This window comes from Carcharhinus amblyrhynchos, chromosome 7 (genome assembly GCF_965287045.1).
Source record: "Carcharhinus amblyrhynchos chromosome 7, sCarAmb.v2.hapA, whole genome shotgun sequence".
Lineage (NCBI taxonomy): Eukaryota > Metazoa > Chordata > Chondrichthyes > Carcharhiniformes > Carcharhinidae > Carcharhinus > Carcharhinus amblyrhynchos.
Window position 1 is genome coordinate 56,106,832 of NC_137330.1, and position 284,904 is coordinate 56,391,735.

At 41.9% G+C, this 284,904-nt stretch overlaps 1 protein-coding gene across 1 annotated transcript; it reads left to right on the top strand.

Annotated features, from left to right (window-relative positions):
* Positions 1 to 24,637: 24,637 nt before the first annotated feature.
* On the top strand, positions 24,638 to 195,295 carry fndc4b (fibronectin type III domain containing 4b). The gene is made up of 6 exons (XM_080193281.1): positions 24,638 to 24,723; positions 90,991 to 91,109; positions 96,298 to 96,502; positions 172,774 to 172,863; positions 187,731 to 187,864; positions 194,861 to 195,295. Exons 1-6 carry the CDS (start codon positions 24,648 to 24,650, stop codon positions 194,900 to 194,902), a joined length of 666 nt encoding a protein of 221 aa, XP_080049407.1. The 5' UTR covers positions 24,638 to 24,647; the 3' UTR covers positions 194,903 to 195,295.
* Positions 195,296 to 284,904: the final 89,609 nt, after the last annotated feature.

Sequence of the window (284,904 nt, forward strand, 5' to 3'; positions counted from 1 at the left end):
TAATTGTTGTGGACACACTGATTCACGCTTGCGCCTGCCAACCAAAATATTGTGCAAGTGGTTGATGACATCCAAATCTGTGCCTGATGTCTTCACGCATGATTTCATGTGTTTCCAGGCTGGGAGTGTGCCCACGCAGGCATTGTAAAATTCAGACCATGATATCCTCACTGGGAATGACACACTGTTACAACAACACCCAGAGAAGCTTAAACACTGAGGAAATGATAATCATAGAGATTTAGTAAGCAAAAGTCTTTCATTGTCCCATCTAAAGGAGATGTCATAAGGGCTTCCTCATTCATTCACAAGAGAAAGACAGCGGTTAGCTCGAAGTGTGTGAAGAGTGAACAGAAAAGGAGAAATGGGTGGTGAAAGTATCTGCTGCTTGTCATGCAGAGTCTGGATGAGGTGAAGGATTAAGTACAAAGAAACCTGGCCTAACATCTCTTTTAGTCACCACAGCCTTAACTCTGCCCCTGCCCATGATTGTAAGCACGCTTTCTTCAAGAAAGAGGCCTCTGTCCCTCTGGCATCTCAGACTGGTAGCAAATGGCCCAATTCTCTTGAGGTAACAACCAATGCCTTCCCATTATGCAGCACATCTTGTTGCACTCTTCACCAAATATAAGCAACCCCTCCAGTATTTCCACACACCCAACAGAGCCAGAAGAAAGTATTAAGTAACTTACCTGGAAGTTATTAACAATTTCTTTAAATAGCGCTGCTGCTGGGGGGAGGTATGGCTCTCTTGTGCTGCTGAACATTTGTTCAACTATACATTTTTAAGAGAGGGTAATAACTAGAGTGGTGAGGTACAGATTGGCAAGTTTGGCATCAAATTCACTATAGGTGCTGACTGACATCACAACCTCCCCACTTTATATCCTTGCCCCACATATTTATAATGCTCATGCTTATGTCAAGACAATGTTCAGTATGAATAATGCCCAGAGTTGGTGGATGCATACATAATGTTAAAAGTAACAGCGCTACAGAACCAAATTTTGTACTAAGACTTTTAATGTTGCACTCAGTGGGTTACAGGCAGTCTTTTCTAAAGTTTCTTTTGTGAGGGTCAGGTGATTTCCTGAAATTTTATTTTTTAATTGAAGAATTGGTGGAAATTCTAGTTCAGTTTTTCTTTTCACTGAAAATGTCTCAGTCCTTATTTTGCAAAGTCACTAACATACCAAAGCATTATTTAGTTCACTATATTTATAATTGCGTACAGAATTAAATAAATTTCATTTCTTAAAATTACCTACTTTGTCTATTTTGCTGTGTGCTATAGCTCATATAATTCGGTTAATTCGGCAGGAACCAATCCTTCAGAGCTTTCCATATAGAAAAATAATGATCTGTAACGTACACCTCTGAGGTTGGAAAGCATCTATCATTAACAAGCAGAGAAAAAACTTTCTACAGAAGCAAAGTAAAGGCATAGGAACAACAGCTATTGATTTTTTTTAAATTGAAGGACCCGTTTTAGTTAGGAACGGATAATTTGACTTTGCAGATAGAACATTGAAGACAAAGCTTACCGCTGTCTTGGGACTAAGCTACTACAACAAGGTTAAAAATAATGAATGGCCTTTCTACAATGCTGTGCTCATTGGTAGGAGAGGATGATTTGTTCCATGAATTTCAAAGTTTTCAGTGAGCTGTTTTATCGATTGGAAAGATAAAAATATTTGCTGTTTGTGATTTAACAGCTGAGCCTCAGTAATATACCCCAAAGTCTATGCGCCTGCCAAAAGGACCATATAATTGGCAAGGAGCTGTTGCTCAATTATTAAAATCTATTTTAAGGTTTTAATATATATAATATAAATAGGCATGCCTATTTGCTGATGCAGGTTATTACCCTAACAGAGCATGCTGTCCTGATTCCGTCTTCACCTGTCATCAACACATATACACATGCACAAGCACATATGCGCGCATACACAAACACATACATACTGGCAAATGCACACGTACAACTGAAATTATTAAATAATTTTCAATATTAAATAATAGACAACTGCAACAGGACTGCAGAGGAAGTGACATATTTCAATCAATTTTAGTAACTGTTCAATCAAATGTTAATGGAATTGTTTTTATGAGGTAACTGGGGGATTATAATTGGTCTCAGTGCTCTTGGATGAGAAGAGAAAAATGATCTTGTGATTCTGCTCTTCATTGCCATCCATTAAATAAAAGATACCACCATCATAGTAAATTCTGCTCTTCCCATGTGGAATGGATGACTGGCCCTGACTGACCCTCGCTGATTGGAATACATATTGAAAATACACATATGAGCAGCTGTAAAGATGGAGAGACCCTTAAACTTTAATATCTTGGGGGTATTAGAATTCTTTGCCATTCCAAGAGAGTTTGCAAAGAAAGATAAAGCTGCTGAATATAACAAACAGCTTTTCACAAATATACTCTGAGAGCCTCAAGCATTGTAAACTTTTTTTTAAAAATTGCTCTATTGCTAAGCTGTGATATGTAAACTTTGCTGTCTATATGGCAGGAAGTGCCATGAAATGCAATCGGTTCAAAATGTTCAGTTCAGATGACTCCATTAGGTGGTCAAACAAGACATCTGCCATTGAGAAAGAGACCTGCAAGACCACCCACATGTTAATAAAGAATGTGCATGTTTGAAAGATTGACAACTCAGACAACTCAAGTCAAACCTTTAGGGGAATGCCCGTCAAAGCTTTTGCAAGATGGAAATTTACCAATTAGAACAAAAACTAGATAAAAGATAGTAACAAGAAAATGTCAGAACTGCAGACAGAAGAGGTTTTGAATTTGGGGTGGCACAATGGTTAGCACTGCTGCCTCACAGTGCCAGGGACCTAGGTTCAATTCTGGCCTCGGGTCACTGTCTATGCAGAGTTTGCACATTCTCCCCATTTGGGCATGGGTTTCCTCCCACAGTTAAAGGATGTGCGAATTAGGTTGATTGACCATGCTAAATTGATGCTGGTGTCAGGGGATTAGCAGGGTAAATATGTGGGGTTATGGGAGTAGGAGCCGGGTGGAATTGTGGTTGGTGCAGACTAGATGGGCCAAATGGCCTCCTTCTGCAATGTAGGGATTCTATGAGGTGCCTCATCCAGTATCTCACCTACCCTCAACCCACTCCAAATTGATCATCCAAAAGGTTGCTGTGTGTAGAAACTTCTTGTACGTTTTTCTTCTTGAATTCATAGTTTTGAATCTATTTTAAAGATTTGGTCAAAATTCTCTGGTCTCCTAGCCACGTGTTTCCTTCCAGCGGGAGGTGGTGCATTGTTTGGTAGTGGCGGGATTCTCTGATCTCCCATTGTTGTCACCCCACGCTGGCACGAAACCTGTGGCAGGGTGCACTGCCGAGGGGAATGGAGAATCCCTCAAGTGTGAACAGCTGGAAAATTCTAGCCAATAAATTCTTAAAGATGGAGCTTGTGTGTCATGTAAATCTCAGGCCCAGATCAGTAACCTGTGAATCTCATGAGTGAGGTTTACACAGCCCATGATTTTCTGTCCATTAAGATTACTGGGTGTCAACTGGATATAATCAGAAAATGCATCCTGCTGTTGCAAGAAGGTGTGGACAACAATACAATCCTCAAGTAATTTGATTATAATTGGTAATCCCATCTGGAGCTCTGATGGATGGCTGGTGTAGGAATCATGTACAGTGAGGGATGCTCTTCTGTGGTTAGGATTAGTCAGTTGGGACTGAGAAGAGGAAGTTTTACTTTGTCTAGAAATTATGCACATCAGTAAACTTGTAAGTGATAATGTTCAGAGAGACTTGGGTGTACTTGTAGCAGAAACATAGAAAGTTAGCATACAGATACCATGTGCAATTCAGAAAGTGATTGACATTTTAGCCTTTATTTCAAGGGAATTAAAGTACAAGAGTAAATAAGTTTTGCTACAATTGTATGGGGATTTGGTGAGACCATACAGCTCGCAATTTCCATCACCATATTTAAGGAAGGACGTACTTGCACTGGAGGCAGTACAGCGAAGGTTTACTAGATTGGTTCCTGGGTTGTTGCACAATAAATTGGGCCTATTGCAACATTCAAGATTATGAATGGAGTTGGCAGATAGATACTGATACATTGTTTACCTTGACTAGGAAATCTAGAACAAGGGGCCATAGTTTCAAGACATGGGGCAGAAAATTTGGGACTGAGCTGAGGTGGAACTTTTTTATTCAAAGGATTGTGAATCTTTAGAATTATCTACCCCACAGAGTTGTAGATGCTCCATCATTGAATATATTTAAGACTGAGGTAGCGGGAGTTTTACTCTCTCGGAATCAAGGTGTATGAGAAGGAGGTGGGAAAGTAAAATTGAGACCCAACATCAGCCATGATCATATTGAATGACAAACAGGTCATAGGATTTTCTACTTCACCTGTTTCTTATGTTCTGATCTGAGAGTACTTGATATTATCATTAGATGCACAAATTGAAGACATGAGGTTATTAAATACTAATATTTAATCTTAAATACTTGTATGTGTTCCATCTATGCTCCTGTGATATTTTAATAAGTTAAAATAATTTTGCAGGTCTACATTTTTCATACCATTTTCTACTTTATTTATCCCTAAACAATCCTCATTCTTCTTTTAATGTTGAGGAGCCTCAGTTTCACCAGTGTTTATTCACACTAGGGATTAACATTTTAGCTGTTCTCCAGACTACTCCAATGCTTAACTGTCTCTGTTATTCATTGATGACCAGAACTGGGCACAATACTCAGTTGTGGTCTGACTAGAGCACATATAGTTTCCCTATAATTTCTTCACACTATTGCTCAAATGTTTTAGTTGTACAATTCAGCATTCCATTGGTTTTGTTGAACGCTGCTCCACAGTGGTTAGAAACATTAGGAAACAAGTCTACGAGGATCCCAAGGTCTCTTTCAATTTAGGCTTTTCTAATTCAGCAGCATATCATGGAGTATATGTTTTGCCTGTTTCACATCATTTGTGCAGGCTTCACCTTCATAGCAAATTTAATCTGCCATTGTTCTGCCCACTTGCATATATTGTCCAACTCATTTTCCTCATGATCCTGAGATATTTCCTCAGAATCACTCGCCTAATATGATCGGCAAAATTGACTAATCTCTGAATCTAAGCCGTGAGTGCAAGTTTAAACGGGATTGCTTCCAAAATAAATCCTACTCAGTTATAGTATAGAGCTTTGTATAGAGCTTTGTTAAGTCTTTTTAGAAGTAATCACATGTCATCAGGTGCTTGGGTTACAGAAATCGAGACATGCAATGAAAAGAAAGAAGAAAAGGTATTTATGGTTCTTGGGACTGTGAATTTATCATGAGTTGATTACAAAAAGAAGTCAAAAATACTGGAAATACACATCAGATTTTTTTCTGTCTCATGAGAAATTGCTGATGGGTTCCACCCTAAATATTAGCCAGTTTTTATATCTTAGGTATTGGCAAACTGACCAAAGATTTGGAACTATGAACTGCTGTGAGCCCGAAGTCGAACCTAGTGAACACCAGAATTTAATTTCCTGAACCTGCCAAGAAAACTGCTGTCACTTTTTCATGTAGGGGGATGGAATACCTACTATTTTATGCTTATCCATACTTTCAAACCATTTGCAACTTTCCAGTGTTCATCTAGCTCCGACTACACTCTGCATTTTACTTTGATGAATTGTATTTTATTTTGCTTCTCAGCACCTACACACCCTTTCCCCAATATCTTCGAGACACCAACCACTCTTTTAACATATATCTGTATTTCCTACCTTTAACTCTCTGGATTTCTTCTGTCTTTTCACATGACTTCCAGAAGAAGTTTTTTTCTTTTTATCTTTTTTGCCATTTGTTGTTCCGTTTATTCAGTCTGAGTTTATTAGTTTTGGAGATGTATCTAACAAACAAGTTCAACTTTATAGCTGAAAAGAAGAGCCATTTTTATTTATACTGACTTTTTTTAATTGAACAACCTCTTTTAATTTACTTGTTTTATATTTGTTTTGGGTCTTCAGTCATTTGGCCTCATGTCCTATTTTGCATTTCCACTCACCACACAGTGTCCCAGAAGGATCTGCTAATACAGATTGCTGTTTAATTTTCCAATTCTTCTTCAATATTTTCTTTCACTACTGAATAGGTTCCCTACAGCTTGAAAGATGACCCGATCATTAGCTTGCATTTTTAGAAAACATTTGATTCTCTTGGGAGTATGGTAAGGAATCTTATGCCTTACGGAATGCCTCAGAGAGTCCTCATATTGAGAAGTATTCTGTTTGGAAAGCTGTGTAAAACATTTGACAACACCAGGTTTAAGTCCAACCGATTTATTTGATAGTACATGCACTAGCTTTCGGGGTTAGTCCCTTCATCAGATGAATGCATTCGCCTATTTATTTATTTAGTCTAGGGCACTGCACTGAGGAACTCCTGCAAAGAAGTCCTGGAACTGAGAAAGTTGGACTTTCACAACCATCTTCTTTTGTACTAGATATGACTCCAACTAATGGAGAGTTTTCCCCCACTTTCTAATTTACTAGGGTTCCTTGCTTCCCTTCTTGGTCAAATGCTGCCTTGATATCAATGGCAGTCACTCTCACCTTAGTTCTGGAATTCAGTTGCTTAGTCCATGTTTAGACCAAGGCTGCAATGAGGTCAGGAACTGAGTGGCAGAACCCAAACTGGGGATGTATGAGCAGATTACAGAGAAGCCAAAAGGGGACATGTGATTGTTTTGGCAGATGAGGCAAAGGAGAATCCAAAGAACTTCCACAAATTCATGAAGGGAAAAACAGTAACAAGGGAGAGAGTAGGGCCTCTTAAGGATCAACAAGGTCATCTATGTGTGGATCCGCGAGAGGTGGCCGAAGTCCTAAATGAATATTTCTCATCAGTATTTACTGTTGAGAAAAGCATGGGTGTTAGGGAACTTGGGTAAATAAATAGTGATGATTTGAGGAGTGTACATATTACAGAGACGGAAATGCTTGCAGTCTCAAAGCACATCAAGGTAGATAAAACCCCAGGACCTGATGAAGTATATCCCAGGACATTGCGGGAGGCTAGGAAGAAAATTGCGGGTCCCCTAGCCGAGACATTTGAGTCATCGATATTCACGGGTGAGGTGCCTGAAGATTGGAGAGTGGCAAATGTTGTGCCTTTGTTTAAAAAGGGCTGCAGGAACTACAGGCCATTTGTTGTGGGTAAGTTGTTGGAAGGTATTTTGAGAGACAGGATCTACAGGCATTTAGAGATGCAAGGACTGATTAGGAACAGTCAGGAAAGCTTTGTGAGTGGAAAATCATGTCTCACAAATTTGATTGGGTTTTTTGAAGGGGTAACCAAGAAGGTAGATGAGGGCAGGGCCGTTGATGTTGTCTACATAGACTTTAGCAAGGCCTTTGACAAGGTACCGCATGGTGAGTTATTGCATAAGGTTATCTCACAGGATCCAGAGCGAGGTATCTAAATGGATACAAAATTGACTTCTTGACAGATGCCAGAGGGTGGTTGTAGAAGTTGTTTTTCAAACTGGAGGCCTATGACCAGAAGTGTGCCTCAGGAATCAGTGCTGGGTCCACTGTCATTTGTCATTTATATTAATGATTTGGATGAGAATATAGGATGCATGGTTAGTAAGTTTGCAGATGACACCAAGATTGGTTGCATAGTGGACAGCAAAGAAAGTTATCTTCGATTGCAACAGGATCTTGAACAATTGGGTCAGTGGGCTGAAGAATGGCAGATGGACTTTAATTTAGACAAATGCGAGGTGATGCATTTTGGTAGATTGAACCAGGGCAGGACTTAATCAGTAATTGGAATGGTGTTGGGGAGGGTTACAGAACAAAGAGATCTAGGGGTACATGTTCATAGCTCCTTGAAAGTGGAGCGCAGGTGGACAGAGTGGTGAAGAAGGCATTCAGCATGCTTCATTTCATCAGTCAGAACATTGAATATAGGAGTAGAGGTGTCTTGTTGAAGTTGTCCAAGACATTGGTAAGGCCACACTTGGAATACTGTGTACAGTTCTGGTCACCCTATTATAGAAAGGATTATAGAATTAAAGTAGAAAGAGTGCAGAAAAGATTTACTAGGATGCTACCGGAACCTGATGGTTTGGGTTATAAGGGGAGGCTGGATAGAATGGGACTTTTTTCTCTGGAGCGTAGGAGGCTGAGGAGTGGTCTTATAGAGGTCTATAAAATAATGAGGGGCACAGAGCACCTAGATAGTCAAGGTAGGGGAGTCTAAAACTAGAGGGCATAGGTTTAATGTGAGGGGGGAGAGATACAAAAGTGTCCAGAGGGACATTTTTTTCACACAGAGGATGGTGAGTAACTGGTACAAGCTGTCAGAGGTAGTAGTAGAGGCAGGTACAATTTTGTCTTTTAAAAAGCATTTAGAAAGTTATATGGATAAGATGGGTATAGAGGGATATGAGCCAAATGCAGGCAATTGGGATTAGCTTAGGGGGTTAAAAAGAAGGGCGGCATGGACAAGTTGGGTCGAAGGGCCTGTTTCCATGCTATGACTCTGTGACTCTATAAATATTGCTGATTTGCACTATTAATAGCATTTCCAATGGCGGAAGAGTGGTGGAGTAAAACAGTCAGAGGAAAACCTACATGGCATGGTGGCACAGTAGTTAGCAATGCTACCTCATAGTACCAGGGACCTGGCTTCGATTTCTGATTTGAGTCACCTTCTGTTTGGAGTTTGCATATTCTCCCTGTGTCTGCGTGGGTTTCCTTCGGGTGCTACAGTTTCCTTCCTCATTCTGGTTAGGTGCATTGGCCATGCTGAATTCTCCCTCAGTGTACCAGAACAAGTGCTGGAGTGTGGTGACTAGGGGATTTTCACAATAAATTCATTGCAGTATTAATAAGTCTACTTATGACACTAATAAATAAATTTTAAACTACACCTAGCTCCAAATTGTAATGTTGTACATAATTGGCATCAATAGTATCCGGTGAATATGCGGATAATCAATGAGGGTCTTGTTGCTCTGATGGTGAAGCTGTAGACCAGGAAGTGACACAACTGGATGGGCAACATTTGAAGACTGCTCCTAAGGGAGGACTGGGCCATTCATGTTAAGGTAATCTTAATGTTTTTTTAGGGATTGATTAACTAGGCTGCAAAAAAACGCCATCTTGGAAACTCACACCTGCTCTCAACTAATGACAAGTTGCTAAGACATGTCTTAGTAAAATTCCTTGAATAGTCCAGGAACTTCCCAGGCACACAGGTTTCAAAATTAGACTCTGCAGCATTGTTGGTGTCATCACCCCTGAAGTCTGGAATCTCAAAAATGGTAGCTGCTCCATTTCTGACCACTTCAGACACGCCTGAGACAAGCACATCATACTTGTAAATGCAGGCACACCTGCCCAGCACATGATGCTTGTAAGTATGCAGACAAGCCCTGTGCCGCACACTACGCTTGTAAGTGTGCAGGATGCCTGTAAAACGCACCATGCTCGTAAGTGTGCAGACATGTCCGTACAGCACATGATGCTTGTAAGTATACAGACACGCTTGTACAGTGCACTATGCTTGGAAGACGCAGGATACGGGTACAGTGCACCATGCTCGTAAGTATGCAGGCACGATTATAAAGCTCACGATACTTAAAAGTATGCAGACACACTTGAACAGCACACCATGCTTGTAAGTACACAGGCACGTCTATACAGCACATATTGCTTGTAAGTATGCAGACACATCTGTACAGCACATGGTGCTTGTAAGTGTGCAGACACATCTGTAAGCACATGATGCATGTAAGTGTGCAGACACACTTGTACAGTACACTATGCTTTGTAAGTACACAGACATAACTGTACGGTACACCACGCTTATAAAGGTGTCACGTATTGCTGGAAAGATGCAGGGAGGGCAGATATTGACATTCAGGGTGGAATTCTCTAGATTTGGCGAAGTGGCACAGCGCGTGGAAAAAAATGGGTGCAAACTGTCAGCCCAAAGAGCAGCTTTCTCCGCCACATTGTGAGCCTCTTAATGATAAAAAAGTAAGGGGCTGAGTATCCGGATAAGGTGGGCCGGCTCTAGTCAGTGCCAGGGTATTGTCCAGGCAAGACACTCACCCTCCTGCGGGCTGTACTCACCTGTGTATCTCCAATGGGTTCTGCTCGCCAAGTTCATATTGTGGGGGACCTGTCAGGATGCACGCTGGTGTGAATGGGCGATTAGTGGAGGAGACTTTCAGGTTTAAAGGCCTGATAATAACATTTAAATATGTCCAAACAGAGTTCCTGATACTGACCGTCAGATACCTGTTCCATCATTGGTGGGGACAGGGGATATTTAATCGATAAAATCCCGCTGGTGTAAAAGATAAAAGCCATTTTGGGACTCCCACGGGATTCTCAGCACCCCCCCAGCCCACCCAAACTCTCCACTGCCATTCCCACCCCCGCCCCCCGAGAAGACTGGACTGGAAAATCTGCCGGCACATGTCCTCTTAGCGTCCGCTCTTTTAACACTCTGAGGGACACAGCTTTAGACCGCACTGTCTTTGTATGGGTGGCAACAGTCTGTGCTGGCTGGCTGACAGGTAACAGCAAGGACAATCACACATTGATATTGATGGGAACACAAATACTGTCATCCTCAGATGGGCAGCTGCCTTGTACCACTCTGGAATCTCTGCAACCCCTGCAGGGGGCAGGGGCTACCTCAACAGTCCTAGTGATCTATAGGAGAACAAATTGCCAGAAAGCTGTGAGAGCCCATTTAAGCATTGGTATCTGGAGAAATGATGGCAGCAGCCTGTGGCTGAGTGGTGCCAAGCAAGACTTGTAAAGCAGCAATCTTAGCTATCATGGCCTCTTGTGGGAGATTTTGCTGCAGCACTCAAATGTTGGGTGGTAGCTGCCTGTGTTGCGATGGAAGCTGCGATATCAGTCACTGGTTGCTGCATCTTGGGTGGGTATATAATTGTTGGCTTGGAGATGGCCGCCACTTCCACATGGAAAGAATCCAAACTCTGTATGAAGATCTGTGCCAAGCTGAAGCTGGAATTCTCCATTCTCCAAAGAAGCTCTGTGACAGGTCGAATATACTAGTGTACAGGCTCATTAGCCTGCAATTACCTTATCCATTTCTTAGCAACTGGGGCAGAAATTCAGTCAGAATACAGGAAATGGAGCAGAACCAGACTACATCGGGATTTTATCATAATTTTTAGCCCCAGTGGAAGAGCTGTGGGCAGATCCTTTAACATCCGTCCCTGGCCCCCACCCCTTTCCACCCATCCACTAATTGAAGGAAAGTTCTGGACTGTTATATTCTTCAACTTTTACAGATGCACCATAAAAGTATTCTTCTGGTTGTATCGCAGCTTGGTATAGCTCCTGCTCTGCCCAAGACCGCAAGGAACTACAAAGGGTTGTGAAGGAAGCCCAATCCATAATGCAATTATTGGGGGGCGGGGGGGTGGTGGTGGGGGCTGGGGTGGTTAGATGCTAACTCCCCTACGACATGCCTTTTGGTTCAAGATATGTTTGGCTGAATTGGCTTAAAGACCTCAGAAGAGTCCTCCAGCAGACAGACAAATAGACAGACGTACAGACTGACATTTTGCTTTTCAATAGATAGATATTTTGGGGTGTAATTTTAAACTGTGTTGGTCACCTGATCACATACCGAGAATTGAAGTAACCTTTCAATCCATGCCCTATGAATGATCCCCAGTCTATATTTTTAAAACAATCAATTCTCAAAGTTCTAATCTGTGAATAGATTGTCCCATGAATAAAAGCAGGGACATGTAATATTGAGATGGTAAGAAACATTTCATAAAGTGCCATCATTATTTTTAGATTTCTTTTGATTGAGATTGGGGAAGTTATTTAAGTTATTTTCTAACTGTCAGTGCTTAGTGCATTGATTTATTACTGTGCTGAAGATAGTAAACTTTGAATTAAAGTTAATTTATTCGGATCTTCATGCGTAGGAATGAAATATAAGAAATGGCAGGCAGATTTTTACCAATATAGCATTTGCTTAGGAATCCAAGTCCAGTGAGTCTCTGCCAGGTTCCTCAAATGCCTGAACATACTGGATCATAGTAGAAGGACTGTGTTGCCCCATCACCGGATTTTGAAATGCAGCAGGCCCCATACTGGCTTCTTAAGACAGCAATCACCTCAGTCCCATGAAGCAAATGAACCCAAAGAGTTACCCCCACCTTTGTTATTCAGGTGGCAGCTAGGGGAAACTCACAGTGAAAGGTTATGAACTACATCAAGGTAGGAAGTATGAAGGTTGAAGACCCTCACTGGTGTTTGTAATATGTTGACGTAATGAATCTGAGTCACACTATTTTTCTGCTGCTATGCTGAGTTGTGCGAAAGAAGGATAATCCCTTCTCTGTCTGTTGCTGAGCAACTTCAGGAAATTGTAACGCTGTTCTTCAGTGTTGTGAAGAGATAGTTCCAAGTGCTGATATTGGAGTATGGGGGAATCAGTGAAAGGATACATTCAGAATTTATTTTCATGAGAATATGGCTTCTTCATCATCATCATTCTCTTTTTTTCCTATGATGATAACTCCACCTCTTCCTATAAATAGATTATTTCCTTTGGAGCCAAATTTCTCAGGATACAGCGAACAATGATTGTCCCTGTTACTCATATTGGAGAATATTATAGAGCACCTCCAGTGTGCAGAATCATACTTTCAATGTCACTAAGGTGTGTTTAGTTATTCTGGTGATCTTCCCATTGTGCTGCTCCTCAGTTGCACTGTTAGCAGTTTTGACCAGTTACAATAGATTGTTTTTCAGAAGGTAATCTTTAACTCCAATATGTTGTCCATTGTCCTGATTTTGGTTGGCAAGAAGAGTTGGTTTCAGATGACTGCCTCATTACAAAGGCACAGAGTAGCTCACAATGGTTGCAGGATCTTGTCATATTCCAGCTTCATGATTAAAGAATGGCAATCCTTTCTGTTCATACGTGCCACTGTAGTTTCTGATAGCCACTACAGTGCAGTATGTAGTGTCCTGCACCCTGGGAAACATGCCTTCTGAAACATCAGAAGAATGAAATGAACTAGCCAATACTTGTGAATTAGAGGGACCTTTTAGCCTCCCCGCGGCATCTTTCCCATGGCAGAAGATGGCCACCACTTGCTGGTAATGGGATCTCTGGTTCCGCAGCTAGCAACGAGATTTCACATTGACCGCACCCCGTGCCACTGGGAAATCCACAGTGGCAGCGTGCCTTTGACAGGATTAGAAGATTCTGCCACCGTGAACAGCCGGAAAATTATGGCCACATTAAATACTATTGCAACAGTTGACCTTTTAAAAAATTTGTTCATGGCATATGGACGGTGCTGGCTAGGCAACATTTATTGCCCATCCCTATTTGCCCTTGAACTAAGTGTCTTGATAGGCCATTTCAGAGGGCAGTTAAGAGTCAGCCACATTGCTGTGTGTCTGGAGTCACATATTAGGCCAGACCAGGTAAGGACAGCAGATTTCTTTCCCTAAAGAACATTATTGAAGCAAACTGCTGCCTATTAAGTACTGCAAGATTTCTTAGACTTGACATACAAAATGTCTCCTGCAGCGTTTTAATTATCATCTTAGTGTGTCAGCTATGACTCAGTTGGTAGCACTTTCAATCCTGAATCAGAAGACTGTGAGTTCAAGTCCCAGTCTAGAACATGAGCACTATAATGCAGATTAACACTTTGGTGCTGCACCATAGAATCCCATAGAATTCCTACATTGTAAGTGGACCATTCCCATGCAAGTGGACCACAGAGCAGCTTTTGTCCACACACAGTATGGTGGCACAGTGGTTAGCACTGCTGCTTCACAGCAGTGTAGGCCATTCAGCCAATCGGGTGTGCACCATTGTTACCCAAGCCAACCACTTACCCTATCCCTGTAACCCTATACATTTAGCAGGGCTAATCCATCTAACCTACACATCTTTGGATTGGGAGAACATGAAACTGCACACAGACAATCACCCGAAGCCAGAATTGAACCTGTGAGGCAGATGTATTAACTACTGTGCCACCATCCTGGGCACTGTGGGAGGTTCCGCCTTTTGGTTGAACCATTAAATAAAGGCCCCATCTGTCCTCTCAGTTGCATGTAAAAAAACACAAGATACTATTTTGAAGAAGAACAGGAGAGTTACCCTTGTGTCCCAACCAATATTTATCTCTCAATCAGGTTTTCTGGCTATTATCACATTTCTCTTTGTAGGAGCTTGCTGCACACAAATTGGTGCCATATTTCCCACATCAGAACAGTAGCTATACTCCAGATGTATTCCATTGGCTGTAAAATATTTTGGATATCCTAATGTTGTGAAAAACACTTTCTGCACCTCGATTTTCTCGTGCAAGTGGACCATAGTACAGCTTTTGTCCACACACAACATGGTGGCACAGTGGTTAGTACTACTGCTTCACAGCAGCATGGGCCTGGGTTCAATTCTGGCTTTAGGTGACTGTCTTTGTCGAGTTTGCACATTCACCTCGTGTCTGCATGGGTTTCCTCAGGGTGCTCCAGTTTCCTGCCATAGTCCAAAGATGTGCAGGTTAGATGGGTTAGCTGTGCTAAATTGCCCCTTCTGTCCCAGTGATATCATTTGAGGTTAGATAGATTAGCCATGGTGAATGTGTGGGGTTGTGGGATGGGGTGGGGAGAGGGCCTCGGTAAAATACTCTGTCAGAGGGTTGGTGCAGACCTGATGGGCCAAATGTCCTCTTTCCACACTCTAGGGATTCTATGATTTCAGTATCAAATGCAAAGGAAGCCACCTCTACGCTGACTGAAGCCATATAAAATGTCATTTTGCAGCTCAAATGTATCCCAATACATCTTCCCTACAGTTTTGACTTGTAATTTCCCAAAGTGGTTCCCTCAGTCTTCGTTCATGATAACACACTTGTGTCTGAGTCAGAGGGGTGTAGGTTCAAGCCCACTCCAAAGATTTGAACCTGATCTGCCATTGTAACCAGGGTTTTTGCAAAGTAGCAAAGCTGATGTCACTGGTACAAAAGGCAAGTTTATTAAGACCAACAGCCAGTGGGAGAAATTATCTCAAGGGTCACAGTTACAGAATACCAAGACCTGTCAGACAAGTTCTGAATTATCAGCAAAAGATCAGCGAGGCTATACATTTCCTTTATCAAATTATTCACCTTATCTTAGCATAAAATCAAATGATTCTTAAAACACGCAAGTCAATAAATACTATCATGTATTTCAGCCAATCTGCAATTCATCCTTCAATATTATGGTCTCTATTTGTCACAAGTCTGGATCTCAACTCCCCTACTGGCAAAACCTCAATTTCCCCATTACCATGCCTCCCGGGAAGATTACTTTCATGAATTTGATTTCAATTCATTGCAAATGCAGATAACAGTTGATACCCCACGTCCAGGAAACTTGCCAACTGAATTAAACAATGAACTCCAGATGAAACATATTTTAAATATTTTGTTTCTCTGCTCTTGAACTAAACTAGTTCCATGAGTTTTTTTAATAATGCCAGTGAATCCTTTTACCTAAACCCAAATTCCCAGCGGTGTCTGTCACTTGGCTGAAATGATCAATTTTAAACTTAAATGATATCAGAGAAATTTATTAAAATCATTTACTACATTAGCATGTACTAAATAACTTGCCCTGTTAGCTTCATAAATCCATTTTGAAGCCATTAACCCTTGCTGGTAATCATGATAGTGCCTTAACATCTAAAAATGAAAACAAAATATAAAATAATCACTTTCAGCCATTGAATGAGATCATGGCTGATTTGTCTTGTAACTTCATCCAGCTTTATCCATTATCACCTTTAGCTGACAAATAAAAATCTATCAGTCTCAAATTGAAAATTATGAATTGAGCCAATTCTTTTGTGGGAGAGTTCCATACTTCTTTCATCCTTCTTGTGAAGATGAGTTTGTCAATGTACTATTAATTACAGTCTATAACAATTACCATGTTAAGGGAATTGCTGGTTAAACATGTGACTTTGATTGTCCTATCTATAGAGACAGCTAGAATATTTTGGGTGGAGAGCTACTTATAAATTAATGGGACTGAGGAAGTGTTTTCTGATAAACTGGCTTGAATCTAAAAGACCAGTCTAGATTCTTTCACCACAGCCATTTGTTGTGAGTAACAGTGCTTCCCAACATTTCTATTGCATATCCTGGCTTTGATTTTAATATTATATCCTCTTGTCTTAAACTTTCTGCCAACAGAAAAAAACCATTCTCTATCTGCCTGATGAATTTCCTCTCCTAAAAATCTCAATCAAGTCACCCATTAATCCTTTATATTCCAGGCAACAAAAGCCCACTTTATATCATAATCTAACCTTCTGCACCCTGGCAACATGTTTGTGAATCTGCTCTGCACTCTTGCCCAGGCAAATATATCATTTCTGAAGTGAGGTGCCTAGAACTACACACCGTATGCCAGGTATGGTCTAACCAAGGTCATAGGCTACATACCTGTTGCTAACATGACATTTCTCTTGATTGGTGGCACATTGGTTAGCCTCACACACCAGGAATCTGAGTTCAATTCTGGCTTTGGCTGACTGCTTGTGTGGTGTTTGCACATTCTCCCCGTGTCTGCGTGGGTTTACTTCAGTTGCTCCAGTTTCTTCCCACGGTCCAAAGATGTGTAGTTTAGGTAGATTGGCCATAGTAAATGTGCTAGGTTATTGGGATAGGGCGGTGGGGGGAATGGGCCTGGGTAAGATGCTCTTCCAGAGAATCGGTGCAGACTTGATAGGCCAAATGGCCTTCTGCACTACAAGGTTTCTATGATTCTTGCTGCCACCTGAGTAACCAAGATGGAGGATATGTCTACTTACTCTTCTAAAATTCAATGACATGAGAGCTGATTGCTGTCTCTGGCAGCCACTGTCTGAAGGAGGACCAGCTGTAAGCTGTATCCCTAAATCAGATTTTAGGGCAGCACAGTCATGCTACTATGATTCAGCATGTTCACACATCTTAGGCCAGATAGAGAGACTGACAGGACTTAGATCCCTAAGAGACTTTCAGATTTATGAAAATTTGTTTGCTATTTCTCATTTTTTAAGCCTTTGCATTTTCATATTTTCATTAAGATCCAAGCAAATGCCACCAGAAAGTTATTATAAAAAATGTTTAATGCCTGATGATTCTATATTGTACTCATTACTAAAGGAGTCATGTTATAACTATAAATACTCTGGAAGAATGCAATAAAGGATTCTAAAGTACTAATTGGAGAAATCCTAATGAAATGAAGTTTACCAATTCTATCCTGAAGGCCTTTTTTTTAAAAAAGACAATGTTTAAAAAGATTTTGAGCTTGCAAGCCAAATTTTAGTCTCTTTCTTTGAAGTCGATGAACAAGAAAATGGGATGAAGTGCAAAATGAGCTATTGATTCAGCCAAAGCAAAATTAATTGCAAAACACTCTCATGGTCGCTTTGATTTCTATTACTATTAAATCTGGCCTAATTTATACGTATATAAATTACTGTTCTAAGTTCCAAAGACCAACACTTGATGAAAATTGTACATCTAATGAGCTGTCTTAATTCAAATTGAAAAATGTCAGATTTAAGATAAGAGAAGTAAATATTTTAAGAACAAAAGAACAATATTGACATTTTTATCAGTGACAAGGAGCTTTTAATTGCCTTAAAATAGTCTCCCCATGTCCTCACAGATACTGTATTGGTTACATGACTGCTGCCTAGATAAATGCATCTCTTTATTCTTGGTCGATTCATTGTCATTCCTGGGAGTCAGATAGGTTGCCTGAATATCCAAAAACATTCTTCAGAAGACAGTTTGCCACAAATCATTCTGAGTTACTGCATGCCTGTAAAGCTTCCCGTGAAAAGAATTCCTAACATTTTACCTTCCTTCATTTTTAAGTTAATCCAGAGTGTGAACAACACAAAAAAAAGGAACACTTAAATAGATCTTGGGCTGAAATGCAAAATGGACAATGATGAGTGGCAGTCCATTTTACATGCCATTCATTCTCCTTTCTGTTGATATCAGTGACAAAGAAAATTGGCAGAATATAAACATGACTGCTGATTGACCATCACTTGTGTTTCACCCAAGACCAGTTTCACCCTCCCAGTTCTTTAGTAAATGTAGCACAAAATCTAGTTGTGAAAATTGTCATTAATAAAATCAGTAAAAGTAATCAAAGGAAATCCATCTTGCCTGTTCATTTTTAACTCAGTCTTTTATTTCTTCTCAGGGATAATATCCTGTTCTGATACTTAATTTTACCACTGGTTTATTTGAAACTGTATATTAAAGTCAAAGAACTGTGAATTCATTTCAAGCTTGAAAATTGAGATGACAGTCTATCGTGGTATTGCTGTGTCGGAAGGTATGATGTTGTCATTGCTTCAGTTAATGGACTTATATGTTGTATAATGCAGATGTCACAGAATCTGTTTAACATTCATTAACAGAATATGTCACGTCTTGCAAGAAAATGGAGTATAAATATAGTTAAGTAATTTTATGTTTTCAAAGGATGCATTTAGTTTTCTAAAAAATTTTGCACATAAGGAAATATCTGAGAAAGGGACTGTGTATCTGTTAAAAAGTTGTTTTGGATAATAGATAAATATTTCTCATTTCCCATATTCTGCACAAAGTCACATGCCTTGTCCTTATATTGTATTAGTGTCAATCACATTGCAAAATGTAAGTTCCATCTCCATTGTTAGAAAGCAGCATACTGAAACCTTTGTCAGCATAATCAGAATTAGAATTGAATTTTGACAGGATCTAAAGACGCGGCAGCTCATAATATGGCACTTGATAATCACAGCTAAGACATTTTTCTCCTTGAAGGACAAAAACGAAATTGTTTCAAAATACCTCATTTTAATCTCCCAACTGACGTCTACACTAATGGAACAACTTTACCAGGAAAGACAATTGTGCTATTGCATATAGTAACTAGAGATAGATGTGTATTTGATTGATAAAACATTGAACACACAAAGGCAGGCACCACTGTTTGCAGACTATCTATTTGCATTCTTTTATTTTTACAATCCATTGCATTTTGAGGCAAAAGCTATATTAAATGAGCTTTATGTTTTTAGCTGTGATTGCAAATTAATACTATTAGCTGAAGGGTAATGGTACTGAACTAGCAACCTAGAGGTTAAAGTGTTAATTGCACCATAGCAATTTGTGAAATTGAACTCAGTTCAGGAATACAACTCTTGAACTTTTCCTCACAAGCACAATCTGACTTTCCAAACGTTGCTGCCCATAATATAAGAACCTAGCACAATGCAACCTTCACTATGGACATTTTTCAACACTCTGGTTTGAGTATTTTTTTTTCAACAGTGCAATCCTTAGCTACTCCCTTATATTTTGTGCTGGATTCCCCATTTCAAATTTCAATGCTTTCTCTTTGAAACTGTCTAACTCAGCACTTCTCTTTCTAATGTCTTTTGACATGATTGACTGAACTGACCTTTATATTGTCTGCTACCATTTGTAACACCTTACTGCATTTTAAAGTGCATTTACGAGCATCTAAACCGATTTGTTGCTGATGTGTGAAAGTAATTAGCATACATGTTATTCTTCCCTGATCTGGTTATTCCAATAAAGAATGCTCCTCTGTGCCAGATCTGATGAATGCTTCAGATGGAATCAGGCATCTTTCTTGCTCTTTCAGATATGAAAGCAGGAAAGTCTACACATATTACATACACTACATATCCATCAGCGTCAGTGGAGAGAAAAGTCTGATTTATGTTTCTGGTATATAGCCTCCTTCAAAACTGGAAACTAAAAGATAAGCAAATCTTGTGGAAGAGTGGAAGAGCAAATAAAGGAGAATGGAAATGACAACAGAAACTGTACTTAGCAAGTGTAAAGGAGTAAGTAGAATCCATTTAAGAACATAAGAAATAGGAGCAGGAGTAGGCCATCTAGCCCTTTGAGCCTGCCCCGCCATTCAATAAGATCATGGCTGATCTGAAGTGGCTCAGTTCCACTTTCCCGCTTTCTCCCCATAACCCTTAATTCCCTTGCCTACCAAAAACCTATCTACCCATGTCTTAAATATATTAAATATATTTCCACCACATCAACGGGCAGAGAATTCCAGAGATTCACCACCCTCTGAGTGAAGAAGTTCCTCCTCAACTCCGTTCTAAACTGCCCCCCCCCCTTATCTTGAGGCTGTGCCCTCTAGTCCTGCTGTCCTTTCTGAGCGGGAAGAACCTCTCTACCTCCACCCTATCCATCCCCTTCATTAACTTATACGTCTCTATAAGATCCCCCCTCATCCTTCTAAACTCCAATGAGTACAAACCCAGTCTATTCAGCCTCTCTTCATAGTCCAACCCCCTCATCTCCGGTATCAGCCTAGTGAACCTCCTCTGCACTCCCTCCAAGGCCAAAATATCCTTGCGCAAGTGTGGCGACCAAAACTGCACACAGTACTCCAGCTGCGGCCTCACCAGTGCCCTGTACAGTTGCAGCAAGACCTCTCTGCTTTTATATTCAATCCCCCTCGCTATAAAGGCCATTTGCCTTCCTGATCAACTGGTGCACCTGCAGGCTGGGTTTTTGCGACTCATGCACAAGGACCCCTAGGTCCCTCTCTTTGAAAGAGATCCAGGTAGCTGCTAAATAGTGGAAAATATAATCTCAATGAGGGAATGAAAACTTGCAAAAAACTAAGATGGTCAAAAACACAGGAAAAGCATGAATTCTGAAAAAATAACAGGGAATGATAAACACACAAGCTTAATTTTAACTCTGGGCAAGAGTTCAATGTGGGGAATATTACAAGCGGGATTACTGGTCAAAAGCATGAACCTCCTCAATTGCAGGGCATGTTCCAATCTTCCCTGTATGGATGAGAAATTTTGAACTATGACACTTTATTTCATGCAGTTTCCAGAATTTTGGTGTGGACATTTTATGTATGCATGAATAATTTTGTGTACTATGTATGCATGAATAATTTGGGGTACATATATTACCTTATGCATGAAAAAAAATCCTACTAAATTGGAGCAAAAATGTTTGACAGTAATTCTAATTTGATCACAGAATTTGTTTGGTGGTATAGAACTTGTGATACAGAACTGAAGTATTGCTTAAAAATGACTTTTTGTCCAAGCTTTTCACTTTATTCTGATCAGGACAGTTTGCAAAAATACCAATGTCAGGGGAAATAATAAATTTAAACTGTATGAAGAGAGACTGCTGATTGGATGGCAAGCAGAACTCTGATTGGCAGAAGTATTGATATGGAAAATGCACCAGTGATAGTTAACTGCTGAGTACTGTTTGAATTTAACCCAGGCTGCTTGACTCTAATTAGTCAAGGCAATGCCCTGAGGAATAAACTAGCAATTGGCCATCACTTATTTTGTTTAGCTGAAATAGGTATAAGTTCTATCTACAAAGAACAGGGCCCTGTGTATCAATATATGTAGCAACCTATACATGGATGGGCCATACAGCAAACTCAACTGACAATCTTAAATTTGTTGTCTGCATTATGCTTAACACGCTGAGGATTACTTAGCAAATGTCTAATTGGGGAATAAGGTCTAATGTTGGACATTGTTTCGAGTTTTGCAAATACCCTCTATGGCTCAAACTAGTTGGGTATGGTCTGTCCTTGCCTGTTGCGAACTGTAGAAGCGATGTGCTGTTTGATGTGATTTGCCAGACTTTGGGACGTATGGCCTTATCTGGCATTACACTGGCATGAAAATTCGAATACCACACTACTCATTATGAGATAGGCAGTCTTTTTGCTTGATGGCAGCATCCTGTTAGTAGCAAACACCGCTTGTGTTGCTACTGCATAGTAGTGGCAGGAAAGAGCTGGTTTCACCTGTTGCTCAAATCTTTGATCTAACTTGCCCTTCTAGGGTAATCCTGGGTAGATTGGGCACTTTTTGAATTATGTATACTTGGTCCTTTTTCTGTAATTCTTTGTTAAACCTGAAATCTACTGGTGATATATTTAATGATTAATTTGTTTATACAACATTCCCTTTGTTATTTTAATAAAGACAGTATTATATTTATTTTAAGTGGGTAAATATCTTCCTGAAAGTAGTGGACAACAATGTTATATGAATACATCGAGTATTTTTCTTTTTGAACTTCTTGCATGTTCAATAAAAACTGAGCTCTCTATACACTGTAAAAACTCAATTATATTTTCTCCTTTAATTAACATTAGTTCTTACTCAGAGCATCGCCGCCTACCCTTTTGTGGTCTGATTCATCTTTTGACATCACGTTAATCAAGTTTTCAATATTGAGAGCTTTTTCCACCATTGTTTATGAATAGAAGGGACATTCAAAGTGCTGGTGCAGGGGGAGCATGACTGATGGTAAACCGTTCGACAGCCTTGGCTATCGCTGCTTTGTAGCTACTGGCAGGTGATGCTGAAACGTGTGGTAAATGCAAAACACTTCTCACACAAAAACAAAGAGTCATCTGGAATCATAGAAATTATAGAAATCCTACAGTGCAGAAGGAGGCCATTCGGCCCATCGAGTCTGCACTGACAACAATCCCACCCAAGCCCTATCCCCCATGCCCACATATTTACCCCGCTAATCCCTCTAACCTACGCACCCTGAGACACTAAGAGGTAATTTAGAATGACCAGCCTAACTCGCACTTCTTTAAACTGTGGCAGAAAACCGAAGGAAACCTACGCAGACATGGAGAGAATGTGTAGACGCCACACAGACAGTAACTCAAGCCAGGTCCCTGGCACTGTGAGGCAGCAGTGCTAACCACTGTGCCACCCAAGTTTGGCTCAATTCTCTCTCCACAAATGCTGTCAGGCGTGCTGAGATTTTCCAGCATTTCCTGTTTGTGTTTCAGATTCCAGTAGCTGCAGTGAAACATTTTTTTCTTTGTAAAACAGAAGATCTTAGCTGGGAGCCATGCCTGAGCACTTGTCAACGTAGTCAATTTGCTCTCTGAGGGGACAATGAAACTGGTTTGTTGAAGAACCTCAATGTATCGTGCCAACTAGTCTTTATCAGGTTTCTGGGTCGCACAGAGACACCTGAAGTTGAATTCTTTGTTTCGCATGGAATGTTAATAGGTTACATTTATCTACAGCCATCAGCAGCCGATCCATTAGCTGTGAAGTGTCCCTTCAATAAACAATGCGCTTCTGCTGTGTGATGATGGCAATGAGTTATTGCAACTGGTACTTCAAATTGGATTGGATTAGATCGAAGGTGATTGAGTCCATTTCTGCCAATTCTAGCTCGATTGGATTTGGGAAATATTTGCGGGTTGGTTTACACTCGCGGTTGTACGTTTGGGTTTTATGGGTTTTTGACGCCTCAAACGGAGAGGAAAAATAACAAAATCGCTTCTCAATTCACAACATTGCAAAAAAAAATCTCGCCCAGCAGGATAGCTCCGTATTCAGATATTGCCCTCAACGACACGTGTTAAGATTAATTGTCTCAATTTTTTATATAAAAAAATTGCTGCAGATGTGTGACTAGTGATGCAGTTACATAATTGTACCACTAATCACTTAAATAATCTCTCACTCTTTCCCTCTCTCTTTTTTTTCCATGCATTAAATTGCCTAATTACATTGCTGCACGGCGATGCTCAAGGGAATGAAGCCAAAATGTATTGTGTCTTTATAGAAATAAGTTGCCAGACCATCAGAACAGTTTCCCGGTTAGATGTGTTACTGTTGGGTATATTAAACCCTGCCGGCACCGTTCCAGATCTCACAATCAAGTGATAAATGCATCCGACGGTGTCAGGCTGGAATATGATTAGCAACATCTTGTCCTTGCAGAGAAACTTGGCAAATTAACTCAGTGCTCGGTTCTTTGTAGCGTGCGTTCCGCCCCCTCCCCCCGCCACCAGGAGCTGAGCAGACTGCGGTGCCAGGAACCCAAGCCCACACTGTCAGCGACTGGCCGACCTGCCAATGACTCCCTTCACCACAAACCAATCCCTGCCACCGACAGGCGGGCTTTCCCCGCCGCCAGTCTTTTTTTTAATATCACGGGGAACTTTCAGCTCTGTCGGGATCCGGTTTCTATTTTCCCATTTATTTTATCTCACGCGGTCTCTGCTTCTGAGCGTGAAATGCTCATTTTGCCCCTATAGTAGAGGCCAGATATCCTTGCTGAGCTCCCAGACTCTGCTCTCCTCCCTCCCCAGCTTTCATGATCCGCTTCTCTGCTGAATGACTCCAGAGCTCACGGACGTTTTCTCAATCCGGCACCTTGCAATGCTGCAAAGGGAGCTAACTGTGAATGCTGAGACTTGATCCCCCGGGGATAGATTTTTCTTTGTTCTCTTTTCCATTGAACTTTCAGCAACAGCCGACAATCCCTGTGCTCCTTCCACTCGCGTCCTGAAGCGGATGACTTGAGATTAAGAAACTGACACTCGACTCAATGGGAGACGCGGAAAGGAGCATCGGCGGTTTCCTCTCTCCCGAGATATTTGTGTAGAGAAGGTGCTAGGATTGTTTTCATGTGTCATTCAGAGCCGTTGGACAAGCCGTGTGTGTATTATTTGGAGCGGGCGGAATGGCACAATTTCCCTTGTATCTGAACTCCGCAATGCTGGTATTATTTAGTTGTGACTTCCGCCTGGTGACAGCAAGTAAGTGGATTTGTTTTTACTCTGACCCTCCTGAGCATTACACAGATGCCCAGTGTAACTTAAACAGCACTGATATTCGTCAACTGGAAGTGATGTGGAAGTCAGTGGGGTATCCAGCAAGGGACTGGAAATCTGGGGAATTCAACGGGAGACTGGAAATCAGCTGGGAATTCAACAGGGGATTGGAAATCAGCAGGTGACTGGAAATCAGTGGGGAATTCAGCGGGAGACTGGAAATCAGCTGGGAATTCAGCAGCGGATTGGAAATCAGCAGGAATATCAGCATGTGACTGGAAATCAGTGGGGAATTCAATAGGGGACTGAAAATCAGCGGGGAATTCAAGGGACTGGAAATCAGTGGGAAATCCAGGGGATTGGAAATCAGTGGGGAATTTAGTGGGGAACTGGAAATTAGTGGGGAATTCAGCAGATGCCTGGAAATCAACAAAGAATTCAGCAGGGAATTTGAAATCAGCAGGGGACTGGAAATCAGCTGGGAATTCAGTGGGGGGAAATCAGTGGGGAATTGGAAATTAGTGGGGAATTCAGCGGGGGACTGGAAATCAGTGGGGAATTCAGCGGGGGACTGGAAATCAGTGGGGAATTCAGCAGGGGACTGGAAATCAGTGGGGAATTCAGTGGGGAACTGGAAATCAGTGGGGAATTCAGCAGGGGACTGGAAATCAGTGGGGAATTCAGCAGGGGACTGGACATCAGTGGGGAATTCAGCGGGGGACTGGAAATCAGTGAGGAATTCAGCGGGGGACTGGAAATCAGTGGGGAATTCAGCAGGAGACTGGAAATCAATGAGCTTTGCAGATGTAGGGTGTGTGAAGAACTGGAAGTCAATGGGAAAACCAGTGGGAGGGGGTGAGGGGGGAGTCAATGGGGTCTCCAACAGGGAAGGTGGTGAAAATCAATGGGGTATCCAGCGGAGTTGGGGGGGGGGTATTCAAGAAGGGGGATTGGAAGTCAATGGGGTATTCAGCGGGGGAGGGGACTGGAAGTCGTGGGGTATGAGGGGGTGGACTGGGAGTCAGTGGGGTATCCAACAGGTTCGTGACCTAGTTTGATGGTCAGAGAGAGAGAATTGCTCCATGAGCACTGCAAAGTGGTCTGCTGAGTGAGTGCATGTTAATCTTGTGCTAAATGACATGGATCTCAGTCAGGACTCAGTATAAACAGTGTGACAACCAAATGATCCAGGGACCTAGCCAAAGATACAGCGGTGGGTGTTGAACAGAATTGCTAGCGAGTACTTGAGTAAAATCGCCGTGGTAACCTTGAGAAGGAAAGGTAATATTACATGGAAATAGGAAAGAGTGGAATACAACAACAGGTTGGGGAAGTGAGAGGGCTAAAACAAATCTGAGACATTCTGGAGCAAAATCCCGAAAGGTGCTCACCTCAGAAATGTGAGGAAAAGAGTCAAAATAAAACAGTAAAACAGGGAGTTGAAATGTTTATAAAAAAGTGGCAGCCGTGGAGGAGCTGATGTCAGTCTCTGCAGGAAAGACAAAACTTGAAGGAGGAATTCTAACAAAAAAGGAACACGGGAAGTGGTTTAAGAAAGTGACCACATTAATCTCAGAATAAAATAAAAAGTGGAATCAGATTCATACAGACTTGTGTGTGTGTTGGGGGGTGGGGTTGTGTATATACATACACACTTGGAAACATTTCTGAAATCGAATACCTGTGGAAACCTGTTTGGGTCAAACGGGTCTGTAATATCAGGGAACACTATTTGGCGAATAATTGTTTTAGTGTTCTGAGTTCCCGGTTTAATAATGGTGCTCAGCGCATTCATGCCATTATGATGGTTTCAGATAGTCTGTTTTCTGTAACAGAACATAAAGCAAAGCCTGCAGCAGAGCATGCTAACCTGCATATGTTGGCAACTGCCCTGAATGATCGATATATCATCTGCGTAGCAACCAATGAACTACGTATTCCAGATATGTGTTTAATTAGGAAAGGATAATGTACGCAAAAACCGAGTTTAATTTATGATTGCAGTAATTGAAAGTGTGTGGACGAACCTGACCATGCTGATGTGCGTGACTGAGTACAGTCGTGGCAAACTTGAGCACTGGCATTATTCATTGGACTTGAAGTATTTGTGATTTTAGTGACAAAAGTTATGAATGCTGCTTGCAATAACAATGTGTCAATTTAAATATTTAAATAAGGTACGAATAGTTCCCCATTTGCTAAATCCCCAGTCATATTCAGACCACAGGCACAGGAATGGAAAAGGTCATTCCCCACAAGAGCTCAGCAAAAGCTTTGCTGATCCTTCTCTCTCAGGTTCATCAAGGGCGTGGGAACAGGGTATCAGTCAACCTACTTTCGGGCGCAGTGTGGAAAACCCAAAAAGTAATTAAAACACACAATGTAAGAAGGGAGAATTGCAAATACATGTTTGAAATGCACTTTCAACAGTGATATTTATTACGACTTCTGGATAATATTCCTGAACTATTTCAATGTTTGCTTGCTGTATTGCGATTTGCTCTTTATTATCACTTTACTGTTACATAAACAATGTGGAAACTTGTATCGGAATCTAGATACGATATTCACCAGCGCCGTGTTCATTCTTATGCGATACGTGTCTATATTTTGTACCCGCATATCCCCATGGCACCTGTTGCAGGCCTATATCTGAACCGGTCTGTTCAGATAGCCAGCAATCCACAACTCAACCCTTCATATAATGTCCACCCGGACAAAAGCAGCAACGGATTCATCAGTGGAATATTCATGATTTAATCCATTAGTTTTTGTTTGTGTTAAATAATCCAATGCTTACTTGCGAACGGGTGTTACGCGGTATCTTTATTCTGGTTCAAATCTGCTGCTGTTTTTAAAATGTGTAACAAATAATACAAATTCAACAAAAAATGAGGCTTAGATTGAAGGGTAAAAGGTCCCAGCTATGCTGCTGTTGAGTCAAAGCACTGGAGGAACAGCACAAACTCTCACGTAGGCACTAAGAATGCAATCACATGTTTCAATGGAAGTGTACCATCCGCAATTAAAGTAAAATGTCGAGTACATTCAGAATAATATCATAAAGGGTACACTGACATATGTATATCTAGTGTTACTGAAATAACAGGCATTCCGAGCTTTGGGCTGGAAGCTTAATTGGGCTAGGTATATTCAATGTACGCACAAAACTTTCTCAGTCCCTGTTGCATGTGAAGACATTTAGAAATTGAGCTTACTACTTTTCTTGAAATTAGCCAGGGGTTTATCACTATAGATCCCACTCATGTATAGAAGTGTAAACCGAAAGGCAGGTTGACTTATCTTTGCCACAGTATAAAAGGTGCCATGTTCTTCAGCCCTTTCTGCTGGGGTAGATATGTTATTCCCTCCAAGAAAATAAAACACATTTTAAAATTATCAGATTGATTAAAATTGTTTTACACATTTTAGAGTACATTCTAAGTCTGCAATATAGTGAGGGGCGTAGATAAGGCAGATAGTCAACATCTTTTCCCAAAGGTAGGGGAGTCTAAAACTAGAGGCATAGGTTTAAAATGAGAAGGGAGAGATACAAAAGGGTCTAGGGAGCAATTTTTTCACTCAGTGGTATCTGGAACAAGCTGCCAGAGGCAGGAGTAGAGGCGCGTACAATTTTGTGTTTTTAAAATGCATTTAGACAGCTACATGGATAAGATGAGTATAGTGGGATAGGGGCCAAATGCGGGCAATTGGGACCAGCTTAGTGGTTAAAAACTGGGCGGCATGGGCAAGTTGGGCCGAAGGACCTGTTTCCCTGCTGTAAATCTCTATAGTCAATTGACCTCTCCAGTCAATTTAGATGGTAAAACGACGACCATCACTACTTTATCAGTATTGTCAGGACATAGCCCATCTGACGGAATACACTTCTAATGTAATTGTACACGGAGAAGCGGAGATCACATTAAAGCATTGCGGTTAAATTAAATCCTTTTGTTGCACTCGGTAAAATACTCACTCTTTATTTTGTTTGCAACCCCATCCTCGCAAGCTGCACTTACGACATTTACAGTGGCACTGCGGCTGATTAAGGGTCCCCTGAATAATGTACAAAAGTATCTGGTAAATTTAGAAAGGGTTATTCGTTTACTGGGCTAAGGTCACCTCCTTTAATTCGCACGTTTATTTCCCTCCTCCCCCTCCGCCAACTACGGTACTGTTTAAAAACGAGTTGTTAAACGTGGAAGGAAATCCAATACTTGGCCCAAGAACAGAGAGAGAAAAGCACGACTGTCCTTATCAAGTTTTGACCGCCCGCCATAAACGACCAATTAATCTTGCTGTGCTCAGTGAGATGTCCAGTGTGTCCGGGAGCCGGGGGCCACCCTCACTCTGAGCGCTCCTAATAAGCCCTGCACAGAATGTAGTTCTGCAGCTCTCAGGAATTGATGCTGTGCCAGCCCAAATCGATAGGAGCCAAGAATGAATTGATATTTGTTAATGGAGGAACTCTCTAGAGGAATCGCGCAATAAAAATGAAATGTGAGTTTACACATACTCTCTCAATACAAATACACACATCTCTTCGCTGCTCCCCGCTCAGTTCTCCCGCTGCCTCAATACAATGTGGTTTCCAGTCGATTAAACCACTCTTTTGTTTTGCCGTTTACCTGGAATCAAAATGCCTTTTCCGTTTCCCATCTAATATTCCCCGCCATCGTGGCCACTGTGTGCTGCACAACTTGTAGAACTTTTAGAATTTCCTTTCGTTCTGGTGTGTGCAGAGAGAGAGAAATGTATTGCCGGATTGTGCACATGGCGCCGAGTTTTTAACTTACCTACTTGTTCGAACGCAGAGAAATGTGCCACAGGTTTTTGACATTGGCGGAATCTTGCTGATTTGAGAGGGGGCCGTGTTGGCTCCTCCTGTACCTGTCCCTGGTCCGGAACAGTGTTAGTGGGAGTGTGTGAATGTCATCCATTCTGTAAGATCTGGTCAAGCTCACGGTGGGTTAGGAGAGTGCTGCAGTCCGCGTGTTATACCAATCAGTTCAAATAATCCCAAATTCCATGGGGACAAAAAAAAGGAAGTGCGACGTTCTGGAATGTGGAAGGGATGATGTAGAATCAATCCTTTCATGATACTTTTATAATTTGCCAGTGGAGTTGTAAATTATCCGCTTTTGTGTAATAATCAACATCCTGCTATATTACCAAAAGTCAGTTAAGTCAGAATGCTACTTTAGTACCTTTTTTAAAGCTAATCAAATAGAAGAATGTCATTGTTGCAGAATTAAATACTTCATTTCCTGCATCAAGTGTCCCGACGTCAAGGACAGTTCCCTCTGCCCCTATTCCTCTCCCGCCGCCCCAAATACCCTGTCTTCCGAGGAACACTCGTTATTACAGCAGTGTGGCACCTTCACCTTACATATTTAGAATCCGTACAGTGCAGAAAGAGGCCATTAGGTCCTTGGAGTCTGCACCGAACACAGTTCCACGCAGCAAATGCTGCTATAATTCAGAATTCCATGCAGTGATATACAGGTCAGATAGCATTTGTGGAGAAAGAATGAGTTAAAGTTCCATCGCAATGACCTTCCGTCAGAACTGGAAGAGCTGAAAGGTTTGAAACTGGTGAAGGCGGGATGAGGGAGTGATTTGAAGACGCAAGGCAAAACCGGATAAATTTACATGAGATGAAAATGGCAACAGCAGAATCATTAGCAGTGGTTACGATTTGGAATTGTTAAAACTTGAAGTTGAGTCGAAAAGGTTGTAAACAAACTTTTTGTCCTGTTTGAGTGAGATGCAAATTTGGTTACAGTACTAACTTGTGGGAGATGTATGTAATAGACCAAGCCTCTGGATTTTACGTGAAGACTTTTCTAGATAGGGTCCTATTGATTTTTAAAGGTGAACTTCATTCCATCAGCCGGGGCTGGATTGTTCCTTAAGTTAACGAAAAGAAAGTTAGCATGCCAGCCCACAGCACATCCAGCAATTTCTCCCATTCTGGACCTAGTGAAGACTGTTCCTTTAGTGCAGCTGGTTTTTATAATGGAATTTTATAAGCTGCCTTATCCCACTCACACTTACGCCATATATGCTCCTCCCCCCAGCAATTCAACATTTTGGGCCAAATTTCAGTTCTGTAAACTTTCCTCATAATGTAAAGCCCAAAATTATGCTTGTAACTCTTCTCTGAAACCTCTGCAATGAGTAAAATTGTTTTACATGTCATAGAGTCATAGAGGTTTACAGCATGTAAACAGGCCCTTCAGCCCAACTTGTCCATGCCCCTTTTTTTAAAAACCCCTAAGCTAATCCCAGTTGCCTGCATTTGGCCCATATCCCTCTATATCCATCGTACCCATGTAACTATCTAAATAATCTTTAAAAACAAAATTGTACCCGCTTCTACTACAACCTCTGGCAGTTTGTTCCAAACACACTCCACCCTCTGTGTGGAAGAACATGTCCCTCTGGACATTTTTGTATCTCTCCCCTCTCACCTTAAACCTGTGTCCTCTAGTTTTAGACTCCCCTACCTTTGATAAAAGATATTGACTATCTAGCTGATCCGTGCCCCTCATTATTTTATAGACCTCTATAAGATCACCTCAGCCTCCTGCACTCCAGAGAAAAAAGTCCCAGTCTATCCAACCTCTCCTTATAACTCAATCCATCAAGTCCCAAAGCATCCTAGTAAATTTTCTCTGCACTCTTTCTAGTTTAATAATAATAATCTTTCTATAATAGTATGATCAGAATTGCCCATAGTATTCCAAGTGTGGCCTTTCCAATGTCTTGTACAACTTCAACAAGACATTCCAAGTCTATATTCAATGTTCTGACCTATGAAACCAAGCATGCTGAATGCCTTCTTCACCACTCTGTCCACCTGTGACTCCACTTTCAAGGAGCTATGAACCTGTACCCCTAGATCTCTTTGTTCTGTAACTCTCCCCAGTGCCCTACCATTAACTGAGTAAGTCCTGCCCTGGTTCAATCTACCAAAATGTATCATCTCGCATTTGTCTAAATTAAAGTCCATCTGCCATTCATCAGCCCACTGACCCAACTGATCAAGATCCCATTGCAATTGGAGGTAACTTTCTTCTCTGTCTACTATGCCACCAAACTTAGTGTCATGTGCAAACATTCTAATCATGACCCCCATATTCTCATCCAAATCATTAATATAAATGACAATAGACAAATGTCAATTGACAAATAGGTCAATAGACAAATGTAAATTGCCAAAAGACATTTTTCATTCTATGCATGACCCAGTCCATGGTTTGACTTTCCATCACTGTACCATTACCATCAAGCTGGAGGATCCAGCCTGGATCAATGAAGAATGCAGGAGAACATGCCAATAGCAACACTAGGCATTCCTAAAACTGATATGTCAGTATGGTGAATGTACAACACAGCACCACTTGCATACCAAACAGGAGAAGCCACATGCATCAACTGGGATAAGCAATTCCGCAACTGATGGATCTGACCTCATCCAGTTGTGAATGGTAGTGGATAATTAGCAATTAACCGGAGGTGAGAGCCACAAATTTCCCCATCTTCAGTGATGATAAAGCTCAGTACATCAGTGCAAAAGACAAGGTTGAAGCATATATAATGCTGAATCCTCCACTATTAACTGTGGGGATTACCATAGACCAGAAATTAAACTTAACTAGCCATGTAAATAGTGTGGCTACAAGAGCAGGTCAGATACCAGGAATTCTATGATGAATAATTCACCTTGCAATTCCCCAAAGCCTGACCACCATCTACAAGACTGTTGTGGAATCATGACTTCATGGAATATGCTCCATTTGTCTGGATGGGTGCAGCTCCAACAATGCAAGAAGGTTGACACCATCTAGGACAAAGAAACATGATTGATTGGCACCTTTTCACAAACATTCAAGCCTTCCACCATGTACACTGGCACCGTGTGCACCACCTACAAGACGCACTGTAGAACTCAACAAGGCTGTTTAGATGGCATTATCCAAACCTGTGACTGCTACCCTCTGGAACGACAAGGTCAATAGACAAATGAGAACATCACCATCTCTTGACTCAAAGCCACTCCCCATCCTGATTTCAAAATCTATTGTTCCTTCACTGTTGCTGGATCAAAATCCTGGAACTCCCTTCCGAACAGCACAAGGGATGTACCTACACCACATGGACTGCAATGATCCAAGAAGGCAGCTCACCATTAGCTTCTCAGTGTCAATTAGGGATGGGTAATAAATGCTAGCCTAACCAGGAACAACATCCCATGAATTAATTTTTAAAAATTCTGCGGCCAGAAGTGCCAGGTGATGATCCATCCCAGCCTCTTCCTGATGGCCCCTGCATCACAGATGTCAGTCTTCAGCTAATTCAATTCAATCCATGTGATAATGAGAAAGCACTGAAGGTAAAGGCTATGGGCTCTAACAACATTCAAGCAATTACTGCCCCATTAGTCTATTCTCTCATCAGTAAAGTGATAGAAGGTGTCACTGACAGTGGTATCAAGTGATACTCACTCAGGGTCACTCAGCTTCTGACCTTATTCCAAACATGGACAAAATAACTAAATTCCAGAGATGACATGAGTGACTGCCCTTGACATCAAGGCAGTGTTTCCCTGAGTGTGACATTAAGAAGTTCTAGGAAAACTGGAGTCAATGGGATTCACTTTCCTCTGATTGGGATCATATTTAGCATAAAAAAAAGATGGTTGTGGAGATTGTAGGTCAATCCCTTCAGCCCTGGGACGTCACTGCAAGAGTTACTCAAGATAGTGTCTTAAGGCCCAACCATCTTCATCAATGACCTTCCACTATCAAAAGATCAGAAGTGATGAGGTACCATGATCAGAGAACAATGTGCTGCATCATTTTGTCAGATACTGAGGCAGTCCATGTCCAAATGTGGCAAGACCGAGACAATATCTGGGCTTGGGCTGACAAGTGGCAAGTAACGTTCAGACCACACAAGTACCATCACCCCTTAACACTTAAAGGCATTATTATCACTGATTTCCCCACTATCAATATCCTGGGGGATATCATTGATCAGAAACTGAACTGGACTAGCCATATAAACACTGTGGCTACAAAGGCCTGATGTGGAGATGCCGGCGTTGGGCTGGGGTAAACACAGTAAGAAGTCGGACAACATCAGGTTTAACAGTTGGCCTTAAACCTGGTGTTGTCAGACTTCTTACTACAAAGGCCAGTCAGAGGTTCAGAATTCTGTGGAGAATAACTGACCTCCTGACTCCCTGAAGCTTGTCTATTATCTACAAGACTTGTTAAGGAATACTCTCCACCTGCCACATCAATTATGTCCAGCAACACACAACATTTGACACCATTGAGGACACAGCAGCCCACTTGATTGGCATACCACCCATCACTTAAACATTCAATCTCCTGGCACAGTGGTAGCATCAACAAGATGCACTGCAGCAATTCACCAAAGTTCCTTCAACAGAACCTTCCAAACTCTGGACCACAACTGCCTCAAAGGACAAGAGCAGCAGATGTCTGGGAACATGATGATCTGCAAGTTTCCCTCCAAGTTGCACACCATGCTGACTTGGAACAATGTTGCCATTCCTTGTGAATGAGTCAAAACCCTCGAACACCCTTCCTGAGAAGCATCATGGGTATAGCCGCACCAAATGGCTCACGACTAACTTCTCAAGGACAATTAGTGATGGCTAATAAATACTGGCCTAGGCAGAGGTGCCCTTATCCCATGAACAAATAAATAAAAAATCAGATCCAAGTTCTTTCTTCCCATTTTTTCTAAATTATATGTAGATTTACTCCAATGCTTCACTTTATCTTTCCTTCATTTAAACACATCTGCTGTTGGGATCCCAATTCTTCCAGTTTGAGATCTTTGATAGCTTCCTCTTTACTGAGACATTTATTATGCAGGCTTGTCAACATGACAACATTTATGGGAGTGTGAGAGCAAGGCAGAATGCCAATCTACAAAATAACATTACTTCATTTTTTAAGTGTCACAAATCAGAATTGGTGACACTTTTAACCAAAATCAAAAGTCTGAAGAGATACTCTTAAAATTAACAAGACAAAAGTTAAATATGGATTAAAAGGACTATATTTTTTCACTTTGAATGCATCCAATGTAAATGCAAGCATAAAATTACAAAGAAAAATGGATGAATTGAGTGAATGAACAAAATGTGGCAAACAGGTTGTAATATAAGTAAATAGGATCTACACTTTCGAGGATAATCAGGGAGGATAAATCAGGGTAACTTGCTAAATGGTGACAATCTGGAAACAATAAACCTCTAAAGAGATTTTGGGGTCCCAATACACAAAATCATTAAAACATCAAGGTACAGAAAATAATGAAAAAGGTTAATGGAATACTGGCCCTTGTAGTTAGAGGACTTGAGTACAAGGGATTGGAAATTATACTTCAATGATCGCCTACAGCTAGTGTATTGCAAACAGCCCTGAGCATCTGAAGATAAATTTATCTTTGAATGAGTGCAGCATAGGTCTTATAGTTTCATTCTTTCATGGGATGTGGGCATCGCTGAGAACACCAATGTTTGTTCCCCCTCCTTTATTGACCTTCAACTGAGTGGCTTGCCATGCTATTTCAGAGGGCACTTAAGAGTCAATTATATTGCTGTGGATCTGAGTTGCAGACAGACCAGGTCAGATAAGGATGAAAGTTTACTGTCCCAAATGATGTTAGTGAATCAGATGGGTCTTTATGATGATTGATAATTTCATGGTTACAATTACTGAGACAGGCATACAATTACACATTTAATTCTGTAATGGGATTTGAATCCATGTTGTAACACAGCATTGGGCTAAGTTGAGAAGGAGTGCTACATAGAATCCCTACAGTGCAGAAGGAGGCTATTCAGCCCATCAAATCTGCACTGACTCCCCAACAGAGCATCTTACCCAGGACCTATCCCCATAATCCCATGTATTTACCCCATTAATCCCCCTAAGGTACACACCTTTGGACACCAAGGGGAAATTTAATGTGGCCAATCCACCTAACCCACACATCTTTGGAGTGTGGGAGGAAACCAGAGACCTGGAGGAAATGCAGACAGACACAATGAAAACATGCACCCTCCATGCAGACACCTGAAGCCAGAATTGAGCCCAGGTCCCTGGTGCTGTGAGGTAGCAGTGCTAACCCACACTGTACCTCTTTCCGCATTTCCTCTCATCCAGAACTACACCGCTGGTCACATGCACTATGTTTACCAGAAAGCACCACACTGAATAGGAAGGTAGGGGTGGGGGTTGGGGGGAGGGGACTTGATCAGCATCTTCTTACTGAGGACCTGCAGAGGTCTGACTCAATGCCTGCAGATGAATACGAACTGAAATTGTCAGAGTGCCTGCAGAAGTAAACAATGTGGAGGAGAGGACCTAGAGAGCAACCTGAGAAAAAATGTGTTTGACTACCTGGCTTTGAACTTTACTTGATGTGTCACCTCATATTGGAACACAAACTGACTCTGACTGAGTACGTAACCCTGGTAGCACTTTATCTTTCCAAATACAGGTTAAGAGACTTCCTCTTGATTTTTGATTGGATTGCACTGGTAAATTGGTAAACCAGCTAAATATATAGAGTAAATAATATAAAGATAGCATTCAACAAAGAGTTCTTATTTTGTCTTATTTCCTTGTTATTTTGAAGTTCCTTGCTTATTTGAGACAGACCTTGTAACAATAAAAATACAATCATTGTGCTGTTTACCTGAACTCATGTTAAAATGTACTCAAACTCACGATCATAAGTTGCCAGCGCAATGCAATACCTTTGGCGGTGGTACAGTGTCCTCAGAGCATAGGCTTTTGGGCTTCTGGGTTACTAGTCCAGTTAGATTATTTGCTTCCCTCACCTAGAATGACGCTAGTATGATAACTGGATTTCAATTAAACAAACTAGGGATATATCTCTTGGAATTTAGAACATTAAGGATGATTTGATCGAAAAATTCAAAATGGACAGGTTAGGTTTTGAGAAATCCAACCTGGCCAATTACTGTCCTTTGGCCTACTCTCAATCATCATCAGAATGATGGGATGTCTCAATGGCAGTGTTGTCAAGCAGCACTTATGCAGTAATAACGTTCTCACTAATGCCCAGTTTGGATTCTGGCAGGGCCACTCAGCTTCAGGCCTCATTACAGATTTGGTACGAACGTGGCAAAAGAGCTGAACTCAAGGTGACATAAGAATCACTGCCGTTGACATCAAGCAGCCAAGAAAATCAATGGTTATTGGTGGAACTGATTGGAATCATACGTGGGGTAAAGGAAGATGGTTGTCATTGTTAGAAAACAATTCCCTCAGTCCCAGAACATTACTGAATCATTTCTCAGGGTAATGTCCTTGGCCCAATCATCAGCTGCTTCATCAATTACTTCCTCCCCTCCTCCTGCTCTTCCACTGCACCATCTTCCCCCACCCTATGACCCTCATCATAAATAAGTTCAGAAGTGGGGAATGTCATTGATGATTTCACAATATTGAGTATCATTCCCGAGTTCTCAGGCACTGAAGCAGTCTGTGCCCAATGGAGCAAAATCTGGACAACATTCAGGCTTGTGTTGACAAGTGACAATAAAATTTGCACCACACAAGCAACAGGTAATCATTTTCTCCAACAAAAGAGAATTCAATGGCATTGCCATTGCAGAATCCCCACTGTCAATGTGCTGGGGGTTACCATTGACCAGAAATTGATCTGGACCATCCATATACACACTCTGGCAACAAGAACAGTTCAGAGATATTGAATTCATTTACCTGAATGCATGCAGCTTCAATAACAGTCAATAAGCTTTACATTATCCAAAATAAAGCAGCCTGCTTGATTAGCACCCCATGCACCATCTTGAACATTCACTCCGTTCATCACTGATGCATAGTGGCAGAAGTGTGTACCATCTTCAAGATGTATTACACAACTCACCAAGGTTCCTTCAACAGCATCTTGCAAACCTGCAACCTCTACTACCAAATAGGACAAGGGCAGTAGATGCATGGGAACACAACTACCTATAAGTGCCCCTCCAAGGCACATACCATCCTGACATAGAAGTATATTGCAGTTTCTTGGGGTCAAAATCAGAGAACTCCTTTCCTGATAGTACGGTAATTTTTTTACCCACACCATGTGGACTACAATGCATCCGCTTCCTTCAGAGCAGTTGGTGATCGGCACTAAATGCTAGCCTGACCAGCTTTTCCCACATCCTTTGAATGAATAAAAACAGCTATTTACACTAGTTGGGAAATTTAGGTCATAGTCCTAACAATCAGCTTTTCAAGAGTGAAATTAGGAAACATCACTTCACACAAAGGACAGTGTATGTTTAAAACAGTGTGCCACAATGGCATTTGATGCTAGATCAATTGTTAACTTTAAGATTGTGGCTGATAGATTTTTGCCAGACAATGGCATTAAGAAGTATGAGGGGAAAAGACAGATATGCATGAGATTCAATTTGTCAAGGGGAGGTCATGTCTGATAAATCTATTAGAGTTCTTTCAGGAGGTAACAAGGAAGGAAGTTACTTAAAGGAGAGCCAGTGAATGTATTTAGATTTCCAGAAGGCCTTTTGACAAGGTGCCACATAGGAGACTGGTAAATAAGTTAAAAGCCCATGCTGTTAAGGGTAAGATCCTGGCATGGATAGAGGATTGGTTGACTGGCAGAAGGCAGAGAGTGGAAATAACGGGGTCTTTCTCCAGATGGCAGTCGGTGACTAGTGGTGTGCCTCAGGGGTCAGTGCTGAGACCACAACATTTCACAATATACATTGACAACTTGGAAGAAGGAAGTGAAGGTACTGTTGCTAAGATTGCAGATGATACAAAGATATGTAGAGGCACAGGTAGTACTGAGGAAGCAGGGGGGCTGCAGAAGGACTTGGACATGTTAGGAGAGCGAGCAAAGAAGTGACAGATGGAATACAATGTGGAAAAGTGTGAGGTTATGCACTTTGGAAGGAGGAATAGAGGCATGGACTATTTTCTAAATGAGAAAATGCTTAGGAAATTAGAAACACAAAGGGACTTGGGAATCACTGTTCAAGATCCTCTTAAGTTTAATGTGCAGGTTCAGTCGGCAGTTCGGAAGGCAAGTGCAGTGTTAGCATTCATGTCAAGGGGGCTAGGATACAAGAGTAGGGATGTACTTCTGAGGCTGTATAAGGCTCTGGTCAGACCCCATATGGAGCATTATGAGCAGTTTTGGACCCCATATCTAAGGAAGGATGTGCTGGCCTTGGAAAGGGTCCAGAGGAAGTTCACAAGAATGATCCCTGGAATGAAGAGCTTATCATATGAGGAACGATTGAGGACACTGGGTCTGTACTTATTGGAGTTTAGAAGAATGAGGGGGTATCTTATTGAAACTTACAGAATACTGCGAAACCTGGATAGAGTGGACATGGAAAGGATGTTTCCACTGGTAGAAAAACTAGAACCAGACAGCACAATCTCAGGCTAAAGGGACAATCCTTTAAAACAGAAATGAGGAGGAATTTCTTCACCCAGAGAGTGGTGAATCTGTGGAACTCTTTGGTGCAGAAGGCTGTGGAGGCCAGGTCATTGAGTGTCTTTAAGACAGAGATAGATAGGTTCTTGATTAATAAGGGGATCAGAGGTTATGGGAAAAAGGCAGGAGAATGGAGATGAAAAAAAATCAGCCATGATTGAATGCCGGGCAGACTCAATGGGCCGAGTGGCCTAATTCTGCTCCTATGTCTTACGGTCATATGGTCTAATTGCAAATCAACCATGATATCATTGAATGGTACAGGCTTCAGAGTTTAATATGTAAAAACATGGGACACTGAGTCTTAACAAATTTAATTCACAGGACTATTTGTTGTACATGTTTGAAATGTTGATTGTGTGGATGATTATTTTATTTCTACTAATTTAATCATCTAACACCTAATTTCATAGCTTATTTAATTAACACGGGAGAGTTGATTTCCTCCAAGTGAACTGAGATAGCAAAAATGTGAACTAATTGTTAATCCTTTTAGCACACAGCCAGATTCTCTCTTGTTTTGCTAAGATGCATCAGGTAAATCAGAACTAACAAACAACTGATGAGTCAATTTATACACACCGACAATAAGGATCCAGTGATTTAAAAAAAATTGTAACAAACTGCTGATGAGTTGTTATTGTGGAAAAATGTCTTTGACAAACTTTTTCATTGGAGGGGAGATAGCTACAAATCAATATAGTTAGTTTGTGACATCACATTAAATTAATTAATGCTATTGGATTGTAATTTTGTGAACAAAAAAAATTAGCACACACATGTCACTCAAAGTACCCTTTCATTGAGCCATGAATACCTGATTGTCTTCAATAAGACTATTTTGGATATAGACATCTACACTAAACTTAAAGATGGGCTTTGAACAGGCAAGGGAGATTGGAAATGTTTGCTAGTACAGAGGGTTTCGAGGTATATTTTTTGAGGTGGGGTGATGATGGTGTCTTTGAAAAGTAGAGGGGAAATATCAGAGGAGAGGGAACAATTTGAACAGCGGCTAACATACTCTTCTGAACGCCACATAACAATCAGATAGCAAGCCCAGTTGGAGATTCTGACAATGGTGTTGAGGCCAAAGGCCCAGGACCAGGTTTGAAATACTAAAATACAATTATAGTGAATTAGAGTGAATGAGGAGAATCTCCAGCAGCACAATGCAGCTAGGGCTTCAACTCTGATGAAGGGTCATCCAATCTCAAAACATTGGCTCTATTCTACCTCCGCAGATGCTGTCAGACCTCCAGCATTTTCTGTTGTTGTTGCAACCAAGTCTAAACCTGCAGTAAAAAGAGGACAGGTTATTCATGCAACGCAAATAAGACTAGCTGGATTTACAACACAAGAAGCTGCCTCCTAGTAAATTGCATTACTGAGATCTCAGCAACCACCAGAGTTTCTGATACAGCACAGAAGAGATGAGCACGTTTTGCTCATCATGTCCATGCCAGCCCTTTGGTGCTGCTATCAAACTAATCCCATCCTGCTCTGTCTCTATAGCCTTGCAATTTCTTTTAATTTCAAGTATTTATCCAATTCCTATTTGAAATTTACTATTAAATCGGCTTCTAACGTTCTTTTTCAGATAGTACATTCCATAGCATAAGCAATTCACTTTTTAAAACAAATGTTTCTTCATATCACGTCTGGTTCTTTTGTTAAGGACCTTATACCTGGTTACCAACTCTTCTGCCATTGGAAACAGCTTTTCCTTATTTACACTATCTCAGTCAACACTATTATCAAATCTCCTCTTAATCTTTCTGCTCGGAGGAATTCTCCAATATTTTGACTTGGATATATATGATATGTACACCATTACATATTGTCACATGTAATGGTATACAGTGGAATTGTTTCTTGCCCACTATATTGCACACTATATAGACACAATATGTTATATAGAGAGAAGGAAAGGAGAGCATGCAGAATTTGGTATTACAGTCATAGCTTGAGTGTAGAGGAAGATCAACTTAGGATAAGTTAGTCCATTCAAACGTCTGATGGCAGCAGGGAAGAAACATGACTTCAGACTTTTGTATCTTTTTCCCAATAGAAAAAGGTGGAAGAGAGTATGTATGGGGTGTGTGGGATCCTTGATTATGCTGGCTGCTTTTCCAAGGCAGCGGGAAGTGTAGACAGAGTCAATGGATGGGAAGTTGGTTTGTGTGATGGCTTTGTTCATATCCCTTTGTAGTTTCTTGCAGTCTTGGACAGAGCAGGAGCCATACCAAGCTGTGATACAATCAGAAAGAATGCTTTCTATGGTGCATCTATGAAAGTTAGTGAAAGTCATAGCAGACATGCCAAATTTCCTTAGCCTCCTGAGAAAGTAGAGGCATTGGTAGGCTTTCTTAACTATAGCATCGGCTTGGAGGGACCAGGGCAGGTTGAAATTTGAAGCTCTTGGCCATTTCCACTTCATTCCCATTGATGTGGATGGGGACATGTCCTCCGCTATGCTTCCCAAAGCCAATAACTATCTCCTTCGTTTTAGTGACATTGAGGGAAAGATTGTCATTTCACCAATTCACCAGATTCTCTATCTCTTTCTATATACTCCATCTCTTCATTGTTTTAGACCTGACCCACTATGGTGATGTCATCAACAAACTTGAAAATCAAGTTGGAGGGGAATTTGGCTGCAGAGTCATGGGTGTTTAAGGCGTATAGTAAGGCACTGAAGACACAGCCTTGTGGAGCATTGGTGTTGAGGATGATCATGGAGGAGGATTTGTTGCCTGTCCTTACTGATTTGCAGTCTGTGGGTTAGGAAGTCTAGTATCCAGCTGCAGAGAGAGGAGCTGAGCCCTAGGCCACAGAGTTTGGAGATGAGTTTTGTAGGAATAATGGTGTTGAAGACTGAGCTGCAGTCAATAAATAGGAGGCTTAAGTAAGTATCTCCATGTAACAGAATGCCTTCATCCTTGGTATCATTCGATTAACTCGTTTCACTGCCCTTTCCAAGGTGTAAAGTGTTGTGTCCTGAATTGAACCTTATATTCCAGCTGAGGGCTAACCCATGTTTCATGAGTATTTAGTACAGTTTATTTGCCTTTATAACTCTATGACTCAATTTAAAAAAAAGTTAAGGATTACATACACATTTAATAGCTTTTCCTACATACCCTGCCACCTTCAGTCAGGTCTGGCTGCACTTGTACCCCCTTCAAATTATATCATTTAATTTATATTGCTACAAAAATGTAGACTTTCCATTAGTACTACAAATTGGAAAATTTGAACTTGAAAGGGAGAGAGAGTTATTTGTTGATTAAAAAAGGAGAAAGTGTGTACATTTGTTAGTATTGGGGAATGGGGTAAAAATCATGTAGTTGGTACAATTCAGTACATATCTCCAGGTGCTGCTGCATGTTATTGTTGAAACCGATGGCAGAAAAAAGCACCTGATATCTTTCTACAGCTGTGAAGCTAACCCTGATCTGAGAAAATCTGGAAGTACCTAACCTCACAGAACATGAAAATGTTACATTTACATGGACTGGTCCGTTCACATATTGCTCTATGGCTACAGGTTTGATTAACATCAAATCACATGTCGCCTATTAATGCACATTGTCAGTTTGATTTAGTTGGCATCTTTGACCTTAAAGATTGTAGATTGCAACCCTATTCTGTGAAGTGCTAAACAAAGTTCCTGTTTGTTTACCTGGATGCAAAAGGTACCCTGGAATTATTTATAGTCAACATTCGTCCCTCCACCAACACCAAAAAAGTTGTTATTCATCTCATTTGAAGTTGTGTCCAGGTGTTGGCTGCCGCCTTTCCTTATATTAGAGTGGTTTCATTCAAGGAAAATGTCATTTATGGAGTACTGTTGTGATATCCTTGATAAAGTGAAAAAAAAGGCAATTTCATTCTTATTGATACTATCTATGAGGGACAAAGTAAATAAAAGACAACTAAGATTTACAACTTGTCAAATCAACAACTCAACAGAAAATTGTACATTCAAGGGACATTTCCTTTAAGTGTGACATAACTGTCAGAAATGGATTGGGTGACGATGATTATCTTTCATACCATTGTTGTTATGTTTCCAATTCTTTATCCTGAGTTGGGGTCAATTTTGCATAAGAAGTGGACATGCAAGAATGCCTCACTTTTCAGTGAAGGAAACTTGTGGTGTTACAATGGCTAAATTGTTGACCAAAGATTAGAGCTGCCGTGCAGCAAAACTGAGGAGCCAGTTTGTTGTTTTGATTTTTTCCCTCTTTATTTTGATACCTGATGCCATTAATCCATGAATCCTTTAACAATCTGATTAGAAATATTAGGTGTTGTAAAAGGGATATAATAATTAGATGAACTGGCGAGCCAACTGCTTTCAAAAAATAATTGCTTTGTCATGTTCCATTTGTTCCTTTTTCATGGAAGACTTACTTAACAGCAAAGGTATCTCTCTAGAGACTAGTCATGACTAATAAAGTGGCACACTATAGCTATGTTGTATGGAATCACCACATTTTAGTGACCTCAATGTGTTGTCAACCACAAACTTAAAACAAGTAGGACTTTCATACTCCTTGACTCATGTCATTCTTCACTACTGAGTGAACCTAGGTAACATTTTAGCCAGTCTGTTCTACACACTATCAACGTGCAACCATCATCTAAGACAGCACAGTTAAATGAATCTGTGACAAATTCACTCATCACCAGACTAAAGCTTCTTGTGGCCAATACAATTCCATCAGATTGATCAGTATCATCAACTTCAGCTTCTGAATTCCCTGTGCCATGTGTCTGTTTGAGAACCCTGTAGTTTTTGGGCACTTTGTCACGTAATGATATTTTTAGTCAAACTGGAAGGACCTTTCAGCTGGTTCCTGGGGTTCATTCACCTACTATTCCAGGCCTGTTGTCTGCTGTGGTGTCCGGATCTTCTATGTGCTTTCATCCATCTTCATTCTGCCTTCCTTTATACTGGCACTTGTATCCACTGTCAGGACGATGTTGAAATGAAGCAATCATTGAGTCAGTCATCCTATGTCCTATTTGTGCCATGAAGGCTGCTGGAAATTATGACTTCCCCAGGAGCTTTTTAAGTCCATTTTTGCTTTGAAAGGGAATGTCTTTCTGAGAACCAAACACCAGCTAAGACCAGATGCTGTAAAGCAACATCTGAGCATAAAACAGTAATTTAAACTGAAACATGGAGTAAGGAATCTACAAATTGAATTTCTGCAATCTTTTATACTAGCTGTTAAAATCCATGATATATTCCTCTGTAGAATGATCATCTGCCTTTACAAAATCTATCAGTCTGATCATGCCTTGTTACATTGGCATGTAATAGATCATCTGCTGGTAGATTTCATCCATGAAACCAAATGAAAGAGCCAATCCTTCCTCAGTAACTAACTGATAGGCTTCCAGCTCACAAAATACCATTGGATCATTTCTCACCCCCAATCCCCTACTCCGATTTTTGGCAGGATGGTAGCAAGAATGGTCAAGAAAGGAGGAGTCCCAAAATGGCTTTCATGCCAGTGGGATTTCCTCATTCAATTGTCCCTGTCCCCACCAGTGGGGCACCATCTGATGGGAACCTCATTTGAATTAACTTGGATATAATTAACAGGTCTCATTAATAGAGATGAAGCCCCAGCTCACAACGTCACTTCATTTTTTTGTTTTGATTTATTATTGCCACATGTGTTAGTGTACAGTGAAAAGTACTGTTTATTGTATGCTATACAGACAAAACATGCCGTACGTAGAATACTTAGGGGAGAGCGAAAAGAGAGGGTGCAGAATGTAGTGTTACAGTCATAGCTAGGGTATATAGAAAGGTCACCTTAGTATAAAGTTGGTCCATTCAAACATCTGATGGCAGCAGGGAAGAAGGTGTTGTTGAGTCAGTTGGTACATGACTTCAGACTTTTGTATCTTTTTCCCAACAGAAGAAGGTAGAAGAGAGTGTGCCCGGGGTGTGTGGCGTGCTTGAGTCAATGGATGGGAGGCTGGTTTGCGTGATGGACTGGGCTTTGTTCACAACCATTTGTGGTTTTCTGCAGTCTTGGACTGAGCAGGATCCATACCAAGTTGTGATGCATCCAGAAAGAACTTTTTCTATGATGCGTCTGTAAAAGGTGATGAGAGGTGCAGCGGACCTGCCAAATTTTCTTAGCCTCCTGAGAAAGCAAAGGTGTTAGTGGGCTTAACTATAATGTCGGCATGGAGGTACCAGGACAGGTTGTTGGTAATCTAGACACCTAGAAATGTGAAGCTCTCAAGCAATTCCATTTTATCCCTGTTAATGCAGACAGGTTGGACTGGGGTAAGCATAATAAGAAGCCTCATAACATCAGGTTAAAGTCCAACAGGTTTATTTGGTAGCACAAGGAACAAGCTTTTGGAGCACTGCTCCTTCATCAGGTGAGTGGGAGTTCTGTTCACAAACTTGTGAACAGAGCTCCCACTCAACTGATGAAGGGGCAGCGTTCCAAAAGCTTGCGGTTTGTGCTACCAAATAAACCTGTTGGACTTTAACTTGGTGTTGTGAGACTTCTTATGATGTAGACAGTGGCATTTCCTCCACTGCACTTCCTGAAGTTGAATACTATCCTCTTCATTTTATTGATATTGAGGCAGAGATTATTGTCGTCACACCAATTCACCAGATTCTCTATTTCTTTCCTGTATTCCGTCTCATCATTGTTTGAGATCTAACCCGCTACGGGAGTGTCATCCACAACTTGAAAATTGTGTTTGGAGGGGAATTTGGCCACACCGTCATGGGGGTAGAAGGAGTATAGCAAGGGGCTAAGGACATAGCCTTGTAATCTTGGCCAAAACACAGTTATGAATTGGAAGGTGAGCTTTATATAATCCAAAATAGTGGCATTATTTTCCGGATGTTTTTTCTCCCATTAACTTACAGCCTTCATTAATCCCCTCCTCAGGGAAGTGATTCATGCCAGAATACCTTCTATGGATTCCAAAAGATAATTTTCACCTTCCCCATTTGTTCAATAAACTAGCCTCAGAAAGACTGCTTGATTTTCCTGTCTATTAGAAATGTAAATTAAGTGACTTAACTAATGGACAGATGATTTGCTCCACCAAACTGATGCTAGAGATCATGAAAATTTAAGCACAAGTGAGTTATGCCTAACTAGAATCGAACTGGTTCAAAACCCATCAGCACAGTGTTAAATTTGGGACCTAAAAGTACATACGCCCTCGCAATAATTTGCCCAAGATCAGCTGAATTTGTACTGATTGAGTATTGAACTGTAGTGGTCTTTGTGGTTTTAGTACCACAACAAAACGTACCCCCATCTGTTCAACTGGTAAGGAATCAAGCTGCAGTGAACTACTTGAATAGGTCTGTTAGTAATGCCTGTAGCATATCATTCTGAGATGTACAATGGTCACCCAACAGTTAAGTACGTACCGTATCCCCACCATAATAAAACTTGTTCTTTTCCTGAAGAAGACTTGAAAAGATCTGGCTTTCATGTTGCTGAGTGCACATTTATCAGATTCTCAGCAGGAAGAGTAGCAGCTTTGAGCAGGGAAAGTGTGTCATGTGTTCTGTTTGATGATTTCAGAATGCTGCGGTGTGCTTGGAAGTGGAGGATTAAAGGGTCAAATGGTTGTTTTAATTAATATTTAGAAGTCTGTTGAATTTACTGAGCATGGTCGGATAACTTGCCAGTTAAGGTGAGCCTGTATTATCAAAGCTGATTCACCTAACTGGCATTGAAATTACTGAATCACCAACTTTATTTAAGATTTTTGGTTATAATTTAATAATTTACATGTGTAAAACATAGTTTAATAGTTACCTTTACAAAGAATCAGACAAAACAAAATATTCTGTATTAAATAAATCAATGTTACAAGTGGCCTTGAGAGGAAAAGTTATAATTGACCCGTTCTGAAATTTGGGCTATGAACCTATGGATTTACAAAGCATTTGTCAGAAATTCCTCTCTGCTATTTGCATCATACAATTTAAATTGAGATGCGCATCCACCAAGGTAACAGTGCAAGGGATTTTGGACACATAAGAGATTCATCAATGGTATTTCAGAGCCCTGGGCCTGGAATACCTGGGGTCTCATCCCACCTTTGCAATTGTAATGAATGAAATCCCATTCCTTGAAAATTTCAAGGTACTGCCCAAAATTGTGGGTTGACTTTGTTTGCGTGTTCAGATGAGAGCATTGCACCTACGTGCATGATTCAGTGTTGTCTCTCCCATGGAGATGGCAGATCTCTCAAGGAATTGATCCTAAGGATTCAATTACCTTTCCCTTATGAAGGTTTGGGATCTTTGCATGGCACTCAGTGGTACTTGCGCCATGTTCAGCATGCAGGCATTTCCATGAGGCCTTATAAAGGCAAAATAGGCAGAATGTCCCAGTATGTGCACTTGCCATGTGTGGCTCAGGAGACCCACAGCTTTCCCTTGAACTGGAGTTCAAACATGTTAAAAGTCACTGCAAATGGGATGTCATACTGACAGACCAGTTTGGGCTTTATATATCTAATGAATCTTTTCCTCTCATCGGGTGGAAGTCTTTATTTTCAGCCTTCCAGAGTCAGGAACATTGACCTTTGTTCTTTCAAGCAAAAGTTCTCAAATACATGGTGCCTTGTGTGGGCTGAGAAGTTGACGTCATTTTATGATTTTTTTAAGGAGTCAAAGAATGTGGGGGCAATTCTCCCCAAAAAATTCTATGTCGAACTTGCATTAAAAACTGGAGTAAATCATGCTTGTTTTTTCAGCAGGAATTTCAAAGTGAATCTTCCCCACTCTGTGCACTAGCATGAATTGGTATTCCCACTGGAGATGCCAACAGCATAGCACTGAGGGGACCACTGCGAGTGCACTAATCTGTCAGTGTCAAGATTGGCACATGTGCGGTGGCCCCGCACTGCTGGCCTCCCAATTGCTGGCCAGCTCCGCCAATCCCGCTTCGCCAACCCCGCCCCAGCCTGCCTTGATGGCCAGTCCCGATTGCTGGCTTCCCTCCCTCTATCACTCAGCCCAAGTGCAGAATGGCAGTGCCAAGATGCCTTCTGGGCATTGAAGTTTGCCCCTTGGGCAATGCCAAAGGGGCCCAGACTGGCACTGCCAAGGTGGCAACACCCCACGCCCAACCCTCTGGGGTGCCTCGATGGCCTTCCTTTACTCCTGCGGGGTCAGGCTGCCAGCACACCAGAAGTGGCGAGCTATACTAAATTCTGTTGGAGGGAACCACTCCTGAATGGGGGGGCAGGGGGTGCGGTGGGAGGGAAGGGAGGTAAGTGGGCCCAGAGACTTCAGTCCAAGGCCCACTAATGATTTTCAAATTAGTATCTCCATAAATTATTCTGCACCAATTTCTGGTGTGGAAATTCAGCTGCTGGAGATACGCGGAGGCCTTAGCACCCAGCGGGGAGTCCACAAAACAGCCTCCACTCGAGCTACTGGCACGCTGAATGACCAAAGCACCACAGGAGGTTGGGCGAATCACTTAAAAACCTTTTATGGACACCTCTGTGAAAGTGGTACAGTTGCACATATTGTTCAGTCAGTGTTGTTGATGTGTAACCTGTTCCAAACCAAGACAAGCCATGGTCCAGTCTTGTTATACTGCATCAAAACCTAACGCTCTACGTAGGTTAAAGGGCTTGTTGGTTCACTAAAGATACTGTAGTATATTTAGCAAAGAGTTTGGCAAAGACTGATGAAAGGAATGTAGCCCCAGATCAATTTGAAAGTGTAGTGACACCCCCAAAAATACGTCCAGGGTAATAGTATTGGGCAGTGCATGAACCAGAGTGGATTCCATCTGCTTGACATCATCCTAGCATAACTGCTAAACTGAAAGTGAACAAGTGCGTCAGGCTCCATGGAGGAATGCTGACAATGTTAATTGATCAATGCTTTTTGCCAACTGACAGTCAGCATTTTCCCAGGCATGCAAGTGTGCAAGTGTTTGCTGATTGAAATCTGGTTTTTCACAGCCCGATGCACCTTCCTTTAAAGTCATTCTAGAATGTCCAAATATATTTATGTCCCCAGGTGGATGGTTAGAATTTGTCTTTGGAGATCATAGAGCATTTGGACGAACCCAGTCTATCACTCCGCCCAAGCACAAAGTGTCAATGTGACCAGTGGCGTATAATTAAAAGGGTTAAGAATCCTGACCTTCTTCACGAGCTTGTCATTCATTGCAAAACCAAGGTGATTCTGTGCAAAGTCGCAATGCTGATCCTCAGTATAAGGTGTTTTAATTTCAGTTCTGAACAATGGTCCTTGACTTGAATTGTTAACATTGCTCCTCTCCCCACACACATTGCCATACCTGCTGATTATTTCCAGAGTTTTCTGTTTTTATTTGAGTTATTCCCAAATATTCTGGCCAATATTTATTCCTCAATCAGCATCACAAAAGCCAATTTTCTAGCCATTATTGCATTGCTGCTTGTGTGAGTTAGATGAATTAATTTTGGCCACCATATTTCCTATGTTGTGACAATGACTATATTGTCTTCATTGGAGGTGAAGCACCTTAAAATGTTTAGTAGTCATGAAAAATGTTACATAAATGCCCTTTTACCTTGTTTTCACACTATAGACAAGAGATTTTGTGCTTTGTTTCTCACAGAAGAAAGATGCAAACACTGAAATGACATACCAAAATGTTAGTGAAGATCATTAAAATCCATGAAATAGAACAGAATCAAAATATTGCTCTGAATTATAGGCTTAATTTTGGATTGTTAGATGTTGTTTCAATTGTCTGGTTTTAGTTTGGAACTATTAACTACTGTGAATTTTAGAATATAATAGAATCTCTACAGTGCAGAAGGAGGCCATTCACCCATGAAGCCTGCACTGACTCTTGAAAGAGCATTCCACCCAAGCCCATTCATCCCGCCCCCACTCCCTCACTACACCTCCCACTCCTGCCCTATTCTTGTAACCCCTGCACATTTTTTACCATGGCTAATCCACCTAACCTGCACATCTTTGGACTGTGGGAGGAAACTGGAGCACCCAGAGGAAACCCATTTAGACATGAGGAGGACATGCAAACTCCACACAGACAGTCAACCAAGGCTAGAATGAACCCGAGTCCCTGGCTCTGTGAGGCAGCAGTGCTGACCACTGTGCCATTTTACAGGTTATCACGTCTGATAGTTTGCAAGTTGATGTTTTAGCAGAGAAAGAACACATTGTAGTGAAGAAAACAGCCACCTTTCCCAAAATCTAGTGCTTATTTTTGGAGATTGACCTTGCAGAGTTGCTCCAATGAGTGTTCACATCTCAGGCTGGTAAACACAAGCATGGTAATGGACTGAAACCTGGTATAGAACTGTAATCCAGCTAAAGATTCTTGTGCATCTATCTGCTCTGACCCCTTCCAGATCCACAGCCAAGGGTCCACTTGATTCTGTGATACACAATGTAATTTAACTATGTTTCATACATTACAGATATCAACATGCATGCCTCACATAAGCACAATGAAACTTGAATGATGTGATACGCACATGAATGGATGAACAGGGATATCCATTGCTTGCTGAACCCAGGTCTGAGGTGTTCAAGTCAGGTGACTCTAAGCTATAAAAGAAAGTCAGATATGATCCATAGAGATCCATCAAAGGTGCCAAAAGTCCTGGGCTAACCCAGACCCCGCCAAATATGGCAAAGTCTGCAAGACACAACAGGCTACAAGATGAGGACATGTAAAATTGCCGGCTCTAATGCACCCCGCCCGATGAGCTCAACACATTCTATGCCCATTTTGAGTAAGAGGTCAACAAGAGCATGCCCTCCAACACTGACACCCTCGGAAGAACCTGTTTTCCAGATCACCATTGCAGACATCAGAGCAGTCTTCTCAAACGTCAATGATGGAAAGTGATTGGCCTGGATGGGGTACCTGGATAAGCGTTCAGATCCTGGACGGATCAATTGGCAGAGGTATTTGCAGATATCTTCAACCTTCAACCTCTCTTTACAACAATCTGAGGTCCTTATCTGCTTCAAGAAGATGACCACCATCCTGGTACCAAAGAAAAGCCAGGCAACGTGCCTAATTGACCATTGTCCGGTGACTGTGACATTCGTCATTATGATGTGCCTTGAAAGGTTAGTCATGGCACAAATCTGTTTCAGCCTCCCAGATTGCCTGGATCCACTACAGTTCACCTACCCTCGTTAAGGTCCACAGCAGATGCCATCTCCTTGGCTCTATACTCAACTCTGGAACGGCTAAATAAGCAAGCCACCTATGTCAAACTCCTATTTATTGACTACAGCTCAGCCTTCAACACCATCATTCCTACGAAACTCATCTCCAAACTCCATGGCCTAAGTCTTGGCTCCTCCCGCTGCAACTGGATCCTAGACTTCTAACCGACAGACCGCAATCAGCAAGGATAGGCAACAACACCTTCTCAATGATCATCCTCAACACCGATGCCCCACAAGGGTCTGCTCTCAACCCCTTACTATAGTCCTTATACAACTATGACTGTGTGGCAAAATTGCCCTCCAAAATGATTTTCATGTTTGCTGATGACCTCACCGTATTGGATCAAATCACAAACAATGAGATGGAGTACAGGAATGAGATAGAGAATCTGGTGAACTGGTGTGATGATAATAATCTCTCCCTTAGTGTCAACGAAAGGAAGGAGATTGTCATTGACTTCAGGAAGCATAGTGGAGAACATGCCTCTATCTACATCAATGGGGACAAAATAGAAATGGTCGAGACCTTCTAAGTTTTAAATGTCCAGATCACCAACAACCTTTCCTGGTCTGCCCATGCCTACGCTATTGTAAGAAAACTCACTAATGCCTCCATTTTCTCAGGAGACTAAACTCTCGCTAACCTTTACAGATGCACCGTGGAAATACTTTTTCTGGTTGTACCACAGCTTGGTATGGCTCCTGCTCTGTCCAAGACTACAAGAAACTACAAATGATTGTGAAGAAAGCCTAGTCCATCATTCAAACCAGCCTCCCATCCATTGACTCTGCCTACACTTGCTGCTGCCTTGGAAAATCAGCCAGCATAATCAAGGACTCCACGCACCCTGGACATTCTCTCTTCCACTTTCTTCTGTTGGGAAAAAGATACAAAATTTAGAGGACACATATCAACAAACTCAAGAACAGCTTCTTCCCTGCTACCATCACTTTTGAATGGACCTATCTCATATTAAGTTGATCTTTCTCTACACCCTAGCTATGACTGTAACACTACATTCTGCATTCTCTCCTTTCCTTTCTATGTACAGTATGCCTTGTCTGTATAGTGCGCAAGAAACAATACTTCTCCCTGTATCACAATACATGTAACAACAATAAATCAAATCAAAAATGCAAAAGATTTTTCGGATCTTTTGTTTAGTCAGTAAATATGAAACAGAATTTCTTAATTAAAAATGCAATTAGTAAAGAGGAAAAGGAGTGGCTTGCATTTACTAAGGCCTGGGTGTGATATCTCAGCCTTCTGCCATAGCTTGGACTGGAGAAGGACTGGCCCTAAAAATGGTGCCTCTGGGTAGCATGCTGGTTCTCCGGCTCCACCCTGACCCCAGGCTATTTTCCTGGAATCAGGATGAGGGACGGTAGAGGTTGCATGTAGCATATAGCCGACATGGCTTGTTTCAGTTAAGGTCTGATAAAGGAGGTTGATTGGGAACAAGCTCAGCTGCTTGGAGATGGCATCTCAGTGGCAGACTGTGGCCAGGGCTCCAGGCAGACTTTGAGGCCTGACCTGACTGCTTCGGTGCTGCACAACTACAGGCCATTGTACAGAGGGACTCCTGTTCCTCCCCACACAACAATGGCAGCCTGGCACCCAAATCCATTTTTTACTTAAATTTTAAAACGGTTGGAGAAAGAACACTTCCATTTTGAAGCAACCTCTCCCTCACTTTTCCTCTGACCTTCCAGCTTCGAGAGCCCGCCCTCTGGCCATTGATTGTTCACATCCAGGCCAATCTCCCACTGGGAGAGACTGAGAAATTGACTTTCCTATTTCCTCCGTTGCAGAATAAATTCATTATTGATTGTACCATATTTTACAACCTGTCACTTACGTGCAAAATATTACTGCAAAGCTGTAGCGCATTGCTACAAGATGTGGATGTTGCCTCAGATATTCTCCTGCGTACAAGCGTCTGGCCATTCACAAAAGCAGTATGATCATTTTTCACTGGGGGTATGGCTGCACTGTCAAATGTCTAATTGTAAGATAGCGTAACTCAGTTTAGTGGGAATAGGAACTCCTTATAGTATGTGGTTAAGATGAGATCAGTGAACTGTCATTATGTTGCTATATTTCAGAAAACAGGCAGTAAACCTTTCAAGCAACTGTAATGATTGGTCTCAATCAGTGTACTTTGCACAAAATAAAAACAGATTGCTATGCTTCCCCACATTGGTGAATAATGTTGCTTGACTTCAACAAAATAACTTCCATTTATCCTCCTGTACCTAACCTTTTGAGACTGATGAAGACCTGTTCTTAGAGCTTTCTTTAAAAAAAAACCTCAGCGTGTTGCTATCCCTGTTTATCTCCCAATGTCAATGATCAGAGAGGAAAGCTCATGTAGGACAAAACCTGCAAAATGCCAAGGCCGGAGAGGCTTCCCAGCCTAAAGGTATGAATTCTATGACTCATCTAGAAGGCTGTCAGGAATAAGAGATTATCATTATGAAGAAAAAGTTGGAAATGAACAGAGAAGGTCAAGGGGAAATCTAATTAAGGTTTTTAAAATTATTAAAAGGTTTGAAAGGATGCTGATTTTTTTTCTGCTAGTTTGCAGTAATGAAGTGACATTGGGTTATTGCTAGACCAACAGCTACCAAGTTAAAATAATGTTAATCACACAGAAGAAACACTTTGCCACAAGTGGATAATAGAATCGGATAAGTATTTCTAAAATGAAGGAGGACGAGAGAAACTGAACCTAAGAAAAGCATTATTACTAGCGCAGGTGCGATGGGCCAACTGGCTTGCTTCTGAGGTATAATTTCTTTGATTTATCTGTTAGCTTAATGATGTGAATGAAAAAGAAATGCCGCCTTGTACTCTGAACATACAGAGCACAGCTGTTGTTCAAAGGAAGTAGTGAGTGTTGAACTAGTGGGAATGTATCATTCTCTTTGAACCATTAGCAATCAAAAGCAGTATTACAAGGCCTTCAAGAGATTTTGTGAACTCTCTCCTGGAATACCACCACTGTACATAAATAGAAAGTTACCTTTGAACAGTGCTGTTCAGACTGTCAACACTGGCAGCTGAACGAATGCAAAGTGCATTGCCAGTGGAACATTGGTACATTTGCAATTTGTGTGGTAGTTCGAGACGATAGATTTGTACCTGGGCAAGCCAGATTCAGATTCAACAGCATTTTAACTCTATAAAAAAGAATTGTTTTTAACCTTCCCTATGGAGACTTGAGAGAGTGCTGTAATGAATAAATGAGCATCTCATACGTGTGTATGCAGCATATGAATATTTCTAAAGGGAGTACTGAAACTTTAATGTTAATCAATAGGCTACATGCTGGAACTCCATCTGGTGAGGCTGGCTTAGTTGCTCTCCAGGTGAATGGTACAAACATCAGAAAAAAAGCACTGACATTAATTATTTTCGAAAGTACTTTGTAAATAAACCTTGCTTCCTTGATTTACTATTTACCAAACTTTCAAGTTCAAAATTTGACTTGGGTGCTGATTTAGTCATAATTTGATAAATGAAAAATATGATTACGAATCTTTTGGATTTGCCAGAATGAATCACATGTAGAAACATAAGATGCATTTGGGGGTGGGTGTGGAGGTGGGGAGAAAGTGGGACAGAAAAATGCATTGTGCTGGTTGTCTGTGTTCCAACCTCCTCTCATTATTTCCAAAGATGCCTTACATTTTTAAAAATACTTTCTCAGGATGTGGGTATTGCCGGCTTGATCATCATTTATTGCTCGTCCCTTATTGCCCTTGTGCAAATGGTGGTGACCTGCCTTCTTAAGTTGCTGTAGTCCATATGGTATAGGTACACCCACAGTGCTGTTAGGAAGGGAGTAGCAGGATTTTAACCTATGACAGTAGGTTAGCAGTGGACAGCACAGTGGCACAATGGACAGCATGGCTGTCTCACAGCGCCAGGGACCCGGGTTTGATTCCCGGCTTGAGTCACTGTCTGTGTGGAGTTTGCACGTTCTCCTCATGTCTGCATGAGTTTCCTTCGGGTACTCTGGTTTCCTCCCACAGTCCAAAGATGTTCAGGTTAGGTAGATTGGCCATGCTAAATTGCCCCTTGGTGTTAGGAGGACTAGCAAGGGTGAATGCATGGGAGTATGTGGATAGGGCCTGAGTAGGAGTGTGGTCGGTGCAGACTTGATGGGCCAAATGGCTTACTTTCTGCACTGTAGGATTCTATGACAGTAAAGGAACAACAATATTTTTTTGAGGGGGTGACAAAAACGGTTGACGATGGACGAGCCGTTGATGTCATCTATATGGATTTCAGTAAGGCATTTGACAAAGTCCCTCACGGTAGGCTGGTAGAAAAGGTTAAGGCACATGGGATACAAGGACAGGTAGCTAGATGGATTGAAAACTGGCTGGGCAACAGGAGACAGAGAGTAGTAGTGAAAGGGTCCTTTTCTGGCTGGAGGTCAGTCACCACTGGTGTGCCACAGGGCTCAGTACTGGGACCTCTTCTCTTTGTAATATATATAAACGACTTGGAAGAGGGCGTACGTGGTGTGATCAGCAAGTTTGCAGATGACACGAAGATGGCAGGTTTGGCGGATACTGAAGCGGACTGTCAGGTGACACGGCAAGATATAGATAGGTTGGTATACTGGGCAGATAGATGGCAGATGGAATTTAATCCTGACAAATGCGAGGTGATGCATTTTGGAAGGAATAATGCAGGGAGGAGTTACACGATAAAAGGTAGACCAATTAAAAGTATAGAAATACAGAGGGACCTGGGAGTGCAGGTGCACAAGTCTCTGAAGGTGTCAACACAGGTAGGGAAGGTTGTGAAGAAAGCTTATGGAATGCTAGCCTTTATAGGAAGGGGTGTAGAGTATAAGAGCTGTCGTCTAATGCTTCTGTTGTACAGAACGTTGGTTAGACCGCATTTGGAGTACTGTGTCCAGTTCTGGTCACCTTACTACCGGAAGGACCTGGAGACCCTGGAAAGAGTGCAGAGGAGGTTTTACCAGGATGCTGCCTGGTATGGAAGGACTGAGTTACGAGGAAAGATTGGAAAAACTGGGGCTCTTCTCCTTAGAAAGATGGAGATTAAGGGGGGATCTGATAGAGGTGTATAAAATAATGAAGGGAATAGATAGAGTCAACAGTGGCAGGCTTTTCCCTAGATTGGGGACAACTATTACGAGAGGTCACAATCTAAGGGTGAGGGAGGAGAAGTATAATTTGGATATGAGAGGAAGGTTTTTCACGCAGAGGGTCGTGGGGGTATGGAACGCGCTACCAAGTAAGGTGGTGGAGGCAGGCACGTTGGACTTGTTTAAGGTTTACTTAGATAGACACATGAGTGAAACAGGGATGGAGGGTTATAGAAGAGGTATTAAAAAGGGTCAGAGCCTCGGGATGACACTGGAAATGTAATCCTACATGTTAATGTTTTGTCTCTTTTAATCCACAGGTGTCGGTCCAACTTGTTGTCAAACGAGGGGCATGCACACGGTGGGTCGTGCGTGGGCTGCTCTTGGAGGTTTCGAGAGTGGCCTAGTACTTCGTGTCGTTGTGTGTGCTTAATCCTGGACCAGCAGACGGGCACCACAACAGCTCAGTGACTATCACTGCTAGCTGTGCAGATACATGGATTTGGGCCTGTGTCTGTGGGAGTTTGCGCATTCTCCCTGTGGTTGTGTGGGTTTCCTCCCACACCCCAAAGATGTGCTCTTAGGCTGATTGGTGTACCAAATTGACCCTACACTATTCTCCCCTGGATCTGGCTACATTAGGGTTACCATTTAGATACACACGGGGCAGGGTAGGTGTAGGAAAATGCTTTGTTGAAATGGCGGTGCGGGCTCGTTGGGCTGAAGGGCCTGTTTCCCATGCTGGGTTGTTCTTTGTTCTTTGTATCTTTCCAAGCGGCGGTGAGAGACTTGGAGGGGAGCTTCCAGGAATGGTGTGCCCAGGTATCTGCTGTCATTGTCCTTTTAGGTGCTTGAAGTTGTGAGTTTGGAAGCCACTGTTGGAGATGTCTTGGTGAATTGCTGCATGGCATCTTGTAGATGGTACACAATGTTGCTACTGTGCATTGATGGTGGAGGGACTGAATGTTGAGTGTGGTGAATGGGGTGCCAATCAAGTGGGCTGCTTTGTCCTGGATGATATCAAGTTTCTTCAGTGTTTTTGGAGTTTCATTCATCCATCACATTCCTAACTTGTGCCTTTGTGGATGGCGAATTCCCAGCCTCTGACCTGGTCTTGTAGCCACAGTATTTATATGGCTAGTCCAGTTCAGCTCCTGGTCACTAGTAAGCTGCAGGATGTTGATAGTGGGAGGCAGGGGCATTGGGGGGGTGGGGTGGGGGACGGGGCGGTGGTGCTTCAGTATCTGAGGAGCCCTGAGTACTAAACACTGTGTCATCTTCAGTGAAAATCCTAATTCTGACCTTGTGATAGAGAAAATGTCATTGATGAAGCAGCTGAAGGTGGTTGGGCCTGAAAATACTGCCCTGAGTAACTCCTTCAGCAATGTCCTGGGATTGAACTCCAACAACCATAGCCTTTCTTTATGCTGCTTGGTAAAACTCCAATCAGTGGAGAGTCTTCACTGGATTTCCATTGCCTTCAGTTTTGCTCGGGCTCCTTACGTCACCCTCGGTCAGATGATGCCATGTTGCCAAGAACAGTCACTGTCCCCTTGCCTCAGGTCTTTTGTCCATTACCACACTAAGGCTGTCCTAAGGTCTGTAGCTGAGTCATCCTGGCAGAACGCAATATGAGTAACCTTGTGTGTAGGTACTGTGTAAGTGCCACTTGATTGCACTTGATTGATTTTTGATGACACCTTCCATAACTTTGCTGGAGTGAAACGGTGCAGTGATTGCTGGATGAATTTGTCCAAGACATACCTGGATAATTTTCTACAATGCTTGAAAGATGCCAGTGTTGTAGCTGTACTGGGATAGCTTGGCTAGATGTGCAGCTCGTTCTAGAGCACACGTTTTCAGTGCTATTTCCAGAATGTTGTCAGGATCCATAGTCTTTATTTACTGTATTCAGAACTTTCAGCCATTTTTGATATCATGTGGAGTGAATAGAATTGACTGAAGACTAACATATGTGATGCTGGAGGCCTCAGGAAGAGGCCAAAATGGATTATCTGTTCAACACATATGCTGAAAATTGTTGCAAATGCTTTAACCTTGTCTTGTTATGCTGGGCTCCCCCACTGTTGACGATGGGGATGTTTGTGGAGACTCTTTCTCCATTAATTGTTTAATTGTCCACCTCCATTCATGACTAGATATAGTAGGACTGTAGATCTGATCTATTTTTTGTGGGATTACTTTGCTCTCTTTATTGCATGCTGTTTCTGCTGTTTGGTATGGAAGTAGTCCCTTGATGAAATCTCATTTTTAGGTATGCCTCACACTGCTCCTGGCATGCATTCCTGCTCTGTTAAATAAACCAGGGTTGATCCCCTGGTTTAGTGGTAATGGTAGAGTGGGGGATATGCCAGACCATAAGGTTATAGATTGTGGTTGAATGCAATTCTGCTGTTGCTGATGGCCCACAGTTTGTCACATGAATTCCCAGTTTTGAATTTGCAACATCTGTTCAAAATCTATCCCATTTATCATGATGATGGTGCTACACAACACAAAAGAGGGTATCCTCATAAATGAAGGTGGTCACTCCTAGAACAAAGAAAAGTACAGCACAGGAACAGGCCCTTCTGCCCTCCAACCTGTGCCAATCATGATGTCCTAACTAAACTTAAAAAATCCCTTCTGTCCTTACTCGATCCATATCCCTCTATTCCCTGCCTTTTCACGTGACCATCCAGATGCTCTTAAATATTGCTAATGTGCCTCCTTCCACCACCACCTCTGGCAGTGCATTCCAGATATCCACCAGTCTCTGTGAAAAACTTCCCTTGCACATCTTCCTTAAACTTTTCTTCTCTCACCTTAAACCTGTGCCTCCTTGTAATTGACACTTTCACTCCTGGAAAAAACTCTGACTACCCACCCTGTCTATGCCTCTCATAATTTTATAGACCTCTATTGGGTCTCCCCTCAGCCTTTGTCTTTCCAGTGAAAACAATCCTCGTTTATTCAACCTTTCCTCATAGCCAACGAGACCAGGCAGCATCCTGGTGAACCTTCTTTGCACTTTCTCCAAAGCTTCCATGTCCTTCTGGTTGTGTGATGACCAGAACTATAAGCAATACTCCAAATGCAGTCTAACCGAGATTTTATATAGCTGCAACATGATTTTCCAATTCTTGTACTCAATGCCTCCCACTGATGAAGGCAAGCGTGCATTCATCCTGGCTCGGTAGCCAGGATATGCTTTCCTGGCTACTGGTGTTGCCACTTCTTGGGAACTGTGGCCCTGCATGCCCAGATCCCTCTGTATATTAATATTCCTAAGGGTTCTACATTTACAATATAATTCACACCTAAATTTGATCCTCCATAACACATCACCTCACATTTGTCCAGATTAAACTCCATCTGACATATCTGTGCCCAAGTCTCCAATCTATCTATATTCTGTTTTATCCTCTAATAGTCCCTGCCACTATCAGCAATTCCACCAACCTTCGTGTCATCTGCAAACTTACTAATCAGCCCACCCACATTTTCCTCCAGATCATTTATATATACAACAAACAAAAGAGGTCCCAGCACTGATCCCTGCGGAACGCCTCTAACTATCCCTTATCAATGCTATTACTGATAAATGCATCTGCAGCAAGTACATTGGTGAGGATGTGTGATGTTAACCACCAAGCAGTTACTGAACCCAATTAACCTTGTGGTTTCTGAGACAATGCAATTTTGATAATGTTGCATGGTTTCCATGCTTTGACAGGTGTTAATCAGTGCAGGCGATCCCACAACACATGGTTGGAACAGCATTAAAATAAAATGAAATTTGACCACGTAATGGTATAAAACTGAGGGCATCTGCAGACAGAGGTTTGTCATTGCAAGAGCAAGAGATTGCTGTCTCAGACAGTGCTCGAGGAACTCCTGAACTAGCCGTGCCTCTAACCAAACTGTTCCAGTACAACTACAGTAGTGGCATTGGGCCAACAAAGTGGAAAGTTGCTCAATATGCGCTGTCCACAAAAAGCAGGGCAAATCCAATCTGCCCAATTATCACTCCATCAAGGTGAAGGAAGGAGTTGTGGCTGGTGCTTTCAAGCAACACCTCCTCATCAAAAACTTGCTCACTTTGCCAGGAATACTCTGATCCAGATCTTACTATAGCCTTTGTTCAAACATGGAGGGCCAAAGGGCCTGTTCCTGAATTCCTGAGGTGGTGGTGACTTCCCGTGACATCAAAGCAGTATTTGACAGAGAGAAAATGCTGAAAAATCTCAGCAAGTCTGGCAGCATCTGTGAAGCAAGAAAAAAGCTGACGTTTTGAGTCCAGATAACCCTTTGTCAAAGCTAAAAGGCATAGAAAGTGGGAGATATTTATACTGCAGGGTTGGTGAATGAAAAATGAGTCGTAGCTATAGAAACCAGGGGAAAAGACTGCTAATGGCTCTCCACAGAGAGAATAACAGGTGTGAATGGCCAAATGGCAGAGAAGCTGTAAGCTGTGACAGATAAAGATATTGGGGAAAGGGGGGTGGTGAAAGATGGGACAGGTAGAAGGGGAAGTGGAAGGAGAGAAAAGGCAAGGGAAGGGGGATGAAGTAGGAGGAAAGAGTGAGGGGAGGGGGGAGAAGAATGAAGAAAGACAATAAAGAAATAAAACTTAAAGAACAGTACAAAATTAAATAAAATAGAATGAAAACAAAGGGAGCCAAGATGGGGTAGAGCAAATCATCTGAAGTTGTGGAATTCGATGTTGAGATCAAAAGGCCTAACCGGAAGACTTGACTGTTTATGGCATCAAGGCGCTCGAGCAAATTGACGTCAATGAGAATCAGGGGAAGCTCTCTACTGTTTCGATTCATACCTAGAAGAAAGCAAGATGGTTGTGGTTGTTTAGACTCAGTCACAGGATCAAGGGCTTTATTTAAGTTGATTTCACAGTTTACAACTCATTGTTTTAACATACTGCTTTTGGTGAGAAGTTATCTTGACTTGCAGCTATTTCTCATTAGAACCTGCATTATTGTCTCTTAGAAGGAGAATTACAGGTTTTCTGCAAAGACCCTCCAATGTCTTCTGGTATATACTACTCTTTACTGTAGGAATTCAATGTCTGTTTGTTTTGTGCTTTTCTTTTTATTATGCAGCATAATTTTATGGCTTAAAGGACAATTCATTGCAAAGTACCTTGCCTATAAAATGTTTACAAAAATGCTTCTCAACTAATGGTATGTATTTTAATTGTCCATTTTATGTGTAAATAACCTTCGCTCAGCTGTATCTTTCTAGGCTCTCTGTATCTGCTGTACTTGTGCTCAGTGACTGTAATTTACAACCCATTGTGTTACAATTGCAATAGGTGACTGGATCATTTCCAGATAATTATACCATGTAGTTGAAGCAAAGATTTCTGATATGCAAACGTTATTTTTGCATTAGAAATTACAAGGGAAACACTTCCCAGCCCACAAAGCAAAGACCTGGGCACATCCACTCCCCAGTCGTGTGATTTTTTTCCCCCCCAAACCCGATACATATGGGGCTCCCCACATGGTCTGTCCTTGTCACTGCCATCCTGATGTTGTCAGTTTGGCATTGCCATGTCCCTCACCATCTGGAGGCCATATTTGCCTCTGGAGTGGCCATTAAGATTGGATTTTGTTTTTGAAAATTAGTCGTGATCACTTACATTTATAATGGCCTTATATGGCAGGCTACCTTTTAATTCAATTATTTGCGTTTCTTACCTTGGCATTTCATTCGAATCAGGCACCACATTTCACATACCCATAGCTAAGGCAATATTCTCCCATATCCGATTAATCTCAGATTATTAGCGCAATGCCACTCTGCAGAACAGTGTTTTTCTTGTCCTTATCCTATCAACCATGACCTGCAGATATTGTAAATCGTACTGCCTGCCGTTTGCTGAGCCCTTCCATTTCTCCCAGAAATTATGCATTTGATGGCAAAATCAGGTCATAAGTGTCTATTTACCCAGTCAAGTGGCATTCTTGCTGGTGCTTCCAGATTTACCACTCAGCTGTGTGTTTTGTTGTAATGCCCTTCAATTGATGTAATATATTCCTGAGGCTGCAAAAGAAAATCGGCATTTTTATCATTTCCTTTTCAGGTAGTGTTTGCACACCAAGGAATTTCCATCTCACGTATCTGTCAAGCTACTAGACCATGAACTAGGCTTTTCCCAAAATTGCATGGCGTGTTGGATCAGGTGAGGAAAGTTGTGTGAAACTCCCCGGCTTCACAGATGCCTTTTCTCACCTGATTAAACAGCACTGTGTGCAACTTCTGAGTGCTGGTGAGGATCACGCAGCAAGTTGGCAGGGTGCAGGACAAAGCACACCAGCAACACCAGAAACCAGGATGCTGAGATAGAGCGCACCGATCTCAAATATCATTCTCTTCTCTTGCCAAATGGGGATCAACATTTCCTGGCGGACAAGGGAAACACCTCCCAAACCCCTGCCCACAAAGCAAAGACCTGGGCATCCCATTGGTGTGATTTTTTTCCCCCCCCACTATACCCGACACGTAAGGGGGTCCTCACAGGATCTGCCCTTGGTACTGCCACCCTGATGTTGTCAGTTTGGCATTGCCATGTCCCTCACCACCTGGAGGCTATATTTGCCTCTGGAGTGGTCATCAAGATTGGATTTTGTTTTTGAAAACCAGTTGTGATTCGTGCTGGTGTGACATCATGGAGGCTGGGTAGGAGGATAAAGCGAGGGCAAACATTAGGGTATCAGTGCTAGTAAGTAGCATGAACCTGATCGCATCACTGGCGGGGGCAATTGGGGAAAATCTCAGACTCCGATCTCGTTGGAGCAAATCCTGTTTTTGGCTGCTCATGCGAATTAGCAACCATTACAGGATTTGCATCCATGGACAACAGGGCTGGACGCCTGTCATTTTTTGCAGAAAGCTGTGACTCAGCGATAGATTTATGGAATGTTGGAAAATTATGGAACTGAGCCTTAGCTGAAATTTTGCATTTCTTCCATTGAAAGGAAGAATGACTTTGTTAACATGAATGGTGCAGAGGGTTATAAAACCAAGAATACTCATCAAATTAGGTAACTGATTCCTACACAATGACATCCAATACAACCCCATCATGAAACAAACAAGCAAACTGGCCAGTGGCATTTCCCCCCTCCTGTTATTTCATGGGTAATCACCGAGAAAAGGCAGAACTCATTGTATTTATGAAATGACAGCTGCAAAGTGAGGAGAGTTTCTCTCCAATCTGTCTCTATAGCAGATGCTTTCATTGAGTTTTGTTATCTTGATCTGTCAGTTCAGGATTACAGCTGCTTTGGTGTGTTAATTCTCAAACTGACTTGAATATTCAGGCTTTCAGTGTTCAAGGGGGAGAAATGTGTCTGCGAAGGACCACTTCAATGAATTGATGTCATGTGGGCCAACCACATTGCGACCCACAGCACTGCCTGCCCGAGGGGAGTTGAGTTAGCCTGTGTAGTGCCGTTAGAATCCCTCCACATGTTGCCTTGGGTGCTGATTTAGTATATTCCAAATTATTGATGAAATTTGGAGTGAAGCATTCAAGAAACAAGAAAATCCATGGTCTCCAAGCTCCCAATTTTATATTAAGAGAAAATATTTCAAATGTGTCTTCCAACTTTTATTGTCTTCCTTTTCCATAGTTCTCCCAATTACATAAGAACATAAGAAATAGGAGCAGGAGTAGCCCATCTGGCCCTTCGAGCCTGCCCCGCCATTCAATAAGATCATGGCTGATCTGTCGTGGCTCAGTTCCACTTTCCCGCCCTCTCCCCATAACCCTTAATCCCTTCTCTTATCAAAAACCCATCAACCCGCTTCTTAAAAATATTTAGCGAGGCAGCCTCCACCACTTCAACGGGCAGAGAATTCCAGAGATTCACCACCCTTTGAGTGAAGAAGTTCCTCCTCAACTCCGTTCTGAACCGCCCCCCCTTTATCTTGAGGCTGTGCCCCCTAGTCCTACTGTCTTTTTTGAGCGGGAAGAGTCTTTCCACCTCTATCCTATCCATCCCATTCATCATCTTATACGTCTCAATGAGATCTCCCCTCATTCTTCTAAACTCTAACGAGTACAAGCCTAGTTTATTCAGCCTCTCCTCATAGCTCAACCCCCTCAACTCCGGTATCAGCCTAGTAAACCTCCTCTGCACTCCCTCCAAGGCCAAAATATCCTTGCGCAGGTGCGGCGCCCAAAACTGCACACAGTACTCCAGCTGCGGCCTCACCAATGCCCTATACAGCTGCAGCAAGACCTCCCTACTTTTATATTCAATCCCCCTCGCTATGAAGGCCAGCATCCCATTCGCCTTCCTGACCACCTGCTGCACCTGCAGGCTGGGTTTTTGCGACTCATGCACAAGGACCCCGAGGTCCCTCTGCACCGTCGCCTGCTGCAGTTTTTCGCCACGTAAGTAATAGTCCTTCCTACCATTCTTCCTACCAAAGTGGACCACCTCACACTTGCCAACATTAAATTCCATTTGCCATTTCCTGGCCCATTCGCCCAGCCTATCTAGATCCTTCTGCAGACTCTCCACACCCTCCGCACAATTTGCCTTTCCCCCAATCTTGGTGTCATCAGCAAATTTCGACACCCTACACTCGGTTCCCTCCTCCAGATCATCTATATAAATGGTAAATAGCTGAGGCCCCAGCACCGACCCCTGGGGCACCCCACTAGTCACCAACCGCCAATCCGAATAGCACCCATTGACCCCCACTCTCTGCCTCCTATTTGACAACCAATCCTCTATCCACGCTAACACCCTACCCCCAACTCCATGTCCTCTGACCTTCTGCAGTAACCTCTTGTGAGGTACCTTATCAAACGCCTTCTGAAAATCCAGAAAGACCACATCCACCGGCTCTCCTCTATCCACCGCCCTAGACACATCCTCATAGAACTCCAGTAAATTTGTCAGACACGACTTCCCTTTAATGAAACCGTGTTGCGTCTGCCCTATCAAGCAATTCCCTTCAAGATGCCTCGCAATTTCCTCCTTAATGACGGATTCTAACATTTTACCTACCACAGACGTTAAACTAACCGGCCTGTAATTCCCCGCCTTTTGCCTGGCACCCTTCTTAAACAACGGCGTAACATTAGCCGTTTTCCAATCCTCCGGCACTTCCCCGGAATCCAGCGACGTCTGGAAAATAACCACCAAGGCATCCACTATCACCTCCGCCATTTCTTTCAGAACCCTCGGATGCATTCCATCCGGTCCTGGGGACTTGTCCACAATCAGCCCCTCCAGTCTGTTGCGCACCACCTCTCTAGTAACAGTAATGTCATTAAGACCCTCCAGTCCTACCACCTTTCCATCGCTAACACCCGGCAAATTATTCACGTCCTCCTCCGTGAAGACAGAAACAAAAAAGTTATTCAAGACCTTAGCCATATCCCCATCCCCTACCACTAGGTCCCCTTTCTCATCCGCTAAGGGACCAACGTTCACCCTAGCCAGCCTCTTCCTTTTTATATATTTATAAAAACTCTTGCTATCCTTTTTTATATTAAGCGCTAGCCCAGCTTCATAGCTTCTTCTACCCTCCTTTATCAACTTTTTTGTCAATCTTTGTTGACATTTAAACCTCTCCCAATCCTCTTCTCGCCCACTGCTCTTAGCTACTCTAAATTCCTCCGCTTTTAATTTAACACTTTCCTTCACCTCCTTCGTTATCCACGGCTTATTACCTCTCTTCCTACTGTCCTTTTTAACCATCGGAATAAATTTCTGCTGAGCACCAAGAAAGATCTCCTTAAAGATCCTCCACTGCTCCTCAGCAGACCTACCTTCCAACGCGCTCCCCCAGTCCACATTCGCCAATTCTTCTCTCATCCTACCATACTCCCCTCTATTCAAACAAAGGACACGTGTCCGGGAACCCACTTTCTCCTCCTCCATCTGCAACAGAAACTCCACCATACAATGATCACTCTCTCCAAGAGGATCCTTCACCTCAAGGTCCCTAATTCTACCCGCCTCATTACATAGCACCAGATCCAAGATAGCTCGCTCCCTCGTCGGCTCCAACACACACTGTTCCAGGAAACTATCCCGGCAGCATTCCAAGAACTCCTCCTCGAGCCCACCTCGTCCAACATGGGTCGACCAATCAATATGCAGATTGAAATCCCCCATAACTACTGCCGTCCCATTCCTGCACGCCGCACTTATTTGCGCGTTAACAGCCCGCCCCACCTCCAGATCATTATTCGGGGGCCTATAGACGACACCCACCAGCGTCTTCCTCCCTTTGCTGTTCCTAATCTCCACCCACAACGATTCCACTTTCTGCTCTTTGGCTCCGATATCATCCCTTGCTACCACCTTGATGCTGTCCTTAATCAGCAGAGCTACGCCACCCCCTCTTTCCTCCTGCCTATCCTTCCTAAACACTTGATAGCCCTGTACATTCATCTCCCAGTCCCTGTCACCTTGCAGCCACGTCTCTGTAATGGCCACCAGATCGTATCCATTTGTGTCGATCTGCGCCACCAGCTCATCCACTTTATTCCGAATGCTTCGTGCATTCAGATAAAGCGCTTTCATCCCAGCCTTCTTCTGGACCCTATTTGCCGTAACGCCACCACTTGGGACATCCTCAGCCTCTTCCCTTACCTGTACCCTATCCTTAACTGTAGACCTCCTAACATCACCTACCCTCGCACCCTCCCCCCCCTAATTAGTTTAAAGCCCTGTCTACAGTCCTCTTTACTCGATTCGCCAGCACTCTGGTCCCAGCACGATTCAGACCAACCCCATCCCGCCCGAACAAGTCCCACCTACCCCAATACTGGTGCCAATGCCCCATAAATTCGAACCCATTCCTCCCACACCAATCTCTGAGCCACCCATTCACTTCCTTTATCCTGTCAACCCTACGCCCGTCTGCACTCGGTTCAGGCAGTAGCCCAGAGAAGACCACCTTGTCGGTTCTACTTTTTAATTCCATTCCCAGCTTCTCATACTCCCTCCCCAGATCCTCAGTCCGCACTTTGCCTACGTCGCTGGCACCCACATGTACCACCACAACTGGGTTCTCACCCTCCCACTCCAGATTCCTCTGCAGCCCAGCTGCGACATCCTGTACCCGAGCACCAGGCAGACAACACACCCTTCTGTGCACTTTGTCATTGTGACAAAGGACAGTGTCAATACCCTTCACCCCACTATCCCCAATCACTACGACGTTCCTTTTCCCCTTCTCTTTGCCTATGTCCTGCTGCATCACTGTACCGTGTGCAGTTTGCTCACCAACCTCACCTGCCTCGTCCTCTTCCAGAGTGGAAGCAAGAACCTCAAACCTGTTATGCAGATTAAGAGGCTGAGGCCTCCGCTCCTCACCCCCCTTCCTCCTCCCAGCAGCCCCCTTTTGTTCCTGACCCTTAGATTTAGATCAGGAATAATTCCTTTAGATTGGAAAATTACATGTGGGGAGGTCACGGTCTAATGATATTATCGCTCAACTATTAATCCAGAGTTTAGGCATTGAAGCCTCATATCCCCTAAATTAATTAACAGGCAGCTTTTATCTCTTCCTTTAAAGCATGGGGGTCAGTGGGGATAAGCGGGGAAAGAGGAGCCCCGATGCCTATGCGGGGCACAACCCTGATGCCTGTGAGGAGGGGAGGGGATGTTGGTGTTGTGGTGCAGGTGCCCTACTGTTGGCAGTGGGGGGGGGGGATGTTGTTGAAGACCCTGGTGTCCTGATGTGGGGATTCTTGGCTTTGTCAGGGTCTTTAATTCCTCCCCTCTAGATGGTGAGTGGTGGCACACTCCTTGCTGACTGTGGGATCTTACGGTCTCACTGTTGTCAACAGGGTTTCCCGTTGAACACGGACGTGCTTTTTCCAATTTTTTTCAAACTGCGCATGCACAGTTCAGAGCTCTGATCGTTCCCACAACGCAAATCAGTCTGGAGGTGGCTGACAGCGTAGGGGAGTGCCTGAAAGCGGATTTCTAAGTCAGATCTGTACTACGCTCAGAATCGGCACTTAGAATAAAAATGGTAAAATCGGGCCCACAGTATCTGAGGCTGCAATGGAACCTGGATCCCTGGCGCTGTGAGGCAGCAGTGCTTACCATTGACCTTGAAGATTTCTCCACTCCCTCATGATATGATGCTTCAGCTTTTGTTGCACTCCTGATATTTTACCTCCCTTACTGATTTTATTTCTATTCATGGTTTAAACTGATCTTGAACTTGGCTTCCCTTGCTCCCTCACTGACTTTGTCTGGAGTGCTTATTGATTGAGTCTATAATGCTGGTTCTTCCCATGCTTTTTGAGGTTACTGAGAGGAAGGTAAGTTCTGCCTCCTCTTTTAGTTTTCAGTTGCTGCTGTAAAGTGTGTATGTGTATGTAGGCATCAGTTAGGAATGGGATAGGGTTGACTTTGGTAGTGCCGCCTTCCGTGGGTCACTGCCCAGCTTTGTGCATGAGGAATGAGCAATTAGGTACGGTACTGGAGAGTGATTGGTGAATGGAATCCTGACTTAGGCAAAATCAGGTGAGGTGGTGGGGAAGAAAAGAACACTTCAGCAACAAATTATTTTTTGATCTTTAAATCTTGGTGGGAAAAGGATCCTTTTATGTATTGCAACCCCTCAGGACAAATTCTATATAATTGTAATGACAGCGCCTATTATGTAAAACATGGCATTGTTTTCTATCAATTCACTATGGTTCTTCAAGAGGCGGTTAGATATTGCACTTGGGATGAATGGGATCAAAGGTTATAGGAAGAAAGCAGGATTAGGCTATTGAGTTGGACGATCAGCCGTAACGAATGGCGGAGCAGAGTCAAAGGGCCAAATGACTGCCTCCTGCTCCTATCTTCTATGTTTCCACACAACAACCTTACTTGGTGCCTGCAGATGCATGAGCAACCTTCTTGGCTGTACTGTACTCTCTTGTTCATATCCCGTTACACTGCAGGAAAAGCCATAGGTTGGCACCCTGCTGTTTGACAAACTGCCAATCCTGCTGCTTACACTATGAGTTGTCACAGGGAGGGGGAGAAAACTGCATAAGATTTGCATAAGTTGTGTGCATCAAATCTCATAGTTGGCTGAGAATATTTACTGACTGAGATGGATAGGTGAAGTTTTGATAGCAGAAGGAACCTCTTTTAACCAGGATGTTTCTGTCATTTTATTCTGACAGCCCCTCCAGTTGAGATGAGCTAACTCGAATGGATCAATGACAGAACCTAACACTCCCTTGATATGTATATTAAAGTGCAGCAGAGCATCAGTAATAGTGACTTACATTTAACTAAACGGTAATGTTTGTGGACTAACTTAAGCAATCAGCTATTTATTGGGAAATAGATCTAATTAATTTTAGACAGGCTATAATTCCTGAATTGTCACATGGTCGACATAGTATTTCTTCCAATCAAACTTGGACCAGGGTTTAATTTAATGCCTGTCTACGTGACAATTAATTTTATCATCATGCAGCAACATGTCAGAGAAATAAATACTGTATTATGCAGATGCTATAATACATGAATACAATGGATTGGTGAACATGTATTTGAGCAATGCTGAATATAATGTAAACTCAATGTGCATTTTGTTACAGTAGTGCACCATTGTAAATGCAAACTAACAAGAATAGATCCACATACATCAATGACATGGAGGACGTCATTGTGCTTTTGCAGATGATGCTAGGCAGGGCATCGTATCTAAAAATGCCAATGCTTTCAGGAACACTAAATGAAGGGATAGCAGTTCTATCTGCAAGCAATCAATGTGCTAAAATGTAAATAAACTGGGAATGTAAGAGTGGCTTCCAGAAGAAGATGGAAAATGTAAGCAAGATTTGAACGCATTCTATAACATCTAGGAAAATTTGCAAGTAAATAAACTGCAGCCTATAGAAGGGGGAGGGGTATGACGTTAGTTATGTTATAGAATCATAGAATGTTGCAGCACAGAAGGAGACCATTCAGTCCTTCATGCCTGTGCCAGTTCTTCAGCAGAGCTATTCAATTAAGTCCTGTCACCCACTCCTTCCCCATAGCCCGATGTAATTTAGTTCCCTTCAAATATTTACCCAGTTCTGCACTGAATGTTATTTTTGAATGTGCTCCCATTGCTCTTACAGATGATACATTCTAGATTGCAGCAAGGTATTGTTCTAAAAAATTCCTGGTGGTTGTTATTTTAATTCTGTATCCAATATTGATTTTGCACTTGGCATGGGTGCCAACTGTACTGCTCCATTGACTCCGGTACTATATCTAGGTGTGCTATTACTGTCATCAGATACCAGTGTACTCTATAGCTACACTGATGTGCTTGCTTTTTTAAATGATTTATCTATTTATTAGTCACAAGTAGGCTTACATTCATACTGCAAAGAAGTTACTATGAAAACCCCTTAGTCGCCACACTCGGGCGACTGTTTGGATACACTGAGGGAGAATTTAGCATGGCCAATGCATCAAACCAGCATGTCTTTTGGACTATGAAAGGAAACCAGAGCGCCTGGAGGAAACCCACACAAACACTGGGAGAACATGCTGACTCCGCACAGTCACCCAGGCCGGGAATCGAACCTGGGCCCCTGGTGCTGTGAAGCAGCAGCACTAACCACTGTGTCACAGTACTGCCCCTCTTGCTGGTATTGTGGCAACAAAGAACAAAAGTGGTCATTTATTCATTCATGGGGGTGTGGATGTCGCTGGCTAGCCAGCATTTATTGCTCTTCACTAATTACCTTTGAGAAGGTGGTAGCAACTGTCTCCTTGAATTGCTGCAGTCTACATGCTGTAGGAACTCTCACAATGTTGTTCAGAAGGGAGCTTCAAGATGTTGACCCAGCAACAGTGCATCAACAGTGATAAGAACTTGAGTTGGCATTCGGTTGGGAGAGCCCCAGGAAAATGTTCCACCTTGGGCTTAATTGGGGAAGGCAGGAAGTTGGTGGGGTCCCCTCTCTGCACCCATTTGCTCAATCAAATGAGATGCCCCATCTCTGGTATGGTGTAGGAGATTAAATTGCACTCCTTGTCTTTCCTACTAGATTTGTAGTTGGGTAATATTATACACAACCCAGATTATTTAATTGGTGCACCATTGATGGCTGTACCTTTAGCTGCCATGGCCCTAATCTCTGGAACATTCGGTAAGCCACTCTGTTTTTCTTCCCTTTTCTCCTTTAAGATGCTCCTTTGAGTTTTTGGTCATGTAGAATAATAACTCCTTGCGTTTGATAAGATTTTTGATATGTGCCTTTGGACATCTTACTTTATTAGAAACATTCCACAAATACAAATTGTTGCTGTTATTGTTGCAGTAGTGTAAACACTGTTTCAGTCAGTGTACCGTTAATAGGAATTCATAACTGTTTCACATTGGAAGAGATAGACTTTCCATTGGGCTTCCAGATTTCCCACCATGTTCTTGCCAGAATTGATGGAAACATTGGAAAAACAGTGGAAATTCTATGGACATAGAACGTATCGTTAGCCTATTGATAACTCTATGGTTCCTTCTGAACTTCCAGTGCAAATTCAATGCAAGATCAGTGGAAATCACAGAGAAACAAGATAGAAAGCAATTTATTAAGTGGGGTTTCCACTGATTTTTCTTCAAAGTTTGAGAAATGACCCACAGAAATTATAAACAATTAATTTGTAAACCGTTTACAGTTTGGGATGATTAAATAATTAAATGTAACAGGTTGTCATAGCCTTTTTGTTTGCCAATTAGTCTGCTTTTATGCTCATTATTTTACTGCTGAAAAATCATTGTGCGGAATAGTTTCAGATTCTTCTTTTAATCATGTTCGACTCATCACCTGAAGTGAAGAGCAACAATCTCATCTGATCCTGGGTTAATTAGCCTAAAGATGTTTGGTTGATTGTCCGTGTTAAATTGTCCCTTCGTGTCAGGGGATCAGCAGGGTAAAAATGTGGGGTTGTAGGGATAGGACCTGGGTGGGATTGTTGTCAGGCCCGCTGGGCCAAATGGCCTCCTGCATTGTAGATTCTATGATTAGAACTCTAAATCTCATTGTACTAAGTGATACGACTGTTTTTGATTGCCATGATCAACGGGAAATTTATGCTGACAATTTACAAATTATAATTTACAATTACAACAACAATTTGCATTAATATAGTGTTTATAACATAGGAGAGCATTCACAATCAGTTTAACAACTGTACGGAAGGAAAAAATGTTACCAAAAGAAATAAGAAACAGGAACCTGTTGTACCATTCAATGATACCATGCTTGATTTGTTATATTAATTCCACTTTGTCTCCATTAAACTCATAATCTTTTAATGCCCAAAATCTCCCAATCTCTGTCTTGAGTAGAACATGAGCCAAGGAAGAGATATTGGGAGTAAGGGAAGAAAAAGCTTAGGGGGTAAAAATGATCGGGTTGGAGAGGTCTTAAGGAGAGAACTTAAAGAGTAGAAATTCCTCCGAGTACGATGCCAGCTTGGCCTCTAATGTTGGTGCACTTAGGAGAAGTTCTAAAAGGACTAGATTCAGTGGAAGGGAGAGTGTGAGGCAAGGGAGGGCTTGGAAGAGGTTACAGATTTAGGAAAGGACAAGACATTCAGGGAGGAATTAAACAACTCAAGCAGGCACGAACGTGTCTTTTTGTGTTATCTGTTCTTATAGGTAAACTGATTTATGAAGCAAGTTACTGTTTAGTCATGGCAATTTAACGGAAAGCATGCTGAAAGCTTTCAGGCTCACACAGATAGAAAGATGATAACTTGCTTTTGTTGGCACCAGAATGTGGTAACTCCTGCCAAGGTACTTCACAGGAGCATTATCAGACAAAATTTGATATCAAACCACATAGACAGATGTAGACAGATGAACAAAGGTTTGGTCAAAAAGATGTGTTGTTATGAATGAATTAAAGGAAGAGAGAGAAGTTTAGGGAAGGAACCTCAGCTTATAGACAGAATTTTGCGTTCCCCTTGTGGGCAGGGCTGGCTGTAAAATTTATTTGGCCTTCCCTCCAAGCTCCTGCCCACACAGATCACTACATAATTTTACACTGGTACAGATGAGGCTGAGGTTAGCTGGCCCACCCTTAGCCCAACTGACACCCGTAAGTGAGCCAATTGTCGACACTTAAGCACCATTTCCCACCCAGCTTGAATTAGCAGACTGTCGGAAGAAGTTCAGGGCAGGGGAGGAGCCAGAAAAGGAACTTGTTCAGGTCTTGGGCGATAAAGGGGGTGGGCGGGAGGTTGTGCCTCCATTAGCAGCCTCCCTTTAACATTAGGAACATATACCCTATTCTGCAGGACCACCCCCTCCCCCTGCACTCCCCTGCCCAGACCTCTCAATCAATACCCAACCCTCCTGGGGCTCACCTCCCCACCACACCCTGAAACCCACAAAACTTAAATGCTCTAATTGCCCTGACATGGAACTTCCTCCCTAGCAAGGAGTGGAAGTCCCACTTCCAGCCAATTAATGCTTGTTGTAATGTTAAGAATGGGCAGCATAAAAAATATTGGCAGGGAAACCTGAAAATCCTGGCCTATGAACCAGACAGCCTATAGGCACGGCCACTATTTTACTATCACTTTCAATGTTCCTTCAGGAAGCTCAACATGCAGATGAAGTAGGTTCCTGGATATCATCACGTGACCAGGAGCCACAGTCTCTCACTGCACTGCATTACCCTAGAAAACAGGACGTGTCTAGAGATTGCTCTACTGCTTGTACTGATAGAGCTGTAAATAAATCCCATCAGAGACCCTCATCGAATGGTATCTATGTACCTCATTTGTGTTACAAATAGCACAAAAATCTCTACATTGGTGGAAGCTGGGTTTATGCACAAGGCTGGATGCGAGGATTGCAGAGATTCAAAGGGATGGAAGGTGCAAAGAGGTTACAAAGATTTCGAAGGAGCAAGGAAAGGAAGGAATTTGAAAGCTAGGTGAGAATTTAAATTTCTGTTTGCTGCCAGACTGGGAGACAATGTAGATCAGTTTAGCACAGGGATGATGGGCGAACTAGATGATTAAAGTGTCAATTTGATATTGATGATGAGAAAAGACAGAAACTGCATTAAAGTTTTGCTGGACCCAGCTAGTGGATTGTAAATCAAACTAGAACACTCTATCTTGGAATTTCTTTACTTGTTTTTGGTATATTGCTAACACTGGCACGGCCACATTTATTGCCCATCCCTAGTTGTCCCGGGAAGGTGTTGTTGAGCCTTGCTTTTGAATCCATGGGGATTTTATGGCAATGATGCTCCCGCAGTGGAGTTTGGTAGGATACGACCCCGTGCTGATGAAGGAACAGCAATATATGTTCAGCTCAAGATGGTGTGAGATTTGAGATGAGAGCGTGGCGCTCCTACAACATTTCTGTCTTTCTCTGTCAGCCGTGGAGATCCTCTATGCTTGTTTAATGAAGCTGTTTTCCAGTAAGGGAGCCTACAAATTTCTATCCTATAATTTGCCCTAAACCTTGCTTCTCCAAGGCAGAAAGTTAAAATTACTTTAAGCCAGAACAGGACAGCAAAGTGTTAGAAGTGTAGGATTCTCAAGGGGCTTGCTGAGTGGTTATTTCGCCTTGTGGAACAGTCAAGGACCAGATGACATAATATCAGAGTAAGGGATCACCTATTTAAGACCAGAGATAAGGAGGAATTTCTGCTCTAAGTCTAATGAAACTGTGGGATACTTTCCCGCAGAGATTGGGCCATTAAGTATGTTCAAGATTGAGACAGACAGATTTTTAATTAGTAAGGGAATCAAGGGTTCTGGGGATACAGTGGGATAGTGGGGTTGAGGAACATATCAGATCAGTCATGATCTCATTAAATGGTGGAACAGACTCAGTGGGCCGAATGGCTGACTTCTTCTACGTCTTAAGGTCTTATTAACATTGCATATTAAAAAACGCACTTCTGACAGAGCAGCATTCCCTCAGCACTGCACTAAAGTGTCAGCCTGGATTATAGGCTCGAAACTCTGGACTGGAACTTGAACTCGTAAATCTCTAATTTAGAGATAGCATAGTACTACCACTCAGTGAAGATTGACACTTATGTATGACTAGTCCTTACTGAGAGGAATCCAGGTTATGCTGCAATATCCAGTAAATCTCAGTAAACTTTAAGGATGATTTTTTAAATTGATTATCCCAGGAGGTTACATGTGATTTTATGCTTTCAATCAATGAGATACCATATCAGAGCAAATATTAAACAAATAAACCCCTTTAATGTAGGACAGCCGTCATCTCATTAGCCTTTTTATTTGCATTAAAGAAAATTTAAAATAAGTCTTAAAAGGCCCCTCAAGTTTCCCTCTCTATTGGTTACAGTTTACAGCTGCCTGTATCAAACTTAATAAGAACATAAGAACATAAGAAATAGGAGCAGGAGTAGGCCATCTAGCCCTTCAAGCCTGCCCTGCCATTCGATAAGATCATGGCTGATCTGTCATGACTCAGTTCCACTTTCCCACCCTCTCCCCATAACCCTTAATCCCCTCGCTTATCAAAAACCCATCAACCCGCATCTTAAAAATATTTAGCAAGGCAGCCTCCACCACCTCAACGGGCAGAGAATTCCAGAGATTCACCACCCTTTGAGTGAAGAAATTCCTCCTCAACTCCGTTCTAAACCGCCCCCCCTTTATCTTGAGGCTGTGCCCCCTAGTCCTACTGTCCTTTCTGAGCGGGAAGAGTCTCTCCACCTCTATCCTATCCATCCCATTCATCATCTTATATGTCTCAATGAGATCTCCCCTCATTCTTCTAAACTCTAACCAGTACAAGCCTAGTTTATTCAGCCTCTCCTCATAGCTCAACCCCCTCAACTCCGGTATCAGCCTAGTAAACCTCCTCTGCACTCCCTCCAAGGCCAAAATATCCTTGCGTAAGTATGGCGACCAGCGGCCTCACCAATGCCCTATACAGCCACAGCAAGACCTCCCTACTTTTATATTCAATCCCCCTTGCTATGAAGGCTAGCATCCCATTAGCCTTCCTGACCACCTGCAGGCTGGGTTTTTGAAATGTTCTTGAAGATTTCCAAATTACACTGTACAGTTTGTTAATCACTGATAGTAGATTTTGAACCAAATTGCACATTTTAATTTTCAATATTGTGGTGGTTTATAATTATTTCAGTTCCAACACTTTGTGAAATTGATGCCTTACTTTAAATCTTTAACTTATTTATTACAGTTCAAATTATCCTTGGCAGTTCCGTTTTTACAGTTTCATGGGCTGCAAATTCTTGTCAAGAGCAATGGGAAAATACCAGCTTTTATAATTAATGATCTGACAAAGCTGCAGAAATAGTATCCTTGTAAGGGTTGATTTCATAGAATTCAATTGTTATCAGCTTGTTCATGACAGAAAAGAGAAATAGCAAGAAGAAAGAGCGAAGAGAAAAAACTGAACTGGATATGGATTACTTTGCACAAAACATTTTAAGTTTTAAGATTTGGAGTCAATTCCAATTTCAATTTCAATTCACTGAAAACAAGCATGCAAATACAGCAAGCGGTTGGGAAGACAAATGATATGTTGTTGTTCATTGCAAGAGAACTTGAGTATGAGAGCAAGGATGTCTTACTCCAGTTGTACAGGACCTTGGTGAGAATGTGCGCAGTGGGTCTCCTGATCTGAGGAAGGATATACTTGCAATAGAGGGAGTATAATGAAAGTTCACCAAACTGATTCCTGGGATGATAGGATTGTCTTGAGAGATTGGGTCCACTGTGCCTGTATTCACTGGAGTTTTAGAAGAATCAGAAGGAACCTCATTGAAACAGTCTGACAGGGCTGAACAGACAGGATGCAGGGATGCTGTTTTCTCTAGCTGGGCATCTAGGACAAGGGGTGACAATCTCAGGATCCCCTAGTGCAGTAAATAGGAGTGAGGCATTTAGGATGAGATGAGGAGAAACTTCTTCATTCAGAGGGTGGCGAACATGTGGAATTCTCTACCACAGAAAGCTGTGGAGGCCAAGTCTCTGGATATATTTAAGAAAGAAATAGATTTCTAATGGCAGAGGGTGGGGTTGAAGGGGTGTGGACAAAGCACTGGAGTATGTTATTGAGTTAGAGGGTCAGCCATGATCATAGTGAATGGCAGAGCAGCCCTGCAGGGCTGAATGGCCTACTCTTGCTCTATTTTCTATGTTTCAATCCACACTGATGGAATCTATCTATTCTCTGGCCTCCCTGCAACATTTTTCTTGGTGGCGGAACGTGGCACACCATTGGCCGGTGATGTGATGTTCTGATCCTGCCACTGTCAATGGGATTTCCCATTGATTCTACCCCCACCACTGGGAAACACAGAGTGGGTGGGTGGGTGGGTGGGCGGGGAGGGGGTGTGGTGTGTGGGGAGGGGCTGGTGATGGGACCAGAAAATCCTGCCAGCGTGAAGAGCTGGAAGATCACATCCTTTCTCCTCTTGGGAATAAAGATCCAAGATAGGGTGGTCTTACACGAACAAAGGAAAACTTGGAGTGAATAAAGGTCATTGTACATCAGACATGTATGCACTTCATCCTGCCATGGATCATACTGCATCCCATTGCCGATCACTCTACCAACTTTTGAATCTTCTTCTTCTACATTAATAATCCACGAATCTTAAATGTAATCAAGTAAAAAGCCAGAATATCTCTCCAATACCTTTAATATTCAGTCCTGGCTGGTTCCACTCCAAAAGATAACTCCTCCCTGAGCCCTTGCAGTAAAACAACCATTCTGCTCCATTGTACGCACGATTATATTAGTTTCCATCTGTCCCAATTACCACCCAAATAGTCATTAAACCCTGTTTTTCAATTAATTATGTCAGCTCCATTTGCTGGGAGGCGGTTTCACATATCCACTACTCTGTGGATTAAAGTCCTTTTTATCAGTAGACCTGCTAAATGTTATTAATTTTGATCTTGCATTTAATTACATGCTCACAGCATAAGTTAAACTATTTACAGTTATACTATCCTACAAATAAATATTTCATGTTTGGAGTTGTGAACCCCTAAGGATAATTTTGCTAGAGATATCAGGACATGGCCTGCAGTCCATGATTTTCTGATGCATACAGGCTAGGCACAATGCTTTGTCGGTGGCATGGGGCCTCACAAATAGGTTACTATCTAGTGCAATAAATGCCAGTTCAGTTAAAGTACTTAAAAGCAACACATTGCTTTCTTGGTTAGGTAATGAGGGGAAGGTTCATTACTGATGCAAGGAGGAAGGTGAAATTTGTCGATACAGGTCTGGTAAATGATGCAAAACAAATCAGTAATTAGGCTGAATAACCATTTTTATATTTTATGTCCTTCTGAACTTAATCATTAGGTTCTCATGAACTTCTGAAGATTCTTGCTTCTGATTATCCCACACTTCTTGCCAACCACATAAGCCATTTTCTAACATTAGAATTGGACCATCAAAAATTTGTCAAATGCCGCGAATGTGTACAAATTTCTTTAACAACTCTCTTTGGCTTCCAGCACCCAAGAAACAAAGGACTTTTAAAATATTTTTGTCCGTTCCTTACATTTTTCTAAAAAGTTTTTAAAATCATATTCTTGTTTCAGTGTGATAATCTATGTAAATATTAAAGTCACAGACTTGGTTCTGGATTGATATATTTTGTTGATCCCGCCAGTGAATCAGGGCAGATTGTTCAATGGCATTCACTTTCAGATGCAGTCAGAGGTCTAAGTGGCACTTTGGAAATGTAGATAAGTGTTTCTATTGTGCCATTGTGACATACAAGAGCTGGAATTCTCTGACCTCGCCCACAGATGGGATTCTCCCGTCCCACGACAGTGAACGGAGATTTGGCTGAGCGCTAAATTCTCTGATCTTGCTGGCAGATATAGTAGGGTGTGCCAGACCAGAGAATTTGCACAGAGGAGCAGAAAATCTGAGGCTGGGGACATGGCTTGAGGTATCAGATGAATACTTTGCATCTGTCTTTGTCAAGGAGGTATTTGCTACCCACGACATGGTGACAAACTAAGAAACTCTGTCCCTAGAAAGGTTCAGGATTGATTAGGAGGAAGTGTTGAATAGACTGTTGGTACTGAAAGTTGGCACAGCATCAAGAAAGATGGAAGATATCCAACGATTTTGAAAGAATTGAAAATGGAAATTGCAGTCGTACTGGCCATAATCTTCCAGTCTTTTCTAAACTCGGGAAGTGCCAGAGGTCTAGAGAATTGCAAATGTTACACCTTTATTCAAAAAATGTTGTAAGGATAGCCTCAGCAATTACAGGTCATTCAGTTTAATATCAGTAGTAGGCAAGCTTCCAGAAACAATTATTTTTGATTGCATTGTGGGTCACATGGAAAAATGTGGGTTAATTAGGAAATCATGGCTGCGATTCTCCCAAAAGCGCTAAATTGATGGGAAACTATTCTAGATCCTGACTATTTTCTCAGTTCAGCTTCTCACCCAAATCTCTGCATTCTGTGCGCTGCAGAGGTCCCAGTCGTGAATATTGTCAAAAACCCAGGTGGGGTGTGGCTATTCATGCCAAAATCTGACAGCTCAGAACTCTGCACATGTGCAGTGGCCCCGACGTGTTAGTCTCCCCATTTGCTGGCAAGTTCAACCCACAGTGTTGCCCCTCCAGCCAGCCCCCACGGCCTGATTGCGGCCCCCACAGAAATTCCCAGGCCAGTGTGAACCCCTATCCCCGTCTCAGAGTGCCCCAATGTACAGCCCACTCCCCCCGGCAGTGACAATCTCCCCACCCTCTTCATCACTGCAGACCCCCCTGCCCGCCCCAATTGCTGCCCTCCCTTCATCCCAGACTGGTCCTGTCTGCAGAGTGGCAGTGGGACTCCCCACACCCACCCTGGCCCCGCCCACAGTAGGCACTGACCAATGCCCGTTGGGCAGTACCAAGGTGCCCCCTAGGCATGGGCACTTTACCCTTTGGGAATGCTGGGGCACAGGCTACTGCTGCCAGAGTGCCCATTTCCAGAAGGCACCAATCCCACCGCCCGACCCCCTGGGGGTCCCCGATTGCCCTCCCTTCATTCCAGCAGAGTCTCCCGCTAGTTCCCCGAATGTGGAGAACTAGTCTGAATCCCGCTAGAATGAAGTACTCCTGGTGAGGTGGGAGGTTCAATCGGGACCTGGAAGATCCCGATAATTAGATTTTAAACATATTTAAAATACATTTTAAAAAGACTCAAATTACTTACCTGCCTTCCCGCCAGTTTCCAGTGTAGTCTGACCAGCAACTTTTTGATGGCTATGAGAGATGCGCGTGCATTCCCAGCTGTACAAGGCCAGTGACGCGCATCTCCCACCTCGGCCAGCCAGAAAAGTTGCAGTTCGTGATGAGAGAATCGCAGCCCATGTTTCACTGGTTGGAGTTTTTTTGAGATGTAACAAAAGGTCGATGAGGGTAACACTGTTGATGTGGTATACATGGACTTTCAGAAGGCTTCAATACAGTGCCACAGACATGTAAGAAGTCATAGCTCAGGGAATAAAGAGACAGTAGCAACATTGATACAAAATTGGCTGAATAATAGGAAGCAAAGAGTAATGGTTAATAGGTATATTTTGGATTGGAGGAAGGTTTGTAATGGTGCTCCCCCATGAATCTATTGCACAAAAACAATTATTTTGTTTGTGGTTTGACTCTTCAACACAATAAGAATGTTTCTCAGGGGTTCCATCAGTGCTCTTGGGAAGACAAAAGGGTTCCATAGCTGGGAAAGTTTGGGAAAACCTGATCTAGATTATTAATATTTAACAGGAAAGGCAAGGGTCCAAATGCCACAGAAATCCTGGAAGGCTCCCTAGTTTGGGAAACCCTGAACTAGGTCTCAGTGTGAAGGCAACAAATTCAAAGCTTGCAGATGACATAAAACATGGAAGCATTGTAAACTGTGAAAAGGACAGTGTAGAACTCCAAAAGGACATAGGCAAGTTGATGGAGTGGGCAGATAGGTCGTACACAATGTTCAGTGAAGAGAAGTGTGAGGTTATGCATTTTTGTACGGAGAACATGGAGTTACAAGACAAAATAACGTTTAAAATTCTCAAGGGGTTGCAGGAGCAAAGATCAATGAAGGTGGCAGGATAGGTGAAGAATGCTGTTAACAAAGCGTATGGTATTCTGGGCTTTTTTAATAGGTGTGTAGCGTAAAAGAGCAAGGTGGTTATTCTGAACTTATACAAGACATTAGTTAGACCTCAGCTGGAATATTGTGTACAGTTATGGGCGCCACATAATAGGAGGGATATAAATGCATTGCAAAGAGTGCAAAAGATGTTTACAAGAATGGTTCTAGGAATGAGACACTTCAGTTATGAGGATAAATTGGAGAGGCTGTATCTCTTCTCCTTGGAGAGAAGGTAAAGAAGAGATTTAATAGAGATGTTCAAAATTGAGGGATTTGGGCAGAGTAGATGGGGAGAAACTGTTCTTGTCCATAAAAGGATCAAAAATGAGAGCACACTGATTTAAAGTGATTTGCAAAAAAACGCAACTGTGATGTGAGAAAATTTCAAATGGTTCAGGTTTGGAGTGCCAAGAAGGTTCAATCAAAATATTCAAGAGGGCATTAGATGATTACTTAATGTGCAGTGATATGGAGAAAAGGCAGGAGAATGGCACTAAGTCATGGTTCTCATTAGAAGAACTGGTACAGACATGATGGGCTAAATAGTCACCTGCACTGTATTTTTTTAAAAAATGTTTGTCTCAATATCCAGAGGTTTGCATTTTAATGTCTTTAGACAGTGAGTTTCGATGGGTCTTGAATTATAGGAATGTCCCTCTGCTCTCCCAGAGAGTAACTTGTTCATTTTTCATTTTCATCTTGGAAGATGGCATTGCATTTTAAAAGTAATTTGTTTTCAATTCAAATTGCGAAATTTCCAGTCAGTTGAAAGTTGAAAAATGGATGCAAGGTGGGAAATGGCCCTTAGGTAGCAAACAAGACAGAAAATTTAAAGGGCCATTTAAATGTTTGTTGAGCTCGGGTGGAAATTTCCAGGCTTGAGGCAGATACGGCTATAAAATGCTGCCCTCGGCTAGGGAATGCCGCCCTCTGACTTGGTTGTGTCTGTCGTTTACTCTGAAAGAGTTGTCTGTTAATTCACATACTCTAACATTCAGGCTAACTATGAGGTATATCTTATCTTTCTGAACTTGTGTAGTAAATTTTATTTTTGTTTGTTCAAACCCTGTGAAATCGTGTGGCTTTATTCCAACAGCAGGTGTCTTGAACCACGATCTCTATCCACTTGAAACAGAATGTCATTTGCCCCTAACTGGATCTCTCCCATGTCATAGAATTATAGAACCTTACAGTGCAGAAAGAGGCCCTTCGGCCCATCAAGTCTGCACCAAACACAATCCCACCCAGGCCCTAGCCCCATAACCCTACGTATTTTACCATTAATTCCTCCAATCTCCACATCCCAGGACACTAAGAGGCAATTTTTTTAGCATGGCCAATCATCCTAACCCACACATCTTTGGACTGTGGGAGGAAACCGGAGTACCCGGAGGAAACCCACACAGACGCAAGGAGAATGTGCAAACTCCACACAGACAGTGACCCCAGCCGGGAATCGAACCCAGGTCCCTGGAGCTGTGAAGGAGCAGTGCTAACCACTGTGCTACCGTGCCACCCATGTCCCAGAGTTTGGCCAAGGATCATAACAAAGAAAAGCTTTGGCTAGCTGGTATTACAAGGAGTTACGTATCTTGCCATTTCCTAACCTTTATCTGCTTTCTTTGGTTGAAGAATGCATTCCTAGTGTTTTCCTGAAATGGTCCCATTTTGGGTGAGTTTTTTGGCGAGCTACTGATGGATCTTGCATGCAGTGGGCAACTTGCTGATGAATTACAGGTGCAATGCCTACAGATTTCTGCCCACTCTTTTAATGGACAGATAATCATAGCAGCAGCACCTGCAATCTTCTGCTTTGGAAATTAATTTAAGTTTTCTTGCTTCTTTGTCACTCCCATTGGATGACTATGTTGGGAGTGGGTCAGTGGTGAACATATTACATCGTGAACTGAATCAGACTTGATGGGATTGCCATAGAATCATAGAATCCCTACAGTGCAGAAGGAGGCCACTGGGCCCATCGAGTCTGCGCCAATCACAATCCCATCCAGGCCCCATCCGTGTAACCCCACATATTTATCCAGCTAATCCCTTTGAAAGATGCATCCCAGGACACTGAGGAGCAATTCAGCATGGCCAATCAACCTAACCTGCACATCTTTGGACTGTAGAGGATCCCGGATTATCTGGAGGAAACCCATGCAGACATGGGGAGAATGTGCAAACTCTGCACAGACAGTGTCCAAGCTGGGAATTGAACCCCGGTCCCTGGCGCTGTGAGGCAGCAGGGCTAACCACTGTGCCACCATGCTGCCCTTTTGTTTGTCCTTTTGTTTCCATGCACCTACAAAAATAAACATTGCTATAACCAACCATTGGCTTTCATTTGGTCCTCCCTACACATTTGAATGGCCTATAAGCATTTCTGCTTTGAAATCCTTGTCACCTGTTGTCACCAGCCCCTGGGTATTTTCCTCACTGCAGCCTCCTCCATCTTGCTAGCCTCAATCTAGAAATTGAGTGACTACTTACTTCAGCTTCCAACCTAAATCCTCTGCTCCCATTTCCAGTCATTTCTTCCCCTTCCTATCCTCAATTTCATCCTTCATTTTCTCTTGTAAACACACATGAATGGCAATCATTTCACCTCATTGTGAAGCAAGGCCTTGGTATCTCAGAGCTTCATGTTGAATGGATGGGGATTCAGGTGGGGTGAGTGATATCTGGCAATTCCCAATTCCCCAAATGCACTCTGCTAGGAGCATGTAAGTGGAATATTATTTCTTGTGTATTCTCCAATGGTTTTACACATCTAGCATACCCCAAAAGTCAAATTCTTGTCTGCTCCTTTTCATCATACTCTTTGTGCTTCAGTGACTACCAGTAGGAATGGGATGAGCTCCATTTGTAGACTAGTGATGCAGAACTTGACACTTCTTCCCACACTCTCCCCGGCCCTTTTCAATTTCAATGCTGTTGTTTGATTACTAAGTTTGCTATCTTAAAATAATGCAGCTGTGTAACACCCTAAACTGGTGGAAGCTAGATCGGCAGACAGTTAGAATTGCTGCTAGCACTTGCTTACTGACATCTGCAACAATTCTGCAAGGTACTATTTTACCTACTCTTCTGAGAAAGCAAGAAAAATAGCTGCCCCAAACTGGCCAGTTAGGAGTGAAATCAGGAAGTTTTCTTTCCATATTTAGGTGGAAATCAGGAGCCCATACACCAGCTGCCCCTCACCCACCACCCTCGGTCTCTGCAAAAGAGAATAGATTCTAGCCTATCTGAAATTTTCAAGACAAAGGTAGAATTTTGTTAGTTAAGTATATCAGGGGATGTGGAGCAAAGGCAGATAAATGGAACAGAGGAAAGAAGACAGTATACTTGAATACCAAAACAGATTTAAGAGGGTGAATGCTTTATAAGAACATAAGAACATAAGAAATAGGAGCAGGAGTAGGCCATCTAGCCCTTCGAGCCTGCCCCGCCATTCGATAAGATCATGGCTGATCTGTCGTGGCTCAGTTCCACTTTCCCGTCCTCTCCCCATAACCCTTAATCCCCTCTCTTATCAAAAACCCATCAACCCGCGTCTTAAAAATATTGAGCGAGGCAGCCTCCACCACTTCAACGGGCAGAGAATTCCAGAGATTCACCACCCTTTGAGTGAAGAAGTTCCTCCTCAACTCCGTTCTAAACCGCCCCCCCTTTATCTTGAGGCTGTGCCCCCTAGTCCTACTGTCTTTTTTGAGCGGGAAGAGTCTCTCCACCTCTATCCTATCCATCCCATTCATCATCTTATACATCTCAATGAGATCTCCCCTCATTCTTCTAAACTCTAACGAGTACAAGCCTAGTTTATTCAGCCTCTCCTCACAGCTCAACCCCCTCAACTCCGGTATCAGCCTAGTAAACCTCCTCTGCACTCCCTCCAAGGCCAAAATATCTTTGCGCAGGTGCGGCGCCCAAAACTGCACACAGTACTCCAGCTGCGGCCTCACCAATGCCCTATACAGCTGCAGCAAGACCTCCCTACTTTTATATTCAATCCCCCTCGCTATGAAGGCCAGCATCCCATTCGCCTTCCTGACCACCTGCTGCACCTGCAAGCTGGGTTTTTGCGACTCATGCACAAGGACCCCGAGGTCCCTCTGCACCGTCGCCTGCTGCAGTTTTTCGCCACGTAAGTAATAGTCCTTCCTACCATTCTTCCTACCAAAGTGGACCACCTCACACTTGCCAACATTAAATTCCATTTGCCATTTCCTGGCCCATTCGCCCAGCCTATCTAGATCCTTCTGCAGACTCTCCACACCCTCCGCACAATTTGCCATTCCCCCAATCTTGGTGTCATCAGCAAATTTCGACACCCTACACTCGGTTCCCTCCTCCAGATCATCTATATAAATGGTAAAAAGCTCTTACTCCTATTTTCCTATTAGCTTCTTATGGTGAATTTATTTTTAAGGCATCTTCAATGTGGTATACAGTATTTCATGGTTGAGGTTATAATAAATGAAATGTGTCTATAAAAACTACAAGCATCCATAATCTCCTACTTCTTTCCTCCTTGCGCAGGGCACCTTAAGTGCAAAGAGTTTCAAGTTTAATTGAATGAGCTGGATGAGCTAGATTTGTGATATTTGGCCATTTTAGCTACCCAAGGTTCCGGTAGACATGGCAGCCAGCATAACTGCATCCTGATGTGTTTTAGTTGGATGACAAAATTGTCCCTTTTAATCCTGTTTGGACACAGCATAAGAATGTTGATAAATACAGGAATGAATGAACTCATGCATACAGTCACTGATGCTCTTGATATTTTGGAGAAAACAATATACTAAAATTGTATTGGCACCCACTCTTGTTGAATGTGTGTGGATGAATGCAATATACCATTGAATATTATAGTGATTGATTCCTCCCTGTGGGTGCATGAAGGGATCATGCAGTTATTGAGGACAATGAGGGCACTTGTGTTGCAGCATAGATGACCACTTGACACTGCAGGTCTTTGTAAATGGCAAGGTTCACTTTTACTTAATCATGCAAATGTTTTCCCTCAATTGCGTTTTTATAAAAATGTATTTTTTTTCTCAAGCATTTTACAATTAACTCAAACATAGTAGAAATTAGGATAATTCTTTGCTTCTCCAACAATATATCAAAAATGTGGATGCATTAATAATAGTTAAACCATATGCTTTCGTTTTTGTCGTGTGCTCCCAACAGTGAGTCTTGCTGCTAGGACTGCAACAGTTCAAACTTCTAATGTATTATTTTCCTCTATCTTCTGTATCACTGTTTACACACTGTACTTTTCCATTTTAGCTTGGGCATTTAGCTTAATACCCAAGAGGGAAATATACACCCAATATTTTACACACTAAGCTTGGGGATGAAATTATATCATCATTTTCTCATAATAGCAATACTCAGCTTAGAAAAATGCATGCACAGTGGGAGATGTAGCTTCAGAAAGTATTGGGCACACTGCACAGTAACTTCAATTTGCAGATAGCAAAATACCGCTGACAATGTTATCATGTCAACACTTCACAAGTTTGTACTAATTTTTATCCTTTGCTTCAACAGAGGTTTGTATCCTTTTATTTGAAACACGCTACTTCCAAAAATACTATTGTTTGCTTATGGCATACAGACTAAAATAATGTTCCATTAAACATGTTACATTAATATTAATTTTGTAAAGTAAGCATGTCAGACAACAGACTGTAAATATGCAAATATGCAGGATCATTGTGCAAGAAGACAAAGCAGGAGTTTTTGTGCTGCCCTTCACTGCACAAGGTGTTCCTTCCTTACTGTGTTGTAATTATTGATGTGGGTATGCCGGCGTTGGACTGGCGTAAACACAGTAAAAAGTCTGACAACACCAGGTTTTATTGTAATTATTGGACAGAATCAGTTATGCTTAGTGTAGCTCTGATTCTTCATAGACTGTCAGAAATGGAGAACTCCAATTTAACATTCAAGTTGTGAAGAGAAACAATAGGCACTTCAAGACCAATGCACAATTCTACTGCTAATATCATGTATGTGCATTTGATAAGTGGATTCACTTACATAAGTTTCAGGAGTTTTAAAATAAATTTTCAAAAAGGATGAATCACAGGCCAGAATGGATTGGGGCAGAGTCAAACAGCTTTGTCTATCAGCCGCCGTGTCTGCAGCGGGTATAGTTTTGGAAGCAGTACATGCCTGTGTGTCTTTCTGGCCTATACTTTTATGCCTTTCTATATGTTTAGTGAGATTAACTGTTTTGATGCAATTTGTGCATGACCCTCATTAAGCAACCAGATTTGATGCCAAACATTTTTCAAACCAGTGAGTGTATTTGTGCAGATTTTGCTCTTTTCTATTTGTGTGCTAATTTTGAATAGAAATGAAAGCTTAGTGCCTGCAGTTCTTAAATATTCCTAGGGTCACTCTTACCAAAAAAAAAATTCCAACAGCCGAATGAGCCTGAAAGCAGGAGAGAATCCGTTCATTCTTTGGGTGAGCTCCCAGTTGCAATCATACAACACTTAGAAAAAGAAGAGGCAAAATGTGATTCTCACCAGCAGGGGGAAAGGTAGAGCCTATTCACATTGGGAAGGTGGTTTCTGAGCCCTCGGGGTGCCATTGTGCAGGCACCCCCCCCCCCCCGCCACTCTCCCAGTACATTGTGTACAGCGTGTACACAGTGCACTGGGAGATCTGTCATTCTCTCCTGTCCCAGACATTGATCACTCCCCTCCAGCTAATTGCTGCCCCCCAAATTTTTCGCTCTGGTTGATCGTTGCCTCAATTGCCTCTTCTCCACTACCCCCACCCCCCAGCTGATCACTACCCTGGCTGACCCCTGATGCAGGGTGCCCCTCTCCTTTGGCAGTACATGGTGGGCAGTGCCATGGTGCCAGGCTAGCACTGCCCAAGTGGCACTGCTTGTCCCCGTATACTCGAGGGGGCTTTAAATGCCTCCGGTTCCACTGGTAAGGCCATCACATCAAGTCCCCCTTGGTGCACCTCCACCAGTAAGCAGGTAAGAGACCAAGCGTAGGCAGAGTGATTGCTTTGCTGAGCAGCTTCGATCTGTGCACAATCAGGACCCTGACCTTCTGGTTGCTTGCCATTTTAACACACGATCTTGCTCCCATATCCACATGTCTGTCCTTGGCTTGCTGCAATGTTCCAGCGAGGAACAGCATTTCATCTTCCAGCTAAGCCTTCTGGTCTCAACATCGAATTCAACAACTTCAGATGATGTGCTCTACCCCACCTCAACCCCTTTGTTTTCATTTCATTTCTTTTTTTACTGTTCTCTATCTTTTTATTTCTTTATTGTCTTTCTTCATTTTTCTTCCCCTCACTCTTTCCCCTTACTTTATCCCCTTTCCTTACCGTTTCACCCCCTTTGCTGCCCCCCTCCCCCCACCACATGTTCATCTCTCACAGCTTACCCTCTGATTGTAGCTTTTCTGCCATTTGGCCATTCACACCTCATTCTCTCTGTGGACAGCTATTAGCAGTCTTTTCCCCTGGTTTCTGTGGCTATGACTCATCTTTCATTCCCTCCCCCTGCAGTACAAATATCTCCCACTTTCTATGCCTTTTAGCTTTGACAAAGGGTCACCTGGACTCCAAATATCAGCTCTTTTCTCTCCTTACAGATGCTGCAGACCTGCTGAGGTTTTCCAGTATTTTCTGTTTAGGTGAGGATAAGTAAGTCTGGACGAGAGCATCTGGGACTCACTAATCACATTTAAATCATGTACTGAATATTTAAATCAGGCTGATTTTGCTGGCAGAACAGGGCCGATGACATAGCAAGAAGGGAGAAACCGATTTTTCGCCTCTCACCCAATCTTAGTGGCATGATGAGCCAATAAGATTGCCCCCCCTCCACCCCGCAACCTCACCCTTGTGTATTTACTATCTTTTTAACTGGCCATTTTTATTGTTATTCTTTTCATTGGCAGTCTTTCTTTTGTCTTTAAAATTTGATTTTAATGTGCCTGACATACAGATTGAGATAGAGGAAGTACATTTTGTATATGAATGATCTAAACCTATTCAACATTTCTCACAAAAACAACTGGAAATCACAGTGTTAATTTCAGCAACATTTGCTCACAACTGGAAGATTCTACCACCAAACAATGACAGGCTACCGCTGCAAAACACGCCACAGGGGAGAGGTGGAAAATCCCACCCATTCATTTACAAGTAATCTACAGAAACTGTCCTTAATGATTAGTAACTCTCTGATCTCAGAATGGATGCTTTTCTTTCCTTTTTGCTATGGTATTATGATTTGGAGTTAATTGAATTTAATCTTATGATTTCAATTAAGCATTCCATTTCAGTTAAAGATGCAATCCCTGGGCGCTCTCAACTAAGTTGGAAGGAAATCTTTAGGGGAGGGAAAAGAAAGCACACCAGAAGCACTGGTATGAGCAGAGGCACCATCAGAACATATGCAACAGAGACAGAGAAACTGGGAGGTTAGAATAGGGTTCTTACAGCAAGCAAGGTGGGAGGAAGTGTGGTCAAGGCAGCTCAGTAGTCTTCAGTGGTCTCTGGGAAGCCCATCAGAAGTGATGAACCATGGATTTTACTTCCTTTATTGCAAAGAGGCCAGCCTTTACTCAGTGCTTAACCAAAGCAACATGGCTGAAAACAGGACTGAAAGTGGGAGATTGAACAACAATACAAAAGCATTATATTTCTTTTATTCTTTAATGAATACCTTGCAAAGAAAGAGTTTCACGAACCCGCTGAAGCCATTAAATGCATCATTGCAAATCATGTGACAATGGAAGAAAAGGAAGTTAAGACAACTTAATCTCACCTATCAACTATTTATAGACTGAGGAGCTCTGAAGCTCAGCTGTCATGTCATTTTTGGGAACAGCACTGATAGAAACCCATTTTATATATGTCACGTTACAATGGTAGAAAATGTTTCTCGAAGGACTAAGAAAAATACAGTTAAAACTTTGATTTGAATCAAGTTAACTGTAAAACCTCACCTTTATAATCACAAAATTAACAATGTGCATCTTACATCTGGCGATGAATGAGCGTGTCAACATACCACCAGTTACTAAGATAAAAATTTGTCCAGCTGTTGACAGTTGCATGGGAAAATAGGTATTAACTTCAATGATTGATTTGTATTTTTCAGCTGATAGACCACCAGCTCCTGTCAATGTTACTGTCAGTCACCTGAAGGCCAACTCTGCCACTGTATCTTGGGATGTTCCTGAAGGAGATGTTATCATCGGTTATGCCATTTCACAACTGGTAATGCCTCACAATCTCATTTCACTTCTTGGCTGCTGTTTACACAATCTCAGCAGATTCCATTACCTGCGGTTTGATGTGGTTTTGCTCAGCAAGTGCCAGTTTTCATTGCTATCAATGTCAGAGAGCTGAATTCGCTCCTGCAAGTTAACAATCACAAATGTTACGTTCCGGAAGTTGTGGGTGGTTATCAAATAATAGGATCATTGCTGCTGAATAGCTGAAGATTTGTATTTGTTGTATATGAGGGCAATTCCATTTTTCATATCAAAATAATTTATTATCCCTTTCAATTAAAATATCCTTTATTTTGGACTACCTTTGCGAAGACAAATCGTTTCCTTATGTAGGAGAACACTGATGCTCCGATTCCGTTGAACTTAATTGGATATGATCTAAATTTCCATTGGATTCTTCCAACTGCCTACAATAGCATCAACAGAAAATCAGCACAATCCTGGGAGCTGTGGGCCAAACTGCTATGAATGGCTATTTCTCTAGGGGGTTCCTCCAAACTTCTGTCTGAGAAACACCACAGAAACTAATGTACTTCCAACAGTGAGAGGACTCTACATTTCCCTGGGCATTTGCTAAGCGCAGCATCAGCCTTTTGCACACCTGTATTTTGGGATCTTTTCAACATGTTTCTCCACAAAGGAAAGGATTCAAAAAACAGTGTTGTTTTAAAGCACTTAGAATTCATGCAATTTTTTTTTAAGCAGAGAGTTATGAAGCTATAACATATCACTGTGTTAATGAATTAGCTTTTTCTTTTTTACAGTTTGTACAATGCTTTGTACAGGTACAATGATTAGCTTTTCATGGTAGCCTATGACTAATTGGCACCCATTATAATGAGGGTGGAATGGCGCAGGGGATGGGTCTCCCATCTCCAGCTGTGCCCAACAAGGGATGAAACTCAAAGACAAGTTCACAGAGTCTTCCTAAAGCAAGAAAGCAGCCAGGTTTATTGAAGAGAAAGCTGTGAGGATGTCTACTGAAGGGGATCACTTGACTAGAGAATAGCCTTAGTAAAAGTCCAGCTTTTCTGGTAACCATAGGCATATGTGAGTAAGAAAGATGATCCATTAATACAGAGTAAAATGGCATGCCTTCATTTTATATGAGAATAAATTGCTTATTGCTGAAAAAAAAGACATGCTGCCAAAGCTTTTCTTCTAGAACTCATCAAGACAGGTGCAAGAATGCCAAATTTCAAAAAGAACAGTAATTTATACAGCATGAGAAAAGGGTTAGCAAGTTGGCTCTGATTAGTCAAGATGTTGCCATGACAAAGGCACTGTTGATCTATTCTTCCCAATGCTTTTGTTTATTCAATAAAGCTGCAATGTTTGGACGTTTCTTTTGCTTGTAGAGGACTGTTCCCGGCACAAGTACATCTATTTCCAGCAAGTGTAAATGAGTCACATTGCAGGCCTGACAGTCTTAAATTGGTTGTTAGTGCAATCCTGGAGTGTGCCTGGAATTATTCAGCAAGTGGTGCCCAATTGCAGAATCACATCTAATGTTAGACATTGGACTGTAACTTCTGAGCTGCAAGCCAATATATATATCTGGAGGTGTACACCAAAGGTGCCACTCACACCAGCTCCTCCCTCTGTTCTACTCCCCACACTTCCCCAACCCCACCTACCCCCCTCACCTTGCTCCCCTCACTTCCCTCAACACCTTCCCTGCCACTTACACCAGCATCTCTGCTACCCCGGTCTCCGCAGTTCCCCTGCACCTCTCACCAGCATCTCTCACAGCAGCAACTCCCCCTGTAAAAACAGTCCCAACAAAATAAGTGCAATTGGGAAAGGATGACAAATTCCAAATCGGGCAAGGAAGGAAGCCAGGGTGAGGCTCATGGTTTCTGGGGACAGGATCTCTTGTTTTCCTTGGCTCACTGAGAACTTAATGGCCTCATATGGACCTGGATCCTTAGCATGACCAGCAAAGATACATCACATAATGATAACCGCACAAAATATTAAGGCGACTGCAATTTAAATTTAAATCCCATGCCTCCCTGGAGTGGATGGCCTTCCTGTGTATGAGGTCAGATTTGTAAGGATGGTTGAAGGTGTGAATGGTCATAAAAGCAGCACAAATCTCTGTCCCCATAGGGGTTTGAAATTGTTTTCTCAATATCTCTCTATTATCTGACCTCCAGCCAGTAACACCCTACACACTGCGGCTGATAGCAGCTGGAGTCAGCATCACAGCACAGTATCCTGGTGCTCCAGTGTACTATCGCAGCTTGCCGCCAGCTCTGACTGCTAATTTAACTTCCTGCTACAGCAGGTTTCTAATGAATGCATTATCTTAGTAGTCATGGTAAATCCTTTCTACTTTGTTTTATTTATACAGATATACATCTATTTATCTTCAAGATAGTGTTATTACTTTAGTATGGATTGTTTAGTATTTCTGACCTTGTGGTTATTCAAATTCTGGGTACAGATTGCTTTAATAATAAGGTGAGAATTTTATTTGGAAGTGGTATTGATATGGCCTAAATTTTTTGTTTTGATAAGATCACCCAGCCTCTGTCCGATGCATCTTTTTCCACTTTGTGAGCCATAAATAACTCTAATCGCTGCTGGTATAAGTCTTAATAGGGAGGTAAAGAGGGAGGAAAGGCAGAATAATTTAACTTTGTGAGAAATGTGTAAAACTGAACTGATCACCAGCAATTTATTATTCAACATTATCTCATTTTTAAATGACTGGTGTCATTTATTATCTGCCAATCTTGTGTACTCTCACAATCTAGGGGCCATAGGATTATTTCATCTATCTACATCTCTTTTACACTCGCATGGTAACCCAGAATCATCATCTTTCCGTGGCTGTTGATGAGAAATTTAAACAGTTTAAAAAAAACATTCCTATGACCTCAGCCAGAAAGTAGATGCAGCAAAGATGATGGCTAACCTTAGCTGGCAGTAACTCCGACAGAGCACTAACTGAAAAATTGTCCCTACTTTCTTAATCAGCATCATTAGTAATTCTGCCTCAGTCACACAATCCACACAAACAAAGACAATCCATCCGCTGTCACCCCGCCTCCAGAAGGTAGTATTCACATCTATCAGAAACAATGCTTCTACATAACACAAGAAATGGATGAAATGATTACAGGCATTCACAGAATATCATTACTGAATGCCGAACAATAGGTTTCTAAAAAATATCAGTGTTTACAGCACAGCAACAGCCCATCCAGCCCACGGGAGCCTCCTCCCACTCTTCTTCATCTAAATCTATTATATTACCCTCTACTCTTTGCTTCTTCATGTATTTAACTAACTTTCCCCTAAGTGCATCCATGCTAATTTCATCAACTACTGTTTGTGGTAGTGAGTTTCAGAAGCTCATTAGCATCTTTAGTTCTATTTCCTGACTGACCACTCACCAGATTGACTTCTGGGTACTGCCAGGAGGGAAAGGGTGCAGCAGGAGGCTGCAGTGGAGGGCTTTTGGAAAAGAGCCTGACTAACTGAGAGAAAGTTACTTTGGGGAAGGTGGATGATCAAGGTAATAGGAGGGAGCGAGATGGCGGGCAACAGCTTCCTTGTGAGATCCAGAGAAGCACTCCTGTTCTTCCTGGTCCACAAGGATTATTGGGCCTGGTATTTATCTTATGGTGGTGGCAGCTTACTCCTCCCATTTACCCTGGGAAACCTGCACAACAGCAGTGAATTTTAAGTTAGGCTCCCAATTGCATGATGGGAGTCTGATTGAAAAACATGGTTACCATTATATATGTTGGGGCATTGCCCCTTTAAGGAAATGGGTCATGTGATCTCAGGTGTAGGGCAAACTTTTGGGATCTGCCCAGAGTTGGCAGTCTATGCTTGGAGTGTGAGGCAAATAGACCTGGCAAAGAGCAGTGTTGCCTGACATGTGATTGTGGAGTAGATATTGAGCCCAAGCCTCAGTACAATAGGATTTAATAGTTATCACTGCTCAATGGTAGAGCACTAAGAGGCCATAGTATCTAACTTCATCAGAAGGCAATGAGCAGCGTACTGAGAATGCATCATCCTGAGTTGAGTCTTTAGCCTCTGTCCAATCTCCTGTGATGATAGGTACCAGCAACTTGCCCACAACTAATTTTGATTGGTGTGTCCAGGGCCTACAAATTTGGGTCTGTAGCATATCTTTTGTAGATGTTAAATAACTTCCTAAACATCCATGCAGGATGTGGGGATCTTATTGTGAAGCTGAGGGGAGTGGTGCTGCATGCTAGTAAATATGGGCGTGTATGTTCTTACCTGAAATGGGCGTTCCCTTGTTTGCAAATAATGTGCCCGTTGTCTGTTTGTCCTGAGGCCACAGATGCCAGGAAAGCCGACCATTACCAAACAATGTACTTTTCTAAAATGTACTGGTCTGAATGTGGAACCTGGCAGCAGAAACATTCTTCTTAATCTCAATTTTTCAGAACATGGAACACCGCTATGCCAGCTACCAATTCCCAATTACCAGCAATCACTTCATTCCAACCCAAGCTGCTATCTGACATATATCCTCACATCCTTGTGAGCCTGGGTGCTCACAAGGATCACATTGCAGCATTTCATCTCCAGACAGGTCGTAGCGGGCAAGCTGCCTCAGACTCTCAGCAACTCCTACACTTTGTGTAAATGAGGCCTGAGTGTCTCCTGAATATTCCTGTGTCTCGAACCTTGACATTCAGACACAGGGGTTTTGCCCTGCATCCCTCCCATGCACTGGAAAATGGGCTGATGGACCTTGCTTTCTTACTCCCTCCTCTCTTAAATAATGGAGCATGCATTCAATTAAAAACTAGGTCAACTTGAAATCCATAACTAAACTAAACTCTCGTCCTTGGGACTTGACCTGCAATCCTAGATTTCAAAGTGACCCTTAAAATAAAATTCTTTTCCGTGTCGACTCACCCGATGAAGGAGCAGTGCTCCGAAAGCTTGTGATTCCAAATAAACCTGTTGGACTTTAACCTGGTGTTGTGAAACTTCTTACCTTGTAGAAAAGTAAATGTTAAAAAACAATATTTAGCAAATCGTTCTGTAGGACTGCAATAGTTTTAGTCCAAGTGGATTACATACTGATGAGATGACAGCATCTATGAGGCTGAACTTTAATCAATATCACTTATTTATCATCAGTCAATGTTTCAATGTCCTGTTTGATGCAGAGGAAAGATGGTCAGATGCAAAGGTCGATCCGTGAAGTGAATACGACAAATCGAGCATGTGTACTGTGGGATTTGGAGGAAGACACGGAATACGTGATTCAAGTTCAATCCATTGGTCTGCATGGGGAAAGTCGGGCAAGCAAGCGAGTCCAATTCAGAACCCTAAAGGAAACAGACTGGGTGCCTTCAAATAGCTCAAACAAAGGTGAGATCCATTAAGTGATTATTTACTCTGGCTTTGTGCTATTTGTTGTAATGGGTCTCAACCGTGATATTAGTTTTGCGTAACAGACCATCCTCACAGTGCAGTTTCAGGGATTTATGATCACTTGGCTCTTCTTCATTCTATCATTACAAATATCTAGACACGGATTTTTGTGGAGATCATCCAGGATATCTGGTAGTAAAAGGCTTTGGAATGGTTTTCTAGCATGGTTCTTCAAGCCAAGGATTACTTATATCGTTCATCAACGGTTATGTCATTTAATTGGTTCAGTGCTTGTTCTAAGGAAGCAGTTAAAGGTTTTGTTACCACTGTTCTCAGTTTGCTATCATGAGTTGGCAGAAAGTTATTTTGCAGATTTATGTGAAAACAGTCTGCTTTACTTTGCTCAGTTGCAGGATATGTGCAGAGACCCAGTATTGTTCCTAATTGCCCTTTGATCCAGATGTTGTCATCACATTCAAATATATGAATGATTCAAAAAATCATTTTGGAAAATCATGGTGAAAAATAACCATTAGTTTGTTCAATACACATGAAACATTCGCTTTAATCGAAGTGGAACTTGAGATTGAAGTATCAGTATTAGAATATAGTTGTGGTTTAATGTATAGTCGAGGCAAGAGCTGCACACTTGAATCTTCATAATATACAGTTAATGGCAGGCCCTTGGATGCAATACTGTACATGTCAAAAATCCCGGGTTTGAATTACAAGGCTGCAGCTTTCAACTTGCTCTGTCGTTCTCTGTTATAATCTCAGTTACAGAGCCTTTTGCCAGGGAGATTTAATGTGGTGCTTTGTCTGATTTAATAAAATGCACCAGATTCAATTTCTCCCAATTACTCTGAATACCACCAAATATAATTGAGCTTATTTTTAAAAAATCAAATGGTTTTCTGAAATGATTAGCATGATCCTGGAAATGCCATTGATTCTTTGAATCTATGTCTTAAGAAAGTGGGCAGGGTTTTGCAGTGCTTATTTTCAAATAGACATTTATTACATGTACTAATCAAATACACTCTCCCTGACTCAGTTGAGAAATATCCATATCTAAGTTTGCTACTTGGTATAGTTTTATACAAATTTACCCAGAATGGCAGTGATGCTTTGGAATGACTTAGCTGGTTTGTTGGATTATATTGGTCATCTGCACCACCTTCAGGATGGGATGGAATTGAGTCCTTGCAACTGGCTACTAAGCTGGTGATTGTAATGTCCACTTTACTTCCGAAACCCTCATTCCGTTTTGAAACTCTAAGAGGGCAGGTTGGCAAACTTTGAACTTCAGTATTTCAGTCCCACCCCCTCTTCAGGCACAGTGCTCATTTAATTTTTCCACTGTGGCAAGGTCTTTCGTTATCACAAGATGCTGAATGTCGCAGTAATGAAACTCAATCTAACTGTGACCAGAGCAAGGGCATTCATAAATTTCAGAGAACCTATAGGGACTAATGAAAAATACCACTGCTCTGTGCATAGCAGTTTCATTTGGATTTAGTACCCAATTGGGTTCACAGCATCGATCATTGAGTAAAGAAAATCTTCCAGGAAATGCCATTTTTAAAAAAAAGTGTAAACAAACAACAATAGAAATTTTCCGCAGGGATCAGCCATTGAACACACTGGCCCTGTATTCCTGAACCAACACAACAGGAAGTGTTGGGCTTGATCTTTATCTGTGCTTTGTTACCTTAACAAGGCTGAGATAGCAGCATGGTTAAATAAGCCGGCCTGAGCAACCCCAGACAAGTCAGGGGAAAATTCAGATGAGATCTCTCTAAACATGTGCTCTGCACAAAATTAAGTGCTGAGTTAGAGGAGGCTTGACTTTGATATCTCTGCAGTTGAACAGCGTGTCAGCTCTCACTGTTTTACCTCGCCTGTGATAATTACCCATTTTGTTCAGAAGTCACGGACCCACGTTCCCACAAAAATCAGGACCTTCGCGGAGGAGGGAAGTTGAATATATGGTAATAGAGGCAAATGAAATGACCTTCATGTATGATCAATCAGTCACTCACCTGGATGAGTGCAGCTCCATCAAGAAGCTTGACCACATCCAGGACAAAGCAGCCTGCTTAACTGGCAGCCAATCGATCACCTCCAACATCCATTCTCTTCACCACTGATGCATGGTGGCAGCAATGTATATCATCCACAAGACGCACAGTAGCAACTCACCAAGGCTCCTTAGACAGCACCTTCCAAACCCAAAACCTCTACTATCAAAAGGACAAGGGCAGCAGATACATGGGAATGCCACCGGCTGTAAGCTCCCCTCCAAGCCCCACATCATCCTGACTAGGAAACATATCGCCATTCCTTCACTGTGACTGGATCAAAATTCTGGAATCCCATTCCTATACCAGTCACTGCAGCAGTCAAAGAAGACAGCTCACCATCACCTCAAGGGCAATTAGGAATAGGCAATAAATACTAGCCTAGCTAGTGATGTCAACATCTCGTGAATTAATTTTTTTAAAACGTGATTTCTGTCCCTTTTCCTGGATCATTACTTCTGGTATGCATGGCCCTAATTCTTACTTACAGACCACCCCTTGGCAATGTTCTCTGAAAGGGCAACATTAGTTTTCATGTGTTACCTGATGTAGCTGATGACACCCTGCTCTACCTCGCTCATTGTTCTCCAGAGCAGTGTACTGGTGGCTGGTGAGTGTAAATTGTGAGTGGACTGTGTTTTTTAAAATTGCATTGCTGGGTCGTGGGTTTTTTTTCCTTTTGTGCCTTCCGTAGTGGGTCCTAGGTGCAAGGGCTGTTGGGAAGGGAGTGAGGGAGTATAAAACAGGTACTCACCTGAGGATCAGTCTCATTGTTCTCTGGAGCAGTATACTGGTGAGTGTACTGTGTTTTTTAAAATTGCATTGCTGGGTTGTGGGTTTTTTTCCTTTTGTGCTTTCTGTAGTGGGTCCTAGGTGCAAGGGCTGTTGGGAAGGGAGTGAGGGAATATAAAAACAAGGCCACAGTAGAGTGGGCAGTGTCAGGAGCGGGCAGTGGAGTGAGGTGGGTGTTGAGTGAGTACTGCAAGGGCTTTGGCTCACAGGGCTTGGGTGAGGCAGGCTTAGGCAAGGTGAGTTACTGGTCAAATTTTTTTCAGTGTCCATAGGTCTAAGGGTAGTCAAATAAATGGCAGGGTCCATGGGGAGCTGTGTAAGGTGCAATATGTGGGAGTCCCTGGAGACACAGCATCTCTGGAGAGTCCACATCTGCACCAAATGTCTGGAGTTTGAGGGCCTGGGTTAGGCAACTGGAGTTGAGGCTGGAGGATTTAGTTTTAGTGAGGGGAAAATGAGGCACTAATGACTAGGAGCCAGATTCAAGAGGGTATCCCAGAGCCAAGGAGGGGGGATGGGTGTGTTACAGTTAGGGGGAAAAGGAGTAATGTTCCAAAGGCTACCCCAAGGGTAGTCTCAAGATAACAGGGGTAAGGCACCAACTGAGGTGGAAAGGGCATGAGGGGAAGAGGAAAATGCCTCAGGGGAAGGAAGGGGGTTGGATGTGAGATAGTGGTGGGGGATGGGAGGGTTAGAGGAATTGATAAGCGGTTCTGTGGGCAAAAGTGGGACTCCAGGATGGTGGTCTGCCTCCCTGGAGCAGGGGTACAGGATGTGTTGGAGAGGGTAGAGGGAATCTTGAAGGGCCAAGGGACCCAGGCAGATGTAATTATACACGTAGGTGAGAAGGACGTAGGAAGGAAGAGTAGGGAGGAAATATGCAGGGAGTTGGGAGCCAGGCTGAAGTGTAGGGCCTCCAGGGTGGTGATCTCTGGGCTGCTGCCAGTGCTCAGTAACAGCAGGGATAAAAATAATGAGATCCTGCAGCTGAATGTGTGGCTGAGGGATTGGTGCAGGACAGAGGGTTTTAGTTTTGTAGACCATTGGGAAGTCTTTGCAAAGGAAGGGCACTTCTATAAGAGGGATAGGGAACACTTAAATGGGAAGGGGACACATATTTTAGCTGGGAGATTGGCTGGAGTGTTTAGGCAGGGTTTAAACTAGTGTGGGGGGGGGGGGGGGGGAGGAGGAGGAGAGACAGCTTGGGCACTGGGAATGAGTTGGAGGTCAGGGTAAGTCTAGATGATAGGAAAATCCCCCAGGAGAAGGAGGATCTGAGAGGGCCTGAGGGTCTTAGGTGCATCTGTTTTAATGCAAGGTGTGATGGGAAAGTTGGATGAACTTAGGGCCTTGATGTTCGTGAGGAATTTAGATGTGGTGGCAGTGACAGAGACATGGTTAAAGGAGGGACAGGACTGGCAGCTAAATGTTCCAGGGTATAAGTGTTTTAGGTGTGATAGGGGAGGGTTGAAAAGAGGAGGGGGAGTGGCACTCTTAGTTAGGGAGCAGATCACAGCAGTGCAGAGGGAGGATAACATGCAGGGGTTGGAAATTGAGTCTCTGTGGGTGGAGTTGAGGAATAGGAAGGGGGCCATTACTATGCTAGGAGTGTACTATAGGCTGCCCGATAGCCTGCGGGCAGTGGAAGAGGGTATATGTAGGGACATTTTGGATAAGTGTAGGAAGAACAGGGTTGTTGTAGTGGGAGATTTTAATCTCCCTGGGGTGAATTGGAAGGTGCCTAGAGCTGGGGGGGGGGGGGTCTGATGGGGAGGAATTTGTAAGATGTGTATTGGAAGGATCCTTGCAACAGTATGTGGATAGCCCAACTCGAGGGGGTGATACTGGATTTAGTTCTGGGCAATGAGCCGGGTCAGGTGGTTGAGGTTGCAGTAGGCAAACATGTGGCTAATAGTGACCACAACTCCATCTACTTTAGGATACGAATGGAAAAAGACGAGCACCGTCCTAAGGGGAGGGTGCTAAATTAGGGGAAGGCTAGATACAACCGGATTAGGCAGGAGCTTGAGGATACAGACTGGGATAGGCTGTTGGAAGGCAAGACCACGTCAGGCATGTGGGAGTCTTTCGAGGGAAAACTGCAGAGAGTGCAGGAAAGGCATGTGCCGGTTAGGAGAGAGGATGGGAAAGGTAGGATTAGGGAACCGTGGATTACTAGAGATATAGAAGACCTGGTTAGGAAGAAACGAGAGGCGTATGTCAGGTCTAAGCAGCTTGGAACAGAGCATTGGAGGAATACAGTAGGAGGGATGTCAAACGGAGTTAGGAGAGCAAAGAGGAGGCATGAGATGGCTTTGGCAGGTAGGGTTAAGGAGAATCCAAAGGTGTTTTACTCCTATCTTAAGAATCAAAGGGTGGCTAGGGGTAAAATCAGTCCTCTCAGGGACAGATGTAGGGAATTCTGCTTAGAGGCAGAGGGAATGGGGGAGATCCTGAATGAATACTTTGCATTGGTATTCATGAAGGAGAGGGGCTTGATGTCTGGTACAGTCATTGAGGGAGCAGTAGACCAATTGAAAGATCTATTGATTTCGAGGGAAGAAGTGTTAGGGCTTTTAGATGGCATTAAAACCGATAAATCTCCAGGGCCTAATTGCATTTATCCTGGGCTGTTTAGAGGCAAGAGATGAGATTGAATCTTTGTCTCTTCTTTGGACACAGGTGATGTCCCAGAGGACTGGAGGATAGCGAACGTGGTACTGTTTTTTAAAAAGGGTAGGAGGGATAGCCTGGGTAGTATAGGCTAGTGAGCTTAACGTCAGTGGTAGGTAAGTTGATGGAGAGGATTCTTAGGGATAGGATGTATGGGCACTTGGAGCATTGCGATCTGATTAAGGATATATAGCATAGCTTTGTAAAGGGGAAGTCTTGCCTTAAGAATCTGGTAGAATTCTTTTGAGGAGGTGACAAAAACAGTCGAAGGACAAGCTGTCGTCTATATGGATTTCAGTAAGGCGTTTAACAAAGTCCCTCATGGTAGGTTGGTACAGAAGATTAAAGCTCATGGGATACATGGTCAGGTATCTAGATGGGTAGAGAACTGGCTTGCAAAGAGGAGTCAGTAGTAGTGGAGGGGTCCTTTTCTAGCTGGAGGTCTGTCACAAATGGTGTGCTGCAGGGCTCGGTACTAGGACCTCTTCTCTTTGTAGTGTATATAAATGATTTGGAAGAGGAGTAGGTGGTGTGATCAGCAAATTTGCTGATGACACCAAGATGACTGGATTGGCAGGTAGTGAGGAGCAGTGTCTGGCAATACAGCAGGATATTGATAGGCTGGTTGATTGGGCAGATAAATGGCAAATGGCGTTTAATCCAGATAAATGTGAGGTGATGCATTTTGGCCAGAATAATGTAGGGGGGAGTTATATGGTAAAGGGTAAGCCTGTAAGGAGTGTAGAATTGCAGCAAGACCTGGGGGTGCAATTGCACAAGTCTTTGAAGGTGGCAGTGCAAGTGTGGTGAAGAAAGCCTATGGTATATTGGCCTTTATAGGAAGGGGTATAGAATATAAGAGCTGGAGTCTAATGTTGCAGTTGTACAGAACATTGGTTAGGCCGCATTTAGAGTACTGTGTCCAGTTCTGGTCGCCTTACTACCAGAAGGACGTGGAGACTCTGGAGAGAGTGCAGAGGAGGTTTACCAGGATGTTGCCTGGTGTGGAAGGACTGGGGTATGAGGAAAGACTGAGAAATTGGGGCTCTTTCCCCTTGAAAGATGCCAACTGAGGGGGATCTAATAGAGGTAATAAGATTATGAAGGGTATGGATGGAGTAAAGAGGTAAGCTATTTCCTATCCTAGAGACACGTAGGACAAGGGGCCATGGACTTAAGGTGAGGGGGGAGAGGTACAACAGATATTGGAGGGAGGTTTTTCAGAGGGTAGTGGGGGTATGGAATGCTCTGCCAAGTAAGGTGGTGGAGGCAAACACTAGAGTCCTTTAAGAGTAACTTAGACAGGCACATGACTGGGTTGGAGATGGATGGATGTAGGAGATTGTTTTAAATAAGGGTCATTAGCATTGGGGTGTCCCTGGTAATGTAGTTGGATATGGTATGATGTTTTTTCTCTTTTCATTAACAGGTTTTAAGTTGGTCTGCCTTGTGTCCAACGAGGGGCATACACACAATGGGTCGTACTGGGGCTGCTCTTGGTTGTTTGAGATTGGCCTAGTGCTTCATGTTGTTAGTGTGCCTAAGCTGGACCAGGTACTGGGCAAGATGACAGCTCAGTGACTATCACTGATTGCTGTGCAGACACATGGATTTGGGCTGGTGTCTGTGGGAGCTTGCACATTCTCCCCATGCTTGCGTGGGTTTCCTCCAGGTGCTCCAGTTTCCTCCCACACCAAAGATGTGCTGTTAGGCTGATTGGCAGGAATAAATTGTCCCTAAATCAGATTCCCTCAATCTGGATGGCCATAAAACATTAGACAGGGGTCGTGGGTGGAGAGGGGGACTGGTGGTGTTGAGATGGTGGCACGGGCTCGTTGGGCCGAAGGGCCTGTTTCCCAGGCTGATTTTGTTCTTTGTTCTTTGCACTCATGACTTATTCATTGTTGCTATGTTATCAGACTGCTACCCAACATACAGCATTAAATAGGCAGAAATTCCCTCCAGTTAAATATTGGGAAGACCAAAGTCATTTTTGGTCTCCATTCCCTAGTTATTGACTCCATCCATCTCCCAGATAACCTTCAAGCCAAAACCAATCTACTCCTGCTATTCAAAAAATAAGTCAGAGTTAAAACAGGAGATTATAGACCAGTGAGCCTACCTTTGATACTAGGGAAATTGCTAGAGTCTATTATCAAGGATTTCATAACTTGGCATGTGGAAGGTAGTGATATAATCAGACAAAGTCAGCATGGATTTACAGAAGGGAAATCCTGCTTGATGAATCTATTGGAATTTTTTGAGGATGTAACTAGTAGAGTTGACCAAAGAGAACCAGTAGATGTGGTTTATTTTCAGAAGGTTTTCAACAAGGTCTCACATAACAGACTACTATGTAAAGTTAAAGCGCACGAGTTTGCAGGTAATGTCTTGAGATGGATAAAAAGCTGATTAGCAGATAGGAAGCAAAGAGTTGGCATAAATGGATCTTTTTTGATTGGTAGTCAGTAACTAGTGGGGTTCCACAGGGATCTGTGCTAGGACCCCAACTGTTCACAATATATATTAATGATTTGGAAGAGGGAACTGAATGTATCATTCCCACATTTTCAGGTGATACAAAGTTAAGTGGGAGGGTGAATTGTGACAAGGATGCAGAGACTCTTCAGCATGATTTGAATTGGCTGAGTGTGTAAGCATGTGCAAAGCAGATGCAGTATAATGTGGAAAAATGCAAGGTTACCCACTTAGGTAGCAATAATAAGAAAATTATTACTTGAATGGGTAAATTGAGAGATGGATTCTCAACAAGACCTTGGAGTCCTAGTGCATCAACTGCTGTAAGTGTGCTGGTAAAGAAGGCAAATAGTATGTTGGCCTTGATAGCAAGAGAATTTGAGTAAAGGAAGTTTTGCTGCAATTGTATAGGACATTGTTGAGGCAATGCCTGGAGTATTGTATGCAGTTTTGGTATCCTTGCTATAGAGGGTGTCCAGCAAAGGTTTACAAGGCTGATTCCTGGGTTGGCAGATCTGTCGTATGAGGAGAGAGTAAGTTGGTTTGGATTATATAGTGAGAGGGGATTGCAGAAACTTAGATTCAGGGTCGGGGAGTCCAGAACTTGGAGTCATAGTTTGAGGATAAGAACTGAGATGAGGAGAAATTTCTTTACCCAGAGGGTTGTGAATGTGTGGCATTTACTGCTACAGAATGTAGTTGAGGCCAAGAAGAAATTAGATATAGTTCTTAAAGCTAAAGGGACCAAGGGATATGAGGAAGGGGGAATCAGGATATCAAATTTGATGATCAGTCATGATCAAAATGAATGGCAGAGCAGGCTTGAAGGGCTGAATGGTCTACTCCTACTTCTAGTTTCTATGTTTCTGAAACTTATGTCATTTTTGGCCATAAGGTTACTATCCAACCTTATATTCATGCATCACTAAGGTCATCTACTTCTATTTCCATAATCCCTTCCTTTTAGCCTCCTACCATACTCCTTATACACCTATGGCTGTACAGCCAAATTCCTCTCCAATTTGATTTTCAAGCTTGCTGATGACACCACAGTGAGTTGGATCTCAAACAATGAGACAGAGTAAAGAAATGAGATAGAAAATCTGGTGAACTGGTGCAGCAACAATAATCTCTCCCTCAATGTCAACAAAAGGAAGGAGATTGACATTGACTTCAGGAAGCGTAAAGGAGAACTTGCCCCTGTCTACATCAATGGGGACAAAGTAGAAAGGGCTGAGAGCTTCAGGTTTTTAGGTGTCCAGATCACCAGTAACCTGTCCTGGTTTCCCCCCCCCCCCCCCCCCCCATGACGACACTATAGTTAAGATAGTCCACCAATGCATCTACTTTCTCGAAGAATAAAGAAATTTGGCATGTCAGCTATGATTCTCTCCAACTTTTAGCGATGCACCATAGAAAGCATTCTTTCTGGTTGTATCACAGCTTGGTATAGCTCCTGCTCTGCCAAGACAACAAGGAACTACAAAAGGTCATGAATCTAGCCCAATCCATCATGCAAAGCAGCCTCCCATCCATTGACTCTGTCTACATTTCCAGCTGCCTTGGCAAAGCAGCCAGCATAATTAAGGACCCCACACAGCCCGGACATTCTTCTTCCACCTTCCTTCAGGAAAAAGATACAAAAATGAGGTCACATACCAGCTGACTCAAGAACAGCCTCTTCCCTGCTGCTATCAGATTTTTGAATGGACTTACCTTGCATTAAGTTTCTCTACACCCTAGCTACGACTGTAACACTACATTCTGCCCTCCCTTTTTCTATGAAGGGTATGTTTTATCTGTATAGCATGTAAGAAACAATACTGTTCACTATATGTTAATACATGTGACAATAATAAATCAAAGCAAAAAACATTGCTTCTGTCTTAGCTCATTCCTATGTTTGCAGTGGGTAGGAATCATAACAGATTTGACTTCTGTCTGATTTAAAGGAATCACATGACATGATTTCAGGTTTTAAGACACCTACTATAACAAACAAACTAAAACCTGCATCAACAACCTAGTAGACAACTTGTAATCTACATTACAGAAAAGATAGTCCTCATTGGTTTTAACATGACCACACCTCATTTATATATTATGCTACACTCTCTGCCAAATTATAGCTTTTGCACAAACCAGCCCAAAGTTATTCCCAGAAGTTACAAATTGAAAGTTGTTTCCCTTAGTCTTTGCCTAATCGCTGAATTGATTTCCAGCAGCAAGTACCAATCCAGTGATTCCTTCTTCCAAACTTGCCAGGATAAATCTTCCAGTGTTCTTAAATCTCTGCATTTTCCAGCTCTAAGCACAGGATGAGCTCCCATCAGCATTCTGCCTGGTAGCTAACAGGATAACCTTTTCTCCTGCTATTCAAAATGGCTGCTTTTTGTCTCAATCTGGTGTGTGGATTGCAGTCTTACATAACATGGGCTCCTGTCCCCAAGGTAACCAAGTCACACAAATGCATTGCTGGGCAGAACCATTCAAAGCCCTTTCCATTTTTCCATTTATTGTGAGTTTGGATGTGCTCAAGTTTACAGTCAGGAAACATCTGGACAATTCCCAACAGACACTTCTATCCTATAGTATTCAAGAGGATTTCCATTGCTCAATCATCCTTACTGAAATCCCTGCTTTTCAGTCTTTTAAACATATTACTATTTCTCAGGGTGGCACAGTGGTTAACACTGCTGCCTCACAGCTCCAAGGACCTGGGTTTGACTCCTGGCTTGGGTCACATGGAGTCTGTGTTCTCCTCCCGTTTGCATGAGTTTCATCCAGGTACTCTGGTTTTCTTCCATAGCCTGAAAGACGTGCTGAATAGATACATTGATCATGCTAAATTCTCCTTCAGTGTACACACAGGTGCTGGGGTGTGGTGACTAGGGGATTTTCAAGTAGCTTCATTACAGTGTTAATGTAAGCCTACTTGTGACACTTCTAAATAAACTTTAAAACATTAAATTTCCTGAACCCTTTGTAAAGAAGCTATAATGGCGAATAGTTAATTCCCATTCAAACCAAGCTTGTAGTTAGGTTTCTCTATCCAGTTGCCTTTCTGATTTTTCACAGCATTTTTCTCATTGTGTAACCTACAGTTGATTGATACATGGGTTGAATATAGGTTGGTTTTAGAGTTTAAAGCAAATAGATCAATCTTATTTGTCAAGCCAGTTACTGTTATTTGCAAAACAAACCATGACTAAGGAATTCATCTACAATTATTTATTTTCCAGTTGTTGCAAAAGACATTTTCTTTTCCCTATAACCTTATTCTGACAAATTGAATGGTTCTTTAGATACAAATTCAACAGTTCTGGTATCCAGATGATGTATTTACAAACAATGAATAACAATGAGGCTCTCTGAAATAACTTTCACCTTTATCTGAAGACCAATTGATGAAAAGCAACAGAACTGTTTAGTAACCAGCTCTGGGAAGTATTTTATGATGCTATTTGCCTCAGAAGCTGCAGCAGGGATTGATAATTAAACCTCATTGAGGTTTGATGTCACAGTGAATTGTTGTGACAGACTGGAATATTTTTACCAGTTCAATAATCTGCTCAATCTTATTAGGTTGATTTTGCAAAACATTAAAAAGGCCATTGAATAAAATGTACAAACATGTTCTAAATTAGCACATTGTACCAGTGATATAACTAAAAGATGCAAGAACACAAGAAGCTGTCTTATCACAAAGCTACAAAATGCCTAGAAATGCATATTTGGAAATCCAGTTTGCCTCTCATTTCTGATTTTACTTGCGCATTGGGAGATATATTGAAGGCAAACAACTTGAACCATTTTCTGTATAAGTGGTCAAACAGGTGTAGAGCTTCACATGAGGAGCCCAATTGTAGCTCTTGGCTGATGTGAGATCAATGTGGAGGTGCTTGGATTACTATGTGCAGAAGTAATTGAGTCACCTTTTAAAGTTGTACATTCTTATCTTTGGAGCAGTGGGGAGTTGGGGGAGATCATAGTTGGTTATTGGTTTCTGGCAGAGAAGAGGGAAGGTGAAGGGGGAGAAAGTCTGATAGTTACAGCAGGAAAAATATGTATAGAGGACTTCTGTGATAGTTCATCTTCAATAATCAGAATATGAAAACATCAGTTTGGTGGGAATGTGAGTGATGAGGATGTTAAGACACTTCAAGTTGAGTGAGTGGGCAAATACATGATGGATGCAGTTTGACAAGGATAAATGTGGCATTAATTACGTTGAACGGAGAAACAGAATAACAGTATTATTGAAATAATTTGATTTATTATTTTCACATGTACTGGTATATAGTGAAAAGTATTATTTCCTGTGTGCTTTACAGAAAAAGCATACTGTGCATTAAGAAGGAAAGGATAAAGTTCAGAATGTAGTGTTACAATCATAGCTAGGGCGTAGAGAAAAGTCAGCTTGATATGAGGTAGATCCATTCAAAAGTTTGATGGCAGCAGGGAAAAACTGTTTGAGTCAGTTAGTACATGATCTCAGACTTTTGTATATTTTTCCCATTGGAAGAGAATGTCCATAGTTTGTGGGGTCTTTGATTATACTGGATGCTTTTCTGAGGATTCTCGCTTTCTTGCACTCTGTCTCATCATTATTTGAGATCTGACCCATTACAAAATAAATGAGATTGAGAAATGTTGACATAGAAACATCTGGGTGTTGTAGCACACTAGTCAATAAAACCAACATGCAGGTACAGCAGGCCATTGGGTTGGCAAAAATGGTATGTTGACCTTCATTGCAAGAGGATTGAGTACAGGAGCAAGGCTTCTCTATTGCAGCTGTATAGGGCATTGGTGAGACCATGGCCCAAGTATTGTGTGTTTTGATCTTATTTAAGAAAGGATAAACTTGCCATAGAGGGAGTGCAGTGAAGATTCACCTAGTGATTTTTATAAATCTTCTATAAAGAGCCAGATTTTGACCATTGAGGCAGGAAATTTTCTGATTTCACCTGACCAGCCTCCATTTAAAAAGAATCCTGAATCATATGATTTTCACTCTGGGTGTAGGGTGCAGGATGGAGCCTGAGCTGCCAACCCTGGCAGCAGAGCATATGCAACCACAGCAGGTAAGTGCTAAGGCAGGTTGATTTAGAAGGCATGGCACAGTTCTCTGGGATTTCATCCTCCTTATTTCAGAAGCTGTTAGGCTCTCAAGTTTTCACCCTTCACACTCCTACTCATCCCTCCCCATGACTATTTGATGTCAATACAATGCAAACTCATGACACCCACCCACCATGCTTCATACTCTCCAAGCAAATTAATGCCAACTCATAACCCATCCAACCCACCCCAGACAGTTTTACTTCTTGTCCCCTGATACTCCATGCCACCTCTGTTCTGCTCACCCTGTATTCACCAGGGGCAGACCCCAGGAGCCATGGTGGGATGAAAACTTTCTAAAACAATCTAATACAGCTCTTACTCTGACACACTTGGTCAGGAGAAAAGCTCCCATTCATGGAGAAACATTTAATGGACGTAACGAGGTTCTTGCCTGTCAGCCAAAGAGCTGCTTTGAGCCCTGCATCCCTTCTATGTACCATTCAAGCATTTAGCAAGATTGTGGCAGGCCTGCTTTGGGATCAAGGACCCTGGGAGCACAAGTCCATCTACTTAGTGTGGCTGACTAGTTAGAGGTTGCAGCTTTGTTGAATGGTAACACCACCACTGAAGTCCAGAATCATTGCTGGACCCCAAGCCAAGGAAGAGTGATGGCAAGTGGAATTTATGGGAGTGGGGCTCATGAAGGATTGCAGGGAAGCATGATGCATGGATATGTTCTTTCTGTTTACAAAGGACAAGGTCCTGTATGTGAATATATTTAACTTCTAGCGCATGTAGAAGAGCCATACTTAACCTATCTGATAATCTTAAACTGGTTGTTTGTGGGATACTTAGTAAAATCAGGATTGTTTAGTAATTGTTATCTAACCATGGAATCAAATCTAATATTGAGTTTAGTGGTTGAGTATGGTTAATCCTGTCCCTTTTGCAAACAACTAAAGGGATGTGCTGTTTGATCCATTCCATCAGTCTTTGGGATGTATGCCTTGCATACCTGGCATCACACCATCACCAAGATTCAAATACCTGAATTTTCCTACACTGAGAAAAGAGTAGATTTTAAAATTCAGCCAAGCACTAATCATGACACAATAATATTGAGATGCAAACAAAGATTTCTAGTATGACTGGACAACCAGATGTTGACTGGAATTCTCCAATTATCATACGCCCTGCTACCACTGACAGCAAGAACAGAGAATTTGGCCAAATCTCCATGCACTGCAGCAGGACTGGAGAATCCCAGCCACAGGCAAGGTTGGAGAATTCCAGCTGTTTTGTTTTTAATCTTCAGCAGATGGCCTGTCAGTCAAAACAGTTCAGCAGACAGTGTTTTTTTTTCTAAATTAAACTCACTGCGGCCTATTTTTTTTTTATAATGAGTGGGGATTAAAAAGGATTTAGACCATGATAGGTATATGTTCAATTCAAGAATGTTTTCATATCCCATCAAGTTGTGACTTCCACACTATGGATTAAGACCCTTGCAACCGCCAAAAAGTTCAAACGGCCCTGTCGAGTTCAGATTTCCCCTCGTGTGATTCACATTCCCCCACTGGCAAAAATTGGTCAGGCCCACCATTTTTAAAGTATTTGCGATTCCTCAAAGTAGAGCAATAATAATAGGACTCTCCTGGCCTGCACTTTCCCCACATCTCTAATTCAAACAGTCGAGCTACAACTGAGGCCACTGTGCAGGACAGATGCTAATAGTTGTGTATGGAACAGGGCATGGAGCTGAATGATTAATAGGGTTATGTGCATAGCTCTGTGTAGGGTGGTGGGATGTGGAGTGAGGGCTGGTAGATATTGTCTAGTTGATTACAATGGGATAAGCTGAGGAAGATAGAGCCTTGTTTCAGGCCTCAAATGTGATGTACCAAAAATGAGATTAAATTAAACTTCCATTTGACCTTTATCTCTCAATTTAATTCTGGCCAAAAAAAGTAATTTAAATTCTAAACACAAAGTTTGAAAATCTGAATGCAGAGTGAAAGATTTTCATGAAATGAAAATCAAATGCATTTGATTAGAGTGTTGGAAATAAACCTTGAATTGAAACGAAAACTTATTTGGAAAAAATAATGCCTCTGGAAAATATGGGTCAGAGATGCTCCACTGGGCCTGCCCTTATCCCAAATGCATGAAGAATTGCACGAGATGACCTAGTGCATGTATCATCACACACATTGAGGTCAATAGGGCACTTAGGAGTCTGAGTCGTGTTCACTGACAATTAAAGGGCCAATTAAGGCCATTAAAAAGCCTATTGACCAAAATTTGACATGCAATTTTACACTCATCATGTTGGCAAAAAGGGCAAGAGAGTGTTAATGTTATATCAGTTTATCTTCCAAGGTAGGATAAATGCATCCAGAGCATAAGCACATTTAGTTTATTTGTGATTTTACTGCTGTCATATTTCTGAGCTTTGGCAGATTTCCTTTTGATTGCATTAGCTTTCTAACCTGGTTCACCTCCAAAGTTCTAACAAAATAGATTAGTCAGAAACTGTGGGGAACATTAATGTTTACAAAAAGACATAGGCCTTGAAAATCCATGGCCATTTGGTATGTTGCCACTCTAACTATAAGCTGGGTGAGGGGAAGGTGTTGAGCTGAGTAGGAGCTATCTGAACATCACACTCCCCATGATGCAGGCCTTCATTAAGACCCAGCATAAAGATACAGCAGATTTGTCATTGGCTATGTCTCAATTCTGACTCAGCAGTGGATGTAGCATGTGACCAGATCTCTGCATCATTAAAAACATTTATTTAAAAGAGATTCCCCAACAAATGGGAGAAACCATGCTTTGTTTGCAGCCCCCGACACCCCTTCCCTCATTTTGACCCCACTATTGCTACTCGCCCTATCTGCTCAACCACAGCCAGCCAGTCCAAAGTTGCTGCAATAGTGGGTAGACTAGATGCATCCTTGGTCACATTGATGTCTATCACATTGGAACATTCGCTCTTTTAGAGTTCAGTAGGTTTTGGGTTCAAATCCCATTTTAGAGAGTTGAGCACTTTTCCCAGTGTAATCCTGCAAGAGTGCTGCACTGTTTGTGGTGCCAGTGTTCAGATGAAATGTTAACCTGAGACTATGTCTACCCTCTCAGGTGGATGCAAAACATCTGATATTGCTACCTATGGGAGCTTGCTGTGCACTAAGTGGCTGACCAGCACATTTTCCACATTATAGCAATGACCACATTTCAAAAAGTGATGAGATGCTCTGGGATATCCTGAAATGATGAAAGCTGCTGGAGACATGCTTCTTCATTATTTTCTTTTTCTTCACTAATGTAAATAGATGAAGGGAACCCACTGCGCAGCTCTTCTATCCACCTACCCCACCCCCCACCCATCCTGCCCCTCACCCACAGCTTCTGCACTGCTACCATCAGTGACTGAGGCCAGGCAGGAACTGTAAATTTTCAGGGAACGTCTCCAAGCTATTGTATACAAAGACAGTGAAGGTTTTAGTGCGGATCAGTTCATGGCTGAAAAGTTGCAGCATTAGCAGCAGATTTGTTTCCATGTTGTGAGACCTGTCTGTTCTTCCACTGGGTAAGAAAATCTTTGGGTGTTCTTTGGGTAAGCGTTCACCAAGGCAGCCTTTGTGACGCACAACACAGAATCGCTGAGCAGAAACTGATAGCCAAGTTCCGCACACGAGGATGGCCTCAACTGGGATCTTGGGTTCATGTCACACTATCTGTAACCCCCACGACTTGCCTGGGTTTGCAAAATCTCACTAACTGTCCTGGCTGGAGACAATACACATTTCTTTAACCTGTGCTTGGCCCTCTCTCTCCACTCACATTTTCTGTACCTTTAAGACTTGATTTCTTGTAAAGACTTGCATTCCAAACATTTAACACAAGTCCTTATCCATCTGATGAAGGAGCTTGAGAGTCTGAAAGCTAGAGCTGCCAACTAACCTGTTGGACTTTAATTTGGTGTTATGAGACTTCTTACTGTTCTTCCATTGGCAGTTTAAATGAAGTTACCAGAGTCCTGGAGAATACCAGTGGACCAGATACCCAACATCTTCTCATCATCCACACTTCCGCAGCACTGACCCAGCCAATGCATATTCCTTGCTGGGCCTGCAGCATGATATCCCAACTCTTTGAGAATGTTGGGTAGAAATGTGTTTCACATCTTCCGCTCTCACCAAGCGAATGCACCCATGAAATTCAGTCTATTTTTCTAAAGGGCAATGTGAAGATATTCACAATGTGGGCACAAAGCCACCAAGTTGTCAGTTTGTGTCATTGCGACATGCAAGTTTAAATCAATAAACCTCAACACAAATATGTACATAAGAAATTATCTAGCAAAACACTCAGGGCAATTTTGACTTTAGGTAAAAATGGCAACATCATGTCAGGCAGTTTATACCTCTACTCATTTTCTAATACATTATCACTACTCAAGTCAAAAATCCCACCCAGTGAATGATCACAGCTTCATAGACCAGCATCTTGATCCCAAGAGTTAACCTGATGTAAACTAAAGGGTTAACTCTAACATGACTTTAATAATAGCTGCCAAACATGTATACAAGGAACAATGTCAAAATGATGTCACTCAGATGGGTGAGGAGAATCTAAGAGAGGAACAGTGGCTTTGTCCTTAATTTCTGTCATCTAGTATATAGTTAGTTATGTAATTAAAATACTTTTAAAGAAAAATCTTTGCCTCCAGAGTTAGACATCCATTGTTTCCAAGACAACCCAACATTAACAGAATTCTGTGCATGTTTCACAAACCTGTAGCTGCTTTCTCTATGCATGTGTTTTTTTAAAATGTATTTAGTTATAGTATTTGGGTGTCACTAGTTAGGCAGCATTCATCCCAATTGCAGTCAGAAGTGGGGGAGGTGGTGGTGGACTGCCTTGAACCACTGTAGTCCATGTGATAGATGTGCACCCCAAGTGCCTTTATAAAGAGAATTCCAAGATTTTGACCAGTCAACAATAAGAAATGGCAATATTGTTCCAAGTCAGGATGGTGTGTGGCATGTTTCTATACATCAGACGCCCTCGTCCTTCAAGGTGGTACAGGTCACCGGTTTGGAAGGTGCTGTCGAAAGCACCTTAGTGACTGCAGTACATCTTGTAGATGTACATCTTGCTGCCACGGTGCATTGTTGGTGAAAGGAGTGAACGCTGAAGGTAGTAGATGGGGTGCCAATCAAATGGACTGCTTTATCCTGGATGGTCTCCAGCTTCTTGAGTGTTGTTAGAGCTGCATTCATCCAGGCAAGTGAAAAGTTTTCCATCAGACTCCTGACTTGTGCTATGTAGATGGGAGATAGGCTTTGGAGAGTCAGGAGGCAACACACTCACCACAGAATTCCCAGGCTCTGACCTACCCTTGTAACCACAGCATTTGTAGGCTGGTTAAATTCAGGCTGTGGGATTGCGAACCCTCAGGATTCAGCGATGTTAAGGACGTTGAAGGGGAGATGGTTAGATTGGATTTGGCTATTGCCTGGCACCCTTTTGAACTAAGGATACATTGAGATCAAGAGCTGAACAGCCTTGGTGCAACCCAAACTGAGTGTCAGTGAGCAGGTTATTGCTGAGTAAGTGTTGCTTATAGCACACAGGGTGAATCAAATTGGTTGAAGGCATCTGATGCTGGGGACTTCCAGAGAAGACTGAGACAGATTGTCTACTCGGTACTTCTGTATGGATGGTTGCAAATGCTTCAGCCTCATCTTTTACACTGATGTGCTGGCTTCCTCATCATGGGAGGGTGAACTGTGACAAGGATGCAGAGATCCTTCAGTATGATCTGAACAGGTTGGCTGAGTGGGCAAATCAGTGGCAGATGCAGCATAATTTGGATAAATGCAAGTTTATTCACTTTGGAAGCAAAAACAAGAAGGTAGATTACTACCTGAATGGCTGTAAATTGGGAGAGGGGAGTGTGCTGCAGGACCTGGGTGTCCTTGTGCACCGATTGAAGGTAAGCATGCAGAAGCAGCAGGCAGTAAAGAAGGCAAATAGTATGTTGGCCTTCATTGCGAGAGGTTTCGAGTACAGGAACAGGGATGTGTTGCAATTATACAGGGCCATGTTGAGGCCACATCAAGAATATTGCATGTAGTTTTGGTCTCCTTTTCCAAGGAAGGATGTTCTTGCTTTTGAGAGGGTGCAGCAAAGATTTACCAGGCTGATTCCAGGAATGGTGGAACTGGTATATGAGGAGAGATTGACTAGGTTAGGATTGTTTTCGCTGGAGTTCAGAAGAATGAGGGGATCTCATAGAGATTTATAAAGTTCTAACAGGACTGGACAAGGTACATGCAGGGAGGATGTTCCTGATGGTGGGGGAGTCCAGAACCAGGGGTCACAGTCTGTGGATTCAAGTTAGACCATTTAGGACAGAGGTAAGGAGGCATTTCTTCACTCAGTGGTGAGCCTGTGGAATGCATTACCACAGGAAGTAGTTGTTGCCAAAACATTGAATATATTCAAGAGACAGCTATTTATAGCACTTGGGGTGAATGGGATCAAAGGTTATGGGAAGAAGGCAGAATTAGGCCATTAAGTTGGATGGTCAGAGATGATCGTAATGAATGGTGGAACTGGAGTAGATGATGAAGCTTTTACAATTTGATTCTAGTAGAGTTGACTTTGGTCAACAGAGTTCCAGCAGAGTTGGTTTCTGCAGGTGGATAGTTGATTCTTCAATTCCAGTGTTCTATGGTTTGGTAGAGAAATCCCCAAATTCTTCCAGCTGTGATCCTTTTGCTGCTTGGGCTGACTTCTAAAGTAAAAAAAGTTAAAGTCTATTTATTAATCACAAGTAAGGCTTACATTAACACTGCAATGAAGTTACTGTGATATTCCCTCAGCTGCCAGACTAGTGCTTAACCAGCAGGTCTTTCAGACTGCGGGAGGAAACCAGAGCAGTAGAGGAAATCCACGCAGACAAGAGGAGAATGTGCAGATTCCACACAGACAGTGACTCAAGCTGGAAATCGAACCCAGGTCCCTGGTGCTGTGAGGCAGCAGTGCTAAACAGTGTGCCACCATGCCACCACATTCTACAATCAAAGAGAGAGATCCAAGATATATCTGAAAAAAAATGGCTAAATTTGTAGGGACACTGCTTCTGTTACTGTATCATAATGTAGAAAATTTACTAGATGCTTACTCTCTCATGTGGGTGGCTCAGATAGTGTTTAATCCTTGCATATTCTAAATGTAAACCAAAATCCACTCGTTCATTTGGGCCTAACACACAGGATCGTTTGAGATAAGATGGCTATTGTGATTCTTTATCTTTGCCAAAGCTGATAATCAAGTACAGGATTTCTTGAAATAGGATGGCCGTTGTGTCCCTTGATCTTTACTGGAGATGATCAGTCTCTGGATGCTTTCAGAAGTACTTAGTCTAGAAACACAGAGGGGGTTCCTTTGTCTTTTAGAGAATCATCATACAGCCTTTCTTGTCAGTGGCTGACTGTAGAGATGCCAGTGTTGGACTGGGGCAAACACAGTAAAGAAGTGTCTCAACACCAGGTTAAAGTCCAACAGATTTATTTGGTACCTGATCAAGGAGCAGCACTCTGAAAGCTAGTGGTTTGTGCTACGAAATAAACCTGTTGTACTTTAACCTGGTGTTGTGAGACTTCTTACTGACTATACATTGTCAGCCATCTTTGGGGTTTGTGTCCATTTAAATAAAACATAAACTCAGGTCTTTTTAAAGTCCAATGTTTGTATGTGCAATTCCATGTTTTTTTTCCTCCATCATAGCAACTGTTTGGAATTTGATGTAAAGTCTGCTGTGTTTGTTGTTACAGGGCACAGGTTAGGCCTTCTAAAGTCCAGTGAAAAAAATCCAATAAGCTGTTTCTTCCTTCAGTTATATAGAAATAAATGTCAACACCTAGGAAAGGAAGAGGGAAGCAAGCAAGACTTGCATCAGGATAAAGTCGACATTCTTAACGTGATTATTATAATCCCTGTCCTTTCTGAACGTCATTTTATGTTTTCTGCCCATCACATTATTTCTCGGAAGCAGCAAATGTCCTGATGGCTAACTTACAGCTTAGTGATGAGTGCAAGTAACAGATGATACATCTAGCAACCAGTAGACTAGCCTCTTCCATGAAGAGAGATTGGCAATTAACCCTAGGATTGAAAGAGCACATTCTGAGCACGCCTGATAACAGATGTTGCCAATGGGTTTTGCAGTTGTGTTTCATGCTTTCATAAATTATTTAATTTTCATTCCTCACTTTACATAGAAGGCCATCTGATCAATGATTTTGACAAAAGGGTCATGGGCTGCATCGCTAAATATTTTTAAGACGTGGGTTGATGGGTTTTTGATGAGAGGGGATTAAGGGTTATGGGGAGAGGGCGGGAATGTGGAACTGATTCACTTCAGATCAGCCATGATCTTATTGAATGGCGGGGCAGGCTCGAAGGGCTAGATGGCCTACTCCTGCTCCTATTTCTTATGTTATGTCCATTTTACTTTATATTGGAACATGTAGTTACAATTGTTTTAGTGGTTTTATTCCAGGACTATGTATCCTGGATATGGATCACAATGCTATTTTGTTCCTTAGAAGGCATAAGAAATGTTATGTCACAGTTGCCATCTGATATCAAAGGATCACAGATATGAGTAATAAACTTAAGATGTAATTTTCAGCTACATATTTCTTTTTACTATTTTCAACAGGGTATATGATAGCAGGGTGACCTTTTTACTTGTGTAGTAATCCAAAGCAGCTAGGGGAATTTGAATTCAATGAGTTAAATAGAATAAAAATATGGAATAACGAGCTAGTCTGATAATTGTGACAATTAAAATCACATCTGATTGACTAATGCCCTTTAGGGCAAGAAATCTGCTGCCCTAATCCAGTGTAAAAAGTCTGACAACACCAGGTTTTAGTCCAACCTATTTATTTGATAATATACTCGCAAGCTTTCGAGGGGTTACCCTCTTCGTCAGGTGAATGGAGAGTTCTGGCCTCAGACAGAGCATATAAAGCACAGACAGTTTAGAGATTACTGATTAAAATGCGAATCCTTACACCTAACCTGCTGTTCAAGACCTGAAGTGGCTGATAATGTGAGTGGTAGGAGCACTGATCACAGTTTAAAGAGATGTGTATTGTCTCCAGACAGTACAGTAAGTGAGGTTTTGCAAACCCAGGCAAGTCACGGGGGTTACAGATAGTGCAACATGAACCCAAGATCCCTGTTGAGACTGTCCTCATGTGTGCGGAACTTGGCTATCAGTCTCTGCTCAGCGACTCTGCGCTGTCATGTGTTGTGAAGGCCGCCTTGGAGAATGCTTGCCCGAAGGTCAGAGGCTGAATGCCCGTGACCACTGAAGTGTTCGCCAACAGGAAGGGAACAGTCTTGCCTGGTGACTGTCGAGCGATGTTCATTCATCCGTTGTCGTAGCGTCTGCATGGTCTCCCCAATGTACCATGCTTCGGGACATCCTTTCTTGCAACGTATCAGGTAGACAATGTTGGCCGAGTTGCAAGAGTATTTACCATGTACCTGGTGGATGGTATTCTCACGTGTGATGATGGTATCCATGTCGATGATCCGGCATGTCTTGCAGAGGTTGCTGTGACAGGGTTGTGTGGTATTGTGGTCACTGTTCTCCTGAAGGCTGGGTAGTTTGCTGCGAACAATGGTCTGTTTGAGGTTGTGTGGTTGTCTGAAAGCAAGAAGTGGGGGTGTGGGGATGGCCCTGGCGAGATGTTCGTCTTCATCAATGATATGTTGAAGACTCCGGAGAAGATGTCGTAGCTTCTCCGCTCCGGGGAAGTACTGGACGACGAAGTTTCCACCCTAAACATGTTAAAGAAGCCATTCCCTATGGACAAGCCCTCCGTATACACAGGATTTGCTCAGATGAGGAGGATCGTGACAGACACCTCCAGACCCTGAAAGATGCCCTCGTAAGAACAGGATATGGTGCTCGACTCATAGATCGACAGTTTCGATGCGCCACAGCGAAAAACCGCACCGATCTCCTCAGAAGACAAACACGGGACACAGTGGACAGAGTTCCCTTCGTCGTCCAGTACTTCCCCGGAGCGGAGAAGCTACGACATCTTCTCCGGAGTCTTCAACATATCATTGATGAAGACGAACATCTCGCCAGGGCCATCCCCACACCCCCACTTCTTGCTTTCAGACAACCACACAACCTCAAACAGACCATTGTTCGCAGCAAACTACCCAGCCTTCAGGAGAACAGTGACCACAATACCACACAACCCTGTCACAGCAACCTCTGCAAGACATGCCGGATCATCGACATGGATACCATCACACGTGAGAATACCATCCACCAGGTACATGGTAAATACTCTTGCAACTCGGCCAACATTGTCTACCTGATACGTTGCAAGAAAGGATGTCCCGAAGCATGGTACATTGGGGAGACCATGCAGACGCTACGACAACAGATGAATGAACATCGCTCGACAGTCACCAGGCAAGACTGTTCCCTTCCTGTTGGCGAACACTTCAGTGGTCACGGGCATTCAGCCTCTGACCTTCGGGTAAGCATTCTCCAAGGCGGCCTTCACAACACACGACAGCGCAGAGTCGCTGAGCAGAGACTGATAGCCAAGTTCCGCACACATGAGGACGGTCTCAACAGGGATCTTGGGTTCATGTCGCACTATCTGTAACCCCCGTGACTTGCCTGGGTTTGCAAAACCTCACTTACTGTACTGTCTGGAGACAATACACATCTCTTTAAACTGTGATCAGTGCTCCTACCACTCACATTATCAGCCACTTCAGGTCTTGAACAGCAGGTTAGGTGTAAGGATTCGCATTTTAATCAGTAATCTCTAAACTGTCTGTGCTTTATATGCTCTGTCTGAGGCCAGAACTCTCCATTCACCTGACGAAGAGGGTAACCCCTCGAAAGCTTGCGAGTATATTATCAAATAAATAGGTTGGACTAAAACCTGGTGTTGTCAGACTTTTTACTGTGTTTACGCCAGTCCAACGCCGGCATACCCACATCATGACTAATCCAGTGTGCCTTATAGATGACTCTTGACACACAGTAATGCTCTTCACTGGCTTCTGAAACTGCCCAGTAAGCCAATTAGTTTTTAGGCATGGCTAATAAAATGCTGACCCCGCCAGTGATGTGCACACACCTTACGAATGAGTATAAAAAATTGCAGGGTTCTTTTCTGGGGTGATATCCTGTCAAAGGGACATTTTTAAAAAAAAAATCGAGCTGACATCGGCTGTCCTTGTTCTTTTCTGGTGAGTTGTTTAAAAGCTGCGTTCCCCTGACAGTCTAGGTTGGGGGAGTGGAGAAGTGTTGAGATGAATTCAAGATAGATCTTACTGGCATTTGTGATAGCAATGCAAAAAACTGAAATTAGTGAAATAATGTAGATAGGTTTATCAATAAAGACTTGGCATTTCCAGCACTGAAGAATATTTGTTAACTTATTCAATGTTTGATTGTAGTAATTTCAAAAATCTATTTTCTTTTTCATGCTTTCATTATATGTGAGCATTAAATAATGTTTGCTGTGGCATTACATGTTGCCCAATGAAACTATCCATCCACATTGGGGACTACAACTGATGCCTATAGCTGGGGGACCAATTTTCTGTGGCCCTATTATGTCCCTTATTGGGCACCTCAAGCATGTGCTGCATGAGACATTTGGAACAATCCAATTTTTAGGCCTTTGAGCAAGAACAAAAAGCAAGCTCTGCTAAGATGGTGTCCATGACTAAATAACTGAAAGATAGGGAGTGGTTGAATTTCAGTTATCTACCATATATTTTCATGAAAGAGCCGCAGAAACTTTGAAAAAGCAGTATTAAAAGTGTATATTTTGTATTTCCATTACCTCTACAAAATGGAACATTGCACAGGTAGGAGGGCCTCTGCAGAAATTCACCCCAAAACTGTCTACATGGGTAATGTTAGAAAAGTCCTTTGAAATGTATTCTTGTAGGCTTGACTAGATATGACTAGAAAATTAGGATGCAAACCCCCCTCAAATTTACCTCATATCTATCCTCTAAATACATGGCTCAAGGTATTTTGTTATTCGCTGATACTTACCCCTTTTACTTGACTTGTTTTCTGGTACTATGATTTCTTCTTGTAACGGGTTTCTCCAGTTGCTACTCTTCATAATTCATTTGCTGTTCAGAGCCAGCTGAGGAGTGTCAGTTAATGTTAGGGATCATGACAAAGTATCTGTGTTTCTGACATAAATATGCATATATAACAGATAAATCACAGCTCCTGAACTCAAATTGGATAGTGATCATAAAAGTCTGGAGAGTAGCACAAATAAATGTGAATTGAATAACAAAATAGCTTCATGCAATAAAAAGCCAGTGATATGTACCCATTTTAACTGAGAGGTCACTGGTCTTGAAAGATGAGATATTGACATCCTATTAGAATGCAGTTGAGGCAATTAGCATAGATGCATTTAAGGAAAACTAAGTATACACGCGAGTGACAATGGATATAAATGGTTGTGCTTGATTGGGCTCAATAAAGAGGGGTAAGTGGAGGCTCATTTGGACCATAAACACAGAATGGACCTGTTTTGTTTGAATGGCTTGTTCAATGTTGTAAATACTATGCAATTCAATACAAAAAAAATGTATTGGATGGAGCTTTTGTTCTAGTTTGGTATAAGCTCACTGAATCTTAGAACAAAACAGTATAGGTTGGCTCCTGTGGTTACCTGCTCAACAAGAGTGCAAGACTGTGAGGCAGAACCACACAAATTGAACCACAAACAATGAGGTGCATTTACATTTGATCAATTTTTTCATCATTTATTTTCAAATAAATAAAAACTTGTACATTCTTGCTTTCAAATCAAGCAATTTTCTGTTTTTAAAAAAAACCTTCCGTGTTGGATGATATATTAACTGGGGGTATTCTTCTTGGCACAGGGCTAGAGGGCTTTAGATATACTGCTTGGCTATTTCTTCTAGAATAGTAATGCAATGATTTACAAGGAGGAATATATAAATACACACAACAAGATTTATCCAATCATGATTACTTTTGTCACAATATACACACTTTCTGGATAATAATGCGGCAGACTTTCTGCTATTTGCTTAATCTGGAAATAGTGGATGGAATGTTCATCTTCAATGTGGACATAATAAGGTCTGTATGTGTGGCTAATTTAATTTCAGTAATTATGCATCATGGAGTTATGTTAATTTGCCATTCAGTGGCAGTGGATGTCATTTTTTGAATCTAGCAAGGCAGTAGCCAGCAACGAGAATATAAATATGCACTATTGATGTTATTTACACAAATTTTGACACAGTGGTTAGCCCTTTAAATAGGCTGCTTAGGTCATAGAATCACTGCAGTACAGAATAAGGCCATTCAACCCATCGAGTCTGTACTGACCACAATCCCACCCAGGCCTTATTCCTGTAACCCCACATATTTATCCTGCTAATCCCCTGACTCCTGGGTCAACTTAGCGTGGCCAATCAATCTAACCAGCATATCTTTGGACTGAGGTCCATAGGAATATATCCACAGTGATTGTTTGCTTCCTTTTGTGGGTTTTTTGTGTAATGGGACTCCATATGCATTATACTTTGCTGAATTAGATTTTTGCTATCATTAAAATGAGTCAGAGTAGGTAAGGGGTGGGGTGGTGTGGAAGTTGTTGCGATTGGGATGGGAGGAGAGGTCCTGAGAAGTAAGGGAGATGTGGTACAAGGGCACTGGGGGAGGGGAGGGGGGTGGGGCTCTCCTGTTTGAAGCCCAAACAGGCTGCCCTGACCTGCTGGCCTCAAAAATTCAGGCTGGGTGGGAAGCAACCCTTAAGTGGCCATTAATTAACCAGTACAAAATAAAGGCTACAGTTATAAATAGGCTGCAAGAGCAGCAGAACCTGAGTGTATATATGCTTAAATCATTGAAGATAGGGCAGGTTGCTAGAGTAGGTTAATAAAGTCTACAGAATCCTAGATTTTATTCAGTGGGTGCTTAGAGAAAAATAGCAAGTATGTTATGTTAGACATGTACAAAAGACTGGGTTGCCAACAACTTAACTATTGTGTGTAGTTCTGGGCACCACACTTTAGGAAAGGTGTGAGTGCATTTGAGAGAATGAGAAAATATGTACAAGAATGGTTCCACTGATGGGAAACTTCAGTTATGGAGACAGATTAGAGAGGTTGGGGACTGTTTTCCTTGGAGAAGGTTGAGACAGAGATTTGATTGAGGTATTCAAAGTAATGAAGGGTCTTATCAGAGCTGACAGCTGATTGGTGGAAAGATTGAGAACCAGAAGACACTGATTTAAGGTGATTGGCAAAAGAAGCAATGTTGAAATGAAGAAAATCTTTTTCACGCAGTGTTTTGGAACAGGAATGCAATGCCTGAGAATGTGTTAGAGGCAAGTTTAATCAAGACATTCAAGAACAAATTTGGTTATAATCTGAAAAATTAGAATGTGCAGAGCTATGGGGAGAAAGGGGATTGGCACTAGACAAACTGCTCCATCAGAGAGCCAATGCAAACACAGTATTGAAGGGCCTTTTTCTAGGCTGTAACCATTCTGAGATTCTAGCATTCCCTGGTTACTCTGTGGTCCACTTGTGCACTTTAGGAGGAAAATGCATCTTGCCTGATTGTGTATTCTCTCCTCCAACTATCCCACTGTGGCTGAAGAAGCAAGAAGTCTAATGTAAGAAATTCCTGCCTTTAGACTTAACCCCATATTTGGACCAGGAATTTGCTTTGTTCTGTAAGAAGATCATAGAAAACATCCACAAAGTCAGTGGTATACCAAGAGTCCATCTGAATGGCCAAGCAGATTCAACTGTCTATCCATCTTTCTCTCTGCAGAAGCTAATGGGTGAGATGTGTGTTTTAAATTAACCAAATGACTCAAGAATGTGTTTCTGCATGAAGAATATTGGCCAAGATACTTGCTGCTCTTCCCTAAATAGTTCCGTGAGATCTTTTACATCCACTTAACACAGTTTGGTATCTCTCATGAAAGACAAAAACCTTTAACAATATATCCTCTCCTCCAATAGTGCATGGTTATGTCAGTCCAGACGACAAATGCCTATAAAATGCTCCCATCCTATGATGATCCTGTAGTGAGTGATAAGTCATCTGGTGCTCCTTCCTTGATGGAAATGTGCTAGAGAGAATCAATTCAGCAATGTCATAAATCAACAGTGACTGAAATTGCTGTCTAATGAGGCCTATCAGCAATCTGCAATCCCAGCACTATCAATTCCAAGATGTTACCACTGGGATTCAATAACTAGCCATCTGACTTACTTATTCCAGAATCAAGAGTGACAAGAAAAGGAATGTATAAAGCAAATACCACCACAAAGGAAACACTGGCATGAAGTACACATGGACAAGAATACTGAACACTTGCAGAATGAACTTTGGCTCTTTCCTGAGTATGATATAAATTTTTTTATGATGAAAATAATAAGGGAAAGCTAAGTTCTACTTCTCTCAAATTTTTCAGAATCATCTTGTGTGTACCAAAACACGCTCTTTAGGTGGTCACTTGTCCTGGTACTCAGATTAGTGATTGGTTCATGTCATGTTAATTAACTTAAAATCTCCCATCAAATTTAAAAAATATATATGAAGTAAGCTAACATACTCATGGTTAACAGGCCAATTGTTTCCTTAAATCTTTTTGTAATTGAGGCCAATGATTAATGTAAAAAAAAGGCACGTTTACATTGGATTACAGGATTTGTTTGAAAGAAAGTTTAAGGTACTGTTGGGTCTCAGTCATTCTGCCATAATTCTGGAAGTTTCCTGTTTGCCTTGTGAAACTCAATCCATTTGTCTCGAGGCAAATGACAATGAGAGGGCAAAGTCCCAAATGAGGATTCTCTACGTGGACAGTTCCCATTTGCTTAGTTCAGTTGTGACATCATATCCTTGGAAGTTGCAACAATAAGTATGCTGTAGCATTCTATGGCTTCTAGAAAGTTGAACTTAGGCTTTGCTGTTAAAGTCTAGGCCAGTAAAGGTATGGATTACTGAAGAAAGGGACAGATGTTCATTTTCTTGGAACTAGTTCTCTGGCACAGCTGCAGCGACCTGGGAGGGATGTGGCTGGTGTTGGGGTGGCGGGGGGCAGGGGGCGGGGTGCGGCAGGGGGGGCGGGGGCGGGGCGCGGCGGGGGTGGGGGGGGGGCGGGATGTGGCTGGTGTCCGGGGGGGGGGGTGTAGGGATGTGGGGGGAGCTGATCTGGTAAAACTCTAGTTGTGAAGGTAGTCAGAAATTTCCAGCTGCCAGTGCCCAAAATGCCACCTGTGCCTGCCTCTTTGATGTGACTGAGTTGCCCTTCTACGAACCTGGAAAACTCAATCAGGCTTTGATTCCTACATAATCCAGATATTTTCAGCTTTATCCTGTTAATACATTTATCAATCTGTAAAGATTTGTAAAATCTTTATCAATCTGATTTTACGCCAATGTAAATTCCTGCTGACATGATGCAAGATATGAAAGCCTGACAGGATGCCAGCAGGTAGCTGTTTTAATGAGCATTCGTGATATGCAAATGGCATTCACACCACCAGGCAGCAGAAAGACTGACCTACCACTAACCTGCCAGTGGAAGAATTGCAACATAATATTACACTGGTGGGTTTTAGACTTTTTAATTCCCACCAGATTTTCCACACCCGCCTGCCACCAAACCCATCACAGCTTGTTAGGCAAATTCTGCCTGTTAGCTACATTCAGAGATTAAGTACATTCATAACTACATATCATAGATTGAATTCAGATGACAGGAGACGCATGGATAGAGTCTCAGTGACGTGGCAGGTTGAGCCACCATTTATATCTGTTTTTAGTTTTTACTGGCAATTTTAATTAAACAGTTATGACAACATTATCAGCTGGATACAGCTTTTACTTATAACAAAGTTGTCAGTTACAGTGCCACGGGCCGTGTCTCTGATAAGACACTGAATTTTGATCCTAATTTGCTCATGTTACAGCATGTGATGTGTCATTAGATTTTCACATTCCCATGCACTCATTATAAGAATTAAATTATGTGTATAGAATAATAACTGTGATCTGCTGAGTTCTGCTTCCCAGATTTGTCCCATTTTGACAGTCATCAGCCGTATGCAGTCACAGGCACCTAATTAAAAAAAAATGTTGCCTTGTGATGTGGCCTTTTAGTTGTGAATATCCAGTACTTATGCTGTGTACGTTCATTGTGTTAATCTGAATTAACAACTGCACTGTTTGATTTGCACAAGTGTTTGATGAACTACAGTGAGTGGGCAGTATATGAAAAGAAATGTAATCAATAAATTTTCATAACAAAAGGTGTAAACAGTGGCTGGATAACATCTACTTGACCTCTTCTAATCCATACATTTATTTGCAATATTAACAGACTACTGTGAACCTAATGGGAGACCTACAACCTTCTATTCAGCCTCAAGTTACTGTGATGAAATGAAACACTCAACATAGTAGCAGCTTCTGCTCAGGCATCCAATGTGAAGTGAATGTACTAATGCGACAACAGTCACATTACACAACATACTCACTCCATAGAATGTGATTTTCTTGGCTTCTTGAGACCAACTGGGAATGTTTTGGCTAATTTTCTCGAGATATACAAGGAAAAAAATACATAAAACCATAATCTTCATTAGATGTGCTTAAACTTGGATAACATCATGGAATTTAAACCAGATATAATAACCCTAATTTCTGCTGATTTTCCAGCACACTTTTGCTTCCACCTGCCAAATAGAGTCACCCACAGCAGAGAGGTATGACCACTTGGTGCGGGAAAGGCACTCCCAGACCAGCAGTTTCCTCATCCCCAGCTTGGCTGATGAGGAACAGCCGGATACTGGGTGAAAGGTTTCCAGGCTGTAGAGAGGATCAACTGGGGCCCAACTAAGGCTCTTGAATGGAAGTAAGGAAGAGGGCCATGAGGGCAACACAGAACACATTTTGTGCAGGGGCCCGGTCCCACAGAACATGTTTTGTATGGGGACCCATCCCACAGAATGCATTTTGCCACCTCCCTGGATGTCCGAGTGAGGAGAAGTAACCCTATTAATGTATCTACCTGACAGGTTATTGAAAAGCTGGGGATGTGCCCTGTGAGTAGAAAATCCAGCAAGATGAATAATCAGCATGCTGATCTTTTGCACTTGCGATGGAATCTAAGGCCTGTGGATTTTTGCATTCACTGAAAAATAATTTCAGTCTGTAATTAAAGTGAGCAAATAGAGTTGAGGTGACAAATTTTCTTTTCTTGCAGAAAAAAATTCTAGTTGGATGCTCAGTGGAATAAATTCAAACAGCATACCTTTAACCTGTATGACCGAACTGCCCAGGAGTAAAGGAGATGAATGTTAGATAAGTTGCATTTATCATACTCAAGTGGAACAGTCACTATAGGCTTAATGATAATCCTGATGTCAGTCAAGAATGGGGTGAATTACAATCAGAGCAACAAATCACTCATCTTGTTCATGCCACACTTGTACTTCGTATCAACTCAACAGCTGGATTTTGCACATGGTGGGTCACCCGTAACCACTATATGTAAGGGCCTTGTTAAGTACAGGCCCCTAACACAATTTAGGCTAGCGACGTCAGGCAATCACTACCTAGAAAGGGGCTGCTAAAATGTTTAATGTTATATTATTTCTGGGAGAGCTAGGAGAATATGAAGAGTTCCTTTGCAACCATAAGGAAAACTTGGACCTCCCCTGCACCAGGCAACCCTTTGTCCCAACCGCATTCACTATTGCAATTAGTATCCTCAAGAGGACTTACCTGCCATTATTTTGTCAGCAAATTCCAGACCATTTTGTCTCATTTCTGCATTTTTAGTGACATTATAACCACAATGGATCAATAATCTTTGATATCATAGAAATCATAGAATCCCTATAGTTCAGAAGAATGCCATTCAGTCCATTGAGTCTGCACTGACCACAAACCCACCCAGGCCCTATCCCTGTCACCCCACATATTCACCCCACTAATCCCTCTAACATTTGCACCCCGGGCCAATCAACCTGAACTGCACATGTTTGGACTGTGGGAGGAAACCGGAAAACCCAGAGGAAACCCACGCAGACACTGGGAGAATGTGCAAACTCCACACAGACAGTGATTCAAGCCAGGAATTGAACCTGGGTCCCTGGAGCTGTGAGGCAGCAGTGCTAACTGCTGTACCACCATGCCACCCATATATATGAGAAAACCTTTCATATTTTGGTTAAGCAGTGTTAACAACAGACAATCTTACATGACTGTCAAATTGCAATGTGTCAGAATTGGGAAATAGAGCCTGTTTCCACTCTTTATATTTGGTATAAGTATTGAAAGTTTAAGAGGTTACACAGTATATTCATTAAGTACTAACATTGGAGGGGAACTTTAACAGGTAGTTGTTATGGGGAATTTTAACTTTACAAATATTGACTAGAAAAGCTACAGTTCAAGTACTTTAGAAGGGTCAGTTTTTGTCCAATGCGCGCAGGAGGGTTTCCCGACACAATATGTAGATAGGCCAACAAGAGGCGAGGCCACATTGGATTTGGTACTGGGAAATGAACCAGACCAGGTGTTAGATTTGGAGGTAGGTGAACACTTTGATGATAGTGACTACAATTCCGTTATGTTTACATTAGTGATGGAAAAGGACAGGTATATACTGCAGGGCAAGAGTTACAGCTGGGGGAAAGGAAATTATGATGCGATTAGGCGAGATTTAGGATGCATAGGATGTGGAAGAAAACTGCAGGGGATGGGCACAATTGAAATGTGGAGCTTGTTCAAGGAACAGCTACTGCATGTCCTTGATAAGTATGTACCTGTCAGGCAGGGAGGAAGTGATCGAGCAAAGGAACCGTGGTTTACTAAAAAAGTTGAATCGTTTGTGAAGAGGAAGAAGGAGACTTATGTCATGATGAGATGTGAAGGCTCAGTTAGGGAGCCTGAGAATTACAAGTTAGCCAAGAAGGACCTAAAGAGAGAGCTAAGAAGAGCCAAGAGGGGCATGAGAACTCTTTTGCAAGTAGGATAAAGGAAAACCCTAAAGCTTTTTATAGGTATGCCAGGAATAAAAGAATGACTAGGGTAAGATTAGAGCCGGTCAAGGACAGTAGTGGGAAGTTGTACGTGGAGTCCAAAGAGATAGGAGAGGCGCTAAATGAATATTTTTCATCGGTATTCACACAGGAAAAAGACAGTGTTTTCAAGGAGAATACTGAGATACAGACTATTAGACTACACGAGATTGAGGTTCATAAGGAGGAGGTGTTAGCAATTCTGGAAAGTATGAAAATAGATATAAAGTCCTCTGGGCTGATAGGATTTATCCTAGGATTCTCTGGGAGGCTAGGGAGGAGATGCAGAGCCTTTGGTTTTGATCTTTAGGTCATCATTGTCTACAGGAATAGTGCCAGAAGACTGGAAGATAGCAAATATTGTCCCCTTGTTCAAGAAGGGGAGTAAAGACAACCCTGGTAATTATAGACCAGTGAGCCTTACTTCTGTTGTGGGCAAAGTTTTGGAAAGGATTGTAAGAGATAGGATGTATAATCACCTAGAAAGGAATAATTTGATAAGGGATAGTCAGCACAGTTTTGTGAAGGGTAAGTTGTGCCCAACAAACTTTATTGAGTTCTTTGAGAAGGTGACCAAAGAGATGGATGAGGGTAAAGTAGTTGATGTGGTGTATATGGATTTCAGTAAAGCATTTAGTAAGGTTCCTCACGCTAAGCTATTGCTGAAGATACGGAGGCATGGGATTGAGGGTGATTTAGCAGCTTAGATCAAAAATTGGCTAACTGCAAGAAGACTGAGGGTGGTGGTTGATGGGAAATGTTCATCCTGGAATCCAGTTACTAGTGATGTGCTGCAAGGATCTGTTGTGGGGCCACTGCTGTTTGTCATTTTTATAAATGACCTGGATGAGGGTGTAGAAGGATGGGTTAGTAAATTTGCGGATGACACTAAAATTGGTGGAGTTGTGGACTGTGTGGAAGGATGTTGCAGGTTATAGAGGGACATAGATAAGTTGCAGAGCTGGGCTGAGAGGTAGCAAATGGATTTCAATGCGGAAAAGTGTGAAGTGATTCACTTTGTAGGGAGTAACAGGAATACAGAGTGCTGGGCTAATGGTAAGTTACTTGGTAGTGTGGATGAGCAGAGAGATCTTGGTGTCCATGTGCATAAATCCCTGAAAGTTGGCACCCAGGTTGATAGAGTTGTTAAGAAGGCGTATGGTGTGTTAGCTTTTATTGGTAGAGGGATTGAGTTTAGGAGCCATGAGGTCATTTTGCAGCTGTACAAAACTCTGGTGCAGCCACATTTGGAGTATTGTGTGCAGTTCTGGTTGCCGCATTATAGGGAGGGTGTGGAATCATAGGAAAGAGGAGATTTATGAGGATGTTGCCTGTTATGGTGAGTGGAAGGTCTTATGAGGAAAGGCTGAGGGACTTGAGGCTGTTTTAGTTAGAGAGAAGGAAGTTAAGAGGTGACTTAATAGAGGCATATAAGACAATGAGAGGATTAGATAGGTTGGACAGTGAGAGCCTTTTTCCTCGGATGGTGATGGCTAGCATGAGGGGACATAGCTTTAAATTGAGGGGTGATAGATATAGGACAGATGTCAGAGGTAGGTTCTTTACTCAGAGTAGTAAGGGTGTGGAATACCCTGCCTGCAACAGTAGTGGACTCACCAACATTAAGGGCATTTAAATGGCCATTGGATAAACATATGGATGCTATTGAAATAGTGTAGGTTAGATGGGCTTTAGATTGGTTTCACAGGTCGGCGCAACATCAAGGGCCGAAGGGCCTGTACTGTGCTGTAATGTTCAATGTTCTAGGTGTTGGTGGTGAACTGTGATTCGAGTTAGTTTTCCACCCACTGCAGCAATTTGAAGACATGATGATTTTAAGCACTGAGCCTCATTAACATGTTGTTAATCTCCCTCCCATCTAGAAGGGACGGGAAACTGAAGCTGCTACTGGGCTCTGGGAAAAACAGGATGTGCCTTGGCCACGCACTGGCACTTGGGTGAATGTGGGGAAAGAGATTCTGAGGGTGTTGCAGCAAGAAGCTGAGGGGCAGTGTGGAGGAATCCAGGGCAGCACAGGCCCAGACCTTCCTTGTGAGATCTGGCAGAGCACTCCTGTTTCTCCTGACCTCACAGAGCAATGTGACAAATATCTCTGGAGGCTTCGTTCAGCTTCCCAATCACCCTCACGTTTATTTTCACTGTCAGGAACATTGCAGCTGCTTTCCTGCTCAATTCAAGGTTAAGATTGTTGCCGATGACATTGTTAGACCCCGATTTGCATACTTTAATTAGGGCCTGGGCAGGTGACTGAACCACTTATCCTAATGCCTCTGGTGAAATCAGAAAATGCAGAATCTGGCAGTTCCTCAGTTGTTACTCAGGGCATCATAGCTGCCCTTCTAACGCATGTATGTCAGGGGGTAGGGTTAAATTCTTCCCACTCATATGGCTACAACCTTGGATGAGCATTTCTCTGCCCACAGAGGTAAATCTTTACTCTTTATTCAATTACGTTTTTATAGATGGTCTAATAAAGATTGCCGGTTTTCCTATTTTGTCGTAAATGCTAGGTAGATTTGGGCTTACGTACTACTGCAAATTTCATTGATTTGACTGAAACTCATTTCACAAGGGATGCTTACAATTGGCAGAGAAAACGATTTCCATCTTAGGTTAGATGCATTGACCATGTTAAATTACCCCTTAGTATCAGGGGGACTAACAAGGGTAAATGCATGGGATTATGGAGATGGGGTTGTGGTCAATGCAGACTCAATGGGCCAAATGGCCTCTTCCTGCACTGTAGGATTCTATGATTCATGTCCTCAATTGATTTGAACTCAGTTACAAGGAATGACTAACTGAGTCAAGCTTCAGCTATTAGGATACATTGTTCATAACACGAGAAATAGAAATGGTCATTGGAATGTACCATTTTTGTTTATTTTTGGTTTTCTTGGTTTACTACATACTCACAAAGAGAAAAGTACTTTTGAATTGCTTGTTACTTCCTGAACAATTCCTAAATGCTTCACAAAGAATGAATTCATTTGAAGTGGAGTTGGAGGCTGATGGTCAGAATGAAAACTGGAAATGTTCAGCAGGTCTGGCAGCATCTGTGGAGAGAGGCACAGAGTTAATGTTTTATGGTCTGTGAACTTTCATTGATCTGAGATGTTGGCCTGCATTTTCAACCTCCAACTATTGAGTAGACTATCAGGCTTCTGAAGAAAAACATTTATTACCTGGACTGGCTGTAGGTCCCACCATTACCCTCCTGCAAGGGTCTTGGCCATTATGATGGTCCATAATGTAGCCCTCCCAGAGAGTTGTTAAACTCACGGACTGTGAAGCCCTAGAAGAAAACTACACATCAGAGAATTTACACCCCTCCTGATTCCCACTGACTTCAGTTTTATTTGAGCTCCTTGATACCATGTTCAGTTAAATGCTATCTTGATGTCAAAGACAGTTACTTGAATTTCATCCCTTGAGTTCAGCTCATTTGCTCATGTTTAGACCAAGGCCATAATCAGGTCTCAAGCCTATTTCTGATGGAACATAAAGTGAGCAGTTAGGAGACCTGAATTTTCGCATGGATTTTGAACCTTATCTCTGCTAAACGGTACCTGACCTCTCCCAAAGGTATCCTGGAACCATATCCAAAGCAATACCTTATCTCTCCAAAAGGGTACCCTGGTTATTCAAGCAAATTCATAAAGTTCAGTCACGCTTCTATCAGGTTTAATCTGCACATTCTAGGTTTCAGACACCTACCACAATAAAATCATACTTGAGTGTAGGCAGCAACTGATATGAATGAGCAGATGCCTCCAGGGATTAGCAATGTGCAATTTAGAAGATGTCCCCATTTTTCCCACAGCAAAACTGGCAGAGGCCGGGCCTGGGGCAGGACTTCCCGATTTGGGCCTTTGCCTGGAGAGCTTCTGAGAGAAAATTCAAGCCTACGTTTTGTCGACTGTTTTTATTGAATGCACTGGGTGATCCTTTATATTTCCTGGGCAAAAGAATAAAGCTTTTAGACAGTCAAAAGAGCACCACTGGTGTTAGTGATAATTGCAGACAAAAGTGTAATGTTGGAATGACTTTTCTCTGGCTGGTGTTTTAATGAGAGTATTAACCTATTTATATTAAACACTTTAGCTCTTCTGTTAAAACAGAAATGTCATTCGCTGCATTAAGCATCTGTCCACAATTATCACCAACAGTAATTCCAGCCTCATGCATTACAAAACGTTTGAAACAAATTAATCAGCATCTAAATGAGGAAGGGTCAGTTCCAATTTGTTGTTTGACCTTCCAGTGATCAAGTCAGTTTCTCTATTGCAATAATATTAAGCAACCCTAGGATGGGATTTTCCAGCCCTTCCATTGTGAGTTCCCACATGGCAGACACACGAGTCAATCAAAAGTCCACACACATCAGCAGAACTGAAAGACCCCGCCAGTAGGCAGTAAAATTCCAGCCCAACTAATCTTTACTGGAAATATTTTAAAATATTCTTTATAATCATTCACATAATTCCACACCTGCCATTAGGCTGATGTGAGGTTGGAGATAGGGACCGGTACAATTATGAGTTAATTTTGTTCAGTGTATGTAGAATACAGTGCAATTTACAATGATTGTAGGTATGTGTTGTAAAGATTTCAGTTCCCTGATACTTGGGGGGAGTTTTGTATCATTAGTACACTTCAGACATCACACGCTAGCTACATGGTTCATTTCAAAGTGTCAAATTTTGGGAACAATGAGAAGTGATTAAAGAAATAGAACAAATGATAATCTTTGACCTGGAGCCTCAAACTTAGGAGAAATTCTAATTGCCCTGTAAACTGCTTAAGCTGTTTAACATGAGCAACATTTACCTTGTTAGTCACCCCTCTTTATCTGGGCAACCTCCTCCAGCCCTGCACTCCTCCAAATTTAATTGCCCCACCATCAATAGACCTGCCTTCAGCTGCCTGGGTGTTGGAAGTTCCTCCCTAATCCAACTACCTCTCAACCACTCTGCCCTCCATAAAACTTATCTTTTTGGTCAAGCTGTTCATCACCTACTTTTTCTTTGTCAGTTTTTTGGTAACACTCCTGTGAAGCACTTTGTTTTACAATGTTAAAGATGTATTAATAAATACAAGTTGCTTGTGTTTTGCCTGTTTAGAACTCTTGGTTTTAAAGGGAGAAGCCAAATTGGCAGCAAAATCACAGCAGTGCTTAGATCCAGACTACCCCTGCGCAAGGCCTTGGAAAATCTCCAAGTGGACATCATTCATGCTATAAAAGTGACTGGTGAATTCCCCACGCCCTTGATCTGTGCTTTTTGCAACCTTTGTAAACAATCCAGATAGACTATTAAAGGAGGGTTTCTACATTTACCAGCAGCCTAACATGTTAACAGTGTACATAAAATATTCAAAGGGTCAGCGAAAGGCTCGGCAGCTAGGCATGTCATTGGCAATGAGGAATAATATGAACAAATACAAAATAATAATCAGTTAGAAATGAATATCATTATCTTTAAGTACAAGTGAATTCTCATACTTTGAAGAAATAGAGCAAGAGACGGATGACAATTAAATGAGAATTTTCTTCTGGTATTTTGTCTTGCCAGAGAAATTATAAGATTAATTGACCATAACAATGCTTTATATCTGCTGCCACTAAATTTTATTTTTAATTAAACAATGACAGACAAAAATGTGAAACTAGGTGTTGAGTACTACAGGAGTGTCACTAGTATGCAGCAGTGGAGCTTTTCAAAGAATGCTTCTTCTTTAACTCCCTATTGAATTAAAAATATCTTTCAATAAAACAAATTCCTGACACACAGTATAGTTCAAAGGAGGTGATTGTGACTCGGTTTCAATTTCTGGGACCAAAGTTTGATTATTACGCACCTTGGTGGTGGACATGACCTCATTCAAGTAGACAGTATAGGATGACTTCATTGGCATTGGACAATTGGCAAACCTGGGGACAAAATTGGACAACACGTCTACCTGCTGCATTTTAACAGTTCAACTTCTCTTGCTCCATCACTACCAAGACTGTCTCAGGTTACTGTTTCATCACTTGCAAAATGACAGCAGGGAGCTAGGCTCAGCTATCAGAGATTGCTCAGTCCATTGCTTGTCACATAGGCTGGCCTCTTCATTCCCTTCTTCCTCTGGGTTAACCATCTTTGTTACTTCCTTCACCTATCCCTGAACCCTGCACTAAAGAACATTTAAAACATTGAGTCAACAGTCATATGTGTAACATCTTGACAAAGCAAAATTAGAATGGAAAGGGCAGGATTGAGGTGGTGGGGATTTTAACTGGGATCTATTTTTGGACTTGTTGTGATTAAGGAAGCAATTCCTGCTCGAGTCCGTGAACTTTGAAAAAGCAAGGGCTTTATTTACATGAATAAGCTGGAAGAAACACAGTATGGTTCTCCTAGGGTGTTTCCCCAATACAAAGGCTGCGCAATATATTTATAACTTTTAGCTATCACATTTCACTATACTGCTTGGTAAAACCTCAAGTTACATTTATTCAGAGTGCAGATGTTCTTGGTTATCTCACTGGGAGGCTGTGAATGTTTCAGATTTAAAACTTCCCAGTCTGTGCTCTTATCACCCCAGCATTTGTTTACTCATCCTGTAATGGTCATTAAGTTTTATGACTTGTGATTGCTCGCTGGGTTCCTACAATACTGGCTACATACCTGTCATGCCTACTGTGTTGGCTATATTTCCTTCATGCCTAGAAAGAGCTCTCATAACTACCATTCCCCAGTCTAAGGCCATTAATATAAGTCTTACTTTCAATCTGAATGCAAAATAATTTCAGTTACCCCATTTTTGACTATTGTAGGGTGAAATGAGCACCAAAACTAGCCTTGCCCATGCCATCAATTGCATCCCAGTAATTAGCTTTTTGACTCAAGTAAGTGTAGGAAAGGTAGTTGCCATATGCCAGCAGGTGAAGAAACTACCCCACCAGCAGTCAACCCATGGACAGCATTAGTAGGGTCTCACAAGTTGGAAGGTGGATTAGAGGAAGATCAGGCAAAGAAGGTTTGGATATGGGGGATGGACTTTGCTAAAATTTCTGAGTCCAAATAATACCCTTGGGGCACAGTTTGCATGTGTTAATGAGGATCCTGTATGAGTCAGGTCAATGATTTGGCTATCTAGGAAGAGAGGTGGCAGCAGACGGAAATGGGGCAGGAAAGGCACAGTGAGTTTTCAGAGGTAATTTTAATTGTGCAGCCACATTTTTGTTTGTTCCCTGAAGTACTCTTATTTATTTGGAATATTTCACAGTTGTTGGCTCCGTACAGTTGTGCTGCTGATTAGTGAATCCATTCCTAGCACCATTGAGTAGTCAAACACAGGCAGGTTCATTGCATGACAGTTGCAGAGAATAACTTGTTACTTGGCTGAAACATCAGAACGGTCCTGATTGCCAGTGAGACATTCTCACTATGAAGGAAGTTGGATTGACCTCCTTTTCAGGCAAACTCCAAAGAGCAGCAAAAGCAGAAGGCAGAGACTTCCTGAGATCAGTGCGTGGCTTACAGGTCCTAAATTGGAGAATAGCTTGAGGAAAGGATGCTGATGTTATTTAAAAAAAAACCCTTAAGCACATTGGTACTTTAGCTAATTTGTCTTAAAACAAATATTCTTTTTAGTGTCAGGCTTCGTTTGACTAGACACAGTGAGCTGCAGGCATTAAATGTGATTCTTGATGCAGCTCACTGGCTGCCGCCTGAGAACTCCTGCTGAACTTCGATGTCAAGTGAGTTCACAAGAAGACACAGTGCGGGAGTGAAGATGATGTGCTCTAGCCTATACCAGCAGCAGCTTGCAGTATTTTTTTGAGGATGGGAAGCGCACCCCGCGCCCCCCACCCCCCGGCATCCTTTTCTTTCCTTTATTGTGATAAATAGCACAAGTGCATTTGTTCTAAATTAGCATAAGAGTAAATATTTATTGGGAAAACGAAAAGTAAAATTGATTTGGCGCTGGAGGGTGTGATTCCTAAACTGCAACCACAGGGCTTTCAGATTATATTTCAGTGGATGCTTTAGAATGGTGGAAGGGATCTTCTGTAGCTATGAGTGTGTTGGAAAATTGTTGCTTGATATAAACTTGGCAATATAGTAGCAATGTTTTTGTGAAACAATCAATGATGCCTTAACCATGGGAAATATACTTTTAATTTCTCCACTGATATCTGTTGTGATATTACAGAGTAGTACTGGATATAAAGAAAGAACATCAAGGAGGCATCACTAAGCTACTGTTAACACACTTAGTAGCGGCCAATGGAAAACAACGATGACTGGGTTTGACAGTTGCTCACTCATCCATGATGCTGTTTGCAAGGTGTGAATAGAAAAGTATAAAATCATGCATTTTATAGGTGTCAGGTGGAGTAGTGAGTTAACAGACTGGCCCTTCAAACCAAAACCCAAGTTTTAATTTGAGCCCAGGATGGCCCACTGAAAGATTTTTTGTTGGCCTATGTGGATAATCATGACCTATTTTTCAGAATACAAAGGACCACTGCAAAAAAAAATCAAATTCAGTGTGACAGTCTGAGTTAGCATAATGTGCTGTTCTAAGATTATAGTTAAAAGGGGATCTACGCACACCTGACCGACACTCTATATTTGATCATGGCTGTTCCCTGACACAGGATTGTTTGATGTTGACACTATGTTCCCAAAATCACACGCAGTCCCAGCACTTAAGATATACTTCAATAAAAACAACTAATTGGATAGCTTAGTACAACATCCAAATGACACCAATATAAATATTTTCTATTTTTATAAAGTGATTCTTTGCTGTTCTAGGTAAGTCTTCTGCATTCCTAAAAATACAGTAAAATTTTCTCATATGTAAGCTTTAGAATAAAATATACAATCGTTAGCTGCCAATGACTTTCATACTGCAAAAACACGGTCATTAATGAGGAGATTGTCTGGATGTGTAGATGAAATAGGTCACATCTGAAGGCTTGATACCTTGGGCTGATTCGTTTCCGTTAGTATGTAACACTAGATTTGAAATGGCTGAGTAATCCATTTCTGTCAAAAAGTCTACATTATGAATTCCACAACCACCAACATGCTTATCTGTTGATAGCTGTAAAGAAATATTTTTATTGAATTATGCATATTATATGTCTCAGTTCGAAAACTGAGAAGGAGTTTATTTATTCAATGTGTTGTTCAATGACACTGGCTTCAATCACAACCTTAGCCCTAGTCTTTGTCAGATGTATCATAGGAAGGAAAATCTTTCCTTCCTGCACTTAGACAATTTGCTTTTACAAATGGCCATTGGCAGCACCAGAAAAGCAATGAGTGTGCCTCCCTCACCATCTCACCCAATTTTTTGTCTTGCCCCACTTCCCAGGTTAATGTTAATGCCATTGAATATAAAAGGGCAAAATCCCAATCCATTAATTGGAGGGAACTTCCACTGTAACGCTGAAAGTTCTCACCGTAAAAACCCTGCAAAAGGTAATATTTTGTTGACTGAGATATAACTGGGTTTTTAATGGTAGTAATGCTATAAATACTGCTGATCATTACTGGCCTCTGACTGTATGATGTGTGACTTGGAGAGATAATTGAAGGTGGTGGTGTTTCCATGTGCCTGCTGCCCTTGTCCTTTTAGGTGGCAGAAGTCGGAGTCTGGAAGATGTTGTCAAAGGACCTTTGACAAGTTGCTGCTGTTCATCTTAGAGATGGTGCACTCTGCCACCAGTTGTGGGGTGGTGGGTGGATTGCCAATTAAGCGAGCTACTATGTCCCTAGATGGAGTTGAGTGTCTTGAATATTGTTGGAGCTGCACTCATCCAGGCAAGCGGAGAGTATTGCAATGCACTCCTGACTTGTGCGCAGCTTTGGAGGGTCAGGAGATGAGTTACTTGCTGCAGAATTCCCAGTCCCTGAGCTCCTCTTGTAGCTATATGTGTGGCTGGTCTGGTGAGATTTCTGGTCAATGGTAACCCCCAAATGTTGATTGTGGGGGATTTGAGCATGTTAATGCCATTGAGTATAAAAGGGAAGCGATTAGGTTTTTTCTTGTGAGGTAATCATTGCCTGTCATTTGTGTGGCACAAAGGATATTTGTTGCTTATTAGCCCAAATCTAAATGCTGTGCAGATCCAAGTTTTGAATGTATGTTGTGTGATCATCAGCAAACATCTGCTCTTCCAACCTTATCACGGAGGAAAGGTCATTGTTGAAGCAACTGAAAATGGCTTAGGACGCTGACTTGAGGAATTCTTGCACCAATGTCCTAACCTGGGTGGCCTCCAACAATGAGCTTTCTTTCTGTTAGGCATACTTCCAGTTAGTGTAGCATTCCCCCCACCCCAAGTTCCCATTTACATCTTTGGTAAATGCCTTTGCTTGTGCTTTTCCTTCTGCTTTAGTTGTGTCAGCATCAAAAACTAATATCCATATCCCATCAACATTTATAAGGGTAATGCTGGTTAAATCAGGCATGTGGCAGCCATTCCTTCTCACTACCTGAGTACTGGGGAGAAAGGGGTGCTTAGTAACATTGTGAATGACTCCTTCCATCACTTTGCTGATGCTTGAGATTAATTGGCTGGATTGGATCTTTCCTACTTTTTATGGATAGGACATACCTGAATAATTTTCCACATTGTTGGGTAGATGACAGTGTTGTAGCTGAAACGGAGCTGCTTGGCTGGGGACATGGCCTGTCCTGGAATACAAGCCTTCAGTTCTATTGCCAGGATATTATCAAGTCCCATAGCATTTGCATTATCTAGGGTCTTGAGCCATTTTTGATACCATGTGGAGTGATTCGAATTGGCTGAAGACTGACATCTGCAATGTTGGGGACCTCAGGAGGAGACCGAGATGGATCATCCAACTCAGCACTTTTGACTGAAGGTGGCTGCAAATGGTTTGTCCTTGTATTGAATCAGTTTGGCATAATCCTTTAAAACTACAACTGGGATGTTAGCAGAACTCATAGTCTTAGCTGTGCTCAGTATAGGAGGCTGAGATGGATCATGAACTGGCATTTCTGGATGATAGTTGCAAAGCTATTGTATGGCATGGTAGTACAGTGGTTAGCACTGCTGCGTCTCAGTTCCAGGGACACATAAGCTTCTAGAATGCTCTCCTACATTTGATGGTAATGCTATTATTCAAAGTAAGAACCTGAGTATTTTATCTGCAATTGCACCAGTAACAGGTCCAAATATAGGGCTAGCGTGAAAAGAGGAGTTGCAAATGTGCTTTTTGGGTATGTTTTTTCACCCAATACTGTGCATGAAAAAATGGACTAGACTGTTTCAAACTACTACAGGCATTGGGCGGGGGCTTGATTTACCAGCCAGTAGCAGAGGGAGCTATTGCGTGTGTTTACACATGCACCATTCCAACGCCAGAGGCTTGACAGAGAGAGAGAGAGCTGTCAGGCCTCTGCTGTTGCAGCTAGCCTGAACAACAACCCCAGCAGCACCCCCCCCCTCCCAACCACCACCACCCTCATATCGTGGGGGTCCGTGGCCAATTGCGAACCCCACACAACCCGAAAATGTGGCCCCATCTGACCAGATTGATTGCGACCTCTCCTCCCTCCTCACCCCCTCCTCCCCATTGATCAATCACCTGCAGAGAGGCAGCAGGAGGACCCCCACCCTTCCCTGTACTGAAGGCAACTGCACAGTGTGCGACGGGGCCCCACCACCACATATCCCACCACCGCCAACCCCCCCCTCCCGCCCAGTAGACAGAGGTGATAGTGGTATTATCATTAGACTATTAACCCTGAAACTCAGCAAAAGCTCTGGGGACTTGGGTTCAAATCCCACCACAACAGATGGTGGAATTTGAATTCAGTGAAAAAATATCTGGAATTAAGATTAAGAATCTATTGATGAAACCATCTGGTTTGCTAATGTCCTTTAGGCAAGGAAATCTGCTGTCCTTACCTGGTCTGGCCTATTTGTGATTCCAGAGCCACAGCAATGTGGTTGGCTCTCAACTGCCCTCTGAAATGGCCTAGCGAGCCACTCAGTTCAAGGGCAACTAGAGATGGGCAATAAATGCTGTCTAGTCAGCGATACCCACGAATAAATAAAAAAAGACCCTGGTGGGCAGTGCCAAAGTGCATGGTGGGCATTTTGAAGGTGCCAGGCTGGCAGTGCCCAAGGGGCACCTTCCCAGAGGGACTCAATGGTCTCCAACAAACACAGTGGGTAAAATACAAATATATTTGAAATGGTCCACTTTTTCAGGTTAACAGAAGCCACAATCCTGATTTTCTTGTAGAGATGAACTGGAAGAAGAGAAGCCTAATGTCTTCCTGCCACTAGCTTGAACCTTGAAGTGTTCCTGGCAGCAACCACCACTCTTGGTGGCACTGCTGGCAATGGAGCACTGCTTGCTTCTGACTGGTAACACTCGGGTGGGTTTTGTACTCTACTGGGGCCTTGATTGTGTGGAAGGCCTGATGTTGGCCTATTCATGTCAAGGCTTTTCCACAGAGTGATGCAAGGCTCCCACCAGTTGGGAAACCAGGTGGAAGAACCCTGTCATTGGCACAAAATCCCAGTCTATATGTGATTATCATTTTTAAAATGCTTTGTTGGAAAATGCAACGTGTGTGGTAGATAATAACAAGGCTGGCTTTATGAAGCAGAGTTTCTGTGGTGTACAACATCAAATGGACTGTAAAATCCCATTTATAATTAATGAGACAAAAAGAAACAGTCTTTTCTGAAATGGCTATTGTAGGAAGAACTATTAACTATCCAACTCTGTCTGTATTAGATAAGTTTTTATTTGATGGATGTGACAGGAACTCTAAATTGTAGGCTGTTTGATTTGCAGAACATTATCCTGTGAGTCCGTAAGCAGTGAATTGGTAGAAGAGTTAAGTCGAAGGATTTTTCTTCATGTAGTTCATTGTCATAAATGCGAATAGTATTTTCTTTCATAATTCATTGTGCTATTGTTGACAAGAGTGGGTAGAATGTTAATGTAAGCTTCTGTATTATTTAATCCAGTGGCAGCTATGAAGAAAGCATATGAGTGTCAAGGGCAAAATCACATGTCTACAAGGTCAGAGCAGCACAAATTTCAACACTACTTCTCCTTCGCTTAACAAAATTGATTTTCCTCCTTGTGAACCTCTTTGCCAAACAGTTGAATTGAACTCACTCCCAATATATTGCCATTTAATTAAGATGTCAGAAATAATAACACATTTATCCTCGCAGTAACTGGATTTACGTAAAATTCAAACAAAATGTTCACATAATGCTACTTTCTAGGAGGCTGCAATTGTTGGAGTCTCAAAAGTAAAAAAAAGTGAAAAATAAATTCAAATTGATCCTTTCCGAAATAATTTCTGAATATGCACCTAATAAGAAAGGATTCTTTGACAGTTTGGCTCCAATAATTACGGGGAACCGGCCCCGGCACTGAAAGCCTGAGGAAAGGTTTAAGATCAGGCTGGCTAATGAGGTCATCATCATTAGCATTAAGGCATTGAGTACAAGAGTTGGGAAATAACGTTGCAGATATATAAAACCTTGGTTAGGCTGCTTTTGGAGTATTGCATGCAGTTCTGGTCACTGCATTACTAGAAGGACATGGAAGCTTTGGAGAGGGTGCAAAGAAAGTTCATTAGGATGTTGCCTGGTCTTGAGGGTGTTAGTTATGAGGAAAGGTTGAAAAAACTAGTTTTGTTTTCACTGGAAAGATGGAGGCTGAGGGGAGACCTGATAGAGGCCTACAAAATTATGAGAGGCATAGACAGGGTGGATAAATAGTCAGAGGCTTTTTCCTGGGGTGGCAGTCTCAATTACAGTGGGGCACAGGTTCAAGGTGAAAGCGGAAAAGTTTAAGGGAGATGTGCGGGGGAGGTTTTTCATGCAGAGAGTGGTGGGTGCCTGGAACACGCTGCCAGAGGAGGCGGTGGAAGCAGGTACATTAGCAAAATTTAAGAGGTATCTGGATGCGTACATCAATAGGGAGAAAATAGAGGTATATGGACCAAGTAAGGGCAGAAGGTTTTTAGCTTGGTTAGGGCATCATGATCAGTACAAGCTTGGAGGGCTAAAGGATGTGTTCCAGTGCAATACTTTAAGTTTGTTCTCGAGAGGCTAGAGAGAGGGAAGGTTGATCAGAAGCTGCAGATCAGTAGAGCTGGGGAATATTCCAGTTCCTCCTGGCTTGCAATGAGTGCAAAGCATTACATAGCTTGAGGTCAGCGTCCACTGCCTCTGATCAGGTTTTGGCTTTCCCTCACTGACTGCTAAATCTATGCTACAGTGCTGGTGATGTCAGCGGATTGTGAGTTTCGTATGTTAATTAGGTCCTTACTTGCCTATTGTGGGAGTTTCATCCATAGCCTGGTTCAATCTTTTGACTAACATCATGCATCAGATCAAGCCCAAGATCAGGTGTAATGTCTTTTCTTGTCAACTTGGATCTTGTCTCTTTTGTGGGGACCATAAATTAGATTCAATTTGAATTTGTATTGGTTTTTGGAATAGGCAAGGAGATGGATTATGAATTTGCCTGGTCCACTCTGTGCATTGGCTTTGTAACTTTAAGAAAGGAATAAAATTTCAAAGGATTGGTGTGCATGAAACTGATATTTAACCTCCTTGCCCCCAGCCAAATCTCTCCCAGCTGACCAGGTTTTAAAATAGCTGCCCCCTGGTCAGAATCGAGTTTTGATAATTACACAAATTTACAGATTGTCCTATTACTGTTGTGCCTGTAATTGAACTAATATTTGACAATCTAGTCTTCATAGAATCCTACAGTGCAGGAGGTGGTGATTCAGCCCATCAAGTGCAATCCCACCCAGGCCCTATCCCCATAACTCTATGCATTTACCTGAGCTTGTCCCCTAACAAAAGGAAGCAATTTAGCATAGCCAATTCACCTAACCCTGCTGGAACAAATACTGAACTATGAAAATCTGCAGCTTCCTTATTGTACCCAAGTGAAATCTCTTTCCCAGCAATTGCCAGCAGCAAGTTTGTAAGATAATCACCTACCTGTGAAAAGCTTTCTTCTTGTTCTGATGTTTAAAATCCTGCTGAGGTGGGGGGGGGGGGGGGGGGGGGCGGGGCGGGCGTTGGGGCAGGGAGTTGCAGTTTGGCAATCCTGGAGAGATTTATGTCTATCACTGCATTGGAAAAAAAAGTGTGAAAGCAGAAATTCAATTTCCTGCAGCCTCTTCGCTGCTACAGTTATAGGTCAAAGCAAATAAGTTGTTGAGCAGAATTTTCCACCAGGTCAATGTTGAGGATTTACAGTTGATGACAAATCTGTCCTTCACTACTGAGTGCAGGCCAGAAAGGAGATTCATTTTTATTTTTTTTCTTGTCAGTGTTCAATACCAATTGTTCCCCATTCCCTTCCATCTCTCCCAAGTTAATTGACTCCTTCCCTGCAGGGCGATTGGTGCACCAATCTCCGCCACCTGCAGTACATAGTTCAAGTTGCCATTACAAAGTCTGAACAATGAGCATGAGCAAGATATTTACATTCAGAAGTCATCAGAACCAGATCCAATCTTGAGCTGACCCAATGGTCACGCACAAACATCTAGTGGGTCCACTGGCTATCAGTAATAAAAATCCCATCTAAGCCAAAAAGAGTGAGGTCAGTTGCTACATACTGACTACTACCATATCTGAAATCAGCTACTTGGTACCAACCAGATAGCAAATCTTTGATCCTTCTGATCCATATGACTCATGCAACAAGATCTGGACAATATCCAGTCTTGGGATGACAAGTGACAAGCAACATTCACCTCATATAAATGCCGAGCAATGACCATCACCAATAAAAGACAATCTAACCACTGCCCCTTGATATTCGATGGTGTTAACGTCACTGAATCCCACATCCTTGGGGTTACCATTGACCAGAAATTCCACTGGACTCGCCACATAAACTGGGTGGGATTTTATGGCCTTGTTCGTCCTGAAACTGTAAAATCCCGCCCAAGGTCAATGGACCTTTCCATGGTCCGCTTCTCGCCCGCTCTGATTCCTATGGCAGGCAGGATGTTAAAATTCCGGCCAGTGGCTACAAGAGAAGGTCAGAGGCTAGGAATACTGCTGCGACTAACTCACCCAATTCCGCAAAACCTGTCCATCATCTACAAGGCACAAATCAGGAATATGATGGCAAACTCCCACTTTCCTGTTCCACTCCCTCCACCATTGATGCTCAGTCGCAGCAGTGTGTAATATCTACAAGAGTCACTGCAGTAATTCAGCAAAGATCCTTAGAAAGCACCTTCCAAACCCATGACCACTTCCATCTACAAGAACATGAGCAGCAGATACATGGGAATGCCACCAAGTTCCTCTCCAAGCCACCCACAATCCTGACATGGAAAGATGCCACCATTCCTTTGCAGTCATTGAGTTAAAATCCTGGAATTCCCCCTGTAACAGCACTGAAGGTCTACCTACACCACATGAACTGCAGTGTTTCATAATGTAGTTTACCACCACCTTCTCAAGGGCGAATAAATGCTGGCCAGCCAGCAATGCCAATGTCCCATGATTGAATAAAAAGCTATTTAAAATCATTGAAGAAACAGAAATGTTTGTTGTATGACCATTCTCTATCATGTTCTAAGTGACAAAAAAAAAATTATCCAGAGCTTAGGCATATCGAGACCCAATCTGGCACTGTGTATAAAGAGAGACAGATGGATTTTTAAAAAAAACATCTCAGCAATTTGTTGTTGAGGACAACTTTCCTTCAAGTAGACAAGTTAACTTTAAAAAGTTAATTGTTCAATTGTTGCTCTATCAACCGAGAACGCACTTGTCGGATGTAATTTTAACACAAGAGGAGCCCAAGCCTCAGGAAAACATGTAAGCATTGTTTATAACATTTTCTAAGGTGGCTCTTATTCTGTTTCCACTGGCATTCTGGTGGACCAGTGAACAACTTGAATATAGTATCAGAATTTTACTGATAATAACTGCACAAGAAATTTACTCCAAACACAATGAGAACCAATTGTGGTTCAGGTGAAAGGGCAGGAGAATCTCTGGAAATTCATCCCTGTTGATTATTGAAGTAACGTGAAGGGGGGATTGCCATTGGAGATTCTCCTGCTCATTCAGAATTGGTCTTCTTTTTCACAATAATTGCCAATACAAGTTCTGGCAGCATATTCCAAACTGTTGTGATAATTTAACATATCTTCAAAGGAATTAATGGTTAGATATGCTGATCTGTAACTTCAGAGGAGTTGTATCTCAGGTTCTTGTGTTATGGCAGGTATGAATTGCTGGGCTGACCAATTTCCAAAGGGAAACTTGCTCAAGCTATGGCTACTGTTTGCAATTTATATTTTTATTACGAAAAGATATGCATGCTGTTAACACTTGTAGATTGTATTAGGTAGTTTTCTTGATTTGAGCAAGTCATTTGTCTATCAAATTCATTGGCTGAAGTTTTCCAGCCATTTCCTGGTGGCAGAGGGTGCAAACGATAGGAAAACCGTGGCAAGACTGGAAAACGCCATCACCAGCCAATGGCAGGCCACCTCTGCCACCACAAAACATTCCACCCAATGTCTCAGCTGGGCTGATGACTGCTGCATCATGCCTAGCTGCTGCTTCATGTTGAATCCAGAAGATTTGACATTCTGTTGTAGCATCCTTCTGTTGTAGAGGTTATAGTGGATGCATTGGTGGTTATTTTCCAGACATTGCTGGATTCCGGGGAAGTGCCGGAAGATTGGAAAATGGCTAATGTTACGCCGTTGTTTAAGAAGGGTGCCAGGCAAAAGGCAGGGAATTATAGGCCGGTTAGTTTAACGTCTGTGGTAGGTAAAATGTTACAATCCGTCATTAAGGAGGAAATTGCGAGGCATCTTGAAGGGAATTGCTTGATAGAGCAGACGCAGCACGGTTTCATTAAAAGGAAGTCGTGTCTGACAAATTTACTGGAGTTCTATGAGGATGTGTCTAGGGCGGTTGATAGAGGAGAGCCGGTGGATGTGGTCTTTCTGGATTTTCAGAAGGCGTTTGACAAAGTACCTCACAAGAGGTTATTGCAGAAGGTCAGGGGACTTGGAGTTGGGGGTAGGGTGTTAGCGTGGATAGAGGATTGGTTGTCAAATAGGAGGCAGAGAGTGGGGGTCAACGGGTGCTATTCGGATTGGCGGATGGTGACTAGTGGAGTGCCCCAGGGGTTGGTGCTGGGGCCTCAGCTTTTTACCATTTATATAGATGATCTGGAGGAGGGAACCGAGTGTAGGGTGTCGAAATTTGCGGATGACACCAAGATTGGGGGAACGGCAAATTGTGCGGAGGGTGTGGAGAGTCTGCAGAAGGATCTAGATAGGCTGGGCGAATGGGCCAGGAAATGGCAAATGGAATTTAATGTTGGCAAGTGTGAGGTGGTCCACTTTGGTAGGAAGAATGGTAGGAAGGACTATTACTTACGGGGCGAAAAACTGCAGCAGGCGACGGTGCAGAGGGACCTCGGGGTCCTTTGTGCATGAGTCGCAAAAACCCAGCTTGCAGGTGCAGCAGGTGGTCAGGAAGGCGAATGGGATGCTGGCCTTCATAGCGAAGGGGATTGAATATAAAAGTAGGGAGGTCTTGCTGCAGCTGTATAGGGCATTGGTGAGGCCGCAGCTGGAGTACTGTGTGCAGTTTTGGGCGCCACACCTGCGCAAAGATATTTTGGCCTTGGAGGGAGTGCAGAGGAGGTTTACTAGGCTGATACCGGAGTTGAGGGGGTTGAGCTATGAGGAGAGGCTGAATAAACTAGCCTTGTACTCGTTGGAGTTTAGAAGAATGAGGGGAGATCTCATTGAGACGTATAAGATGATGAATGGGATGGATAGGATGGAGGTGGAGAGACTCTTCCCGCTCAGAAAGGACAGTAGGACTAGGGGGCACAGCCTCAAGATAAAGGGGGGGCGTTTTAGAACGGAGTTGAGGAGGAACTTCTTCACTCAAAGGGTGGTGAATCTCTGGAATTCTCTACCCGTTGAAGTGGTGGAGGCTGCCTCGCTAAATATTTTCAAGAAGCGGGTTGATGGGTTTTTGATAAGAGAGGGGATTAAGGGTTATGGGGAGAGGGCCGGAAAGTGGAACTGAGCCACGACAGATCAGCCATGATATTATTGAATGGCGGGGCAGGCTCGAAGGGCCAGATGGCCTACTCCTGCTCCTATTTCTTATGTTCTTATGTTCATCCTCAATTTTCTTCATGGGAGCGCTACTCCTGTAAGCATGTCTGTGATGTACATCTGTTTTCCTTGCTTTTATGTCAAATCTATATTTTAAAAGTTTCATTTAATATGGATATAATGATGATGCCAGTGTTTATTATCCATTCCTAATTGCCATTCAGAAGGTGGTGGTGAGCTGCCTTCTTGAATTGCTGCAGTCCGTGTGGTGTACATGTACTCAGAGTGCTGTTAAGGAAGGAATTCCGGGGGCAATGAAGGAACAATGATATAATTCCAAGTCAGGATACTGAGTGACTTGGAGGGGAACCTCCATGTAGTGGTGTTCCCAGGTACATGCTGCTCTTGTTCTTCTAGATGATAGTGGTCATGGGTTTGAAAGGTGCTGCCTAAGGAATCTTGGTGAGTTCCTGCAGTGCACCCTGTAGATGGTACACTGTTTGTCAGTGTTGGAGGGAGTAAATGCTTGTGGAAGGATGCCAATCCAGTGAGCTGATTTGTTGGATGGTACAAGTTTCTTGCGTGTTGTTGGAGCTGTGTGCACCCAGGCAAGTGGAGTATATTCCATTACAGTCCTGATTTGTGCTTTGTAGATGGTGCATAGGCTTTGGGGAGTCTAGAGGTGAGTTACGCACCATAGGATTCCTAGCCTTTGCCCTGCTCTAATATCCACAGTATTTGTAGGGCTAGTCCAGTTCAGTTACTGCTCAATGGTAATACCCAGAATGTTAATATTGGGGATTCAGGGATGATAGTGCCATTAAATGTCAAGGGTCAATGGCTAGATTCTCTGTTGTTGGAGATCCAGATGATATCTTTGTAAATAAAGTAACATTCTTTGCAGACACTTTGGAATAGGTAATAGTAGTTTGAGAAAGTTCCTCAAAGTGCCTTGTGGTCGGACTCCACTGTTATTTTGTCCCTCCCATGCAGGTACTGATGAAAACTTGCTCAAAAAACAATAGCGAGACATACACACTCAAGCTGTGTGTCTTTTTTTTTACATTAATGCCCTGGATGCAAATATGACCAGTTGACCTTGTTGCATTAGGATTGCTTCCAGGCCTATCTCACTGACATCACACTGCAAGGTGACTTCTTCATTGGCATCATAGCACTGCTGCAATGGCATTGTTATCACAAGATGCTTGACGTTAACGAACATTGTTTCTTGTTCCATTCCCCAATACCACAGCATATCCTTGGTAGTGAGCTTGCAAAATGGTTCACACTCAAATGACAAATTTTGCAATTTGAATAACTCATGAACCCAACAAATAGTTGCACAGCTTTCATATCTGCTGGTCATTGCATCGCTACTGTGGCTCTCACCTTGTTAGGATCTGGACAAATACCCTTTGCTTCAAAGCATGACCAATGTACTTGACTGAAGGCACCTTCAGTTGCAACTTTTTTTTGTTCACCTTCAGATTCATCTGGCAAGTTTCTCCAGCATAGTCAGCAGTGTCTTCTTCCATTGTGTCTCCGTGTCCATAGACTAGTGGATCATCCACTGTGACTTCCACTCTAAATAGATCACTGACTATCTCATGCTGTCTGTGTTGATACTCTACTGGAGCCATGGAAATGTCAAATGACACGAGCAACCATCTGTATCTCCTGAACATAATCCAGAATGTAGTTTCAAAGCTGCTGTTTTCATCCAACTTTACTTGCCAATTACCATCTGTTAGTGGGGTTCAGAAATCCCTGGGATTTTATAAACTAATAAGATTACTAAACAGGGGAAATTAACTTAGAATAAGGAATAATGCGCCTTATGCTTATTTTAAACAAATGTACTACTTGCATAGACTCTCTCAAAACTACTGCTATCTAAACACTTACTTTAGATTTAAACAAGTATTTTTGAATGTATTGTAAACCTTGGGTAAAATGCAAACTGCCCTGTGACATAATGAGAAAAGTAAACCAGACAGGCCACATTCTTTGGAAAAATAAGCCACAGAATACAGTTATGTTATCAGAAAAGTCATGGAGAGTTCAAATTCTTAGGTGGAAAACAGAGCAGCAGCACTGAGTATAAATCTAACTTCCAGGAAAAAAATCCCTGAATTGGCTGGTAGGAAATCTGTGCTAAATTTGAAAAAGATAACTGGAAAACTAGAAAGTAGGATACAATTGGCCAGGGTAAATAATGTATACTGATGTGATTGGAGTATCCAGTTAGAATGGCAAGGGAGGTGAGAGAAACAAATTCTTGAAACTGTAGAACCGTTTTGTCATTCCCTTGTAAACTTCAGAAAGGAGTTGGTGTATCTGGCTGCCTTTCTCCCAGCACGGGTTGATCAATAAAAATGTCTTTAACCAGCCTACTATCTTTCCCAAGTCTGTGTTCACCATTCTTCTCATCTGGGAAAGTGAATATCTTTGCCTTGGCAAGTTGTGGCAAAATTCCTTCAATGGTTGGCAAGAGCTAATGAGATCTCATCAACGTTTTATTTAGATTGTTTGGATCTAAACATACTTCCAGTTTTCCAGGTTATTTCACTGCTATTATGCTGTTAATCCAGTCTGTAGGAGTTATTACTTTTTTGATCACTCACCTTTTCTTGAGGCAACTGGAGCCCTTCTTTAAATTGGTCTTAGACTCTCATCTACTTCTAGATAATATTCTCCTGTTAGACGTCCCAACCCTGTAAAATTTCCTTATACTCCTCTAGGATCTTTACATCCATCATTGGTTTAGTGTGCTATGACAAATAAATCTCTGTTGGCATATACAGAGTCCAAGCTTCATACTTGCTTCAGCTGAAATGAGTGGCTATTATATCCCATCAATGACCTAGAACTCTAGATCTTCCTTCTTGCCATCGCACTGGACTCACAGACTAATTTGTCCTCTCAGTATGAGTATCGTGCCATTATATAGCTTCAACCTTACTTTCAAACGCTTCATTTTTGGACGATGAGCTACTTTGCACAGGGCTGTGAACGTGTTTATGTTGGAACACCCATCTCTGTTTATGTGACACCTCTTGTTCACTTGATACCTTCCTCCTGCAGTCATAAAGGTAATAGTAATAAAACATTTGTCACCTTTGTACAATGGAACCAACAACCACTTGTGTGCAAAATGATTCTGCTTCTTGCAGTTCAAACACAATTTTCCCCATGCTCAGTAATCCTTCCTTTCCTTAGTATAATATTGTCTATAATATTCACATCCTGCCCTTTGTCTGCAACTGCTCTGCTCTGACGGTGTGGACTATTGGGCAGCACGGTGTCACAATGGTTAGCACTGCTGCCTCACAGCGGCAGGGACCTGGGTTCAATTACCAGCTTGGGTCACCTGTCTATGTGGAGTCTTCACTTTCTCCCTGTGTCTGCGTGGGTTTTTTCTGGGTGCTCTGGTTTCCTCCCACAGTCCAAAAAACTTGCTGGTTAAGTGCATTGGTTATGCTAAATTCTCCCTCACTGTACCTGAACAAGCACCAGAGTGTGGTGACTAGGGGATTTTCACAGTAACTTCATTGCAGTGTTAATATAAGCCTGCTTGTGACTAATAAATATACTTTACTTTATCTCTCAGCACAATGTATCTTTTCTACTCTACCATGCACGTGCTCTTACCGATTTTTGGGCTGCCTGCATCTACCATGCTTGCATTTCTACACACATCCAGCATTTTATTGAGATTTTCATCTTTAAATAGACAGCTCTTGCTGGGGGGTCTTGGCTACTCAAGACTTATCTATGTTTTAATCAAAATCATCTTTTAACTGTTCAAATTTGCATGGTCCTGCAAGCAGCATTACTTGTGTTCAATGTTTCCCTTTTTCACCTTGAGCTCTAGTGTTGCATACATAGCATTCATCTGTAATGTTCACTTGAAGTTGAAATTGTTTGTTCAAAGTTTTCAAAATCTATGCCATCTGTGTTCTTTGTTCTTCAGTTAAATTTAGAGTTGTATACACAGTGTAGTAACCCTTGCCTAGAATTATAAGATGTATAGCTACTCTTCTTGGTTCCAGCTTGTTAAATAGCTTTGTTTTGATTAGCTAATTAACTTGTTAACTTGTTAATCAGCTGAGTTTTGCCATTGCAAGTGAAATAGCTGGCCATTCTGCCACTTATTGTCTTTCATCTCAACAGGAGCTTGGAGAGGAAATATACAGTAGCCATATTTAACTTTGATTCAATTGCTTTTTCCTGGGGGATTTTCATAGTACCTTTATTGCAATGTTAATGTAAGTCTAGTTGTGACATGAACAAATAAACTTTAAACTTTAGTCCTTTGTTTTCAACAATTTCCGGCAGAATTGAACACTTCTGTGTTCTCAGTGTTTTCTTTGCAGCATTTGCAGGATTTTAAATCTCTGTTTTAGTTTCAGTTGCTGGCACCATATTTTGTATTTAAGGACAGCTGTGCTTCCTCAGTGCTTTCTCATTGTCAGCCTTTTATTGAAACAGTCTCAAAGTGGCAGCCTCCAGAAAGACTGCCTCTTGGCATTGTCATATGGCAAAGGCAATCCAGGTATGCCAACTACAACTGATTGTATTTTCAAATCAAACATTGGCCACCTCCTACTGACAACCCCTGCACTAACTACAACCCCATTGACACTTCCCACTGAACAACTCTCCCTGACCACCTCCCCCTACTAACCAGCACTTGATCTTCCCAGTGACCACCCCATCAAGGGCAGTAAGGTGGTACAGTGGTTAGCACTGATGTCTTACAGCACCAGGGACCTGTGTTTGATTCCCAGCTTGGGGCACTGTCTATGTTTTCCCTGTGTCTGTACGTGTTTCCTCCAGGTGCTCTGGTTTCCTCTCAAAGCCCAAAGATGTGTGGGTCAGATGAATTGGCCATGCTAAATTGCCCCTTAGTGTCAGGGGGACTAGGGCCTTGTTGGGATTGTAGTCAGTACAGATTTGATGGGCTGAATGGTCTTCTTCTGCACTGCAGGATTCTATGACTCTAACTACCCACACCAGCTAGTTCCATAAAAACGGTGCATGTCTTCCTTACCTCCAAGGCAGCTGCCCTTAACAGGACTTCAGGGATGAAACCTAATTTTATTCCTAAGGAAGCTGGCGTATTCAACCTAAAAGCCTAAGAAATAAATGTATTGAATTTACACAGGAAAAAAAAGGTAACGGCCTAGTATGTCGAGAGTTGAAATTTGATTTCACTATGTACTTTTGTGAATTGGGGAAAGCTGGCATCTGATTTCATCCTGACTTGTTCTCTGACCTAAATCCAAACTCATGCACTACTTCTCATTATATTTAGTTCAAGGTCACATAACTGTAAGTGAAGTTGTTATGACAACACAAATTGTTCCTGTGTGATATTGAATCTTGTAAACCTAAAGTAAATGCAAATGCCTTGCACTTTTATATGAATGCACTAAAACTGGCTCAGTATGAACCATTTGTTTCTTTGGAACAGCTCCCAGGGATTAGAAACAAGGCTGTTATTTACAATATAGTGATAGAAAGTTAATAGTAATTAAATATGGACTGGCTGAACGAATCTACAAAGATAACAGGCTATATCTTTGGTGCATTGGCAATCAGAGTTGGACTGCCAAACCGCCCCGAGGGCAGAATTTTGTCATGCCCCCGCTGATGGGTTGAATACTGGTGATGGAGAATTTGCCCAGGAGGCCCAAACATCGGTCAAAATGGGATCAGCAACAAAGGGAAGAGTAAGTGAGACCTTCTGCTTGGAGTATATCAGGAACAAGTAACTATAAAGTGAAGAATTGTATCTCTGTGATTATAGTCTCTATCTTCTTACCTAAACCACATATGAATTAGTGTGAGAATAAACAGTTTTTGGAGGTGAATACGTGGATAAGGAGTGATAGTAACTCGGTTTCATGGGACACTGGCACCATTACTAGGACAGGAAGGAATAGGGTGGTCACAAGTGGGAGAGAGCACTCGGGTGAAAAGAAGTGGTATAAATATTAGTCCCAAAACAAACAAGAGGGAAAAACCATAATAAATATCAAAAATAGTGCTTTAGCACTCTAAATCAAAGGAAATCTAGCAAATGCAAAAGGGTTTAGTGGCTCACTAAGAAACAATTGAATAAATCATCTGAGCAGAAGCACAGGTTATGATGTGCAGACCAAATACGTATCTTTTAAGCAAGTAGTGTAAGGAATTAATTGATTGAATTACATATTCAACTTGGAGGATGTGAAATGGCAGCTATTACTGAGATGTGGCTGCAAGCCAATCAGGGGTGGGAGCTAAATATACCAGTTCTAAATTCAAGAGGAAAGATAGGAAAAATGGTAAAGGAGATTAAGAATGATATCACTTCAATGGTAGGATGATAAAACAAGAGGTAAGCAGTCAGTGAAATCTTTAGGTATAGAATTAAAAAGTAGAAAATAATTTAAGATTGTAGTGGTAGTTATGCATAGGCAGGCCCAGTAGTAGCTTTGAAATGGTAGATTGTATAAATGCACAAACTAAAATAGCATATAATAAAGGCAAAGTGGCTTTAATGGGGTATTTTAACTTCCATATAGATTTTGATGAGTAGACTAATGCAAGTCAGAAAAGTAGTGAAATCTTAAGTGGGTCCAGGATAGCTTTAGGCAGCAATATGTCCTTGAACCAATAAGGAGCAATGCCATTTTATATTTAGTAATGAGTCAAATTTACTTAGTAGTCTAATGACATACAAATATTTATTGAATAACAATCATAATATGATCATTCAAATGGAGAAATTCAGAAGAGCTACTAAGATACTAAAACTGGGTAAGCTGATTTCAGCGTAATGAAACAAAGACTTTCCACAAAATGGGAAATGGCAGAAGATTGGAGGAAGGTGCTCAAAAATGAAGGCAATAGAGATTCAATTTATACTCCAAAGAAGCAAGAATGTAACATTCTAAAATAGACAGATATGGACCGTCAAAGAGATAGAAGAGCCCAGTTGCAGTACAGAAATGACACAATGGCCCGAATGGCCTCCTTCTGTACCATAACCATTAATAATATGAACGTAAACCAAAAGGGAAAAAAAAAATTCGCATAAATGTGCAGATAAAACACAAATCCTGGTGAACGGAAACGATACAAACAACAGAAAGGGCATAAAACAGATAGTAGGAGCTACAAATGGAAGTATGAAAGGAAAGTTGCAAGGGATGTCAAAATCAACACAAACTTTTTTACCACTAAATTAGGAAAAAGGTGGTTAGAGCAATGTGGGGAGCACTTAAAAAACTGATCATGGCGATATTGTAGTGATATTAGAGTGCAATGGTGACACAGTAGTTAGCACTGCTGCCTCATAGCATCAGGGACCTGGGTTTGATTCCCGGCTTAGGTCACTGTCTGTGTGGAATTTGCACATTCTTCCCATATCTGTATGGGTTTCCTCCGGATGCTCTGGTTTCCTCCCACAGTCCAAAGATGTGTGGGTTAGGTTGATTGGCCATGTTAAATTGACCCTAGTGTCGGGAGATTAGCACAGTAAATATGTGACGTTATGGGAATAGGGCATGGTGGGATTGTTCTCGGTGCAGACCCGATGGGCCAAATAGCCTCCTTCTGCACTGTAGGAATTCTATGATTGTCAACGAAAGTAAAACAATAGAGGAATGTGCTGAATAAATGGTGCTGAATAAATGTAAATAAATTTACATTTACTTTGGAGGAGAGATCAGCATGCCAGACATCTCAGACAAGCTATTATTGAATTAGGGTAAAATTAATCCAAGTTAAATAACGTAATGGAAAAAAAAAGGTGTTAAGGAGTAACAGATTCCAGGGCTAGACAGCTTCCAACCCAGCATTTTGAAGGAAGTAGATAGGAACATCATGGATGCTCTAACTATAATCTTCCAAAGTTCACTCAATTCAGAAACTGTTCCTTTTAGATTGGAAAGTCATGCATGTCACACCACTGTCTAAGAAAGATGACAGAAGGAAACCAAGAAATTATAGACTATTTACCCAACATCTGTGGCTCAAGTCTATCATTAGAGATGAGGTGATTGAACACTTAGAAAATTTACAAGCTGATCAGACAGAATCAGATTTATAAAGGTCATGACTGATGAATCCAATTGAATACTTTGAGGAAGCGACTAAAGAGAACATCCTATGTCCACTGGCCTTATGTGAGCAGGAGCAGAACCTGCTTCCTTGGCATGCGCTGAAATTCAGTACGATCAGTGCTGATCTGCTGCCCCAACTCCACATTTCTGCTTCTCGTTTCCCTTGATTCCCCGAGAGACCAAAAATCAAACTCTCTTTAGTCTTAAATGCACCCAACAGTGGAGCATCCATGATAATTGGGGTAGAGATTCTCAAAGATGCACAAACTTATGAGCAAAGAAATTTATCATTATCTGACCTAAGTGATTGACCCACCATCCTGAGACCATGTCCCCGTGTTCTAGATTCTTCGAACGGGGAAACAACGTCTCTGTTTTTACACTGTCAGGCCCTCAAAAAGTCTTGTTTCAACTGAAATCACCTCTCATTTTTCTGCACTCCCAATTTACTTAGCCCTTTAGGTTTTAGGACAACCCTGTCATTCAATAAGTCAAGTCTAGTGAACCTTGGCTAGTGCTTCCTCCAAAACATAATATTCTAATGTACAAATATAATCTACTAATACAAGTATATAATTCTCTAAAAGTATGGGTTACAGGGATAGGGTGGGGGAGAGGATCTGGGTGAGATACTCTGTCAGAGAGTTGGTGCAGACTTGATAGGATGAATGGCCCCCTCCTGCACTGTAGGGGTTCTATGATTTAAATATGGAGACCAAAACCGTACTCCAGGTGTGGCTGTAACAAAACCTTGTACAATGTAGCAATTCTCGTACCATAATCTCATTGAAATAAAGCTGGGAAGGCTAATGATCGAACACAGTGTGAATGTAAGTTCTGAGGAGAACACAACTTGTCCCTTTGCAGCCACTTTAAGTGAGTGGGCATCAAAATGGCAGATGCTGTATCAGGCAATTTTCTTCCAAAGTGCTTCCTGTACCTGAATACTAATTTTCTGTGTTGTTATGATCCCTGCGAAGACCAAAAGCTTTTAAAAAGAGATACGAGTTTCTTAGTGACCAACAGAAAGATGTCACAATTTAAGACTTTTACTGTAACATAGAAACTAAAATCAACGTTACTTAGCCAGCTAATACAACAAGCTAATTAAAAGCTACTTCCCTATTAACTAACATAACCTAAACATGCTATGACATTATGCTACACTCCCAGCAGATATGTAGCCTTGAACACCTACATTCCTGACTGTTTTTCAGCAGACTCCCTGCCATATAAAAGTGAATCTTCCACTGTCCCTTTGAAGGTCATTTCACTCAGTCTTCTGAGTATCCCTGAACAAACTATTAGCAGTAAGGCACCCTCCAATGACCCATTAGAATCATAGAATCTTAGAATCCCTACAATGCAGATGAGACCTTTTGACCCATCAAATATGCACCAACCCTCTGACCCTGTATCCTGCCCAATCCCTGTCCCCTGCCCTATCCCACACATTTATCATGGCTAATTCATCCATCCAACACATCTTTAGATTTGATTCTTAAATCTCCACAAGGCCAGTCTCTTCAAACAGAGAATCACTATTCCCTAGCATCTTGCTTCACGACTGACACAAAGTGTTTTTGTTCTGCTGCTGCTTATAGCAGAAACTGTTTCCATGTACCTCTCTGGGATTCTGAGCTTGAGTGTCACTGTTTCCAGAAAACTAGCTACCCTTCTTTTGTGTCAACTTGTGAAAATCAGCACCTGATTTTCTCTTGGTGTCAGTTTGAAAAAATAATATGGACCTTTACCTGGGCAGTGTTAGTATGATCACATCATCCCTCTACTCAGGTCATTTTATTACACCTTAAATTAGAAAACACTTTAAACCATTATTTGCCTTGTTAAGCTTTAAATTTTTAATGCCTTTTTTTAATAATGCACACATGACCAATTACAATTAAAAGTTTCATGCCTTTTAAAAGACATTTTGCTTTTCTATTCTTGGTATTAAACCTCACCACCACATTGTGTGTCATCTGCCACGTCTGTTGCCCATTCACTTAACGTATCTCTTTGCTGCCACTTTGTATCCTCACAGCTCATACTCCCACTTAGCTTCATATTATTACCTAATTTGGACACATTACTCTCAATCTCTTTGTTATCATTATTGTAGACTGTAAATAGCTGAGGTCACAGCACAAATCCTTGTAACATCTCGCTAGTTACAGCCTGCCAACTTCAAAATACCCTATATAACCTTGTTTATTTCCTAACTAGTAACCAATACTTCTACCTAGGTTCCCAACTCCAAGAGCTTTTATCTTATGTATTAACTTTATCAACTGCCTTTTGAAAATCCTAATAAATTATGTCTACAGTCTCCCCTTTAAGTCTACCAAATACAATTTCCCTTTTGTAAAACCATGTTGACTTTGTCTGATCAAACTATGATTTTCTAACTGCATTGTAGAAACTTTCCTTAATAATAGATTCTAGTATTTTCCCAACAATGGATGCCAGGCTAACTGACCAGTGGTCCATTGCTCTTTCTCACCCTCTCTGGAATAGCAGTATTACATTTGCTAATTTTCAATACACTGGGATTCAGAATCTATGGGAATTTGGGAAATCATAACCAGTGTGTCCATTATATACTGTAGCTACCTCTTTTGGAACCCTAGTGTGCAGACCATCAAGATTTATCACCTTTTGGTATTTTAACTTTCCCAATATTGATACTAAATTCCTCAATTTTTTATTAGTCCCTTCATACCTCTTTCTGGTGTGCAACTTGCATCTTTTGCTGTGAAGACAGACATAAATATTTGTTAAGCACCTCTGCTAGTTCCTTCCCTATATTAATTTCTCCTATTTCCAGTTCTTAAGGGATCAACATTGACTTAAATTGCTTTCTTTTATGTAACTTGTAACAACTCTTGCAATCAATTTGTATATTCCTGTCTAGTTTACTCTCAATTTATTTTTCACTTTTTATCAACTTTTTGATTGCCCTTTGCTAATTTCTACCAGCTGCCCAATCATCATCAGGTTTATTACTATTCTTTGCAACATTATAGCTTCTTCTGTTAATCTAATACTGTTCTTAACTTCCCTAGAAAGCATTTGACATTTCTCATCAAGTTTTTTTTTGTTGAACATTTGAATATTTGTTTAAATGGTTTCTTTTGTTTATTTACCAGCATTAGCCAGCTCTCCCCTTATACTTGTATAATTCATTTATTTAAGATTAAAAGTCTTGTTTAGGGCTGGAATATGCTGCTTTACATGGAACTGTTTCATATTATGATCACTATTTCCAAATAGATCTTTTGAACATAAGAACATAAGAAATAGGAGTAGGAGTAGGCCATCTGGCCCTTCGAGCCTACCCCGCCGTTCAATAAGATCATGGCTGATCTGTCGTGGCTCAGTTCCACATTCCCGCCCTCTCCCCATAACCCTTAATCCCCTCTCTTATCAGAAACCCATCAACCCGCGTCTTAAAAATATTTAGCGAGGTAGCCTCCACCACTTCAACGGGCAGAGAATTCCAGAGATTCACCACCCTTTGAGTGAAGAAGTTCTTCCTCAACTCCGTTCTAAACCGCCCCCCCTTTATCTTGAGGCTGTGCCCCCTAGTCCTACTGCCCTTTCTGAGCGGGAAGAGTCTTTCCACCTCTATCCTATCCATCCCATTCATCATCTTATACGTCTCAATGAGATCTCCCCTCATTCTTCTAAACTCTAACGAGTACAAGCCTAGTTTATTCAGCCTCTCCTCATAGCTCAACCCCCTCAACTCCGGCATCAGCCTAGTAAACCTCCTCTGCACTCCCTCCAAGGCCAAAATATCCTTGCGTAAGTTCGGTGCCCAAAACTGCACACAGTACTCCAGCTGCGGCCTCACCAACGCCCTATACAGCCGCAGCAAGACCTCCCCACTTTTATATTCAATCCCCCTCGCTATGAAGGCCAGCATCCCATTCGCCTTCCTGACCACCTGCTGCACCTGCAAGCTGGGTTTTTGCGACTCATGCACAAGGACCCCGAGGTCCCTCTGCACCGTCGCCTGCTGCAGTTTTTCTCCACGTAAGTAATAATCCTTCCTACCATTATTCCTACCAAAGTGGACCACCTCGCACTTGCCAACATTAAATTCCATTTGCCAGTTCCTGGCCCATTCGCTCAGCCTATCTAGATCCTTCTGCAGACTCTCCACACCCTCCGCACAATTTGCTAAGACATTGCTAATTAAAGCTGCCTCTGCATAACAGTAGATCCAAAATTGCTTTATCCCTAGCTGCTTCCACAATGTATTGTCCTGGAGAAATGTCATGAATGCATTCCACCAGTTCATTTTCCAGACTGCCTTTGCTAATTTGATTTAGCCAGATTATATTAAAGCCTTTCGTGATTATCTGTGTTAGAAACTCCAATTATGTCTTGCTTAATGCTCTGTTGGCTCTGTAATGTACTCTCACCAGCTTTTTCTGACTCTTATTATTGTTCACCTTCACTCATTTGTGGTGGGATGTTAATTTGACTCATTACAGAGCGATTTCACACCAATTATCCCTGAGTCCACCAGAATTTAATTGTGGTTCAAGGATTAAACATGGCTTCCCCATGCCTCTTGATAGCACTATATATTGCTTTCTATAGCACTTGGGACAAATGGGATCAAAGATTATAGAGAGAAAGCAAGATTAGGCTATTGAGTTGGATGGTCAGGCTTGATCATAATAAATGGCGGAGCAGGCTTGAAGGGACAAATGGCCTCCTTCCGCTCCTATCTTCTATGTTTCTATGAAAGCTAACTGAAAATTTAAGAGCGCACACTTTTTTAAAGGAGATGGGTCTGCCAGATTGGAGAGTTTTCCGACTCAACCTTCCCACCTCTTCCACGAATGCCAAATCTGGAGTGTCAATGTTTGGAGGAGAGGACCTGTTATTACTGTAGCCCATGATCCAGGATAGCTGACTTTTCAAAGGGTGAGGAATGAGAGAGTACATGTATTTACTTTTGGCCATCGATAGTTGATGCTATACAGTATTAAGCTGTAGATGTGTCAACTGATTTCTAGAGGATTTGGAATGTGTCTCACTGCTCTGAGTCATTATGAAATAAAATACAGTTCTTATTATTGAATCTCTTGACAACTGATTGTAAAATAAGGGGCAATTTTCAGGTTATGTGTATGCTGACTTGGGTCAAGCCTCTTTGTAATATTCATTGCGAGCCACCAATTTTTATGCTTCCAGTAGCTAGCTCACCTACAGAGGGGCTGAAAGGGTTTATTACTGGCTGTTGCTTTTGAAAGACAGGCAACAAGTCTTAAGAGAAATGTATTTTTTGTTTGCAGAGCTTTGCAGATAGTTTTTCAAACAGTAGAGAAGATGACTTCAGCTAGGGCCCCAAATGTACTTGATGAGCAGCAGAAAGGCAGTCCATTTCTATAGTATACAGCACCAGTGCCCTGGTAGATAGCACAGCAGCAATGCAGAAACATTGGCAGCTAATGATGATGCAAATGAGCAGTGTTGGAAAAAACTGATCTTAACAGATCACAGTTCTGATGCCTCAGTATGATTCCCCTTCACCAATGAAGAAGTCCATATTGGATACATTGTTAGCTGATGGAGGGCATAAAGCACAGCAGGGCTGGAAATTATGTTCAGCACTTGCCCTGCCTGCGCTTATAGTAAACTCTTTCCACCTTGCACACTGCTTGGCAATGTGGTACTGCCTCTCATCTGTCACTTTCCATTCTCACTGACTCTTATTCCTCTATCAGAAATTCCACACCAAACTGCACTGAAGTGGAGGAATAGAACATTCCAAAGTTCACCTTTGCTTGGTCTGATTTTCACAAATAGCAGCTCAGAAATGTGCATATTTTGTACTGTAGACAGTGGGTTAGAAGGGTCAACACAGTGAATCACTCAACACAAGTCGGAGAAAATGCATGTGGAAAGGACAACGTTGTTTCAAAGAGCACAGGTAAACAACAGACAGGGGTTTAGTCTGTAAATGAAGACTGATAGTCATACATCAGCAACTACTTGATGCACTGAACTTCTTGACAAGGAGCCTGTTCACAGTACCACACAGTGTGGAGTTGCACCTCATATACAGTCATCATACATGGCTTTGAATCATTGTAGTCAACTATGAACCACTCAAGCTGTGGGTTCCATCAGCTTGCTAAGCATGAAGGAAGACATTGATAAGGATTTATGAACTCATATTATGTCTGGAATTCTCTGACCATTCACTCCCTTCTGCTGCTACAATTGAACAGAGAATTTGGAGCCCTGCCAAATCTTCGCTCACTGAGTGGGACCGGAGACTACCAGCAATGGTCAAGGTCGGAAAATCTGGCCCCCACTTTTCTACTCTGCTCTCGAGCAGAGCAATGGGGTGTGTAGCAGCCGGTGCCATGCAAAGATGTGTTATCACTTATGACTTCATAGTTTTGCCCACTCACTTAACCTGTTCCTTTCCAACTTCCTGCTGCTTTGTACACTAATTAGTCTTCCACTAACTTGGATCTACAATTCCCTAATCCTTCATCCAAGTTATTAGTAACTATAGTGAAAAGTTCAGGTCCAGAACTGATCTTATCACATCCTGCAATATACTCTTTACCCCCACCTGCTGTTCCCTGCTTCTCACCCAATTTCTAATCCAGATCAGAAGGATACTTCCGATTCCAAGTATTGCCTGCAGCATTACTACAATATTCCTGTTTATCAGCTCAGTTTGTCAATGTTTATGTATGGAGGGCAAAGCTTCACTAGACAAAATTGCTTGGGAAAGAGTTTTAGAAGCAGGAGAAGTTATGTAGGATGCTTCACTACCCTCATTCCATTATGTGCCTTTTAAAAGTCTGACAGGGTGTTATGGTGCGGATATTTACCTTCTCATATCCCTACCCAAGCAAGATGTAGATATATCTTAAGTGTTGTTTGTGTCAGGGTTTTGTGAAGGCCTGGCAGCGTAACTGTATTTTGTGAGCTACGTGGATTGCTTTCATGTTCAATATATATTTGCACCTTATTAGGTACCTTTTTTTTTAAGGATTTCACATTCAGATTTTCAGGTCTGATAACCCCCAGGCAATGCTTTAATGCAAGTTTGTGACTGTTTCAAGTTTAATTCAATACAACCTTAGCCATATACTAGTGAGCATGGGTGAAGAGAAGGGCCTTAAAATTACTTTCCTGTGGCTGTTCCCTGAGTCACCAGAACAGCAGTTTCCTCCACAGCATAGCTCTCATGAGAAATAGTGGTTGGGCCAAATTTGTGCTGCTTCATTTCACAATATTACACCTTGGTATTCCAATACATAATACTAGCCAGCCACCAACATTCCTCACATGCTGCATAATGACAGTGCCAAGACAGTTTACACATTGACTTCACAGACAACGTAAGGAATGACACAATTCAGTAGCAATATAAATATTGACAATACAAGCACAGACTCAAAGCAACAAGCAGCACCATGCTAGAAAAGCCTTAAATTGATTACAGACTATTTCCAGGATCTGACGGCTGCATGAATAATTTCCCAAGAAGCCTGTAACACAGTACAGACTGCACTTCACATTTTCTTCTTATGTCTGCACTCCATGTCACTGCTAAATTGCCTTGAAATGTGATGAGCAAAGGTCTGATAGCTTGGACCATGCACTTTTCAATATAGTCACTAAGTACTGTCGCAAGTTCCATATATGACAGGAAAATAAATTGTAGTATGTGTACGTGAGAGAGGGAGATTGTGTGCGTGAGAGGGCAAGATTGTCCAGGATTCTCCCAAAAGAATTCTAAGTGCTGAATTTGCATAAAATGGGAGTGACTCCCACTGTTTTTTTTTTAGTGGGATTTTCAAAATGAGTCTCCCACACTCTGTGCATCACAGAATGCCTCAGGGAGATTCATGCTGAAAATTGAGGAGTGGGGCCTATTCCTGTTGGAGAGGCAGGCAGTAGAGCGCTGAGTGGGTCATTGTGCTCACGCCAACCTGTCAGAATGGAGATCAACGCATGCGCAGTAACGCCACACTGCCAGTCTCTTGATAGCTGGCCAGCCTGACAGCAACCCCACATTGCTGTTTATTGACCAAAACCTGCCTCTCCTGGCAGTCCTGACTCCCCAAAGCCCCAATCTCCGCCTTCCCTTCCTTTGCCTGCAATCCTTTTGCAGAGTGGAAGTGGGACCCCCTACTGACGCCCACCAATCTCTGCTCCCAATAGGCACTGCCCCCATCCACCAGTCATTGGGCAGTGCCAGATGCCCTTGGGCATTGCCACTTAGGTAGGGCCAGCTCGGGATTGTCAGGCTGCTAATGCTCAAGGGGCACCTCCCCTGACCCCCGACCTCCTGGGGGGAACCTCCATGGCTTCTCTTCACTCCAGTGGGTTCAAGCCACTTGTTCACTGTTAATGAGGAGCTGATGTAAACCTTGCTGGAGTGAGCCTCACTGGAGGGGGAAGAGGCTGGCAGGCCTGGAGACTTCAGTCCTGGGCCCACAAATGGGATTCAAACACTGATTAAAATTTAGAAATCAGCTCCGCGCCAGAAATTGCAGAGAGCTGATGGCACCAGAAATCCTGGCCCTAGAGATGTGCAGAGGCTGTGAGGCCCATCAGGGAGCCTGCTAGAGCAGCGCAGTGGGCTGAGAGAATCACCCCCATTGTGTGTGAGAGAGAGAGAGAGAGGGTTTGTGTGTGCAGGTGTGGTGCAGTTTGTTGTCTATACGAAAGTGTAATGTTTTAGTGTACATTGCTGGCATCAGCCTTGGCTCAGTTGACGGCACTCATCCCTCTGAGTCAGAAGTTTGGGTGTTCAAATTCTAATCGAAGAGTTGTCGACATAATTTAGACTGACCCTCCAATGCAATACTGACAGTTCTATCTTGTAGATAAGATATTTAAGCCAAGGCCATCTGATCTCTCAGGTGGATGTAAAAAAAAATTCCACAGTTGAGATATTCCACTCCTGTTGTTTTTTGGCAGATTTGGTGACATGAGCAAAAAAATCTCACAAGAGGCCTAACTTTGGTTTTAAATCTGTGAAAAGTCTTACTACGATAGTCCTTGCCCTTCCAGCAGTGAGGTAACAGGAATCCCCCACATTCAACGTAGGTAACGTATTATAAGAAATTTGAATCTCATAATCTGGCCTCTACACCAGATCATTCCCTTTCTCCGTTAGCAAATCTATTCACGCCAGTGTGAGGGAAAACTGGCATGAATTACAACTGGTCTTCCATCGCGTGCACCTGGTGGGCAGACCTCCTAGAGGAACTCAAGCGAGTGCACCACTCAGAGGGGAGTGAGTCATGCCTGGGCAGTCCCTGATACTGACCCTGACAGTGCTGGAGTCAGTGCCAGAGCTCAGCGCTGGGGGAGCTGTATGTGAGGGAGGGGGGTGCATTTAAACTTTTGTGCTACAGGGCAGCCTTTAAAAATCACCAGCGTGATTTTTGAAGATCCACTGCTTAAAATTGTTTGCACCATGTTCCTAACAACATTGTGGAGAAAGCTAATATTCTTACTTGTGAATAAAAGATAAAATTCCACCCCATGGCACTACTTTAACGAGAACAGGAAAGCCATCCCTGGTGTCCTGTCCAGTATTTATTCTTTAATCAATATCTCTGTAAACAAAAACAGGTTATATTGCTGTAAGTGGGAACTTGCTATGAGCAATTTGACAATCTATTTTCTTACACCACAAAAGTGAAGCTATCTTATTGTCTGTGAAGCACTTCAAGGTGTTACGTGATCACAAAAATCACAATATAAATGCAAATCTTTCTTTCAGTGCTTTATGTTCAGTCCAAACCCCGTTTTAAAACTTCTTAGATTGCATTACACTCAATGGTTTGATTTGTTGTGGTTTTAGTTATATTATGGGCTCAAAAACTATAATCAAGCATGCATTTTTCAATCGAATGCTGTGCAAAACTTCTATTGAACTGCTTTTCTCAAAGTTTACCTCATAAAGAAATTTGTTATATTGGAAGAAGTCATCAAATAAGCTTCCTATAATGTCTGCAGCCCTATTAAGCTCAGGGTCAGCTCATTTTTTTCTTAACACCATTCTAGAAGCACAGTTCACCTCTCGAAAAATTGTCAATTGTACGTAGAAATTTGGAACGATTAATCAAAGTCAGGGACCACTGAGCCTAATTTTATACCGTCATTTATGTATCAGTGGAGAAGAAAATGGAACTGGGTATTCCTGGGGATTGAAATTGAAGGCACTAATTTGTCATGACTGAAGGTCAGGAAATGGATCTCCTCAATTCTTCACCAGAAACAGTCTACGCCTGCAGAATTACGATTGTCTATGTTGATATGGTTAATTAGAAATCTCTGCCGGTGCTAAGTGCTATTCCATGTTTAAAAATCGACCAGCTAAATGTTTTCACAACAGATATTCGTGTAGCACAAAATCAGCTCAACTGCAGAACATTAGAATCATAGAATCTCTACTGTACAGAGGGAGGTCATTCAGCCCACCAACCACAGTCCCACCCAGGCCCTATCCCCATAACCCCATGTATTTACCCTGGCTAATTCCCTGACACTAAGGGGCAATTTAGGATGGCCAGTTCACCTAACCCGCACATCCTTGGAGTATGGGAGGAAAGCAGAGCACCCGGAGGAAACCCACGCAGGCACAGGGAAAATGTGCCAACGCCTCACAGACAGTCATCCAAGCTGGGAATCAAACCCAGATCCTCGGTGCTGTGAGGCAGCAGTGCTAACCACTGTGCCATTGTGTTGCCCATTCTCTTGTTGTTTAAAGTTTATTTTTTATTGGACGTTGTATGGAAAATGTACCTTCCTGAGGAATCCAGTTGCTGACACCAGCATTATCTGATTTACAAAGTTCAGTAAAGTTCATGATCAATTCTCAGTCAGTGTCGTGCTCGCTGACTCCAGCCAGTGAAGCCAGATGAATGCTACAACTGCATCAATGTCCCTTGGTTGGGAAAGGGAAACTCTGGTATCATTTCAGCTCCTGATTAATATCAAGGACAATTCTGCTAGCAAGGGGTTTTTATTGATATTAAATAAAGGCTGGGCTCTTAATAGTTCTCGGTGGTCAGATGCAATAATAACTCTGGGATTACAATAAAAAATTGTCCATTGGAATCAAAAGTTGTGTCCGCATCCACATCCCATTTAAAACATGAATGTAGAAGGAGGAGTAGGCCATTTTGCACCCCCAAACCTGTTCTGCAATTAAGTAAATCATGGTTGATCTGCAGCATAAATTCGCCATTGTCCATATCCCTTTTAGTTACCACCTCAGTTTCACTTTACAGTCAGTCAAGCGTCAGGTGCCATTTGTGGAAAAGAGGTTCAAATTCCTACCATCCTTTGCAAAAATAAATATTTTCCGTTGATTCTAGAACTGTGTACTCACCTGAATCTGGAACAGTACACACATGAATCTTTAAGTATACACTAACATGAATCTGGAACTGTATATTCAAATGAAATATAGAACTGTACAATTGCATGAACCTGAAACTGTACACTTACATGAATCTGAACCGTATATTCATTTGATTTTGAAACAGTACACTCATGAGTCGGGAACTGCACTACACTCGCAAGAATTCGGAACTGTACATAGAACACAGAACATAGAAAAACTACAGCACAAACAGGCCCTTTGGCCCACAAGTTACGCCAAACATATCTCTACCTACTAGGCTTACCTATAACCCTCAATCCTACTAAGTCCCACGTACTCATCCAGAAGTCTCTTAAAAGACCCTATCGAATCTGCCTCCACCACCACCACCACCACCGGCAGCCAATTCCACGCACCCACCACCCTCTGAGTGAAAAACTTACCCCCGACACCACCTCTGTACCTACTCCCCAGCATCCCAATGGCTTGTGGCAGCCATTTCAGCCTTGGGAAAAAGCCTCTGAGAATCCACTCGACCAATACCTCTCAACATCTTATACACTTCTCTCAGGTCACCTCTCATCATTCGTCTCTCCAAGGAGAAAAGGCCAAACTCTCTCAACCTATCCTCATAAGGCATGCCACCCAGTCCAGGCAATGTCCTTCTAAATCTCATCTGCACCCTTTCAATGGCTTCCACATCCTTCCTGTACACACACATGAATCTTGTGTGCACGTTCGGACCACTTTGCTCTGTGTTGATATGAGGTTATTCTAAATTCATTTTGAAGTCACTAAGAACAAAGAAAATTACAACACAGGAGCAAGCCCTTCAGCCCCCCCCAAGCCTGCACTGACCATGCTGTCAAACTGAACTAAAACCCCAAAGAAAATTATAGTACAGGAACAGTTCAAGCAGTAAGTTTATCCATAAATTACTTGGCCATATAGACAAAGATTTCATGTTTGATTAGCTGATGTCAGCACTCTCATGGCTTAGCTGGCTATAAATTCTGTCAACGTTCCTGGGTTAGGGAATGGAAAATCAGTGAGAGTCCAACTTTCAATCACGATCCAACAACATTAAGTAGATGTAGGTTGAGGGCAGTGTTATAGGTAAAGCTGGTCTGTTCCTACTTCAAATAATGTACTGACACTCACTGTCTAGGATTACATGTGAATACGCATTTCTTCACCGCATGGTACTGTGGCCAAGACGTCTGGGACGTTGCCCCAGCATAGGAGAAAAATGCCCCAAAAAACCTCAAAGCTCTAGAATGACTTTCTCCCCATTTCCATGCATGGATTCATCACCAAAACTACCAAGTGAAAGCTTATTACCATTAATTAACAGCATATTAATTAGCCTGAAATTAAATTCTTGTTCATGTGGCTCTGTGTTAATAGCAACAATTTAACAACATAAAACTCTTAGACAAGATCCAAAGGTTTAACTTTCTAGAGCAGGAAGTTGTTAGTGAATTTATTGAGTATGAATTAATTTGGTATAAAAGGAAGCCAGCACATTGAAAAGCTGATGTGCTAAAGAATAAGATTCTATCAATCCATTATTTCTGGAGACAAATGGAAACTTAGAGAATTCAACAGAGAAAAAATGCAAATAAAGATGCTATTAAATGAAAAGCACTATATTTGGACTGTGTAAGATTTTGGCATTTTCACATTTGTGAAGTTTTGATTCCCCCCACCCACATGATGAAACAGAGGAGGTGGGAGGACACCATGCTATCTATTCTAAGAACTTTTAGTTACAAGAATAGCTACATGAATTAAGGACTGTATATGATCATAGTTTATAAATGGTGAAGAGGTTGAACCTAACCTAGTTAAATATGTTTTTTAAGGTAAATAGGATTGGTAAAACTAGAGCACATGCATTGCATACTGAGTGGGTTTCCAGGCTTCTGCCATAGTTAGAGGGGAAATGTGGGAGAAGATCAATGGAAATTTAGCCCCATGAAAAGTAGAGTTATTAATAAAAAGAGTCAACCTGGACAGGGCATTTTTGAGTGAATCTCATTTGCAGCTGAATAATAATAATAGATTTGTGAGTAAGCAATAATCTAACATGGTTTATGTCCTGTTGTGTTTCTTAGATTTCCTTCTGAATAGTGTTTATATTAACAGCTTAGCAGCAACAGCAGAATTACTGTATGATTTGTCTCAAGTATAACTAGAAAAGACTGATCTGAAGTTAACATCAAAGTTGTCTCTGTAGGACAATTCCAACTATGAATATAAAAGAAGGCCTAAATCAGAGGGGCCCATTGTGAATAAGTATGTATTGATAATAAAAGTAACAATTAGCACCTTCCACCTTTGATGACTCCACTGTTAGTCATGCATTTATTAGCCGAGCCCTGTAATAAGTGTAAAATACCGCAGGTGCCGGAATCTAAAACAAAAACATAAAATGCTGGAAAATCTCAGTAGGTCTGAGTGACAAAGACTCAATGTTGGTTCTATGCCCTCTCCACAGATGCTGTCAGACCTGCTGAGATTTTCCAGCATTTACTATGTAGAAATGTAATAATGCTCTTTTAATATAAAAATGTAATACACAGATATCCTAAGACGAAAAACAGATATGGTGGAATATTGTTTTAACAAAGTAAAGATTACACAATGAAGCCATTTTGGATGTGGTTCCTTTGGATAAGTTATTCAATATAAAGGATTACAGTGACTCATTGTCATTATGGGAGAAACTGAAAATTTTATTGATAAGATATAAGTGAGTGAACAAGATTCTCAGCCACAAGGTTTATAGAATAAAAGGTATGTTTACAAACAAAAGCACAAAATATTGGAAAATCTCAGCAAGTCTGACAGCATCTATGGAGAGAGAACAGTGTTAACATCGAGTCTGGATGACTCTTCATCAGAGCTGAAAACAATAGGTACAGGATGAGATGTGGGCAAAATATCTGAGGTATAAATCTGCAAGTGCACCATTAATGAAGCATCTCAATAGTTCATTCTGTGGCATAGACATCATCAGATAAAAGTGGGATCATTGCCAACCATCTTTGATTTCATAAGCTAGTTTCCTAAAGGGACATAATTGTAAACAGAAGCTTTCTAGATGAAGTCATGGAGTTCAGAGGGAAGACCTCAGCTAGCGTTATCAACTGCAAATTATTCTTTCCGTTCTAAGTTACAGTTGCAATTTTAGACATGTTTACCTGGCCACAAAATACAGGGATATATTATTTTCAGGTCAAAGTATCAAATCTAATGACGACTTTTACATTTGGATTACTTGTGTATTGATGGATCTGAATGAAAATCTCCAGGTAAGGCCTATCTTTGCCCAGTGGATTTAATCGTGCCTTTTGGGGCCCCATATATTCTGGGAGCAGTGTTGATTTTTCCAAGAACGTTAATATTTGATAATGTGTGCATTGAGCTGAAATCCATTAGACATTCTCCTTCAGGTACCCCTAGACAACATTGTCACGGACTTACACATGATATTTGGCAAAGAATAGTAGTGGTTTACTAATGTCTCCTACAATAAGGGAGAAGCAGGACATTTTCTTGTCCTTTTCTGCCTACCACATTAGAAGGATTAGAAGGATACTCAAACTGTTTGACCATATTTGGTTTCTGATTTGATTTGATTTATTATTGTCACATGTACTAGTATATAGTGAAAAGTTTCTTGCGCATTGTACAGACAAAGCATGCCATATGTACAGAAGGAAAGAAGAGAGTGCAGAATGTTACAGTCATAGGCAGAGTGTAAAGGAAGACCAACTTAGTACGAGGTACAAAGACCATTCAAAAGTCTGACGGCAGCAGGGAAGAAGCTGCTCTTGAGTCAGTGAGTGAGTGACCTCAGACTTTTGTTCTTTCTCGAGGGATGTCCACCATACTTGGGATCCTTGATTTTGCTGGCTGCTTTGCCAACGCAGCGGGAAATATATACCGAGTCAGTGGATGGGAGGTTGGTTTGCGTAAATGGCCTGGGCTTCATTCATGACCCTTTGTAGTTCCTTGCGGTCTTGGTCAAAGCAGGAGCCATACCAAGCTGTGATGCATTCAGAAACGATGCTTTCTGTGGTAGATCTGTAAAAGTTTGTGAGAGATAATATGAATATAGCTTCTTTGGTCATCAAGTCCTGAAGTTGGACTTCGTAGAAATAGAACCCTAAGAAATAGAGCTTCTGGTCTAGTGGTAGGAACGCTATCATTATGCCATAGGACTTCTCATTAATGATCAGCCTTGATTATTGGAATTATCACTGCATTTTGTGACCTAAGTACTTTGCTTTTCTTTGTCTGCAGATGATCCAACAGTGCAGGAGATGAACAGAAACTTGCCATTGCAGACAGGAGAGATGATCATTATTGTGACAGTTCTGATTATGTGGGCAGGTAAGGAGCTTCCGTGTCACAGTTACACTTCTGCTAACTAAGTTATTTATTCATATTCTGTATGTATTTATTGGAATTATTTAAACTAAAATTGACGACTTCTGACTATAATTGGCAAATAGCCTTTGGGTCTGAGTGATTCTGTTTCTGCTTCTCTCTCTGCCTGTGGGGAAACACTATAAATTTTAAACAGCATCTCCCAGCAATGCTGAAGATCAGGCATTCACCAGGTTGAAACCAATGTGTGATGACACTGTGCTTTTAAGAAATGAATTTGGGCCATGTTTCTCATGCAGGATCTGTTTTAGCAGTTTGTTTTATTATCAATGCTGTTTTGTCTGCATCCAGCAGCCCTGCTGTTACTGCAGCAACTTAATTGTTAGAACGTTTGTTTTTATCTGGGCTAATGCTGTTCTGTTATTTTAGTGTTTTTCCCCCTGGGGTTTTGCAGAGCAGGGTGTCAGATAATCCCAGGTGACATGTGAAAATCTCAGAAGTGTCCTCACTGTATCTCGCCATCATCTTCCTGGAATCTTGTGGCTATGAGGGCCTCATAATGCATGCTTGCATTGTCTGGCCATTGCATTGGTCTGATCATCTGCACATTCAACTTCTCGGACCTCATCACTCTCATCCCCTTTGACTTCTTCCTCATCCGAGGGGACATACTGCTCTTCCAACTCCTCATTCAGCTTCTACCCAACCTTTGCATTGCCAGATCCATTAACGTGCAGCAAATGATGATGATGATGATGCGTGACGCCCTTTTGGGAAATGCTCCACCAGGTCTGTCTGTGCAGACAGTGGAATCTCAGTTTCAGGATGTCAGTGGTATGCTGAACCAAACTCCAGCTTGTAGCATCAGCCTCATTGTAACAGGAGTCTGAGGCCACCACGTGGGTGTTTTCAGCCACTTCCTTTGTGGGTAGCCCTTGTCACTGAGGAGCCAACCTTGCATTCTGTGTGATTCCCAGAAGATAGAAAGATCCAATCGTAATGGCTAAGGAGTATATGCAAAATGCTTCAAAGATTCCTACACATTGCAGCTGAGATGTTAAAGCTTTACACACCTCTCACAGAGGCACATGAGGCAGTTTGTTATATCCGGTCATTATTTACATTGCTCTATGTAGCCACTGGCATGGCCATTAGATTTGGAGTGGGGGCACAATTCTGGCTTGATGGGTTTTTAATGAGCACTCATGAAGTGCAAAGAAATGCAAATATAGTTCCCTACATGGTCTGGTGGGCAACACAACCCGTCAGAAAGTCAGGGGAGGAAAATTTCAATCCATTTCTTCCATCGGTGGGAAGCTGAGATTTGGCCGCACTCTGAATTTTCCCACATTGCCCACCATGTTGTCCACCGTTGGTGCAAAACTCTTCCTGAAGTCTGAATCACATGATACATTGCATCACTTCCCTCCTGGTGATGTATACAGGAAACATAACCATATCCACTTTCGGGTGTAGCACAGGTTTCCTCTTATTGCTTCCACATATACACAAGGACAAAAGTTAGTATTCAGAAAAAATGAAATGATCATGCCAAGCACTTATCCCTGAGATGTTGTCAAAAATTACCAGCCACTGAAAGGGATAATTTATTTTTTTCAATTATATTGCCTTTAGGTAGAAAGAGCAGAATGACTGGGAAATAAAACAGTAATAAAGGGAAATGGCTTGATTTGAGATGAGCTGTCATATCAGAGGAAGGCATTAGAAGACGCACCGCACATCAATAATAAATAAACCCTTGAGTGGATAAAGAGGAATATGGCAGTCAGGTCAAAAGCCAACTACTGAACAAAACAAGACTTGTTTAACACATTAGAGAATGGTGCAAAATTACACTGTGCATTATATCTCCATGTGGAATTCCTCTATTTGTTAGTCTGATAGAATTGGGAATCTAGTGCAAATAAAAGCTTCACTGTTGCTTTTAGAATAGAAGGTAAAGGAATTTTATTCACTCTTATCACGCAATGTTATCTCCAACCCTAAGTTTAAAAAACATGAAATTATAAAAATCCCCACCTAATGGTGGTGAGGACTGTGCACTAGATACTATAAACAATACTTTTCACTGAACAATTCTTCATTTTTTTTAATGCAGCACACTATTTTCTCAGTTTCATAACAACTGTGGATATAATTGTACATACGCAAATTTCAATTTTCATATCAGTAATGACTTTATGTTAATGCTATTATCAATCAGTGAAGAAAGAATGATGGAGTTGTTTCTTTTGAGGGGTGTGATTTGCTTCTGGCTGTACTAATTTGAATGGAAGCCGGGGGAGTGAACGTGTTCAGGTTATTCTATTCATATTTAACAATATGATGCTGTGCAGTGCAATAAAGGGTAACGTGGGTATGTTTAGCTAATGACTTTGGGGGTCATTACTGCAAATTTGCACTGAAAGATATGAAGAGCTTCCCTGCATCTTCTCAGAGGACTATGTCATAAAACTGTGGTTCACTGATGTAAAGAACTGAATTTGAACATGTTCCAATAAGACTGTGTTTAAACTGCATGATGTGAAAGAGGGGGTAAATGGCATACATGGATGGGGATGTTCAAAAGGGGATGGTGCAGTAGGTACCTTATGCCTCAAGAGGCAGACTCCATTATTTATGAGGAAGTTAATGCCCTTACTCATAAAGCATTCTCTTTGTAAAATATATCAGAGGCACATTTTATTGGTCAAATTTTAACAGCATGATTTTTAGAAAAAACAGTTTAATATTCTTTATGTTACATTATGCCTATATTTATCTAGTTGAATGATCATGGTTGCAAAAATACTCTAGCAAAGGATTCATTTTAAATTAGGGCTGTTGCTTCTTGTTGGTCAATGCGTCACGAATCAGAATGATTTAACTTGTAGCTCAATATAAGTGTATCCAAATGTAAATATCATTCATAAATTCCTGTACTATCTGGATAAACAAAGTTGGTTTTACAACTTTGGTCTGTATAGCTCAGCCATAGTTTAACTGAAATACAGAATAGCTTGAGGGGATGAATGGCCTTCATCTATTCTTAAGTTCCTAATAGCTTTTCTCACATTGTGCCTCACCTTCCATGTTTTCTATTTTAGTTCTCCTGAAAGACCTTCAGAACTTAATTCTCAAATTAGTCTCTATTCTATTCATATTCTTCATAGATACCCAAGAAAAAAGATTGCATGTGGGAATCGAGCAAGGGTGGGATGATATGAAAAATTGCATACAAGATAAGTGGACTCAGCACAGATAACTAAAAGTGGACTAAGGCAAATTCCGAGAGGCAGCAATTATTAGTCACTTAGGTTTGGTTCTCCCCTATATACACAGGTGCCAAGAACTATAAATGAGAGTTTACTTGCATTTTTGTCCCAAGTAGTCATTACCATCATGCTAACCTTTCAAATGTTCCTTAGTGTCATCAGTTTTACTGTAATCCATTTAGTTTCAAAGTGTGATATTCAAATTTCTGGATGACAGCACATTTTGTTGCAGGTGACAGACTGCAGGCCTCCAATGGCATAGCACAATTGAACATAACTTGTTCCAGCTTGTCTTTGAATCATCTCTAATACTTATCTCTTATAAATTTTCATTCTTAGCACTCACGCAGAAGATCTTATTTCAGAGACAGCTCTTATCTGTTCTAGCTATATGGCTGATTTAACACATGTGGGACAACAGCCTGAACTTCAAGTAGTGGGGCGAAATGTTCACCACTGGAGCTGAGACAGAATCTGAAAGCTCCAAAATTGAAATGATGCCAGTGTGGGGATGTAAAGGTACCACACGTGACCTGCCAACTTCCTACATAACATTTTCTGTAGCAAGTCCAACACTCATTGCTACACAATTTAATGATAGTGTAGCTATCAAGCTTGGTCTGCATCTTTAGACAATGCTGATCAAACAATTGCTTCTGGCACTATTAGTGAGGGGACTGTTCTAGTAGCTGAACTGCTTACTCACATTTAATTATGTTTTGTTAATGTCGGATATACAACTGGATAGTTAATACTGGATATGATTGATTAATTGCACAAACTTGATTTTCCTGAAACTGATTGTTAGCCCAACAGTTATGGCATTGTAATAAGTGATAAGTTGCAGCTCTTTTGTTTTGTATACAGTGAGAATGCAGTTGTTGACAAAAAGCAGGTCATGCATTTGTGTCTCTTTCTCTATCGCATGTACTCAAAGTAGGGGATAAAAGTCAACACCTCCAATTTATTGGCAATATTGCTAATGGTCAATCAACAGTTAATACAAAAAACAATTTTAGCAAATAGTTTGTCCTACATTAAAAGAACAATCCATACACACCATGATTGAGCAGATTATTATGCATACTTGAAAGTGAATTGTCTACTAAGGCAGCAATAATTCACATTTCTAAAAGTATGGAGAGGGATTTTTTTTTTTAATGGTGGGAATGAAAGTGATCGACTGCTTCAGTAGCGCGATCTGTCATCTGTACTGACTTCACTAGATTTCATCCATTACTGCATTTCAGAGGGAGCGCATTGATCAGGTTTTCTGTTGTTGGTTGTTATATTTGTCTCCTTTGCTGAGAGTTTCTATGCATATTTGTTTAAAACTCGGAGCCACAAATGTGGAACGTATAGACTGTAATCAGAGAGGCTTTGTGGCTTAGATCAGCACAAGCCTTTTAAAACAAGCTGTCAAGTTGATAAAACATGACTCCCCCTCTGCTTCAAGTGTATTTTGGATTTTTGTTTTGCTTTCTACCTGGCATGTAGATGCTGTTACTCAGAATGAGGATCACACAATATAATTAGAACATAGTCAACTGGTCCATGATACTACAAATTGAAAAACATGTCTATTTAGTGCATTTAATAGGACTGTGTGGACACAATTTGCCAGAAGGTTCTCGTGGCTTCATTAGAAACTGTCCCTACACACTATGGTAAAGAACAAAGAGTTTCTTCCTTTTTCTTGTCAAATTGGTGACATAGCTATTGCTTTGGAAATGCATAATTTATTCTGTCGATGTCTATTAGATGAAGCATTGTTGAAAACCAGCTGTCTGACAGGTCACGTGCTAGTACATAAATACCCAACACATGAGGCTGCTATTACAAACTGTCACCAAGTCTCATGCCTTTTCTAAATTATTTTCACTGTGAATCGTCAACTGCAAGCTGTGATTTTCATCTTTTTATTAATTGTCCTCAATTAAGTGCAAGAAACACTTCTTCTTCCCATGGTGCAACCTCACTCATTACCACTTATTGCACAAAGATTCGCTGTACTTTGAAGCAACCATTCTGCAATTTTAAAATCAAATGTGGAATATTACAATGAATGGAAATTTCTACAAATTTGTAATGGAAATCTGGGCCAGATCTTTGCAGAGTCAGGCCAACTTTTAAAAACTGCAGGTAGGACCCTCACTGCAGAAGTTCCATACCTTTTTTCTGACAGAGGAATATGGGTTGGATATGATTCAGACAGGTGGGAAGCCCAAACTCTACCGGCCAGTTGAAGTTAGTGCTGAATTCCAATAGATTGCAGTGTAGTGGCACAAAGTGCCTTAATCCTCAGTGTGAGAGTTGCAGATTTATGGAGTAGACATAAATACTCTTGAAGGGTAGATAAGATCTGTTTAAGGTCCATGATCTGAAGTTATTTAAATCATTGGGCTTTTTAAATATGAAACCTGAAACCAAAAACAAATTGACATTATCAGTTAGAGTTTAAAAAATATTGTCTGCTGGATTGTTTTGTTTGATAGGCTATCTCATGTAAAACAGAAAAAATATTATCACCTGCTCCTGCTGTTTCAATGGAGTTCTTTGTTGACATTTTTCAGGGGCTGTCACTATATGTCATTATGAATGTTTGGCTGAGTTTCAAAAGCTCAAAAGGCCACTTATCTCAGCAGGAAGTGGGCCAAGGTCACACTTTGACAGTTTAAATTGGCTATTAAAGGATTACTTGCTTTGCTAGGGTTACAGAAATTTGTATTTGTAACAGATTGTATACTTGAGCAGATTTAAAATCTTTGAATGCGTTTCATGAATGAAAGTTTTTCTTGCATCAAGTATGTGTAAGTAAAAGCTCTATCAGGCCAACATTTAAAAAGTGAGGTGGGACTCCAATGCAGAGGTCCCACCTCTTTTTCTGACAGATCACATTTCTACTGGCAGCAGAGCGTGGCTAGAATGTGATTCAGACAGGTGGGAAACCCCAACTCAACAGGGTCATAAGAACATAAGAACATAAGAAATAGGAGCAGGAGTAGGCCATCTAGCCCTTCGAGCCTGCCCCGCCATTCAATAAGATCATGGCTGATCTGTTGTGGCTCAGTTCCACTTTCCCGCCCTCTCCCCATAACCCTTAATCCCCTCTCTTATCAAGAACCCATCAACCCGCTTCTTAAAAATATTTAGCGAGGCAGCCTCCACCACTTCAACGGGCAGAGAATTCCAGAGATTCACCACCCTTTGAGTGAAGAAGTTCCTCCTCAACTCCGTTCTAAACCGCCTCCCCTTTATCTTGAGGCTGTGCCCCCTAGTCCTACTGTCTTTTTTGAGCGGGAAGAGTCTCTCCACCTCTATCCTATCCATCCCATTCATCATCTTATATGTCTCAATGAGATCTCCCCTCATTCTTCTAAACTCTAACGAGTACAAGCCTAGTTTATTCAGCCTCTCCTCATAGCTCAATCCCCTCAACTCTGGTATCAGCCTAGTAAACCTCCTCTGCACTCCCTCCAGGGCCAAAATATCCTTGCGCAGGTGCGGCGCCCAAAACTGCACACAGTACTCCAGCTGCGGCCTCACCAATGCCCTATACAGCTGCAGCAAGACCTCCCTACTTTTATATTCAATCCCCCTCACTATGAAGGCCAGCATCCCATTCGCCTTCCTGACCACCTGCTGCACCTGCAAGCTGGGTTTTTGCGACTCATGCACAAGGACCCCGAGGTCCCTCTGCACCGTCGCCTGCTGCAGTTTTTCGCCACGTAAGTAATAGTCCTTCCTACCATTCTTCCTACCAAAGTGGACCACCTCACACTTGCCAACATTAAATTCCATTTGCCATTTCCTGGCCCATTCGCCCAGCCTATCTAGATCCTTCTGCAGACTCTCCACACCCTCCGCACAATTTGCCTTTCCCCCAATCTTGGTGTCATCAGCAAATTTCGACACCCTGCACTCGGTTCCCTCCTCCAGATCATCTATATAAATGGTAAATAGCTGAGGCCCCAGCACCGACCCCTGGGGCACCCCACTAGTCACCAACCGCCAATCCGAATAGCACCCATTGACCCCCACTCTCTGCCTCCTATTTGACAACCAATCCTCTATCCACGCTAACACCCTACCCCCAACTCCATGTCCCCTGACCTTCTGCAATAACCTCTTGTGAGGTACCTTGTCAAACGCCTTCTGAAAATCCAGAAAGACCACATCCACCGGCTCTCCTCTATCCACTGCCCTAGACACATCCTCATAGAACTCCAGTAAATTTGTCAGACACGACTTCCCTTTAATGAAACCGTGTTGCGTCCGCCCTATCAAGCAATTCCCTTCAAGATGCCTCGCAATTTGTTTCTTTCAGCTACACATGGGTCCTGAGATATGCCCATATTGGATGAGTGGTTATGGAGGTGGCATGAGGGATATGAGTTGGCATAGGATGGGTGGTAGGCATGAGTTAGCATGGAAAGAACAGGGAGAGCATAGAGTGGTACTATAGGTATGAGTTGATGGCATAAATGGAGTGGGTGGGGGTGTGAAGGGTGAGTTGCAGAGAGCCTAATAGCTTCTAAAAAAACTGAGACAAAGTCCAAGAGAACCAAGGTTCCATGGTCACCTATGTTATCATAGAATCCTACAGTGCAGAAGAAGGCCATTTAGCCCATTGAGTCTGCACCGACCACATTCTCACTCTGGCCCTATCCCCGTAATTCCATGCATTTGCCCTGGCTAGTTCCCCTGATATTAAGGGCCAATTTATCTTGGCCAATCCAGCTAATGTGCACATGTTTGGATTGTGGGAGGGAACCAGAGCACCCGGAGGAAACCCACGCAGACATGAAAAGAACGTGGGAACTATGAACTCCAAACCCCCATATCCAAACCTGATTCTTCTGAGCTCCTTGTGCTGCATCCAAGGTGGCTAAATTTATTCTCTCTCTCCGCCCATAACTCTCTAGCATTATCCTAATGAGGAGGATAATCAATTGGCTATGGGGGGTTTTGCTAATAGTCTTATTAGGTGCATACACTGCACTGGAATCACTTTGGATTTAGGTACAATCCAGTTTGTAGAGCTTTTTAATAAAAATAAGTCCATTGACATAAAACCCACAGGTTCTGTCACACAGTATTAATGTAAAAATTTACCATTCTTGATCCAGAAGAATACAGATAAAAAAAATTCTGCCATTCTTCCTGCAAAATATAAATTATTTCTGGCATTCCCAGGGAGATTTTACTGTTTCCCACTTAAGGTTGCTGCTTTCCTTTTAGGCTCAACTTATTTGTGATCTTTCTATTCTCACTGGGTATGTGCCTCCCTATGTGTCCAGCGAGCAGCCTATTTGTTTATTCCAGTGAGCAGATGGTCTGCTTTCCCTGGACACCTGATTATGTTCACTTCTGGTGAACTCTGCCATCCAACTTTTCCCAGTAAGGAATCTCACAGCACCAGCTAAAGTCCAACAGGTTTATTTGGCTGCACAAGCTTTCGGAGTGTCACTCCTTCTTCAGGAGAGTCACCTGAAGAAGGAGTGATACTCCAAAAGCTTGTGCTGCCAAATAAACCTGTTGGACTTTAACCTGGTGTTGAGAGACTTCTTAGACTGCTTACCCCAGTCTAAAGCCGGCATCTGCCAACTTTTCCCAGTCAGCATTCCACCCAAGAAATTTAATTCAGTGCAAACTGATTTGCAGATAATGTCCTTGAGGGATTCATGTCAATGGAATTCGGGTAGAATAGATGGGTCAAAGATAGATCCCTTGGAGACTCTGAAGGTGCAGACTGGGGATAGAAATGCTCTGGCTATCTTTTGGTAAATAAGCGTGGATCAAATGTGAGATGCTGGAAAATGAAGGGTAGGCTATAGAGGAGAAGGTTGTGGTCGAGCAGCTGGAGATTGGTTACAGTGAGTGGTTGGTGTTAGGTTTAATACAGCAACTAAAATTTCAAAAATGTCTAAGATCATACATTACACTGAGCTATGTCACAAAGTACTGATAGCTATATAACTCTCCTCAATGAGTAGAGAATGATATACAACATATGCCCATTTGGGGCTGGCAGCTGCAAGATAAGTGCACCCTTGGATAATAGCAACCAGAGGCATGCAAACAAAACAGAAAAAAAAAACAAATATATTAGAGAGAAAACTGCCATTTTGTCAACAGTCATAATGTGAAGCTATCTACTCCTTTGGGAAGTAAACCAGCCACATTAGGAGCAATTTTGTGACTTTGCATTTCCAGCTGGGATCCTCATTAGCACATATCTGAAATTCAGGCACAGATTGAGTTAATAATCGGAATATTGTATGCAGTGCAGACCAGGAGCCAGCTTTCAAATGAATAAGCCTGCAGCTCAAGCTTTATAATACAAGTATATGAACTGACATCATGAGTGTCATATGGATTTATTGTCTCCATAGCAACAAGTCATTTTTAAGTTCTTAATTCTGATTCAATTGTGAAAGGTAGTAGAAGTAATAGAATGCACCTAATAAACCCAGAAATTCCTCAATCCCTCCAACCTCAAATCTAACTATATATTTACCATAGATTTTTGAAAAGCATTGCTGGTCACTTATCCCTGTATCGAAAGCTTCCACTCTCCTTTTCTGTCGATGCTGCATGCTACAGAGCTAATGTCAAAAATGTATTTCTTTAAATGTTGCTGCACACACCAGCCACAGTGCAGAGCCCATTAAAATCAACAACGTATGCACTTGTCTAGCAACTTTAATAATGTAATAAAATATCCCAAACTGCTTCACATAGAAAAATAAGCAAATAAAACAAGTAATTTAGGAAAATTGACCAAGCACACTAACAGGAATGTAGCCTTTGAGGAGACTTTTTAGACAAGGGGAGGATGTAATCAGGCAAAAAGCTTTTAAAGGGCCAATCCAGAAGTTGGGGCAAAGGTGTTGAAAGCTTTGGCACCAGCTGGTGACTTGTTCTCTGGGTAATTGCCATAGCCAATTTACACATGGCAAGATATCACAATCAGTATTAAAATGGTTGATGGTATGGCCATCATAACATTGGGCACAGTTGATGGGTGAACAGGTCTTTACTTTCTATCAATCTCTTACATTCATATTTCAGATTCCTCTTTTTTTGCTTTTAAGAGAACCTTTTGCTCTTCTTTGAAAGGTATCATGGGTATCTTAGCATGTATCTAAACCACCCAACAGGCACACAGGACCTCAGAATTCCCTCAATATTGCACTGGATTGCCAACCCAAATTAATTGGTGGATTTGATGAACTCGCACTCACAGCTCTGGGCATAGGACTGAAGCAGCACATGTCCAGAACACAGGAAAGGAGGTTGGTATGCATTGCATCAGTGGATGGAACATTGCCAGAATGCACATCAATCTCTACACTTAGCCTCCTGACACACATTTCTGAAGTGGCAGGATTGCTAATTCATTAAATCTTGTCTTCTCTACTCAAATAGCCAATGAACATTTTAAAAATTTGTTTACTAAATGTGGACATCACTGGCTGGGCCAACATTTATTGTTCATCCCTAATTGTCCTTCCACTGAATGGCTTGCTGGGCCATTAACAGGGCATTCAAGAGTCATCCACATTGCTATGGATCTGGCGTCACAAGTAGGCCAAACCAGGTAAGGACAGCAGAATTCCTTCCCTAAAGGATAAAAGTGAACCTTTGGTTTTCTAATGACAACCGACAATGCTTTCATGATCATTGTATAATCTTATTCAGAGGCGCAGGCACTAGCAACTTAGCCAAGCTGAAAGTTTGAACATAATTTATGATATTTTACAGTAAGTTAAACCCAGGATTCCCCACCTTTGCTGTTTTGGTGGAATTGGGGGTAGACCAGGTTAGGAATCTGATCCAGACACACTCCACCAGTTATCCAACTAGATTTATTCCTCCTGCAAAGGGGAACCAACACCCAGCTCTAAAATGTGTAGTCAAACTCCACTCCCACTCCAGGAAGATTCCCTAGTAGAGTTTGGAGAATCGGTAGAGCATTAAATTCATGGGACTCGGGCAAGGAGGTGGGTCAGAGACAGAGGTGCATTTTTATGGTGGTGGAAGTCTGACCACGGGGAGATGAATCTTGGGTCCACAATGACAGGAAATGTGAGCAGACTATACGGTCAAGACTGTTCATTGAAGGATGTAAAGGGTTTAATGCCCAAGATTCTAATGTGGCAGGCTATTAACCAATTCCCTCTGTCTGAACTATGGCCTGGAGATCTCATTGAGACGTATAAGATGATGAATGGGATGGATAGGATAGAGGTGGAGATCTCATTGAGACGTATAAGATGATGAATGGGATGGATAGGATAGAGGTGGAGAGACTCTTCCCGCTCAGAAAGGATAATAGGACTAGGGGGCACAGCCTCAGGATAAAGGGGGGGGGACGGTTTAGAACGGAGTTGAGGAGGAACTTCTTCACTCAAAGGGTGGTGAATCTCTGGAATTCTCTGCCCGTTGAAGTGGTGGAGGCTACCTCGCTAAATATTTTTAAGAAGCGGGTTGATGGGTTTTTGATAAGAGAGGGGATTAAGGGTTATGGGGAGAGGGCGGGAATGTGGAACTGAGCCACGACAGATCAGCCATGATCTTTTTGAATGGCGGGGCAGGCTCGAAGGGCTAGATGGCCTACTCCTGCTCCTATTTCTTATGTTCTTATTATGTTCTTATGTTCTTATAACCAGCACCGTAAGAGTTGTCATTGATTGGGTCTGATTTGATTCCACTTAGAAGAAGCCTCACACTAATTCTAGTGACAGAATCCTCTATGATTTATTGAAGAGGTACTGTGCCTGAAGCACTGTTAAGATATGTCACATTATATCTCTTGGGTGTGACAGAGGATGCTTTCCTCCTTAAAGTCCTCTTCGAGACAGTTAAGTATTTTATTTTAAGATGAAGAGTGAAACAATTTGAATTCACCAAGGTTGGGTTTGTCTAGTGGATCCAAGATGAGGCAGATCATGATTGAACTATCAGCAAAATTGCAAGAGAGCCTTTATGGTGAAATGAAGAAGTGCTGTTGTTACTTGCGCAAAGATATCCAGAAAGTAGATATTACTCAGCAAGTTCAGTGGAAGAAAGCGCAATTAAACTATGGAGCAGAATATTTGTTTTTAATGAGAATTTGGTAGTTCCAGAAAAAAAATTGTGCTCCACACCTCTTAGTCCCATTCTGTTATGTTCACAGAAAGCTTTGGTGTCATTAGGTTCATGGAATGGGGAAAATGTTCCTGGCTTACTGTTCACCTCACCCTGATGGAAGCTGAGTAGTCATGATGTGGAGATGCCGGCGTTGGACTGGGGTAAACACAGTAAGAAATCTGACAACACCAGGTTAAGTCCAACTGATTTATTTGATAGTAAACACATAAGCTTTCGGGGTTTCTCCCTTCGTCAGGTGAATGGAAAGGTGAATTCACCTGACGAAAGGAGAAACCCTGAAAGCTTGTGAATTTGCTATCAAGTAAATCAGTTGGACTTAACCTGGTGTTGTCAGATTTCTTACTGTGGAAGCTGAGTAGGCCATTCAGCTCTTCGAGCAAAAAAGAGAGAAGGGTCTTGATCCCAAAGACCTGTGATTTTATGAAGTGTTGCCAAACATTGCAATACCCAATGCAGTTTTGTCTGAACTCAGGAACCTCTCTCAGTGCTATCAAGATGCATTGGTTGTAAACTTCACTTCCCAGAGGGATCAATTAAATGGATACTCTTACACATAAAGAAAAGCCCCTCTGGCAGCAGTGTATGGAGTACAAGGGATAATGCGAGTGACAGCAGAGCAAGCGAGAGGATGAGTGGGTAATTGAAAGGAGAAGAGGTAGAGGTACAAATGGAGCTGAAATGATGGTAGGAAGAGGAGGTCTTAATGGGAAGATGATGAGAGACACCAAGTAAAAGGAGTGAGAGGCAGCAAAATGCAGATGCAATGGGAAACAATCATCAAGGGCCACATTTTTTTTCCTATAGCGTGTATTTGAAAAGGCAGCCTGTAGCTGTTGGTGGCTCTTCTCACCAGCACTCCACTCTACTTATGTTGTCCACCATCTCATGCCAAAAAGAGGAGAGAAAATGAGTGAGAAGTGGAAGATAGGCAGGGAAGAGAGAAGGAAATATGCAAGACCAGATTTTCCAGGCTGTCCCATAGCTGGGATTCTCCAGTCCCACTGCTGTGAATAGAGGTTTGACTGAGTGGCAAATTCTCCATTCTCGCTGACAGCGGTAGCGGAGTGTACGCGACTGGATAATTCTGGCCACAGAGAGAAGCGGATGATAAAATGAGAGACACAAAATAGCACACTAGCTATTTAACACTTTTTTTTTGCTACCACCTGCTTTCTGCACCTTCAGCCATACCCTACAATTTTATCTTTAACAATTACCATGTATAGAGGAACTAAAGTGAATTACTAAACATCATCAATGTTAAATGCCATTTCTTTTTTAATTGGTGTGGGAGCCAACATATGAGGTTGCGAAGCATTGGTTACATGCCTACAGAATGCACATGTATTTTCTGGACACAGATCTACAGGGACAATGCAGAAAGCTGTTAATTCCACCCAGGAAGGCAATCTCCCAAATGGACACAGCTGGTGATAGTTGGCAGAGTCTGTGCAATTTGTCCACTCCAGTAAGATGTATTTTTTGCCAGAGCCAATGGGCAGAATCTTCCAGTCCTGCCAGCAGCAGGCAGCTTGGTGGGCAAGGGACTTAATTCAATGTGAGGACAAAATTCAAGATCAACTTTAGCAAACATGTTCTAGAATTTTAAAGGAGGATTAAAAGTGTTGGGAAGCCCTTTTGCACTATTAATGAGTCATGTATGCTCATTAAAAGGCCACGTCACCAAAATTAGAACATTTGCTATAACGACTGCACAAAAATGTCATGCATCTTATGAAGCAGACGTCTTCCATGACTAACAGTGAGTCGCTGCTGCATTGTCTTCTGCAGAGAGTGTCCATAAACGTCAGCATAAGATTGACACCGGGTGGTGGGAGTGCCAGTCATGTGGAAGGTGACCAGAAAAGGGGGGAAAGATTAGTGGGGAAGTGTGGAGCAAGGGCCGGGCAAAGGTGGAACAAATAATGCAGGCTGTCCGGGTGCCCTTTATGTATTGCCTCCTCTCCCAGACTATTTACTTCAGAGTGTGTTGGATGCTGGGACATTGAGTAAATTTAAGAAGGAGGTAGACAGATTTTTAATTAGTAATGGGTTGAAGTGTTATGAAGAATGGGCAGGAAAGTGTGGTTGAGGCCAAGATAAGATCAGCCATGATCATATTGAATGGTGGGGCTGGCTTGAGGGGCTGAATTGCCTATTCCTGCTCATGGTTCGTCTGAGCTAATGACAGGGATGGTGACTTGCTGCATGCCTCTACCCTGAAAATTAGCAAGTTTCTCACGGGTGCATAGATAATAAGCAAAATAGTGCAAGACCATGTAGGGCCACCCCACAGCAGAAATCACTCCTATTTCTGTACACACCACTGAACTTTGACCCCAGCGCAGGAGATTCTGGGCAACCTTTGGGCTCTGGCCATGCACATTTGAAATGTATTTTCATCATATCACTGAAATATTCTCTTTTGGTGTATTGCAGCTGTTATAGCTCTCTTCTGCAGACAGTACGACATCATTAAAGACAACGACTCTAATAATAACAAGGAAAAAGCCAAGCCTTCGTCGGAGCACAGCACACCAGAGCATCCGACTGGTGGATTATTGCGTAGTAAGGTGAGTAGTACTACAGGTTCCATGGGATACCATATATTTTCACTGATGTATTTATTCATTCTTAAATAGCAAAATTTGGGGTCATTAATAATTAGCTTTAATATTTTCATTTTGCTTTGCTGGATTTTAAAAATGAAGTATTAATGATATCACCAAAGGAGCTGCACACAACAATACCAGGAAGGCATCTCCTGATTGAATCATAGGTGATAGAATCCTGACAGTGCAGAAAAAGGCCATTCAGCCCATCGAGTCTGCACTGACCACAATCCTACCCAAGTCCTATTCCTGTAACCCCACATATTTACCCTGCTAATCCCCCAGACACTAGGGTCAATTTAGCATGGCCAATCAACCTAATATGCACATCTTTGGACTGTGGGAGGAAACTGGAGCATTCGGATGAAACCCACACAGACAGAGGGAGAACATGCAAATTTCACACCAACAGTGACCCAAGCACGGAATTGAACCTGGGTCCCTGGCACTGGGAGGCAGCAGTGCTAACCATGATGCCATCGTGCCACCCCAAGATTCCAGACAACATTGAAATCTGGCATTAAACAGATTGGAAAGCAGTATAAAAATGGGTCAAGTTTTCAATTTATTTTCCAGAAGTAAAAACAGCTTTGTGGATCAGTGTCTCTGAAAAAAATATCTGGTTTTCATTTCCATGGACATAAAGATTGGGAAGATTCTATAATGGGAATGAAAATAATCAAATAAAAGGCATGTATATAATCTAAATAATACATTTATTGTATTATTGTCCAGAAAATTAACAATGAAACAGGCCACCAAACTTGTCATGGAGATGGCACAGGATTCCACCCAAGCTTTATTCCGTTCTGTTTAAGTCACTGAACCTTATCTTCTATTCCTTTCTTCCTCGTGCACTTCATTTCCATTTAAATGCATCTAGCTATAATGCAACCATTCCATGTGGCATCTAGTTCCCCATTCTCACCACTCTCTGACTAAAGACATTTCTCTTGATTTCCTGATTGGATTTATTAGTGACTATCTTGTTGCTGAGACCTCATCTGCAAGTAGAAACATCGACCGGAAAATTGGATGTGGCCCAGAAACAGGCGTGGGGATCAGATGCGTGATTAACCCATGCTTATTGTTTCTGGTGCAGTCAACAAACAAGTTTCAGACTACTTTGAAGCCAGTATTCAGCACACAGTTGAGTGGCTGAATACCTGAGCATAGGTGTAAAATCAAGAGAGGCTGGCACAAGCTCAAACACTACATAAACCACCTGACACCTTTTAAATGGGAGATATATTGTGATTGGAGCAGATGTTGGAAGTCATGCTAATTGTACATATGACCTGGGAAAGAAACAAGAATGCACAAAATAAGAGTGGGTTCTAAGGAGACCTTACTGCAGAAAGGTGAAGAGGAAGCTAGCATCCTCTATCTACAGGTGATTAGGAGACCCTCCAGACTGACATTGCAATGGTAATGGGAGACAATAGCTGCCTTATTCAATGCCAGAACCATACCTTCAAGGACCTGGATACAGTACTGCAAGATGTTGAGTTGCCTCACACATGCTCAAGGTCAGTGAATGCTTGTTCAAATGCATGCTCAAATGAGGGCTCATTCCTTTAAGACAAAGATCAAGAGACATTTTTTCTTTGTGTGTCATAAATCTTGAAAATCTTCTGCAAAAGGCAGGGGAAGCTGAGTTTTTGCATGTTTTTAAGGCAGAGATAGATTCTTGATTAACAAGGGGTGAAAGATTATCAGGGGTAGGCAAGAACGTAGGGTTGAGGGTACATTCATATCAGCCATGATCATATTTTAATGGTGGAGCAGGCTCAAAGAGCCCAATGGCTTACTCCAGCTCTGAGATTATATATTCATATCCTTACAATTAAACAACTAATCCCATATACTGCTCAACTCACCACCTCTTCACTCATCTACCAACAGTTCCTGTAAAGAATATACTGTCCCAAACACCATCACCAGCCTCAGACTGTACATTCCTAGCATCATTTCGCATCCCCCCCCCCCCCCGACATACTTCACAATTTTGTAAGCCTCACATTCACATCTTCCAGCTTACATAAATAGCCAATTATTCAACCATGGCAGGCACTTCACTGAAACAGATTGCACAATAATCACTGATGCACTTCTTGCAGGACAAGGTGGCATTCATTCATGTTAGCAGCACATAACAGGCAGGAACAGGCATGCTGCATGTCCTCACCCCCATGAAGTTGGTGTTTGCCATCTTTCCACTGGACAAGATTAAGGCTGTAGCCAGCTGATGAGTTGAAAACATCAAAGATGATGGTATGTTCCCACCTGACTTTCCTTCCCATATCCCACTATAGTTTCATCCCACAGCCTCGACTAATGTTCAAGCTGTGGATAGTCTAAGCATGCAGCCTTTTCCTCACTACAACTTTAACTTTGTGCCAAAATCTTCCAGATACCCAAAAGTTGCAACTTGGCCAGGCAGTGGTACAGAAGAAAAGTGAGGAAGAAGCAACAGATAATGAAGAATCACCATCACTCACTCTCATACTCTCACTACCAGCTCACATATTAGAACATAGAACATAACAGCGCAGAACAGGCCCTTCGGCCCACGATGTTGCGCCGACCAGTTACAAAACAATGACCCACTAACCTAAACCAATCCCTTCTCGTCCATAAACCTATCCACGGATCTCTTAAACGCCCCCAAACTAGGCGCATTTACAACTGCAGCAGGCAGGGCATTCCAATCCCTCACCACCCTCTGGGTAAAGAACCTACCCCTGACATCCGTCCTATAACTACCACCCCTTAATTTAAAGCCATGCACCCTCGTGCTAGATTTCTCCATCAGAGGAAAAAGGCTATTACTATCCACCCTATCTAAACCTCTAATCATCTTATATGTTTCAATAAGATCCCCTCTTAGCCACCTTCTTTCCAGCGAAAACAACCCCAAATCCCTCAGCCTCTCCTCATAGGACCTCCCCTCCATGCCAGGCAACATCCTGGTAAACCTCCTCTGCACCCTCTCCAAAGCCTCCACATCCTTCCTGTAATGTGGGGACCAGAACTGCACACAGTACTCCAAGTGCGGCCGCACCAGAGTTGTGTACAGTTGCAACATGACACTGCGACTCCTAAATTCAATCCCCCTACCAATAAACGCCAAGACACCGTATGCCTTCTTAACAACCTTATCTACTTGACTCCCAACTTTCAGGGATCTATGTACACATACACCTAGATCCCTCTGCTCATCCACACTATTCAAAGTCCTCCCGTTAGCCCTATACTCGACACATCTGTTATTCCTACCAAAGTGAATTACCTCACACTTCTCCGCATTAAACTCCATCCGCCACCTCTCGGCCCAGCTCTGCAACCTGTCTAAGTCTTCCTGCAAACTATGACACCCTTCATCACTATCTACCACACCTCCGACTTTGGTGTCATCAGCAAACTTACTAATCCACCCAACTATACCCTCATCCAGATCATTAATAAAAATTACAAACAGCAGTGGCCCCAAAACAGATCCCTGAGGCACACCACTCGAAACCGAACTCCATGATGAATATTTACCATCAACCACCACCCTCTGTCTCCTATCCGCTAGCCAATTCCTGATCCAATTCCCTAGATCACCCCCAATCCCATACATCTGCATTTTCTGCAGAAGCCTACCATGGTGAACCTTATCAAACGCCTTACTAAAATCCATATACACCACGTCCACTGCCTTACCCCCATCCACCTCTTTGGTCACTTTCTCAAAAAACTCAATAAGGTTAGTAAGGCACGACCTACCTGCCACAAAACCATGCTGACTATCTCCAATCAATTCTTTACTCTCCAAATAACTATAAATCCTATCCCGAATAATTTTTTCTAAAACCTTGCCCACAACAGAAGTGAGACTCACCGGTCTATAATTCCCGGGGAAGTCTCTGTTCCCCTTCTTAAACAATGGGACAACATTCGCTAACCTCCAATCTTCCGGTACTATACCAGAGGCCAACGACGACCTGAAGATCAGAGCCAGAGGCTCTGCAATCACTTCTCTTGCCTCCCAGAGAATCCTGGGGTAAATCCCATCCGGACCAGGGGACTTATCTATTTTCAGACCCTCCAGAATATCTAACACATCCTCCTTATCAACTGCAACACTGTCAATTCTACTCCCCTGCAATCCAGTGTCCTCCTCAGCTATATCCATGTCCCCTTGTGTGAATACCGAAGAGAAATATTGGTTCAATGCCTCTCCAATCTCCTCCGGTTCCACACATAACTTCCCTCTGCTGTCTATAACTGGCCCTATTCTTGCCCTAACCAACCTTCTGTTCTTAACATACCTATAGAACGCCTTAGGATTCTCCTTAATCCTATCAGCCAAAGTCTTCTCATGTCCTCTTTTAGCCCTTCTTAGCTCACTCTTCAACTCCCTCCTAGCCAATCTAAAGTTTTCTAGTGCACTACCCGAGCCCTCACGTCTCATCCGAACATAAGCCTCCTTTTTCCTCTTAACCAACGAAAAAACTTTTTTGGTGCACCACGGTTCCCTAGCCCTACCAATTCCTCCTTGCCTGACAGGGACATACCTATCACGGACTCGCAGTAGCTGCTCCTTGAAAAAACTCCACATTTCAGACGTTCCCAGTCCCTGTAATCTCCTATTGTCCCAGAACGTTTACTAGGGGATAACTCGAGGCAGCATCTGTATGTGCTGAGGCACTGGACACAACTGGGTTGCAGCTAGGGCAGGGGGAATCGACAGAACAGGTGACAGCTTGCAGAGGACAAGGTTACACAGGAGCTCTGCTGCAGAGGATTAGACAAGAACCTCAATGGGGAAATGTACAGAAAAAGGCTGACGTATGCACACACAAATATTTTCTGTATTGACAGATACAGCCCGGAGCTGGGAACCCATCATTTGCAATGTGGAAGTGGTGGCCAACTCTGTTATCACATTTGTGGATTCAACCACGATGGAGCATCTGGTGTCTGATAATTCTGCTTCCATTGTAATATATACAGAAGCCAAGCAGCATCTGGGTGCTGCAGTGGAAGCTCAGGGTGTAGTCACGCAAGTTCAGCTTGCTGATACAAATGGTCAGACTATTGCCATTATGCCAACAGCTATCACTGTTGAAAGAGGCTTTGCAGACTACTGCAGGCCAGCAACCTGTCCTTTAACAAGTTCTGAAGATTGTTGAATTGTTGAGATGCTTCCCTTAGGGAGTGGCTGTGGTTCTGTGGAGCAAATATTTGCTGTCAGCCAGCCAACCCAGATACCTTCGCCAGTCCTTGCCTAAAGGTAAGCCTTCTGGAGATCATCCTTAAAAGTTATACACAGCATCCTTCCTCCAACCATGCTGCAGCAAGTGGGCTAGCATTATGTAGGAGCACTCAGACCAGCAAAGGAATACAGACAGCACACACTACAGAAATGCATAAGGCTGATTAGTTGACTTTTGTATAGAATATGGTTGACAGATTTAATTGAGAAGCAGATTTGCAATGGATGTTTTGCAGTGACTTTTTTTTTTACTGTGGTAATGCAGAGGCAACAATGGAGAGAAACACAAGGAAGTTAAGTAGTGGAACTGTTGGTGAATGAGGATTTGGGATTCCATTTGTTGGTGCTGATAGCCTGATGCACCAGACATGGACTGCCAAGCCAGAAAGGGGCTGTGTTGGCTGCTTCTATCTTCTCCATCTTTCTCCTCCCACTTTCTGGTGCCATGTGCAGGATGCAGCAGAGCATCATGGATCATGGCATATGCTTTGAAAAGTATGGCAGGCATCCTCCAGAGTGCCCAAGCAGTGGGCGCACTGTTGAAGAATTCCAGCGTCTGCTGGATGACATTCCATGTGGCAACATGGCTCCTGTTATATGAATGCTGTCCATGTATGTGTGGCTTCAATACTGGGGCAGATAGAAAATAGCCCTTGTTGCCCAATAGTCAACCTTTGGGTTCATGTAAAGGCTAAAATGGTGCTAGCACAGTGAGATTATGGGCATCATGACAGCTGCCAGGATATCAGGCATTGACAAGCATGATGTGCTGTGCGTACTCACGCACCATTTTGACATTGCAGGAGTTTCTGGATGGGGTATATTTCTGAATTGATATGCAGTGCCACAAAGTGGCATGTGTGCAGTCAATGACCCACGGGGAAGCCTGCTAACCTGCCAAAGCTGTGAGCTTGCTCCATCTGCTTCTCTTTGGAAAGCGAAAATGCAATGTACACTCTTCGCATACAGAACATCACTTTCCTCATACAACAGTGATCAACAAGCTATTGCCTGCTCTAATCTGGAAGAAGCCACACACATAATGGCCATGGTCACTTTTACAGCTGTTGGCAATGTTATCCTCAATTTCCACTGAGATTGCAAAAGGCAGCAAAATTTAGTGAGCATATCACAAGTAAAATGGAGGATGAGTACATGTTATTCTTTGCTGAGCTTGAGATAGGAGAAATGCTTCCTGAAGATCCTGGCTGGATCAAGTGTCCTGTCAAGAGCCGTAGTAATACCGCAGGCCAAGGGGAATAATGTACCTTGATTTCCAAAGGTCTTCAATAAAGCACTATGAGAGATACCTTATAAAATAACATCAGTGGGTATCAAGGAATATCTAAGGGAAGAAAGCATAGGATATTTTTAAGAATAATTGAATTATGAAGGGTGGAGATAGGAAGAGAATTGCTCTGGGGCAATGCTGGAATCTTTTCTGTTGCTGGTTTGCCTAAGTAAACTGGGGTTGACGTCTTTAATTCTAAACTTACAAATGAAACCATATCACTAATCTGTTTCTTTCTAATGAGTTTTATTCCAATATTTTCTTCTGTAAATGTCTAAAAATGGTATAGAAGACCTAAAAACTTGTATGAGTTGTATAAAACATTTCAATCAAAGGGGATAATGTGCTGGCTGTAAGAACTGTTAACATCCCATTATGTTTTAATTTTTTTTATTGTTTCTAGTTCCAAAATAACACACCAGCAATTAACATCATTGAAGTTTGACTGCTGCAGTGCGGCACTGCAGATGGAGCAAGAATTCAGCAGACTGAAGGAATGTTGTCTAAACCTGAAGAATCCATATTTTGCATTACTAACACCAGTTCTTTATGCCTGAAAGCATGTCATAGCCGAGGCTTTCTTCCCTCAGAGATACCTGCATGGAGACTGAAGCCATGCATGCAGGATTCCTCCTTCAGCACAAACGGCCACCAAAGTTGTTCAGCGTGGATGTTGTCCAGGATCCAGAGACATGCAGCAATAGCTAAGATCTACAAGTAGCTCTGCAAGCTTCAGAGCATCCTATTCTATAAAAATCCAGTTCTCGTTTGCTGGTCTACCAATCCTCAGATTCTTTGTTAGAGTGTAGTGGACCAACTTAGGGACTCAACGCCCTGAAAGAGGTCAGTTGTGAAATAGTACAGTTCTGGATTCGCGGTCAGGGAATTTCTCTGCGGCCAATGAATTGAGCAGGTGAGGAAACACCTGGTTGCTGACCAAGAGGGTATTTTGTAAATGTGTCAGTGATACCCTAATGAATGTGCTGCATCTGTTCAATTTGAAACAAACTCTTTAGCTGAGATTCTAAAAGTCAAACCACAAAGAAGATGCCATTTTTGCTGACATGGCATAACATACTAATTTATTTTTCCATTGCTTAGAAATCAAAACAAGCACACACACACATGCACACTATGGAGTTTCAGTTTTACTATGATTAATTCCATTGAAGTAAAATAACATTTTTAATTACATTAATGTTCAAACCATTATATTGATTCATAATATTCCTGGCAGGGAGATTAACACTAATAGAGAAAGAGACCTTTCTTCATTTTTGGAGTTAGTGCTCCCATTTATAGCTAGCAATTGAGGTTAAAGTATCCATTGTAAAATAACACCGTGTGTAATAATGCAACTGTAATTAGAAATAGCAGAGTTGAATGAGAAAAACATCATTACCTTATGAATTTTTGGGGAGCATAATGCTTGCAAGTAAAGAAGGGAGCCATTGACCTATTCAAATGTTGCTCTGCAGAGACAGAAATATTTTCATTTTAAAGGCAGAATCAAAAACAGCAACATCCTCTGCAAAAGATGAAATGCCTGAAATTGAGTGTCATGGCATTGCTTGTGGCAATTCAACACGGTGTGACAGCAATACATTTCAAACTGGCACTACATTTTGAAATAGTAACTGTTATAATAAGTTAATACTATAAATTTAATTAAACGATTATGTTTTTGTTCCATTTTCTCTATAAGTGTGCTGTTCTATAACAAAGAGGGATCTCAGGACTCTGTTGCATGTTGTTTTGTAATGAGGTGAGTTGTTCTCTGAGGAACTTGTTCTCTGCTGGTTCTTTCCCCTTACCCACTGATGTGAAAGTGACTACATGCAGGTTGCACTTATACCTGACAGTATCGTTTAAATCAGAATGACATGTGTATACCAATTTCCTATGACACCACAGTGCCATGCATTGAGTTAACTGTGAAATGTGCCAACGCTGTCATCACTAATTGCAGAAGTAGAAAATAGCATCATGTTGCCAGCCTGCCCCACGGGAAATTTAGTAGCCCCTGGTTATGCCAGAAGATGTTCCACAAGTACAATCTTTGGGGTTTTTTTATCCTCAGCACTCCCCACAGTAAATCATTGGTGAGGTTAATTACTTAAATGCAGGAGATGTGCTCTTGGCATGTGAAGGTCTCAGCTGAATGCACTGCAAACTCACAATTTGTTTTTCGTATGTACTTTTATGAAGGTAATGCCCCTTTAAAATGTTTTCATTCTTTATTAATTGATTGAGGCATGGTCTTTGAAGTAATACTATGAGGATAACAATGTCTAAAGGTATTTTTACATCAATTCTTTTTGTGCTGTTTTCAACTGAGGTGTTAAGCCATTTAACATGGATGGTTTAACACAGAGAAAGGAATTTAGTACGCTAATAATTTGTCCAGCATAATTTCTGACTACTGGTTCTCACTGAAAGTAGCACTACACTGATGCAACTACATAAGAACCATAGCTGGACCAATTTCTCAGCAGAAATTGCTCTCTGTGGCAACTCTTCATTTTAAATTTGAAAACTTCTCCGAAGGTGGCATTTAAGGCAAAACATTCCAAACCCTACACTTTTGACGATCAAGATATTGCCAGTGCACTGTCACCCATTAAATGAATGGGCAGCAAAAATTGAATGCCATTCCTTTAAAATGCCATATTATCAAGTGGGGTGTAGAAAATATTTCTTCAGATATGGCATGGATTTACTCCAGACTTCATTGTTGCACACCTCAAAATATCATTTCAAATCTAACTCTTAAATATGTACCATAACACTTAAAATTGCAGAGCTCTGCACTGAGCATTGGGAACAGCAACAATTAGGTGGGCTGATTTCTCTCTACCTAATTCTCCAGTGTGCATTCCCATTGAGTAAGATTATAACTCAGAGCAGAGCCTCACATTTTCCTGTAGTAATTTCAGTCTATTCATTAGCCACCTCACTTTTATGTGATCACAACAAGCATGATTTCTAAATGTTTGTTTTAATTGACAGTTGTTAATGTTGAATGCTATTATTGAAGAATCTGGGTAGTGCCTATCCAAGATTTCCAGTCTTCCATACTTTAAAAGATAAGGGCCCTGAACTTAGAGAGATTTTTGTTTTCAGCCATTTATGGCATTTCGAGAGAGAGTTCTACCTGAAATATGATAGGCAACCAATGCGTAGCCACGTGGAATATCCAGATTAGGTTATTTAGAAATCAGAACGGTAAATGTATTGTGCCTTTTGAAATGTATCAAGGTCTTGCAAAAAGAATTAGACAGTACTGTGCTCAGAAATGGGAGGTCCTCAAAGGGCTAAATAGACATCTTGATACACACATTATCCACAAAGCTGGATTAAGATATAGTTTATTTCTTGTGCCTGTTAGATGTCACACGTATTGAAATATCATCTATTTGAATTTCCTTTTGTTTGTGGCCACAGATTAAAATCTACATTTCTTTCTGGAGTTGAAATTTAGAGTACATCTCATGTAATAGTTACAAGTGCATTGCTTCAAGCGCTGTAAATAGACATATCAGGTGGAGTTGCTTGTCTGTAGTGTTTGTATTTATGATTTGAATCAAACTCTGACCAAGTCAAAAAGGTTTATCCTTATTTCAGCCTCAAGAAGGATTTCCAGCAATCAGGCTTCATGCATGGGGAAAGAGAAGTTCCCAATATGCTTGTTCTTACTATACCTGAATGGGATCAAAGTAATGGCATTTAAGCATTATAGAAGCCTTTGTAAATTCAGAGTCAAACCACAAAGAGAACCCAGTCATCCACATTTTCTAAACTTGGATTGTCAGTCCTTACTTCAGCTTATTTATCCTCACTGCGATTTTCCCAGCCATGGGAGTAGCGTAATAGATTGGAAAATATCAGTGGGTGGCCAATAATGGGAATTGCGACCAGCACCAGACTGGTTATGGTTTGATGGGTATTGTTTTTTCCATGTAATCAGCCTCGCATTGGGGAACATCACGTGACTGCTATTTAGTGAGTTTGGGACGCAATCATCTGGGAGCTCACTAATGTTTCTGACCCTTCCAGTGGAAGTTCACACATAGGTGCCCCACCAATGGGGACCATCATGATGGTCTCACTGGTGGGACCAGAGGCCATTGAGGCTCTCCGGGAACTCAGGGGCAGGGGCATACCCGTTGGGCACTGCCAGCCTGGCGACTTGGCACTGCCCGTTGGACAATTAGTTTTTTTTTAGGAAATCCGTGCCCTGTAGTTTTAGAATGGGCGGGCCCTGGTTTTCAATGAAGATAGCAGGACCATGTATATCTTGGCAGACTGAGGTTGGGAGGTGGTTTTGTCTTTGGCACTGTGAAGCCAGGTGCTAGTGTTATGAGTGGAGTGTCTGATTGTCCATCTGCTCCTGTTGTAGTGAATGGAATGACATTAAACCCTCTCCTCAGCCAAGTAACAATATAGTGCATACCGACTGCTCTTTTTCTAAAAGGCTCTATGGAAACAACAAAAAAAAACACACTTATCTTTCTATTCTTCTTTTGTTGCAGCTGTGATTCTGACTTTGAGTTCTCGTCTTTTTGTTGGTGCTTCTTCCCAGTCTGCTCACCAGCTGTTGGTCACGAGGGAGCAGGAAGAAGTGAACTCTTATTGTTAGTTATAACAGAATAGAATCCCTATAGTGCAGAAGGAGGCCACTCAGTCCATCAAGACTGTACCGACAACAATCCTTTCCCAGGCCCCATCCCCATAATCTCATGTATTTACCCTGCTAATCCTAACACTAAAGGACAATTTAGCATGGCCAATCCACTGCACATCTTTAGAGTGTGGGAGGAAACTGGAGTACCCAGAGGAAATCTGCACAGATGCAAGGAGAACATGCAGATCCACACAGGCATTCACCCAAGGCCAGAAATGAACCCAGGTCTCTGGCGCTGTGAGACAGCAGTGCTAACCACAATGGGCCAACACGATCTCCAAAATGCAAAGAGGATATAGGGTGGCCCAACCTATTTTACATCTTTTCCGTCATTAAGCTACTAAAATTGTAGTGGATGTGTGAACTGAAAGGACTGAGGATATTTGGCTCTCACAGTGGTTGTCTCTACTTTTAATATGCCTTTAAACTCCTGTAAAACTCAAAATGCTGATAGTCTCATTGGCACTGTTTGGATCCTGTTAACCTCAGGAGCATTTTGGAAGTGTGGAGTCAATGGAATTAAAAATCTGAAGAGATGAGAAATGCTATCTCATTGTTACCCATTTTAGCCAATCATACAAAGTCATGGTCTACCCCTGTCAGTGCATAAAATACAAGTTACTTATGCAGTTACTGCGAAAACTCTTTAGAATTTGAACCCCTTTCAGAATTCTTAAACTAAGTCCTTTGATAATAGGTGCATACTGCCGAGCTTACAGAATCCTGATCCAGAATAGCGATGGAGAAGTACAACTGAACTATGTTTTGTTTAAAAATCCTTACTGCCTAGCTTGCCTTTAGATTGATAAGTAGTAGAGGCCAGGGCTAGACATCCCAGCAATAGTATTGAGTTGCCAAAAGTACAGCATGGAGCTTCAACGGGGTCTGACCTCACTGTGATCCCTATCCCAACTCCCAGCAACAGGTTCCTATAATGCACACCAATATTCACTTGTCCATGATGACTAAGTTACTGGAGAATGGCAACCTGAAGAATTATATCCCAACATGAGTTACTGTTTTCAAGAGAGAGAAGATAAAGAGACGAATAGAAAAAAAGGATAAGTAATACCACAATTAACAATGTTCAGGAACTTAAAGAAACCTGTTGATTTTGAGAATGATTAAAATGAAAGAACATTCTAAATCCATGTGCAAACTTTGATTTATTGGGTGGTTGTTACATCCTTCGGTTATTCTAACATGATTTATATCTAACTATTTTTGAAGTGTAGTTTGTGTCTTTTTTTTAGAATCATCAAAGCAAGACAAGTGACCAGTTAATTTATTTTTGGGAGTAAAGGATAACTGTTGACCACAACACTAAGGGAACCTTTTCTACTTCAAATACCAAGGGATCATTTATGTTCTCTCAGCTTGCCTGAAAGATATGATGATATGGCATTCCCTTAGCGTTGGACTGATGTCAATCCCTATCGCATGCTTTAATCTTGAAATTGATCTTGAAACCACAACTATCCATTGCTGAATTAAGAGTGTTACTTATGTTTGAGCCAAGGCTAACAGTTAAAGGCATAGATGGCCTTGGATAACCTGACAACTGCAGCAAGGTGAGGGGACCTTTGGAGAGCACACCTTGTGGGCCAAGAGAAGTAGGACTTCTGCCTGTGGTTCCCCTCCCACCTACCTCTAAAGTCATGTGGGATTAGACCCCTCTGGGGCCAGGGATAGGACTGGCTGTATGTTAGGATTATATTCAATAGAATTTCAAAGAATGAGGGGGGATGGGATCTCATAAAAGCTTAAAATTCTAACAGAACTAGACAGGTTAGATACAGAAGGATGTCTCTGATGGCAGGCAAGGCCGAACCAGGGGTCACAGGACTAAGATGAAGAGAAATTAGCACTACTACCTCTCAGTAACAGGCACCAGGGTTCAACTCCAGCCTTGGTGACTGTTTGTGTAGAGGTTACACGTTTGCCCCATGTCTGCGTGGTTTCTTCCAGATGCTCCAGTTTTCTCCCACACTCCAAAGATGTGCAAGTTAGGTGGACTGACCATGCTAAATTGCATATTAGTATCAGGGGCATTAGCAGGGTAAACAAATAGGGTTATGTGGACAGAGCCTGAGGGGGATTGTTGTCGGTGTAGACTCAATGGGCCGAATATCCGCCTCCTGCACTGTAGGGATTCTATGGAATTTCTTCACCCAGAGAGTGGCGAGCCTGTAGAATTCTCTACCATAGAAAGCAGTTGAGGCCAACGCAGTGGACCAGGTTCTCTGGCCTCCCAGCTGCGTGTTTCCCAGTGCACCTTTCGTTGATGGCGGGATTCTCTGGTCCTGCTGCTGTCAATAGGATTTCCTACTGAAGCCACCCCATGCCACCAGGGAAACTGCAGATCGGGCTGTGCTGCTGGCAGGACCAAAGAATCCTGCAGGTGTGAACAGCCAAAGAATTAATGACAGTTATATTTTCAGGAAGGAATTAGATATAGCTTTTGGGGCTAAAGGGATCTAAGGATATGGTGGGAAAGCAGGAACAGGTTATGGAGTTGCATCATCAGCCATGATCATAATGAATAGCAGAGCAGGCTCAAAGGGCTGAATGGCCTATTCCTGTTCCTAGTTTCTATGCCTCTATGATCAGATCCACCCCCAGCATTGGAGCTCAGACCTTGGCTGAAAGCTATGCCAGTCAAGCAAGTTGCTTTCCAGATGGGGAACCTGTCAACGTTGTAAGAAACATTGACTGGAGGTAAAACCCCACAGTATATAGGAAAACTCAGACCTATGAACTTCCCTTGACTGGCCCACTATCCAACCCTTACTGCTCCTAACATATCAAAATCTCCTCCATTGTATTTTAAAGTCTTGGTCAGAAATAATATATGAAAAAGAACCCATTTATTGATTTTATAGACATCTATGTTACCTTTCTCCCTTTCCATTTTATTTTGGCTGGAAATTATTCTGATGTATTTAAATTTGTGATTGCTAGTGATTCCTTTTGGATATCTCCTTTACCTTAGATATACAGAAAGCATGATTCCTATGAAAATATAGGATGTCATCACGTACCTGCATTAAATCAAGTATTAAGTGTGTGTTTCGATAGTTTTATGAGTTTTCAATTCACATAATTGGACTTCAACACAAAACTAACCGCTTGCAACATCTGACTACCACTTCAATCAGGCAGATAATGGATTTTTTGGGAATATTTGTTTTTCCTATTGTGTTGGAATAGGTAAAGTAATAGGCTCATTAAAACAAAGTGTTTTAAAATTCACATGAGCCAATGCATACTACATTATCTGCCCCTCATTGCTATGCACTGTGGTGCTCTATTATGCTATTAAACAACTTTTACTGTCCCACAGAAGTGAGATTTTCCAACAGGTAGAATTATAAATGAGGTTTCTTCAATTGCTCTCAGTCTGGAGCTCAAAACTCAACTCATCAGTATCTGTGACAGTAAAGAACAAATTATGTGTGTTCAAGGAGAGTTGAGGAAAAACCACCAAAAGCAATGGACCACACACATAACATCAGGAACTTTTATTGAATGGTTTTAGAATGAGAATTATAGGAAGTTTACAACCATTCAGCCTATTATGTGTGTACATACCAACCAAAAAATAACTATCCAGTCTAATCCCATTGTGCAGCTCTTGGTGTGCAATGCTATTGTAGATCTTTTTAAATGTGATTTTTTTTGCCTTCACCACCCTTTCAAGCAATGGGTTCCAGATCACACAACCATCTGGAGAAAATGTCTCCTCAACTGTTCTCTTATGAGGTTGTTGCTAGGATGAAGATTTAGCTATGAGTTAGGATAAGTTAGGATTGCTTCCCTTGGAGGGAATGCCCCTGATTATTGACTTCTCTGCTGACAGGAGATAGGTGCCCCCTATCCCCTCTAACTAGATCCTTTATAATTTTATAGACCTCAAACAAATATCCTATCATTCCCTCCAGGGGAAGCAATCCTAACTTATCCAAAACGTCCTCATAGCTAAATCTTCATCCTAGCAACACCCTCATAAATCTCCTTCACACTTTCTGTAATTCAATCATATTCCTCTTGTAATATGGTGACAAGAAATGTACTGAATACGTGAGCTGTGGCTAAATTAGTATTTCACGCTGTTCTAGCATAACCTCCATGCTCTTATATTCTGTGCCTTGGCTATCCTGTATACCTTCTTGGTCACGTACCTACCTTTGTTTTTATAAATTTACGGATCTATGGACACGTACTCCAAGGTCTCTGTCTTTCTCTACATTTCTCAGTATTTTATTATTTATTTTATCCTCCATTACTTTGTTACTCTCCCCAAATACATTTAATGGGCTTTGCAGCATGTTCGTGGACTCTTTTAAATCTACAAAGTGGGTGGGACTTTTACTGACAGGATGGGAAATTCTCAGCCAAAGTCAACAGACAATTGGCTGCTCTTCAAATTTTCCAGTCCCACCCACACCAATTGTTGCCATGAGGGGGACTGGAAAATCTTGGCCAACATGTTTTACAACATTGACGGTTGCCCGTCTTGAATGCTGGAATTCCATTTACTACTTTTCTGCTTCCATAGAACCATAGAACACTACAGCACAGAAATAGGCCTTCTTGGCTGTGCAGAACCATTTTGCTGCCTAGTCCCACTGACCTGCACCTGGACCATATCCCTCCACATCCCTCTCATCCACGTACCTGTCCAAGTTTTTCTTAAATGTTAAAAGTGAGCCCGCATCCACCACTTCATCTGGCAGCTAATTCCATACTCCTACCACTCTTTGTGTGAAGAAGCCACCCCTAATATTCCCTTTAAACTTTTCTCCCTTCATCCTTAACCCACGTCCTCTAGTTTTTTTTCTCCCCTAGCCTCAGTGGAAAAAGTCTGCTTGCAGTCACTCTATCTATATCCATCATAATTTTACACACCTCTACCCAATCTCCCCTCATTCTTCTATGCTCCAGGGAATAAGGTCCTAACCTATTCAATCTTTCTCTGTAACTCAATTTCTCAAGTCTCAGCAGCATCTTTGTAAACCTTCTCTGCACTCTTTCAACCTTATTAATATCCTTCCTGTAACTAGGTGACCAAAACTGCACACAATACTCCAAATTCGGCCTCACCAATGTCCCCTGACTAATCCATCAATATCTGCGTCCGGTTTATAACTTTCCTCCTCATTATCAATCACATGGCAAGTTTTTTGCAAACTTTTTTAACCATGGTTCCTGCACTTTAACTCTCAATCATTGTCATATATCACAAAGAGCAAAGTTCTGTGCAGGGTCATATTATGGACTCAAAACATTAGTTGTATTTCTCTCTCCACAGATCCTGCCAGAACTGCTGAGTTTATTCAGTATTTTCTGTTTTTAATCACAAAAAGCAAGGGACCTAGTACTCAATCCTGTGGAATCCCACTGGAAACATACTTTCCAGTCACAGAAACACCCATCAGCCACAATCTTTTGCTCTCTGCCACTGAGTTGATTTTAGATTTCAACTTGTCCTTGGATCCCATGGACCTATTAATTTCTTGCCAAGTCTGACATGCAGGGCCTTCTCAAAATCCATGTAGACTACATCAAACACACTGGGGGGAAATTTTCCCCTCTGCCCACCATGGGAAATGTAGTGGGCAGGATTAGACCATGCAAAGGTCCATTGACCTCAGGCAGGATTCTTTGGTTTTGGAACGAGCACAGCTGGGAAGTCCCGCCCACCAGGAGCAACCTTACTGGCCATTAATGGCACATGCCTGCTGCAGCAAGGTCAAAGTATTTGGCGCCCAACCAAATCTCCATTCACTGCAGCGGGATGGGAAAATCCCACTGGCATGAACAGCTGTAACTTTCCAGCCACTATCTTCATCACCTTTCCTTTTCATCACCTTTCCTTGTTACCCTCTCAGAAAAAAAATCAATCAAGTTAGTGAGTTTGTCAAATTAGTCAGATCAATTATGTAATTAAAACCTAAAGAATTGGAAGAGCTCATCTTACAACAATTGGATAATACTGAAATCTGACGCAGAGTTTCTACCCATCTTCTGTCAAAGTAGGAATGGGGAAATGAAAAAAAACAATCAATTTTCAGGCTCCTGAACTGTGGTTTCTTTAATGTTGAGAAAACCATGAGGCAACAAAATACAAATTGACTGAAGTGGTATGTTTCCACCATTTTCTGCTTTTGTTTCACATTTTCAGCGTTTGCAGTTTTCAAATGTTAAGTTTTGTTCTGTCCCTCTCCCCGGTAGAAACTAAAACTATTTCAGATAATTTGTCCTCTTGTGCGCCATGATTTCAGTAAACAAATGCCCAGGAAACCCTGAGAAATTGGCTTAAGTGATGCTTGCATCACAGTTTTGAGAGCTCTGCTGCTTACCTGCTGGGTGCAAACAAGAGAGGGCAAACAAGAGAATAGGAACAGGGAAAGGCCATTCAGACCATCAAGACTGTTCTGATACATTGCTAACTGATTTAATGATAGCAAAACCATAAACCTGGTCACACAGGATCATTGGTCCATGACTTACAAGGCATATGATGATGTGGAGAGCAGTGACAAGATTCCCTAAACCAGGGCTTCCGCTTCTGAAGAGCACTGAGGGTCTGACATAGTAGAGGTAAATAATAGAGAAATACAAGTACCAACCAGCTCTCTTGATCCTTCCATGACTTCTGTATGCACATTACTTCTCAGCCACAATTTCCTTAGTTGAATATTGATCCCTAAATGCTATTTTGCCACTTACTACGTTTCTACCCAGCCACCATCTCAAGTTCAACTAGACTATTTGCAACCTGCGGGTCCTATTCAATACTGAATTGAGCTTCAGACTCCTGTTATAATTCAGGTCAGGAGTGTTTTATTGAGCCAGCCTGGATCATAAGTTTTGAACTTTGAATTTGGCCAGGGTTATGTTTTGTTTCACTTCAGATATGGTTGAAATGATCCACCATGGAGCTTTTATCAAACCAAGTTTATCTAAAATTAGCAATAACTTTTATCAATAACAAACAAAAACAAGAAAAAAAACCAAGATGATGTATAACCCTCTACAATTTTATCTAAAATGTTCCAATCAAACAAAAACTTACCATAGACAAAAACCCTTTCCACAGCAGAGACTAATACTCACATGATACTGGAAATGAGTCCTTTGGTTGAATGCCGCAGTTCTCTTGAGAGACACACACACAGACTTGGAGTCAGAACAGCTTCCAAAAGCATCAAGGACAGATTCTGGTCAAGCCACCAACAGCAAATTCTCTACTCATGGAAAGAACTCATGTTTTCAACTAACCAGCAGAATTTCCAAAACCAAGGAGAGAGAGAAACACTTCTTTTCAGATTGATGTTCCTTCTAAAACTAAAGCAGCTGCCAGCCAAAACAGAAAATGAAACCTTAAATTCACTAGGAAGGAAAAAAACAGTCCAAAACACATGATCTTCCTCCTATCAATGCAGGGACATAAAAAGTCCCAGAATAAAAATAAACCCCACTTAAGTAGCAATAAAAGGACTTCTACAGATAACTTGACAACAGCTGAAAGCTGCAGAGAACATGATTTTTAAAAAAGCATCACTTAAAGGTACATTAACATCACACTCCATGGAGGAGAAATTCATTTACACAACCCCGCATCAAGCTGCCACCAGAAGTGGTCCTTCAAAAAATTTCACCCCTATAACCTCCCTATTACACAGAACAGCTTCTTTATCTCTGTAACATCACTTAACACCTCCTTTTGCTTCAACTTGTTTGCTGCTGAAATTCTCATCTGTGCCCATCACTTCCAGAATCGACAATTGCAATGTTCAGCTTTTAATCGTTCAAAAAAATAGAAATCACATGAAAATTTTCAATATGTAAATCTTGCATTATCTGTGCAATGCTTAATATTTTAATTATTACATTGCCCACATCATTAAATCTTACTTTTCCAGAGCTCTTATTTAAAACTCACAACACCTGAGTTGATATTTCATATATTAAATCTCACATTGCCCATGTTGGTATTTCATCTTGCATTGCCAGTGCTGGATATTAAATTTCACATCATCAGGATTTGTATTTAATATTTCAAATCTGAAATCGCTTGTATTGATATTGTTAGAGGCAATATTTGATGTTTTAAATCTTACATTACCCATGGTGATATTCCCCTATGGTGATATTAAATCTTATATTGCCGGAGCTGATATTTAATATTTTAAATTTTAAATTGACCATTCTGTTATTTAATCATTTAAATCTTATACTGTCTGTGTTGATATTTTAAACTTTTCTTTTCACTTTTTTCCCTGGCTTTAGCTTTGCTTTTGTATTTCTTCTCCTTCAGCAGTTTTATAATATCACTGTGCAAAGCTTTAGGAATGCAAAGTTCATTGCAAAACATAAGAAGATCTGAATGTTTTAGTTGTCATATGTCCCTATTAGTGACATAAATACATTATAATAAGAAATAGGCAGCAATCAATGCAGTTTGACAGGCAGCAAGCCTGGACTTAGTTACCTTTCTGACTGAGGAATCAGTTGCTGTTCTTAAAATCTAGGAACTGATAGTGGAGGAAGCAAAGTATGATCAATGGAAAAAGAGGACCTTAAGCCAGCTTCCTCCTTCCATTGTAGAACTTTGTCAGAAGCCAATCCAGACAATGAGTTAGTGATATTTTAAAAGCTTACCGGGTTGTAATCAACCCTCTGTAATATATTTATAATTTTCTAATACCTTGTGAAAAATGCATGCAGAAACAAGTAAAATTGCAATAAAAGTAACAGATATATTCAAGATATGATGATATATCATCTGAAAAGGGAAAAATTGCAAGATGAAGGGGAAAGAGTAGCAGAAGGACATTAGATGAATTGCTCTTTCAGAGGGCCAGCAGTGACAGGTTGGGCCAAAGGGCCTTCTTCTGTGCTATAACTATTCTATATAATCTATTTACCATGACATAATTTCATATGTTTGATGTAGAAGAATGCAATCAAATAGACTAGTTATATATGAGAGAATGAGTGAAGTACATTACTGCCATTATTAACATCAATACCAACAAAGACTGAAGAGGCAGTGGCTCTTAACACCAGGGAGAGAAGACTGGCAGTCCAGGCATCTTTAAACTTCTGAAAGAGTTTATTAGGCAGACACGGGGATGATGTTTCCACTTGGCAGCAGTTCAAAATTAGAAGTCATAAAAATGATACTGGCAGGATTTTCCAGCCTGAACCACTATCGGGATTCTCCAACCCTATGGAAAGTCAATGGAATTTTGGCTGGGCTGCCAAATATCCCGCGGCGAGTCCCACCATGAAGGGGTTGGAAAATTTGATTTAAAAAATTTGAATAAACCCAACGAAGAATTTGAAAGAAACTTCCTTACCCAGAGAATGCTTAGAATGTAGATCAGGTGACCACACAGAGCAGCTGAGCTGATAGGTGGAAAGGAAGACAAACAAGTATTTGAGAGGAAATCAAATATAGAAAGGTATGTTGATTGGGTTAGCTAAAATAGTATAGGAGGAGGCTTGTGTGGAGTATAAACATCAATTGGGTTGAATGACCTGATCCTCTCTGTAGATTATGCGTAATTCAAGGTAATTTATACTGTGAAACTTAATATCAAACAATAAGTTATATATATAAATACAGATAGATGCCTGTGTAAATGTAATGTAATTTTGAACTTTCCTTCAAAATCAGAGCTTCTGCTTTAGTTGTGCCAACATCAAAGACTAATATCCACACTCCATTAACATTTAAATGGGTAGTGCAAGTTAAGTCACACATAACCTGCTGAGGTGGTAGTCCTGATATTGAAAACTTTTAAATAATCTCAAGATGGGTTGTGAAGATGTGAAGCGATGGGGCTGTGATTCTTTCTTTTGGTAGCTTTTTCCATTGTCGGATTGTCCTTGGGAAGAAAGATTGTTGGTTTCACATCTTGGAAACAAATGGAAATGAATAATAAGCCGGGGCGGGGGGGGGTGGTGGTTGGATGTAGGGCAGATAGCATGCCTTCATCCCCAGAAGCTACATTGATACAAAGCTGACGTGTTTCACGCTAACTCACCCTGTAACCATAAAATGCTGATTGCAGTTGGGTGGGCTGCTGAAATAGGTGCCCACTCCCAAATATTATGGGAGTAAGCTTGGGGGTTAGTTAGGAAGATGTTGGGATGGGCACCTCCCCATTTTACATGCCCCTACTTGGCAGGAAACATATCCACCAGGAGTATGTAAAATCAGCCCAAGGTTTTTGTAGCTTGAGTGGATGTTTTGTCATTGCTACAGAACACCATGTACTTGTGTCAGACAATTTTCACCAGTCCATTCCATATTTTATAGAACATGGTCAACTTATTTTTTTCCCCTCCTTTGCTGTGAATTCTTATTCCAAATCTTTGATCAAGGATGTGACACAGGTGCATTTCCCATACTGATTTGTGCAGAATTACACTTTGTCTTTGAATCATGATCTCTTCAATTAAGCATACCACAGAATCTATCCAAATCTATTCCAGATGTTCTTGTAGTCCAGCCTATTCAGATGCAGAACTACTTTGTAGGGTTAATTGCAATTGGTTCCTTCCCTGAAATTGCCAGACATTCCACCATGACACTTTAGCATCCATCCGTACTTCCAAATAAAAATTTTATGAGAAACATATTACAAATTCAATAATTGAAACAAAAATCACCAACTTACTAATTACATCTTCCAATCACCGGAGCAAAATACAAGCCCCTACAGGGCTCAATGTATAACCCCCAGACCTTTACCTCCACTTTACTAGCACACATCAGTACATCCAAAGTCCCTTTAGCACATGGCCCAGTCCAATTCAGAGCCGCACTCCAGCAGACCAAAGACATACACATAGACCACCTTGAGAACTCCCCCCTCCTTTCACTTCACTTTAGTGCTGCTTCCGCCATCTCAATTAGCCACTCTCCATACTTTTCCTTCAATACACTTGAATTCAAACTCTACCCGCAGCTTTAACTGGTCTTTCTATATATCCCAGACTCTCCTCATTCCTAGTTATGTTTGGAATATGAACTGTTGGTCACCCAGCCTTTAGTTTCTCCCTGCTCTCAGCCTCTGTCCTACCTAAACAGATCTGGAAACCATATCTTGGTTGCACTGTGCCAAATGTTATTCAGGGAACTAAATCATAAATAAATGCTCCTAAAGTTACTTTTGAGGAGCTTAACATTCTGCTTTCATGAAGGAGTCAAGGTTGATCAAAAAGAGGTTTCACCCTCAGTTCAGCTAGCTACTCACAACATCCTGTTCCCTCCTTGTCCATACACAACAGCTCAAAGAACAAAAATTTGGGCTGCAGAGGGAAGAACAGAAAGTCAGGCACAAGGGAAAAGATAGTAAAGGCATGAAAGTTAAAAGGGAAATGAAAAAAAAACAAAGCTTGCAAGAGGAATGGAAGGGGGAAAATAAAAAGAGGAGGAAAATGTGAGGGAAGAGAAAGAAGGCAAGGAAAACTTTCAAATGAAGAATCACCTCAATTACTCTCGACTCCTTTCTTGACCTCCTTGTTGTTTGATTTGTATTTTCAATTTTTATCCCGAAGTTTCATGATGAGAGTTGGAATAATATAAACTCTGAAACATGCAACCCATCTGATGATTTAATCATTAAGATAAAAAAAAAGCTAATCATAGTCACAACAGATTGTGGCTGATGTCTTCTGCTCAGACCCTCCCATTGGTAAATTATCTCATTTCATGGTTCATTCATTGACCTCAAAGTTACTAAAGACCCACACTGCATCTTTCAGTACTTTAACAATCTGCTGATTACCTTGGCAACAGCCAATTATGTAATTTTACCACAGCCATTGTACCCCAATAATTGATATTCTGATATATTTTATTCTGCTCCTTTTGAGAACATTCTTTCTCCAATGCAGCTTTGATTACTTTGCAGAAACCAATTAGAACTTTGTCAGTTCTGTTATAACTTTGCAGAATTGCAGAAAAAACATATTCCCAGTACGTATTATCAAGTGATCCTACCTATCCAGCTCAACATCATTCCCAATCATCAATAAGTCATTCATTTTAAACAGAAAGGAGTATCAGCTGTAATTTAGACTTGGAGGATCAGAATGATTTAACGATTGTGGGCGTGATTCACGCTGGCGTGTTTCCAAGTTCCGATCTCACTGGCCCCATGCTGGTGGATTGGCATGAAACATGCCACAGGGCCACAGCAAGCTCATTTTAATACATTACAATGTCATTAGCAAGCATCATCTCTGGGACTGCTCCCCTCACCAGATACTCAGCAGGCATTGATATGAACCACTTACAACAGGTTCACCGGGACATGAACCCATTGTGGGTATCTTCCTGGAATTATAAAGGTAAGTATAGATCCCAGGGGAGAAAGACATAGCCAGCCAGTGACCTGGCAATACCCCCTGTCACTGGCCCTTAGCACAGGTTGACATTGCTAGGTTGGTACCATGCCAACCTGGCAGTATCAAGGTGCAGCACACAGTGGAGCCAATTTGAGGGGGTGGGGGAGGGAGAGGGAGCGGGGATTTCATTTGGATGTGCTAATGGCTGGGAGCATACAGAGGAGCAGGGGATGCCTGTTGGGGGGTGGTAGGTTGGAGAGGGTGGAAAGGTGCTAATGATCAGGAGTGGGGCCTATGAACAGTGAGGGGAGGGGAGAAAAGTGCCAACTCCAATGAGGGTGGGGAGAGTCCCTGAGACTTCCATAATGGGCTGGGGAGAGGTTTATTCAGATTCTGATCAGGGTGCCATCCTTTTCAATCTCAAGCAGCAGGGTTTTATTGGTGTGTTGGGGCCCTGACCCCTAAGGGTCAGTGGGGCTATGGGAAAGGGGGGAGTCGGGGGACGCTGGGGAAGAGATCCCAAGGTCCATGCGGGAGGGGTGGGGGGCTTTAATTTAACTTTGAGATCAAGGAAACATTTAAAAGCAGACCTCCATCTCAGAATCCCAGCATTGCTGACATGTTAGCCCCTACCCCCCCTCCTCCCCTACAGCTGGCTGTGTGATCTTCATCTGTACTCTGAAATTGCACAGAGTGCTGTTTAATCAGGTGAGAAAAGGCATCCATGAAGCAGACGTGTTTCACAAAGCTTTTCTCGCCTGATCCAACTGTGCAGTTTTTGAAGAATTGTACCCTGTGGCTACCAGAGCACTCAAAATCTAGGGATGATACGTAACTCACCTCCTGACTCCAAAACCTCTCCACCATCTATAATGCACAAGTTCAGGAGTGTGATAGAATACTTTCCATTTGCCTGGATGAGTGCAGCTCCAACAACACTCAAGAAGCTCAACGCCATCCAGGACAAAGCAGCCCACTTGATTTCTACCTCTTCCACAAACATTCACTCTCTGCACCCCTGACAAACAGTGGCAGCCACATGTACCATCTATAAGATGCATTGCAGGAACTTACCCAGGTTGCTAAGGCAGCATCTTCCAAACCTAGGGCCACTACCATCTAGAAGGACAAGCGCACCAGATTCCTGGGAACACTAGGAAGTCCTACAATGAATTTCAGAGAAACTGAGATCATTGTTTTATAATGATTGCAGTATTGTTTATAATAACGATTCAGAAAATGTCCCACGCTTATAGATCCTTTGTCAGCCACTCACCATTAGGACTTGGAAATATATTGCTGTTCCTTCACCGTCACTGGGCTAAAATCCTAGAAATCCCTCCCTAACAACACTGTGGTTGTACCAACACCTCAACAACAGGAATGGCAGTGGTTCAAGAAGACAGGTCACCGCCACCTTCTCAAGGGCAATTAGGAATGAGCAATAAATGTTGTCCTAACCGGTGACACCCACTTTCTGTAAATGAATTAGAAACAAAATGACCTAGCAAGCCACTTAGTTCAATGCTAATTAGGAATAGGCAACAAATACTGGTGCTTGCCTGTATGAAAGAATAAAAAAATTATTATTTTTAAAAACCCACAATAATTAGTGACATAAATGCAAAATGCTGCAGATGTTGGAAATCTAAATTAAACATTAATGTTGGAAATGCTTAGCAAATCAGGCAGCACGTATGAAGCGAAGACATTTTCTCCGTGGCGTGTTCCCTGGCAATTTTTCCAGCAGCGATGGCACGACATTGACAAGTGTTTTGTGTGGCTCGCCCGCAATGTCATCAGGGATCCCGCTGCTTGGAGCTGCCTTCGATGGGATATAAAAATCCTACTGGTGGGAATGGCTGGAAAATCCCACTGATAATGTTTCAAATTGATCACTTTTCACCAGAACAGACTTGGTATTGAAAAAGTGAAAATTTAAAAGTTTCCCAAAGACTTGGTGAATAAGTAAGCTGCATGTTGTTGTGGAGAAGTTATATGGAACTGGAAGCTCAATTGGCCAATCTCAGCCTAATTAGCAATCGGAGCGCAAAGAAAAGGAAATTAGCCATTGCAGCCAATTGCAAAGTACGCATAGGAATCAGATAAGGGCAAAATCTCACTCCATTGTGGCAACATTTACAGCTTGCTGCTACTGATTGTTTAAACCTGAAAACAGAATATGGCCACTTTACTCAGATTCAGCAGTATACTAGCCCCTAACGAACTGTACCCGAATATGAATCATGAGTAGAAGATATAGGGAGGTCACTAGAGGAGCAGGAAGCAAGCATTTTCCCAGTTACAAAGCAGAATTCCAAGGATACTACAGGGTCAAATATCCTCCTGCCAATAGGAAAGGTTAAGACTAAGTATAAAATGGGAAACTGCTTGCGCTGACACATTATTTTTAGCCAGAGCTATTGGCAAGAGGATCTTTGCCTAGTTGCAGACTAATTTTGTGCAATATTCTTTCGAACACTAAAGAAGCTGAGAATATCATTAACCACAGTATTGTTTATGGTAATGATTCAGAAAATTGTCCCACATATTTGCAAAAAATTACGATTGTAGACATTTGAAAGTGCAGGATCTATTATTTGAAGTTGATGAACTCATAGTACCAGGATATGCAACAAATTGACAGCTTGAGTGTAGAATGTGGCTGAGCTGTATTAATCTAGCATGTGTAAACTACATTGTGGCATGACATAGTGAAATGTGCATAATGTTGGAAACTGTTTTAAATAAAGGCATTCTGTTAACTCAGAGGATTTGCCTGTATGGCACTGAATTGTTTGATTGGTGGCCCTGATCACAGGTTCACTGAACTGCTTTAAATACTCTGATATTGGATTTGAAAGTGAAGAATAATTTGTCTGTGACTTTTTTTTGCATGCTCTAAGTATTTTTGTATGAGTCGTTCTGGTGAGCAATACGGGTTAATCACTTTAAACGTTCTCAATAGATGCCACGCCTCCTCACTTTGAGGCATAATTCCTTCAAGCTGATACTTCTACTTCAAGTCACCCTGGGCACAAATTTGGAAATCCTATGTTGGTAAACCTTAAAATTAGCAACAGAAGGAGTTTCAACCACCACCACACCTTCACTAGGGCAACTAGAGATAGGCAATAAATACCAGCCTTGTCAATATTACCCACATCCTGAGATTTTTTAAAAAATGTATCTTAGTTTAACCACCAAACTTCCACATTTGCCAGCATTCATGATCCTTAAGGAGCAGTATATATTTTGGGAAGATATTTTTTGTTGTCAAATATATTCCACATAGATAGTAATATAGAAAAAAAAACACATTTCAAAAACAAAATGGCAATGTCCAGAGGGAAATGTGAAAACTAGCTGTACTGGCAGACGATAGTATTTGCCTTTTTAAAGTGGGTCAGAAACTGGGTCAGCAAATGAGTCATTTGAAAGGCACAGCCTCTATCAGCCCAGTCAATGTGTGTTGAGAAGGATGTCACAGCAGAGTTGACATAGTTGTTTAACTCTGTATTTTCATCTCTGGAACTGAGTCTGAATACGGCCCAGTCCAACAGGATGAAAGCTTCTTCTTCTGTCTGCTGGATGTAAGGGTGTGAAGTAAGATAGAGTATTCTCAGCAGAGTTCTTAGTGAGGCCTTAGTGAGGAAGTAAGGAAATAGCATCTAATCTGGCATTAACTGGGACTAAATTGGCAGGTTCACTCCGACAGGTTGCATGGATGGCTGTGCAGGAAATGAGTAAAATGCTGCACTACTCCAGTAGGTTTCTCTTCTAAATTGGGATAGCGGCATATTGTCACAGTGATGTGAGCATAATTGATTCTGACACCCGGTGCCCAGAAATTCACTAAAATTCACTGAATAAATATTAATGCTAAAATTAACTGGTAGATCATTAGGAGATGGAATCACAATATTAAATATTTTACTGCCAGCAATGTCAATTCGGCATTGTAACCTGATTAATCAATTTCAAAGAATTGGTGTATTGTCTGAATGACTTATTTGAATGTATAAGTTATACTTGTTGGCCTGGCCAATTCCACTTGTGGGGAATACTACACCCTTTGGAGAGATTAAACAGAGCCTATTTCATCCAGAGGCAAAACGTAGAAGTGATTTTAATATTAAAAAGATACTTTTAATATTGCTTTTCTGTACTCCTAATATTTATGTGTAATCAAAATTGTAAGTACCTGAGCCAAGAAATATTTGCAAATATTGTAACTAAGAATTATAATAAATGTTAATTCCAAATTGTTTTATACAACTATATATAAACTAATAAAAGTATAATACATTTTACAAACTGTCTTTTGATTTTTATTTGTGAATTAAAGTTGTGATATTAAGTGACAAGATACAATTAGGATTTAGCCAATATTGCAATTCTCATCCTGTATTCCACCAGTCCCAAAAGTCAAGTAAAGATTATATACTAGTCATGAGTAGGCTTACATTTACACTGCAATGAAGTTACTGTGAAAATCCCTTAGTCGCCACACTCCGGCGCTTGCTCGGCACACTGAGGGAGAATTTAGCATGGCCAATTCAACTAATCTGTACACACGAGGGAGGAAACCAAAGCTCCCAGAGGAATCCCATGCAGACAACAGAAAACGTGCAAACTACCCAAGCTGGGAATTGAAATCAGATCTCTGGCACTGAGAGGTAGCAGTGCTAACCATTGTACCACCATCACTATTGCATGAAAGATCATTTTCCTTGATGAACTGAAGGCAATATATTTAATTTTTTAAAGAAGGGACCCCACATTACTCCTCATCACCTTTTCTCCTAATATAATTGTAAATTCGTGTTAATCTAATTTTCACTCAAGTTACTTCCATAATCCCTTTTTATAGTTCTTTTGTCACTCATTACTGTTCTTTGTACCTTTCCCATTTGCAAGAGACTCTGCTTCCTTTGGGTTTTTTTAATGCTTTTTCTTTTAGCTTATGCTACCGCTCATCTCTTTAGTTGATCATGGCTGTCTTTTTGGTAAAGAGAGTTCTTATGTCTTAGGGATGTAAACTAGTTCTGCTTCACATTTTTTTAATACCTCCCACAGATCTTCTGTCATTTCACCCATAAACAGATTTGCCCAGTTGACTGTGGGCAGTCTCTGTCCAATCTCATTGACATCTGATCTAGCACCTTGGGACTAGATTTTGCTACTGAGGCAGATAAATCAAGTCATAAATTTCTTGACTCACAAGACTCACCCAATACATGCAATTTTCACTGCAGGATGAAGGAGAGAGGATTGAGAGATAAAGTCAGGTCTGCTGACACAGGCATCAGAGTGTAGGCAGCCAGAGGGCAGGCGAGGTCCAAAGTGAGTTGTTTAGAAGGCTTACCTCAGTTTGTTGCGATTGTCCAAATCCTCTAGCCTTCATCCCCCACACTTCCTTATCCCCTTAAACCCTCCATGATACCATCATGCTAACTCAATACCAGTTCATGTCCCCCCACCCACATCAAATGATCCGTCATATCTTCCATGTCAACACAATGCTAACTTAATACCCCAACCATCTCCCCATGTCACCTCCATTGACACACATCCTGTATCTGCCATGGATCGGCCTCAAGAGTCTTGTCAATTTTTTTTTTAAACTTTTTTACAATTTTAGAGCTCTCATCCTTATACACTCCTAAAGCCAATTCAAAGTTTTTAAAATCTCGAGCAGTTAATTTCTTATAGAAATAAAGAAACATATTTTTATACCTACATCAAAGACATATTATAGACTCTTTAAACTGGCAAATTGTGAACTCAGAATCTCCTGTTGAGATAATTGTAGCTTTTGAAACTCTACCATGCATTCAAGTGACATAATAATAGCCTAATGGGAAATGTCAGTGAAAAGTACTATTGAAATTCCATGACCCATATCCTACTGTTCTTTTCTAACATGCAGCAGATCGCCTGTCATTCAAAGCAGTCCACATGAGGGTTTATTTTTGACTTAAACAAAACAGCCTATGGCTTGACTAATATTTGAAGACCAAAGGATTTAATAAACTTCAGATTATGACAAGTATATATTGACTCTTGAAGAGCATTTGCATCTATACCATCAATTTGTGATGCCCACATTATGGCCAAAGGCACTGACAACAGCCAAACTCAGATCCAGTTGAATTCTGCACCAAGCCCAAGCCCAAGTCCTACTGAATTTGGGTTACCCTTCAGTGTGGACCTCCCAACCCCTCAAAGCCTGTCCACTACCTACTAGTCTCCAGTCAAGAAAGCAGTGGAATACTCAGATTCTGAAATGATTTTAATGGGTTCAGCCATAATAGCATGATGGCCAATGTGTTTTATTTAGCAGGGGTGGGGTGGGTGAATGGGGGCTACATTTTATGTTGGGCTGATGGTCCCTTTAAGAATTGGGCTTCCCAGGAGCTGATTACTGGTAGGGTGTCTGGCTGCCAGTAAATGATCACATGACCATGTTGCCTGGGCGATAAACAATAGGATGAAGGACAGAAGAAGCTAATTATCAGGATGAATGGATTATGGACATAATACTAATACAAGAACATTTTTTGGAGTTTAAGATAGTTCAGTTGCAGATCAAGAAATATATCTGTCCGAGCCAGAACACAAGACACAATACATCAAACTTTACACCTGGGTTTTGTGTTCTAAAGAAAGAAATATGTTACTAATCTCTACAGCGATTCTAGCACAATCAAGAAGATCAGGCTTATCCATAATAGATTATTATTATTTGATTAGCATTAGAACCATCTTTAGACAGAAATCAACATAAAAAATATATTGGAAGCACCAAAGATGTAAACATTGACAACTGATTAACATATAATCCTTGGCAAAACACCATAAAAGGTGTTATCACCATCAGGATTATGAGAGGAGAACAGCAAAATGCTTTATAGACCACACAATGTTACATTCCAAGATAAAATTTACTATCCTACCAAAAAGATGACCAACATGCACTCAATCACCAAGAAAGCTAATGTGCAGGAGCTAGCATCCACAGAATGCTATGAACAATTCTAGCTCAGACTTGAGGAATAGCATCCTTTAAGAAAGCCCAAGTGATAGGCAGAGGGATCTGGGTGTATAGGTACACAGTTCACTGAAAGTGGCAACTGGAAGTGACAATGCAGGTGGAGAAGGGAGTCAAGAAGGCATATGGCATGCTTGTCTTCATCAGCTGGGGCATTGAGTTTAAAAATTGGTAAGTCATGTTGCAGCTTTATGGAACCTCAGGCCACACTTGGAATATTGTGTTCAATTCTGGTCACCACACTACCAGAAGGATGAGGTGGCTTTGGGGAGGATACAGAAAAAATTGAACAGATGTTGCCTGGTATGGAGGGCATTAGCTATGAGGAGAGATTGGAGAAACTTGGTTTCTTCTCACTGGAACAACAGAGGTTGAGGGATGACCTAATAGAGGTCTACAAGATTATGAGGGTCATGGACAGAGTGAATAGTCAGAAGCTTTTTCCCAGGGTGGAAGTAACAATTACCAGGGGGCATAAGTTTAAGGTGCGAGGAGCAAAGTTTAAAGGAGATGTATGAGGCAAGTTTTATTTACGCAGAGGGTGGTGGGTGTCTTGAACTCACTGCTGCGGGAGGTAGTTGAAGCAGATATGATAGTGACTTTTAAGAGGCATCTTGACAAATATGTGAATAGGATGGGAATAGAGGGATATGGTCTCCGGAAGGGCAGGGGGTTCTAGTTCAGATGGACAGCACGGTTAGTGTAGGCTTGGAGGGCCAACAGGCCTGTTTGTGTACTGCAATTTTCTTTGTTCTTTGAAAATGATGAAAATCAATGGTCAACATTCAATTCAGCAGTTCTGAAAACAGAAAAAAAAAACCAAGATTCATTTAATGAAAATACTGAACAAATTAAGGAACCATTGCAAGAGAAAAATGGCAATAGTTTGGCTGGAATACAAGGGATCTGTTGCTAAGAAATAAGTCCAAGGGAGCAAATGGAATCTGCAACATAAGCTGCATAGATCCAAGTCCCATGGTGGACAAAACAAACCAGAGAACCTCAAGCCTATGCAGAGCAGCAATGAGATGAAGAACTTTACAAAACCTTGAAGGCTGCTCAACTGTTCTCAGCACTGACAAGAAATGTCTCTTGATGGATAGAACAGTTATCAAACAGCATCAACTGAGCACTTTAGGAGTTCACTTAAACATTCACCCATCCTAAATGAATCATCATAGAATCCCTACAGTGCAGGAGGCCTTTCGGCCCATCGAGTCTGCACTGACCACAATCCCACCCAGGCCCGATCACTACAACCCTATGCATTTCCTTAGCTAATCCCTCTGAAACTAGGTACAATTTGGCATGGTCAATCCACCTCACCCCCACATCTTTGGATTGTGGGAGAAAACCGGAGCACCTGGAATAAACCCGCACAGACACGGGGAGAATGTGCAAACTCTTTACAGACAGTGACCCAAGCCAGGAATCGAACCCAGGTCCCTGGCGCTGTGAGGCAGCAGTGCTAACCACTGTGTCAGCACACCGGTCTTGCAATAAATGGGGCAGTGACATATCATTTCCAAGACTGGCTTTGAATGTGAAAATTGTTACCAATGTGAGGTTTTAAAAGATTGCTTTTTTTTGGGACCAAGTCTTTAATTTAGGGTTAAAGGAAGGAGATCATGTGACCTGTTGCAAAGTTTGTCTGACAACAGGCCTGATGATGTTGCTGTTAAGCGTGGCCCAGGTTCTTTTTTTTTTACAGAGAAAGGGTAAGATATTCACACTTGGAAACAATAGCAGCATCATTTCTGTTTACAGTTAACTGCTGGTTTCCAGAGTGTTAGGTACCAGTTCAGAAACCCCAAAGGATATTATGAAGCCAGGCTACACCCCAACAATTTTTTATTTTGGCTTTGAAGTGAGTTTCTCTCCAGACGTGATTCTACTGACATTCTGGGATGAAAAACAAACTTTATTTAACAACATAGTTTAATAATAACAAATGAATTAACTTAACTTTTAACAATTGAACACTATTTTAAAATGGCAAGATACAATTCTTAACTGCTAACCTATCACTATGAGTTCCAATCTAGCAAAATTCCTGTTCGACTTAACCCGTCTTTATAATTAGTTAGCAAAACACATGCATACTTGCTTGCGACTTAGATTAATAGGCTTGGAGCTTTCAGAAAGTCTTTGAGAGAGAGCAAGGGAGAGATAGAGAGATACAGAAAAACTGTTCCAGTCCAAGGCTGCGCATGATGAATTAAAACTGGGGAATAATCCTCGAGTGATCAGTGGTGCTTGAGTGGGCATACTTCCTTCACTTGCTTGATTCCATGCATGCCAATTGAACTGCTGCTAATTTGTCTCAGCTATGGTAGTGTCCTCATTGTGGAAGTCACATTTCAGTTTGCTGTCAATTAATGCTCCATCCTCCCAGTCACGTATTTCTGTGCAACCTTCCCTCCTCATCTGTTCCAGCAGATCTCTTGCCCTGTGGCCCCTTACTGTCATGCAGTCCTGAATGGCCCCTTGCTTTCATGCAATCCTGACTTGCCCCTTCCCCAGTACAGCCCTTGCCCACTCCCACTGTGGAGACTTGTCTGAAACCGAGAGGCTGCACACTGGAAAGCCTCAAGTTGATCCTCACAAGCAACGTGCTAACAAAATTGTGCAAACTCCCCTCAGAGTACCAAGCAAAAAGTGTTAGTCTCCAATTGCCCGTCATTTAAATCCTGTTGTGAAACACATCAAACTAGGTGCATGCCGGTGTGGGGTTTAAACTAAATGTGAAGAGGCATCATAATACTCTGATGAAGGGACACCTAGACGCGAAACATTGAGTGTGTTCTTTCTCCACAGATGCTGTCAGACGTGCTGAGATTTTTTATATTGGTTGTTGTAGTCAACAGAATGAGATGCTAATGTACACACTAATGACACTTGCAACTTTTAGCAGCTGGATATCCAGCTCGCCAGTGACAGCTGCAGCGCACAGTCACCTCCTCGTTTAGTCTCATCGGAAATCCCTCTTTGAATCTTCTCACAAGATTTTGCTCTCATGACCGTCACTGCACCTGCCCCAATCGGGAGCTGAAAGTCCCAGCCAATCTGTTCTATTCTCTTGATATTTGATTTTCAAACATACAGTATTGACATTCGTATTAGTGTTTTACATATTTACAACTTGATTTGTAAATGTTTTAACTTTAATACGTTAAAAAAATTTAATTTGTTTCTCAATTTCCTAAGTCTTACAAGTTTTATCTACATATATCCCATTTAGTGTAAAAAGTGGGTAATATATCTTAGAAATGAAATTTTGCGCAAGTTATAAAAGCAGAGTAGATGACATACTCAGAATTAGGGTCCAATTTAACATCAACATCGGACAGATGCTGCTCATTTTCTGAATCATTTCTTCCCACCCACGGCAACAATTCATGTAAAAGGAATGCTACTTTACACAACAAAATAAATTCACCCGATTGAAACTTAAGATGCGATTCTCCCAAAAGTGGTGAAGTGGCGAGAAAACGTGCGCAGTGGCTCCAAATTGCAGTTTCCTGGCCAGCTCGATCACTGGATGATCCAGGACCCTTGCAATGCTGCCCACCCCCACAGCCCGCACAAGCATTCCAAGGCCAACCCCAACCCCACCCCCCCCCCCCCCCCCCCACCTCCCCTTCCTGGAGTACCCCGAACTCCAGCCGCCCTCCTCGCACCAGCAGTGGTGATTCCGCCCCACCCTCCCATCCTGGGAGACAGATGCTCCACCCCAGGAGGCAGACCCCCCGCACACCAGGAGGCAGATTCCTCCCCCACTGGTTCCCATCAGCAAACAACCCCTGCCCCCTTAGCCAACCCTGATCACTGGCTTCCCCCTGCCCAGAATGATCCCAATATAGAATGGCATCCCCCATCCCCACCGATCGCCCCTAGGCCCTGGCCACAATAGGCTCGCCCCATTGGCCGCACTCACAGTAGGCCTCACTCCCAGCCCTGCCCCCTTGTCCCTGCCCCACTCCATAGGCCCACCCCATGGTCCCACTCCCTTGGCACTGCCCGATGCTCTATGGGCAGTGCCAAGGTGCCCCCTTGGGAATGGGAATTTTGCATATTGGGCAGTGCCAGGTGCATAGGCTGACATTGCCAGGATGCCCATGCCCAAGCGGCACCACTCCCCTGCCGCCTGACCCCCTGGGGGGCCTTGATTGCCCTACCATCACTCCAGTGGGGTCTCAAGTGGGGAACTAGCCTGAACCCCACCAGAATGAGTTACTCCTGGCGGGGTGGGAGTTGCTATCAAGCCTGGAGAATTCTGTGCCGGGCCTGATAATAATCACATTTAAAATACTTTTAAAACAGATTTAAATGACTTACTTTTCTTCCCACCAGTTTCCAGCAAGGTCCGAACTCCGCCTGTTCTCCAGCTATGGGAGATGCGCATGCATCAGGAATGCGTGCGTGAATGCTGCGAAATGGCCAACATGCGATTCTCTCATCGCAACACGCCAAAAAACGTGCAAGTTGTGATGGGAGAATGGGACTCTTAACTTCACCCAAAGCTGTCAGTTCTACAGTGGAGCTTTGTATTGAAAATTACTTAGTTGGTGTTACCTGCCTAAAACTTGACCTCCCCTGGAAACTGATTAATATGAAAACAAAATCCAACGTTGGTTCAGATGAGGAATTCCTTCCTGATCAATTTCCTTAACTTCTTTAAGGAGTGACAACCCTTGTGTCCTGTCCTGCTTCACAAACCTATCCTGTTGTCATGTGGTGGGAAGAATTTAATGGCTGATTAATAGTCCCGCGGACAACAATGTGAACTCTCCTTCCATGACCATGATCACCTTTAGGCCTAGACAGCAGGATGATTTCATGGTTTCATACCATGAAGAGATGCCCCTCACACTGCCTTGACATTGGCATCCCATCTGGATATCACTTCAGAATTCAGAGTCCAACAGTCACTAGGACTGTCGGGAGCTCAAATCGAACCCTGCATCTTTAATTTGGAAGGATTGAATCCAAGTCAAAAAGTGCACAACTTTATAGTTATATTACAGTTGATCAAGATGTCCAAGAAAGTTGGAAATTAATAATTAACACTGTGATATCTCAATTCTCCTAACATGAAAGTAACTTTGGTGGAACACAATCTGCATGACCACTAAGGCAAATAAAACCCTCTCGTGTAGTTGTTGGCACATTGTTATGAGCTTTGATAAAAGAAAGTTCTAATTTATGCATACCCTTCTCTGCTAGATTCCTTTTTCTTTTAAAATAGCCTTACAGCATTTTAAATTGAGTGAATCTCCCTTTCACTTCTGTTCTGTGCTCTTGCCTTCCATTGACATGCTGTAAGGACAGTTCAAGGGTGATTTCTCATAGGTATATGCCAACAGTACTCTGAACTAGCCAATAGGAGATGCTAGATTGACTACAAGCGAGACACTTGTGCCAGGAATTTCTGTTGAGGATTCTCTAGCTGATGTAACTTCGGCAGAAAATAGCGAGATAGTTGGGTAACTGGGATTTTTTTTTGCTGGTTTTAAGTTGTCTGATCTAGAGAATGCCTGAGGAAATTCGTGCTACAATCCTGTGCTTGTTTCTTCCCAACTGTGAGGCAGCTGAGACTGCATTCCAGCAAATCCCAGGCAGAACTCTATGCTCCACCATCTTTTGAAACAATGTGTTAATTCTCTAACACAGAGAGTCAACACCATCCTGATTTGAACAGGTATCACCTACCGTTCTTTACCGGCACTGAGCCAAAATCCTGAAACTCTCATCCAAACAGCATGATGGATGGATCTACAACAATTGGACTGCAGCAGTTTGAGAAGAGAGGTTATCACAATCTTTTCGAGGGCAATTTGGGATGGATAATAAATGCTGGCCATGCCAGCAAAATCCATGTCCTATAAACAAGAAGAGCCATTTCAATGCCTTTTAAAAAATTAATTGTGTCTCCATCATTTCTGCTAAAAGACACATTTCTAATTCCTGTGCACCAAAGAAACCCTGGAAAATGCATTATAATCATCTCTTTAATATTCATCAAGCATCATAAAACAACACTTCCTACTACTAAAGCAAAGAATGATTCAGCACAGAAACACAATAAAATACAAAGTGCTTCAATGTGGGTGTTAGCAACTATAAATAGGAATAATGCAAGCTAGTGACACCATATCAGTAAAGTTAAGCTCATATGGAAGACTATTGTTGTTAAAATCTTTAATCGTTCAATCAAAATCATACATCATTAGTTTTTCTTCAGTGCAATGAAAAGTGACTTCAGGAATTTTAAATGTAATTAGCATATATAACAATTAATTACACTTTATTTAAAAATACTGCAAAGCGAATAAATTATTTCTATGGTGGTATATTCTGGGTGAGCATTAAATTACAGACTATCAGTGTGGATTTATGAAGAGTGGATCTTGTCTGATTAATCTCATTGACTTGTTGAGATGATCACAGTCCATGGATTGTTCCCAGCATTCCCAATCTTTTGGGGCGATATGGTTTTACATTTGTATGAAAAAATGCTTCTTAATGGGTTAACTCTATTAAGATTATGCTCTCTTGTTCACATTCCTCTAACATGTAGCACGTGAAAAATGCCATATCCTATATATTTATTCTGCTTAGTACTATTAATAAGAAGTACTATTAAACATTGACAAAAGAGAATTCAGGCAGTGATTTTTTTGGGAAGATCAAGAGGGTCAAGAACCAAGGGCACTAATGTAAGGTGATTAGCAAAAGAACCAAAGATGACATGAGACAATTCTGCTCATACAATGATGATCTTGATTTGGAATGCACTGTCTGAGAATGTGGTGGGGGCAGATTCAATTGTGACTTTTAAGTGGGAATTGGATGCTTAGCTGAATAGAAAAAAAATTACAAGACTACAGACAAAAGGTGGGGAAGTGGGACTAATGAAATTGCTATTGCAGAAAGTTGGTGCAACCGTGACTGGCTGAATGGTTACACCACAGAGAAATGCCATTCTACCATTCTATAATAGTTGAGCAAAGAGCAAATGAAAATTGACAATGGTTCTTCCAGCCTCGTGTTTTCCAGCACTGGTAGATGGTACGCTGTTGGCTAGTGACAGGACTCTCTGGTTCCACTACTGTCATTGGGATTTCCCATTGATGTTACCCCACACCGCCACAAAACTTGTGGGCGAGGGTATAATGCTGGCGGGGCCAGAGAATCCGCTGGTCTGAACAGCTGGAGAATCCTGGCCAACAAGTATCTAGTGAAGTATTGCAGGCACACAATCTAACTTATTCCAGTCACATGTGGAAATCAACAAGCTGGAATTAGTTCCTGACACACTAACACGTTTTTCAGTTGTAATCACACAAACACGTGCACGCACCTGCACATGTATGCACGCAAACATGTACACACCACATGCACAAACACACCTCCTCCATCCACAGCAAAATCCTATGTTCTGCTCCAACTTAAAAATGAGTCCCAGTTGGAAGTTGCACAAGTTATTTGCATGAGAGCAGTAAATTGCAAAGGAACATGGGCATATTAAGTGAGTAGATAAAGTTGTGACAATTGGAGTTCAATGTGTTGAATTGCAAGGCTTTGCACTTCAGATCCATGGAAGACAAGTCCAAATATTTTCTTAATGCTGAAAAAGTAGGGGCTGTGGTGGAGTAAAGAGATTTAGGTGTCAATGTATACCAAGCACTAAAACTAATGTACAGGTACAAACAATTATCACAAAGACCAACAGAATGTTGGCCATTATTTCATGTGGTTCTAAGTTAAAAGAAAGAAATTGATGCTTTAAATTGCACAGGGTCCTGGTCCAAGCCCATCAGAAGTCAAGTGCTCAGTTTTTGTCATCAAATCTCAGGGAAGATTTATTGTCCTTGGGAAAGGTACAATACAGAATTACAGAATGAGCATCAGGGATTAAAGGAATTAACGCTGAGGAACAGTTATATAAACTTGGTGTGAGTTCAAGAAGTTGTGGAATGATATAAATAAGGTCTACATCACTTTGATAGGATAGGTACATAGAAACTATTTCCTTCAGTAGAGGAATGTGAACAAGAGAGTATAATCTGAAGAAGGGTGGTCCTTTCAGGAAATTTTTTTTTCAGAGGTATTGCAGATGTGGCTCTGTTGCCCCAAAGACTGTGAATGCTGGATCAGACTTTTATTAGATATCTAGAAACATGAATCAAAGACAGATAAAGGGTTGAAATACTGATAAGCCCTGACCTAACTAAATGGCAGAATAGTCTCAAGGGGTAGAATGGTTTACTATTCTTCCTGTGTTCTGAATAAATGTTAAGGGACACACGGTCCTGGATTTACCTCCTGAATATAACCTATTTTCTGGTGCGACATGATAGATAATTTAAACAAAATAGGACAGCGAGATTGACATTTGAATAACCTCCCACCCCACATGCCTACCACCCCCACCACCCTTACCAAAAAGGAAAGAAAGGTCATTGCTGGATTACTATTTTGCCTCAGATATGAATCTGTAAATAATGCAGTGTGTTTATGTCATTTGTTAATATCATTAAGCAGGACAAATTTACAGTTTATGGCATCATCCCATAGTCCAAAGTTATAAAGAATCTAATTCATCCTCTACAATCTTTTTAGTTTCACTTTTTTTCCTCTTAAGTAAATGCAAAATTGCTCAACCTTTAATGCTTCAGAAGGAAGAGATTGGCAAACAATGCTTCCACGGAGAAAGTCATGTGTGGTTGTACCTGAAAGTGGAGGCTCTATCTCCAGCTTGTTTGTAAGGTTTGTAAGGGCTGTAATATTCTGCCGGGGACTTAGTGGATGATTGCAGCCATTCTTCTGAAATTTATATCAAATACTGACAACACTAGCAGAAATATCCCTAGTTAGCAGGAACCATCTACTTTGATTTCCAACGGGCACAAGTTGCAGAGAATGGGAAAATCGACAGAGAAATGGAAATCTGATAGAAAGTGGAGGGTGAGAGGTAAATGGAAGGAGAAAGGGGGTGGATGAATAAAAAATACGGAGAGAGGCCACTGAAACTCAAACAAGGTGGCACAAAAATAAAGACAAATTAAGAAATAAAATAAAGCATTAACAGATTGGATTCCATTGTGCATATGTCAAACACACTCTGTTTAGGTTTCACCAGACAAATCTGATCTTTGAAATGTAAATGGGGAGTTCCGTTCTCTTTGCTCTCCTGTGCTTTCTTTCACTTGTTGTTAGTTCTGTGCTGAACTAGGGTGCCACAGTTATAAAATAAAAACTGTGGGCTGACTTTTGCCCTCCAGCCCACGACGAGTTTCACAGTGGGCAAGACTGGAAAATTCAAAGGAAGACCGAGAATCGGAGTTCTGCTGGTGGGAAAACAATTTGGAATTTTCTCCTTACCATTTTCACGGGGGGGGGGATGATGGCAGGTCAGGTTTTCCACTGATCCATAATGGGAACCCTATCCGCTTGCATTGCCAAATCACGAATGCTTATTAAAAACACTACTCATAGCCCTTCCCAATCTAGAACCATATCATTGGGAAATTAGACCAGTCTGAAACACATTTGGAATAGGTGGTGTACAGCTGTCAGCTCTTACTTTGCTGCTCACTTCAAGGTAAGTACAACATTCAAAGCTTACTCGCAACAGCACTGCTCTGGGTTCTCACCAAAGTCAGTGATTTGATTTTTAAAATTTGATTTGATTTATTATTGTCACATGTATCAATATATGGTGAAAAGTATTGTTTCTTGTGCACTGTACAAAGCATACCATTCATAGAGGAGGAAAGGAGAGATTGCAGAATGTAGTGCTACAGACATGGCTAAGGTGTAGAGAACGATCAGCTTAGTGCAAGGTAGGCCTGATGATAGCAGAGAAGAAGCTGTTCTTGAGTCGGTTAGTACATGACCTCAGACATTTGCATCGTTTTCCTGACAGAAGAAGGTGGAAGCAAGTACATTTGGGGTGCCTGGGGTCCTTAATTGTGCTAGCTGCATTGCCGAGACAGCGGGAAAAAGAATCAATGGATGGGAGATTGATTTGCATGATGGATTGGGCTTCATTCAGTTTCTTGTGGTCTGGGGCAGAACAGGAGCCATATCAAGCTGTGATATAACCAGAGAGAATGCTTTCTATGGTACATCTGAAAAAGTTGATGAGAGTGATAATGGACATGCCAGATTTTAAAGGCAGTCCTGGCACTTAGCGTACTTCATTGTCAGGATAAGAAAGTAAAGCCAATTCTGGGGCTTTGTGGGCCAGTTTATAGGGCTATGCATGGCACGTGCATTGCACTCCCACTCCAGGAATGGACAAGATCTGTGTGTTCAATTGGGATAAGGCACAGCTTGGTGTGCAGGGTGTGGTCACAATTTTACTGTCATTGGCCATGGTCTTGGATGGCCTAGTACTGGACTGCAGATGGGACTATCAGGGTTAAGGGAATCACCCTGCAGCTTTTAAAAGCTAAAATGTAAAACATGGGGTGGGGGGCTAGTATTTGAAACTTTCTTAGGCAGGATCTCCTCTGTACATGACTGTGCACACAGCCTCGGGATGGAGAGGGGTGAAGTCCACAGTGGGCATTGGGTCATCTGCCTTGGATTCAAATGAGAGGGTTGAAATATCAACTACAATTACTATGGGATCCAGAATCACTGAGGGAGGGTGGAGAATAATGGAAGCAAGCTGAACCTGGGGAGGACAGAAGCTGGATTAAAAATAAAATTTCATCACCACCATCTTACTAACACAAAGTTGTGTCGCAGTGCACAATCAAAACTGGCAAAGAATCAGCATGGGAGGGGTCTGAATCAATGAGAGAAGATGAGGCCAGGACTGCACTTAGAGGTTCATTTCAGGGTCAGCTTCGACCTTCCAGCACTTAAACACTGAAATCGAGTCAGGGCTGAGGAAAAAGATTTCCTTCAGCAGGTTCTACTGGAGACATTGTGAGATTGCAGGAGTCACGGCTACACAATGCAGTCACTCCATTTGATCATCAACAGAGTGGGAATGTAAATGAGGGCAAGTCTACAGGAAGCACAGCTGCTGCATATGTGCCAGATCAATGAAAGCCTGTAACGTGCTTTATCCAATTGGCCTGAATCACAGGTCAAAGAGCATGCAGTCATTGCTGAAGTGCTAGTTAAGATTGCTCAGTATACATGATAATAGATTGCAGGAATCAAAAGACAAAAAGCTAGGAAATCTCAGCCGGTCTGGCAGCATCTGTAAGGAGAGAAAAGAGCTGACATTGAGTCCAGATGACCCTTTGTCAAAGCTGGTTTCAGATTCCAGCATCCTTGATAATTTGCTTTTAATAGATTGCAGGAGTTCCTTTGGTAAGGTCACACATTTCATAACATGTGCAAAGCTCTCTCAGATTCTGCAGGATTAAGACGTAAAGAGAGAATAGACAGATTTAGTTCATGAGCAGGCTGGATACTACATTGCATCTCCCTCAGTGAGAAAGTGTCAGGATGTGACCACCCTATCCTCCCCTGCCAGCTTCACAGAACCTCCTCAAATTTGGTGAGCTCCACTATATCTGCCCTCCTTCCCTCAATCTGGGATCTTTCCCTCTGGTTGTGGGCAAGCTGGGCCTAAATGAAGATAAGTAGATGGACAGTGATGGGAAGAGCTGGCAGAGAGGTTGGGACGCACCCATGTGTGTGCTGAGCCGTCCCAGTGAGGGCTGAGGATGGAGGTTATGCAGCACCATAGATGTGATGCTGGTGATGTTAAAGTGTCTGTGAGACAATCAGTGGTGATGTGTCCCTTGCTAGTACACTGAGATCTCCAAGCAGTGTAACCCTTTGAATGCATGATGGCATTCATGCACGGTGGAGGCTTCCATTGAGGAAGGAAGGCTGTGTTCGTGGCGAGGATTCCTTTTTTAATTTTTATTTGATCAGAGTGCATTTCCAATCCTACATGATGGGTGGCACAGTGGTTAGCACTGCTGCCTCACAGCACCAGGGACCTGGGTTCAATTTCGGGCTTGGGTCACTACGTGTGCGGAGCCTGCACATTCTCCCAATATCTGGGTGGGATTCCTCAGGTGCTCCAGTTCCAACCCGCAGTTCAAAAGACATGCTAGTGAGGTACACTGAGGGAGAATTTAGCATGACCAGTGTATCCGAACAGGCGCCAGAGTATGGCGACTAGGGAATTTTCGTTGCGGTGTAGTAAGAAGTCTCACACCACCAGGTTGAAGTCCAACAGGTTTATTTGGAATCATGAGCTTTCGGAGCACTGCTCCTTCCTCAGGTGAGTGAACATCACCCGAAAAAGGAGCAGCACTCCGAAAACTTGTGATTCCAAATAAACCTGTTGAACTTTAACCTGGTGGCGTCAGACTTCCTACTGGTGTCCACTCCAGTCCAACGCCGGCAGCTCCACATCTTTGTTGCACTGTTAACGTAAGCCTACTTGTGATACTAATAAATAAACTTTAAACATTCTGAGGGTATGAGATGGGAGTGAGCTGAAGGTTGACTTACCTTGGCAAAGCAGATAAGATTATTCATCCCCTTCCTGCAATGAATCATGTTTCAGGTGCAGTTCAATACAGTGACCACCCTTGCAATGGCCTTACAGACTGGTGAAGGTAAGGTTTGGTGGGCTTCCTCAAACTATTTCCAAGGCAAAATCTATCCTTGTGCTGCCACACACCATTTATGAGCACATCCAGGTGTCAATGTTGAACTTTGGAGTGGCTTCTTCTTCTCCAAGCTGTGCTGGAGAGAATGAGGATGGCAGTTCAATATGATGCTCAAACATTCAAGCCCATTAAGTGACAGTGGGCGAATCAGTTCCCGATCTCCCATGCCGTTTACAGACAAACTCACCTATACATAACTGATGAGCTTCTGAGTGGGACATTGGGCATAAATTCTCACCAAGTCGCCAAACCCACCTGCCAGCTCACTTAGTTTCAAAACTAGGAAACTCTGCCCTGCAGTGGGAGCGATTCTCCCATCGCGACCCCCAACTTTTCGGGTGGGCCAGGGTGGGAGATGCGTGTCGCTGGCCTTGTTCCAGGATTTGTATATGCGGTGGGAATGCAGGCACATCCCCCAGAGTTGGACAACATTCGGAGTCCAGACCGTGCTGGAAGCTGGCAGGAAGATAGATAAGTGATGTAAATCTTCTTTTAATATGTTTTAAATGCATTTTAAATGTCGGTATCGGGAACTTAGCAGTCCCAGTTGAATCTCCCATGCCACCAGGAGTACTTCATTCTGTGAGTTTAGACTAGCTCCCCAGATTCAGGGAATTAGTAGAAGATTCTGCCAGAATAAAGAGGGGCAATCGGTGCCCCCCCAGGGGGTCGGGTGGTGGTGGTGGGGTGGTGCTCCCAGGCATGGGCAGCCTGTGTCCCCAGCACTGCCCAAGGGATAAAATGCCCAAGCCCAGGGGTCTCCATGACACTGTCCACCAGACATCGGGCAGTGCCAAGGGGGCGGGGCCTATTGTGGGCAGGGCCTAGGGGTGATCGGTCGGCTAGAGGGAGGGCTGTGATTGGGGCGGGCTATAGGATTGTGCCTGGGGAGGACTGCCTCCAGGGTGGGGGGGGGAGGCGGCTGACCTCATGGGGGTCAAAGGGGGAGGGATCTGCTGGGGTGATCACCACTGCTGGGGGGGTGTGGGCTAGACATCGGGGTGCTCCAGGACAGGGAGGGGACCACGATTGGACCATGGGGGGGGCGTTGGAGGGACAGCACTGCAGGGGTCCCCAGCAAATGAGGAGACTGACAATATCGGGATCACTGCCCGTGCACAGAGTTCCAGAACTGTCAGACTCCGGCGCGAATAGGGTTTTTAATGATATTCACGACTGGGATCTCTCCAGTGCACAGAGTGCAGAGATTTGGGTGAGAAGTTGAAATAACAAAACAGTCAGGATCTAGAACAGTTTTCCCACTAATTCAGCACTTTTGGGAGAATTGCCTCAGTATTTCTGGCTGGGACTAATGCATAATCTTGGCTCAACAAGGCATGTTTAGCAATCATTTCAAAGCAACAAATGCAATCACTTTTTCAGAAACCTGAGCCCCCTTTAAAGACAAAAAGCAATTTCTATCATAAATGCTGAGCAAGGTATTCACAAAGAGACTCTTACTGAAGTGAAACCTCCTTTTGGATTAATGTAATTGCTCACATGGGTAATATATTGCTGTGTGGTATCTCAGACAGTTGCCAACTTATATCCACTATGTTATCTTAGCGAGCTGGCAGGAAAACAGCAAAAGCTAAAAGCATTACATTTGTTTTTAAGAGGAATTGGCACAATGCACTTTTGCTTCAGTTGTGTCGACATCAGAAGCTAACATCCCTATACGGCCAACATCTTTCCTTATTATGAATGTGGTTAACAGGGTGATAATGACCAGATAAACTTTTTCTGTGATGTCGATTGAGGGATAGATATTGGTCAGGACAGTGGGGATAACTGCCCTACTCTTCTTTAGAACTGTGCCATGGTGTGGAAGTTTTTGATTTCTTTTTCTTTAACTGTTGTCTCTGGTGAGAAAAGCAGAGGGCTGCCCGCCAGCTGCCTCATTGGGTTTTCCCGCCATATTTCCAAACACTTGGAAAAACAATAGAAGGGGTGGTCCCACGACATCCTGCTGGCAGGTGATCTCTGAATGAGCAATCGCAGCCGCTGAGAGGATTGGAAAGGCGCACCAATCAAATAAGAATTAAAAAAGGAACCTTCTCCAAGAATACAGTCTTCCCACCCCAATGGAAGCTTCCCCCAACAGTGCTGGGGACCGTACTTAACTGTGTACCCCGGGTGGGCATCGTCCACCGGGTTGCTGTTGATCCAGGCATGTTGTAAATCCTAACATGGGAGATAATGTAATGGGGAAGTCTATTAATGACGTTCATATATTAGCTATAGGGTTTTGTATACCATTCGGTAAGTCTTAAAGTACGGGAATGGGATTCCTGATCTTTCATTGCTGGAACTCCATTCTGAAGTTGCTGGGGGGGAGGGGGAGACTGGCAGGGTGGGTCAATCTGAATGGGAAATCTCGCTGATGTAAATGCTGTTGGGAACTCCTATTGGATTCTTCACGCCACTGGCTTTCCCACCCACTGAAAATGGGACAGAAAATCCCTCCCATGGGATCTTTTATAACTAAATGAACAGGCACATGGGACCTCGTTTAATATCTGATCTGTAAGACAGCACCTCCGACAATACAACGGGTTGAAGGGTGTTGCAAACCATTTTGGTAGGGCTTAATGAGGTCTTTGTAATCTTAAGTAGGTTAACTGTGTGCATTTAATAATTACAAGAACCATGTACATGTTTACAGTAAAGCGTTCAGGCTAGGAGCTGTCTCTATGCTTACTTGTGCACACAGCTCTATTCAACATTCAACTGACTTTTAGGTGCTTGTCACGTGTGGGCAACACTGTACTCAGTCCCACATTAACCTAATATGTACTAGACCCTTATATGACACTACACTCCCTTGGTATTGCTTTGGTTTATATATGCTCATACCCTGCAGTGGGACTTGAACTAGGGACCTTGTGATTCAGAGGTGCTCATCTCTTATTCTGAATAAAGTCCATTCAGGGTCCCCTGCAGCATTAAGCTTCAGTTTAGTGCATGTTTTTGAACATTTGTGTTCCCAAATGTTAATACTGGTTTTAGACATATAATGAATTAAATACTTTTATCATTTATACTGTAAAAATTATATGCTTCTAAGATCATTACAGCGCAGAACAGGCCCTTCAACCCACGATAATGGAAGCATTTAACGCTTGTTTTCTTTAAACCAACATAGGATATTGGTGAGTAACAATAGTTTCATTTAGCAGTTGTTTTAGTAACAAATGAAACAATCTTTCTTGCAAGAGTCAGTCAACTTCTGTTGTAAATTACACAAATTAAATAATTTTGCTCATGCAATGCCAGCTAATGACATATTTATGATTTACTAGACCCATATCAACAACGTTAAAAACTCAGACTCTTATGTAATTATAAGCAAACTACTTTCTGGCATATAACTGGGAATAAAGGAAACGTGCATTTCTTGTTTGTTCACTAGAAGTAGACTTTAATAAGTGTTATATAGTGGTAACTCAATAAGAAGTTATGACAAAATCTCTTATTTGCATGGAACCATTTATTATACTTGCATCTAGATTTTATTTTCAGTCCATGCTGACTGATGCAACAATGACCAAAAAAGTAATTTCCAATCCATTTAATGACAATGAGAGGGGATTTATTGCCACCGAACAAATACGTAAATTCAAACTGAAGTCTCATGTTATCCTTCTGAAGTGTGGCCAACAAAATACAGATGAATAAGAGAATATGTGATGTAAGAACCACAGCCACATCATCAGCTGTCTGAACCCAAGCGATTCTATTCCCTCCCTAAATCTCCAGCTCTGTGCAGAAGGTGTTCTTTTCCACACTGGATCATTTTACCTCTTTCTTAAACCTGGCTGAATCTAGTCTGGTCTTTTTTTTCTCTAACATTTTCTCTTTGTAATTGCATTTTAAACCTAATTAGTATCATAATTTCCAAGGTGCTGTTTTAATTTACAACATAAGACCCTACATTTAGCTCTTCCATCCTTGCTACTTACAAAAGATCTGGCAAGGTCCCTACCCTTGTCAACCTTATGCCTGAGGAAAGAATCCTATAGACATTACAGGAATTCCATTTCTCTTTGTCCATTTATTGACACATATGCCTCAATCAATATGTAAATAATTAAAACTTTTCAGGGCAATGATTTTGTTATATTTACTCATTTCTATAACCTGACACCAAATTATATTTCATTTTCTAATTTGGAGGTCAGTAGCCATTTTAGTTTGCATTTTGAGCTCCAACTATATGAAATCTGTCGATACACCTTCTCTCTCTCTAAAGTATGCCTTCCCTCTTCAATTAATATTCCTACTCCCAAAATCAAACTGTATGGAAGGACACTAGTGGCCCACTAAGACAATGCCAATCTTTCCACTCCTGCTTCATAGCGCTGATTTTTCCTTTGTGTGTATATATGTATAAACATTGTCTTTTGAAAGTTATTATTCAATCTACCTCCACCAAAATTTTAAGCTGCGCATTCCAGATGATAAGAAACCACATCATTAGAAAAATGCTCATCTTGCTTCTGGTTATTTTGCTAATTATTTAAATCTGTATTCTCTGGTTACTAATGCACTGATCAAAGGAAAATGCCCTCCTGTTTACCCCTCAATTTTGAACAGCTCTATTAAATGCCTGCCTAATTTTATTCATTCGTGGGACATGGGCATCGCTGGCTGGACAGCATTTATTGCCTATCCCTAGTTGCCCGAGGGCTTTTGAGAGTCAACCACATTGCTGTGGCTCTGGAGTCACATGCAGGTCAAACCAGGTAAGGACAGCAGATTTCCTTCCCTAAAGTACATTAGTGAGTCAGATTTTTTTCTCTGACAACCAACAATGGTTTCATAGTTATCAGTAGATTGTTAATTCCAGATTTTTTTTTCACTGAATTCAAATTCCACCATCTACCCTGACAGTATTCATACTCGGGTCCACAGAACATGAACTGAGATTCTGGATTAATAGTTTAGCAATAATACCATAGGGCATCACTCCCCCGAAAAGCTTAAAAATCCTTTTCTAAGGAGAACAATTGCAGCTTTGTCAGCCACTTCACATCCCCAGTATAATTCTACTATGTCTCTTCTGCACCCTCTCCAATGCCTTGATATCCTTCAGTTTGGTATCCAGAATTAGCCACAGTCCTCCAACTGGGGCTTAACCAATGTTTTATAAAGGTTTAGTGTAAATGTCATAAGAACATAAGAAATAGGAGCAGGTGTAGGCCATCTAGCCCTTCGAGCCTGCCCCGCCATTCAACAAGATCATGGCTGATCTGTCGTGGCTCAGTTCCACATTCCCGCCCTCTCCCCATAACCCTTAATCCCCTCTCTTATCAAAAACCCATCAACCCGCTTCTTAAAAATATTTAGCGAGGTAGCCTCCACCACTTCAACGGGCAGAGAATTCCAGAGATTCACCACCCTTTGAGTGAAGAAATTCTTCCTCAACTCCGTTCTAAACCGCCCCCCCTTTATCTTGAGGCTGTGCCCCCTAGTCCTACTGTCCTTTCTGAGCGGGAAGAGTCTCTCCACCTCTATCCTATCCATCCCATTCATCATCTTATACGTCTCAATGAGATCTCCCCTCATTCTTCTAAACTCTAACGAGTACAAGCCTAGTTTATTCAGCCTCTCGTCACAGCTCAACCCCCTCAACTCCGGTATCAGCCTAGTAAACCTCCTCTGCACTCCCTCCAAGGCCAAAATATCCTTGCGTAAGTACAGCGCCCAAAACTGCACACAGTACTCCAGCTGCAGCCTCACCAATGCCCTATACAGCCGCAGCAAGACCTCCCTACTTTTATATTCAATCCCCCTCACTATGAAGGCCAGCATCCCATTCGCCTTCCTGACCACCTGCTGCACCTGCAAGCTGGGTTTTTGTGACTCATGCAAAAGCATGTCCTGCTTTTGCACTCTATGCCTCCATTTATAATGCCAAGAATACTTTTAAAACAGCTTCATCAACTTGTCCTGCCAACTCCAAATATCTCCTTTCTGTTCTATTCTATTAAATCCTGACAGGTTTATTTTCCAGTCTCGTCCAGTTTGCAGCCAGGTTTCTGTTAATGTTACTAAATCTAGATCTTCCTGTAAAATAATTGCTTGCAGCAACCCCAGTATATTTCTTACACTCAAAGCCTTGCAATACACATGTTCTATCTATTTTTTTACTTAAAAAAGCATATTCTTTTTCTCATGTTTTTGTCTAAACTAGATCCAACCTTCACTTCTTTCTTTTCCTGTTTTTAACTAATCTAATTGATTGCATTCCTCTATTACGCATCCCTCTTGCAAAATTGCTAAACACATGAATGTTATCCTTAATTATCTGCCCCCTCTCTATGCACGGATTGTTTTGTTTTTATTTATTATGTCTCTCTCCCCATTATTTTTCAGATAAGGAACAGTTTGTCAATACATTAACTCTGTTCAGGCACAGTTTACCCTATAGAATAACTCCCATCTGGTATTAATGTCCTTACAGTTGGAATTCCTCTTCTAGTCAAGCATTGATTTTCCCCAATCTTCCTGGCCCTCCTTAATCACACATATAGCTAGGAATGTAATCTGGAGGGCAGGATTTTCTGCTCTCCATCATCTGCTGGCAGAATCTCTGGTCCCTCTGATGGCTATGCTGTTTGCGTGATTCACCTGTCCTACTCAGTGTGGAGGGAGGGGTGTTGCCTTTAGCAGGACCAAAAGATCCTGCCAGTGAGAAGGGCAGGAAAATCCCACTGAGACTATCACCCACCTATTATATTGGATCATAAGACTTCAGAGCAAAATTAGGCCATTCAGCCCAATGAGTCTGCTCCACCATTCAATGAAATCATTACTGATCTGATATAATCCTTAACTCTACTTTCCCGTCTTATCCCCATAATCCTTGAGTACCTTACTGATTAAAAACCTGTCCATCTCAGCCTTGAACATACTTAACAACCCAACTTCTTCAATAAAGAATTCCACAGATTCACTACCCTCAGAGAAGAAATTCCTCCTGATCTCTGTCTTAAATGCATTACTCCTTATTCTGACATCATGCTCTCTGGTGCTAGACTTTCTCTCAGCGTCAAGTTCCCTGAGAATCTGATATTTCTCAATAAGGTTGCCGTTCATTCTTCTAAACTCCCATGAGTACAGGCCCTACTCAACCTCTCCTCATAAGAAAAATCCCTCCATACCCAGGATCAACGTAGAGAACCTTTTATGGACTGCCTCCAAAACCAGTACATCTTTCTCTAAAGAAGTGAACCAAAATTGCTCACAGTATTTCAGGTGTGGTCTAACTAGTGTCTTGTATATTTTTAGCAAAACTTCCCTATTTTTATATTCCTTCCCTATGTGCTGCTAGCTTGCACGTTAGCTTTTTGTAATTTATTCATGAGGACCCCCAAATCTCTGTGTTGCAGCTTTCTGCAGTCCGTTTCCATTTAAATATATTCAGTTCTTTTCTTCTTCCTACTAAAGTGCATAAATTCCATTTACTTACATTAGATTCCATCTGCCAATGTTTTACTCATATACAGCGTGACTAGAAAATTCCACGCTATGTGTTTCTAAATGTTCTGCTCTTACACCCTTTATAATGGAATCTAACATTTTTCCAATGACAGATGTTAAGCTAATTGGCCTATAATTACCAGCTTTTTGTCTCCCTCCCTTTTTGAGTAAGGGTATTACATTGGCAGTATTCTAATCCTCTGAGACTTCAAGAATTTAAAGATTTTTGGAAGATTACTACCAGTTCATCCACTATCTGTGTAGCTGCTTCTTTTACTATCCTGGAATACAACCAATCAGGTCCAGGGAACTTATTGGCCTTTAGCCCCATTAGTTTCCCTAGTATATTTTCTCTAGTGATAGTTATTGTATTTACTTCCTACCTCCCCTCCTTTTTCCCCACAATTATTAGTGTCTTCTACCTTGAAGGCTGATGCAAAGTATTTATTTAATTCGTCAGCATGGCCAATCAACACAAGTTTCATTCCCTAAAGGGCCTATGTTCACTTTGGCCTCGCTCATCCTTTTAATATATTTAAAGATGCTCCTGCTGTCCATTTTTTTACTACTTGTCAGTTTACCTCATAGTTTATTTTCCCTGGTCATCTTTTGTTAGTTTTTTTAAAATTTTCCAATCCGCTGGCTTACAATTAATCTTTGCCACACTGTATGTTTTTTTTTCAGTTTAATACTGTCTTTAACTTCCTTGATTAACTATGGTTGATTTATCCCCTTCCTAGTATCCTTCTTCCTTACTGACTGTAAGTCACAAACAATTTTCATAACCATCTGTCATTGCCAATCAACAGCCTTTTCCACTTTCCTAGTACTCTCTAGCCAAGTCTGCTCAAATCTACTTCATTATCTCCCACCTTCTTCTTGCTGAACTACATTCCACCTTCACCTGGCAGACACCAGGACTACAGTGACTGGGTGCTCTCCTTCACTTTGCTCAACTTTTCCAGTCTATTCAATATGTCCCTTATTTGCAAGCTGGGAGACAACACAGCATCTAACATTGCTGGTCTGGACTGCATAAGATCTTGCCTGTCCTTTTAGAAAGTTTTTGTATCTGAAGGCAACAATTATTAGTGGACTTAATTCAGTGGAAATTATGAGAATTGCACTTCTTACATGGTTATTGTTCCATGTTAAGTGTGTACTTCTGATGTATTAAATAATAGAATATTATATCCCTTCAATTATGACAATTTCGAAGTTCTGTTGGAAGAAAGCACAACCAAGTGAACAAAGGTTTTCAGACTTAGCTTATTACACCCCTCTGGAACCCAAGCAGAGCTGATATACACCAGAAACATCATTGAACAAACAGTTGATGTGTTCAAGCAATGCTTACAATACCTAGACTATTGGGAGAAGCTTTGCAATACATTCCTGAGTAGGTATCCAGAGTCAATGATGTTTTTGCATGCTCCAAAGATTTGTTATAATGAGGGATTATCCCTTACCACCAACTGACACAAAGTAGTGCAGCAAGAGCAGGATGATATTACACAAAGAGGAAAAAGTACAGGAGTGGCATTGGCCACTAGCAGGTCCAGCTGGCAAAGCTCTCAGTGAATGGCCCAAAGGATGCTTTACATGAACCATAACCTCTCATCCCAATGCACCCACTGCTACCTTACCAAGAAGAGGAGAATGCAAGTATAAACATATTCCCACTATACCAGCCAACAGCCTATTTAGCAAACTGAGAGGCTGTTCTAGGTTGTGTCCCATCAGTGTCGTTCTTTATTGTACAATTTTCTCTAACAACAGGTTGACTGTAATCAGTCACATCCTCCAGTTACAACATCCCAATCTTGGTTTGGTCCAGTATCTGTGTGTATCATGTACATCAGTAAAGCTCATGACAAATGAACCTGGAAGATTCTAAATATAAAGGTAACCATAGAGCTTGAGCCTGCATTGCTGTTGCTATCCATCACAGTTTAATTTTTATTTGTATTCTAGTTACACAATGATGCAATAAATATCATCAAAGCTGTGCCTTCCAGAAAGTTACCTGAAACTCTGAACATTTTTGAATGTATGGAGAGAGGTTGTTTTTGGCAATACTCCCCTTTGATTATCATGCTAATCTGAGCCATGTTGAGTTGAAATTTCTATCAGTCTGGATAGTATGCTGATTGACTTCTGAGCAACATTTTCCAGACACCAATAATGTCTATCATCAATGGACTGTACTTCACTAAGACTGACTAATCTATGTGTTTCAGCTGAAAGGTCACAAGATTGGCATTTGTGCTAAGGTTGCAGTACTACAAGATTCAAGAGTGCATGACATTTCAAAAATGCCTTTTTGGTTCTTATTGAATTTTAACTGGATCAAGTGTGACATGTTTCCAACTAATATCTGATATTGTCAGTTGATTGATTACTCCACTATGAAACTGACTTTTGGTCTCTCAATCGCTTCACTATAGCTTTTTTTATTTTTCTTGAAAGTCATAGTGTGACATTACTGACTAGCAAGTGTTAAAAATCACTTACTTTGGCCCTCTGTACTTACTTATTAAGCAAATAAAATTCTAAATCCTAGCATCGTAAGCTCTTCGATACACATACACACATGAACATGCCCTGCCTTTTAAGAGTATTATAAAATATAGTGAAAGGGCTATTTACAAAACATGTATTGTGTGCAACTGGGAAAATCAATGCATCCAAATCACAACTGTAACCTCTGATACAGGGACCTCAGCAATAATGATAAAGCACACAGCCTAAAAGCTGCCTGAACATAACTGAAATTAACAAGTTGCTGAAGATATCTACAGCCAAGATTCACAAAGGGGGCTGTCCAAGAGCCATCTTTGTGTAGGCAAAGATATATAGAAGATATTTAGTTTATTATATCTTAATCTCTTGTGTATGTATCTTCTGCTGTTTGTGATGACTGTGGGAGGCCACCTCACTTACAATGGACAGGCAGGCAGATGTTCTTCCAACCTGGAGGATTTATCCAGACCTGAAACATGAAAGTGTCTGGGGTTGAGATAGGTTGGTTTTGGGATTAAGATCTTAATATTGATTACATTCCATCCAACCAATCCCATCTGTTTTCTAAAATGTATTTTATAAACTTTTTACAAGTTTAGATACCCTAACTAGTACTGAAAAAACATTTTAAAAGTCAGTCATCTATGTTGTGAAGTGGCCCATCCTTGAACGTGTAAAGTTCAGGTTGAGCCTACCAAAATTTTGAATTTAGATTAGTTAACTGTGATGTAAATCAGGAACTAAATAATTGCACTTGGATAGATGACAATAATCTACATTAAATCAGATAGGGACTTGAATGCATTGGGAGACAAACAAAAGCCTGACAATAGAGGAGGAATATTTTTGTTCTTTTTTTGATGCTGGATAGAAATTTAAGAGCTATCACTACCTAATTGGGGTGGCAGTGACAGTGACACTGCTAGACTAGGAATCCAGTGACCCAGGGTAATGCTCTGGGGATCCAGGTTTGAATCCCATCATGGCACATGGTGAAATTTGAATTCAATAAAAATCTGGAATAAAAATGTAATTATGACCATTAAACCATTGTTGATTGGTATGAAACTTATCTGGTTCACTAATGCCCATGTGACTCCAGATACTCAGCAATGTAGTTGATTCCTCAATGTCCTCAGGGATGGGTAATAAATGTCTTCCTTGAGAATTCCTTTTCACCCCTTCCAGCACTGAGCTCGTCCCAAGCCTCTTATTTTGTACCATTTTCAGGGCTAGACCTGCATGGATTGTTGACAATACTGTTTCTCCTTTAAAGATTTACTTTATTTCAAATGACTCTATAAAACTGTCCAAACCTTGGGTTGAAAATCCTACCTTTAGAATCATTCACCTGCATTAGCTTCACATCACCTCATCTTTTCCTTATCACATCTCAAACTGTTCTCCTTGCAGTAACATTCTATCCCCAGCCTCAAATTAACTCCCAAAAGTTTCATTAATTGCATCTATTCCATGATTGATTGTCTATATCTAAGACTGTTTATAAGACCTGCTGATAATGCGCAGTTTAGCTGTTTTTGTTTCTACTAAGATTTTGAACGATGGGTGTTTTTCACCAAGGTAACTTCTATGCTGCTTCCACACACTGATCAATTTGTGTATATCAACAAACATCTTCACAAAGCAAAGTTAAATGAATAATCTAATGCAGCATTGTACGATGGTTATCTATATATGCATTTATCAAACTATGGCCCTTTGTTAGAGCTAGACATTACCTAAAAATAATGATCCCACTATCCCTTGTCTGTATGCTAACTGCAGCTGTCATCATTGTCATCATCTAAGATGAATCATTCCACTAGCTTTGTTTCCATGGCAATGAGACCTTAGGCAATTTCCAATGAAACAAACTTACAGTACCAACTCAATTTCTTTTTCAAGCTAATTATGTATACATATACACTAAGTATATTACTAATTTCAAACATTTTGCAATTTAGTGCATAACTTTGCCTTTCAACCTAACAACTGAAAGAATCTTTAATTTACTTACTCATCCAAATCTTCCTGTGGTTCTCTATTGAGCATAGCTCCAATTCTTGAAGCTTTTTTCATTATTATAAATTTATTGCCTGGTAACATTCCAGTAAATCTTTACAATATAAATTCTATGGCTTAAGTATCTTCCCTGTACTGGGGAATTCTACTTATTTCAATTGCGGTTTAACCAATTTCTTGTCAAATTCAACATCATTTTGTGACCTCTTTTGATGCATGAATCCCAGATTCCATCTGATGCTTTTATGTTATTTATTAGCTTAATTTCCAGCTAGAATAATATATTATGTTTGTTATGAGAAATCCCTTGCATTCTCTACTTAGAATTTTAAGAACATAAGAAATAGGAGCAGGAGTAGGCCACCTAGCCCTTTGAGCCTGCCCCGCCATTCAATAAGACCATGGCTGATCTGAAGTCGATCAGTTCCACTTTCCTGCTTTCTCCCCATAACCCTTAATTCCCCTGTCTATCAGAAACCTATCTACCTGTGACTTAAATATATTCAGCGAGGTAGCCTCCACCACTTCAATGGACAGAGAATTCCAGTGATTCACCACCCTTTGAGTGAAGAAGTTCCTCCTCAACTCTGATCTAAACTGCTCCCCCCCTCCTCGTCTTGAGGCTGTGCCCTCTAGTCCTGCTATCCTTTAAGCAGGAAGAATCTCTCTACCTCTACCCTTTCTATCCCCTTCATTATCTTATATGTCTCTATAAGATCCCCCCTCAGCCTTCTAACCTCCAACGAGTACAGACCCAGTCTATTCAATCTCTCTTCATAGGCTAACCCTCTCATCTCCGGTATCAGCCTAGTGAACTTCCTCTGCACTCCCTCCAAGGCCAATATATCCTTGCGCAAGTGCAGCGACCAAAACTGCACACAGTACTCCAGTTGCCAACATAAAGGCCAACATTCCATTCGCCTTCTAGATCACCTGCTGCACCTGAAGACTGGGTTTTTGCGATTCGTGCACAAGGACCCCCAGGTCCCTCTGCACCATAGCATGCTGCAGCTTTTCGCCTTTTAAACAATAATCCCTCCTACTATTATTTCTACCAAAGTGAATAACCTCACACTTGCTAACATTATATTCCATCTGCCATGTCCTCACCCAGTCACTCAGCCTATCCAGATCCCTCTGCAGACTTTCCACACCCTCCACGCAATTTGCTTTTCCACTCATCTTCGTGTCATCAGCAAATTTTGTCACCCTACACTCAGCCCCCTCCTCTAGATCATCTATATAAACAGTTGAGGCCCCAGCACCGATCCCTACGGCACTCCACTAGTCACCAACTGCCAACCAGAATAGCACTCACTGATTCCAACTCTCTGCTTCCTATTAGACAACCAATCCTCTATCCACACTAACACCTTACCCCCAACATCGTGCACCCTAACCTTCTGCAGCAACCTTTTGTGAGGCACCTTATCAAACGCCTTTTGGGAATCTAAAACACCACATCCACCGGTTCCCCTCTGTCTACCGCACTAGTCACATCCTCACAGAAATCCAATAAATTCGTTAAACATGACTTCCCCTTAACGAATCAGTGCTGCATCAGCTCGATCAAAGCAAACTTTTCTAGCTGGCTCGCTATTTCTTCTTTGATGACAGATTCTAGCTTTTTCCCAACTACAGATGTTAAACTAACCGGCCTATAATTCCCTGCCTTTTGTCTGCTACCTTTTTTAAACAGTGGCGTAACATTAGCCGTTTTCCAATCTTCAGCACTTCCCCGGAGTCCAGAATCTTATTGTTTAAAGTATATTTGTTGTTATGTTTTGGGTTCTTTTACTCTTTTTACCCCAGGGGTGGCAGTGGCATAGTATTATTGTTAGTGGGTTAGAATCCAGAGACCCAGGGTAATGCTCCAACTTCCAAGTGTCATTCTTCAGTGTGGAAGTGACATTCCAGTCCATGAGTACAATGCAAGGCCTCTGAACACATATTACAGATAGAAAAATGGCAAACTGAGGATCACTCCCCCACCCCAGTTCAGCAAGGTAATACTAATTGTTACATAAGCTAGAGGATTCCATGTTACATGAATATCACTTCTTTAACAAAGGGTCTGTAGCATCCCACCATCTGTGTTCCCAAGTTGGTTAATGTTTCACCATTAAGACTTGAAGGGTGGTTGCAGGTTCCTTTGTCCGAGCAGATGGATAGAGTCCGGTTGGCCAGGTCTGTATTATGAAATGCAGATGGCCTTTATATAGTTCTCTTTGAATTTAGTCTGTGGAGCCCACAGGGGCCGTTAGTGTCTCTTTAGAGATAACAAGGCTACCACGGTGGCATTTTTTTTTGTTCAGGGTCACAGTCTAACATAGCTTCAGCCATTTAAAGGTCTTTGTCCAGTTTATATAATTTTAGAAATGAGCTATGAGGAAGTCTATGTATATTTTATAAAAATGTATCATAAGATGCCTTAGTCCCCGACATCTCATACAGAGGCCATGAGATTAATGCTTGTTGCTATGCTGTTTCTGACTGCTGTCATCGTAAGTGTGGATCTCCATGCTCAGTGGAACATACAGACGTTCACAACAGTTAAGAAATCTGCACTAAATTACTAGAATTGCAGAGGTTTCATCCCAGGGTGAGTGAGAGTGGTACCACCAAACTCAAACTGCCTGTTCTCTCTCAGGATGACAGATTTCTATTGCCCCATACTGCCATTTTGTCAGTAAAGCTGCTGTCGCCCTCAGCCAGTCAGTCCAAGCTGCTGGCACCAGAGGTGGTGCAGGTCAAAGTCAAAACATCAATGTTCCAAGTGCTTGAGGATAACCTGCAAGACCATCAACTCCACTCAAAAGATCAGCAGCCTTTCATTAGCCATGCCGCAGTCACTTTAGCAGCAACTCTTAGAGAAGCAAAGGCATTCATAAGGTAAACGTTAAGGGATCGTACAAGAGTGAATAATTTATTTTTCTTTGTATAATTGAATGTGATGTTGCACAAAGTTGTTTGATTAGTGTTTCTGTTGTTCTATTGTTGCAAGCTGGCCAATAGGACATGTCAGATTCTGAAATGGATGTGATGGCAGTGAATGGAAGACATGGAGTTGTGTTGTTCCTATGGAAACCGAGCCTCATTGCTGCTCTCTCTCAATCTATCCACTCGCATGGGTCCCAAGATGCCTCCTCCTAGTCCCTTCCTCCATGCGGAGCTTTCCCTTTCCACTTCCTCCATACCATTTCCTGCTCCTATTGAAAGGTAAGATCATGACTATGTCCTTGTAGCTAGTTAGGACACCCTCTCCTCAATGACTGCATGCAGAAACGGGCAACATGCACCTTTTAGAATGAGGCACAGTGCTTCCACCAACTGTGTCAAAGGAAAATACCGTGGCTGCAGCTTGTGAAGTATCCTTTAAATGAATACGTTAGGACCCAGCTTTCAGAAGAATGCTTGATCTTTGCTGAGTGAAGCAAAGATGTGTTACCTGCACTAGGAGAGATACAGAAGACTGGAGATCATGAGGGGATTGCTAGAGGAGATACTGGAGAGATGCTGAAGACATTAGTAACAACTACAGGACTTGCATCTTATAAGCCCTGAGACTGGCTTCAAATGCTGGCCCCCTGACCTGCTGCTGGAAGGCAGCTTCCAGGCATCTAAATTGGTCCCTGTGACCAGCACAAATAACAGAACCCCTACAGTGCAAGGAAGCCATTCAGTCCATCGAGCCTGCACCGACAAGAATCCCACTAGGTCCTTACCCTGAACCCCACATATTTGCCCTGCTAATCGTCCAACACCAAGCAGCTATTGAGCATGACCAATTCATCTAACTTGCACATTTTTGGACATGTGGGAGGAAATGGGAACACCCGGAGGAAACCCATGAAGACATGGGGAGAACGTGCAAACTCCACACCGACAGTGACCCAAGGCTAGAATCGAACCTGGGTCCCTGGTACTCTGAGGCAGCAGTGCTAAAGACTGTGCTACCCATGAAGCTGAAAGCCAATTGGAAAATCCCCATTAGCTACCTTTAATTGGCCTTGATATGTTCTCAATGAGCCATGTCAGCTACCCACCATGTGCAGGTTTGTGATGGGCCACCCCACATCCTACCACCATAAAAATCATCCAAAGTTATTTTTAGCTCCCACCTACCTCTGATCCTGACCCTGGCTGGAACTCCCAATCATAGAATTATATGAGGCATAGAATTATTGCAGCACAGATGGAGGCCATTCAGCCCATTGTATCAGTGCTGATTGTGTGCAAGAGCAACTCACAAGTCCCACGCCCCCCTTTTCTTAGTATTCCTGCAATGCTTTTCTCATCAGGTAATTATCCAACTGCCTTTCAAAAGCTGCAGTTAATCTTAACCCTGCCTCCACCACGCTGTCAGGCAGCGCATACCAGATCTTAACCATTCAATGCAGAGAAATGATTTTCCTCATGTCACCTCTAGTTCCACCAATGGGAACAGCTTCCCACTATCTACTCTGGCCAGACTCCTCATGACTTTGAATACATTTATTGATCCTTCTCTTAATCTCCCTGAGGAGATTAGCCGCAGTTTTTCCAATCTAGTCATCTAATTGAGATCCAACATCCCTGGAAGCATTCTCATGAATCGTTTCTGTATTCTTTCTAATATTTTTAAAGTGTAGTGCCCAGATTTGGCCACAATATTTCAACTGAGGCTGAACCAGTGATTTATCTTATTCCTTACACTCTTAAGTAATCGATTCTTGTTGCTGTGGTTTTGGCAGCTATTACCAATTTCTCAAAGTTCACAATGGCAATGCTTTCATTCTGACCATGAACTTTCCTCACTGCTCAGGGAAGTTACAAGGTCACTGCCAGTATAAGCAGGCAAGTGGAGGAAACCTAGCTTCTGTGGAGGCAGCACCAATGTCAAGCAATAGGCCATTTGCTTTTATTGCCTGGATCATGCAACTGCTGGAGATTGCTGATGACACACTTTATGATAAGTACATTTTCCTGCCTCTATCAGTTCATACACAGTATTGTTTAAATGACATGTCCATCTTCAGAGTTAGCACTACAACATAAATGAGGCATAACACTGAGACTTTAGTTGTTTGGATCACAACTTTGTTAATGCATGTGTGGAGGGGAGGTGAAGGAGAACAGAATCCACCTGACATAAAATAAAAATAGAAAGTTGTGGAAAAACTCAGGTCTGGCAGCATTTGTCAGTAAAGAAAGAGTCAATGCCACGAGTCCGATAGGATTTTTCTTTGGCACAGAATTCTAAAGACTCACAACCCTTGGAATGAAAAAATTTCATCTCTGCTCAATCCTGAATGATTGATGCTTATCTCAAAACTGTGCCCCGTGTTCTAGATTCCCTTGCCAGGGGAAACAACCTGTCAGTATATATCTTGTCAAGCCTCTTCAGAACCACCTTCTATTTGAGTTCCGAAGAAGAGACATATAGGAGAGACATATTCTACAGGTGCTGCCAGACACCTCCCCCACCCCCAGCCCTGATTTCTATTCTTGCGCAGAACGTGTATCCAGAGGATTTGGGTCATTGATAGCTTCAATGGTCAAACTGTCTACCAATAATCCCCTATTCTGACTCGAATAAAAATAGTCACTTAAGGTTCGGCACTAAACGCCAGCTACCATACAAACGTATAAAGAACGGCAGCCTGCAAAAGACCTCTGTTCTTTCAGCTTGTCCCCACGGTTACAAAGCTTTATGAATCACAAAATATACACTTGATATGTAATCCAAAACTGGCAAAGAAAGAAACACAGGTTGCTTCAGGGCAAAAATTTGGAAAATTCTTTCCAACATCGACAGGCAATCAAAACCAGTCCAGGATACTTATCTGACCTTGACTAAAATCATGTGGAACTTGCATTGTGTAAGAGGTGATCTTCACCCCAGCCAGAAGCATATCCCACTCTCACTTGAAGGAATTCAGCAAATCAGCATTCACCACACCAGCCAGCAGAACGTTCCAATATTATCCGAGAATAAAACCAAACATCTAATATAATCCTGGCCTTATAATGACTTGATATTGGGTCCCTAGTCCTCCCTCATCTATTGTGTTTTAATAAACAATCTACAGGAGCACAGTCTATATGCTCAATCATCTTACAAACCTCAATTAACATTCTCACAAGAGAAGGAAGTAAAATCCTTTTTGTTAGTGCTACTGTTAACCATTGAAGCACCAAACTAATACCATAGTGTTTGTGAAAGAGATTTAAAAAGTTGCACGTTATCTATACATCAAAAGTAAGAGTTTAGGTGGATTGACCATGATAAATTGTCCATTGGTGTCCAGAGGATTAGCAGGGTGGGTGTATGGGGGTTACGGGGATAGGGCCTGGGTAGGATTGTTGTCGATGCAGGCTCGAAGGGCCAAAAGGCCTCCTTCTCCACTGTAGGAATTCTATGATTCTATTCTAGTAGGCTGAACATAAAAACAGATAGAAAACCAGAAGATATTCCATGACAGGAAACATTTTTAAAATCGAGAAGCAAGAAAGACAATGTAAAACCTTAGTTGTCAGTGATAAATGGCACCCACTTTACATTTTGCAGTAATTGCTAATCAAGCAGCACAAATTAGGACAAGAAATGATGGCTGCTCAGCCACAGGTTCTCGGCTGCACTCTAAATTTAGCATTCAGTCAGTGCTCAGAAACAGCTTCAGCTTCACTTGGAAGATGATCTATGATGTAATCTGAACCTGTTGATGAGGCAAGAGTCATTCACTCCAATAAATATAAATGACCAGATTCTCATTATTCTCCAGGTTCAACTATTTGCACATTTATTATGGATGCATTTTGGAACTCTATAAGAGTAAGGTTTTTTATGAACAGTGAAGGAAAGACGTTTGGTTAAGGAGCAGTATCTTGATTTATTCCACCAGTTCAGCTCCTTACATTTTTTGAATCCTTTTGCTTTGCAGAAGTGGATCAAATTATTTATTAAGTCCATTTATATTCTGCAGTTTAATGGCATTTTCAGTGAACTTATTCCAGATATCAATCATCTTTTATATACCCTCCTCGCTTCTGTTCTTATTTCTAATTTGCCAGTTTTTGACTGATGTTTCAATTATTATTATATTACAACTAAATTCACAAAGGAATAGAAATAGCAGCCGGAATCCTCCAATCGGGAGTCTAAGTTTAGTGGTGGATGTGGAAGTGAGATTATTCCATGGTGGTGGGGGTTATTGGGGAGTTGGAGGGGGAGTGTTTGGATGGTTGATTATGCATTACCTTGCACAATTCAGTTTATTAAATATGCATCTATGAGGAGTTCACCAACTTTCATGGTGGCAGGAAGTCATTGTTATCTCATGCGGTTGATGGTCTGGGCACCATTCTTGGGACAGCTTGCATTATCCCTTCCACTTTGTACTTTGTAAAGTGCTTTCAGACATCCTGAGATTGTGAACGGTGCCCTGTTCTACATTTTCTTTATTCTTAACACAACAATTTGTCATTTACCTTTAAAACCTTGAGAAATCCAATGAGATCAGTGGCACAGTGGTTAGTACTGCTGCCTCACACTGCCAGGGACCTGTGTTCAATTCCTGGCTTGGGCCACTGACTGTACAGAGTCTGCACATTCTCCCAGTTTCTGCATGGGTTTTCTCTGTGTGCTCTGGTTTCCTCCCACAGCTCGAAAGACATGCTAGTTAGGTGAATTGGCCAAATTAAGTTCTCCCTTAGCGTATCCAAACAGGCGCCAGAGTGAGGTGACTGAGGATTTTCACAGTAACTTCATTGCAATGTTAATGTAAGCCTACTTGTGACACTAAAAATAAACAAACTTCAAGTTGCTTCTTTCCATGCAGATAAAATTTAATTTCCTTAATCTTTTACATATCTTGAATTCCTGATACCTGGAACCATCTTTGTTGCTAACCCATGCAACAATAATATTCTTCTTATATTTGTAGGTTATCACAACAGCGCACAACACTGCACAATAGTTGAACCATTTAAATAAAAATATAACTGATTTTAATTGGTATTTGATCCCTCTACTAATATCATAAGCACCTTATTTTCTTTTTAAAACCTATACTTAGAGGCTTGATGTTATCATGGATATATTTGTAGCGTCCAATTGTTGTTGATTGTGGTTGTCTGGTATCTGTTTGTTGTTCTTTACATAGTTAGAGAGAGGGGGAAACCAAAATTAATCTGAAGCAAGCATCTGTAAACATGTGACAGCAGACATCTTAAACCATCCTTGTAAATAAAACCCTGCTGCTCACATAGAACATGGTGCCATCACTGCCGATGTCTAAGGCACAACGCACAATATTCACAATAACTATTTTTCTATTTAACACATTTCCTCACTTAGTTCCTTGCTCATATATAAATTAGTTTGTGTTTATCTACCCTACCACTTAATGATCCAATTAGACAAATCCATCAGGTAACCATTCTTACCACAACTTGCACTACTCAAACCATCTAGACATTCTTCATCAAGTCTGTGAGTCTCTCTGTGAGTCTTACTCTTTTGTGAACTCCCAGGGTGATATTCTAGGCTGAATCATTTTCAGCTGCTTTGTCACTGATTGCCATCACAAGGTCAGAAGTGGGGACACTGGCTGTTGATTGCATGCTATTCAGCAGTTCCATTCACAATTCCTCAGAGGATGAAACAGTCCCTATACAATCCCTATGGGCCTATGTGACACAGTTCTACTTCAAGTCCATTCTCAAGTTTGTTGATGACACCACTGTGGTGGATCAGATCTCGAACAATGATGAGATGGAGTTCAGGGAAGAGATAGAGAATCTGTTGAAATGGTACAACAACAACAACAATCTCTCCGTTAATGTCAGTAAAATGAAGGAGATAGTCATCAACTTCAGGAATTGTAGTGGAGGACATGCCATTGTCTACACCAATCTATGTGAAGTGGGAATGCTTGAGAGCTTCAAATTTCTAAGTGTTTAGATCACTAGCGATCTATGCTGGTCCCTCCACATTGATCTATAGCTAAGGAAGCCCACCAATGCCTCTGCTTTCTCAGGAGGCAAAGGAAACTTGGCATGTCCGCTAATTTTTACAGATGCACCATAGAAAGCATCCTTTCTGGATGCATCACAGCTTGGTATGGCTCCTGCTCTGAATAAGAAACTACAAAGGGTTATGAACATAGTCCAGTCCATCACTCAAACCAGCCTCCCATCCATTGACATTGTCCATACTCCCCACTGCCTCGGAAAAGCAGCCAGCATGACCAAGGATGCCACACACCCCAGATATACTCTCTTCCACTTCCTTCCGTTGAGAAAAAGATACAAAAGTCTGAGGTTACGTACCAATCGACTCAAGAACAGCCTTTTCTCTGCTGCCATCAGATTTTTGAATGGACCTACCTTACATTAAGTTGATCTTTCTCTACACCCTAGCTATGAATATAACACTATATTCTCCATCCTCTCCTTTCCTTTTCCCCTATGTACTCTGAACAGTATGCTTTGTTTGTATGATACCTTTCACTGAATAACAAAACATGTGACAATAATAAATCAAATCAAAAGACCAGGATAACATTCAAGCTTGTGCTGCGCAATGACAAATAATATTTGTTTCACACAAGTGCCAGGCAATATTTCCAACAAGAAAAAAAGTCTAACAACTTCCCCTTGGCATTCAATGGCATTATCATCATCAAATTTCCCACCATCAACATCCTGGCAGTGGGTCATCTTTGACCTTCAGAAACTGAATAATACCAGCCTCATGAATACCGTGGTTGCTTGAGCAGATCAGGGGCAGAGAATGCTGTGCAACTCACTTCCTGACTCCCCAAAGCCACTCCAGCATCTCCAAAGCACAAATCAGAATTGTCTGAATGAGTGAAGCTTCAAGAACAATCAGAAAGTTCAATAGCGTGCAGGACAAAGCAACACAGTTGTTTGGTATCCTATCCATATAACCCTCTTGAATTGAATAACAGCCCTAATTTGAATGTAACTGCAAAGCCAAAACTGCAAATTCCTTCAATTGGCTTAGCTCTCTTGTTGATATTTTACCATGCCATTTAATGCATTGCCCATCAGTAATCTCCTTTCTGCTTTTCACAGTGGTTGTTCTGCCTTTACATTTCCTGGCTTCAAACAGATTCAAATGTATTTCCCCAGTTTGCTCCCAGACTAACAGCTTTTTACTGTGAGGGCTACTGTAGATTTCTTCATCAAACTCCAGGATAAACAAGTCTTCATGCCTCTTTTCCCCTCACAAACACTGTCTCCAAACTGAGCATGAGATCCCACCTACATTTCATCTGGTTTTATAAAGTCAAAATACTGCAGATGCTGGAATCTGAAACAAAAACAGGAAATGCTGGAGAAACTCAGCCGGTGTGACAGCACCTGCGGAGAGAGACTAGAGCTAATATTTCAAGTCTGGATGACCCTTCACCAGAGCTGTTTTTGTTCTGTCCAGTTTTGTCTGCTTAAAGTGCAGGCCAGGTTAATGTTTATCTCTTTTGTCTCCTGGACTTTCAGTGATTTGAAAATTATACAAGACCAAAACAGCAACTGTCTCTGGATTTACAGCAAAGCCTATAACCTGATCCAAAAATGGCTCTCCCTATCCCCTTCTCCATGGAAAGACCTTAATCCTGTCTCTAAGTAAAAATGTGAATTAACTATTGCTGGCACAAAAACAAAGGGGCAATTTTCAGCACAACTATTTAAAATATTGATACTGGCTTAAGCCATATCTTTATGGCTTAAGTTACAAGACATTTCAAGACACCCACCTGCCATAGGAATTGCAGTGGGTGGGACAGGGGCCATGAAAAGATCTGTTGAGCGTGGCCAGAAAATCCCATCCTAAAGTATCATTTGAGAACATAGCAAGGCCTGTGATTGTGTGAAGTATTAAAGCAACAAGGGGTAATATATCGGAATGCGAGAGAAGGAATAAATGGGTCTTTTTCAGAATAGATAGCAGTGGCTAGTGGGGTGCCACAGTGATCAGTGCCTGAGCCACAGATATTCACAATATATATGAAGGAATTAAGTGTACTATTTCCAAGTTTGCTGATTACACAAGACTAGGTGGAATTGTAAGTGGTGAGGTGGAAGTAGAGAGGCTTCAAGGCGATTTAGACAAGCTGAGTGAGAGGACACATACATGACAGATGCAGTATAGCATGGATAAGTGTGAAGTTATCAAATTCTAGCTGCATATTTCCTGACTTTAAGCAGATTCAGATTATGGCAGGGTATAATTTAAATTATGATAGATTGGGAAACCTTGATATATAAAGACATCTGATGTCCTAGTAGGCCAGTCACTGAAAGCAAGCATGCAGGAGCAGCAAGCAGTTTAGAAGGCAAATGGCGTGTTAGCTTTAATTGCAAGAGGATTTGAGTAGAGGAGCGTGGATGTCTTACTGCAAGTATATAGGATCTTGGTGAGACCACACCTGGGGTAGAGTGTGCAGTTTTGGTCTTCTTAACCACGAAAACATTTACTTTCCATAGCAAGAAACTGCAGCGAATGTTTACCAGGCTGATTCCTGGGATGGTAGAATTGTTGTATGAGGAGAGATTGGGTCAATTGGGCCTGGAGTTTAGAAGTATGAGTTTAGATTGCATTGAAACATCTAAACTTTTGACAGAGTTGGACAGACTGGATGCAGTGATGACGTTTTCCCCTACCTGAGGGATCTAAAAGAAAGGGTCATAGTATCAGGATGCAGGGTAGGCCATTTAGAACTTAGATGAAGAGAGATCTCTTCACTCAGAGGGCGGTAATGTTTCAGCTGCACCCTGATACACGGCCTTGTTTGACCTCACAAAGGCCTTCGATACTGTCACCCATGAGACATTATGGAGTGTCCTCCTCCATTTGTGCTGTCCCAAAAACTTTGTTACCATCCTCTGCCTGCTCCATGCTGACATGCAAACCGCAGTCCTGACAACGGATTCATTCAAGTTTGAACTGGGTCAAGCTAGGTTGTGTCATTGCACCAACACCATTCGCTACCTTCCCTTGCTGCATTGCTTCCTCTCACCCTCAGCAAGCTCCCGGATGGAGTGGAGCCAAACTACAGAACAAACAGTAATCTGTTTAAACTCAGCCATCTGCACACCAGATCCAAAGTCAACCCATCCTTTGGCACTGAATAGAGTATGCAGACAATGCCTTCTTCCTTTGGAAAAAAGATACAAAAGTCTGAGATCACGTACCAACCAACTCAATAACAGCTTTTTCCCTGCTGCTGTCAGACTTTTGAATGGACTTAGTTTGATCTTTTTCTACACACTAACTATGACTGTAACACTACATTCTGCACTCTCTTGTTTCCTTCTCTATGAACAGTTTGTTTTGTCTGTATAGCATGCAAGAAAGAATAGTTTTCACTGTATTTTAATACATGTGACAATAATAAATCAAATCAAATTAAATGCTTGTATCTGTGTGCACTCAGAGGTCAAGCTTCAAGTCATCATCAACATCTTCACCGTGACCTATGAGAGCATGGGCCTTATACTAAATATCCGTAATTAAAAGGTCCTCTACTAACCTGCCCTCACCACACAGCACTGATTTTCCTCCAGTTATTATAATCCACAATGAAACCTTGGATAATGTGGACCACTTTCCAAACCTTGGGAGCCTACTCTCAGCAAGAGCAGACATTGATGATGAGGTTTGCATTGTCGTCAGTACGCTGGCGCAGACTTCCAGTCTGAGGAAGAGAGCGTTTGACAAACAGAACCTCAGACCTGAAACCAAGCTTATGGTCTACAGAGCATTGATGACACCCATTCTCCTGAATAGTTCAGAGATGTGGACTATGTACAGCAGACACCTCGAAACCCTGGAGAATTACCACCAACTCTGTCTCTGCAAGATACTGCAAATCCATTGGCAGGATAGGCGTGCCTATGTTACTGCTCTTGTTCAGGCCAATATCCCCAGCACTGAAGCATTGACTTGGTACGATCAGTTCCACAGGGTGAGCCACATCATCTATATGCCTAACACGATGCACCAGAAACATGCATTCTACTGGAACTTTGACACAGCAAATGAACTGCAGAGGGCAGAGGAAGTACAGCAAGGACATCCTCAAATCCTCCTTGAAAAAGTGCACTATCCCCACCAACATCTAGGAATCCCTGGCCCAAGATTGCCTGAAGGGAAGGAAAAGATCTGTGAAGGAGCTGAACACCTTGAGTTTCATACTAAAAGCAAGCTGAAGCCAAGCGTTGACTGCAAAAGGAGCAAGTGGCAGCCCGGGCACCCCACTTACCTGCCCCTCCAACCATTGTGTGCCTTATCTGTGACAGAGACTGTGAGTCACACATTGGACTCCTCAATCACCAGAGAACTCATATTTAGAGTAGAAGCAATTCATCCTTGACTCCAAGGGACTGCACAAGATGACATTGGTGACACCCCATCTGGAGTACTGTGTACAGTATTAGTCTCCTTACTTAACAAAGGATGTAAAAGATTGGAAGCAGTTCAGAGAAGGTTTATCAGACTAATACCAGGAATGGACAGATTGTCTTATGACGAAAGATTAGACAGACTAGGCATGTATCCATTGAGGTTTAAAGAGTAAGAGGTGACTTGATCAAACCTTTAAGATGCTGATGGGTCTTAACAGGATGGAAATGTAGATTATGTCCCCTCTTGTTGGAGCATCTAGAATTAGGGGTCATTGTTTCAAAATAAGAGGTCACCCAGAGATGAGAATTTGTTTCACTTGGAGGGTAATGAATTTTTGGAATTCTCTTCCTCAAAAGATAGTGGAAGCAAAGTCTCTGAATGTTTTTAAGGCAGAGGAAGATAGATTCTTGATCAACAAATGGATAAAAGGTTATTGGGAGCAAGCAAAAGGTCAGAATGGCGGAGTAGATTTAAAGGGCTGACTGGTCTACTCTTGATCCTAATCCATATACTTGTAAGTTCTGGGCCTTTGGTCCTTCCTCTATAGTCATTCCTACCTTTTCTCACTCGACAGGATCATGGTGGGGGGCTTCCAAATGCTGGGTACCCTGGCAAAAATCTGAAAGCTCTGTTCTTGGGCCTTTTAATAGGGATGGGTGGGTATCCAGACCCTGCTCTTTCCAGCACCATGCAAAATGGCAGAAGTGGAGATGGAATTTCCACCGCGCTGTTTGGTAGCCTTCCAAAAATAAATATCCTGCCTCCATTTGGTTATGATTCAAGACCACAAAATCCAGGCCTTAAAAGTCTTGCATGAGGTGACAAATGAAATTGACAAGATAAATTACAGTGGATGGAATCAATATCAGGAGTATACTCAAAAAAAGCGCAGCATGTTTAGAATTTACTCCATAAGTATTTCAGAGATCAAAAATGAAATTAAAAAATAAATCAACATCACATCTGTGTGAAATATTCATAAGAAAATGGCACTATGTTGATTGACAGGCTTTATAATAATTCAAAGTTCAAAATAACATTTAATGTGGATGAAAAGAGGAATAAGCTGATGAATCAAAATTGGGTCATTTCACTTTCCTTCATAAATAAACCAAGTTTGGACCAATTAGAGCAAAAGTAAAAAAATACTAAAAGCCCACAACACAGCATCTGAAAGGATACCATTTCCACAGAAACTGGTAACTTTTTAAAAAGTGATGTCTTTCTCAAATGACAAATGGAAATAAACCAATGGTCAAAATGTCACTGTTTAAGCCTTACTGTAGCAAATTAAATAAAATTAATATAAATGAAACATTAATTAACAGGGAATTAAAACACCAAACTAAACAAGAAGTTATTTTTGTATCAACTATCTGACACAATCGAGGTAAGTCTTCAACCCTTTTTGCTTTCACCATACTTCTGGCAAATGTGTAGCATGATGTAGAGATGCTGGTGTTGGACTTGGGTAAACACAGTAAGAAGTCTCACAACACCAGGTTAAAGTCCACCAGGTTTATTTGGCACTAAATACCACTAGCTTTCAGAGTGCTGTTCCTTCGTCAGGTGATTGGAGAGTTCTGATCACAAACAGGGGATATAAAGACACACACAGTTTACATAATACTGATTAGCATGCAAGTCTTTACAGCTAATCTGTTACTCAAGTCTTAAAAGTGCAGACAATGTGAGTGGAGATAGCATTAAGCATAGGTTAAAGAGATGTGTATTGTCTCCAGACAGGACAGTAAGTGAGATGTTGCAAGTTCAGGCAAGTCATGGGGGTTACAGATAGTGTGACATAAACCCAAGATCCCAGTTGAGGCCGTCCTCATGTGTGCAGAACTTGGCTTTCAGTCTCTGCTCAGCGACTTTGCGCTGTCATGTGTAGTGAAGGCTGCCTTGGAGAATGTTTACCCGAAGCTCAGAGACCGAATGCCCGTGAGCGCTGAAGTATTTGCCAACAGGAAGGGAACAGTCTTGCCTAGTGATTGTCGAGCGGTGTTCATTTATCTGTTGTTGTAGCGTCTGCATGGTCTCCCCAATGTATCATGTCTCGGGACATTCTTTCCTGCAGCGTATTCAGTAGTCACGAGCATTTGGTCTCTGATCTTTGGGTAAACATTCTCCAAGACGGTCTTCACAACATATGACAGCGCAGAGTCGCTGAGCAGAAACTGATAGCCAAGTTCCACACGAGGACAGCCTCAACCAGGATCTTGGGTTCATGTCACACTATCTGTAACCCCCATGACTTGCCTGGGCTTGCAACATCTCACTTACTGTCCTGTCAGGAGACAATACACATCTCTTTAACCTATGCTTAATGCTATCTCCACTCACACTGTCTGCACCTTTAAGACTTGAATAGCAGATCAGCTGTAACAACTTGCATGCTAATCAGTATTCTGTAAATTGTGTGTGCCTTTATATGACCTGTTTGTGATCAGAACTCTCCACTCACCTGAAGAAGGAACAGCATTCCGAAAGCTAGTGGTGTTTACTACCAAATAAACTTGTCGGACTTTAACCTGGTGTTGTGAGACTTCTAAATATGTAGCATTACAGGAACAAGAAAAAGCCAATCCCAGCTCTGCAAGTGATCACTTCTCCCTGTCCTGCTAGGTCAAATCTTTGTGTCCTTTGAAAATTTTTACACTCAGCTTGAGCTTTCCAGATTCAATTTTCACCAGCAAGATCCATCTTGGTGGCCTCTTGGTTCCTTACACGCATACATACCAAGAAATGAATTAGGAATAGGCCATTCAACCTCTCGAGCCTGCTCCACCACTCAAAAAGACCATGGCTGATCTGATTGTGGCTTCAACTCTACTTTCCTTCCTACCTCCCATATCCTTTGACTCTCTTGTCAATCAGGAAGCTACCTAATATTCAATGGCTCTGCCTCCATCACTCTCTGCGAAAGAGGCTTCCAAAGCCTCACAACCCTCTGAAATTGTTAAAATCTCTTGAAATCTCAAAAAGACCTGTCTGTTCTGTCTCCTTCCTTTCAAACAAAGTAAATTCTCACAAGCATCCTGCTTGGTTCTGAACTCAGAACTGACTTCCTGCTTCTCTACAGCGGTAGCAGCTTTGTCTCTCACCAACAGCATCTTCTTTGTCTCTGTGTCTCAAAAAGGAACTGTGAAATATTGCACAAAGACATGAAAACTGTTATTTGATACTTCAATAGCTTTCTATTTGAGTATCTCCCCCATGGCAACAGATCACATTGGTCTGTCTCCAAGCAGTTTTGTTTATTATCATTTTACCATTTCCTTTTCCAAACACTATGTTTCACTTCAAGTTAAAGAAGACATTTTAAAATATAATCATCTTTTAAAATCCAGCTTCATGAGATGTATGGTGAATTAAACAGTGGCTGACGCTAGTGGCGCAGTTGCAAGGATAGATGCATTTGCTAATCTTGATCACCTGTGGGAAATCATTCAACTTCTTGTGGTATTGCATCCAGGTACTTTGGCCTAAACTCCTGGCATGATCTTTTTGGCTATTTGTTCCAACTGACTTCCCATCATTTTCTGAAGGGTCACCTTCCCTTGCAAATACAGGACACCTCTCCTTCTTTCCAACCTCCTCCCATCAAAGTCTCCAGTGCAGCATTCTAAAACCTGGGTGTATGCTCACTTACGTGGTCAGCCATTGTTGATTGTTGCACAGCACACCATTCCTAATTTTCAAAGCATTTCTAGCAACCGCTAAGCACGTTCCCTTTCAGTAGTATAAGCTCGCTTTAAGCAGTGCAAGCAGATGGCAATAATGGGCTCTGCTGATGCATGCAGCCAATAAATAATGCAGTAAGTGCTGGATGCATGCAGTAATCATTATAATGATCAGGTACTACGAAGTTGGCATGCTGCCTACTTTACATTGAATGAATGTAGGGTCACTATTCCTATTAATCTGTATTCCTGTTTTCAGTGTTACCCTGCTTAGTCCCCATTGTCTGCTCACTGGTGACTTGGTCAGACAAGAGACATGGCAGATGAAAAACTAACATGAAAAAGGATAAGAAGTGCCCATTTGGCCCCTCGAGTCTGCCCCACCAGCCAATACAATCAGTTTGCATTTTGAATTCCACATTCCCAACTACCCTCCATAATGTTTGATTCCCTTGCCTAACAAGAATCTATCTCTGTCTCAGAAATACTCAATGACTCCACCTCCACCACCTTCTGAGGCAGAGTTCCAAAGTCACAGCCCTGTGAGAAAATAATTCTCCTCATTTCTGTCCTAAAAATGTGGCCCCTAATTTTAAATGGTGCCTTCTCATTCTGGACTCAGCCACAAGAGAAAAAAAATCCTTTCCACATCCATCTAGTCAAGACCATTCAAGATCTTGTACATTTCAATCAAGTCACCCCTTTCTATTCTAATCTCTGCTAGAAACAAATCTCGCCTGTCCATTCTTTTGCTCATTCCAGGTATCAATCTAGCGAACCTCCTCTGAACTCCCAACACATTTCCATCCATCAATAAATAAGAAAGCCAAAACTGCACATAAGGGCATCATCGGTGGCACTGTGGTTAACACTGCTGCCTCACAGCTCCAGGGACCTGAGTTTGATTTGCAGCTTGAGTCATTGTCTGTGTAGAGTTTACACATTCTTCCCATGTCTGTGTCCATAGTCCAAAGATGTGCAAGTTAGATGCATTGGCCATGCTCAATTGCCCATTAAAATGCATAGGTTAGAAGGATTAGCAGGGTAAATATGTGGGGTTATGGGGATGGGGTCAGGTAGGATTGTGTTGATGCAGACTCAATGGGCCAAATAGCCTCCTTCTGCCTAGGGGTTTCTACAAATATTTGAGATGTGGTCTCACCACTACCCTGTATAATAGGAGCATAATAAGAAGTGTCGCAACACCAGGTTAAAATCCAACAGGTTTATTTGGCAGCACTAGCTTTCAGATTCTCAGGCTCCTTCATCAGGTGAGTAAGGACTTGTGTTCACAAATAGGGCATATAAAGACACAGACTCAATTTACAAAATAATGGTTGGAATGCGAGTCTTTACAGGTAATCAAATCCTGTACAGACAATGAGAGTGGAGAGAGGGTTAAGCACAGGTTAAAGAGATGTGTATTGTCTCCAGCCAGGACAGTTAGTGAGATTTCTCAACTTGCCTGGGCTTGCAAAATCTCACTAACTTCTCACTGTGCTTACCCCAGTCCAACACCGGCATCTCCACATCATAATTGAAGCATAACATCCTTACTTTCATATTAGATTTCTCTCATGATGAAGGATAACATTCCAATAGCCTTCTTAATTATGTGTCGTACCTGCACACTAACTTTCCACCTCAGAATTCCACAGCAGTTTTCTAGTTAAACCTTTCCATTCTTCCTGCCAAAATGAACAACTTCACATTTTCCAGCATTCTACTCTGTCTGCCAAATTTGCCCCCTCTTACTCGAGCCATCTATATCTATCTGCAACCTCGTGTGTTCTTCACAACGTACTTTCCTACCCATCTTAGTGTCATCTGCAAGTTTAGCTACCATGCCTTCGCTCCCCTCATTTGTTATTGATATGAATTATAAAAATTCAAGGCCCTTGCACAGATCCTTCGAGACTCCATCCATTACATCCCGCCAATCAGAAAAAAAATTTTATGCATACGCTCGGTTTTCTGCCAACCAACTAACCTTCTACCCATGTTAAAATGTTACCCCTACACTTTTCATTTTCTGCAATAACCTTTAATGTGGCACCTTACCAAAATGCCTGCTGGAAATCCAAGTACAGTATGTCTGCAGGCTCCTCTTTATCCATTGTGCACATTACATCTTCAAACATCCTACTGAAAGCAAACAAATGGATTAATATAAGAACATAAGAAATAGGAGGAGTAGGCCATCTAGCCCTTCGAGCCTGCCCCGCCATTCAATAAGATCATGGCTGATCTGTCGTGGCTCAGTTCCACTTTCCCGCTTTCTCCCCATAACCCTTAATCCCCTCTCTTATCAAAATCCCATCAACCCGCGTCTTAAAAATATGAAGGTATCTTTGTTGCATTTGTTATATTATTTAAGAGCTTGGGAATTTTTGAATTCTATTCCATCAATGCTGCAATTTGTACCATCAATTTTAGCATCATTCCTATAAAAGGAATTTGGTGGCACTGTGTGCAGCATTGTACAATTAGCCATTGAGTGGTGACATCTGGCTTTGTGCCTGTAATCTCACACACACAGGGTTAATAACACAACAGATACTTTCCTATTGAAAGGAAGGCAGTAAAACAGAGAGTTTACTAAATGATATTGCTTCCATCCATTGATTATTAAATGGTTTCTACGCAGCATTAGCCAAGTGGTCTGGAATCAATTTAACTATTTGCCTTTGAATGAAATTTGGTGCTGAAAGCCCAAGGAAATGAAAAGAGAACACAATATTCTGTAAAACGGGGTAATGTGTTAATAAGGAGAAGATGGTGCTGGGACTTTAGTCTTTTCCTCATCTACTGGGACATACCATTCTTCGGTCAGAGTGAGAACAAGTGTATCACAAAGATACATTTGTTAGGGGGGACTCATTAAAAGCAAAACCTTCAGTTAGTGAATGATGATCTATATTTGCACTCTTTGACACAGTGCACATTCTAAGAAGATGCTGAAGGCTTTAAAAACTACAGATGAAATAGGATATAAATGCATTTTGTTATAATTCCCATTGAGGCCAATATCTTTTAAAAATATATTTCAATTTCCAATGACTGGTAGGATCATGATTAAATTTTAATGTTTTCACTGTAACAAACAAATGAAAAATCAACTTTATCCGAACACTATTTTTGTAGGCAACTTAAACTCTAGATTACAAACAGTTTCACCCATTTAACTTTTAAACTGATTGAAAATTCCCCCCAGTTATACATCATGCTATCCTGTAAGTGGACACTTAATTCTCCAGTAACCAGTCCTAATGGCCTGCCTCCATTTTCCTTTCCCAGTCAGGCAATTTCAAATCTCAGGACTAACTTTCACAGTGAGATTCCTCCTTCTAGCCAAAGCTGAATGCAACTTCCAGCCTCTTAAATCCTCACAAATCTGGTCTCTTCAATTGGAGCATAAGCTTCTACTTGCCTGCTGTGTGGTGAATAATAAAGACAACATTTTCTCTGGTCAGGCTGTCTCTACATCTCTGCCTTCTGTCTCTCTCTACCTCTTAGATTCTTGCAGACAACTCTGTCTCACGAGTTTCAAGGATATCTTAGAAAAATCTTCAACCTGGTAACAGTCGCTTGCTCTGGACTCTCCCCCTCTCAAAGCCCATCTCCATGGTAACAGGAATCACATTAGCATTTCTATCACAGATACAAAGCTCATTAGCTATCCTCAGGGACCCCCAACTTCACCCTTTCTTGGTTAAGTGGATGGTTTAAAGTATAACCATTCGTAACTCATCCCCTTGAGACTTGGAGGCTATGGTTTGGATTTTCATTCTCAAAGTGGCTAGGAGGTGTCAGAAAAATTCCCAGTGCTCCCCGCCCTTCTTGGGGTAAGGTGTCCACAAGTGGGATCTTCATTGTTGGGAGGCAGAGACAGATGGGGGACAGGCCAGCTGACACGGAAAGAAGTGTGGAGGCTGGCTTGGTGCTGTGGGGATTTGTCCCAGTGAAAAGAAAAAACTATTCCTCACTCCTCACCACCTTCACTCGCCAAACGTTACCCATGCTGTATCCATCCCACTTCATGCCCCCTCACATACCCCTTTGTCACACATGCCACAAATGCATTGCGAGGAAATCTCTTGCTGATTACCATATTGCCCTCAGCTGATGAATCCGTACTCCGTGTTAAACACCACTTGAAGAAAGCACTGAGGGTGTCAAGGTGTAAAATGTACTCTGGATGGGGACTTCAATGCCCATGACCAAGAGTGGCTGAGTAGTGGTACTACAGACCCAGCTCATCAGGTCCTAAAGGACATCACTGCTACACTGGGACGGTTGAAAGTGGTGGGGTTACCATGAGGGAAACTAGACCTCATCCTCTGCCACAGTTATATCTTTCCATAACTATTCATAGAGTGACCAGCACACAGGCCTTGTGGAGACAAAAATCTCCAAATCACGTTGAAGATAGCCTCCATCATATTGTGCAGCTCTACCACCGTGCTAAATGGGACTGAGTTTGAACAGATCTGGCAACTCAAGATTGGGCATCCATAAGGCATTGTGGGCCATCAACAGCAGCAGAATTATACACAACCAGAATCTGTAACCTCATGGTTTGGAATATTCCCCACTCTACCATTACCACCAAACCAGGGGATCAACCCTGGTTCAATGAAAAGTGCAGAGGGGCATGCCAGAAGCAACATGAGGCATACCTAAAAATGTATCGATTTGCTGAAGCTCCAAAACAGGACTACTTGAGTGCTAAGCAGCAAGTAATTGACAGAGCTAAGCGATCCCACAACCAGTGGATCAGGCCTAAGCTCTACAGTCCTGCAATAGCCAGCATGAAGGGTGGGGGACAATTCAACGATTACTGGAGGTAACAACTCCACAAATATCCCCATCCTCTATGATGCAGGAGCCCAGCACATCATTGTAAAAGATAAGGCTGAAGGAATCATCTTCAGCTGGAAGTGTTGAGTAGATGATCAATCTTGGCCTTCTCTGTAAGACCCTGGCATCACAGATGTCAGTCTTCAGCTAATTCAATTCACTCCATGTGATATCTAGAAATGGTTGAAGGCACAGCATACTGCAAAGTCGATAGGCCCTGACAATATTCCAGCAGTATAACTGGACTTGTGTTTCAGAACTTGCTATGCCCTGAGCCAGTACAGCTACAACACTGTCATTTACCATGATTCTTTAAAAACTTGCCTGACTCCATGAAAATGGTGGCGTAGGAGATACATGTCTCTGCAAAGGGGCTGGCCAGGTTGGAAGAGCTGGAATCTGACTGGAACCACCCCACACTTCTAAAGGCACTCCCAAAAATGCCCTTCTGGAATCCTGGGATTTAAAAAGGTACCCGAGTCGGCCTGACTGGATGAAATTAGGAACAGTCCACCCATAGGTATTACAGATAATCCTGCTACTGGCGAAGGTGTGAACACCTTGGATCTTCTTACCAGTAAAACAACATGGGCTTCCCTTTAACCAATAACAATCAAGCCACCCAACCTTGTTGTCAGACAGAATACCAAACAGGCCGTGCCTCCCTTCACGCCTCTACTTTGCCCCCAATTAAAAAGACTGTCCCAAGATAGCAATCATTTAAAGTTTGCATTTATCACAACCAAAATGAAATTATTTTTGAAATGGAAAACTCCGCAATATCTAATACTGCAGTAAGAAAGAATCTGGAAGCCAATTGAATGTCAGTGCTTGCTAAAGGGATTGCCTTTCCAGGGCTTTCTCGTATCTGAACTGCTTATGCTACTTTTGATCATGACACAGCATGCGCCCTCTTGTAAATTAAAAGTGCTTTATGTTTTATTCAACATTTTTTAAATGTCAGCAATTTATTGCAAACATAGAGCTAAAATATAAAAAAAATCTATTGCCTCTGCCATTTTTCTGCTGTTGATATAGAGCCAAGTCACCAGCAGGTAACACTCACTTATACAGCTGCTTAGATGAATGCTGCCTGTGGATACAGGAGCAAGTGCAAACTAATAAAGTTCGGACTGGAAACAATTTTCAACAGGACAGGGAATATTTATTTCCCTGGGGCTCTCCTACTCATCTGTATAACCTTGGTGGAATAGCCACATGTGGAAAGGCTAACCATATTGCTGATTATCAAACAAACAGGCAGCATTCTATGATTTGGATCTGATTTATTGTCACAGATTAGTATACAGTGAAAAGTATTGTTTCATAAGAATAAAAAGAAATAGGAGCAGGAGTAGGCCATCTGGCCCCTCGAGCCTGCCCCGCCATTCAATAAGATCATGGCTGATCTGACATGGCTCAGTTCCACTTTCCCACTTTCTCCCCATAACCCTTAATCCCCTTGCCTATCAAAAACCTATCTACCCGCATCTTAAATATATTTAGCGAGGCAGCCTCCACCACTTCAACGGGCAGAGAATTCCACAGATTCACCACCCTTTGAGTGAAGAAGTTCCTCCTCAACTCCGTTCTAAACTGGCCCCCCCCCCCCGCCTATCTTGAGGCTGTGCCCTCTAGTCCTACTGTCCTTTCTGAGCAGGAAGAGTCTCTCCACCTCTATCCTATCCATCCCATTCATCATCTTATACGTCTCAATGAGGTCACCCCTCATTCTTCTAAACTCTAACGAGTACAAACCTAGTTTATTCAGCCTCTCCTCATAGCTCAACCCCCTCAACTCCGGTATCAGCCTCGTGAACCTCCTCTGCACTCCCTCTAAGGCCAAAATATCCTTGCGTAAGTGCAGCGACCAAAACTGCGCACAGTACTCCAGCTGCGGCCTCACCAGTGCCCTGTACAGTTGCAGCAAGACCTCCCTACTTTTATATTCAATCCCCCTCGCTATGAAGGCCAGCATCCCATTCGCCTTCCTGACCACCTGCTGCACCTGCAGGCTGGGTTTTTGCGACTCATGCACAAGGACCCCAAGGTCCCTCTGCACCGTCGCATGCTGCAGCTTTTCGCCATGTAAGTAATAGTCCTTCCTACCATTATTCCTACCAAAGTGGACAACTTCACACTTGCCAACATTAAATTCCATTTGCCAGTTCCTGGCCCATTCGCCCAGCCTATCTAGATCCCTCTGCAGACTTTCCACACCCTCCGCACAATTTGCCGTTCCACCAATCTTGGTGTCATCAGCAAATTTTGACACCATACACTCGGTTCCCTCTCCAGATCATCTATATAAATGGTAAAAAGCTGAGGCCCCAGCACCGATCCCTGGGGCACTCCACTAGTCACCAACCGCCAATCCGAATAGCACCCATTGACCCCCACTCTCTGCCTCCTATTTGACAGCCAATCCCCTATCCACGCTAACACCCTACCCCCAACTCCATGCCCAATAACCTTCTGTAACAACCTCTTGTGTGGCACCTTATCAAACGCCTTCTGAAAATCAAGAAACACCATATCCACCGGTTCTCCTCTATCCACCGCACTAGACACATCCTCATAGAATTCCAATAAATTTGTCAGACACGACTTCCCCTTAACGAAACCGTGCTGCGTCTGCTCTATCAAACAATTCTCCTCAAGATGCCTCGCTATTTTCTCCTTGATTACGGATTCAAGCATTTTTCCTACAACAGACGTTAAATTAACTGGCCTATAATTCCCTGCCTTTTGCCTGCTACCCTTGTTAAACAGCGGCGTAACATTAGCCGTTTTCCAATCTTCTGGCACTTCCCCAGAATCCAGCGAGGTTTGGAAAATAATTACTAAGGCATCTACTATCACCTCCGCCATTTCCCTCAGAACCCTGGGGTGCATTCCATCCGGTCCTGGGGACTTGTCCACAATCAGTCCCTCCAGTCTGTCGAGCACTGCCTCTCTAGTAACAATAATGTCATTCAGGCCCTCCACTCCTACCATCTTTCCATCGCTAACACCCGGCAAATTATTCATGTCCTCCTCCGTGAAGACTGAAACAAAAAAGTTATTCAAGGCCTCAGCCATTTCCCCATCCCCTACCACTAAGTCCCCTTTCTCATCCTCTAAGGGTCCAACGTTCACCCTAGCCAGCCTCTTCCTTTTTATATATTTATAAAAACTCTTACTATCCTTTTTTATATTTAGCGCTAGCCCAGCTTCATAGCTCATCCTTCCTTTCTTTATCAATTTCTTCATCATTCTTTGTTGATATTTAAACCTCTCCCAATCCCCTTCTCGCCCACTACTCTTAGCTACTCTAAACGCATCCGCTTTTAATTTAATACTCTCCTTTACCTCCTTCGTTATCCACGGCTGATTATCTCTCCTCCTATGATCCTTTTTAACCATCGGAATAAATTTCTGCTGAGCATCAAGAAAGATCTCCTTAAAGATCCTCCACTGCTCCTCAGCAGACCTACCTTCCAACGCGCTCCCCCAATCAACATTCGTCAATTCCTCTCTCATCCTACCGTACTCCCCTCTGTTCAAACAAAGGACACATGTCCGGGAACCCACTTTCTCCTCCTCCATCTGCATCAGAAACTCCACCATACAATGATCACTCTTCCCAAGAGGATCCTTCACCACAAGGTCCCTAATTCTACCTGCCTCATTACATAACACCAGATCTAAGATAGCTCGCTCCCTCGTCGGCTCCAACACACACTGTTCAAGGAAACTATCCCGGCAGCAATCCAAGAACTCTTCCTCAAGCCCACCTCGTCCAACATGGGTCGACCAATCAATATGTAGATTGAAATCCCCCATAATTATCGCTGTTCCATTCCTGCACGCCGCATTTATTTGCACGTTAATAGCTCGCCCCACCTCCAGATCATTATTTGGGGGCCTATAGACGACACCCACCAGCGTCTTCCTCCCTTTGCTGTTCCTAATCTCCACCCATAACGATTGCACTTTCTGCTCTTTGGTTCCTATATCATCCCTTGCTACCACCCTGATGCTATCCTTAATCAGCAGAGCTACGCCCCCCCCCTTTTTCCTCCCGCCTATCCTTCCCAAACACTTGATACCCCTGGACATTCAGCTCCCAGTCCCTGTCACCTTGCAGCCACGTCTCTGTAATGGCCACCAGATCATATCCATTTGTGCTGATCTGCGCCACCAGCTCATCCACTTTATTATCTGAATGCACGAAGCATTCGGAAAGTGCCTTCATCCCAGCCTTCACCTGGACCCTATTTGCAGGAACGCCACCAACCTCACTCACGCCCCCTACTCCCTTTGTTATTGGGACATCCTCGGCCTCTTCCCTTACTTGTACCCTCTCCTTTACTTTAGACCCTGTAATTTCACCTACCCTCGCACCCTCCCCCCCCAATTAGTTTAAAGCCCTATCTACAGTCCTATCTACACAAACACCATCCCACCTGAACAGGTCCCACCTACCCAATACTGATGCCAATGTCCCATAAATTCATACCCATTCCTCCCACACCAATCCCTGAGCCACCCATTCACCTCCTTAATCTTATCAACCCTACGCCTGTCTGCACACAGTTCAGGCAGTAATCCAGAGATGACCACCTTGTCGGTTCTACTTACACTCAGCTCCCTCCTCCAGATCATCTATATAAATGGTAAATAGCTGAGGCCCCAGCACCGATCCCTGGGGCACTCCACTAGTCACCAACTGCCAATCCGAATAGCACCCATTGACACCTACTCTCTGCCTCCTATTTGACAGCCAATCCTCTATCCACGCTAACACCTTACTCCCAACTCCATGCCCCCTAACCTTCTGTAACAACCTTTTGTGCGGCACCTTATCAAACGCCTTCTGAAAATCGAGAAACACCATATCCACCGGTTCCCCTCCGTCCACTGCACTAGACACATCCTCATAGAATTCCAATAAACTTGTCAGACACGACTTCCCCTTAACAAATCCGTGCTGCATCTGCTCTATCAAACAATTCTTCTCAAGGTGCCTCGCTATTTCCTCTTTGATGACGGATTCAAGCATTTTTCCTACAACAGACGTTAAACTAACCGGCCTATAATTCCCTGCCTTTTGCCTGCTACCCTTTTTAAACAGCAGCGTAACATTAGCCATTTTCCAATCTTCCGGCACTTCCCCACAATCCAGCGAGGTTTGGAAAATAATCACCAAGGCATCCACTATCACCTCTGCCATTTCCCTCAGAACCCTGGGATGCATTCCATCTGGTCCTGGGGACTTATCCACCATCAGTCCCACTTGTCTGTCGAGCACTACCTCTCTAGTGACAAGGATCTCATTCAGGCCCTCAACTCCTACCATCTTTCCATCGTTAATACCCGGCAAACTATTCGCGTCCTCCTCCGTGAAGACTGAAGCAAAAAACTTATTCAAGGCCTCAGCCATTTCCGCATCCCCCACCACTAAATCCCCCCTCTCATTCTCTAAGGGTCCAACATTCACCCTAGCCAGTCTCCTCCTTTTTATATATTTATAAAAACCCTTGCTATCCTTCTTTATATTTAGCGCTAGCCTAGATTCATAGTCTATCCTTCCTTTCTTTATCAACTTCTTCATCATTCTTTGTTGATATTTAAACCTCTCCCAATCCTCTACTCGCCCACTACTTTTAGCTACTTGCATGCTATACAGACAAAGCATATCGTACATAAAGAAGGAAACAGGAGAATGCAGAATATAGTGTTACAGTCATAGCTAGGGTGTAGAGAAAGATCAACTTAATACAAGGTCGGTCCATTCAAAAGTCTGACAGCAGCAGGGAAGAAATTTTTTGTGTCAGTTGGTACATGTCCTCAGACTTTTGTATTTTTTCCAACAGGAGAAGGTGGAAGAGAGAATGTCCGGGATGCGTGGGGTCCTTAATTATGCTGACTGCTTTGCCAAAGCAGCAGGAAGTGTAGACAGAGTCAGTTGATGGAAGGCTGGTTTGCGTGATGAATTGGGCTACATTCACGACCTTCTGTAGTTTCTTGCGGTCTTGGGTAGAGCAGAAACCATACCAAGCTGTGATACAACCAGAAAGAATGCTTTCTATGGTGCAAAGATGCCTGGGAAGGCAAGATCTCATCCCAGAAGCATGTGACAAGGCAGCATTGGGCATGCATCCCAACATTATCGCACAGTCGTGTGATATTTCGGTCAGCAAGCACTAATGGAATGTGTGCCCGCCAACAATTAGGAAACACATTGGGAAGATTAACACTCCAGTTGGACTGGATTTTGTGTTGTCCATGCTATCTTTCAGTCAGTGAACAGGCAACACCAGCAGGAGCTAAATTGCTTTTGCCATTTTGTCATCTAAGGGTGGGATAAACGCGGTTCTGGAGCAAGGGCAGGCTGAGTTGGTAGCAGTTATTGCGAGTTTGGTGAAGACTTAAACTAGAGTTTTGTGAATATTTTCACAGCTTTCAAGTTATTCCAGTCCTGTGACTTTTCTGAGATTTCCAGCCCTTTGCAACAATCAGTACACGGGTCAGCTCCATTTGCATCTCTGCAGAAGGGGCTTGTCTCATGACGGCACAATGGCTAACACGACTGCCTCATAGCACCAGGGACCTGGGTTCAATTCCAGTCTTGGGTGGCTGTGTGAAATTTCCATGTTTTCCTCACTTCTGCATGGGTTTCCTCCGGGTGCTCTTGTTTCTTCCCATACTCCAAAGATATGCAGGTTAGGTGGATTGGCCACACTAAATTTTCCCTCCGTGTTCCAAGATGTGTAGGTTAGGGGGATTAGCAGGTAAATACATGGGGTTACCGGGATAGGGTTGGTTAAAATGCTCTATCAGAGAGTCGGTGGAGACTCAATGGGTTGTATGGCCTCGTTTTGAGCTGTACAGAATGTACAATTCTATGATTATATGTATGATTCTACTCAGTAGGAAGTATCTCCTCCTTGGAGGAGGAGGAGGAGGACAGAGGACTAGGAGGGAGGTGGCCTGGTAGTCGCAGGCATCACCTTAGAGGCGCAGGCACATGGGAGCTCAGGGCCAGCAGGGAGGACAAGGAGAATGGCCCTGCAGAAAACACCACTATATCAACTGCCAGGGTTTACACACAGCAACTACCTATACATGACCAAGGTCCAACGCTGTGGGAGGCTCTGGATCTCAAGGGAAGTGGTTACATCCATTTAGCAGATGATTGAACTGGAGGAAGCCTCCAATTGTGTGGTGGACACAAGGGTGGTGGCGTCTGCTGAATAGACACCAATAGGATGGTGTTTGTTAGCAGACAATAGGCCTGTTAAAATGAGGTTTTGATGCCTCAATCGCCCCAGGGATGCTCTGCAATATCTTACAGTACGTGTGGCACACATCATGATAGCCTGCTGTCCTCTTTCAAGGTGGGAGACCACTGGATTAGGAGGATACTGAAGCAGCCTCACCTTTCTCAGAGGAAGAATCCAATGAAGATTTAGGTGCAGAGTCCAGCAGACAGATGGTGAGGACAAAGCAGCTGAAATGAGGAACCTTCAGTGAGGCACAGACACCAGGGGGGGCCTTGATTCAGCATTGTTTCAGCTAGGCTGCCCAGGCTTACTTGAGTCCAATGTTGCCTTAGCAATAAGGTTTGCTGCCCAGACACTGATGAGGCACACACCCATCAAATACACAGAACATTCAGGGCTTATGAACAAAGCCTTTTTTCTTTATGACATTTAAGTGACAAAAAAAAGAAAATTTCTGATCTGAACTGATTTATACGTGTGATAGTAACAGAAAAACACAAACCTCCAGGGTAAACCCATTGCTGTGCTGTGTTTGTGGATGCTACGACTAGTTTGCCCTCTCTCACTGACAGCACCATTAGATGCAGGTTGCTGACTGTTCTGTTGTGTTGATGATTTGACAGTCATCCAGTAGCTGGTAGGGCCTGAGTTGGTTCTGCCTGGGAGGGCATGCTCAGCGACATGGGTGGGCACCCCTCAGTTGTCGTGGACGCTAAAGGTTGGCTGGCACAGTGGTTAGCACTGCTGCCTCACAGTGCCAGAGACCTGGAAGTAACTCCAGCCTTGATCACTGTCTGTGTGGAGTTTGCACATTCACCCCATGTCTGCACAGGTTTCCTCCCGGTGCTTCGGTTTCCTCCCACAGTTCAAAGATGTGCAGGTTAAGTGAATTGGCCACGCTAAGTTATACCTTAGCCAAGGTAAATGTGTGGGGTTATGGGATAGGGCAGTGGAGAAAATCTGTGGAAGATACTCTCTCAGTCAGTGCAGACTTGATGGGCCAGATGGCATTTTCTACACTGTAGGTATTCTATAATTCTACAACCTGCTAACAGGCAGATCGACAGAGGAGTTGCTGCTGTCATCGTGAGAGATGAGATGCTCCAAATGCTTTCCTCTCTCTCTCTCTGTCTGGCTTCAGCCCAATGGACTCCTATCTTCCTCAGAGACACCAGCCTCTCCATAACCTAATGGCTTCCCTTCCCACACACACGCTAGCTCCAGGGGCCATGGCTGGGAAGACTGTCATGTTTGACACCCCATCACCAGTAGCAGATCTCTCACAGCTATGTTTCTCTAGCAAGTGTAAAGCTCCACTGTATACTCAATCCTTCACCTCCAAACCATTTTGTCTCCTATCTCCTTTACCCCTGCAAGGCTTATTAGATGTTCCCATCCCCTTGGCATACCTGACCCTTCAATGAACCCAGGGATTCAGATCTTTTCTCCAGCCTTAACACACACTGCAAAGGTGTGTTCTGAGACTCTCTGATTTCTACACTTACGAGTTCAACTGTGGCTGGGCATCCTTCTTACCTTTGCTGTATGCAGAAGATCATTGAAACTTTTGATGCACTGGATCCATGTGTGCCAGACCAGGTTGTGCCTGCTGACCTCAGCTGCCACCTCTGCCCATGCCTTCTTTATCAAATAGGTTGGGCTCGTCCTTCCATCGCTCTGCATCAGGCTGCCCCCATCTCCACAAGGGAGTGCAGACAGTCATCAGAAAATCTGGGGACTTGCTGCCCACTTGAAGTGCCCTCATGCTTTGGAACCTGGTGTTGCCACCATGATGCAGTACTCCCTCTGTTCCCTCCAATATCTTCAGTGGTTTCCGATGTCTGTCTTTAAACTTCATGGCTGCCATTGGACCCAGTGCTCACCGTGCTCCTGACCTCACTGACCCTGTCCAGATGTGGTTTATGCTGGCCGGCACTGAAATGGCCAGACAGCATAACGTCACATTTGTTCATTGATCTCGAGAGATTCCAGGAAACATGGCTGCGTTCGGCCCCGCCAACGATGTGTGCATATCGCTAAATACTCGTCAGGGAAATAATACAAATCTTTCTCAATTGTGCTGGTAAAAGAAGGTTCCCACCTGGATTGTTGCAAATTCACCCAGGCTCTGTCCCTGTAACCTCACGAGATTTTATTTAGGATAACACGTAATTTAAAAGGAATTTTCAAATGTATATTAAGAGTATATTAGAATGGACCATGCCGGCTAAGGCATGTTACAAACAGCTACTGTTCCCCCTAATTGTTGTACAGTGGCCTTCTGCTAGATAGGTTGACAACCGAGGGCATGACTGGCTTCGGTTGCAATGTCAGTTTTAGTTAAATAGTCTGCTAGCACACTTGTGCTTGACACAATAGATCACACAAAAGGTATTGCAAGGCTGCTGAGACAACATCAGAGCAGATTATCACCAGGGTATAGTCTAGCAATTGATGAAACTGTAAATCCATTGGATCATTAAATGCACATAAAATGACAAATACATTTCATACTTTTACTATTAGAATGAATTACTTGGATATCTATGAATATTGCGTACACATCAGAGTATTAAAACATCATTTAGATAACCAATGATTGAGTTCCCAAACAAATATCACAAACAGATGCGGAGAAAGAAGCAGAGTTAACATTGAGTTCAATATAACTTTTTTTGCTGCAGTTGTATAGGACATTGGTGAGGCCACATTTGGAATATTGTGTGTAGTTTTGCTGTCCTTATCTGAGGAAGGATGTCCTTACTATACAGGGAGTACAGCAAAGGCTTACCAGGTGATCTGTCATATGAGGAGAAACTAAATTGGTTAGGATTATATTCATTGGTGTTTAAAAGAGTGAGAAAGGATCTCAAAGAAATCCTTTCTTTGTGGGGGGGGGGGGGTGGAGTGAAATCAGGATATTGAATTTGATGTTCAGCCATGATCGAAATGAATGGCAAAGCAGGCTTAAGGGCCAAATGGCCGACTCATGCTTCTAGTTTCTATGTTTCTTCAGAACTCAGGTTCTAAAAAGGAATAATATTGGACTTGAAAAATGGACTCCATTTTTCTCTCTCTACACAGATGATGCCAGAGCTGTCATGTTTTTTGAATATTTTTGTTTTATTTCAGATTTCCAGCATCCGCAATATTTTGCTTTAATCACTAAGAAATGAACTGGTCATTTCTTACAGTGCTATTATGGACTTTGCTTTGGAAAACAATGGCTGCTCTATTTGTCTGCACAGCCTGGACTACATTTCAATGGTGTTTCATTGCTGTTGGGTGATTTGGCATGATATGAAGATGCGAGAAGGGCTGTATAAATGCACACTTTTTTGTTCACTGTATGTGGCAAACCATTGCAAAAGCTGTACAGGTGAGACTCTTGGGATTCAATTCTCAGTGAATGACGTGGCTCTGAGATGTGTCAACCTCCTCCTTGTCACGGAGCAGCTACAGGGACAACAGAGAACCGAGAAAGCTTATCTCTTTGTAGTTCACGTGAAGGTGATGTTTTCCTGAAAACTAACAAATAAACCAACGTGACAACACTCGCCTTGCAGATTAATTTATTTGAGACTGAACTCAAATAAATGTGTTGTCACAGTTTGCTGCAATTGTGAAAATGAATCTGGATTTTATTCAGATTAGAGAAACAACTATGAACTAGAATAATATGGGCTGAGAAAAGAGTATTTAAGGTATTAACATTCTAATGCTAAATAGGTCTGGATGGCAATGCCTTGTCCACTATTTTACCTGAAATTTCAATTCAAAATGATTAATGCCTCCATTAAAAGAGGTGGTGAACTAATGCATACAAATGTTAACAATGCTAAAGACAATCTCCAGCCTATGTATTGAAGCATTGGCACATGTATTATTACAGCTCATAAAGGGAAAGATTTTCAAATATTATAAAGGTTAATTTTCCAGGTGCTCCCAAGCAAGGAATACTGTATTCAAATATTCTAGGAAAACTTTTACAACATCAATATTTCAAGTTCATCGTAGGTGCCTATAGGAGGACTTGTGATGCGGAGGATAGTATCCTGCTACTGACCAGAAGCGGCAGGTTCCCACCCCAGGAATTAATGCCCAAGGAAGGTGCATTCATCATATGGCCAACAGGTTGAGTTTCTACCTGTAAAGCTCTTCCAAAGCTCATGCCAATGGCTGGCAGTAAGAATGGGAGAGACTACTGATCAGCCATGTTTGATGTGGAGTGGCGCCCCTCAAGTTATAAGCTTCCGGTGACACACTAACAACCAGTTCTGGGCAAAACTTTGCTTTGGGAACAGATTGCACAATTAGGTGCGGGAAGAGAAACAACAAACAACAGGTTTGCTAGAATGTTGATGATATTCGTAACTTACTTACATCCCACACTGATATGATTTTATTTGCCAAATTAGTGGTATTTTCCAGTTTTTGGTTGTAATCCAAAATGTTTTCTTCCATGTGATGTTAACAGTAGGCAGAAACCCAAACTTCCACCCAAAACTAAAGTCCTTTAATCTGGGTGGATGGGACAGAATTTACACAGAAATGGGATTTGGTATAATTACATTCACACGTAACTCGCCAAGAGTATTGTGACACCGTGCAATTGAGGGAATTACACAATGTGGTGTAATTCCCATTATTTAGGCTCTTGCAGCCCTTGGTACAAGGGTAGCCTGTGTGTCCCTGATCTGTAAGATTAGTACAAAGTCCAGTTTTTTATTCCAGTAAGTCAGACCTGTTGTTACCTTATGGGAGGTGTATTTTTATTGACTGCCCCGGCTGACATTGAGGAGATGCAGGACCCAGAGAATGCACCAGAAGACATCCTTTGTGAAATATTTGATATCATCTCTGATGGAATTCAGTCTGCAGTGGACTGTTAAGCAGATGGTGTTTGCCCTACGGAATACAAAAAATTAGACAGAAAAAGAAGTAAATCAGTATTCAAAATACATTGACAATTAAATACAAAGTACATCTTTACACTTGATAAATGAGTGTTGTGCACCGAATATCATTTCTCAATACATTCTACTCTTTTACTCAATTCAGGTAGAAAAGACAGCAACAATTACTGTACTGTGACTGGTGGGCGCCTGGATATTCTGTCTAACCCATTCAGGTGCATAGGTGAGAGCTTCCTGTCCAGTTGGCAGGTTTTAAACAGGATTTTCAATAACCTGAAATAGGCCATTAAATTTATTTACATTTCAGAAAAATGAAAGATAAAACTTGCACTTTATAGAACTTCTTTCACAATGTCAGGGGCATTCCAAAGCACTTACAACCAATGAAATACTTCTGAAGCAAAAACAGAAAATAGCTGGCAAAACTCAGCAGGTCTGTTGAGAGAGAAACAGGGTTAACCTTTTGTGTCTGCATGCCTCTTCTTCAGAGCCCAAATACTTTACAAAAGGTCACTGTTTTAATGTAGGAAATATAAAGAGTGACACATCTTGGGAGTTTGAGAAAACCATATTCATACACCTGATTCCAATGACAAACTGCTTAACATTACTTCTTGCAATGTAAGACATTGCTTGGATGGGCCTGACCCAGAAGCATATAAAATCTCACAATAATACATCAGGCGCACATTCCAATGGCATCGTCCCCCTCACACAATGTTTCAATTGGTAGGAACGAGGAAGTAGTGCGCCCACCAATAATCAAGTAGCCAATTTAAATTAAACAAACGGCAGCTGACTGGGATTTTATGTTGCCCGCCTGCCTTTACGATTAGCCAGGGGACCTTTAGTTTTCACTACAACCTCAATCCAGGGTGGGATGAAAGAGAAGCCTCAAATAAAATTAATAAGTGTGTCTGGGAATTGAAGTTTGTGTACAATTGTGTTGTCCATATACTCGTGACTGAAGCAGAAAATGCTGGAAAATCTCAGCAGGTCTGACAGCAACTGTGGAGAGAGAACAGAGCCAACGTTTCAAGTCTGGGTGGCCCTTCATCAGAGACATGAAACGTTTGGTTTTCATCTCGAAGGATTCTAAACTTCAGGTCAGATATCTTAATAGCGTGTCTATCACTAAGCTGTCAATTTACAATGTTAAATAAGGTAAATGGCCTGGGCTTAAAACAGAACTGGTGACGCTGATGCTTATGCGTCATGTTGATTATGATGACAGTGAGTTCAGTCCTTTGCGGTTAGGTGTAAGAATTTTCCATGATGATGGCTCCATCTAGTGGTTTGGATAGGCATAGACAAAACATAAAGCATGGTCAAAAAATGCAAATGCAACAACCAACTTGCATTGATAATAACACTTCTCATCAGTTACATGTTCCAAATGCTGCACAGCTAACGAAGTGCTAACATGGATATAACGCAGTGAAATGAGAGAGCCAATTTACACACAACATATATCCACAAACTGCAAATCAGACAACTTACTCAGTAATAAGTTAGAACTCTAGTGTGAAGACAGGGGAAAACCTGAGTTTTTAAACTGCAAAATGCTTGTGGGGGGAGGGGAAGAGTGAGATGTGGTTCACCAAACCATTAGAAAAATAATTCAATAATTTATAGCGCTAATCCCCAAATGTGACTCTGAACAGATACAAAGTAGAATCAGTGCATCTTGTCTCAATCAGACTCCCAAACTTCTGAGTTTAGTGAATGGCCAGCAGTCTCAACACAGATCTGCCAGACTGAGAAACTTTTGACTTCTGATGCCTGCATTCCATTTGTAACCATCATTAAAATCATTCCAACATCTGACTCCACTTTCATATTCACCACGAGGCTCTTACATGACACCTCATCAAAGGCCTGGAGTTAATGTGTACCGCAACTACTTCATTGCCCTTGCCTGCACTTCTTTATTGCTTCAAATAACTCAGAGCCTTGCTAGACAATCTTTATTAAAAGCCACACGTTTTAAAATTACAATGTTCCATCTCAAATTGTTGAGTTATATTTTAGCAACAATTCTGGTTGGTTTTCAATCACCCAGTGTGTCTATTTTGAAGGTTGGTGTTACAATTCCTGTTTGCCAGCCCCCGGCAGTATTTCTTTTACTACTGGATTCAAGGTTGCAGTGAGCCCATGCAGCACACAATAGGTGTTGCCGGATTACATTATCAGGTATCCTGCCCAACGGAGACTTGGCAAAGCCCACTACCCAAAAGATGATGGATTCTGCAAGTTGTGCACAAGTCACCTTTAGTATTGCATCATAGCGTTTTTTAAGGATGCACACGGCACCTGTCTTGCATAGAAAACCGTAATATCATTATTCTTCTAGAAAAGTTCATCTGGAGAATTATGGCCAGTGGCAGTGTGCAGTCAAATCCAACAAAAGTGCAGACAAGTAGCACAACATTAAATTGAAATCACAGCGAGTTAAACTAGTCTTCCCTAAACTGAAATGCTGCTTTGTTCCAATAATTTACTTCCTACATCACAGTACAAGATTTCCCACACTAAAATCAATTAACAGGTCAATGTCACTAATGGATTGTACATAAACATGACTAGGCATTTCACAAGACAGAAAAGGTATCATTTGGCACAACAATAAATCTATCTGCCGGGTGCCATTAATGAATTGCTTTTATATTAATTTGAACAATCCCCCCCCCCACCCACCAAGATTACAACCATCAATCTTTCACATCTTCTGTCTTATCCCATGCTCTTCATCACTGCCACTGCTCCCTCACTCCCCTCAAGCTACTGCATCAACCCTCCTTTCTTTTCATTTCTGCAATTACAAAACATCATTGCCTTGTAAATACACTTCCAATCTTCTTTTGTCTCCAACAAGGCCCCACCTATTGCACTAAGATTCCATTGGTCAAAGTTACCAATAATGTAAATTTTTTCCCCCAGGGCGAAAGCATCAATTACTAGGGGGCAGAGGTTTAAGGTGTGAGGGGCAAGATTTCAAGGAAATGTATGAGGCAAGTCTTTTTTTTTTACACACACAGAGGGTGGTGGGTACCTGGAACTTGCTGTCGGGGGAGGTAGTGGAAGCAGATACAGCAGTGACTTTTAAGGGGCGTCCTGACAAGTACACGACTAGGATGGGAATAGGGGGATTTGGTCCCTGGAAGGGTAGGGGGTTTTAGTTCAGTCGGGTAGCATGGTCGTTGCAGGCATGGACGGCTGAAGGGCCTGTTCCTGTGCTGTAATTTTCTTTGTTCTTTAATGTCCTATTTGAACATCCCTCTCCTTTTTTTGTAGCCTTTGACCCAGTCATCCAATTCCATCCTCCACAAATACCTCTATCTTCATATTGCTTTCTTTTTGTTGCATTGATTTACATCTCTTTGCCTCTAATGCTTTCTCCTGCCTTGACTACACAAACAATTCTGCTGTACATACCTAGGGATGTCTGTTTTACCATTTCCAACTATTTCTCAAGCAAAGCCCAGAGATGTAGAATATTGGTGCACCACTTGACCCAAAAAGCCAGTTTACTACTTCCTGTGATCAATGGTGAATCCCCTAACAGAGGAGATGTTAGGGGAAAGTTTTTCACTCGGAGGGTGGTGAGTGAGTGGAATCGGCTGCCGTCGGTGGTGGTAGAGGCGAACTCGCTGGGGTCTTTTAAAAGACTTCTGGATGAGTATATGGGATCTAATGGCATTGGAAGTTACAGATAGTTCTATGGCTTGGTAGGTATAGATGTAATTGGCGCAACTTGTGGGCCGAAGGGCCTGTTTGTGCTGTAGTGTTCTATGTTCTACGAAGACAACCTTTGATCACATTCACAACACCTTCCTAATTCACTTATTTTATTGTTGAGATACTAATCTATCTTTACTTGATGGCTGGTCTTGTCCAATGTGCAATTGACTCCCTCCAACATCTATAACAATAAATCATCAAGAATGTTCTGGCCAATGTCCTCATACACACAACTCACTCTAGTCCTTGCTCAGCATCACTAACTGCTGAGTGAATTGACTTCTCCCCCCACCCCTCCCCAAGTGTTTCTATGAGATTAGCCCTCAGAATGTCTGCAATTGTCTCTATTCTATGTATAACCTCTATGTACCTTCTCAGCCTCTGATTCTGGCCTGCTTGATTGCTGAAGGCTACTCCTTCAACCATCTTTTCCCCACTCTCTGCAATTATCTCACTCAAACATCACAACTTTCTTCCCTGTTTTCAAAGACCTTCTCTTTAATTTGCATTTGTCCCTGAAGAAGTTTCTAGTTATTTAACAAGGTACGTAACAGAATAAACTTAGACACTGACAAGACTACCAATAAAGAGTTAAATGATTCTTGGAGTAAGTTAATAAGCTAATGAGACAAACAACTGTAGTAGGGCAGAATCCAGTATTGGGGCAAATCCAGTGTGTGCATGTAACAGCAGGAAAAGGAATGTCTAAGAAAGGGTTAAAACAGGGTCCACCGTAACTTCAGGCAGACACACCTAATTATCTCAGACTGCCACCACAGTTACTTTATAGATGAGATTATTTCAAGGCCTTGGCGAACAATGCAGGATCGATACTGATTAGCAAGGCTCCACTGAGCCTAGAGAAGCCATTGTTCCTAGAAACTGGGAAGATAGGACAATTATCACACCATCGAAACCTAATTATCACTCACATTGCTTTTGTGTCACAAAATGGATAGACAAGGATAGTCGGACACAACTGATTAACGTGAAGTATCCAGGGCAATAGACCTGCCTAATGTGATCAACTATAATAAATTCAAGTTATTCGTATCAATGATATCCTGTATAATATTACTCTGGGCCCCAGAGAACAGTTTAAGTAATGCATACACCCTTGTATCCTCAGAATCAGCCTAGATACAGACTGGACTTCACTAGGTCTGGGCTGATACTCCCTCATGCATGTGGAAATAAAACCATTTTACTGAAGCCTGACGCGGATTCAAAGACTCCTCATTTGTTCCCTCCTACACAATTTACCCATATGCGGAGAATTTAAAAAGTAATTACGATTTTAAAACATACATATTGTTCTTAAATATATCTTAAGTATTGTATAAATCATCGCTCACTTCAGCTGAAAGCAGGCCACCATAAGATATGATGGTAAAGGTGAAGAATTCAGAGCCAAAGTTCTGACGAAATTCTTATCAGAAAGTTTCTGGTGAGGGAACAGATTTTGCAACATGAATAGGGACGTACTTGGACACAAGAACAAGTATTCATCCAGGTTGGCAATGATCCAGTGGGAACATCCACTTTGACCCTTGTAGCAAGCATCTAGGGTAACCTGACAATCAGGAAGAGACTTTAGCCAAAAGGGGAGTTAGCATCCAGATTAAATGGACGAATGAAATATCATTATACTGGATGTTAGAATGCAATCGGCTGAGGTGAATGTCAGATTATTATTGATGTGTGTATGTAATTGATTTTAAACTAATGTAAGGCAAGAATAATTGACAAGAAAAACTATAATTGATCTGTTTTTGATTGTAACATTAGATTCATCAGAGAAGTGCTGCCTCTCTATCCCATTCTGTTTAACCATTTTGGTGATCTCCGAGTACTGTTTTTGTATTTTTGTTACATAAATGTTACATCTTTATACAAAAATATCTGCCTCGTGAATTTTGTATTGTCTATAGCCAAAGACAGTACTGGCCACCTCAATTTACCCCACAACAGCCTCCCACCTGGTTCACATTCATTTTTTCCTTCTGCTCTGCAAATTCTCTATCATCCTGGAAAACACTTTGAAAATGTGTGTGTATTCAGTGCTAATAAAATCATGTCAACCTTTTGTTCTCTACTTTGCAGTTAGCCATTCATTCAGTTAACAAAACAAATTCCTTCCCATCTGAATGATGTCTCAGGATTTTATTATTTCATGTACATTAATTGTAAAAAGCACTGGTAGTGATTTTATTATAGTACAGATTTTATCCAAAAGTCAGCACAACTGTAGGCAATTAGAATATAACAATATCAAATTGTGAACTATTGGAAACTCAATAAATTCCTGAAGTTTACAGAATGCTGCCATTATATTACACCTATTGTATTCACATTGTTACAATATGGGTTACTGGGCTTCACTGTAAGATAATTCTACCCGTGTGTGCTAACCAACATAGAGTAGTTGGAGATTTTCTAATGTTTTCAAAGCAAGTGTAAATTTACAAAAACAGTAATATTAAAACAGCATTTTCAAAATGGATTTGATAGAACCATTGTTCTGTATAACTGAAAAGGCTGCAGTGGAAAATTGTCCAAACTAGACGGTCTGCAAGAGAATTCTTCTGAAAACTGCATTCAAACAGCAAAACTATAGAATTAAACAACTCGTTTGCATAGATACCAGCTAGGATGAACTTAAGTCTGCCACTCCTATTAGCATTCAGCCTCAACATTTCTCACTCACCATCTCACAGTAACTCATAGTACAGCTTCATATTTTGAAAAATCACGGTAATACTACACAGACTTAGTGCTGTCTGTGTTTCAATGAGCACCTGGAACTTCAAATGGCGCAGGTCACAGACCAAATAAATTAACGATGCTTGCTAAATAATCTAGATGTCCAGAGATAGTTCCATTATGGTAAGTACAGTGGTTCCAGTTGGTAACGAATTATATTACAAAATGTCAATAAGAAGATTGACGATGGAATAAATTAGTTTTCTTTTCATTTAAATATTACTCAAAGTTCTTTGTAACCACAGTTAAAAAACAAATAAGTCATTGCTGCCAACATTTTCAATGTGCTAGTATAAAATACTAAAAGTCACATTGCATCACCAAACCATGCTCAGTCCACAGCACAACCTTATTTATTTAAATACAATGAAGACTGGTCAAAATAGATTTTATATTAATATACAGGTTTTTCAAAATTATTGTACAACAAAATAGGATTAAAAAAGCACATTAGTACAGTGTCATTTCTTGTTTTTAAATGAGTTCTCGAGTTGCTAATTACAGCAGCATTGGTTGGTATAGTAACACCTTTTGTAAAGCAGCATTTCTACTTTAGGACAAAGTTGCTGCTGCTTAAAAATGTGCAGCATTTTCACTTTAATTTCATTTTTAAAAACGTTTAAAATTTATAATTGTGATTAAAAGATAAGACCATAAATAACTAAATGTTATTCCCTCAGATGGCTGTGTGATGTATATTAGTTCCAGTGAAAGTCCATTATGTCACCATGTCTCCTTTCACTAAGATAATTTCCTTAAAAATTTTAAATCTGTGTGAAGACAAAGGAGACTTCATAATTGATTTAAATTCACTGAAAGTTTTCAACTCTTAAAAAAATGTCCTCGTCACCTTCAAAATTCATAATTAAGGTAACTTTCAAGAGACTACAGCTATGAGGATTGCAATAGTGAGTTTTAAAAATGTGCACAGGCATATCCTCTTATTATTTGTTTAATAATTTATTTGCCATCCCTAATATATTACTCGGAGATCTTGTGTTGCAAT

Coding starts and splice junctions, on each gene's coding strand:
- fndc4b (XM_080193281.1), top strand. CDS start 24,648: ATGGCACAATTTCCCTTGTATCTGAACTCCGCAATGCTGGTATTATTT. Junction 24,724..90,990: donor CTTCCGCCTGGTGACAGCAA/GTAAGTGGATTT, acceptor TGTATTTTTCAG/CTGATAGACCACCAGCTCCT. Junction 172,864..187,730: donor AGTTCTGATTATGTGGGCAG/GTAAGGAGCTTC, acceptor GGTGTATTGCAG/CTGTTATAGCTCTCTTCTGC.